This window comes from Manis javanica, chromosome 1 (assembly GCF_040802235.1).
Source record: "Manis javanica isolate MJ-LG chromosome 1, MJ_LKY, whole genome shotgun sequence".
In the NCBI taxonomy this organism is placed as follows: Eukaryota; Metazoa; Chordata; class Mammalia; order Pholidota; family Manidae; genus Manis; species Manis javanica.
Window position 1 is genome coordinate 138,059,352 of NC_133156.1, and position 288,358 is coordinate 138,347,709.

At 41.7% G+C, this 288,358-nt stretch overlaps 2 protein-coding genes and 1 long non-coding RNA gene across 7 annotated transcripts; 2 read left to right on the forward strand and 1 right to left on the reverse strand.

Annotated features, from left to right (window-relative positions):
* Positions 1-3,093: 3,093 nt before the first annotated feature.
* Positions 3,094-135,007, forward strand: RETREG1 (reticulophagy regulator 1). 3 transcript variants are annotated; one of them, XM_037025174.2, is made up of 9 exons: positions 3,094-3,511; positions 38,580-38,686; positions 44,277-44,307; positions 123,537-123,663; positions 125,823-125,907; positions 127,811-127,948; positions 128,760-128,824; positions 129,065-129,191; positions 131,171-135,007. In XM_037025174.2, the coding sequence occupies exons 1-9, from the start codon at positions 3,213-3,215 to the stop codon at positions 131,662-131,664; spliced, it is 1,473 nt and encodes a 490-aa protein (XP_036881069.2). In that variant the 5' UTR covers positions 3,094-3,212; the 3' UTR covers positions 131,665-135,007. The 3 variants fall into 3 exon arrangements, with proteins under 3 accessions (XP_036881069.2, XP_073093789.1, XP_017509078.3); XM_073237688.1 differs by lacking the exon at positions 3,094-3,511 and adding an exon at positions 15,826-15,857; XM_017653589.3 differs by lacking the exons at positions 3,094-3,511; positions 38,580-38,686; positions 44,277-44,307 and adding an exon at positions 98,791-99,225.
* LOC140849635 (uncharacterized) lies at positions 105,090-120,299 on the reverse strand. 2 transcript variants are annotated; one of them, XR_012131754.1, is made up of 2 exons: positions 117,309-120,299; positions 105,090-115,478 (listed from the first exon to the last, which is right to left on the reverse strand). It is a non-coding gene; the product is annotated as an uncharacterized lncRNA (long non-coding RNA). The 2 variants fall into 2 exon arrangements; XR_012131753.1 differs by having other exon boundaries at positions 105,090-116,442.
* A 3,550-nt stretch (positions 135,008-138,557) lies between the features above and the next one.
* Positions 138,558-151,194, forward strand: ZNF622 (zinc finger protein 622). 2 transcript variants are annotated; one of them, XM_017653576.3, is made up of 7 exons: positions 138,558-139,667; positions 140,219-140,317; positions 140,492-140,752; positions 140,961-141,123; positions 143,435-143,547; positions 149,505-149,648; positions 150,918-151,194. In XM_017653576.3, exons 1-7 carry the CDS (start codon positions 139,055-139,057, stop codon positions 151,043-151,045), a joined length of 1,521 nt encoding a protein of 506 aa, XP_017509065.2. In that variant the 5' UTR covers positions 138,558-139,054; the 3' UTR covers positions 151,046-151,194. The 2 variants fall into 2 exon arrangements, with proteins under 2 accessions (XP_017509065.2, XP_017509072.1); XM_017653583.3 differs by lacking the exon at positions 140,219-140,317 and having other exon boundaries at positions 138,845-139,667.
* The last annotated feature ends 137,164 nt before the right edge of the window (positions 151,195-288,358 follow it).

Below are 288,358 nucleotides of genomic sequence, written 5' to 3' on the forward strand. Positions count from 1 at the left end.
TTATTAGAGGTCAGAGGTGAAAGTGACAGATGAGAGCAACTAACTCAGCTTTTTATCCAGAACAGTTTCATGTAGCAATTTTTTCCCCCTGAGGAGAGAAAGAAAAGATTTCATATAGCTGTGGGTAGGGAGAGTTATTAAATAGAGATAATAAGTATTGCAAACAACTGGAAGTTAGCTTTTATGTGTCTCGGGTGTCAACAGCTTTTACTACTTCAACAGATCTTGACAACAATAATTAGAATTCATGGGGAGAAAACAGAACGTGAGGAATCTTGCAAACATGTTTTCTGGAAGCATATCCACACTGGTTTGGTTCTTCATGGCCTCTGCCCTGCATTCTCCCCTCCACCTGTGGAGTCTAGTGACCCAGTCTTTGAATATTGCACCCCCTGGGCTGTATCCAGTGCCAGACAAAGGACAGATGACACAATAGAGTATCATTTATCTTTCAAAATTTCCTGTCCTGGGGCAAAGAGGAAGGCGCGCACTGGGAGAGGATAACCTTTCTTTCATGGGAAAAATACCTGAGTTGTTTCCACATTGCTTTGTTATAGCTTCCGATTGGCAGACAGGTTCTCCTCAGAGGCAAGCAGAAAGGCCAGAAACCCTGCCCTGCCTTCAGGTTAAAAAACAAGTTTCCAACCACTGATGGATCACTCAAGGCCTTGGTGATCTGCTGCAAATGTACGTCAGGACCTGTGCGCCTCTGTCTGCAACTTTGCACCTTTTCTTACACTGATTTTCCAACAGACATTATTGCCTCTTCCCCAAGCCCCCACTTTCTTTCCCTCCTCCCTACAATTCAAAGCAGATGCCATCCATTGCAAAAAGCCTCCTGAAACCTGAGTTCTCCACTCCTTCCCTAAGTAAAAACTTGTTCTGCATTATTTATTTTTAAATTGAGGTACATACAATAAAATGCACACATCTTAGTGTACCGCTCAATGACTTCTGAAGCATATACACTCATGTAACCATCATCCAGATCCAGATATCAAACATACTCACTAATTTTTCCCCTTCATCTATTCACCCATCCCTCCTCCCACCTCCCCTATGATAAGCACCAGCCTGGTCTGTGTTTCCAGGCTGTTTCTGTTTTGTTTTTCAGATTCCATATACAAGTGGAATAATTTATACAGTATTTGTCTTTCTTTGACTTAATTCACTTAGCATAACACCCTGTAGGTCCATCCATGTTGCAGACAACAGGATCTCATTCCTATTTATGGCCTGGCAACATTCCACTGTGCATATGTACCACACCTTTTTTTTTACCTAATCATCTAATGATAGACAGTAGATTGTTTCCATAACTTGGCTATTGTAAATAATGCTGCAATAAATGTAGGAGTGCATGTATCTTTTTGAGTTAATGATTTTGTTTTCTTTAAGTGAATACCCAAAAGTGGAACTACTGGGTCAAAGGCATTTCTGTTTTTAGTTTTTGAGTAACCTCCATACTGCTTTCCACAGAGACTACACTGATTTACATTCCCCCGACAGTGTAGGAGGGCTCCCTTTTCTCCACATCCTTGCCAACACTTGGCTATTTCTTGTCTTGTTGATAGTAGCCAGTCTGACTGGAATGAGGTGACATCTCTTGGTGGTTTTGATTTACATTTCCCTGATGATTACTAATATTGAGCACCTTTTCAAATACCTGTTGGCCATCTTATGTCTTCTTTGGAAAATGTCTACTCAGATCGTCTATCATTTCTTAATTGGGTTATCTATTTTTTCAGTGTTGAGTCATGCAAGTTCTTTATATATTTCTCCTCTCTCATTCTGGATGCACAATTAAGTAAGTACTCTTAGCACTGAGTGATTATTTATATCACAGTAGCTCCCACAACTGTAATTGGCCCCTCCTTGGACTCTTGAATTTCCTGGGGGTGGAAATCACATCCACTGAACTTAGCAATGAGTTGGGCACATAGGTGCTTAATAAACCTTTGAGGGAACTCTAGAAATATAGCCTCTTGAGGTATAATGTACATATAGTGAAGTGCACATATTGGCAAGGTACACATCTATGAACTTTTACATATGTATATACAGAGGTATAAACATACAATGACCACCAGACAAGCATTACTGAACCCTCCCCAGTCTCCCTTGAAACAAGTCTTTAATTGCTCTGGGAATGAGCCCCATCCATCCTGTGAAAGTAGGCTGGTGGCCAGTAGTGAACTCCAAGGGGGTATAAGATACCCTGACTCACTGCAGGTACACCGCTCAGGATGGGGGAAGGGATATTTTATTCTAGAGAAAAGTAGAAACAGGGGGATTAAAGAATTGGACATTAAAAAAATGCAAATAGTGAGTGCAAACACCTTCCCTCCACCCACACTCACCCGGAAGCACGAGGGCTGGTGAAGCCCGGTATGGGAGGGCTCAGGGTTCCCTGACACCCCCTCACAGCCACCTTACCCCTGCCCTGTGTCACCCCTGTGACACGGGGACCAGAGTGACTCTGGAGTAACCGCATTCAGGCTTGCCAACTCATTTGACACATGCAAAGCGTCTAGTTTCCGCAGGGTTCTCGCTCCTCAGCACCCTGCCCACCTGTGCCTCCCACAGACCGCCGAGCATTTCTGAGTCGGGGAGGAAGCGCCTTCCCCCGTCGTTGCGGCCTGACGCTCCTTGAAAGACCCAAAATATTTACTTGTTCCTTTCTCCAACCTGCATTTACACCCTCACATTATTCGCAAAGTACTAGAGACCTCCGCTGTGTCCCTGCCAGCACTGGACAAGAGGGCGCTGGGGGCTCAAGTCCGCAGCCAGGGGAAGGGGCGTCCCCCAGCGCCCCCCGAGGCTGCAGGGTGGGCGAGGGTGGCCCTGGCTTGGCAAAGCTAAGGCGTCGAGCGGATCTGACCCGACGCCCCTACTCTCCTAGATGAGCAGCCGGGCGGCGGGCCTCCACTTCGCCCGGCCCTGCGGCTGGACAGGAAAAGGGGGTCACGCGCGCCCGGTCCCCGCGAGGCCACCCGGGGCCGCGCTCCCGGCCGCCGCCGCCGCGCCCGCCCCGCGCACTTGGCCGCACCCACTTCCCGCGGGAGGCGCCCGCCGCGGCTGGCGTGACGTCACAAGGCCCCCGGCCGCCGGCGCCCTGCGGTGCGCGCCCCGCTCGGGACCCGCCGCCCTCCCGGCGCCGCCACCCGGGCGCGCCCGCTCGCGTGCCCGGCCCTGCCTGGAAGCCGCGGAAGATGGCGAGCCCGGCGCCCCCGGAGCCCGCGGAGGAGGGATGCCCGGCTCCGGCGGCCGAGGAGCAGGCGCCGCCGCGGGCTCCCCGCGAAGGGCAGCAGGAGGAAGCGCAGGGCGGAGGGGCGGTGGCGGCCGGCGCGGGGCGTCAGGTGGCGGAGGCCGCGGGCGGGGTGGCCGCCCCCGGGACCTGGCTGCTGCGGGAGCCCGCGCTGTGGCTGGGCGGCCGCGCCGGCGAGCTCCTGAGCTGGAAGAGGCCGCTGCGCAGCCTGCTCGGCTTCGTCGGGGCCAACCTGCTGTTCTGGTAAGCGCGCGGCGTGGGTGGGGACGCCCAGGAGGGCAGGTGACCTTGGGGCGCCCGGGACCCGCGGAGGGCGAGCTCGGGGCCCGCTGTGGGGTGCACGCCGGGCACTGCGGAGGAAGAAGTGTCCCCCCTGGGCCACTTTGTCAGCCACCTTTCTCGAACAGGTAGATAGATACACACTCTTAACTTTCCTCCAGACGTACTTGCCTGGAAACAGTGGTCGGCCTGCGTGTGTGTATCTAGCCGTCCGGGTAAGGGGGTCGGTTGACTTACATGCACCTGGACCTACAGATGTGTCCATTGTGCTTGGAACCTTGGGCCTTTGCTTCTAAACTCGCAGGTCTTGACCTGCTCGCCCAAGCCATGCTGGAGCAAATGTGCTTGAACTTGGATTTGTTCTTGCACCCCCAGCGGGCATATCTGGACCAGCTTAGGTACACGCTCAAGACTGGGCCACCTTCATCAGCCGCCTAAAATGGGCACCGAGTGATTTGTTTTTCTGTCCCCTGGAGGGTTGGGTTTACTGTCTTTACTCCCTGATGAGAAAACAGGAGGCAAACAGGTGTATTATGTACATCACCCCGCCCCTCCCCGGGTGTGCACAACAAACATACTCTTAAGTGAAGTGCAGAAGGAATACACAGGAGTGTTCTCTGAAAAACAATGATCAACAGGTTTGTCTCTCCTTAAAGTGTCCTTCACCTGTAAGGACAGGGAAGTGTCTGGCTCCTTCACTGAAGGACGAGCCCTGTCATCTGTTACCAGTCTAATGGGGAGTGGAGAAAAGCCTTTTATGTTTGCAACTGTGTTCTCTTAACAAGCATAACCCGAACAGTGCAAAACAAGCCAGCTGCTAGACATACCTTGTTACAGAGAGATTTCTTAACCTGAAAGTTAGGAAAGAAAGAAAGGCACAGAACATGCACAGCTTGCCATTTTCTAGATTAACTCAAGTAACTTGAACATTTTTTGCAGATCTGTGGTAGTTCTGGTTTTCTCTTAAAACAAGCTGTATCTTATCAGGGCCCGTGAATGTGCATTAGCTTTACATCAGGTCTCTTAGCCATCTGCTTCTAGAATTTATTCCAAATTTCTCTTTCCTCTCATGAAGTTATGTGAGCACCAGAATAAGGAGAATATATTGTATTATGCTAGATTGGGTAACAGTCCAAGAGTTTTAGGGTCGTGTTTCATTCATTTTACCAATGAGGGACATGTTTTTTAAATTCTTAATTTAAAATTTTATTTCTTAAAAAAAATTGGTAATAGCCTCCCAGTTCAGAAGTTTAAAGGTACAAAAGGATAAACATTTTGAAAATCTCTTTCCCACGCCTAACTTTGGCTACCCAGTTTCCTCCCCTAAGCAACTAGTGTTACTAGTTTCCTGGGTACCTTTCCACATACTGTGTATCTCAGCAAAAACAGTATTCTACACAAATTGTGAAATACTATTTGAGCTATGCCTCTTCTTAGTGTAACTTGGCAATCACTTCCTTGTCTTTTTCAGCTGCATCGAATTCCATGGCAAGGATGTCACAAATTATTTAACCTGTCTCCCACTGATGGACTACAGTTGTTTCCAAACTCACTATTTCAGTGTTATAGCTAATGGCCCTGTACCATTATTTTGCATATATGAAAGTATTTTTGTGGATTAATTCCCATAAGTGGAAATGTTGGGTCAGAGGGGATGAGCACATATCATTTTGTATATCACTATATTATTGCACTTCCGGGGAGTTCTACCAGTTTATTCTGTAACTAGCAATGTGTGTGGCTGCCTGCTGCTCTGTACCCTATTCACAGTGTTTTATCAGACTTTGATCTTGCAAATCTGGGATTGAGCATTTTATGTTCAAGAACCATTGTGATTATCATTTATTTACATTATCTGTTTATAAATACTTTTGTCCATATTTTCAGTTGAACCATTGGGTTTTTTTTTCCTATTGGTTTGTAGGAGGTCCTTGTATATTAAGACCTTTAACTTAATTTCTGTAATATGAGTTACAAACATTTTTTCTATGATATGTTCTTAATATCTACTGAAAAGAATGATTTTTTTGCATAAGATATTTGAAAGGCATATTTGGTATTACTCAGGAGTGATATGTTCCATCCATTTTTTTTCTTCTATGAATTTGATAGAGAGGTAAACAATAGCCAGGTATTCAGTCCAGCTATAGCTTTCTGCTAATCTGTTTTATTTCTTCTCCAATTTGGAGTACCTATATTCCATGCATGTATTTTCTTTGGTAGAAAGATAATCCTGCTTTTTAAATTCTGAAATACTTGTTAATTAGAATTTATGACCCATGTATTAATTTTATTAAAATTTTTGGAGCTTTTTCCTCCCTTTGTTGCTACTGGGGTTAAAATGCTTTTCAAAGATATTTCCTTAAATAGTGTACTTCTTATCAAGTGATCTTAAATTATGTGACACCTTAACATCTATGTCCCGGGAACTCTAAAACTCTGTATTTTTTATGGGAAAGACAAAAAGATCAATTTTAGAAATATTGGAGAACAAAAATCTCCTAAGCCGTAGTGATGACATTTTCACTTTAATTGGTACAATTTAATTTCTGTGGAAATAAACTTTAAAATTTTTTTAATGATTTGGTACCTGGTACCAGCAATAGCTTTCAGAATTTTGAGTTGGAGTTCAAAACTCTAACATTTATTACCTTCCCATTATCTCCAAGATATTAGTGCTGTGCACTGAAAAGACAAAACTTGAGGATGGCCAAATGGATGCATATAACTCAAGGCTGCATGAAGCAACTGCGCAGAAGAGTCAAAAAAAGGATAATTCACGTGATGCCTTTTTTCGAAGCGGGGTGGTGGCGTTGTGGATGGAAGTGATTGTGGGGTCTTCTTGAGTGATCACACTTGTTTGAACCAGAACTTGATGGACAGGAATGATTTGGGTAGATCTGGTACCTGGTCAACAGCATCCTAGTGCTAAGGAATTATACTTTGTATTTCAACCAACAATGTACTAAATTGTTGCATGGCACTAGGTTGGTAGAGAAAAATAGGGGAGATGAGACTGACTAGGTGCTTTGGACACACATTTGGGGCCACTGGTTGCCTTGAATGTCATACTGTGTGTTTGGACTTGTTTTTTCCCCAGGCAATGAGAACAAAGGAATGCCTTGTAAAGGTGTCTTGAGTATTTAATGGATAAGTAAATTGTGGTACCATAAATTATTATATCACAATGAAAATAAACTACAGCTATAGGCAACAACATGGATGAATTTTGCAAATGTAACTTTGGACAAAAAAAGCACTATCAATATGTGCACAATGATGCAGTTTTTTAAAAAGTTGTAAAATGTGTAAAAGTAAACAGTATAGATTAGGGATGTACACATAGGAGATAAGAAAGACATTCTTATTCCTAAAATCAAGAGAATGGCTATCCTTGGGAGTCATGAGAAGGCATGACCACCATGGAAGGTTCTAGGGTACAGGCGATGTTCTAGTTTTCTACTTGGGTGGTGATTGCATGGGACTTAAGTTATAATTATTTTAAAATTGTGTATTCTTATCTATGACACATTTTATGAAAAATATTAAAATACTAAGTAAGGCTAAAAAAGCAATGGTATTCATTCAGAGCTCAGAGAAGTTTGAAAAAATACAGACCTCATAGAGTGCCTGTCTCAAGAATCAGGGTTTCCAAAACCTGAAATAGATTAGGCAACAGTCCAATAGTCTTAGGCTGTGTCTCCTTCATTTTACCAATGAGGGATGTGTTTTTAGAATTCTTTTTCTTAATTTTAAATTGTATTTATTAAAAAAAGTAGCTAATACCACCTCACAGTTCAAAAGTTTAAATGGATTAGGCAACAGTCCAATAGTCTTAGGCTGTGTCTCCTTCATTTTACCAATGAGGGATGTGTTTTTAGAATTCTTTTTCTTAATTTTAAATTGTATTTATTTAAAAAAGTAGCTAATACCGCCTCACAGTTCAAAAGTTTAAAAGGACAAAAGGGTAAACAGTTTGAAAATGTCTTTCCCACGCCTGTCTCTGGCTACCCAGTTTCCTCCCAGAGGCAATCAAAGACACTAGTTGTAAGTGCAACATGAAACAGACTGAGCCCAGTGAAACAGAAAATGACCATTTGCTTTGTTTTTAAAGAATTAACTTTTTTGCAGTATACTGTCAATAGAATGCAGGCACTCTAATTCAAATGTACATCCATGTAACCACAGCAACAGTGGAGATCTAGAACATTCCATTACTCCAAAAGGTATTTGTCCGCTTAGAAGTCAGTACCCACTCCCAAGGATTGATCTGCTTTCTATCACTGTAAATTTTTCTTCCCTAAAGTTTCATATAAGTGATATCACATAATATATCTGTGTGGCTTTGTTACCTCATCATGAAGTTCTGACATTCATCCTTGTTGTGTATATCAGTTATCCTTTTTATTGACTAGTATGCCACCTCAGGGATATACCATAATTTGTTATCCGTTTGCTAGTTGATGCTCATTTAGGTTATTTTCAGGGTTGGCTGTTATGAATAAAGCTATTGAAAAATTTGGCCACAAATCCTTATGTGAAATGTCTGTTTTTGGAGAGAGGAGTGGCAAGCTCTGACCTGTGCTTTATATGGCCATGTGGCAGTTGCCTTGAATCAGCAAGGGATGGAGCAAAATGCCCCTTTTCTTAGTCTCTTTGCTGGTCATAAAACTGAAACTGAATGCCTTAAGAAGATGCCACCCTCTTGGGACATACTGTCTTTGCAGCCTAGAAAGCCACTCTGATGTGATTTAGTTTTGAACTCACACTTGGAAATTATAACATATACAAAAGTCTACACATAGGGCTTATTCCTCAGAGCCTCTGGCATTGCATGATGTTACCCTCTGTATAAAAAAAACTGCAAGAAGGTGATTTGCCTGAGGTGACTGCACAAGGGTGTTCCTGTCAGGGGACCGTGGGTATTGTGACTTTTACAGTGTCTCAGGCTGGGCATCAAGCAGTCTGGAATGCCTACAACCCATGGGAATCCTTGAAGCACCATTCTCCAAAGTTGGTTTGGAAGATAACAGGGTCCAACCCCCACTTGGTGTCAAGAACCCCCTTTATACCATCACTGATGGTTTTCTTCAGCTTGCGTTAGCACAATGCCCCTTAACAAGTGGTTTGATAAAAGACAGGCATGATCACGGGCATCTTCTGGGCATGTATTAGAGATGCAGATTATGGGCTCCACCTCACACCTACTGAACTGGAATCCCTGCAGGGGGGACCAGAGCACCTGAATTTTCTCCAGCTCCCCAGGTTACTTGATACACACTCAAGTTTGAGAACCACTATGAGCACTTGCTGGCATCATGAGCTCTCTTCTCCATAGGGCAGCATTTCTATTGTTGGACAACTGTAACTATGAAATAGTTTCCTTATGCTCAGTTAAGTGCACCCCTTGGTTGTCTCTGCAGATGCCTAAGATCCGGGTCACCTCCCTGGGAATGTCCTTTGTCTGGTACAAGATTCATTCTGTTCTCTGTTCCTGCTGAATCTTCTTGTCCTGTAAGAAATGTGGTTAGTGTGACTCAGGAGCTGTATTTTTAATTGTACTTAATTTAAATTTAAATAGCCACATGTGGCCACTGTATTGGATAGCAGAGTCCCAGATGATAGCTGGGTCATGCCACGTCCTCTTAATGTAAATTCAGTATTTTTTTCCTCTCTCACTCCAGAGAATAATAGAAAACATTAGGGGAACCAGCAATAAGGGCTTACATTTTTTAATATTACAGAAGTACTCTTAATGATTTAAGCATGGGGTGAGCACAGTTAATGTTGAGAGAGGGTTATTTCTGCATTCAGGGGGATGTTGGGGTCTTTTTTAGCCTAGGAGCCAGTCCATGCTCTTGTTCCTACCTGCTCCTCCTGGGTAGTCAGCAGCCATGAATGGGTGTTTTCTTCCAGGCCCACATGGTGCTGGGTCTGGGGGCAGCAGAAGTCCAAGGTCTGAGCTGGTCTCTGAGAGCTTACTCTCTGAGTTAGGAGACACAGTTGGTTTAACTGATTAAAACAATATGCCACAGTTTAAATTGTAGGCCACAGTCTCTAGGGCTTTATAGTTTAGGAATAGTGGAGATCAGGAGGTTTGGAATAGTTGATGAAAGCTCCTTGTGATTTTGTATATCTATGGGCCTAAAGGACAAGGCATCATTGGAACAGCAAGGTTAACAGTGGGTTTTCCACATAGGACAACCCCAGGAATAAATGGGGGACGAGCACTGGATGTTGTCAGCTTGGGGAGACTCACCTGCCTTGCCCTGAGAGTACCTTCTAGGGAGCGGGGAATATAAATTATGATTCTTGGCTTCTTGGAGCCAGCATGGGGTCTGAACGTTGTGTATGTTCCCAGAGTGGTGAGCTGAGCTGGACTGGAGGATAGTCCCCTGGCCTAGATAGGGTGGGGCAAGTTTACGAAAGATCTTGTAAAACAGAAAAGCTTCAGCTCATTGAAAAGCATTAGGAACATTTGTTATATTCAGCAGTCAGCACATGTTTTTGGAGCAGTGGCCTCATGTGCTTATGCTTAGACACAGTGGCCCTTCCAGTAGTTCCCAGGTAAGGCCATTCTCTGACTTCGGCATCTCAGCACCAGGAATGGCTTGTCAGGGCCATAAGTAGTGGGACTGCTTTTACCAGGTTAATACTCATCCGAGAAATCCATCAGGTTTTCCTCTCATGTAATAACTACGAAGCTCATCTTCAGTAATTCTGCCCAATTTTATGGTTATGCTATTTGGATAATAACTTCAACTAACTTCTTTTCCTCCACTTTTTTCCTTCTTTATCCTGTTGTATGTGAATGTTTTTAAATTGCCTGATTGACCCAAATGAGTACAAATAAATGAAGTGTATCATTATTACTAGCTGCTGGGAATACAGTGATGACTAAGACACGTTCTGATCCCTGGAGAAAGAAACAGATTAGTAAGCAAGTAATTCTAACATGAGGTTCTGCTGTGAGCACTCAGTTAACATACATGGAACAGGAAAAACCAGTAAAATTTCCTTAGGCAGTGACTGAGGGGCCTGGGGCCTGGGGGTGGGCAGGATGATCATTATGCAGAAAAGTGGATAAGAATTAATGCGTATTGTGTAGCTGTTTTGTATTATGTGCTCAGTTAATTCATAGAGGCTTGAACAGGGTACATGGTATACTCACAAATATTCACTTAGGGACAGCAAGAGGGCAGGAGAGGGTGGTTTCATGCTAGGAGGACATCCAGAGGGGAGGCAGAAAGAGAAAGGGTAGAGCCAAATTTATGAAGAAGGATTGTGCCAGGGAATTTGGATTAAATCAAGTAAGGGGTCTATTACCCTAATAGAAAGACCATCATATTTCTCCCTTTCTTTCAAGATTTCCATTAAAAAATTCAACAAATATTTATTGAGTATCTGCTATATGCTGGCAGTGTTCTAGGGGCTAGACATATAACAGTGGATAAATGAAATCCCTTCTCCCATGGAGCTTATTTCCTAGTGGTGGAAAAGGTAGAAGAAAGCCAATAAACAAATATACAAAATGCTAGGGGAAGCTGGGTGCCTGGAGGACACCAAAGCAGGGACAAGGAGCAGGGAGTGCCAGGGAGCTGCTGCTTTGCTGGGAGGTCAGTGCTGGCCTCTAGGAGGAGTGCTCTTGAACAGACACCTGAAGAGCAAGCCAGGGAGTGATCCAGGCAGCTACCTCTGCAATGGAATGTTCTGGGCTGAGAAAACTGTACAGAGGCCTTGGAGTGAGAGTGGGCTTGGGGTGTTTGCAGAACAGCAAGAAGCCCAGTGTGGCTGGAGCTGGGCGAGCAAGGGGAAAACCCCATTAGTTTGACTTAGAACTTCACATGGCAACTGTACCAAATTCTGCTTGTGGGCTTTTCCTTGGCAAGTCTGGATTGAGGTTGAGAGCCTGGGGCCAGAGGCCAGTTAGGACATCTTTGCCGGAGCACATGCTGGTGGGGATGCGGAAGAGGAGATGGATTCAGGGGAGACTGGAGGTAAAATCAGAAGGACTGAGTGACTTCATGGGAGGGAGAAGAGAGGTGGGGGAGTGACTCGGCCTGCGAAGGTCTCTGAAGTTGCTGCAGGTTGACGTGGTAGGGAGGAGGGTGATATGCCCAGTTTCAGGGGCATTACATTTGATGTGCCTACAGGCCACCAAATGACATTATCCAAGTAAGTCCTTATAGGGTTGGGCAGATGGGCCGATGCTCAGGTTTGGGTGCGTTGGGGCTGTATTGGGTGTTGTGGGCGCAGAGCCAGGGAGAGAGTGTTGAGGAAGGTGACATCTCCAAGGTGGGTGACCAGCAGAGCACCTTTCCCGTGAGTTAGAGCAAGGAGCGTCCAATAGAGAGGTGCTCAGAGAAGCCAAGTGAGGTACGAGCTGAGGTCGCAGCTGGCACCGGCCTTCAGTGCTCCGTCCTGGTCTGGAGGAGAGCGGTGTCACAGGCACGGCCTCCCAGTCACTCCAGAATGGGAGGACCCCCCCCAGGCCCCCCCCGCGGGTCCATCAGACTCCCTGGCCCACCCTCTTGCACCCTCAGGCAGCTCCTGACTCAGCAAGCGGCCCTACGAGCGGCTTAGGAAGTCTGCTCTCTCTAACCCTGGGCTTCAAGCCTGACCAGATGCCCTGTTTGAGTGTCAGCGGCGGCCCTGTAGCTGTTAGCACTCCTCTGGGGGCCCTAACCACCCTGGGCCTTCTCCGTCCACTCTTGGGACACCTCGAGACACGGGGCGGGACATAGAAGGACCCTGGAATTGGAGGATGGAGCCGCAGAGAGGGAAGACGATGATGGGGATAGGCGAGAGGACCCCTCTTGCTCTGATACCTGAGCACCTGAGGAAGGGTGGGCATGCCTGGGGGAAGTGGCCCGGCCTGGGTGCCAGGGGTGGCTCACTTCTCTTTGAGGGAGAAGGATGGTCGGAGGAGATAGAGGCGTTTGAAGGGGGCCGTGGCTGTAAATCACAATGACCGAGGGGAAATGCTCCATGACGTTGTTTTTTGGCTTTATTTATGTTTGGCCGTTCTGTCAGTAGAACATTTTTATCAGGTTCCTATATTCCCAGCTTTGTCCTTATAGATCGATTTTTTTTCCAAGGTGCATTTTTTTATTTTGGAATAGTACTAAATTGAGTAATGTGGTCACCCTGCTACTGTTAGTTTAATGGTAAATACATTGGAGGAAATCTTCCATTTGCTGAAGAAGGGACACCACATGAATCCATGCTCTCCACCTCGCATTACAGAAACGCTCCTAGAAGCACAAAATGCTTAAGTATTTTCAAAGATGCTTCAGAAAGATTCTCTGTTGTGTCCTTTGTTCTCTTTGAACTTCAGTTTATTTGGGAAGGAAATATGTTTGTCTTGAAGATAAAGGTGGCAATAAAAAATAGTGAAAACCCCTGGGGCAAGGTGTGGCCGCTTGTGTGCTCCAGATGGAATCTCAGACCTGCAGAAAGGGCCGGAGCCCTCCACGGGGCAGTGGCCTCTGTCCCTGCCAGACACTGAGCGTGCCTTTCATTGGAAAGATAACCTCAGAGGACACAGAGCCACTCGGGTTGTGGCCATGCAGGCCTGCTGGGTTTCTAGATAACCTATTTGACTACCGTATAGCAAGTCAGGTTCCTTGTGACAAATCTTGGGGCGCACTTTCTGTGGCCTGGCATGACTTCACTTCCTGATGTCTGCGGATCACTGATTTTAATGACTGTTGAGCTCCCACTTTGCTGGCCACCTGACGTAGTATTATTGAATTATCACACCATCCAGCAAGCGGTCATTGCCCCATTTTGTAGAGGGGGATGTTGAGGCTCAGGACATTTAAGTCACTTGCCCCAAGGTGACAGAATGGGGCACAGATGGAATTCCCAGCAGTCTTCTGTATGTTCTTCCCCCAGTAGACTAGACTCTACTGCCAGGGGAGGACACCATGTACAATGAAAGCATGATTTTATGTGGCTTATCCACTCTGTCTTCTAGAGGACAAAGTTAATTTATTGCTCAAATTAAAGCATCACCGGCCTCCCACGTAGTTGGTTATATCTGCTCTAGGGAAAGAAATTAATTTATTTTTCCAAGCAAAAATTTCAGCACCAACTGCAGCCTCACCTACAGCTTTACCCCGCCTTCATTTTCCGCTTTGGGCATTTAATTACCAACCCCTGATGTGTGTGTCTCTGAGTCGTCAGGTGGCCCAGTTTCATCAGTTTCAGTTCCTGTTGGTGTTTTCCCTTCTGACCCTATAGGAAAATGTCAGGTGGACTTCTGCAAATTCTCAGATGGTTGCACCACTTGGGGCTGTGAGCCTGGGTGACTTTAGTATTTGGGGAAATGACATCTTGTCCCTAAGAAGCACCTTTACTGTGCCTGAGTGGGGTTGGGCTGCTGGGGACAATGGTGGTGTCTTTACCGAAGGATCACAAGGAGGTCAGGGGATCCCAGGTCATCCTGCTTCTCTTCTGGCCTTTCTGCAAAGCCACCGTGCTCTTGTGCGGCCCTCCTGAACCCTGGCCCGCACCTTCTGCCACCGAGGCTCTGCCTATTCTCTCTGTGGCCACCACAACCCCTGCCCTGTTGTCACTCTCGTGGTCACCTCAGTGGGTTAGCCTCGCCACCGTCTTTGGGTCTTGCCTGTTAATTTCCATATCCAGTCTGCTTATTTCTTTCAGACACCTGGTACAGTTTCAAAGTACTTTATTTTTCTGTGTGTTTGTTTTTCTAATTCTTGGAAATGTATTAAAACTGTTGATTACCCCTTGGGTCAACAACAAAAAGAAAAGGTACAATCAGAGAATATGTAGTAACTACAGCACACGGAAAGCAATCTACACACACACACACACACACACACACACACACACACACACACACCTCTTCTTTCTCTCTTAGATCAATTAATTCCACCAGACTTAATAAAAACACAGTAATCTCTCACTTCCCAGTCTTGTTCTCAGAGCAACTATTGTTAATTTTTTGCTTTTAGTTCTATTTAGGCTTTTGTAAATAATATCATTAAAATGCCATTTTTTTACACTTATCCATAATTTCTTAAAAATATTTTTTGAGGCATAACTGACATGTAGCATTAGTTTCAGGTGTACAGCATAATGACTTAGTATTTGTATATGCTGTGAAATGATCACAATCAGTCTAGACAATATCTGTCACCATACATAGTCACAAAATTTTTTCTTGATGCCATTTCTTGATTTAGCCATCAAAGTCGTTATTTACTTTTCCCTCCCACCCCAGTTCACATGCACACCTTTTCCATGCCCCATCCAGGATAATGCTGTCACCTTTGGGGTCAATCACTGGGACTATGTGAGCACTGTGTCTGTCTTAGCTGAGGAGAATGACATGTTTATAGTTCCTTTCTTGTACAACTTTATTTAGCTGTTACTCTTAGTATTTTTTTCTATTTGATCTTTTTAACTTTCTATCATTCTGGAAAACTTCTTCTGACAAAGGTCAAACATATCAGGCCAACCGCTCAGATCCATTCTCTCCTTTCCCTTGGAGCCATCCCTCCTGGCGTTCTCACCCTTCTGTTCTGGTCTCACCTGTCCCCTGGGCTTGTCCAGGACATGTGCTCTGCCAACCTGGACATTCACCCCTATTACTGGACCCATGCTGCAAACAGGGTCAGGAGAAAGTGGGCAGCCTGGGTGGGGAGGCCTCCGCTTCCCCCCTTGAGGCTCTTCATGACAGTTTAAGGTATTTTTATATTTGTTCTGAGCTATGCATTTGTTTTTTTCTCATTTACTAGACTTTCCTGGTGAACTCTTTTTTTTAAGAGAGCACATTCTCTGGCTTTAAGAGAATACAAAAGGAAACTTTTGAGAACTCATGTGCAGAAAACATTCTGCCCTTCCATTTGATTGCTACTTTGGCTTGGTTTAGAATACTGGTTTGGGAATAATTTTCCCTTAGAATTTTGAACCATTGCCCTCCTGTCTCCTTGCTTGCTTGCTTACACCATTGCTGTTGAGCAGATGAACACCTTCCTAGCCCATCGTCTCTGTGGATAAAATGAGAGTTCCTGTGGCCAGGATTCTCACCTGGCCCTGGTTGACTAGCTCACTGCACACCTGCGGGCAATACATGGCTGTTGACTCTATATGAAGAGCTCCGCCCAGTGCTCTTGGCGCATCACAGTGGCAGGGCTGCAAGGTTGCAGGAGAGCAGAGCAGAGGCTGGAGTGGTGACAGCACTGAGGACAGAGGCCCAGAGGACAGCTGTGTGGGACGGCTGTGCAGGCCGAGGGGCCCAGAGGCAGAGACCAGCTTGCTGCATGCAGACTTGCTCTGAGTGAGTGGGACTTTAGTGACTGACCTGCCACCTGGAAATAACTTTGGGTATAACCCTTCCACCCTAAGAATGTTTTGCTGTCAATTTCTTTCGTCACATTGAATCCATAGCAAACTTGCCTGGGGCTGAAACCCATTGGCAAGGCAGCCTCTCATAGACAATCTGTAGTTGGTCCAGCTATTGATTTATGATTTCTGGTATTCAGGTAAGCAGGGAATCACCCAGACTGCTATGTTACTATTGCTCCTGCTTCAGAGCTTTAGGTAAACTTAAAGCATTTCTTTTTGACTGTCATACTTCCAGGACCCAAGTTTGCTCACCATATAAAAGCTGAGTGTGACATTATGGTCCATTCTCTGGGTGGATAGAGTTGAGCATAGCGCTTCTGTGTGCCTCCAGTGGCATTCAGACAGAAAGCAGTACAGGTGGCACCCCCTGCAGTTGTGTGGGAAGGTAGCTCAGCCTGGATGCTGTGGGCTTTGCTGAATTGTGCCCTAGGGTATGCGTGTCCGACCTGGCATCTGGCCTGGCTTTGTGGGAACACAGGTGATCCTAGAGTAGGCTGCACCTAAATGAATCAAAAGATGGAGAGAATTAATGCCTTGTTAGTCCAGGGCTCAAAACAAATATCCTAGCCTGTCACAGACCAGATGCACTGAGTTGAGAGAAGGTGGAGCTATTTGCATTTTAGATTAGCTTTGGCGCCTCATGCCACAGAGGTGCCAGGCTCTGCTTGCCAGCTTCCAAAAGCCACCTTGGTAGCAAAGAAACATGCAGAGTATCAGATTTCAGCCAAAGAATGAATAGACTGAATCTATTAAAATTACGTAGGACCCCAAGCTCCCTAGTTCTTTGAAGGTACTAACCTGTTTTCAGTATTTCAGATACCTGATGTTAGAGACTTATTTCCGTGATCAAGCTGAACTAGCTGTGACCTAGTAAACCATGTTGTTATTTATTTTGTTAGCAGCTGAAACCTTTCAAAAGAAGACATATGTATGATGAAATAAAAGGATCTTATTTCCAGTTTAGCCACCTCATTTTATGATGAAGAAACTGAGCCCCAAGGCCTTACAGGTTGCTGGTGACAGCATGACCCATATCAGAGCCTCCTGACCTCTTTCTGTTTTTATTGAAGTATAGTTGATATATAATCTTATATTGGTTTCAAGTCTACAACCCAGTAGTTTAATAGTTACCCATATCCTCACCCCAACTAGTCCTTTCCTCTGTTTAAGGCTGCATGCCACTGAGTGCTGAAGCAGCGGATATGACGACACTTAGGAAGGCAGCCTGGCGATGCTCCCAGTGCCAGAAGCACCCGTTGCATTTCACGGGTCAGTGTGGAGACTTCACTGATCCAACCCCGTCTTGAGAGTCAAGTGGTGTGTTGACAGATCTGCCCCCAATCTGCCAGGATCCTCAAAAGCTCCCATCTGTGTGCTTCAGACTTTACCCTCCTTTCTCACCCCTTTGTCAAATGAGCCAGGGTTTGTTAAAAGTCACTTTTGGCAAAAGGAAACTTTCTCGCTCTTAATGACTTGTGTTTGCCATCTGCTTTAAACAAATGTTTAAACATTCAGCTAGTGGTAATACAGCCTTCTTTCAAAGGATGAGGGTAACTCCGTCCTGGCAAAATGCATTTACTATTCAAAGGAAATGTGTTTACATGTTCCTGAACAACAAATTACCTGTGCTTATTAAAACAACACCAAGACCTGTTAAAATGGACACAGTCGCGTTAGTAGTTGTATTAGTTGTCATACACAACTTAAGGGCTTTGTTAATAAAACTGCTTTTGAAGGGTTGCTGACTGCTGCCCCTCCAGGTCTCCTGTAGCTGGTACACATAGATCGAGGTGTTGACAAACAAAAAATGTGTGTGCACTCAATATTTAACAAAATTTAAGCTTTCATGGGAAGTAAAAGCAAAATATAAAAGTAAGGACCAAAGATGCCCTTTAGAAGAGCATGGTTTTGGGAGCGTGTGCACAGGACTGCCAGGGCTGTGGACTTGCACGAAGCCAGGACCCAGAGCAGGGAACTCACCATGAGTCACCAGACAGCCTCGTGGTCTCTGGTCTGGGGCTTAGTTGCTTGACTGCATAAAATCTAGATTCATCGTTGTATATGGAAGAAAAGGCTCACAAGCTGGAGGAAGGGACATTAGCATGAAGTCCCTCCTGCAGCTGAGTTCCTGTGCCCTGAATGGGTGTATTTGGGGTATTGACTGTAGTATGGAACCTTATTTTGTCTATAAATCCATCTTTTTAGGGATGAATATGTTTTCTTGGGCTACCTTTTGAATTTAGCTTCCCAATACCACCTTGTGTAAATTCAGAAACAACAGCTTGCATTGTTATGTTGTGTATAACATCAAAAAGTTGTAATGAGGGACCAGTTTATTGTAGCTTATGAAAAAATAGTATATTAAACTTTTAACTTCTTTCTTTAAAGTTATATCATTAAATTAAATTTATTAAATTCGAGTTAAATTATATTAAAGCACATCTAAAATATCTATTTCTAAATATTTAAAGATATTTAACAATAAGGTTTCCCTGTTGGCTCAAGGTCTAAGTTTGTTAGGATAGATTGTAAAATAACCAGTGGAAATGGGAAATATTTTAAAATTGTTTTCCTGTTTTTTAAGATTCACTAGTATTAGTGAATATTGGCTTTCATCTGTCAAAATGAATATTAATAACTTCCATTAAAAATTCTCACTCTTAGTAATATCACTAAATGGAGCTGAAAAGTTCAACATGTTTGTATATTAATGCCACTATGACTAAGACATTGGATTCTGTGTATGTGCCAGCTCCTGGCTCTGCTGTTGCCCATGGAGTGTCTACAGTGTGTGGGGTTTGCCTGGTGCAGCAGGTGGATGTCTTAAGGCTTAGGAGCCTATGACTCCTGCATGCCTGTGCCCCTCAAGACTGCTGTTAGCAAAAGAACCATTCTTGGGCTGCAGTCCCTAGAATGTCAGTGATGGTCTTTGGCTTCTGGTTAGAAAAAATCCAAGTGCCTAGAAAGAAGACCAGACATATATTGTGTATTGGTGTGACTTTCACTGTAAGCATGGCTGCTTAGACTTAAGGGAGGTGCATCTGCTACCAGTCCTGTGGTGAGGACGATGAGTGAGTTGGCCAGGGCACCACTTGCTTTGACCTGACCAACCACATCATTGCAGTAGGGCTGTAGCACGTTGACAAAATAGGAGTGTTAGACTGACTTCCAATAGCTTATAGGAAACCAAGTCTTCCCTTAAAGAGATAAAAATTAATCTGAGATCCAAGGGCCATCCATGTTGTCATTTGCTTCCCAAAAGGTCTTTAAAAATTATATAGAAATTGTGATGCTCCCCATACATTTTTTTCTCCCAGTTTTGGAAAGCTGTTACTGTTGCAATAATATGCTTTAGAGATTTCATTATTAATGATTACATTACATGACTGATGACTTGATCATGCTGATGACTTATTCATTAAACAAATACTGAATGAACAGCAATGCAACAAAAGGTTAATTGAGCACCTGCTATTGACCAGACAGTGACCTAGTTCTGGGGTGACATTGGTCACCTCATTGAAGAGCGTGGTCCCTTCCCTCATGGAGGATATGGTGTTGTGTTGGGAGGGCAGACGGTACATGAAACAAGCAAATAAATATATAAGTAGGAATCAAGAAGAGTGCTGTGAAAGGAAAAAGCTACTCTGGGAGCAGTGGGGTGACCTAATTTGAATGCAGGCTGCTAAGGAGACTGGTTTTCAGTGTGTTTTGCTACTGAGTATGACTATGACCACTGTCCATGGGGTGATGGTATCTTGACTCACTCCTATACCTTCACCAAGCTTTTGAAACAAATGCCTTTTTCCAAAGAGTCTACCTTCTCTTTGATCAGAACAGCCGGTTGCTTTTGGGGATAGCAGATTTGATGTTCAGACGGAGATGACTGCATGGTTGGGGTTATTTTTAAAAGATGAGTGACTGGCTAACCCGAGTATTTCTCTGTTGTTTGTAAGCACAGTTCGCCTGTCATTCACTCTATCTGATTGAAATGCAGGTCCTATTCTATTCCAGGCTCATGGTGCTAGCTGACACTGTGGTTGAACTGAGGTATTTTCTTTTATTCCTTGCGTTTAACATCAAATGTTACAAACACAGGAGCAGAGACGCTCATTTGGAGAGCTTATTAAGAAACTGTCATTATCCCTTATTCATGCTCCTTTATTCTCTGTTTCTGCATTGTTTTTCACAGCATTGTCTGTCTTGTTTGGAGAGGTGTTATGGCCTTGGGAATCTCAGGTGGAATTATCAGGAGGGACATATGTTTTCTGTTGGAGCTGGTTTAGGGCTGTGCTAAGGGACGGCTTGGCCTCCCTTGTTTAATTAGAGAAAGTTGTTAGGGTTGTTTCTACCACTGTGTAGTGCCCATGTGTCCACACAGAGGGGACAGAGGATGGAGCAGCCTGTTGAGCAGAAGTCGCCCCTTCTCGCGTGCCCACGTGAATTTTTAAACCATGTGTTGGAGGGAGTGACTTGTTCCCTCCTGTAACACTTCATCACCTTTCTCTTGTTCGTTCTATTTTATAGCTCCTTTTTAGCAAGCAGTGAGAAAACATTAAAAACAGACATCCCCAGAGATTCCTTTTCACAGGTCAGGGTTTAGCTTCTGTTCAGTTCATTATTGCGGCTCCTGGGCCCTCAGAGTGAGCTTGGGGCGGTCGCCTGTGACACTCACCTGTTTTACTTATTCTCTCACTGTGTTTTATTGATCAATTCTTGTCACATTAAGAAGATACGTGCAGGTTCCCTGTGTTCGTCTTCTTGTCTTATTGGGGCAAAAAGGATCTCCTAAGGGTGAAGCATCAAGTTCTTACCCTGAGCAGGTCGTCTCAGAACCAAATTTCTGCCTCTTTTCCTACATCTCAACTCATGGCTTGAATTGGTGTCACTGGGCTTACTTTAGTCATCTTGGCCTGAGTAATCTTTTTTTGAATTTATTTTCCCTTTGCCCAGTTCCCTTATCATCTTATATTTATTCTCTTATAGTAGGTATCTAAGTTCTCTCAGTTGCTTTTTCAACTGAGATATAGCAGGATTAACGCTCACAGAGGTAGGCAAGTATATGCATGTGTGTGTATGTGTGCCTATGTTCATGCTTGTGTTTAGGTGTACGTGAGGGCACCTGTGTGCATATGTGCCTCCGTATGTGTGTGTGGCCTCCTGTGTGCATGCATGCCTCTGTGTGTGTGTGTGGACACCTGTGTTTGTGTGGGCCTCTGTGTGTGTGTGGGGAAAAGGGGGACACGTGTGTGTGTGTATGTGTGGGACTCCTATGTTTGTGTGGGCCTCTGTGTGTGTGTGTGTGTGTGTGTCTGGACACCTGTGTTTGGGCCTCTGTGTGTGTGTGTCTGTGTGTGGGGGGGTGGACTCCTGTGTGTGTGTGTGTATGCCTCTGTTTGTATGTGGCCATGAGGAGGGTTTCCAGCTAGGTGAATCTAATCAACTGACTTAGTGTTTCTGAGCTTCAGTTTCCTCATTTGTAAGGAACAGCACGTCACAGAATGACAGCAAGTGTTATGGAGGCAGCACTCCTCAAGGCTGTGGCACCCGGGCTGCAAGTTTACTGAGGCCACTGCCCCTGGCCCTGTGGTTCTTTATCAGAATCACAGTTTCCCTCTTAAAAATGCTCCATTGCATTTAATGTTATTTGTTTGTGCTATATACTGAAGGTTGTTTAAAAAAATAACAAGATGTAAAAGAGGACATTAAAGTATTATTTCAAATAAATAACTGTATGACTGAAGGAAGCCTGATTTGTAAATTAACTTCAGGGTCCAGGTTCGGCTAATCTGTCCAAACAAGTTTGTCTCTCTTTCTCTGTGTTCTCCTTTAATTGGACTTGTAGGAAAGGACCAGAAAGGCCTTTCCCACTTGGGATGGCATAACTCAGTCTCCCTGCCAATCAGAGTCCAACTGGAAGTGGCCGTTGGCTTGTGGGTCTAGAGTGGGTGTTCCTGATGTATAGTATTGGTACCCACATACTTACTGCCACTTTCTCAGTTTGGCAGCGCAGGAGCAGGGCATTGTGGCCCCCTGTGTCCTGGGAATGGTGAGCTGTGGTTCTTCCTTTCCTTGCCAGCAACTGGGAGGACATCCATTGAACATACCACAAACTTTTTACTCAAGTTTTGAAAAAGTTTCCCGCCCTCTGTTGGTCATGGCAGCTGCACAGAGGGAGTGATAATCTCCAGCTATGAATTCCCTGCCCAGTGTTGCCTTTCATAGCGACAGATGCCCATGAGTGTCATCACTGTTCTGCCACCTGTGGAAACTGCAAGGACAAGAGCCCACATCCAGTTCTGGGTGTTGTGCATGATTCTGAACATTTTGGCATCGAATAAGAGATAGATGCGAGTGATGTTTTCCTGGGACAACTACTGTATATGGTGCTATTGATATTAAGGGAATGGTTGTGGGGAGGCTGCTCACTCACGATCTTAGAGGGTGTGTTCATAAATAGGTGACCCTGGGTCAGCTCTGCTGAACGCAGCCTCAGTTGGCTGAGATACCTAATCTTGGCCTTCAGGTAAATGGCCCTCCCAGGATGACAGAATTACTAAATTGGTTGCTCAGTCTACTTTATATTTTAGATGTTTGAAACAAATTAGACAGTTGTTCTCTGTGTCATGTGTTCATTTAGATCTTAGTTGGGTGACCATTAAATTTATTGTCTGAGCCCAAGTATACTGGGGCCAGGTATAAATCAGGATACTGCAGTCTCTCTGGTCTTAAGGAACCTGATTCTTTTAATCTAGTTTCTTGTGTTCAGCCTTGATCTCTTTTTGTTGACTTAGTGGAGCAACTTGAAAGAGTGTCTGCCTTTCTAGGAGGACGTTTAGGAGAAGAAGATGGGATGGGTCCTCAGCTTCACGGGGCTGACAGGGCCCACTGCAGGGCCTATTAACCTTGACACTGGTGTAGACCTTGGCGTAGGCAGTTCAGCCCAGATGCTTGAAGGGGCCTCAGTCCTAGTTCTGCAGCCTCCAGCTGGGAGATGGAGGGTGTGGGCTGTGTAAAGTCTTGTTGCTGAGCCTAGGATCTTGACAGAATGATCATTCCAGGATGCTCACCTGTATGTGGCTGTGATTCCAGATAGTTGGTTATTAGGGTGTGATCATGATTCATTTGCCTGGAAGGGGATTGACTGGAACTAGGAAGCCTGAGCCCTGATAAGGCTTCCTGTGAGGAGGGGAGAAAAGGGAGCAGGGAACAATGGGCTGGAGAATCAGGAGAGCCAACAGGACAGGGCCAAGGTGGGGTAAGTGCCACATGCAGGCGTGGAAGCTGAAGTCTGGTGATTTTCATCCTTGAGCTTTTGGAGTAAAAGAGATGGAGGAAGAGAGAATGGATGGAATAAGAGAGGCTCATCTACATCTGTGGCATTGCTGTTAGTCTCAGACACGCAGAGTGGCTAACTTCCTTTTAGGGACCCTGGACAGGTCAGGTCCATAGAATTGGGTCTTGAATGGAATGTGGACATGAGCTGATGAATGGCTACCACAACCGAATGGACATTTAAAAGGCAAGAGCTGACAGGACAGTTGTTTCCACTCTGTTCTCTAGAACATTCTGGTGCTTTAGATGGGTTGATTGAAGCAAGATGCCGAGGAATCCATAAATGACGGGTCAGTAGAGCAGTGGATCTGGAGTCAGAAGATCCAAGTCTTTCAGTTTTAGGCTACATGGTGTTAGACAAATTGCTCCAGCCTACTCTGTGAATCTATAATTGTCCTATCTCTCACTTCATTGGGTTCCTCAGGAGCATTAAATGAGATGAATAAGTGAAAATACCCAGCACGCAGTAGATTCTTGTTATGCATCAGTTTCTTTCTTTCTCAGGTGTGGCCATAAATGCTCACTGAGTTCATTAGCTGAATCAGAGTCCATGTGTCAGTCCCCCACTCAAGAGCTCTTCTTCTTGGAATCCTTTCAGCACCTGCCCCATGCCTTAACCCAGTATACACATTTATTTATTTATGCAGGAAGAGGCCCCAAAGTTCAGCTTGATATTTGGATGAGTTAACCTGGTGTGCCTGTAGGTGTAGCATTCATGGACTCAGAGAGTGTTTGAGTGGGAAATGCCCTGTGAGGTCATTACAGTTCGGTGACTATTAGCATATAGATTTCTGCATCTCACCCCTGAGGATTTTGATCACCCAGGTCCAGAGTGGGGTTCAGGAATCTGTGTTTTTAGAAAGTACTCCAAGTAGTCTGGTGACAGCCAGTTTGAAGAAGGGCTTATCCATCCAGTGCCTCCCTTTACAGATGAAAATATTGGGGCCCAGAGAGGAAGATGTGGAGGTTTCTCACCAGCTCTGCTGGTGATTCAGGCCTGAAATGGAAGCTATGCCAGGTGGGCCACCAGGCAGACATATATAGTTTCTCATTGTCATTTGCACAAAACCCCAAAGAAACCAACCAGGCTGCCCAGACCACAGTTTCCTGGCCTTCATGCATTTCTTTTTTTTTCCCCTCTGTGCTTCTGGGTTTCACTGTCCCTTTTGCTGTCCCCGTTCCTTCCCTTTGTCCCTCTTATCCTCTGGACTACATTGCAATGCATGACTTTGATCCGATCTCCTTTTTCTTCTTCTAGCTTTCTGTGACCGAATCTGGTAGTTTCTATTTACTTTGCTAGTAACTCAGCTGGCATGGGCTGCAGAGGTTGGCTCACGCACTTTGCTTGGAAGTCAGCTTCTCCTGAGCAGCAGGGACCACCTCCGGTACAAAGTGTAGGCAATGTGGATGGGCAGATACGAACACTAGGTGGAGCTGAAGAGCCCATTGCTGCCCGCAGTGCTCCTGACTTGATTTCCCTCTGACTTCTTCCCTAATTTCGAAGCAGGAGCAGAGCAGGCCTGACTTCACGTTGCCTTGACCTCAGATGGACTTGGTTCCATGCCAGTCATGCCACTGTCTGGGCTCTCCCACGCTCTGGGCTCAAGAGCACATACTCTCCGCTCCTCCCTGCCGCTGTCTTGTGGATTTCTGTGCCATGCCTTGCTGACCTGGGCACATTCCTTGAATTCCCTGGATTATCACCGCCCATTTTTGCTAGAGCCAGCCTGTTTTCCTGCTCCACTGAGGGACCCTTTCTGATTGCTACTACCCAGCGTATCCTTGACTATGCGTGTCTTCCAAAATTTCTCATCTCCCTGTAGAAAGAAGCTCACCCTTTATTTTGTCTTCATATTTCTCTCCTCTCTTGCATCCAGTCCACTTTTTTGATCATCAAAACTCAAGAAGTACATCTCCTGAAGAAAAGGCTTCTGAGTTTCATTTAAGTCTCCGATTCATAATTATTGAGTCATTATTACTTCATCTCACTCCACTTCATGATTACCCTCATATTTCCAGATTATTTAAAACCATATATTTTGTTAATTTTTAAAAAATATATCCTCCCCCTCTCCTCAAAACACATACATGTTTAAACAGGTCTGAAATTAGCATGCATTTTATAATTCAGAGGATTATAGTTTATTTGGCAGGTTTTTTTTCCCTTAACAGTGCATAATTTAATTTCACATAGCATCCTCAGACACTGTTTTTGCAGAAACTGTATAAAAGGCCAGGAAAAATTAAAGCCAACTTTAGTTGAGAGGCAGAATTTTGTGATATTTAGGAAGATAGCTGCCAGTATGCCTAATTCTTGTGAAGATGACAGAATTATTTTCCAGAAAAATAGGATCTGGACTTAAATAATGTTGGATAATGTTCAAACAGTATGCCTTATGAAACCCTTCTTTTATAGTTAGAGCCACCATATTATTAAATAAATCCACTGTACATAGAGGACTCTTGTCTAGATGGAGTCTGTGATTATATATGTTTCAGTAAAGGAAAACAAAACTCCCTTTTAGGATCTCTATTTTGAAAGAGTTACAAAGCAAACACTGTAGATCAATTCACACATCAGAGTTATGGAGGGCTCCAGTACTTTTTTTCATAGTTCCAGTACTTTCTTTATTTCTTTGAAGACCCAGTGTGTAAAAGCACACCCTGGAGATATTGCAGGCTCAGTCCCAAGCCACTGCAATAAAGCAAATATCACATTGAACCCAATCAAATGAATTTTTTGGTTTCCCAGTGCATATAAAAGCTATGTTTACACTATACTGTTCTGTTCAATGTGCAATAGCATTATGTCTAAAATATACCTTAATTAAAAAATACTTCTTGCTAAAAATGCTAGAAGTTCTTACCTCGATGTGTACGGCTGCTGACTGATCAGGGTGGTGGTTGCTGACGGTTGGTGTGTTGTGGCAATCTCTGAAAATAATATACCAGTGAAATTCCCTACACTGACAGACTATGATTTTGCTGCAGCATTCAGTGCTGTTTGATAGCATTTACCCATAGCAGGACTTCTTTCAAAATTAGAGTCAGTCCTCTTGAACCCTGACACTGCCTTATCAACTAAGTTAATGTAATATTTTAAGTCCTTTGTTGTCATTTCAACAATCTTCACAGCATCTCACTAGGAGTAGATTCTATCTCAAGAAACCATCTTTTTTGCTGATCACTAGAAACAACTCACCCATAAAGTTTTGCCCATGAGATTGTAGCAGTTCAGTCACATCTTTGGGCTCCATTTCTAATTCTAGTTGCCTTGCTATTTCCATCACATCTGTAGTTACTTCCTCCACTGATATCTTGAACCCCTCAAATCAGCCATGAGGGTTGAAGTCCACTTCTTCCAAACTCCTGTTCATGTAGATATTTTGACCTTTTCCCACGGATCAGAGATGTTCTTAGGCAGCTAGAATGGTGAATTCTTTCCAGAAGTTCTTCAGTTTACTTTGCCCAGATCGATCAGAGGAATCACTGTCTATGGCAGCTGTAGACTTAGGAAGTACATTTCTTAAATAGTTAAGACTTGAAAGTTGAAATTATTTATTTATCCATGGGTTTCAGATGGATGTTGTGTTAGCAGGGCTGAAAACAACATTAATCTCTTTGTACATCTCCATCAAAGCTCTTGAGTGACCAGGTACATTGTCAATATTAGTCGTTATTTTGAAAGGAATCTTTTTTCTTTCAACAGTGGTCTCAACAGTGGGCTTTAAATAGTCAGTAAACCCTATTGTAAACAGATGTGCTGTCATCCAGGTTTTGTTTTTCCATTTATAGAACAGGGACAGAGTAGATTTAGCATAATTCTCTAGGGCCCTAGGATTTCCCAAAGGGTAAGTGAGCACTGGCTTTAACTTAAAGTCACCAGCTGTGTTAATAAAAGAGTCAGCCTGTCCTTTGGATCTTTGAGGCCAGGAATTGACTTCTCCTCTCTAGCTATGAAAGTGTTAGTTGGCAACTCCTTCCAATAGAAGGCGATTTCATCTTCATTGAAAACCTGTTGTTTAGTACAGCCACCTTTTTTAATTATCTTAGATATTCTGGATTACTTGCTTCAGTTTCTACATCAGCACATGCTGCTTCACTTGCACACTTATGTTGTGGGGATGGTTTCTCTCCTTAAGCCTCGTGAACCACCCTCATTTAGCTTCAAACTTTTCCTCTGCAGCTTCCTCGCCTCTCTCAGCCTTCATAGAATTGAAGAGACTTAGACCTTGCTCTGTATTAGGTTTTGGCTTAAGGGAATGTCATGGCTGGCTTGATTTTCTATCTAGACTACTAAGACTTTCTCCAGCTCAGCAATGATGCTGTTTTCCTTTCTTATCATTCATGTGCTCACTGGAGTAGCAATTTTAATTTCCTTCAAGAACTTTTCCTTTGTATTCACTTGGCTAATTGGTACACAGGCTTAGCTTTCAGCCTGTCTCAGCTTCCAACCTGCCTTCTTCACTGAGCTTCATCTTTTCTGGCTTTTGATTTAAAGTGACACATGTCCAACTCTTCCTTTCCCTGGAACACTTGGAGACCATTGTAGGGTTATTAATTGGCCTGATTTCAATATTCTTGTGCTTTAGGGAGTAGGAAGGCCCAATAAGAGGGAGAAAGAGGAATGGCCAGTTGTTAGAGCAGTCAGAACACACACAGCGTTTATGGATTAAGTTTGTTGTCTTATATGGGCACCACCATGGTGCCCTGAAACAATCACAGCCATGACGCCAGAGATCTCTTACCACAGGTCACCATACTAAATATACCCAGGCCTTGCCCTGGATTGGCTTTGACTTAAGGGAATATCATGGCTGGTTTGATCTTCTATCCATACCACTAAAACTTTCTTCATTTCAGCAATAAGACTGTTTCACTTATCATTATGTATATCACTCACTGGATTTGTACTTTTAATTTACTTCAAGAACTTTTCTTGTGCACTCACAACTTGTCTAACTGGAGTGAGAGGGCTGGCTTTCAGCTGTCTCAGCTTTTGTCATGCTTTCCTTGCTGAGCTTAATAATTTCTAGCTTTTCATTTAAAATGAGAGAAGTGCGACTCTTCCTTTCCCTGGAACACTTAGAGGCCAGTGTAGGGTTATTAATTGGCCTAATTTCAACATTGTTGTGTGTCAAGAAGTAAAAAGGCTCAAGGAGAGGGAGAAAGACAGGGAACAGCTGCCAGAACACACACACACGTTTATCAGGTTCACTGTTTTATATGGGTGTGGTTTGTGGAGCCCCAAAACAATTATAACAGTAACATCAGAAAACACTGATCACAGATCACCATAACAACAATAATAAATATGAAAAAGTTTGAAATAGTGAAAATTACCAAAATGTTACAGAGACACTAAATGAGCAAATTTTGTTGGAAAAATGGCACCAGTAGACTTGCTGAATGAGTTTGCCACAAATCTTCAGTTTGTAAAAGTGTAGTACCTGCATAGCATGATAAAACAAGGTATGCATGTATCTATGCTGTTGGCACCATTCATTTCATAGCACAAAGTGGGCTGTACTTTACCCAGAAAGGAGGGTTAGGGTTTTACACATTTACATTCATTATTATCCTTTTCATCCATTACCAAAGAAGTGTTTTATTTATTTTTGTGGACTATCCTTTTCTTTGCTTTATAAGAAATCTATTCTATTGAACCATTTAATTGGCTTTGAAAAACTCATGAAACAAAGGAAAATTTATTCGGTTTTGCTTGTCAAATGGATGAATAACTAGTTGTAAACACTTGCTAGAGATTTGTAGTCAGCTGCTGCTTGTGGTTCCACCAATGATCACTCTTGCACCTTCACCCTCCTTTTCACGGTGACAGTTGTCCACAGAGCCTGGGGCCTGTCCTGGCGCTCCGGCCAGCCCCGGCCCTTTGCTGTGACTTCCTCCACTGCCGAGGCAAGCAGGCACCCCAAAGCGCCATGTGCATATGGAATGCTTGAAAATCAATAGAGGGTCAAGGGGAAGCTGTGACCCTGAATGATCTGAGCACAGAAAGTTAAGATGATGGGTTACTGAGAGTAATTTAGTTCCTAGCCTGACATTTTCCTTATTGAGCATCTTTGTGGAGTGAGTGTCCCACTCGCACGTGGCTATGAGCAGTGAGTGAGTATGGGCAGATTTGATAGGAAAATTTTCCACTCACAATCATGGACATAATTTGGGGATTCCCCATTTAGTCTCTCTCTCTCTCTCTCTCTCTCTTTCAGCCATTAATACAGGGTTGACCCTTGAAGTCTTTTAGATTTTCTCTACATCTCTACCTATTTTCTTTACACTCTCCTTTGTCTGAGCATATGGAATAAGTCTTATTTCTTAGCTGACCTGGATAACAGAGCAGAGACTAGTTCTATAAACCATTCCACCAGTACCAACTGCAGTTGGTTCCTTGAAAACCAGATTAGAATTTAAAATCATGTTACAGAATCAGAGGATGAAAGAGAAGTGTAAAAGAAATAAAAAGGCAGTCAGGACAAGGCAACTGGACAAACTTGTCCAATCCAAAAAATGAATCAGAAATGATGCTATACAAGCATGGCTAGAAATCATCGTGGGCTGTGATGATCACAAGCTAGCATGAGTCACCTGGGTAGTGGTGTTTTTTAAAGCAGTCACCACATTGAGATGTACAAAGTGGATACAGCTTGCTAAGGGACGTGCATGCAGTGATTTGCAGACCTTTGCCTTTCCCACAGCAGCTAAACCGTATAGTGTGTCTTCAGAAGACAAATGGGGTGTTATACATAACTTTAGGTATTTATAAGATTTATATTTATATATGTTATGTATTTACATAGAGCAGAGAACTGTATGTAATGTTTACCTTTCATGATATGTATATGTATATTATAGTTGTTACATATAACGTTTTCTTGCCTTAGTTTTCAACATCTCAAATATTCTTTGCCAGATAAAAATTATATCCCATGTCAGCTAAAAGAAGTACATGTACCAGAAATTCTCTGATTTTAAAAGACCTAGTATTTCTTTTTTCTTTAGTATTGTTATAAAAAGGCTATAGAAAGATGTTTCCAATAGCTGAAGACTTAGAGATTAATGGTGCTTCTGAATTTTCTACATTCTAGGATCTGTCAATGTGGTCACAGGTCCCAAAACTAACTTGGGTCAGTGGCCTTTTTTAAATGAATTAAAAAATACTTTAATGACAAAAAATGCCTCTATTAGTCACTGTGATGGGGACTTCTCCTCCAAGACACAGCGAGGGTAGGAATGGCCAAATGGGTCCATGACCATACAGTCCGTCATACAGAGCCCGGTGTTCAGAAGGCCCCAGGCTTGGGGATTAATGCTCTGACATAGCTGTCCTGTAGTTCTGACCACTTTCGAAGTCTTTGAGTTTGCGTTTTATGAGTGAGTCTGATGGGCAGTGGTGCCTGTGCTGGGGCTCCTGCCCCTTGTTCAGCCCTGCCCAGCCTCCCCTCCACACCCCACCATCTCGCATGACTACTACCCAGGGTCCTCTGCCCAGTGCGGGATCCAGGTTGCATCAATAGGAGTCGGCTTGTGTTCCACTGTGGCCGTCTGCCTCTTGATGGGAGGCCTGAGTACAAGTGAGGAGGGTCCTCGTCAGACTTGTGGCCCACAACCTCATGATAAGGTGGTGGCTGTCCTTGCCCCAGCTGGCAATGGGGCACTGCAGTGGCAGTGACTGGGCAGGGTTCCCACACTCACCCTGGATCCAGGCCCCAAGTGTGCCCTGGCATTGAGGTTGCAGGTTCTGGGGGACTCGTTTGTCTCAGGTTGGGGCTACAGACTGCTGAGAAGGGGATACCGACTTCTACACCTGTAGTAAGGTATTTGTATTTTTACCTTGCACTGGACCTGGAAAATGAAGCCACCTCTGGAGTGCGGTGATGTGTATCCACAGACCGCCCCCTCTTCAAAGTTTCTACTTTATCACTCTGCTTCTCATGATTCTTGGACATGTTGCATTTTGACAACAACCCATCTCAATAGTTGTTCTGCAGTATTCCAGGATCCTCTGGCCACTCGTGTGTGGCATCTTTGCCTCCATTCCTCCGTGGGTGAGGTGGTGACCACATGTCAGTTCTATGAGTGGACAGATCAGTAAGGTCGCCTCAGGGCTCCAGTCAGGCTGCGCCCCTGATGCTCTTTAATGGTGCTTGGCTCTACTGCTGCGGACTGTTCCATACCCCAAAGTACTCTTAGCATCAGCCAAGCAGATGAACACTTAGCAACATTTAGACCCTAGGAATGCGGTAGATTGTTGAAGCAAAGTGTTGAAGAAAATCTCTTATTACATCTTTGTGGATAAGGTGGAGTAATATGGACAAGAATATAGTGCCAAATTGGATGGTCTGTTATATTCATAAAGTGCTGATTAATAAATCGACGTCACTCTGGGAGCCATTGCTAATGGGGAGGGCCAGGATACCAGTACTGAATGATATCTTTGATCAAGAGTGTGGATGAAGACTGATGACATGCAGATACCAAATGTGTGGGTGTTACGAAGCTGGACAAGAGAACAAATGTGATTAACCCTACCATTAAGGTCTGTAGGCTTGAACGATGGGCTGTGTCAAACAAGAACAAATTTAATAGGACATGATTAGATTCAAAAGTTGCGTCTGAAAAATAGCATCCTTGGGAGTCTTAACTGCCTATAAATTAAAAATAAGCCAGAATGTTGATAGAGCTGTTAAAAAAAAGACTGTGCCCAAATGAGTTGAAAATGTGTGAGCGTACAAAGTCCTGCACACAAATATTTTTAGCAGTCTTCTCATAATCACTAGAAATCAGAAGTAACCAACTATCCTTCAGTAGGGGAATGGATAAACAGTGGCACATCATGCAATAGAATATTATACAGTAATAAAGAGAAATGAGCTATACACCATGAAAAGACACAGAGGCAACTTAAGTAAATACTTTTAAGTGAAGGATACCAGTCTGAAAATGCTAGATACTATATGATTCCAACTATATGACATTCTGGAAAAGGCAAAGCTATGGAGACAGTAAAAAGATCAGGGGTCACAGCGTTTGTGGAAAGAGAGGGAGGGATGAATATGGGGAGCACAGGGGATCCTTAGGACCGAGAAAACACTCTGCACAACACTGTAATGGTGGCTACGTGTGGTCATGCATTTGCTCAAGCCCATAGAATACACACCACCAAGAGGGAATCCTAATGTGAACTTGGACTTCAGTTAATAATCTATCAATATTGATCCCTCAGTTATAACAAATGTCTCACACGGAAGCAGGATGTTAATGCTAGGGAAAATTGTATGTAGGGGGTGGGGTGGATATATGGGCATTTTCTGTACTGTCTGCTCAATTTTTCTGTAAACCTGAAACTGCTCTAAAAAATAAAATCTGTTAATGTTTAAAAAAGGCTTTAAAAGTGAAACTATGGAGTCCAGAACCATGAGATTTAAGGCCCCTACTAGCTGCCTCAGGACTGGATGCCCAGGCGAGCATTTGGTATGAAGAGTCACCAGCGGGAGCCTGCCCAGAGGAGGGGTGGGGCGCCGGGGGAAGAGATGAAGGAATCAGGGCTGTGCATCCTTAAGAAGACAGCGCCTCCGGGTGGCACGCAGGGAATCCTGGTATCTGCCCCTCTGGTGGTGACCACCCGTGTCTTTGAGGAACGCTCCTGGAATCCCTTGTCATGTTAGCACTCCCAGAATAGACACACACTCGCAAATTGGTGACAGTCCTTCCAGGTATTTTTATGTGACAATAGGCAGATGGAGAGGCAGACATTTGGGTCTGAGAGCTGTTTAGCTGGCTCAAAGCCAAGCTGTCATCTGGATTCACATCCTGGTTCCACCTGTCCATGGTCTTGAAACCTTGGTCAAGGTTCTTAACCTTCCTTTGCTCTTCTGTAAAATGGGGATAATGGTAGTAGTACCTTCTTCATGGGACTGTTATAAGGCTTTAATGAGTGAATACAGATAAAGTTCTTAGAACAGTGCTTGCACTCACTAAGCGACAGCTATTTTTATCCACAGTTTGCTCTGACACAGAGCTAGCACCACTGGGCTGAGGGAGGCCAACATTAAGGGCATGCTCTTCTGTGACACCTCGTTGCACTGGTGCAGTTCTCCTTGCTTATGCTCTTCTCCAACCTGGAATGTGTGTGTGACTTTCAGGGCACATGCAAAATCCAACTTCTCTGAAAAGTCAAAGCTTAAACACCACCTTCTCTCGAGAGCCTTCTCTGACTTCTTCATGCAGTTGTTGGCTCTCCTGCTCCCCCAACACCTTGAATAGTACTTAGGTTAAACATAGCTGTTGACTTGTCTGCTTCCTGGCTTTCCCGGGGCAGGAGGGATTTAACCATCCGGGTATTCCCTGCAGCTAGCCCCGAATCTGCCAGATGCTTCTTATGGAATGAAAACAGAACAATAACAGGGGACTGCAGGAAGTTGGATGCCATGTGAAATGTTGAGCTTCCTGATATGAGATGTATTGCAGGAGAAGTGGTAGATTCCAATAAGGGAATTCACAGATCAGATGAAAGTGTAGCATTTCTCTGAGTGGTGCTACATAGTGCCCACATCAGAATCACCCAGGGTATGCAGACAGGGATTTTTTTCATGTCCTATAAGATAGTTTTTAATATAAAGAAAAGACGGGTTGGAAACGACTTTGTTCAACTACTTTTTAAAAAATAAGCTTTGATTTAGTAAGGTCATAAATTCAAATGCTTATTTTTTTTTGAGCTTTCACTTTTAGCTAACATAACTTATAACTTTGTTTATACAGCTAGCAGATTTTAACAACCATTTCCAAGAAAGTGCTTGGTGAATGATTTGTTTCATTGAAAAGTTTAGTTATACTCCTTTAAACATTTAAAACTGCATTTGTAAATTTTATATTTTATCTGCCCCATGAAAATTCTTAAGTTTCAAAGATTACTAAGGTTGTTCCAGAGGGACTCAAGAACCAATCTGAATGAGCCAAGATGGGAGATTGGAGAATCAGTAGAGGTAACACTGAAAAGTTATGCAAAGTGACAAGTGATGACTGAAGCCCCTCAACTATGCCCATTATGGCACTGAACAAAAAAAGGGAAACACGAACACTAGCTTAGTTACCCCTAGAGGATTCTAAGGAATTGCCTCATTATTTGCAAGATGGTAAATACAGAGAAAGAATCAAGTAGGATCCTGCCTGCCCTGTGAGAGCCATCTCTCAGGGTAACCAAACACCGATGAGGGGAAGTTCCTCTTTATAGCTGTGGTTCAGCTAATACCTGAAGGAGTGAAAGCCTCTTACCCTGTGTATCTCCTGAGGAATTAGTAGCCGGGTAGTCATCATTAGTGGCTGCTGATACCATGGAAATATGGACACCAGACACCCAGACTGTCTGTATGTGCTCCTCATGGAAACTCACCACCACTTCTCATGTAGTTTCATAGAAAAAAACAATTTTGAAACTAAATCTGGTCAAAGATCTAACTACCAGTTTTTAGAGTTTGCACAGGGATAGAGGAAGGTGTTAAACTAACCCCCAAGGATATGATTCTCAGACTCTGGAAAATGTTACTTGACAAATGAGTCTGTTTCTTCCATTAAAAAAATTTAAGCAAAAAAAAGACAAAGATGACAGGAGACTTATAGGTTATAGGAAGCTTAAAACTCACACCAATTTCAGTGTATATTCAGATCCCATTTCAGTCTGTGTGTGTGTGTATGTGTGTGCATGTGTAAAGGGTGATTGTGGCAGTGTGATGTTGATAGGACATCTGATGACATTAAGGAATTAAAAAATTTTTTTACGTGTAATAGTAGTATTATGGTTAAGTTAAAAGTTCTTTTTATGAAGATAACTGGCAGTAGTTGTAAATTATATGATATTTGGGGTTTGCTTCAGATAATCTTGGGGGCGGGGAGCTTAGTGAATGGGATTCTAGAAGAAATGAGATTAGCCATGAATGGAAAAGTTTTGAATGCTTTATTACAATTTGGTCTCTTTTTTTGTGTATGTTTGAGGTTTACCAAAGTAGAAGTTTTTAAAAAATGCTTTTGTCTAATAATGCAAAAATAATTCCTGCAAAAATTAATTTAGGCAATTCCTGCAAAATGAAGAAATTAAACTCATAAGTATCCCTAAGGTTTTAATTTCAAATCACAAATCTAAATCATACAATCACATATTTTAAATTGGAACCATGAGATGAATCATCAAACAGTATAAGTCAGTAAAACACCAAATATGCACAGGTTTTTTTAAATACAAATTGTTGATATTAGGGATTCATTTCTCCAACATTTCTGTACCTAATTCTTGGTGTTCAAAGATGCTAACATACCAAGGAAACAATTTGGTAGTCCCCTGCAAATTTGGCATTACCTTCCCAAGTATTTGGTATTGCCTTCTCATCTGACTGAGGATTCTTGTGTGTGTGTGTAAATGAAGGGTACTTATTGCAATGTGTGTAAGTGAAGCCACACCCATTCTTTTATATGATATATGTGTTGCTTTTGCATTACAGTGACAGATGGTTGTAACCATAAGACTCACAAGGCCAAAAATATTTGCTATCTGGGCCTTTAGGGAAAAACAAAATATTATTCCTTTCTCATTCACTTCAGTTTGGTTGAAGATAGGGATACCATTTTTCTTTCTTTCAAATGGATTACAAATGATTACAGCACCATTTATTAAATAGTCCATCTTTTATGACTGAGGACTCTTACTGACCTAGAAGACCCTTGGCCAAAAGGCAAATTGGGCCCTTGTCTGCTACATAGAGGGGGGCATCCCCAGGGCTTGGTGGAGTTGCTCTGGTAATGCCCTCCAATGAAATCTTCCGGCTGTGGGTTGACGTCCTGTCAATTACCTAATTTTTCTATTCCTGGAAGATTGTAATTTATACCAAGAGAATAACTAATGACCTTCACTGTTTCAGTTGGTTTTACACTTCTTTTATTTTTGAAAGTCACTTAAATGGCTTCCTGGATAACTCTAAAGACCTGTGAACTTGAGGGAACTTTCTCTTCTAGGGCTTTGTCTGGCTTGGCAAAGAAGGTGCTTCTAGTGAAATGTACTGATCCAACATTGGCAGACGTCTGGTGCAGCTGACCTATGAGTCCTTCATGGGCCCTCAGGCACTTGAGGGAGTCACAGTCAGCATTTAAAAATATAGTAGAATTGGATGGTGTGTATCAGAAAGCATTTCAAATTGCAAGGATAAATATTATTTTTTGAAACATTGGTTTCATTTGTATATATTTAGTTGCAAATGAATTTCTTACTGTGGGTTACCATCAACATTTTTGAAAACCGCCCTTCCATGTGAGGTGGGAAAACAGAGAGGCAGACACAGACGTGTAGCTGTCATCATAAACTGATGGCGAGGAGATCAAGCCAAAAGAAAACACACACACAAAAAACCAGCCTTGGTTAATACAAACATGAGAGCTCAAAACAGAGCCAGCAGTGGTCCCAGAGTGGAAGAACAAACTGTTGTTACTAAAACATGGATGTTCACATTATGGGTTAGCTTTTATGTCTGCTAGTTCCCTCTGTGATTGTTGTTTACCTTTTATTCTCTTTTGGTAGCACAGTGGCTGGCCCAATGTGGGCACTCCATAAATAAATATTTATTGATGTATGTACTAGTGATGAAGCTACCTGTTTCAGAGAACCTGGGGAAGTAGCTTGGGGTCTGGGGATCTGGATTTTAACAAGCTTTCTAGGCAGACAATCTGGTGGCAGTTATAGACCAGTATTTAAGAGGCACTGACCTATTCTGCCCACTTAATAATTGGCCCAGGTCACACACACAGTTAGCATGAGAACCAGAGCTGGAATTTGGGTTGTCCACCTTCTAGTAGCAGGCTTTACCGACAACTTCACCAGCATCTCACATTGACCACTTTTCACTAAGCACGTTGCATGACCTTCTGATAGATGTCCTGGACTCTTTGCTTTCCCCATCCCATTTCATCCCCTCTGCTGCCTTCAGGCATTTTCCTAAATTACCCAAAGTTATTTTCCTACCCTGTTATCTTTGGCATGCCCTGCATTGATGGCATCATTGAGACCAAACGCTCTTGGCTGTCATTGAGGGCTGGACACAGTCTGTCCCAGCCTGTCTCCTCAATGTCTTCTCTCTTTGCCACTCTCCCAAATCTCTCTTTACCCATCTCCTTCAGCCAGGGCCCCCCAGACCACTTGGCCTGCCCCAGGAGCACCCTTCCCAGACTCTGATCTTCTGTTCATGTTGCACCCTCCAATCAGAACAGGCTCTTTTTACCTCTGAATTGCATCCATCCTGTCAGACCAAGTTCAAGTGTCATTTCTCTAAAATCTTCCTGTTTATTGAATTACACCTTCCTTTTCCTTTGCTTCTCTTTGCTCTTTGCTCATATTCTGTTATAGCTTCTGAGACACACTGCCTTAGATTTTGTTAGATTGGCCTGATTCATCTCTCTGACGGGGAAGTAAGTTCCTAGGAGACAGAATTCTTTCTTTACAGTATGTGTTCTTTTCTTCCCTATATTCCTTACTCTCTGCAGTCTCTTGCAACTAGTATTAAATGTCATATCTGTTTAATTTTTCTGAGTTATGATTACATCAGACTTAATATTAATTGGTAACTTGGCTGGTTCACTTGTGTAAACAGGCTTCATCCTCTAGATGAAGCTGCAGAGCTCCTGTGACTTCTTTGCCATTTTATTCCTTTATAAGTACAATTAAGGTATTGCAGGATTTATGTGCTATTCATGATAAAGAATTCTTTGTTTTTCCTCCAGAGAGGAGGTGGGCAGATAAACAATAGGGTAGTGATCTTGAAAGAAAGTGCTAGAAAATTAGATCCTTAATAGCTGCTATTTTCAAGAGATTGGTGGGAAGGGAGTAGCAGTTAAAGAAATGAATATGGCATGAAAGAAAAATATAAGACAGAGGATGGCAAGTGAAGGGCATCTACAGAGCTACCCCGTGGGTGTAAGAGAACCCTGCAGCTCAGCCTTCCTCGCCCACCAGGATTCTGTTTGAGGTCGGTCCTCTTCTCCTAGCAGAGCAATGTTTGGGCTGTACCCAAGATAACAAGTCCTCAGCCCAAATTAGACATTAAAGTACAAAGCCTAGCACAGAAGTAGACATGGCTCAAGTGCTTGTATTTTGCTGACTCTGATGCCTATTAAATAACTTCTGGGTGGTCACCTTGGGGTGATTGTGAAAAGTGAAATTATTATTAAATGTCTTTTTGTTTCTGTCATGTAAACTAAACCTAACATAAAAAACAAGATGAAAATCCTCAAATTGACAGTGGTCTGTCTGTTTTTGCTGTTGTAGGTTCCTTGCGTTGACGCCATGGAGAGTGTATCACCTGATTTCCGTCATGATACTGGGCCGTGTTATTATGCAAATAATAAAGGATATGGTTTTGTCTAGAACGAGAGGTAAGAAAACTCAGAATTCATTTTTGGCATATTTAATTTTGTTGACCCTCAATGTCTGATCTCTGTGTAGACATATTAACCAAGTAGTCCTTTAAAGAGGAACAAAATAATATTATATAGATATTGACCTTGCTATTTTTAATGTTTGTTTAAATGTATTTTGATTTTGTATTTATTATTTATTTAACTGATGTCCCTAGTCATAGCTACTGCTCCTGGGAAAAAGTTTCATGCATACCGGTTTCGCTTTTAGGTCAAAGCCTAGTTATTTTAAATACCATTTTGATATGTAAGTAGGCTGCAGGGAGGATAGCAGTTAAGTATTTATTACATTCCACATGATGAAATTGGGCCATTGGTAACTGGAGTAGTTGGTATAAAATTTTTCTCTTTCTTAATGACAGAAAAAAATTAATTTAGGGCTTAAAAACAATTAAGTACTGGCTAAATAAATTATAGAAAATGAGTTGATGAAAAATGAATTTTAAGCATTGTTTAAAAGTAGAAATTTGAATTATTAAAAAAATTTGCTTAAGGTGTTTTCTGAGTTATATCTATGTTATAAATCAGAGTCAAGCTTTTCCACACTTGAAGGGACTCTTTTACCAGGGTTTGAGCTGATTTTTGTGAAGGGGCAAAAATCCCTTAGAATATTTGCACCCAGTGGACCTAAGTGTGATAAAATTGATTTGACCCAAAATAGCTAAGAGGAGGTTATGTTGAGTCTTTGGATTTCACTAAATATACCCCAAATGGAGGGATAATCTTGGTTGGGTCCATATACACTGACATATGCACTGCCCCGAGTTCTAACCCAAGCTGGGGTACAGAGGCCTGCCTTACAGGAGGCAGCCTTCTCTCCCCTGATGCTAGCTCTGAGATTGAATATAAGCTCTTACCCATTTACCATCACGATGTTCTGTGGTGCGCTTTAAATCCAGCTTATATTCTAAGTCTATGGTTCTTAAACTGAATCATGTATAAACCATTTTAGAAGGATTATTTTACATTGATGTGTTTCAAAGTTTGATAATTCCTTCATTCTTGTGTTCTGAAAGGTGAACAAATTCATGTGTGTGTGTGTGTGTGTGTTTTATCTTTTATCTTTTAAATTTCATTTGAGGAAAAATCAATTGGGATTGAGCAGTACCAAACTGGAAGGGGTTAAGAGTGCTCCCACAAACTCATTTTTGTCCAGTTACTGCTTTTTGTGAATCGTAGATTTAGTTTATGTTCTTCCATCTCTGCCCCTCTCCTCTCTGTCCCTTCCCACCTCTCCCACCTTTTATGTTTCAGAGAACAGACACCTAACTCCCTAACTTTTAACTCAAACAGGCCCCTGCCTTGATACTTTCTTCCTCACAGATGTGCTGAAGGCCCTGCAGAGGTGGGGCATCTCAGTGTTTTGTACAGGGGTTGCTCAAATCAGCCCATGGGGATACCCATGCTTGAGCCTGGATTCAGAACTGATAGAAGAGAAGCCATTTTCCTTCAAATACATTTTGTAACATTTTCCCCTCTGAGGACCACTCTCAGGGGGATCTTAGAAGAAATAGCCACTTACAAATTTTATCTCAGTAACCATTTTAGCTCAGAGCAAGTTGACTCAATGCTAGCTGAGCATCTTGATTTTTTTCAGTTTTGTATTAAATTTGGTCCCAGCCTTGGCACAAGTTATAGGGAACAGACAAATGGGGAAGGCCAAGGGTGAAGATGGAAGACTTTGCAATTGTCTTTTCTCACTCTTGGCCCCTCACCCAGAGATCATTCTTAGCATTGACTCATTGGCTTGATTCTAGCCCATATGGAACTTGCATATTCGCAGATTGCAGGAAACCTCTACATGGCAAAGATCCAGTTCTTTAAGAAATTAACGTAGCTGGTGGGAGAACACTAGCCTGCAGGGCCTGTCTCCTGAGGTCACCCCCTCGCTGCCAGCTGCGGGAGAACCCCATCACAGACCCCGTCCGTTTCTGAGGCTGCTCTAGGAGGCTCTAGGGAAGGATTCCTTCCTGTTTCCAGCTTCTGGCGGCTGCTGGTGGTCTTGGCCTGTGGCGCCTCTCCTGTCTCCGCCTCCTACTGTCACTTTCTGCTCTTCTGCCTGTGTCACATTTCCCTTTGCCTTCCTGTTACAGGATGTTGTGATTGCACTGGGGCCCACCTGGATAATCCAGGCTATCTCCCCATCTCTGGGTCCTTAACTTAATCATAGCTGGTAAATCCTTTTTCCATAAGAAGTAACATTTTGTGGGTTTCAAGGGTTCAGACCTGATGTTTTCAGGGCTGTAATTCCACCGGTTACACAGTTGGAATTTCTTTATCTTGTGAAATGGCAGAACCCAACCCATTCGACCCAAACCACAAGGTAGTGTGTGGGTGGAATAAGAGTGTAGAATAGAAGTGCCTTGGGCACAGCAGCAGTTGACTGTGTCCAGCTCTGACAGAGTCAGAACAGCATGGGGTGCGTTCACACCTCAGTCTCAGCGCCTTTCTGCGCCAGGACCTCTTGCAGGCCCTGGGCCTCCAGTGGGATCCAGACACACCACAGCCTCTTTGCCCAACTGGAGTTCTCATGCTCCATCCTGCCGGGCAGGCATTTGTCACGGCCTGTCCTTCTGTCAGGGTTTTCATCAGGTGACTGTTGCTCTGAACAACAGCATTTCTATGGCATGAAAATAAAGGAGAGTAGGATTAATTCCTGTGCTTTCCCAGGACACCTCAGTCTATGACTGAAGAAACACTGGTTCTTGCCTCGCCCTCCACTAGTAGTGTCTTTTAAAACAAAGACCCATTTGAGCCCTGTAAATAGCTGGCAGGCGTGGCGTCTGGCGGTGCAGGCCATTCAGGCCAGGACCTTGCTGTGATGAATTGGTCTCTGGGAAGCACACAATCAGCTTCAAGCTAGATCCAGATGCAGTTATGGTAACTCCATGGCTTCAACCAGAAGCGCCAGCTGCTCTCACCAGATACCTTGGCTTATAGCAACAGCAAGGAGACGATGAGCAAGCCATCAGGGCTCACAGAGCAGTTCTGTCTTCTTCCATCTCTCAACTTCCCTGCTTCCCACAATATTTATGGCTAGATATTAAACTTCTGTCATTGAGAATTTTTGTTTGTTTGTTTGTTTGTTTTGAGAAGGCATCTCTCATATTTATTGATCAAATGGTTGTTAACAGCAATAAAATTCTGTATAGGGGACTCAATGCTCAATGCACAATCATTAATCCACCCTAAGCCTAATTCTCGTCAGTCTCCAATCTTCTGAAGCATAACGAACAAGTTCTTACATGGTGAACAAATTCTTACATAGTGAATAAGTTCTTACATGGTGAACAGTACAAGGGCAGTCATCACAGAAACTTTCGGTTTTGATCATGCATTATGAACTTGTCATTGAGAATTTAATTGTATCCTTCCTTTCCCTCCATTATTATCTTTAATACCATCTTAGATGCTTAATATGAAATAGGTGAGCAACAGTATGTAGACAGCTTCTTGTGAATTAATCTTTGTAAAACATATGGGAGCCCATGCCTCTGAGTTATGAGCCACAAGCCTGAGCATGATGGATTGCTCCCTCACTTACAGTTGTGTGCTCACTTACACTCGAGTGTGTGCTTCCCTGCATTAACCTCTTTGGGCCCTGGGGAGCACGTCTGCAGTGTAGAAAATTCTGCAGCCTTAGACTTTTCCATGACCACCTCTCTGCTTCTCTCTCATTGCAAAAGAAACTGTAATTTCTGCCTCCAGCTCTATTTAAGATCCTCTTCAAATGCTGCCCTGTGCAGTGGGAGGAGGGCCCAGCTGGTCTCAGCATGGCCAACCTCTGGAGCATTTTCAACAACTGTGTCTTTATACTTTCCCTCCTACAAAATCCACGCTATCCATTTATGTTCTGTCTGGTCAAACTTGAACATGGACCACCAAAAATTATGGCTTATGAGCCATAGGCCTTTGCATACCCTCCATTCTCTGTCATTCTCTGTCATTCCCACTTGCACCCTGATGGCTTTTAAGACATCCTGGATTTGGTCACCTACTGGTGTGGCCTCATCTTTGACCTTAGCCTTGGGAAGCATTGTGTCTCTAGGCCCTGCAAAGCTGAAGGCTAATCCTCAGTGCACCCTCTAGCCAGCCCTCCCTGGCCTCTTGCTCCTGCTGAACTAGCTCCTTGCCCTCAGCTTAAGCGTTTTCCTGCTCTGCCTCTTACCATGGTGCTGCCTCTCGCCCCTGTGCAGCCCCAGCTGGGTCTCTGCTCAGTGCTTCAGTGCTGCAGTCCTTACCACTCTCTATGTCCTCCCTCCCTTACCCAGTATCCAGACCCATTTTTCCCATTTTTGATATCAAAACAAGTGAACACTGCACACCGTTATCTACTCTCTCCACTCTTGGCTCCAGTATGATCAGAGAAATGTCATAAGGCAGGGTGAATTGCTGCTGCTAGAATTTAGCTTGTCCAACTTTTCAACTTGAGTTGAGACAGCACTAGTTTTCATGATTCTTTAGATTCTTTAGAGTTGTTTATTTGCTTTGTTTTGATATTCCATCCAATCCCAAAATATTTGAGGCAGGTTATAAGGGAACGTAAAAAGTAAAACTATTTAAAAGAGGTCTATAGGAGTGCTAATCCTCATCTCTCATAACAGAAAATAAATGGTCTAACAACAACAACAAGAAGTCTAGTATAAGAATAAGAATCTAACATAGTGACCATAATTGAGCAACATCCCTGTGCTTACTAGCAGCCGAGGCAAAAAGGGAAACCAGATCAATTGAACAATTTTTACAATCTGATGAAAGGATGCAAGCAATTTTGAGAAACTTTTCCCTAAGGCTAAGTTCAAGAAGAACGCATCACATAGACCTTTGATAGGGGATACTGAAGGACAAAAGAGACAACATCTTTGGCATTTGTTTGATGGAAAATGAAGAAACCACCTCATGGCCATTTCTTTATTGGATTTCATTAAAGCTGGTAGCTGGGAGTATAGTATCAAGATATAGTCCAATCAAGAAAGTGACTGGAGAATCGAGAAAGCAAATGACATCAAGGTACTCCTTTTTTTTTTCTGTTGATTTCATTTGAGTTTAGATACAAGCTCAAAACACCTAAATAATGAATAGGTAAGAATCTTCTATCTTAAATAACAGTATTTGTCTCTGTTCCCCTTTTGGCAGTGCCATTTCACAGCTCACCTTACAGGCCACCTCTATTATTGGTACTTTCTTGAGCAGCTGTATTTTCTCTCTTGCCTGAGCTCTCTTGGTATGTACTTCTTGACTAGTTCCTACACCACCTACCTTGGTACACGTTTACTTGAGTGTATGTTTTGCCTGCCACATTGGGCAGTAAAGTCCCTGAGGCAGGACCAAGGGTTTTACATATAGTAGGATCTCAATAAATACTTGTGGACTAATTGCCTAAACTAGTTATGGTACCAGAGGTATACACTCTGTGATTTGGTAGTTTCTAGAGTTTTTAAAGATCTAAGCATTTCATTTTAAATAGCTCCAAATATTTCTCAGTTGAGAAATGCCTCAAGAGAAAAATAGCTCCATTAATGTTTCACATTTCTTCTCTTTCTTGCAGGTGCACAGTTGTGGAGAAGCCTCAGTGAAAGGTAGGTGACTTTCTTTCAATATTATGGCTAATGAAGGGTAGGTGACTGAACCACCAAGGTGTATCTCTGAAATAGTATTTTAATGATAGGGTGTTACAATAGTAATTTACAGAAGTGGGGAAATAAGACAAATTGACTTGGGGACAGGGCTAAAATTGGGACTCATTCTAAGAAATGGTTCATATGTTGCTGTAATATTGGGCAACATGCATGTGTGGGAGTCCTAATGTGTGAGGAGTGGAAGTGACAAGCAGGAGGCGTTTTCACTGGGGATTTCTTCTCAGACATCCTTCTGAGGTATGACTGACTCTGCTGCAGTGGAAGAAGAGCAGCACCGAGTCATGGAACCCTGTGCAGCATTCCCTAGGTGCCGGCCATGCGGCCAGTTCAGGGAACTTCGGGTGGGTGAGACAAAGAGGAGGGGCTGAGAGGTGCTCAGGCGTGAGGCGCAGCCGGTGTTGACTCCTTGCCATCACCGATCCTGATGTCAACATGCTGTTTCCAAATAGAAAAGAAACGAGGTGGGGCAGCTGATGAGGGGAACATAATTCGCGTCACCAACTGTGCATGTGAGATATGGAAAAAGGGAGAAAATACAAGGATCATGTTTCAGTAAAATGAGTTTTTGAAGTTACTGATTTTTAAAAATTCTGCCTTAAAAATGTACTTGTGTTACCTCAAGAGGGTTGGTTGGGTACTGAACTTATATCCAAGGGGACAGGGTAACACGAGTGCTCAAAAAGGAGGACAAGTAATGCCATGAAAAATCCTATGAAGAGGCGTAACCTGGTATTTTGTTCTCATGGAAATCATGCTTATTTCAAGTATAAAGACTAATTTTATGACCAGTTATCTTCTGCTTGTTCCTTCATTTTGGGTTCCACATTTTTATGGGCAGAACATAATTTTGCCAAGAGACTCCACAGAGGGAGATGTTGGATATAGAAGAAAAATCCAATCCCAGTGGTTCTTAGGGAGGTGGAAGGAGGTGTGGGAGGGATGATACAGCCCAGGGAGGGATGGTTCTGGATCAGACATTTGTTTTGAAATGTTTTCTGGGGCCCGTATTTTGATTTGTGTGCCATGTGCAGGTACTTTAAGATTTTCTCTATATTTGATATAAATTTCCTTATGGAATATAAAGATGAAGAAAACTACATTACTCTTTTGAGATGATTTGGGAAATAGCCATGCATCTCACAATTTGTTAAAATGTATTAGCTGTTGGTCTTGTTTTCATGTCCCCATGTGCTTTTCTACCTTGTTATCTTTTAGGAAGGACATTTAAATTGAGAACTGTAAGAGAATGTAATAGCTGGAAATAGCATCTGGGTTAAGCAGTATAATTTTGGAAATCAATAAGATAGCTATGAAAAAAGAGATCCAATATGAATTTCTAGAATTATTTTAAATTACAGTTATACCCAGGCTATAATTTACTTTACTGCCAAAGTAAAAGGCAGTAGTGAAAGGAAGATGAAGAAAAGAAAGAAGCAAACTGAGGGTTTAAACTGTGATTCTTAAGCAGAAAACACATTTCTGACTCAGTAGTTGTAGAAAAACAGCAGATGAGAAATGTTGCTTACATTTTAGGGCTTTTTTTTTTGATGAATAACATAAGTGTGTATTCTTGTAAGTCAAGTAATTTGTGTACTGGAAATAGAAATTTAAGGCATATTGTCAATGGAAATGATAGTTTCTACAATTGTAATAAAATATGTATCGTGATTCGTTGATGAAAGTTTCCTATTTTCTTTTCCACTATTTTCATCTACCCAACCACTAAAGTTTAAAATACATTTCGTATTCGGTTCAGGGCTCTTTAGGACTAAAAGAATTCTATTTTTCCAGGCCTTATGGATAGAAACAAGGACTAATAATGTTTTAAAGCCTTTTCCATAGTTCAGCATTTCCATCTAGCAGTACAAATAAGTTTTATCCACACAGGCAACTTTTAAGATAAAATCTCCATAAATTAATTGACTTAGTAATTGATAATTTAATAGGCAAATAATTTGATGGGGGTAAGGCTTGGAATAGGATTACTATGGGCCCTTGTTTTGTTTGCCAGTCCCTAGTATATAAAGGAAATGTATCCAGTTCCAAAAATATGTCTAGGCTCAGAGGAGTGATACTTGCTAACCAAAGTCCCAAGACAATGATTTTTTTATTTTTTTATTTTGGTATCATTAATCTACAGTTACATGAGGGACATTATGTTTACTAGACTCCTTCCATCACCAAGTCCCCTCCACAAACCCCATTACAGTCACTGTCTATCAACGTAGTAAGATGCTATAGAATCACTACTTGCCAAGACAAAGATTTATAAAAGTGAATGAAATGATCTGTTTCTGCTGAGGATTTAAAATGTCCAGTGACTTCAAAATGGTTCTCTCTCTTTTTCTTTAAAATAGATTTTATTTTTTAGAACAGTTGAGATTTACAGAAAAACAGAGAAAATAATACAGAGTTCCCATATGCAGACAGTACGGTTCCCCCACCTCCACTCACTGTTTCCCTATTATTAACATGGTAGTATTACATTATAATTGACCCTTGAACGATATGGGTTTGACCATGCAGGTTCACTTACACAGGGCTTTTTTTCAATAAAGATAATGGAAAATTTTTTTGAGTTTTGAGACAATTTCAAAAAACATTTTCTTTTCTCTAGCTCACTTTATGGTAAGAATACAGTATATAACACATATAACATATGAAATATGTGTTAATTAACTGTTGTCCATAAGGCTTCCTGTCAACAGATGGCCATCAGTAGTTAAGTTTTGGGGGAGTGAAAAGTTATACACAGATTACCGACTGTGGTGCGTTACCATCTGTGGGGAAGTACCTCTGGCCAGGATCCTCACCTGGCCTACACTACTTGATGATGTAATTGGCCTACTGCTGGGCTAATGCTTCAATACCCATAGACAATAAGCTGTTATTAACTGAGTCACTGTGTAAAGAGCTCTTCTCAGTGCTCTGGGCAGGCAGAGACAGCAATGGAAGTGGATCATGGACCTGCAGACTGCTGGATGCAGACATGATTCTAGTGCTCAACCTACTGCTATGAGAATAAAGCTGGACATAAACCCTTTTACCCCAAAAATGTTCCATTGTCATTTCTTGGTTTCACTGAATCCACAGTGAACTTGCCCAGGTGCTGAAACCCTTGGGTAAGACAGTACCCCTAGCCCCCGCATTGCTCAAGGGTTAGCTATACTATGATATATTTGAAACAGTTAATGAGCCAGTAATTGATATGTTCTTATTAACTAGAAGGCCAAACTTTATTCACATTTCCCTAGTCTTTGCCTAATGTCCTTTTTCTGTCCCAGGATCCCATCGAAGACACCACATGGCATTTAGTTGTCATATCACCTTAGTATCCTCTTGACTGTGACCAGCTTTCCTTACTTTGGCTCACCTTGACCATTCTGAGGAGGAGTTGGGTGTATTGTAGGATGTCCCTCTGTGAGAATTTGCTGATATTTTTCTCATGGTTAAACTGGGCTTATGTGGCTTGGGGAGAAAGACCACAGAAGTCAAGTGCCGTTTTCATCACATCGCACATCGCATATCAAGGGTACTTCCCATCAGCATGATTCATCACTGGTGCTGTTACTCTTGATCTCCTGGCTAAAGTAGTGTTTTTCAGTGTCTTGCCTGAGGTTTTCAGTCCCGGGCAAGTTCACTATGGGTTCAGTGAGACTGAGAAATGACAAGGGAACGTTCTTGGGGTAAAAGAGTTTATGCCCAGCTTTATTCTCATGGCAGTATGTTGAGCACTAGAATCATGTCTGCATCCAGCAGTCTGCATATCTGTAATCCTTCTTCATCTCTGTCTCTGGCCAGAGCACTGGGCAGAGTTCTTTGTATAGTGACTCAGTCAATAATAGCTTATTGCGTATGGGTGTGGAAGCATTAGCCTAGCAGCAGGCCAGTTACATCATCAAGTAGTGTAGGGTCAGGTGAGGATCCTGGCCATAGGAACTTCCACTTTTCCAACAGTCAGTTTCCTCCAAGTTGGTTATTACAGCAGTAGAATCTAGTTGGGAAACCAAATTAGGGTCAGAGGCTGTTTTTTGAGAACAGAACCATGAGAGGCATACGAATGCCTGCGAATGGTGATGCCTGCAGATGCAGGCTCCAGGCACCCACCCACCCCTGGCCTGGAAGTAAGGGTTTGGGTTCCAGTTCCCTGCTGCCAATGCACTGGGCCTCCATGGGTGTCTTCAGCTTTCTGTGCAGGCACTTTCGCATTTGTCAGGTGAAGAAACTAAGCTTGCTTCCTAATTTTGGTTCAGGGAAAATTCAACCTAATGAGCTTGAGTTATTCAGAAGAATTTTAAAAAGGGCTATGTGCTCTTTGATGCAGTATTCTTTCAGGCATCCTCACACTTGTTTTGACCAGTCAAGGTTTCAATGCCCTTACATTTCTGGAGCCCTTGCCGTCCACTACCCTTCCAATGCATCTACCTACACATTGCCTGTGAGAACTCCCTGTGTTCTTTCTCTTATATTGAGCATTTGGCAATGATTTGCAAAAATTGTCATTTACTTTGCCAACTTTGGGTTTGGTCAGGGAGTGAGTAGCCCATATAATATGCCTTCTTTTTTTTTTTTTTTTTTTTTTTTTTTTTGAGAGGGCATCTCTCATATTTATTGATCAAATGGTTGTTAACAACAATAAAATTCAGTATAGGGGGGTCAACGCTCAATGTACAATCATTAATCCATCTCAAGCCTAATTCTCGTCAGTCTCCAATCTTCTGAAGCATAACGAACAAGTTCTTACATGGTGAACGAATTCTTACATAGTGAATAAATTCTTACATGGTGAACAGTACAAGGGCATTCATCACAGAAACTTTCGGTTTTGATCATGCAATATGACCTATAAACAATCAGGTCAAATATGAATATTCGTTTGATTTTTGTACTTGATTTATATGTTGATCCCACATTTCTCCTATTATTATTATTATTTTTATTTTTAATAAAATGCTGAAGTGGTAGGTAGATGCAAGATAAAGGTAGAAAACATAGTTTAGTGCTGTAAGAGGGCAAATGTAGATGATCAGATGATCAGGTGTGTGCCTATGGACTAAGTATTAATCCAGGCTAGACAAGGGCAGCAAGACATCCACGGATGCAGAAGATTTCTCTCAAAGCAGGGGGGGTGAGGTTCTGAGCCTCACCTCTGTTGATCCCCAAATTCTCACCTGATGGCCCCCCTGCGACTGTGCCTGTCTTAGGTTGTTCCTCCCTTGAGGAATCTTACCCGTCTCTGGCTAACCAGTCATCTTCCAGGGCCATACAGGGAAATGTAAAGTTGGTAAGTGAGAGAGAAGCCATATTTTTTGCAAAGGTTAGCTTTTTACTTCTTTGCAGATTTATGCCCTGTGGCTTCTATGCCCAGCACTTGTCTCGAGGTATCTTTACCACCTGGAGGAATTATGACACTCGGTAAATTCGATATGAGGCACGAATTCTATTTAAGGGTTGTAATTAGGAAGGAAGAAGAAAAGCTATAGATGTAGCATATGAAGGAAACATGGGAGGATTGATTATTTCTTTGACATATCTTCTTGTATAGTACCTTAAGTATGTATGGGTTTTAAACTACTAACTAATTTGCACACACATATTAACATAATAGGAATACGGTGACATAAACAAAGCAAATCTATAATTACCATCCATCTCCAGTGAAGCCAAGAAAACCATTTAGGCACCCTAGGTATTTGTGAAAATTTATCTATGATATGATGGATATTGTCCAACTGTACTTGAACCATCAGACAAATTAAAGCAGCCCATTTCTGGGATCTGTTCACATCCCATATGTTCTTTTTTTTTTTTTTTTTTTTTTTTTTTTTTTTTTTGAGAGGGCATCTCTCATATTTATTGATCAAATGGTTGTTAACAACAATAAAATTCAGTATAGGGGGGTCAATGCTCAATGTACAATCATTAATCCATCTCAAGCCTAATTCTCGTCAGTCTCCAATCTTCTGAAGCATAACGAACAAGTTCTTACATGGTGAACGAATTCTTACAGAGTGAATAAATTCTTACATGGTGAACAGTACAAGGGCAGTCATCACAGAAACTTTCGGTTTTGATCATGCAATATGACCTATAAACCATCAGGTCAAATATGAATATTCATTTGATTTTTGTACTTGATTTATATGTTGATCCCACATTTCTCCTATTATTATTATTATTTTTATTTTTAATAAAATGCTGAAGTGGTAGGTAGATGCAAGATAAAGGTAGAAAACATAGTTTAGTGCTGTAAGAGGGCAAATGTAGATGATCAGATGATCAGGTGTGTGCCTATGGACTAAGTATTAATCCAGGCTAGACAAGGGCAGCAAGACATCCACGGATGCAGAAGATTTCTCTCAAAGCAGGGGGGGTGAGGTTCTGAGCCTCACCTCTGTTGATCCCCAAATTCTCACCTGATGGCCCCCCTGCGACTGTGCCTGTCTTAGGTTGTTCCTCCCTTGAGGAATCTTACCCGTCTCTGGCTAACCAGTCATCTTCCAGGGCCATACAGGGAAATGTAAAGTTGGTAAGTGAGAGAGAAGCCATATTTTTTGCAAAGGTTAGCTTTTTACTTCTTTGCAGATTTATGCCCTGTGGCTTCTATGCCCAGCACTTGTCTCGAGGTATCTTTACCACCTGGAGGAATTATGACACTCGGTAAATTCGATATGAGGCACGAATTCTATTTAAGGGTTGTAATTAGGAAGGAAGAAGAAAAGCTATAGATGTAGCATATGAAGGAAACATGGGAGGATTGATTATTTCTTTGACATATCTTCTTGTATAGTACCTTAAGTATGTATGGGTTTTAAACTACTAACTAATTTGCACACACATATTAACATAATAGGAATACGGTGACATAAACAAAGCAAATCTATAATTACCATCCATCTCCAGTGAAGCCAAGAAAACCATTTAGGCACCCTAGGTATTTGTGAAAATTTATCTATGATATGATGGATATTGTCCAACTGTACTTGAACCATCAGACAAATTAAAGCAGCCCATTTCTGGGATCTGTTCACATCCCATATGTTCTTTTAACCATAGATAGTCTATAGTCATGAGATTTTGGAGTGCTACAACTTGCACCCCTCCCAACTCCTGGTTGAGTTCCAACAGTACAGATCCGGTCAAATTCGTTGTCTCACTGTATGCACATGCCAGCCTAGACATCTCCCTCCTCATTCCTATGGCAAGTCCAGGAGACGGTGGGCTGGATGCAGCCACAACCGCAGCATCGTCTGGATCCCTGTGGAGGCTTTTTGATGATCATCCCCCGGCACAAGTCCTCCAGAGAGTGCTGATGCCGGAAGCTCCTCCTCATATCGTATCTTAGTTCATTTTCTGGGTATCCAAGCTAGGCCTTGATCTTCTAATATGCCTTCTTTTTTTAGATTTATAACATTTCACTACTTCAAGAACGTGCTCATGTGCCCCAAGAGAAGGCATGATAATGGAAATAACCTTTTATAGGAAGGGTCCCATTCACTCCAGAACTGCCCAGCTATGTATTTGGGAGCAACTAGCCTTCCCTCCTGGTCCCATCCTGCCCTGGTGATCGTGCCAAGTTCACTGCTTTCTTGGCCTCAGTTGTCTCATCTCCTGAGTGAGGAGAGGAGGAAAGAGAGAATCATCTCAAATACCGCTTCTAGCCCTAAAAAGTTTGAGGAGCAGAAATACATACTTGGTTGTCGTCTTATTCCTGGCATGGAGCTCCTAGAACCCTTGGAATTTCCTAAGTGCTGCGAGCTGTAAAAGTGTCTTTTGTTAGGCTAAAGAGGTGACTTTTGGCCTGCCTCTAAGGTCAGGGACTGGTTGCTAGGGAAAGCAAGCAACTAGAGGCTTGGAACTTTCAGTTCCTCCAGGGAAGGGAGAGGGGCTAGAGGTCAAATCAGTCACCCAATGGCCTGTGTCATCAGTCATGTCTATGTAATGAAGCCTTCATAAAACCCCCAAAGAATAGGACTTGGAGAGCTGGGTTGGCAAACGTGAACATTTGGGGGAAGCAGTGCACTCAGAGGTGCATGGAAGCTCCGGGCCCTGCTCCATACATCTCTCCCATCTGACTGTTCCTGGGTTACATCCTTTTATATTAAGCCGTTTAATCCAGTAAGTAAAATGCTCTTCTGAGTTCTGTGAGCTGCTGTAGCAAATTAATGGACCCCAAGGAGGGGGTTGTTGCTACCTCCAATCTCTAGCCCTTAGGCAAGAACACCAGTGACAACAACCTGGACTTTCCATTGGCATCTGAAGGGTGGGCAGGCATTCTTGTAGGAGGAGCCCTTAACCTGGTGGGGGTGGGAGTGTTGGGCGGGGGAGGGAGCGGGTCTAGAATCGGTGTTAGAATTGGATTGAACTGTAGGACACTCAGCTGTTGTCTGAGTCGTGCTTGGTGGTGAGGGAGCCCTCCCCGCCACCCCCCCACATCAGAATTGGTACACGAGTTGTACTTTGGATCAGAGTCATCATCGTTAGTGTACTGTTCCTTTCATGCTGTTATCTTTTTATGTTTGTTTGTTTGGGTTTTTCTGGCTTGTAACTCTTTCAAAGTGATTTAATTTACACCAGGAGGGATGCTTTCTGATGTTTTTCACTGCAGTTTCCATTGTGTACTTGAATTCTGTTTTCTTTTCATCCTACTGGGAATGTGAAATTATTTATTCCTCCAGTTTCTTTGATGATTTGGTATGTTGTGTTTAGAGTGATTCCTGGCTCCTGGTACTGGGTAGTGCTTGTGGGGTTTTTTTATTTTTATTTTTTCATTTTTCTCAGGTTTATTTTTTTAATTTTAATTTTGGTATCATTAATATTCAATCACATGAGCAACATTGTGGTTACTAGATTCCCCCCATTTTCAAGTCCCCACCACATACCCCATTACAGTCACTGTCCATCAGTGTAGTGAGATGCTATAGAGTCACTACTTGTCTTCTCTGTGCTATACTGCCTTCCTCATGCCCCTCCCTATGTTATGTGTGCTAATTTTAATGCCTCTTATTCCCCTTCTCCCTTCCCTCCACCCACCCTCCCCAGTCCCTTTCCCTTTGGCAACTGTTAGTCCATTCTTGGGTTCTGTGAGTCTGCTGCTATTTTGTGCCTTCAGTTTTTGCTTTGCTCTTATGCTACTCAGATGAGTGAAATCATTTGGTACTTGTCTTTCTCTGCCTGGCTTATTTCATTGAGCATAATACCCTCTAGCTCCATCCATGTTGTTGCAAATGGTAGGATTTGTTTTCTTCTTATGGCTGAATAATATTCCATTGTGTATATGTACCACATCTTCTTTATCCATTCATCTACTGATGGGCACTTAGGTTGCTTCTATATCTTGGCTTTTGTAAGTAGTGCTGAAATAAATATAGGGGTGCATATTTCTTTTTCAAACTGGGCTGCTGCATTCTTAGGGTAAATTCCTAGGAGTGGAATTCCTGGGTCAAATGGTATTTCTATTTTTAGTATTTTGAGGAACCTCCATACTGCTTTCCACAATGGTTGAACTAATTTACATTCCTACCGCAGTATAGGAAGGTTCCCCTTTCTCCACATCTTCGCCAGCATTTGTTATTCCTAGTCTTTTCTATGTTGACCATCTTAATTAACTATGTGAGCTGGTATCTCATTGTGGTTTTAATTTGCATTTCTCTAATGATTAGTGATGTGGAGCATCTTTTCATGTGCCTGTTGGCCATCTGAATTTCTTCGTTGGAGAAGTGTCTGTTCATATCCTCCGCCCTTTTTTTAATAGAGTTATTTGATTTTTGGATTTTTTTAATAGAGTTATTTGATTGAGGTGTGTGAGTTCTTTATAAATTTTGGATGTTAACTCCTTGTTGGATATGTCATTTACAAATATATTCTCCCATACTGTAGGATGCCTTTTTGTTCTGCTGATGGTGTCCATTGCTGTACAGAAGCTTTTTAGCATGATGTGGTCCCATTTGTTCATTTTTTATTTTGTTTCCCTTACCCGAGGAGATGCATTCAGGAAAAAGTTGCTCATGTATTATATTTAAGAGATTTTTGCCTATGTTTTCTCCTAAGAATTTTATGGTTTCATGACTTTCATTCAGGTATTTGATCCATTCTGAGTTTACTTTTGTGTATAGGGTTAGACAATAATCCAGTTTCATTCTCTTGCATGTAGCTGTCCAGTTTTGCCAACACCAACTGTTGAAGAGACTGTCATTTCCCCATTGTATATCCATGGCTCCTTTATCGTATATTAATTGACCATATATGCTTGGGTTTATATGTGGGCTCTCTAGTCTGTTCCATTGGTCTTGTGCCAGTACCAAATTGTCTTGATTACTGTGACTTTGTAGTAGAGCTTGAAGTCAGGGAACATAATTCCCCCTGCTTTATTTTTCCTTCTCAGGATTGCTTTGGCTATTCAGGATCTTTTGTGGTTCCATATTAATTTTAGAACTATTTTCTCTAGTTTGTTGAAGATTGCTGTTGGTATTTTGATAGGGATTGCATTGAATCTGTAGATTGCTTTAGGCAGGATGGCCATTTTGACAATATTAATTCTTCCTGTCCATGAGCATGGGATGTGTTACCACGGGTATCTTCTTCAATTTCTCTCATAAGTGTCTTCTAGTTTTCAGAGTATAGGTCTTTCACTTCCTTGGTTAGGTTTATTCCTAGGTATTTTATTCTTTTTGATGCAGTTGTGAATGTAATTGTTTTCCTGATTTTTCTTTCTGCTAGTTCATCGTGTGTATGGGAATGCAACAGATTTCTGTGTGTTAACTTTGTATCCCACAACTTTGCAGAATTCAGATACTAGATCTAGTAGTTTTGGGGTGAATTCTTTAGGGTTTTTATGTATAATATCATGACATCTGCAAACAGGACAGTTTTACTTCTTCTTTACCAGTCTGGATGCCTTTTATTTCTTTGTGTTGTCTGATTGCCATGTCTAGGACCTCCAGTACTATGTTGATTAAAAGTGGGGAGAGTGGACATCCTGGTCTTGTTCCCGATCTTAGAGGAAAAGCTTTCAGCTTCTCACTGTTAAGTATGATGTTGGCTGTAAGTTTGTCATATATGGCCTTTATTATATTGAGGTACATGCCCTCTCTACCCATTTTGTTGAGAGCTTTTATTACGAATGGATTTTAAATTTTGCCGAATGCTGTTTCAGCATCTATGGAAATGATCATGTGGTTTTTGTCCTTCTTTTTGTTGATGTGGTGGATGATGTTGATGGATTTTCGAATGTTGTACCATCCTTGCATCCCTGGGATGAATCTCACTTGATCATGATGGATAATCTTTTTGATGTATTTTTGAATTTGGTTTGCTAATATTTTGTTGAGTATTTTTGCATCTATGTTCATCAGGGATATTGGTGTGTAATTTTCTTTTTTTGTGGTGTCTTTGCCTGGTTTTGGTATTAGAGTGATGCTGGCCTCGTAGAATGAGTTTGGGAGTATTCCCTCCTCTTCTACTTTTTGGAAAACTTTGAGGATGATTGGTATTAGGTCTTCACAAAATGTTTGATAAAATTCAGCATTGAAACCATCTGGTCCTGGGATTTTGTTCTTAGGTAGTTTTTTTGATTACCACTTCAATTTCATTGCTGATAATTGGTCTATTCGTATTTTCTGTTTCTTTCTGGGTCAGCCTTGGAAGGTTGTATTTTTCTAGAAATTTGTCAGTTTCTTCTAGGTTATCCAGTTTGTTAGCATGTAATTTTTCACAGAATTCTCTCATAATTTTTTGTATTTCTGTGGTGTCCATAGTGATTTTTCCTTTCTCATTTCTGATTTTGTTTATGTGTATAGACTCTCTTTTTTTCTTGATAAGTCTGGCTAGGGGTTTATCTATTTTGTTTATTTTCTCGAGGAAACAGCTCCTGCTTTCATTGATTCTTTGTGCTTGTGTTTTTGACACTGAAAAATTCAAAACTACTTTACAGTGTTGGGTAAGAGGATCTCTGGAGACACAGAGAGGTACCTTTTGCTCATGTGAACCAGGTGGAATTAGGGTCTTTCCACTTTGAGGTCTCAGGTGCCGTGCTCAGGACCCCCAACCCGTGCTGGCAGTAGTTAGAAGACCTGTCCCTGCCCTTCCGCAGTGCTTGGTCAGCCCAGTCGGGACTCCCAGTCAGCCAGGGTTTGTTTTTTCCTCTTTGTAGCATCACACTAGTAGTTTGTGCTTCTTCTCAGAATGAGACCGTCTTCTCTCTGTGGGGCTTTAATTGGTTCATTTAGGGACTATTAAGTTCACTGTAAAAAGTAGGTCAAATAATGGACCATTCTCCCTTCATAATGCCACTGTAAAGCTTTTAAATTAAAGAGGAGCTCCTCAGCGGGAGCTCTGGTGCACTGTTGGTGGTAATGCAGTTTGGTACAAGCACTATGGAAAACAACATGGAGGTTCCTCCAAAAACCTAAAAATAGAACTACCATACCATCCACTTTTCTGGGCATATACCTGAAGGGAAATCACTGCCCTGAAGAGGCGCCTGCACCCTGATGTTCAGCGTGGTGTTATTCATAAGGCCAAGACCAGGAAACAACCTAAGTGTGGGTTGGTGGATGAGTGGATAAAGTCAATTGGTACATACATACGATGGAATGCTATTCAGCCACGAAAAGGAAAGAAATGCCTTTGTGATAACATGCATGACCCTTGAGCACATTATGCTAAGTGAAGTAAGTCATAAAGACAAATACTGTGTGATCTCACTTATAAGTGAAATCTGAAAACGCTGCTCATAAAAACAGAGGAGATTGGTAGTTGCCAGGGCCTGGGAGTTGAGGGAAATGAGGTATTGGTCAAAGGGCACACTCTTCCAGTTATAAGGGGAATGAGTTCTTAAGGGTCTAATGTATACTTATCAATATTGTACACTTGAAAGTTGCTAAGAGTTGATCTTAAATGTGCTCACCACCACCCTGTCAAAATTGTAATCTGAGGTGAAGAAGGTGTTAATTTCCTATTGAGGTGATTACTTTGCAATATTTACATTATCAAGTCATAGCATGAGACACCTTAAACTTACACAATGGTATAAGTCAAGTTTATCTTAATAAAGCTGGAAAAAGAGGAACTCCTTCCTTCCTTCTCTATAATCCAAATCAATGGCTTATTTCACAGACTTATTTACTCTGGGACAATTTGCTTTTGTCCCCTAAGCTTAAAATACTTCCTTCAAAATGTAGCACTAAGGTTGTGACGTATATATAATGTACGCTTATGTGTGTGTGCGATTTCTCTGGATGTTTTAAAGGGTATTCATAAAACTCACCTGTGTTATACTTATAAATGACAGTAAAGCCAGCGTCTGATTTTTTATGTTGTCATCAGCAAGGAAAATTGGACAATTTTAATCAGATGCCACTAACATATAGAATTTTATACATGAAAAGTTCACTTTGTGAAAATGAGATTCTCTGTGTTAAGTTCTGGGAAGGACTCCTGCTTGACCTGTTTATTCAGTAAACAATAAGCACTCGTTCTACAATCTGAACAGGATTTATATGGAGAACTCTGCCAACCGAACCAAATTCCCATCTTTTATGACTCATTCCTGGTATTGAAATGAAACCGGATCCATAGTATCACAATAGCTTTTTATTTCTGCATGTGACTGTGGCACCTGGCTGAATAAAATCCTCGGTCAACAAAGGGGAAATTGTGCATGTTACCTTTTAAAAATATAAAATTGTTTTCAGTGTGATCAGGTTTTTCTAAGTATAAATTAGAAAGAAGTAACATATAAACCTGTCATTCAAAATCCCTTTACATACTTTTTTATATCATAAGCTGGATTAAGGAGCTATTCACATGATAAATCGTGTTTTATTGTTCCATGTCAATTTACAGAAGATTTTTTTTTCATGGCCGCTAAAGATTTTGAAAATTATGACCGAGGCCTATGGGGTTTTCTAATAGCCATCCCCAGAATCCTGAGGCCTCTAAAAGTGTCCTTCATAGAAAGTGGGGAGTGGCTTTCCAGTGATGGAACAAGAGCATCCGATCTGTTTTGCCTTATCTGGAGCTGATTCTTCAGGGGCATAGCAGAGAATTCAGTCAGTCCTTCTAGAGCCAGCAGGGATTAGCAAGAGCTGTGAGCTTTTTGCCTCTAGCTTTTGGTCAAATGGCAGGCCAACTCCTCTCAGCTTGCATCCCACCTGTCTCAGTAGAAGTAGTTGCATGGCTCCACTTCACTGGATGAGCTGCCCGTTTGCCTTGTCAGTCCAGAAAACTGCCAGTCAAAGTGTTCTAGCTGGTTCTGTTTTGTTTCCTGAGAAGAGGAGCCAAGATTCGTTGGTGGTAAAACCCAGGTCTTGAGCTTGCGCCATCTCATATGCCCAGAACAAATTGGATCTTTAAGTAAGAGCTGTCTAATTAATTAAATCCTCAACATATTGCCTCTGCTTAAAGTGAAAAGTCATCTAGGTTTGCTAAATTGTCTCCTTGGAGGAGTAGAATTTAGTGTGAAAACTGCATTTTCTGTATTTATGAATCACTGCTACTCATCAAACTTGTACAGACAGGGTGAATCACCAAGTAAAAAGCATTAAATCGTCATGTGGTATCTTAAAAAGTTTACTGTCTTTGCTATTTAGGTTCAGTGATCCTGACTCATGCATTGCAACTTCTAGATTTTATAGTTAGTATTTTCGAATGTGCCTAAAAGTCACCTTATGACTTGTATTTTGTAAGCTTGTTCTTGTACCTTTTTAATAAGGCATAATCTTGAGAAGCTGTGTTTTTTTGTTTAACTTCAGCCAGAACTTTACACAGGGAGCCACATCTCAATGAGTTTTAAAAGGAAATCTTGTTATGAAGGATACATTTGATTGGATTGAATGAAAAAAAATTTTCTTTAGAAAAAATATTCACTTAAATTCAGAATATGCTAGATATTAGCATAACCGTATCTGAGCTTGTATAAATTTTTGGCTGAAGACATCCGGATTACCCTGGGAGCAAAGGCCACTTTTAAAATCTACCCTGACGAAATAAAAATTCAAATAGGCCTTTTATTCCTTTTTTTACCGAATATAATAATTGAGCACAATTCTGTAGTCATCTGTTGCACAATGGGGAGTCAAAGCCCTTTTCTTCCCCTCTCTCAGGAAAGAACAGACCCACTCATTGACTAACAGATAGTGAGTTCAGCCAGAGCAGCCGAGATCTGGTCTGGAAGTTTCTCAAAGTTCTTTGTCTGGATTCCAGTGTGTTGTGTTCATTTTTTAAAGTTGTACTTTGAAAATCGGGCCAATTGAAGACACACATGGAACAAAGGACTATAAGCCGTTTTTAAAGCTGCACTGGGCAACAGCAGTGTGGGGAATCGTGCTTCTTGCTGCTTCACCTACGTACACAATCATTTACGAGTTTCCAAATGCCTCAAGCTAGACATTTAAGGGCTGTTCTTTGCTCTCAGGAGTCTGTCGAACTAAAGGACCTGGCTAGAATGTGAGCGCAGAGGACAAGTCCCCCCTGAAACTGACGTGGCTCTTCACAACAGCAGCTAATACATTTCTTGAGGCATTAAAAAAATCAAAGGCAACAGGAAGTGCATTTCATAGCCCTCTGGCTTCACTGGCAAGGGCAGTAAATTGCTAGACCTGTTCCCGGCTACATAGCCCTTACGGGAGTAACATTCTCACATTCACAGTTTTATCAAGTCAGAACATGGGCAGCAAACCAGGGGTCAGGCTCTCTGTGGGTCTGGAAGCAGCAGTCCTTAAGTGAAGCCTAAGGTGATTCAATACTGGGGTTCTCTGTGTGGAAAGCTCTCAGGATTATACTTTCATTATACTTTATATGCTTTGTAATTTTTGTTTTTGATAGTTTTTGACATTCCCTTAAGTTAATGAATTACATAATAATCTGATTTAACATGAATTCAGTTACCCGGGACCACCCCGTTTTTTTTCTCATTATTTTAGAGCTACTTCATGTTTGCATAATTAGAAGTCTGTATACTCGACCATTTCCAGTGGCAGTGCCTTGGGTCTCTACAGCTACTTGGTAACAAACAAAATTCCCAACTTTGATCATTTTTTCCATGTGTTCAGATTCTCTTAACCCCATGCTTATTTGGTTTGACTAGAGGGTAAATCCAGAGTTATTAAAGATTAGAAAAGATAGTTCATTTATAAATATATAAAACAATTAAGCTAGACTAATTAAATGTTGCTGAATAGCATTCTTGCTTCAGTTAAAATTTCTAGAGAAGATTAGTAGTTAATATTTCTCTTAACTTGACGGGGCATATGTTGCCATTATTTGAATATAAAATTTCACAGTTATTAGAAGTTTCAGTCTCTTCTCTCTTTCCCTCTCTCTCCCTGTTTATTGTTCCCAAACATTGTTGTTTATAGTCCTATTTGCCTAGTAGCATTTCAGATATACTTTTCCATGATTTTAAAGGCAATACATGTTAATTTAGAAAACTGAAAATATAGGAAGCTCACTATAAAGAAGAAAACCCAAATCCCTTATAAGCTCATCACCCAGAAATTAAAAACTCACATAGTTTGGTTTATTTTTTTAGTCTTTTCACAAAATTATATATGTGTGTTTGTTCATCATTTTAGCAAATATTTATTGAGCGCTTCTATTGCCAGTAACTCTAGGCATTTGTGGAAGAAAAAAAAATGCCACAACAGACAGACAGACAGCTCTGTCCTTGTGGAATTCTCCTTATAGTGAGTGAACCAGAAATTACTACAGTACATAGTGTTATAATGTGAACTGTGTTTAAAGGAAACTAAAGCAGACGAAGGGATTATGGGGTGTAAGGGTGGGTAGGGAGGGTCAAGTTGTAATAAAGTGCTTAGGAGAGATTTGCTGAAGATTTTTGAGCAAGGATGAGGAGGAGGTGAGGTTGTGAATCATGTCTGAATGATGAGCTCCTAAGTGGAGCGGAACCAAGTGAAGGCCCTGAGGCAGGAATTGTATATAAGAATGATTGTTTTAGATCAGTAAGTTTTTTTTTTTAATGTAGCCATTTTAACCGGAGTAAGTGGAATATTTTGTGAGTAATTAAGATCATGTTCTAAATAATTAGGGATTTGAAAATTTATCTTTTATTGCTAGTTATAAAAAACGTGTAGCTTTAAAGTGCAAGGAGGTATAATTCCCAGTATATTATAAATCTATATTGGCGCATATATGCTCTCTCTGTGCGAAGGGAATACAGGTGGTTTTATTTTCTTGATTCTGTTACTCTTACTCCATTTTTTTCTGTAATGAACATGCAGAGCCTTTATCATGAAAGACATGAAAGATATGCCATGAAAGTGGGAGTGTCCCACCGCACAGGAAGTGACCCATGCCTCCTCAGGCCCGCACCGGGGTCCACTTCACCCAGGAGCGTATGGTGGCTGGGTCCCCACGCAGCCGTCCAGAGATGGGGCTCTGATCATGAGGAGAGAGACGGGCATAGCCCAGTCACTGGAAACAAAGGTCAGGGCCCAAGTTCAGAGGAGCAGCTGGGTTCAAGGAGGGGATGGAGCCTGAGAAATAAGTTAGTGGCTTTACAGGGGGCGCTGACCAGCCCAAGTGTCACTTCACACCAAATCTCAAAGGATGGGGGTAAAGAAAAAGTATTAATGTATTATTAGGTAATAAAATAAAGGTATTAATCTCTAAGGACAGGTGGGTGGGATAAAAGTTTGCTTTCTGTGGCTCAGTGACATGCACAAAGCTGAGCCTCCAGGTACAGGTGAAAGGCCTGAGAGCATATTCTCATGATTGAGGTGTGCTGCAGGAAAGTTTTATTTAAGTAAAACCTGGAAACTCTATATAATCCAGAGGAAGATTTATATCCCCATTCTATGCTCCTAACTATAGTCTTTGGGCAGTTCAAACAAGAATGAATCTGAGAAGACATCATCTTGTGTTCCAAACAACCTACCCCTGGGGTCTGGCGACTGGTTGGTCTGCCTGTCTGTCCATCTATCAGCTATCAAGTTATCAATCTCCTTGCCTATACATATTCCTTATATTTTAATGATCATATTTGATACACTGAAGAATATATATAATGTGCATATAAATTATAGACATTTTAATAAAACAAATTTACATGAACCTTTCCCCAACCAGGACAGTCTCTATCGTGTCTCCCTTGCCCTCTTCTGCTGCCTTCCCATGTCAAAGGCAAGCATAGTTCTGAATTTTTGTGCTTTTTGTTTTTTGACTAAAAAAAAGTGTGTGTGTATGTGTGTGTACAAATATAAATGTACATATATATGTATAAATATACATGTATTCCTAAATAAAATTTTTGAGGTTTATAAAAATAGTTTGTTTATGTAATCTTCTAGAACTAATGTCTTAACATTAAACATTTTTCAAAATGATTTTTCCATGGGGCTTATAGCTATGGTTCATTCATTTTTTTGTTGCTGTATAATATTCCATCATGTGAATATGCCATAATTTAGTTATATGCTCCATTTCTATTGGACTTTGGGGAATTTTTTACCGGGCTGTCCATTGCTTCTGTGCATTTCTGAGTTTACCATATGGCAGTATCAAGGATCACAAAAAGAAAAAAGGTAAATGCCTAATACATAAAGTGAAGAGCTCCTAAGCCAGGATAGTACATATTTGAAAGCTATTTAAAATCTGTACAATACTTGGGCTCTGAGACCTCTTTTAGAAGTATTTATTTCCTTGCCAAACTTAGCACTGTTCTAGCACTGGCCGCCACTAGAGGACGCGTGAGAGCTGGACTGTCAGCACCTCCCAGAAACTAAGAATAAACAGGACTACTGTTGAAACCTAGCCTCGTAGTTCCAAAGTGTTTCCAGTTCCTGCACATTTCAGGGAAAAAACATTAATACGGCTCCAGTTACAAGAAGGAAATCCAGTTAAAGATTACATTGTTATGTGTACACATCCATGTGTGGGTAGGATACACACATACTTTAATGTAGTAGGAAGAATGAAAAATATGAGCAAGGATAGAGTAGCAATAGGAGGAGGCATCAGTGGAGAGTAAGACACTGTGGGTGGGGAAGAAATTCACATATAAATGGCACAAAACAATGACAAATTACTGTGCTAGTTGAGAAACAGGCTGATGGTTTGCAAGGCCTCTGGGAACTCACTGGGACTTGGTGTTCATCACCCTTTTGCTTATTTCTGTCCAGTGTATCATGAAACCTTCTGAATGTTCTTGATTATGGGCTCTCCAAAGTCTCTCTTTCCCAAAAGTGTCCCTGCCTTAGAACTTTCTTCCCTCTTGGAAATGAAAGGAAATGCGTGGATTCCCCACCCAGCCCCTCACCACAGCTCTAAGTAGCCTCGAATTATGAATCTCAGAAAGTTGCTTAATTGCAGTTGAGTGGGGAGAGGACTTCTTGGTGGGTTGTGGACCCCCAGTCATGAATTGACCTGTGATTATTGAGGGCACAGGTCCCTGCTTGTTAGAAAAATGTACAAAGGAAATGGCTGCTAAAGTCTGTCCTCAGGACCTTGGAGTATTTGTGGTAGACTTAATAATCCCCTCTCCACCACCAAAGACATCCACCTCCTCATGCCCAGAATGTGTGACTATGTTCCTGACATGGCAAAAGGGAGTTTGCAGATGTGATTAAGTTTTGGATTTTTAAGATGTGGAGATGGGCCCAAATTATCCAGGTGGGCCAATGTAATCACAAGGGTCTTTATAAGAGGGAGGCACTCAGAGGGGCTGTGAGTCAAGGAACGCAGGTAGCCTCCAGAAGGTGGAGGAGGCATGGAGACAGATTCTCCCTGACAGCCGCAGAAGGAATGCAGACCCATTTTAGATTCTGATCACCAGAACTGTAAGGTGACACGTCTGTGTGGTTTTAAGCCACTAAATTGGGTAAGTTGTTATAGCAGCAACAGGAAACTAATACAGTGCTCATTACAAAGTGAAAAAAGCAGAGTCATTAGGAAACTATGTCAAGGGTAGGTTTGCCAACTCACATTTCCATCTGCTGAAGAAAGGCAGTTTGACCCTGATTTGTGGTATGCTGCAACCTGAAACAAGGAGGTTCACCATATGCCGGCGAGAGCTGTCCAGGTGGCAGAGCACTGGGGAGGACAGGGAGCCCAGAATGGGCCTGGGAGAATTTTCCCACTGGGCAGGTAGGAGTAAGAGAGCTTGCAAAGGGAAGCACGTGGTCAGGATGGTCAAGAAGGGTCTTGAAGAGGACATGCCTGGAAGCCAGGGGCACAGACGGTTCCAAGGAGGAGGCTGTCAGTCATGTTCTGAGAGGACTGAGGAAAGACACTGGATTGTATGAAGTGTTTGTGGAGGACTTTATGAATAATTCTCTGCATGTTTTGTTTATGTGTGTGGTGGAGGAGGAGCCTTTGCAGAGTGAAAAACCATAAATTAAGGAAGTTTCGGGATGAGGGCTGAAAAAATGTAGGTAGGTAGTGTCAACCACAGTTTAGAAAATACTGGTGGTGAGTGAATGGAGAAATTATGGAGTGACCAGGAAAAGTAGCTTCTTTTTTGTTGTTAATTTTTTTTATTGTGGTAATATACACATAACATAAACTTTACCATGAGTGACATATAATACATTCACATTGTTGTGCAACCATCACCACTGTCTGTTCTAGAACATTTCCATCACCCCAAAAGGAAACCCGATAACCATTAAGCAGTCATCATCGACATTAACCCTTCACATTTTCCCTTCCTCCTAGATCCTGGCAACCAGCAATAGGGTTTCTGTCTCTACGGATTTGCCATTTTGGATATTTCATATAAATGCAACCTAGTATGTGGCCTCATTTTATCTGGCTTTTTATATTTAACGTAATGTTTTTAAGGTTCATCCATGTTGTAGGATGTACTTCATTCCTTTTCCTGGTTGAATAATATTCCATTATTGGGATACGCCACATTTTGCTTACCTAGTCATCAGTTGGTAGACATTTAGGTTGTTTCTGCCTTTTTTGCTATTGTGAAGAACATGTAGCTTGGATTTACTTCATTTGGTTTTGTTCTCAGAGCAGAGAACTTTGTATAGATAAAGGAGAAAATGTAAGTGGCTGGGCGGGACATCTACTATTATTAGACAGTGCCTTGTACATGTTGCCTGACTGCTGGACAGAATGTGCCAGAAATGTCTGGACTGTCAGCAGGGGGCAGGAGTATGTCCGGGAGAGGTGGACCTGGGCAGGTGATAGGACTTGCTCATCATCTGAGAATCTCTGCTAGAAAATCAGTGTTAGTGTTAGGTAGCTGGGCAAATGCCAGAGTGCCAGCTGTGTGTGGGGGGGTAGGGGTGGGGTTGAATGCTAGGCAGGTAGTCTCAGTGTCTCCAGAATTGAAAGGGTTGCTTCTAAAGGAAGAACTTGAGAATGTGCCCTTCACTTGTCACTTTAACCATGCTTTCTTTCTTAATTTTTTTTAAAGAGGAGGGAATATTCAGGAAGGAGGGAAATGGGGAGGACATTATTATTTAGAGATATTTGGTAAAAGGAGGAGAAGTGCATGATTTGGTAGCCTTACTGGGTAAATTGCATTACCCATGTGCTATTTTTTAATTTTTTTGAAGGCTATTCTTACTTGTGTCTGTTTTTAACACCTGAACAACTGGGAGAGATGATTTATAATCCTGCAGTCATTTGGCTTGTGTTCTTAGAGAGTATTTTTAAACAGTAACTTTCAAGAGCCGTCTAATGTCATTCAAAGCCCAAGACGAGTTTTCAGTATTCATTTCTCCTCAACTGCAAGGTTTAGATTTTGAAGACTATTTTTTATTTCCACTGAAAACACATTTCTCTTCCCTGATGTTTGCCTTATTGTTTTGGGGGTGGGGGGTCATTTTTATCTTTATTAAAATGAATAATGATGTTTTCAGTCATGACTCAGGAGTCCTCTGCTGTGGAAAGAAAACTGTTTGAATTCCAAAGCTTATCAAGCTAAACATCCTCAAATCAGAAATGGATGTTTATTTTTAATAAATTGTATATTTAAATACCTTTTTTTTTTAACCCCCTCAGGTCTATGTTAGAATGAAAGTATCTCGCTTTAAAGGGCTTTTTAGTGGGTGCTCCAGGTCTGGAATATATAATGAATGTTCTGTAATCGAGAGCCTTTTTAAATAGTAAAGAAACTTGTATTTTTAAATTGAGAAATGGATCTGAAAATAATTTGAGGTCAAAACAGAACTGTCCCAATCTAAGTCCTCATTAAACTGGAATAAAAAGATGGCCCTTCTCCACAGTCTTGCTTATGTATGAGTTGTTCAATAAATACCTAGGTGACTGAGTCAGTCCTAAATACCTAGGGCCATTTCTGTTTGCCTCATGAAAGGGGAAAAGTGAGCCTAGCTTGAGGAATTTGTGCTTTTTGTGTAGGACACATGGAAAGTTAAGAGATGGATTGATACATTTGTTTTGGTCCCTGTTCAAGGCGTGACAGTCCTCCAATAGGGGAAAAATATATGTCTTGTAATAAATGAATTTTCTTATGCTGGTTAGAATATGGGATTGGTAATCTAATCAACAGCAGGAGATCATTAGCTAAAATCCTAGAGAAAGCTTTTCCTCTTCATACTGCCAGCTGATTTCTGGAATAGAAAGCAAGCTATTCTCTGCCTAGCAGTGCTTTTGAGAAGTAGAGGGAAGCCAGCGAGAAGTTGATGAGGCTGCTATGAGATTTGAGACTGATATTGCATCGGTAATGTTGCCCGAGCTCTCCACCTAGACTTTGCATGATGTCTTGGCCCGAGATTCTCTTCCTGCCCATCTCCCTCATTTCGTCCTTTTGGGTATATCGATGAGGGAAAGTAGAGGGAATTAACTGGTTGATACAATTCATAGAGATGCAGAATTAGAGAGTAGGGTGAAGCTACAGGTAACCCAAGCTTCTGAAAAATATCTTAATGAAACAAAATCATTAAGTTAATCTGTCCAGCACTCAGAGTCTTGGAGAAGGATTATTTGCTAGTCCCTTTTGGTTAAATAGTTGTAGCATCTCAGGACCTCCTTAGATACCAAGAAGGAAAGCTCCCTCTCATATTCTTTTTGGACACTTTCTTGCCTATTACTGTTGAGCTCTAGGACTCCTGAATTACAGGAGTTTTTTCAAGGGACTTAGTATAGTGTGTATAATAGGGGACTAAGCCATTTTTAGTAACATACTACCTTTGCTCATTTATATTTTGACACCTTTTGAAGGTAACTTTATAGCCACTAACAGGTCTAACTTTTTGGTGCAGGCTGAGGGGCAGTGTGAGTCATATGACAAGGTCACCTCACATCAAGACAGTATCAAGGGCAGAACCTTTAAGCAATCCTGGTCACTCTCTCCTCCTCAAGCCCCAGAGTCTGATAGATTCTGGCTCCCCATTCATGTTACAAGAGGTGAGAACCCAGACCGAATATAAAAGTGAATCTATCTAAAATAGTTTGGGTCAAATAGGCTATAATACAAGTGTTCTCAAGATCTTTTAAAGTTTTTTTTAGTCAGCAGTTCATGTGAAATCAAACAGAAACAGGATTGGTAATGAATGCATTATGATTCCCTGATTTGCCATACTTTTCTCTTTAGTGCATAAGAAATGATCAGGGTCAGGTATTGCCTCATAATAAACAGTCATAAAAGAATCTTAGCGGCATATCATCAGCATTTGTTTCTCACTCAGGCATCTGTAGGTCAGCTGGGGTTCATCTGGATTGGGCTGGAAATGGCTCTGAGTGTTGGGTACCTCCTGCCTCAGTGACTGTCCAGACGCTGTCCAAGGTGCATTGTTCTTAAGGACAAAGACTGGAGGAATGCAAAAGCACAAACCCAATTATTCAGGCCCATTTCAAGCTCGCTTGTTAACATGCACTAGACCAAAGCCAAGAAAGAGAAAAATACATCTGATCACTATGGGACATGGCAAGAATGTGGACATATAGCCCATTCCAAATTCTTCATTTGGGAATGAAGAATTGGGATTCATAACTTAATCAGGTATTAATTTTCTTTATTACTAGGTTAGAATACTTTTCATATAGTTACAGTAGTTTATATTATATCTTCAGAATGTTTTTTGATGTGTGTATATATATTTTTTCACTTATGGGATAGAAACTTCTAAGTCCAGACTCCTTATTTATTTTTGAATATTTTATTTTTATTTATAAAATGTTTTTATATTTATTAATATTAAAATTTATTATAAAGATTTTATTTTAATTACCTTTTCCTAACCTTTAGTATTCTATAAGTGCTTTTTCAATTTTAGGCCATAATCATTAGTTTTTCCCAGCATTAACTTTAAGGAATTTACTCAATTTTATCCAGTAATAATTTCAGGATATGAAATTATTGGCAAGTTTCATATTATGAAGGCATATTTATATGACTCTGAATTCATATACTAGAGGTAAAGGGCTTTGTAAAATCTGGTGTTATAGGACTGAACATATACCATGCAACTTTGTATTTATGGAAGGTCTCATTGTACACATTGAAAGGGGAACTTGAAAGAACCAGATATATTCCTTGACAAAGTGATCCACCTACTTCTGTAGCTTAAATTAATTGTTTTGGTGGGGGGGGGGTGTCATAGATTAAATTCCCATTATAGGTAACACGCCATTATTCAACAAAAGTTAACAAGAGTGCCAGCTCTATGCTACATTCTGTGAATGGATGGTCAGAAATGAAAGCAGAATGTATTAAAAATGTTACTTCTTTTATGGAGAAACCAATTTGTTATCTGTTCAGGAGTGCATTAACCATCTATGCTTTCCCTAGAAAAAAATATCTACCTATATTTTTTATAAAAATATTTTTTTTTATTTAAAATTTTTTTTTAATTTAAAAATATTTTTATAAAGAAATATAATTCTGAAATTCTTCACTTAAACTTCTTGCAATATGTGTAACGGATGGAACACTTTACAAATATCAGTGTTTTGGTTGTGGGCAGAGAAAGGGAGGTGACAGTTGCCATGGTCACCCTATAGATCTCTAATAGAGGTAATTTGGATTCCTGCTTTAGTTGGGGCCACTTTGCCCGTCAGTGTCTTGAGCTTCAATAAGTGGTTCCATGCTGTCAAGGTCTAGTAGACTCCTGTTGTGTATGTCTAAGGCAGTCTGCTGGACATCTGGCCTAGAGCCTCACATAACCTCAAGATTTTATTGTATTTCCCTTGATGTTGGAATAAGAGGAAAAGGTCTCAAATGTCAGTGAGGTGGTAGAAATAACAAGAGAGTTGTATGTTGTCAGGAAAAGGCTTCTGTGGTGACAACATACAGAACCCTTCAATCTAGCATTAATAAAGGAGGGATCATTATTTGGACCCAAGAGTATCACATGGAAGCTGAGATTAAGAAATGCAAAGAACTGGGTGCTGAAAAGTCAGTGGAACAGAAGCAGCTGGAAGGCGCCCTAGGAATCCGAGGGAGCTGACCAGGAGCTTTGAGTACAGTGGAAGGCAGTTGAGGAAGGGAGAGGATCCTGGATGATGATGATAGTAAACTGTTAATAACTACCATTATTAGTGCTTAACATTTGCCAGAGACTGTGCTAAATGCTCTCAGCATTACCTACTTGACCTTCATGACAATTCAGGAGGCAGGAGGATTAGCCCCATTTAAAAGACAAGGACACCAAGATGCTTTGTCAAGTGACTTGGCCAGAGTGATGGGGGGAAGATCTCTGCTCAGGTCCCTCTCCGCCTCCAAAGCCGACATGCTTATCTTGACATTCTACTTCACCCTATATCAGACAGTTGTGTTTCCTTTTCCAGAACATAGAGTATGCGTAAACATAGCATATACATTTGTATATAGGCAAATGAAGGTAGGAATTTAGCATGTTTCCATCACACCCCAGTCATGAGGAAGCAAGCAGGATGCTGGTGTGGTCGGTGTGTAAGGACTGGAGCTGGTCAGAGCTTACGGGGTGACCTCATCTGGGTGGAATGAGCCTGACCCCGGCAGGGGGGAGAGGGACTCTCTAAATGTTGGAGAGACAGGTTTTGCTTTTTGTGACTGAAATGTGTTCCTTTACTCTTGCAAAAGCTTATTTTTAATAGGTCTGTTTGTTTTCATCACATAAATGAGGCTATATGATAGGTAAAAATATGTTGATCTCTGTCACATCAACTAATCTTTTCTTAGCATTGAGTTTCTCCTTACATGTGAAAGAAATAAATCTTAGGAGATAATGTGGCAGCAGTGAAAAAAACTGAACTCTGAGCAAATCACTTTAATGCTTAGCCTTCAGTTTCCTTACTGGGTAAAACAAAGTGAGTAGAGGTATTTTAAAGTATGATAATTAAGACAGTTAAGGTAAGTAAATTAGTGGAATAGTAGAGAGTCAACAAATTTCAACAAAGGTTCACAGACAATTCAGTGGAGTAAGGATGGCTTTTTAACAGTCCTGGAAAAGTTGAATATTCATGTGCAAAAATATAAACTTTGATCCAGATCTTGCACTATATACAAAAATTAACTCAAAGACCATTAAGACACAGGCCTAAATGTAAGCCTGAATCTGTAAAACTTTTAGAAGAAAACATAAGAGAAACTCTTTGTTATCCTGGGTTAAGAAAAGATTTATTGGATACAATTCTATAGGCATGATCCATAAAAGAAAAATTTGACAAATTGGACTTCATCAAGGTTAAAAAAAACTTTGCTCTTTAACAGACACTATTGAGGGAATGAAAAGTCAAGGCACATATTGGGTGAAAATGTTTATAGTTATATATCTGATAAAAGATTTGTATCCAGAGTATATAATAAAACTGCTAAAACTTTATAAGAAAACAAACAACCCAGTAAAATGTCCAAATGATTTGAACCAATACTTCAAGAAAGATAAACACATGAAAGATGCTCACTATCATTAGTCATTAAACTGCAAATTAAGGTCACACTGAGATAGCACTGCACCTACTAGGGCCAAAATTTAAAGAGTGACCATACCTAGTGTTGTGAGGATATGGAGCAGTGCGGTCTGTTGGTGGGAATCAATGTCAGATGGGACTACCATCTGCTAGAACAGTTGGGCAGGTTCTTCAAAAGATCACCTTACACCTTGCATGTGACTCAGCCATCCTACTGCTAGGTATTTAAGCAAGAGAAATGAAAGCATATGCCTTGTACATAAATGTTTGTAGCAGCATCATTTGTAATAGGCAAAAACTGTCCATCAGCAGGTGAACAGATAAGTGGTGGTATGTCCATACAGTGGCATACCGCTCTGCAATAAAAAGGAATGAATTATTGATACACTGATAAGTGAAACAATGTGGATGCATCTCAAAATAAGTTTGCTGAATTAAAGGAGCCAGGCAAAAAAGAGTACATTCTGTATGATTCCATTTGAATAAATTTTTAAAATGAAAACTAATCTATAGTTACGGAAAACAGAGCAGTCCTTGCCTGGAAAGGGAGGTGTGGTACAGGGAAGGACAGGAGGGAGAGATTAAAAAGGGCAGCAGGAAACTTTGGAAGAGTGATGAAATTTTTTATTATGTTGATTTTGGTTTTGGTATTACGGGTGAGTACATATGTTAAAAGTCATCAAATCATGCGCTTCCTGCACAGTTTATTGTATGTCAATTACACATCAATAAAGCCGGTACAAAATAAAACATTAGTGGGTACAGCAAACAGCACTAATACCCAAATGAGAACACAAATAGAAGTAGGAGCTGTTCTGTTCAGAAACCAGCAGGAAATTTGTTTAACTTCCAATGGTTAATTCCAGACTAGATCTGATTTCCATCCATATTGCTGAGATATCCCTTTCACGTGTATTGTATGGCATGCATTTATTCTAGTTGAAATGATTAAAATTTCTGAGAATAACATGTTACCCACATAAAAAAAAAAGATGACTTATGGAGGCATAATACGAAGAGGGACAAGTATAAACCTGACTTAGGAGCTGAGTTATGGCTTTTGGCCTTCTTGCCTGCATGTCCTAAAAGTAGAAACCGAAGAGGGCCTGGGAGGTTGGAGGAAAACAGGTTCCACTGACTCTAAGACTAATGTTCTCCCGCCCGCAGGCCTATCTTCTGCCTTTCAAAAGCCCTGTCACCCTTTACTGTTGTATATAAATGAGTAAAATGGAATAAACGTATGCTTTAACACCACCCACAACTGAGAAGCCTTTATTTAAGTCAGATGAGGTGTTTTTTTTCTCCTTGTTCCATTGGAGCCCCCACATTCACTAATCTGTAGTGACAGAAAGCAAAGCAGCCGTTGGCCAGGTCGGGTTGGATTTCAAAAGAGCATGACCAGGGTGGAGAGATGTGTTTCAGATGGGCGTTGGAAATGTTCTGTATCTTGCCTCTGGTGGTGGTTTCAAGGTGTAAACATATCAAAACTCACCAGATTTTATGCTCTATGCACATATAGTTTATCCTCTGTAAATTACACAGAGGAATTATATAATAAAGTTGTTATTTTTAGAAACTCCATACCTTTCTACCCTTTGCCTTAGGACATAGTGGTGCCTGCACACACACTCTGAAGGTGTTTTAATAAAATAATCATATCGTTGCCTCCTAGAGTAGTTTTTCTTAGAAAAGAAGAATAAACCCTCTCAGTTGTTGTTTCAACCATAGGCATATAGATTGGCTTTTGTTGCTAACCTGGACGCTCTTTCTTTACATCCGTGTTTCTAAGGGCAAAGTCCAAGTGTGAAATTGAGTTTGTTCTAGCTAATGAAATATGGAAGAAAAGTGTGGTTATTAGCCGTGTCTCTTCAAACAAACATGTAAACTCTGGGACAGGGAAGCGACCAAAGTGGGGGTTTATCTGTCCTGGAATCTGTCACTTACAGTGATGGCACATAATAAATACTTGTTTACTTGTCAACTGATTGAATTGATGCTTTTTTCATCTTGAGCCATTCCAGATCATACCTGTTGGACATCTGCCCTACTCTCTAATCTCCCAAGAAGGCACACACAATATAGCCAACCATGAAAAGTGTCTTCATAATTACTTTGCATCCCCTCTTTCTGTGGCCAGAAAGGTTGTTTATATTTGGTTCCTGGGAGCACAGGTGAGCTGATGGGTATGGAGGGCTCAGCCCCTGTGCTTGCCTGGAACTGGCACAATGCTCTCCTCTCCTCTCTTTCTCTTGGATAACATCATCAATTACACTTATTAGGCCTCATTAACAAGCCTAAATCTTTCCCAGATCTGATTTTACTACAGTGACAAAGTGAACCATTCTCTGGTATGTGTGTGAATTTCCTGAAGAATTTGAATCAAAGGGTTTCTGATTCTCAATTTTTAAGATCCTTTCTGTAATAAATAAATTCATGGTAGAGGTGAATCCATTATTTAGATCTAACCTGTATCTGCAGAAGATGGGCCCGTGTCTTTGACAGAAACATTACTCCTGAGCCGGGAGTCAAGACTCATTAATTCTCCCATTAGGTATACTTTGTCTCTTAAGTTTGATCAATTATTGACTTCATTAATGACACTGCTCAATAAACAAGCATAATGAGGTAATTGACTTGAGCTTAAGAAATGTACATGTACTTAAAATGCTTCAATAAGACAGAGATCACTGCTGTAGGAAATAAGACTTATTGTGTTGGTAATTTTTAGTTGGGGAATCCAGGTGGTATTGAGAAAGTGTCCATTTTGGATCCTTAAAATCCCCATCAAAAAGGGTTCCCAAAGAACCGATTTTCATAAATCTACTCATTCTTAGCAGCTGCCAAATACTATGTCTTAACCAAAAAGCCGTCAAGAACATAGGATAACCATAAGTTTTACATTAAAAAATGTTACTTCCATGGGCAGAATTATTATCTGTTCATTTAAAAGTGTCATTCATGTTTCCAACTCTGAGCAAATGTTACTTTAAAAAGAAAAGTTATTTTAAAACATGTCATTCAATTCCGACATATTTGATAAGTTAGAGAATCTGGTACCAGTGATTGCTTGACATCTAAATGTCTGGTGAATAAAATACTCATTAAATTTTGACAGTTACTCAAAACATATACAAGGCAAGCCAAGGAAGTGATGAGATCTGCCTTCAGCAATAGCGAAGTGACACGGGTACCAGGACAGTTGACTGTCCCAGTGGTGGTTGGGAAGGAACTTGGGGACTCAGGGAGGGGGCAGCAAGCACGGGCAGTTTGTGTGGGGACCTGGTGGACAGGAGGAGAGGAGGCTGGACACTGCAGGCCAGGGATTGCCTTGACCTTTCCTGTCTGGTTCACTGAGTCCCAGCCATAGATTACAAAACATGTTCTGGAAATTATTTCCAGAAGGCACACGTTCCTCTGGTGACAGCTTATTTCTGGATTCCCGGTGCAAGTGCCCGCACTCTGATGGCATTCAGGGGTGTGTGTCACGGCCTACCCTCTGATTAGTCGCTGAATTCTAAGGACTGTCTCTGCTGGCTGCGGGTCCGAGAACGTGAGTTCAGGAGCAAAATAGCTTGTTTATTTCCTCCAGGCTCATTCTAACAGACCAAGAACAGGCAGACCCTGCTTCTCCAACGCCCTTCCCAGGAAAATGGTCTCTAAAGCAGAGCTCTTTGAGGTTCTTTATAGTGCTATTTTGAGCTTTATGTCTGAAGGGATCATTTCAATCACCCCTGAAAAATCTTGGACTATAAAATAAAAATAAGTCTGTCACAGATTCCTACAAACAATCCTGCTTTGAGAAAGTGCAGTTTATTTCTTTTCAATTCTAAGGTGAGGTCCATGACCTTGCAGCCCTTTACACGGTGTCTCTGGAGGTGTAGGTCACACTGGGAGATAGGACAGCTGGTTAAGAGAGACTTGAGTTGAGACCTCTCTGCCTTCCTGTGCTCATCTTTAAAATGGGTGAAATAATAGAAACCCACTCCCAGATATTCAAGAACCTGTATGCACAGCACTGAACACACAAGGGCACACGTTCAGCTCATCTGACTGGTGGTGGTGTTATTTTCATCTTATGTCAGAAGTAGAAGGGTCTCTGATTTGCAGCCGCAGATGAGAACAAGACTCCCAAGGGGAGCCAGGAGACGCACTAATCCTCCAGCTGCCCCAAGCAGTCCCCTCCCAGGCTCCTTTTGTCCGAAGCAGTCTCTTCACTTTCCCCTGCGGTTGGTGGCTTGGTCTGGGGAGTCGGAGCCAGACACCTTCTGCTCCCTGTTTCAGTTCAGGCGGGCGGAGTGGGAGTTAAGTTTCCGAATCCTCTCCAAGGCCAGAGCTGCACTGAGGCTCCAGAAATCTTGTTCTTGGGGCCCTGCTAGAACTTAGTGTTTGACCTCGCAGACTTCAGTAGAATGAAGGGGCTGAGCAGGTCCTATGTTCCCTCCCCTGAATATCCTGCATATATATGACAGCTGAATTTCTCTGTAGTCTGTGAATATATTTGAGGGCTGAGAATTCCTGTGCTTTATCTGCCTGACATTTGCTCCAAAAGCAACAGCCCCTTCTGCAGGCTAAGAGAGCAGAGCCAGGCAGGGACCCATCACTCTTATGGAATCAAGGGCTCTGGGCTGTGGACACATCATTCTGCAGGGCGCAGTGCCTTCTCCTGCCAAGCCCTGGCCACAGTCCACATGGCCCTTTTCCCTTTAAAGAACTATCACCTTGTTTGATTCATGGTCCTGGCCACATGCTGTGTACCACCCGCTCCCAGGCCCCACGTTTTAGCTACTGCAGATGTTGGCAGCTGGCCGCCTTGCTGAGGCCTGGACACCCTTGCTCAGCAGCTTCAGGCAGAGTAACAGGGGCCCTTAAAGATTGGGCTCTGAGACTCACCACCTGGAGTTTCAAACCAGCATGCCCTCTCTCTTTTTTTAACTGAAGTATCATTGATATGTAATATGTTGGTTTCAACTATACAACACAGTGGTTCCACAGTTACCCACATTATCAAAAAACCCTCACCCCCACCAGTGCAGTTGCTATCTGTCAGCATAGGATGATATTACAGAATCATTGACTATATTCTCCATGCTAAATACTACTATCCCCTGTGACCAACTTGTATTATGATTGAGTATATTTGTGCCCCTTTATCTCACTCACCCTCCTCATCTATCCACCCCAATCCCTTCCCCATGGTAACCACCAGTCACTTCTCAGTGTCATGAGTCTATTGCTATTTTGTTCATTTTATTTTGTTTTTATATTCTACAAATAAGTGAAATCATATGGTATTTGTCTTTCTCCACCTGTCTTATTTCACTTAGCATAATACCTTCTAGGTCTATCTGTGTTGTTGCAAATGGCAGGATTTCCTTTTTTATGACTGAATAATATTCCACTGTGCCTGTGTACCACATCTTTATTAGTTCATCTACTAATGGACATTTAGGTTGCTTCCATTTACTTGGCTATTGTAAATAATGCAGTGATAAACATAAGTGCACATATATCTTTTAAAATCAGGGATTTTGTTTTCTTCAGCTAAATTCCTAGAAGTAGAATTACTAGGCCACATGGTATTTCTATTTTTAGTTTTTTGAGGATCCTCCATACTGCTTTCCACAGTGGCTGCACCAATTTACATTTCCACCAACAGTGTAGGAGTCAACCCAGCTTTCTTAACAGGCACCTGGCCCTGGGCAAGTTACAAAACCTCAAAGCCGCATTTCTTTGCTTTGATTATGTGGAAAATGCTGTTTAATTTGGGGGGCCATGGTGATGATTAAAGCCCATGGCAGCCTGCACAGTGCCTGGCTCCTTGGTAAAGGCTCTGAGACCAAGAGCATTTTTGGTTTGTACAGCTGTTTGGGGCCAGGCAGGGCAGTCCTGCTCAGGATTGTACCTTCCTGTCTTATGGGCCATCACGGGCAGAGTGGGATTGGCATGGCACCAGTAAGAAGAGGATGGGAGAGTCCTGACCACCAGTCAATTCAGATGGGACCTTTTGCCATCTTGGGACGATTATGGCTTGAGGCCAAGGTAGATAGAGCCTTTCCTCTGACTTGAATATGCTCTCCCGACCCTGAGGGCTCATCCCAGGGGCGCTCAAGCAAATCCATAGCTTAAAAACTTTCTTTTAGTCTGCTAAAATGCTCCTCCAAAGCAAGAGCCTGAGAGATCTTGGAAGCCCATCAGGTATAAAACCTTCGAGCTTTCACTTGTGAAAAGCACCATCTCAGGCATCTTTTTGCTTTGGTGCCACCAGCACTGTGCCCTGACCTCCAGGCTTGGGCACACAGCTGTGCCACCCCACAATGGTTTGCACGTTCTCCGTCCAGTGTGCTCTGACACATCTGTGGAGGTGGTATTTCCTCATGGGTGAGATGAGGGAAGAAATGCCAGAGTGCTGAGAAAATGAAGTGGGAAACATGTTTGTCCTGAGACCATGTAGGTCTTGGTGGCACCTTGGGAGAGAAGCTAAAACGTGTCGAAATGTCGGCATGTCTGGGTTCTGGGGACGAACTGGGTGGGTGATTTCATGTGTTACGAGGCGATCCTCTTATGTTGACTCATAGTCCTTGACTCTCTTGTTGTCACTGTAAGTAACCAGATTCTTCATATTTGAAGACATAAGGAGTGAGTTTGGGTTTTATCAAGACTGTCCAGCTTCGGGGCATTTTGTGAGTCTGCTCTCCTGGAGGGGCACGTGGGCTTGCTGGTTTCCAGGCTGCCTCCTGGGAGAGGAAGGCTCTTCTCTTGGTAAAGCCAGCTGGGAAGTGCTGACCCAGGCCAGCTCCTGAGCGTCCCACTTCAAGCCAGAGAACTGAAATGGATGGGAGGGGAAGGGGGCTCCAGAGGAGGTAACAGGACTCAGTAAACTCTGTATGCACCTATGCGTCAGGCAGTTAACCATGGCAGGTGGGTCTTCTGTCAACCCCAATGTGGCGTGCATCCCCAAACTACCACACCTGTTTTGTGGGGTGGGGGGTTCTCTTTGCTCTCAGCATCACTGAGATCAAGTAGAGCACTTGAATCTTGTGAGCACTGACACAGGACACACACTGAAAATACATTTGTGCATATTTGAGAGAGAGGAGGGAAAAAGCAAAGCAAAGCAATGTAAGCGTTCTGGTTTATATTCCTCCCTCATTAGGACCCAGCTTCTCATAGTTCCTAACAAAATGGGTCTTTATATGTTTATTCATGTCTTCACTTGTTTAATATCCAGCTTCTCTACCCACTGGGAGCTCCGTGAAGCAGAGATCATGTCTCCCTTGTCCACCCATGTACCCCTAGGGCCTAGCACAGTACGTGGCGCTTAATAAGTGCTCACCAAAAATGCTTGATGAATGAAAGATTGATGTGGCTCCTGCAAAGAGACCATCATTTCCAGAAAATGAAAAAAAGCAGAAGACATTGCCTTTCAAAAGTTTGATCCCTGGCACAGAGTATAATTCTGAGGGGGCTTCTACGCTTAGCAAATTACTAGCAGGGAGGTTCTGAGTCTCGTGCAACAAGTGGCAGGTAAAAACTCAGGATAATGGGAACTGGCTGGGATGGAAGTGTGAATGTTGCTATGAGTACAGAAATACCCGGGCTACCCCTTCTGATTCATTCACACATTATCACATGATTACCTTGGCCTTGATAAGGCTGGCTGAAGTAAACAGGGTAATCTCCTCTCCCCTGCTCCACCTGCTCTATACATCCTCGCTCTCCAGCGGTGCTGGGCAAGTGTGGAGCACTGTGCACTTCAGCTGATAACCTCGGGGAGAATCCCTTCACACCACTCAGATCTCGGTTCTGAGAGCATGTGCATGCATAGCCAAAGTCTCAGCTACTCGGCACATACCCTGATGCTCGTTTCTTCGTTGCTGTTGATAATAATGTGCACTATTGTGAATCAGTGGGTATAGTAAAAATGTGTCTGTCTTTATGGCTGCCCAGACCCTCTGAAGAACTTACCCAAGAAGGGGAATTTTCCACCTTACGAGTCCATGCCTTTCCGTGGTCGAAGCCAGCAGGCTCTTTCTGTGGCTCCTTTAAAGCTAGGATGTAGGCATGTAACCCAGGCTCCACCAGCCAGATGCATGATCCTAGACTTTGAATTAGAAGCTGGCTTAAAGGTATCCTTCTGGCAAGGGCGATGGTTGATATATCCACTTTCTAAGACAGCAGTGGTGAAGGTTCCAGGGTGCCCAGCATTTTGTGAGCTTCTGCTGGGTTTTACGGTGGAGCCTTTCTGTGGTGAGATCTGGGCAGCTCCGGGACCTGGTTCTCTGGCCCTTCAAGAGACTCCCTGGGCTGCCCTTTAGTGAATTCCCTTTCTGTTCAAACCAGCCCAAGTGTCAGTCTTATTTGCCACTAGGAGCTCTGGCTGATACTCCGGGTCATTCCAGTTCTAGAGCTCATGAAGGTGTGAAACGTCACCACGACTGCCTCAGGGGCCCCCCTGCTGCCACCAGGTGGAAAGTCCTCCTGCATCCCTGAGCATCAGTCAGGAACGGCTTAGACCCGGAGACCTCTAGGTTGGTCTGCCTTTGACACAGTTCCTCCCCACTGGAAATTCCACTGGGAGGTGGGGTTGGGACGAGGAATGGGGTAGTGGGCAGACTCCTGGGGTAAGCAGGTAAGAGAATCTTAGTTTACGAAAGACCTTTTTTAATTGTTCAGCTGCTGAAGTGTGCATTTCAATCCTCTTCAAGTTCCCTTCAGCTCTAAAAGTCCAGAATCCAGAAGGAGCATCTTTCTAAAAGGGCTGTTTGTCACCTCTTTTCAGATCTTTCCAAAGTGCCACGGTCAGTAAATCTCAGGTACCATATTGTATAAATTCAGTTTCTGTCTCTGTTGGGATTTGCTATTGATTTTGTCAGATGAAAGAATTCTAAGATATTTGTCTTCAAAGTTGTCATTATTTTATTATTATTTTTTTGTTTATAAACATTTTACAAAATTTATAACACACTTTTAATGTTCTTTAACATGGAACAGTTCCACAGCCTTTGTCTTTTTTTATTATTTTTTAAATTTTTTATTAAGGTATCATTGATATACAATCTTATGCTCAGCTTTCACATGAGGAACATTGTGGTTACTACATTTCCCCCTATTATCAAGTCCTCACCACATACCCCATTACAGTCACTGTCCATCAGCATAGTAAGATGCTATAGAGTCACTACTTGTCTTCTCTGTGCTATATTGCCTTCCCCGTGCCCCCCCATATTATGTTTGCTAATCATAATACTCCTTAATCCCCTTATCCCTCCCTTCCCACCCATCTTCCTCAGTCCCTTTCCTTTTAGCAACTGCTCGTCCATTCTTGGGTTCTGTGAGTCTGCTGCTGTTTTGTTCCTTCAGTTTTTGCTTTGTTGTTATACTCCACAGAGTTATCATTATTTTAAATTTCACCATAGTCTTGTACTTGAGCTATATTACATGAGCTCTACCAGTTTGCAAAATAAAGATATTAATAAACAATGAAGGAACCCAACTTGCTTTCCCAAGGCTGACTTACACTGTAGTCATTCTAACCTAACTTCATGCACTGATTTCCTGCAATTATGTTTGTGTTCAGGTAATTTCCGGGAGTTTCTTCAGAAATATGCAAATAATAGTACACATTAATAACATTTAAAAAAATCACATGTAGGTCATTTCTTCAGTCTTTCCCTCTATTGTTCCCATGGAGACCCAGCATAAAGAAACAAAAAGAAAAAAACCAAAAAAGGAAAAACCTTTTGAACATTAATGAGTAAATGGAGATAACCTCTGATGTTCTAGAAAACCACATCACTGCCCAGACACCCAAACACTCAAGTGACAAATAAGTTACTAACACTCAGTGTCATTAGGTCTCCATCAGATACCGGGACACCTCGTGTGGTCTCAGGGTCTGTTTTCTGATGGAGATTCCCAAGGCCAAGGAGGACAGGGGTCATCCCCTCCATCCTGGCAGCCCCAGGGCCTCAAGCAGCGTGGCAGGACCCTGGAAGGTCTGGCAACGGTCCCTGGCACTCTCCTAGTGATTGCCATGGCCTGGGGAATTGAGGAGCTTGCCGGAGGAGGAGGGGCACATGGAAGCCTTCCTAGCCCACTTGTTGGCTGCATGTGCTGGGAGAGAGAAGCCCAGCTCAGAGCTGTCCACCGCCTAATGTGTTAGAAGAAATGCCATTTGATGCTTGGTGAGTGGACCTCCACATGCAGACCTCCTTCAGTTCTGTCAACTCTGGCATGCCATGAGTTGTTTTGCTTCCACCTGAAGGCTCTCCTTCCTAACCCTGGTCCAGACACATCCTTTACCATCACCAGTACATCACTTCCTGTGGAAGCCTCCTCTGCTCGCTGCAGACCCCACACTGTCTCCTGTACTCTCCGCGTCCCTCTTACTCCCCCTGTTACAAGAGCGCCCATCACAGCATTGTAATTGCTTGCTGGCTTGTCTGTGTACCCGCCACACTTAAACTTGGTGACAACAGGGACCATTTGAACTTTTCCTGCCTAGAGCCTGTCCTGTGAGTAGTATCAATAAGCAGTTATTAAATGAGTCCATCAATTAGCCAGGCTGTGTAATTAATAAGCATCTCTGATGAGTCCAGAATTGTGCTATGAGCAATGGGTGATTCAAGAGAAGAAAAATGTAGCCCAGGCTCAGCCATCTGCAAGCTCTGAGGCCTTGGGCAATATACTTCGTCTCTCAACATCAGTTTTCTTATCTATGAAATGGGATAAGAAAAACACCTTCCTCAAGACATGTTAAGGATTTTAGGAAACAATTAACACAAAGCACTTTGGTACATGGTAAACATTCCTGAGCTGCAGTTGTCATTATCTTATCAGGGGGTGAACTGGCCCCAGTGAGGAGGGGCCAAAAATGAAAAAACAGGAAATCTTAAAAATAGTTTCATTCATTCAGTCCTTAGGTTGATATTCCTTTGAAAGTCAGAGAAAGGAAAGATCATGGTGATTGGAGAGAGTGACATGGTGTGGGTGAAGTTGCAGTAGTTCCAGAGTCTCTCACCTGGCCTTCGTTCATCTCCATATCAATAGGTGATTACATGGGGGAGCTAGGGTGTATCTGGACCTGAGAGGTTGGGTGGGGTCCTTTTTTGCAGCCGGGTAGTGAAAGACCCAGGCGAGCAGAAGTGGATGACTGCTTGTAAGCCATACATGGGTTTCTCCCACTTTATTTCTCCCTTTGACTGATTTTGGTTTCAAAGGTAATTTTCCCTGGACTAGGAAAATAACCCACCACCACTCCCTGCCCCACCCAGAGTTACACATGGAAAATGTGAGATTGACTCTCTAAAGCCAGTATTATTATTTTTAAAGCAAACACTTAAGTAGGACAGTCAAAATGCTTATGCTGTTCTCAGTAGTACAAGATCACTATTACATTCTTGTTTTAATATACTTAATCCAATCCAATCCAATTTGCAAAATTTACATATGCATTAAGTCTTCACAAGGATTGTGTTAAATACTATTATTATCTGCATTTTACAGATGAGGGAACAAACAGAGAGATTAAGTAACTTGCCTGAGGTCACACAGCTGGTATGTAGTCCAGCCAGCCAGCATTAGAACCCAGGCAGGCTGGTCCAGGAGTCACTTGGCAGAACTGCCCCTTGGAGCACAGACACTGTGCACAGCACACTTGAGAGTCCAGACACCAGACTCTGCACTTTCGTGGTTTATTGCTCAGGCAAGGAACTACAATTCCATTGTAAAGGAAAAACAGTTTGGCAACAGAGGAGAGGATGAAAGTCAGGGTGGGTGTAACTCTGGGCGAAAATATGTTCCCAGCCCAGGGCAAATAAATCTTTGAAGCTGAAATCAGTCAAAGGGAGAAATAAAGTGGGAGAAACCTGTTTGTTGCTTACAAGCAGTCATCTACTCCTGCTTGCCTGTGTCTCTCCGGCTGTGTAGCAAAACCCCAAATACCTCTCTGGTTCAGCTGCCCACTTGTTCTTCCCCCTGCCCCTTGTAAGCACCTATAGATGTGAAGATGGACTACTTCTCTCCACCCCTTGAAACACCTATTAATATGGAGATGCAGTAAGGCCAGGCCAGAGATTTTGGAAATATTGCAATTTTACCCACAGTGGGTTTCCTGGAGGTTGCCTGTGAGATGGAAATGAGCATGCAGCACCTTTATTAGGATCAACTCTTGCGAAGGGAGGACAAGGGGCAGTGGGCAGAAGGAAATCGGAGCTGCCACACAGTGTGGTCTTCTGGGGCCAGAAAGACTGGATCATACAATGGGAGAGCACAGGGTACAGCATTCTGGACACAGGTCAGGCTCCATTAGGCTTTGCTTAGACTTGATGCTGACAGAAATAGAGAGGTTGAAAATGAACCTGACCACCAGGCAGGGTAAATGCAAATGATAGAGCGTGAGATGCTATCTCTGCACCTGAAGGACACTTAAGGTTAAGTTCACTCTCTACCCTGTTCCACCTCCCTACAGACTGACAACATGCACAGTGATGCAATTAAGGACATGAACAAAATGAGCTCAAGTAGCTGAGACATCAAAATGTTTGATGTGCTCTAAGTCCGCTGCTGACCAGTGTTTGGGGGATGGTGTTACTGATATGTGAAAAGAGTGTTTCTGGTCTGTTAAATTACCACGTTTACAGCGAGTGCTGCTCGTTTGATTTGCACCTGATATGATGAGCTAATTATATGGCAGAGTGACCCACGTGGCAGGATGATTTCAGTCATAGCAACACAATATTTATCTGGACAGCAAACAATCAGGCTGCTAATTTGAGATGCAATCTTTTCCAGAGACTTGGCCAATGCAATAAAAAACAACTTTTTTTTTTTTTTTTTTTTTTTTTTTTGCTCATCCAGACACCCTCCATGCCAGGAAACACAACTATAGGTTATTTCTTTGCAACTACCATTTTAGAACTTGTTTACTAATGACTTTTTTTGTGTATTTGTTTCAGTTTTATTGCAGTATAACTAACTGATATCATATGTAAGTTTCAGGAGTACAAGTGATGATTTGATACACATATATATTGCAAAATGATTACTGCAAGAAGGTTGGTTAAGAACCCCATCGCCTCATGTAATTACCATTTTTTGGTGCATGTGGCAATAACATATAAAGTCTACCCTCTTAGCAACTTCCAAATATATATAATACAGTAGAGTTAAGTATAGCCAGGCAATGGTTTCTTAGATACAACATCAAAAACAGAAGCAAAAAAGGTCCTTGTATCACCACTTCATTTCCTTCTTTTTGGCATAATAATATTCCATTTTATGAATATGACACATGTTTAAAATCCATTCACACTGATGACTTTTTTAATAAGTATTTTTATGTTAAATAGTCCCTGTTAAAAAGTATAATCAATGACAGGACACCAAAACAGACAATCTTAGACTTTGTTTCCATTTGTAGATATCTGATTACAAAAGGTATATATACATGGGGAAATTTCCAAAAATACTTAAAGCCCACAAAAGAAAATAGTCACAGAGATAATCACTAATAATAATAGTTCTTTGCAGACGGTTTTCTTTAATCAATTACAAATAGATACATGTTCTTTTATAATTTGTCAGGTTGTGTGTATAAAATACAGGGTTGGCAAGCTGTGGCCCACACTCACCCGTTTACGTATCATCTCTGTTACCACAGTGGGGCTGAGTGGTTCTGACGGAGATCATATGGCCCTCAAAGCTGAAAATACTATCTGGCATTCACAGAAAATTTGTCCAACCCCTGTTTTAATATGCCAGTCATCTCATGCCATTAGATGTTCTTCAAAGTTATATTGTTAAGGATTGTGAGGTGTACAGGTGAGTAGTTGAAGTCACAGTTGATTTCACCACATCCCTCATTCCACACAGCCTGTTGGTAAACCTACTTGGCCCCATCTCCAGAATGTGTCCTAGATCCCCTACTCTTCCCTGGATCCCCTTGAGCCTGTGCTGCAGCTCACCCCCCACTGGACTCCCACCTTCTCTTGATCCCAAAGAGCTGGTTTCCGTACAGCAGCCAGAGATAATTCCCATTCCACTCGCAATGCAACCTGTGCCCATGTAGGGGGACCTCAGATGTATGGTGATGGCCCTCCTTTCCGTCACCAAGATCCAGAAAAATCTTTTGACCACCTTGAATTTCTAGGCTTCCAGTCATGTAAATGTAAAGGGGCTCATTTTCTGTTCATACAAATTGTAACCACCGTAAAAATCTCTACAAATTTAGTTAGGTTGATACATATAAAAATCACATCTATTCACATAAAGCGTTAGTTTCAAAATGGCGCTTTTTCTTTTCTCTTCATGTCAGTTTCATTGCAACTAGGGCCACTTTTTGAGACTAACACATTTCCCAGAACAAGTTATCTTCACTTTAAGTTGTGATAGAGCATTTTTAAAACTAGAGACACTGAAAGTTGTACCATGCTATAAACGACTTTCAATCTTGTTTTCCAGTCTATCTTTTTTCCACAATCTTATTTTCCAGTTTATCTTTTTTCTGATATAACTGACCTATAACATTGTGTAAGTTTAAGAAGTACAATATAATGATTCAAGATAAGTATTTTTGTGAAATGTAAGTTTAGTGAATGTCCATCGTCTCACATACACTTTTTCCTTTGGGATGAGAATTTTTAAAATCTACTCTCTCAGTGACTTTCCAATATCAATGCAGTATTATTACCTTCTGTCACCATATTGTTCTGTACATCCCAGAACTTACCTTGACGCCAGAAGCTGGTATCCTTTCCCCGGCCCTGACCCCTGCCTCTGGCAACCACCAGTCTGTGTATCAGCCTTTATGATGTGACCACTCACTATATTACTTTTTGAAGAAGATTGAGGGGCTTATTTACAGTAACACTTGGCCCCTTTGGTTGTGAGGTTGTACCCCCACACACAGGTATGAAATCTATGATGAATGTTTTTTTCTTTCTTTTTAATTGTTATTGTTGCTGTCACTTTTTTTTTTTTTTACTAATTCTGTCAGGGTTACCTGTAACATCTCAAGGCTTCTCAAACAAGCATTGATTGGTGTCATTTCAGCCATTCCTTGTCCCCCAGTACTTTTCTAATCAAAACAAAGAAATGGAATGTACAGTCTTGGAATATGAGATTTGGTAAGATCACAAACATGTGGCCACATCCTTGTTTGGAGGCATAATCTCACTAAAGCAGAGCATGTTTTAAAGGGACTGTCGTCACCCCCTTGGTGGACTCTGAGGGGCACCACCAGGGCCCTCTTTGGGAATGAACCCTGACTAACACCGGGGAACCCAGTGTTGCCCAGTCTCTGTCACCCAGCTTTGCCCAAACTGCTGCCAGGCCCACGAGGGGACCTTGCTTCCGTGCAGGCAGAGGAAGGCACCATCTCGTCCCTAAGAGGAGCTTTGCTCTCGCCTTTAGCATCTGTAATTCTCTGTTATCGTAAAGCCACTGGGAACAGCTGTTTCACACTGTTGGTGAGACTCCCTGTTTATCTCATGACTTGAAGGCAGTTGCACCTCCGTGAGGGAGAAGGCAACCCATCACACTGGAGGGTGTGTGTAAACACCTATCCCTTCTTGCACATCCATCTGCACGTGGTGTCTGCTAGCCTCTGCAACAACTCCTAACATGGCATGTCCCTCACTCTTCACTTATAGTTTGGACTGAAGTGACGTTTAAATTTTAACTGCTCATGATAGACACAGAAGCTGGACCAGGAGAAGTCTTAAACAGGTCACTGCCCTCTAAAGTTGTCAATATGACTTGCAGTTTCATTGTCTTACTAAGTCAAGTTTGATATAAACAATCCATGTTGGTTATAAATAAGCAGGCTGAAAGCAGTGTCTGGTAGCCTGAGTGCACTGTGGATATTCATGATGAGCTGTGTGTATGGCGTTGCCATGCTTTGATCCTAAAAGTAGGTGCAGGTAAAGAAGCCAAGTCTCGTTTCCATTTTTAAACCATGGACTTCCTCTACTGCTCAAAATAGGAAAGAGACATGAACGGTAAGGACGAATGGCACACATGGAAAGGAAGTCTGAGTTGGTTTCAATCCTGGAAATTTGACCAGAGCGAGGAAAAAATGGCAGGATGTCATGACTTTCCTACCACATTGGAAGTAGCTCTCGTGTGCACACAGCTCCCCTCCATGGACACTACTTACAGCACCTGGCACCCCAAAAGGGAGCACCCCCAGCACCCTGTCTCACCTGTGTCAGAGTTGGATGCACATGTGTGACACGCAGGCTTTTATTCCCGTGTTGGCCCACCCTGTCTTCTGGGTTCAGTCCAGTGCCACCTCTTGGGTGGTGCCGACACTGGGTGTAATGGAAGCGAGATAATCCTGGCTGAGCCTGGGTGTGTGGTGATTAGCACCCGCCCAGCTGGAGAGAGGGGAGCAGGGTGGGGCACGTTGAGTGGAGCAATTCCAAGAGGGCAGAGAGGTGGCCTCCCCGAGTGTCTGCAGGGGTTGGAGGCACCATCTGAAGGAGAGGGTGGGCAGAAACGAGTGTGTGGCTGCAAAAATCAATATCATAGCCCTGGATTATAACCCAAACTGTAAGCCCAATGGATCCCTGTGAGTCTTTACTGATACAAGAGATGGAGTAAATAAGTGAAAGGAGGAGAGACGAAGCCACCTGCAGAAGAACTCTGAATAATACATGTCTCTGCTCCCCTGTTCTGGAGGTGGGGCAGTGTCCCAGTGGGCACTTCCTCCTCCCTTGAAAGTGTGTAGGACTTAGGCTTGCTTTCAAAGACTGGAGTATGGAAAAGGAAGAAAAAAAATCTTACAGTAGAGAAACCCAGAAACACTACTTAAACCAAGTGATCAAGTTAACATCACCAGTGAAAAACATCACCAGTCACATGGGCATTGTGAGCCCCCAACGTGATGTGACAAGAAGGGCGTCCCCCTCTGTGGTCTTATTCCCCCAAACCCACAACCTCATTCTAATCCTGAGAAAAATGTCGGACAGATCCACATGGAGGGACATTGTGCAGCATATCTGATGTCCACAAAAGAGTCCTCAGAACCTTCAAGGTCATGGAACTGAGGAACCACTGAGCAGTTCTCAGAACCCTGGAGACAGAGGAGATGTGACCAGTGGATGCTGGGTGGTGCTGAGGGTGGGAGCCTGGAAGGCAGTTGGAGGTTACCGAAAAAGCCTAGGGAACTGCAGACGCTGAGATCAATTCACAGTGATGTGCCCGGGCTGGGTGTTAGTTGTGACAGGTGTGTTGTGGTAACCCAGGGAAACTAGGCAGAGGGTATGTGGGAGCTCTTGGAACTCCCTTTATAACTCCCCTGCAAATCTGTAGTTGTTCAAAAATAAAAAGTTTATTAAAACAAGTTTGTGTGAGGGAATCCAGCTTATGCTAGAGCTACACTGGATGCTAGAGGAAACTCCTGTGGGTAAGCTGGGGTTCCTACGGCCAGGATCCTCACTGAACCTAAATCACTTGATGTAACTGGCCTGTTGCTAGGCTACTGCTTCCACACCCTTAGGCAATAAGCTATTACCATGTCACCACAAAAAGAGCTCGGCCCAGTGCTCTGGGCATAGGCCAAGACGCTAGTGCTGGACCCACTGCCAGGAGAACAAGCTGGGTAATAAACCCTTTTGCCCCAAGAAAGTTCTGTCATTTCTTTGGTCACACTTAATCTACAGCGAACTTGCCCGGGGCTGAAACCCATTGGCAAGACATCCCCATTTGGAATTGTGATGGTGTCAGGGAATCGGGTTAACATCATCAAGTCCAACTGGACCCTGTTTCTCTTCTAAGGCTCTACAAAGTTCACATTTTGGATTTGTTTCCCTGTATGTTAAAGCTCGTTGCCTTCGCTAGTCACCAAAGGGGTTTTACTCATACCCTGGTGGAAGTGCAGGCACAGGACACCCTCAGGTCACCTCTGTTAGTGTATCCCTTAGTACCCTGTGGTGGCCCAGAGGAGGTAAACCCTTATAAAAGGGTTTATAATCAGACAGGCAGTGGTTGAGGCAGTAAGGAGTTGCTGTCCCAGTAGGATATTGGCGGCATCTGCCTTTCTGCAAGCAGCAGCTGTGAGCTCTCTTGTCAAGGCGTTCTTCTGTCTCACTTAGGAAGATCAACAGAGCCCAGCTTTGTTTGTAGCAAATGCTTCTGGAGGGGCTGGTCCCCCTTCAAAAATGCCTGGAGGCTGTAGGATACTGGCCCCAAGCACATTTCCCCAACCCGCATTGTCTGGAGGACAGGTTCTTGCAGTGTCTGAGATCTCCCCCAGCCCCACCCCGGTCAGCACGTGGAGCTCAGCAGGGAGCCGAGGCCACAGGTGCCAGATGGCCTGTGTAAAAAAGGGACGAGAAACAGGTTTTCTGGACACCCAACCCATAACTTCAAAGCAAATGTGGAAATAATAATTAACTATTGTAGGAATGTGGAGCTTAAAAGACTCCATTTCAGTTTGGCTTCTCTACAGACTGCTGGGTAAATGTGTAGCCAAGAAGCTCTTATCAGGTACTATGTAAGTCATGAAAAATAATTTAACACTGACATAAGCAAAATGTGACAAGGAAGATCAACATATAACAAAAGTATTACATAATCCATAGTTAAACAGGTTATAATTGCCCCTTGTCTTGCATTGTATGTTTAAGCTCAAGAGATGAGGTTTGTTTTAAGCTGTGTGCCATTCTTGAGTTACTCCAGTCTTTACCGTCCACAAAGACCTCTGTCTCTTACAATTTGTGGCCTTAGAAGTTTTCCATTTCCTTATGTTTGCTAAGAGCAGTGAGACCTGCCAGAGTTCTTTCTCTCCCATGGCTATTTGTTCTCAATTTCTTGGAACCAGAGATTCTCTGTCAACAGCCTTCACCCCTGAAGTGCACATAGGGCCTTAGAGTTTTTAATAAGAAGGCAGGTGATATTATTCAGGAACATGTGTGCTCTGTGGAGGGAAGCTGGAGCACTGATAACCTAGCCCCCCCCCCGTAAGAATTTTATTTCTACCATAAATTTATGTCTGTGTTCCTCCTGGTGGTGTTTATAAAAGCTTTTCCGGGACAGCAGGAGAAGGGCTCTGGGGAAGGATGGGAAGGAGAGGAGATAAGAGAGGAAGAAATTGGCTTGACACAGAGCCACACTGTGTTTTAAGGAGAGAAGGGATGAAGAAATAAGTAGGAAGGAAGCCAGGCAAGGTGACCAACTGGGAAGGGCCCAAACAAGAGTTTGTAGGGACTGAGTTTAGTGCAATGAGGTGGGTGCACGGAGGACACAACAAAAACCGCGACAGTGACATAGGGCAATGGGACACGTGAGGCCCGCACTGCGGTTTCAGGAAGCCCTGGCCTCCTCTCCTCCTTCAGCGGCGGCCAAGCTGCCGCCTCTTCCTCTCCATGTCCCCTGAGGCCACTCCTGTACTCTGTGAGCTCCCTGTAGCTTCCTGCTCTTCCCCTCCACCTGCCATCACCCCACCCTTCCTGCTGAGAACCTGCTGAATGAGTGGGCATATGGGTTTGTTCAGGGTGTTTATACTTTGCTTCATGAATTCAAATGGTCATTAACTCCTAAATCTAAATATCACAATATAAAAATTAGCAACATGTAATGAACTTTTATTAAGAAATATATTAGATCAGAAAGTTTAGGGCACACCAAATATGCCCCCATTAGAGATCAGCGTCACAAATGGACAGCTGGCACAGGACGCGACTCTGGGAGGCTGCTAGGTTGTTTACGGTGCTTTCTGCTGCCTTTCCACCACCCGGCTTCTCTCTACTTCTTGACTGCCTTTCCCCTGCTGCCCATGTCCGACTCTTTTCCCATGTTTCTTTCCATCCACTCCTGGCCATTCTCCTCCACCAGGCTGCTGGCTTTTCTAGCATCCCTTGGGCGGCTGCACTGTGTTCTGTAACTTTTTCTGACAGCTTTGTTTCCACCTCTCTCTTAGTGGCGGATACAGTCAGCCCATGACAGGGTCAGACAGCAGGTGTGACATGGAGTGCACTGGAGGGCAGGGGGGCCACTCACTGAGTGGTCTGTAGCAAAGATTTCAGTCCAGTTGGGGTCCCTGCTGAGGTCATCACAAATTATATGACGGTTAAGATATGAGACAGTCCAGCACAAATTGGCAAAATGGAAATTCTGACAAGTAGGGGTAAGAAAATAGTGATGTATTATTGATGGCCTACACTGGTACTCTGAGGAGCGCTAATTGCACCAGGACAACAGGCGCATCTGGGGACTATCCCAGGTTGGGAAGTAGAGTGACTACAGTGGGGTGTCCAGAGAGAGGAAGAAGGTCTCCCAGAAAGCTGTTGACCAGAAGCTCCATGTATTGGTTTTAGTTTGCCTACTATTTTTGGATGAAAATAAATCTGAGGAAAACACTCCATACGCTAAGCTTAAAAAAGATAAAATGGGTAACTGGGTTGATTCTGTTCTAATTATTATTAGAACAGACTGAGAAAAAAGATCCCCACTTTCTCTACCTGACTGTCCACATGATCCGGGTCACAGTTTCCCAACTGTATTTTGAGCAACTGGGCTTCCAAGGACCTGATTCAGGGGCTGCCTTTGTGGAAGACTTTTCAGTGCCCTGCCCCCATTTAAGCCTGAGTAACACACACTTTGGCTAAAGGTTGGTATAGCATAGCATTTGGGGAAAAAGAGTTTTTATTGCTTTGAAAGCCACTGATCTGGGACAAGTCTCAGTGTGATTCCACCAACAAGAGAACAAGAGAGAGGCTTCCATCTCTCTCAGTGGGGCAGCATGTTGTGATCATTTACCAGAGCTTCATTCCTGACTGGTGTCATTTATACCATGTATATAAACAGTCATTTGATTTTTTTTTTCAATCTAGGAAAAGTCCTTTCCAATTTTGTTCTGGATATACTGGCTTTGATACGAGTTCCATACATATGCTTATTCTATTTTTGCAAAGTGCATAATATCTATTCTGAATTTCATGGGAAACGCATGCTGTATTGACAACACTGTGAGTCTGGCGGGACATGAAAGAGATGGAGACGGGGAATCCTTATGCTCTTGAGTCAGCAGGTGGAAGGCTTGCTTTGGTTTTCTCTCATTCTTCCACCCAGCACATGTATAAGGGATTAATTATATCCCTTATACCCAGCACATGTCTTCTATGAGCCAACTCCTCCGAGACGGGGATTCTTACTGATTTGGCTTGAGTGAAAATCTCAAAGAAGCTCGAGTGGTCAGTGGGAGTGTGCTTCTGAAGGCCTTCTTTCCCAAGTGATATTTTTTCCCTTTAGTGATAGGAAACCACAGAAAAAATTTCCTTTCCCATTTATAAGCAACCTTTTTACTTTTTTGTATTTTAAAAACAATTTTTTTCCTCTTATCGTAAGAGCAGTTTGTTGCTGAAAAAATAGCAAATAGAGACAGGCAAAAAGAATAGCATGGAAAATACTCAGTATTTTGTGGATAAAGTGAAGTTTCCTGTGGCCAGGATTCTCCCCTGGCCCTGGTTGGCTGGCTCACTACACATGTGTGGGCAATGCGTTGTTATTGACTCTAAATAAAGAGCTCCGCCCAGCCCTCTAAGTGACATGGTGGCACAGCTGCAAAGCTGCAGGAGAGCAGACATAAGGCTGGATTGGTGGCAGCTCTGAGGACAGAGACTGAGATGGCTGCGGGGGCAGAGAGGCCCAGAGGCAGAGACCAGCTTGCTGCCTGCAGACTCACTCTGAGTGGGCAGGATTCAAGTGATTGACGTACCATCATGGGAATAAAGTTGGGTATAACCCTTTCATCCCAGAAACATTCTACTGTCATTTCTTTGGTCACATTGAGTCCATGGTGAACTTGTCCAGGGCTGAAACCCATTGGCAAGGCAGTATTTCCTTAAGCCAGAGAAGAAAACCATGATTAACACCTCAGTGTAGATCCTTTGGAAAACTTTTCCTTTCTCTTCCCTCCTCTCCCCTCCCCTCCCCTTTTTATCCCCTCACCCCTCATCCTCCTAGTTTCCCTTTCTTCGTACATATTTTTTCTGGGTATTTTCATCAATATATAAATGTATATTTTTACATAAGTGGGACTATACACCTTTTCTAGTCCCTTTTTCAACTAGCTATATTATGTGAAGATTTTCATAATAATCTTACTCTCTTTAGCAGCAAGATAGGATTTCGTGGCACCATAATTTAATTAATCCCTTATTGATAGGCCTCTAGGTCATTTTACATCTTTTGCAGTTATAAAGAATGTTTATTTTATCCACATTTAAAATTGTATGATTTATGAAGTACATAAAATATTTATGAATAATGTATGTATACTGAAAAGGTAATATGCGTATACCTTAGCATTGTGCAATGTATTGGAAGTGCATGTACTGCAAAGAGTGTTTCATCAAAAACTTTTGGCTGCCCCTAGCCTAGGAAACAGGTGACGCCGATCTGAACTAAGGCAGTCACTGCGGCAAGTATGGACACTCAGGGTGGGTTACAAATACAGCTTAGTGCCTCCGAGCTGATGGCCCTGGGTGAGTCTTCTCTGTCTGGTGAGGGAGAGGGAAGTGTGCATAGAGCTCCCACCTTTCTGCCTCAGTTGACCATTGGGAACATTTCTTCACTTAATCACTTAACTAATGATATCACTTAAATTGCAGGTTCTGCGCTCAAGCTAGCTCTCCTATGCTTTGTATTACTACTGAGGTATTGTGATGAACTAGAAGATAAAGTCCCTGCTTACCTGCCACATTGGGAAGCAAATATTCAGATAGCTGGCATGTAAGCAGATAGTGAAGATAAAATGAGATATTGCTAAATTTTGTGAAGGAAATACATCAGAATATTGGGATTGAGAATGATATGAGGGAATACTCTTTTAAGAGGTCAGAGAAGAAAAGAAACAGAAAGGGTCAGGGGAGGAGCAGGTTGCCAGGAGGTGGTGGGTCCTCTTTGGACTTGTTTTTTGGAGATATTTGTGGGACATACAGGTGTTAAAAGGTAAACTGAAGTTCAATTAAAAATGTTTAAGAGTCAGGTGGCACCAAACTGGAAGCGGTTAGGAGCTCATAGGAGGGAGGGGCAAGACTGTCAAAGAGAAGACTGAAGCCAAGCAAAGCAATTAATTTGATGGGCTAAAACTTCGGTGCCTACCTTATTTGGGAAGGCCTGTTGGATGCTTATGGTTGGTCAGCCTTAGGTCTCAATTTCTTAACTTCGAGGCATCTATAGGCTTACATTGTGCTTTTCTTAAGTAGGCTTCTAAAACATTTAGACCCCCTTAATCCAAAATAAAGCCTCTCTGTTAAGTTGATTTAACACAGGTTAAGATGTCTAGTAATCAGCAGTGTGTGGTTAATTTTTTAACAGCTGGCGCAGAATGGGTAGAGGATAGGCAGCTTGATTTATCGCATTTGCCATTTTCCGTGGTGTCAATACTCCCACCATGGCTGATTTCAAACTATTTATTTGCACATGGAGTGGGAGGAGATGCTAACAGTTTTCACGAGCTAGAGGCAGTCCAGGGTACCACCACTAGTGGGTAATAGGCTATATGGGCTTGGCAGTCTGGACTGTTTCTGGTGAGGATATAGATTTGGTCATAGAGGTGAGAGTGAAAATCTGGGATTAGATTTCCTAGGGAGATGGTATAGCATGAAAAGGAAGGTGGCCAATGTTAGAATGCCAGGACTGCCTTCTCAAAGTTGGGGGTCCCTCACCAGGAGCATCTGGGAGCAAATTCACAGCCCATCCCAGTCCTATGGAATTAGTGTGTGTAAGGGCATGGAAGTCCTGCCCTAGAGATCACCAACATTTAAGAGCCTGTTAGATGAGGGGCACCTAAAGAGACCAGGAAGGAATGCTGAGAGAAGTTGGCGCTGAGCCCAGAGAATGGAGTTTGTACGCCAGAGGTGGGGGCACCACCAAGACAATGGGAGGGGGCAGCAGTGAAATGACACCAGGAGGTCAGGTCAGGTTACATGAATAGTAGGTATTAGCTGTGTTTAGAGAGCAGTGTCAGGGTCACAGTGGGACAGAAGGTTGTGTTGGTGAGGAGTGACTCCACCACAGACCACTGGTTAGGGCCTTTGGCTGTAGGGGACAGAAACAGAGGTCAGTAACCAGAAGGAGATGTGTGGTCAGTGCTGGGACTTCCGGAAGGGGCCTGGATGTGTTTGCGGGTGAGCGGAAGGAGCCAGTAGAATTTGGGAGGGTCACAAACCAGTAAGAAGAGGGTGCGATAATTGGTGATACAAACTGGAGGAAAGAGGAGAAGAGGGAATCCAGAGCTCAGGACACAAGCTGGCCTGGAAGGAGTTACTTGTGGGATCTCATCTTTGGAGGCTGGAGGGAAGGAAGGGTGGGAGAGGATATTAAGTGGAGGAAAGCTGAGGCCAGGATATTGAAGTAAATGTTCAGTAGACTCTTCTCAGCACTGTCCTGTTAGTTGCCTTTTGTAATCTCTACCTTTTTTCCTTCTTCTTAAAAGTAATTCTGGAAATAATTTTGAAACAATTGGTAATGCTATGTTAGCCATTCAGCCCTGACTGTAGCTGTTGTTTTATGTCTAACATAGACCAATTTTGGCAGAGAAGTAGAGAATTAAAATTCTAGAGCTGTGCAGGTCAATGGAAATATAATGCAAGCTACATATATAACTTAAAATTTCTAGTAGCCATGTTAAAAAAAAGAAACAAATGAAATTAATATATTCTGTCTAACCAGTACACCCAAAATATTATCATTTCAAGAAATAATCAATATAAAAATTAGTAGTGAGATATTTTACATTCTTTTTTTTAGCCACTCCATCTTAAAAATCTAGAATAGACGCATTTCGTGTGCTTAGTAGCTGGACGTGGCTAGCGGCTGCCATACTGGACAGGGCAACTCTAGAAGGTCTATAGCTTGTAGCCTGAATGCTAATATAACACATAAAAATGTGCCTGTTCTTAGCAAATAACAAAGACTCTCTTCTGGCCAAACTCTAGTCAGGCTCCTCTGAGCCCTTTTTCTACTATGCCCTGTCCTTGGGCACATCCTCAGAAACCTGGCTGTTGCAAGAATCCTGTCAAGTCAGTTGGACAAGAATCCCCATCCTTGACATCTGCTCACTTGGTATCTAACCAAATTCTTCATCTCCCAGCACCCCCCAGGTAATAGGTGGTCACCCTGGCCTGCCTTCAGCAAGAATTCTGTTAGGTTTGTTTATTTAGTGAAGTATTACCCTACCCATCTTCATAGTCTATCCACCAATGACCACGTGTTCCCCTCACTGCACACCTGCAGCCTTGACCATTCGTGCTAATACTGCCCTGTAACCTCCAAGAGCGGGAGGGTGCCCTTATTGTCTGTGATAGGAAGTCCCAGAGCTTCAGTCAAGGCTGCTATAGAAGAGAGGAAAAGAAACAAAACTGTTGGCTCAGTGCAGTGACTGTGTGAAGAGAAAAGATGTCATTGAGAAAAGTGGACATTTAGCTTTGATGTTGCAATGATTTTCTCAGGTCATACTTTAGGACTGAACTGCAAAGGAAGAGAAAAATATCCATTTGAAGTATATTCCTAAGATTACATGCATACAAGTTTTGAAAGAGCATGTGTATATGAAAACTTAAACTATGGACATATTTATCCGTGTGAGCCTTTGCCAGAATGTGTGGGCTCTGCTGTCCCTGTGGCTGTAGGACTGAAGAGAGCGCTCAGCCCTGGAGCCTGACCCACAGTGGGTCATTGAGCTGTGCTCACCCCAGTTTCAGCATCTTAAATCTTGGATAGCTTCCGAGGCCCTCAGGGTCTCTGTTCTGTGAGTCCTTCGACTTGGGGATGCCCGGTAGACTTAGGTCAGCAATGATGAGGGAATGCGCCCCTTCCCCCCAGGACTGACAGTGTCATCAATGCCAGGAAGTCATCCACGGTGCCACTCATGTCACTACATTCTGTTTTTTCTTCCTGTGTCATCCTGTTCCCTCCTTGTTCTTATGGATGTCAGAAATTAACACAAATATAGTGAAAGGGGAATCCGTGGTTGAAGCAAGTAATTTAAAAATGCTTAAAGGAGTGCTTATAGGAAATAGTTCAGTAAATATTTCATGGCAGTGATGGGTAATTCCTTTGTTACTGCACCAGTGGGTTCACTGTCCTTCAAAATTGAGAGGCAGGTTTCAGGGATATATGCAATTCTGCAGTAACCAGCAGAAAGCCCAATAGCAGCCACATTCAGATATCCAAGAAACAGTTAATTAGGAGGTTAGGAGAACAAAGGGAAAAATTAATGAGAAAGGATTGTCAGAACTGAGAGATTGTAGAATCAGCATTTTTGCATTGTTAAGGTTAAATAAGAGTGCTGAAATATTCTCACTGATAATATTTTCAGTGCTTCAACTTCTCAGTTCTTTAAACCTGGAATTTCTAACAACACAGCACATTGCCATTCTGAGAGGCTCCTGTAGAACCCGATGTTCGGAATTCTGCTTATGACTGTTTTTTTTCCAAGGTTGACAGTATTTGAGTTACATGTTTGAGTATCCGCAAGAACTTAACCTTACACTTTGAAGCCTTAAACTTCAGATCTTGTGTGAAATATTAAAGCATTGTCTTGAATTTAGCTATCTTATGGCAATGGAATACATATATTTTAAGAAGTATATTGTTTCTTAATAATTAAATCTTGCCTACTGCTTTACTTAACGTTCCCAATCAGAAAAAAAATATGGTTTCAAGTTTTATGCAAAGCTTTTTAAGATATATTCCTAAGGGAATCTCAATAATAGTTCTAATCTTTTTTATTTTTTAATGAGGAGGGAGCTGTCTTTTTTCTTTGAGATTATAACATTCTATTAGTTTCAGATGTGCAACATAATGATTTGCTATGTGTACGTATTGTGAAATGATCACTGCAATTAGCCTAGTTATCATCTGTCACCACACAGTTACAACTGTTTTTTTCCTTGTGATGAGAACTTCTAAGATTACTCTCTTAGAAACTTCCAAATACACAATGCAATATTATTAACTATAGTCACCATACTGTACATTATACCCCCATGACTTATTTATCTTGCAACTGGAAGTTTGTACCTTCTGATCACCCAGGTACAAACTTTTCTTCTAGCCTCCTTGGAGACAAGAAGAATCGAAGTAGTTTTTGTCCTGCTCTTGGAAGTTGAACAAATTAGGTTACTTGGTGACTGAGGTCTCCTGCACCTTAATGAGCCCAGCTATCAAAATATCTCAGACTCACAAGCCTGGCCATGTGCCAGTGTCAAGCTGCTTCCTGATGACAGGGAAGCCCGCAGAAGAAACCATATTGTGCATGGACTTATATGCGTATGCATAGTTATCCTGAGCTGAGAAATCTAGATGACCCAAAGAAAGATTTTCTTGCAAAACAATATCCCTCAAAACAATTGTTTCTTGGCATTCCCCCTCTCCCCCACCTTTTTTTTTATTCACGCAAAGAGATCTTTGGCTGAGTGGCTAAGCATTCTCAGAACAAACAAGCCTCTCTACTCTGGCACGTAGAGCTCATTTGCTTTCTGCCCTCCAGCTCCCTCCTGTGAGATCTGATAGCCAGGCTGAAGTTTCAAGCTCCCTGCGGCCACACACACACCGCCCTGTGGTGGGGTACCTTGTCATGCCAGGAAAAAAAGGAAAGAGAAAGGGTAGGCAGGCCCAGGTGAAGTCATCCCAATAAAGGTTAATAGCTGGGTGGTGACACCTTCTCACACGACCAGAGAGAAAATGCTGGGCAGCTGGGCAGCGCTTGCTCCCAGCTGCCTGTCACGGTACTGGGAGTAAGAGGTGACCTATTTATTTTTAGAAGAGGGCAGTCATAATACCCCAGCTCATTCAACAGGCAGGTGCTTTGGGAGTTTGTAAACACCTACTTTCTGAGGAAAGGAGGAGTACTTTTCTTCCAAAAAGTAAAGAACTTGAGCACAGGGGTTTTCCCCTGCTGATACTCATCCTTAGAGTGGAGAAGAAACCATCGTGGGGCTAAGGGCTGTGTTTTCCACGATAGTATTGTTTTTAAAGGGCAGAAATGCCTGAAGGTGAGGACTTTGGACCAGGCAAAAGGTAATTATACTATATATTTGCTTTCCTTGAGTCTATTTTATCTGCTAGTTGTCTTTTCAAAAATATTATGACTGATTTAAGAAGTAGTTTAAATTAACATTTTAAAAGTTAGGAATGAGATCCCTCAGTCCCAGTAAACTGTATTCTCTTTACCATGAAGTGAGAGACATAAAATTACCTACACCCTTAGAAACAGACACAAGTAAGTGCTTTTTCTTGAAGGAGGACGTGGTGGCCTGATATTTTTAAAAAGTGTCTCCTCCTATACCACGTAAAGTCTACTTGAATTTTGTGATTTTTTTTAAACTTTAGATGATAGTTGTTGGAAATCTAAGCTGAGCGGAATTGTAAAATGTTTTCATTTTAAAGACTTGGTTAACATTTTTAAAGGTTAAATAGTAGACCAATATACTTGTTTTGATATTATAATACTTTCTTTTAACCACAGTTCTTATTTTTGAAAATGTGACTAATTGTGCCCCAGTATGCAGTACCTTAATTGTATCAGTGTTTTGATATCTAGCTCTAAGAAGGGGACATAGAGACAGGAAAGGAAGCAGCCTCTAATTCTTGCTAATATGAGCTTAATTTGTGCCCATGAGGAAAGCCTCCACTTCTAGCTCCGTTGCTGCATTAATTCCTGCAAATCAGTTTCACTGGAATTCTGAAAGGGTCATTGACATTCAGATATGAAGAAGTAGAAAACTATTAAAAAAAGGAAAAAGGATTATTGCCATTTTTTCTAAGTAGAAACTGGCAATTCTCTAGGAATAGGAGGGCCCAAGTATATTTTTGACCTTGTGTTAATGTGTATGTGTGTGTGTGTGTTGATTATAATCAGTTGTAATCATGTCCTTAAGAGCTACTTTTCTGTTTAGTTTTCTAGTTTTCATTTTCTTCCAAATTCCTTCTTAGTACATCAAAGAGGACATAAAGTTTATGTTTCATTGAATAATGAGACAACTTTCTATATAAAATGAGACATTAAATCATTTACTTGAAGACATTTATAAAAATGCCTAGATTTAGGAAATGGACTAACTAGTTAAGAAAATATTTTCAGAGACATTAAAATGTCGGTTTTGATCTGAGATGATGGGTTGATCTACTGGCACTGTATGTGACCTCCTATTGCATTTTAACATTTTGAAAGAAGCACTTTCTCTTTTTCTGTTTGCATTACAGCATTCTCACCAACTCTGCATAGAATTTTGCACAGAATAGGCATTTTTAATAAATACTAGTTGATGGAATGTATTTATAAACCATTTTAACATCACTAAATATCTAAGGGCCCCAATCATGTGAGAGGCTGAAGGGAAAGATTTGGCAGAAAAATAAGAGTTACCTAATGAAATGTAACATTGAACAATTAAATAATTACTGATCAATATTTTGAGCTCTAAGTTTATGATCTAAACTAAGCAAACAAGATTTTTTTCTCAGAAGATAGTTTACTAGTTACAAAGGATAAACAGACAAAAAGGAGAGTATATGTATATATAATAAACACATATCTAACAATAATTAGTATTACCAAGGATATATTTGCTGAAAATGGGAAACTTCCTCTCCTTTGAAGTTGTAACTTTTTTATCTTGATAATTCCCAGCTCTTAACAGTTGGTGGTTTTCTATGCAGTATACTTTGCTTTGCTTCACACATTTGTTTTTTATCCTGTCTGTAAAGAAAGTGAGAAAGGGCACCCCAGATGGGGAGGAAGTTTAGAGCTAGGCTAGAAAGAAAAGATTATATTCAAGAGGGAATTCTGCTCTTGCTAAATGTGAGATTGTGTGCCTTTGGACAACTCCTTTGGTACCATGTCTAAAAAGAAAGAACTATTCTAAGTCTTGTGTCTGCTGATAAACTTGTTTCTAGGGCTCCAGTGTAGCAGGTTCTGGTTGAACCTCACATTTGAACTTCTTTATGTTACTTTAGTCTCATTTTGGAATTTGGTGACTCAAACTGCTCTGTAACTGGCAGTGAGCTAAATCTGACTTGGGTCTCTTAAATCAGGGTAGACCAAATGACATGAAGCTTCATTAGCAGGTCTGGATGCCTGACTGGCTGCATGATCTTCATGCCTGACTGCTTTATGTGCTAATGGTCCAAAGGCTGAAACACCATTTTATATTCACCAGATAGATGAACATGAACACAGCTGGAAGGGAGGGAGGCAGAGGACAGACCCTCCTCCTCTATCTTGTTGCCAGTAGTAAACACTCTTGGTAATGACCTCCGAAGACTCCATGCCAGTTTCAAGGTCAGGAGGTGAGGGGAGAGGGTGTGAGAGAATGCTGCAGAAGCGGCATAGGGAAGGCAGAAATCCAAGCAGGAAGCTCTGGGTGCCAGAGAAGAAGAAAGCAAGTGGGGCAGCAACTGGGGAAGTAGACAGGATCAAGAAATATGAGCAAAGGCATACCCTGGCCAGAGGCCCGGCTCTGCATGGTTCTTTCTCCTGCCTCGTTCCAGGCCCCACCTTGAGGCAGCACCCTCAGATGTGTGCAGTAGCCTGAGGGGCCCAAAGGGTGTGGATAGGTGACACATTCCTTATCCAGCTGCCAGGAAGGGGGATGCACATGAGGCTCCCAAGACTGAGCTCTGAATGTGTCTTATCACAGAAGCACCTCCACACACAGTAACTATGTGCACAGATTCATTGGTTCCCTTCACAGGTGTTTATAAGATGCTGCGTCTGAGCCAGGGTGTTGGGTTGGGTTAGGCCCCTGCTTTCATGTGGCAGAGTCTGAATGAGGCAGACACTTAAGTCAAAAAAAATTAGTAAAAAATATTCATTTTTTTTAAATGGTCATGTGGGAGGATGCCTGGTATGTGTGGGGTCTGGAAGAAGAGTTAAGAAGGCCTCTCTGAGGAAGTGCCTTGTTGCTGAGATGTGGAGGATGGGCCACGTGAGGGTGTTAGGAGAGCACACCTCGGGAAGGAGGCCCGGCGTCCGTACACATCCCTAGAGGGCAGACACTGATGGCTGTTAAGAACAGAAAGGCAGGAACAGAGAGCAATGTGTAGGAGAGAGGATTAGGTCAGGCCAGGCTCATAGTGCCTCAGAGGCCACGGTAAAAGGTTGGATGCTATTCAAAAAGGTGAAGTCCCTAGAGGGTTTCAAGCAAGGGGTTGGGTGTGTGGGGACACCTGAATTCTTCAGAGACACTGTGGAGTCATATGCTTTTGTAAACTGGTCTGAAAACCTCTGCGCCATATGTAACTTCTCATGGAAACGTGGATTCTGAAGTGCACAAATGTTCTTTTGAAACATAACTAAGTTCATAAGTTGGGAATTAACTGGATACGTATTTCAGAAATCAGTACAAGTTACATACCAGGAAACCCCAAGCACAGAGGCTGATACATATTCAAGACAGCACTGTTTATTAGGGAGTAGTTTGTGATCAGCCATCAGGAGGCAAATAACTGAGTGCCCTGCACAGTGATGCCAACCTGCACTCTAGGGGCTTGGACTCATGTTATACAGGCTTTAGCTCCTACAGAAGGAGAAAACAAGTGTGGGTAGAGGGTCTGACCTGGTGCGATAGGCTCTGAGTGTGTGACAGGCTCCGGTATCATTTTTTTTTTGGACGTATCTCATAAATCCATAGTAAGGACGGATGACTTGGTGACTTGCAACCATGGGACAAGGGAAAGAACACTGAAGGGCTGCCCCTTTGAAAATCACAGGTGGCAGTTAATTTATAGATTGTGCAGAAGCATCTACTTATGTTTTACCCAAATCTAATATTTAACCAGTAAGTAGGGGGTATCACCAAGAGGACAGTGTGCAGTTTTACTGATTAAGAAGCAAAATGTTGGCTGCTAATCCAGAACTCTCTGAAGCGTTTTTATTGGACTTTTTATATAACATAGTAGAGACTTAAAAGTCTGATTGAAAAAGGCCACTGAGCCTCTAAAACTAATTCTGTAATAGCAATTTTGGTTGCTCACAGGTGATAGTGCTCTGCTTTGGAGTGGTAAAGATTTTTGTTTGGGTAAAGATTTTTATTTGGGTTCTGGACATACTGAAGGATGAGAAAACCAAAGCTTTTTAAGCTTTTGAAATGGCATTAGCAATTGCATTGAATTTTGTTCTTGGAGAATTTAAAATAAATTGATTTAAATATATTTTTTAATCCCGATGTTTTAATAATTCATGTTAGCTTGACTATAGGCTTAATTTTACATTGTTGATGAGGCCTATCATTTGATAATACTCTTTTTTAAAATATGAGATGAGACTGGGAAAAGCCTCACAAAGAAATCTGACCAGCGTGCCCCTTCTCCAGCTTTCTATGACACAGGTCCCCATGAGCAAGCTTATTTCAGCCTTTATATGTCTGAAAAAGTCCTTATGCTGCTATTAGTTTTGACACAGTCACAGAGAGGTGAAATAAACAAAAAACGTTTACACAGCCATTAAGTAAAGGAGTTGCTGGTTGAAGGCAGGCAGCTGACTCCACATGTACAGTTACATGGTGGGTGTCACCCTAGGTGGACTTGATGCTCAGAGAGTCAGTATGGTTGGCACACAAAGATAAAGGAGAGAGAAGCTGGAGAAGAGGGGACAAGTATATAGGGGCCCTCTGTGGGGCTTGTAGGTAATGGTGTGCTGGTAAGTGTTTAACAATAGGCTCTCTAGGGGGGGACCCCTGATCTTTAGCATTTGTTACTTCTTTTCTAAGCCACCCACATAAGATGGGGTTGGAAAAGAGATGCCCAAATTGGTTCTGGTAAGCCTCTTGGGGTCAGCTCCAGCATTCATAGTGATGGTGGCCCCATGTAAGAGTTAGCATTTAATACTATGCTGCATCTTCTTCATTTATATATCCCCCAGGCATACTAGACATTCAGTAAAGGTTCGTTGAATAAATTAATGATTTATTTTTCTTCCACCCTCTGACAGAGTCATGGAAAATGTCTCTCAGTCATAGAAAATGTTTACCACTTTTGAAATCCAGCTTTGACCCAGCTGGGCTAATATTTGAAATTGATTAAGAACATGGGGAACAATGTAATCTGTCCTTATTGCAAGAGAGTTTGTTTTGTGTGAAATATCTTCATTTCCAGTTAACAAGCAGCTTGCTTCCCAGATCCTTGGAGCTCTGCAAGAAGCCCCAGTAATCGAGGCCTTGTTGAAACTGAGTTCTGTTTTCTAAACATACTGGGTGACTAATTCTTTGCTATTCGTAAAATGTGATGAAAGGCCTTTTTGGTTTCCAGTGCCAAAAGAGGGCTGCAGCTGCTGTATGGTGGACATCCCAGGGCTGTCCCAGGGCTGCAAACAGAAGCTGTCCTTGACAGAGGAAAAGCCCACTTGTGCGGGCTTTCCTTACTCCCAGTCTTTGGTTCCCTCACCGGGGAATCTGTGTCTAGATCCATTTGGTTGTCTTCTCAGTGCTAAATCTAAGTCCCACAGAAGATAGGTGACTATAGGGGCTTGCCTAAGGGACAAGGCTCATATGCAATACTGTTTTACCACTCAAAGATGTTACAACTGTTCATTGATGGAAGTAAAAATAATATAGGGAAAATGAATATGAAGAAGAAAGGATCAACTGTGACCTTACTACCCTAAAAAATACTGTTACATTTTGTCTTCTAGTATGTCTTTGGACAGATTTTCTTTGCAAAATTATAATTGTATATGATAGACACAATTTTGTATGCTGCTTTTTTTTTCTCATGAGCATTTCCTAATGCACTTAGCATTTTGGAAGCATTTTTTTAATACCTGTAAAATATTCCTTTTGGATATTTCCACATATATTATTACTATACTGCTGAAAATTGGCCTGCTATATATATGAGTGAGGTATTCAACTTTAGTCTTCTTAATTAGGGGGATGCGTGGATGAGCTGCCAGTCTCCTAATGCCTGGGCCCAGAATCCTTTCTACTATGTCCTGTTTGTCAAGAAACCAGAGTCAAGATTTTTTTTTTTCCTATTCTTTTTTTTTTTTTTTTTGAGAGGGTATCTCTCATATTTATTGATCAAATGGTTGTTAACAACAATAAAATTCAGTATAGGGGGGTCAGTGCTCAATGTACAATCATTAATCCATCTCAAGCCTAATTCTCGTCAGTCTCCAATCTTCTGAAGCATAACGAACAAGTTCGTACATGGTGAACGAATTCTTACATAGTGAATAAATTCTTACATGGTGAACAGTACAAGGGCATTCATCACAGAAACTTTCGGTTTTGATCACACATTATGACCTATAAACAATCAGGTCAAATATGAATATTCGTTTGATTTTTGTACTTGATTTATACGTTGATCCCACATTTCTCCCTCTATTATTATTATTATTTTTATTTTTAATAAAATGCTGAAGTGGTAGGTAGATGCAAGATAAAGGTAGAAAACATAGTTTAGTGCTGTAAGAGGGCAAATGTAGATGATCAGATGATCAGGTGTGTGCCTATGGACTAAGTATTAATCCAGGCTAGACAAGGGCAGCAAGACATCCACGGATGCAGAAGATTTCAGAGTCAAGATTTGAGGGGAGAGGACATGGAACCCACTTTTTCTTGGGAAGAATGCCAGCTAATTTGGAGACTTTATTTTAAAACTTCTAGAGGCTTAATTTTACATTGTTGATGATACTCTTTTTTAAAATATGAGATGAGACTGGGAAAATAATGCTAACTTAATATTTTTAATAAGTTTTTATCAGCATTTGGAAAGATAACTGGGTGAACCTTTCAATCTGGTTCCCTCTTCTGCTCTTTTAAAAAATTGCACACCAGTGACATCTCTTAACAGAGGAATGTTCCATCGGTCTAGTGCCTTGATGAATGTATTTATATAGAATGACTTTAGTTAATTGAAGCTCATATCTTCAGACACACACACTATTTTAAACATTCTGCGGAGTGAGCTCAGGCATGGTCCTTGGAATTATGCAAAGCTGTTTTCACTTGTGGCTGTAAATCCCAGTCTCACTGTTTACTAGCTGGGTGACCCTGGGCAAGTTTCTTAACCTCTGAATTTCATTGTGTTTGTTAGTATATTGGGCATAATAATACTTTATAGTTGTGTCTTATAGATTAAATATGGTATTAATCCACATTAAATATTTAGTGGCTTGTACTTATTAATAATAACACTTACCTGACTTACACACTGCCTTAGGTCACTTTTCAGTAAAAATACCCCAACCTTCTGTGGTCTAATCCTTGTAACTACCCCAGTTGCCCATCATGACATATATGGGAGATACTCACTGTGTGTGACCCACTCACTCTCTCTAGATGGCGGCCTTGACCAGGGGTGTGTGCAGAAGCACCCAGTGCATTCCGGGTTGGTCAGGCCTAGATGGTGTGTGTGTGCTTCATGTCTGGAACAGGGCCATGAGGGGGGCATGCTTGGTTCACGTTGTTTTGATTCTTCCTAGGATTGCTTTAACCCAAGTGAGCATGGGTGTTCTGCTGCAGACTATGTTTAGTGAAGGTATTTACCTCTTGTAGGGAGAAGGCAAGATGTCTGCCCAATGCATCTTACAGTGAGCTGAGTATCCACAGGAGGAAGTTCAGGTTCAGGACATGCATGTCTCCTGTCCAATGGGTTTGTTTTAATCTTATGAGCACTGTGAAACTAATAAACAATCATATTTCCATGTCTGATTTAGCCATTTGGAGGTAAAATTACAGCTCACTTCTGGCAAGTATGTGGGAACCTCTGGAATGCACTCCCATTGCTTTTCTGCCCTGGGCTTTCTTATTTTCTTTCCTGCCAGGCCTTTAGCCCCATTTTCTTGTACTGTACCCCTCACCCTCCACAAACCCCCGACCTCAACCAACCCCACCCCCACCCCCTGCCCCATCCATGGCTACACAAGCTGTGTGCCAGTGCATCCAGATGAGAGAGCCAACAGGGGGCAGAAATGCGTCCTGGGCTTTGACGCCGAGCTGTGCGCCCTGGTGTGGGGCTGCATCTCCTGCATGAAGGTGTGTGCCATTTTGTACAAATGCATTCTGTGAACTAATAGGCTGTGATCCCTTAGGTGTTTATTTTATCCCTTCTTTTCTATGTACTTTTATAAATGACCTTGAATACCTTGTGGACTGCAGTGAGATACAGTAATTACCAAGAGAAGAGCCTGTGCCACACCCAAGTTAAATATCCACATATATATGAAGGAACAGAAAATTATGTTCCGTTCATCTAGTTTTTAACGTAAGACCAGTGGACAAAACGAGATTCAGTTCAGAGAAGGTTAGTTAAAGGTTGGAGACACAGTGAGAGAAACAGAATGTCTCAATTCCGTGTTTGAGAAAATAGAGCATCAGCCTGCAATGCCTACAGAAAGGTTGCTTTGAAAATCAGTAATTTTCTGCAGCTAATTTCTCCAAGGATTTCGGTTTGTTTCTGGGGCTAGTTAGCCAAATTTGCAGCCTGGTAAGAATGTACAATAAAAACCAGTCTGAACTCAGTGGAAAGACTTCAGGCAGGAGTGAGTTAAAACTCTGTTTATATTTTTCAACTGCTCTTGTGAAACGACCTGTAAACTCTGAAAGGGAAATACAGATGACCTCCTGAGGGCATACTGGCTTCTAGCTCTTTGGCTAGAGTGATATGACTTCATCAGTGCTTTCTGTGAGATGAAATCAGGCAAGACAGTTTTACCCCCATCTTGCTTACCTGTGTTTTTCTAATTTTCTCTCACTGCCATTCATTCATCTGCCATTCTCTTAGCTCCCCTTGTACCTTCACACCATTAACTGCCTTCTCTCGCACTTGGTACCTGCCACCGCTGAATCCAAAATTGGCAAAGGTGAGGGTCAAAACCTGGATGTAGCAATGCATGGCAATACATCTAGGTCACAAAGTGTCCTGATGCAGAAGTTGGGAAACAGTGTAGGGAGTGTCCCGGAAGTCCCTGGGAGAAACACACAAGTTAGGTGGTGGTCAAGAGGACAGTGTGTCACCCTGCTTCACGTGGATGACCTAATCCCCTCTTTAGGGGGACGAAATGACAGTCTTGAAGTGAGGCTTCCAAGCCAGGCCATAGTCTCATCCCCACTTCAGCCTCATATTTGCAGGCCTTCCCTGGGCGTGATTGTCACCCACTGGATAAATGTCACTGAGGACTATTAGAGACATTGCTCTGTGGCTTTAGCAGTTTCTGGGGAGGAATCTCCCAACTGCAGATTCTTTGCTTCAGAAGTGGGGACTGCAGTTGTACATACCTGACATGGGAAGAGGTGCAGAAAAGACTTGAACCACCAAACGACCCTTCTCCCTGGTAACTAATTTATGAGGTGCTGCTGTGTTTCGGGAGTGGAGACAAGTGCTCCGGATCTGAGTACCCACCCACCGGTGGTGGTGCCTAGGGAGTGTCACGTAGTAATTACCAGTGTGATGTGGCCTAGCTGTAAACAGAGCAAGTAGATGTGCACAAATATTATTCTGTGACTCAGGAAGTGACATCTCATGGTGGTGTTTTAGTTGAACTACAGAAAGTTCTTGTTTTGAAACCAAACCAAACCCATCTGTAAGGGAGCAGCTTCAAATTATGCCTGTAGAAAGTATACCTATAAACCTCCCTTTTAGATAGGGTGACGGGATTACAGATGTGCTTGTTTTTTTTGGAAATTACTAGTGTCCACTTCTTAGAGCTCTTTCTGTGCAGGAATTACAAATAATGTGGCATATGTATGTTTACAAATGCCCGGGTCTCTTTTCTAACATGTTAACAAATTGTTTCTGGAGAAGCTTGTTAACATAAGTGGCAGATAAGTTGCCTTCCAAAGTAACTAAACTGAACATGAATTCTAAATAGTCATAGATTCTCCATTCTGAAATATTTTGAAAACTTCCTTTTAGAAGCATATTTGTTTGTGCTAAGACTTAGAGATGTAGATTCCATTTTAAAAGGAATGCACACATAGATAAATTATAAGTCTAGACTTCATCCACTCACTTGCTGACACAAGAAGAGATTTGCAGTAAACTAAGACACAACAGACACTGGCATTGACAATAAATGAAGTTAACTGATAATCCCTTTTTTGGGCACAGCAGAGGGGAAAAATGGGAAGCTGTTGGGCTCCATAGGGCGAGTGTTGAGGAGTTGTTGGCAAATGGCTTCATTCTCTCATGCCAACTCCTCTAAACTGGTGCCTGGAACTCTGATAAGGATTGTGAGTCCTTGTCAGGAAGGTTCTGGAAAGAGTGTTATGACAAATTATAGTGGGAGGGAAGAGCAATGTTTGGGAAGGCAAAGCAGTTATGTGGGTGAAGTGTGCTGTGCCAGGGCAAGACTTGGGGTGGGGATTGCACAGAGGTGGGGGGAATAATCTTTGTTTAGATAAACCTTAAAAGACCCTCAAAGTTCTTAGTGATATTGATGACGCCTTGACTTTTTCCCCTCCATTAGTTACTAATATTCTAAGGCTTGAGACCTTAGCAACTTTACCCAGGAAAAATCTGAAGGTTAGATGTCTCTTTGCTAAAACCTGGGTAAACTTCTAGGTCAAGGCCTATTTATTTATTTATTTATTTTTTATTTTGGTATCATTAATATACACTTACATGAGCAACACTGTGGTTACTAGGTTCCCCCATTATCAAGTCCCCACCACATACCCCATTACAGGGCAAGGCCTATTTTAAAATCAGAAGGAACCCTTTCTCCTTGCAACACTTTACAAGTCAAATCTGGCATATGACAGCCCCACCAGCACTATGACAAGAAATTGTGTGCTTATACTTCATTTATTGTTTGTGGTAGGACTATTCTTTCATCCCACCACTAGATCAAGCCTGGGAGGCTGGTGGATTGGAGCTGGAAAGACCTGGGTTCTGATCCTGGTGGTGCTACTTTCTGGCTGTGTCTGCTTTCTCATCTGGCAAATGGGGGCACTTACCCACCTAGGCATATCATTGTGAGGATTAGAAATAATATATAACAAAGCTCCCAGTGTAGTTCTTGGCACTCGGTATGTGCCTAATACATGGGAGGTGTTCTTACAGCAGAAGCTCTTTGAGTGGTCCCTAGTCAGCTGCTGGGTTAATCAGTGCCCTTCCTCATTGCTGTGTGACCGCCTGGCTGTAGCCCATGACACCCTGAACCTAGCAGACTAGTATAGCCCAGAAGCCAAATACACTCTGCTGCCTTTTATTGTAAATCAAATTGTATTGGAACACATCCATTTGCATATTATCTGTGGCTGCCCTCATGCTATAGTGACAGTTGAGTACAGAGGTCATATGGCCAACAAAGCCAAAAGTATTTGCTATCCAGCCCTTTACAGAAAATGTTTGTCCACCCCTTCTCTAGTATATAACTGCTACCATTTGAGTTGTGTTCCTACCAAGTCAGTGTGTTTCTCAAACCTCTCAATGCCCATTGTTGTTGGTATTGTAATTGTATAATTTTAATTAAATTTTGTGAGTTGATGAAATAAGAAATCAAAAGGATTGTGGGGGATTCTGCTGATTGTTCCCAAATACCTAGTTTCCTTTCCTCTGTAATAGAATCCCAAGTTTCAGTGGGATGATGACAACCAGTAATTGAATTACATATCCTAGGGTCTGCCACATCCAGGCATAGCCATGTACCTACATTCCAGCCACTGGCCATGCAGCTTGCAGGCCATGACTTTAAAGGGAAAGGAAGTGCCCTCTGCTTCCTCTTTCTTCTTCGTGCTGGCTGTAATGTGGATGGGGTGGCAGGAGCTGCAGTAACTATCTTGGATCATGGAGTTGAAGTGTGATGGTCAGAGTACCTGAGCATCAAGACAGAAAGAGCCTGGGTCCTCAGAAGTATGAAGATCCCATCTCAGCCCTGAACCACTGTGCTCTCTTGTTCAGACCACTGTCACTTTGATATTTGGTACAATAGGTGAACTTATATCTGAATGCATACAGCTGTTTGCCTCTGTGAAAACCCAGTTGAGCATTGGAGTCAGTGAGGGAAAGTTGCTAATAAATACTACTTTTTAAAAAAGGTGACAACTAACTAAAAAGATTGGTGGCGGATGGTTATAAAATGTAGAATGGGATCCTCTAAGTGAGTCGTTTGACTTGTCTTTAAATTCCTCCTCTTTAAATAAATGAAACTAGAAAATCATGGAGCATCATGGGGGTGTGTTTTGTGTAAGAAGACCAGTCTTTGTTCCTAACTCTTTTGGCAGCTTTAGAACGCCTCAGCACATATGAGTTGATGTTTGTTGGATCGAGTTTGATCGCCCTGCAGGTGTACGGCTTGGTTTGTGGGTCCCATCAGCATTCAGGTTATTTCCTCAAAGAATATTCATCTTCATTTCTTGTTAATATGATTTGGAATTAATAGATAATCTGTGCCATCCTAGATAAGGGACAGGAGAAGTTACCTCATACTGAAAAGCATCTTAGAAGTGAACACTGTTTGCAATACATAAGGAGTAAGATATGATAAGCCCTTTCAAACCTCATGTGAAAACCTGAGAAAGAAGATTTCAGTACTCCCAGGTAATTAGGCCGTGACATTTAGCAGAGCCAACTGATTTTGGTAAATTTACCTTTGCATTCTAACCCCTATTGCTGAAACCTCCAGCTCCATGTTTCCAATAAAGTTATAGGTCTCTGCTTGGACTAAACACAGAATTCTAGTTGTATGTTTTACTGACTTGGCAAAATAAAGATAAGAAACTAGCGAAGGCTGCAGCACATAGGCCACGGTCCTGGATCAGGCTGGCTAAGCCTGCAGAAGGCAGGCCTGCAGAGCACCCCCTGTGGCCTCGGAGTCACCAGGGGCCTAGAAATCTATACTCCATTGTAAAAGAATGACACAACTCCTGATAGAGCTTTAAGTTTCACTATTACAGGACCACAAACATTGGCATAACCTGGGTTTGACATTTTACATTTTAATATCTTCACAGCCTCAGAAAATGGGAGTAGACTGGGCCTTTCTCAGGTCATTAGGTCTGTTTGCTGGGAACCCCTCTTAACCTGAGATCTGACACTATGACATTAGTTCTTGATGTGTCACTGACAGCTACTGTCTAAGATTCTCTTTTCCGTGAACATCAACAGGGATGCTTAAGGGATATTGCCAGCTTTAAATATTCCTCTCAAGTTAATGTGAATTTCTAAATCTACTCTTTATATGACAAAGTAAGTTTATTTCATAGAAGTAGCGGTCCTATTCAGAGTTTTCCTGAATTCAGCTTTTCAAGGAAATATGTGAATGGGTAGATACTTTCTGGATTTTAAAATCCTTGAGCAGAAGGTGGTGTTGATCATCCAATCCACCAAGTACTCAGCCCAGAATCCATGGACTCTCTGATTTCCTGACATATTTCAAAGTGGGCCATGCTCCAAAAAGCACTAATATCCAGTCTGGCCCAGCTCATTATTTCATAGACTCAAGAGACCGGAGTTCCTCCTGTGGTTTAGTTAGACCTCCAGATGGCCTTCCATGGATCTCTGTGGTTGCTGTGTCACTGATCTTTGTATTATTGTATTCCCATGTTCTTTAGCATAATTTGTTAAAAGAACATTAATTTCATTTGCTCTTACGATTCCAAAGAGTTGATTCACAACATATTTCACAGAGTTGATTCATTCCTGGTCTCTCTGGCTGTATATTCAAAATAAAGTTAATTTTTAAGTGACCTTAATCATATACCAAGGTCTCTATTGGCTGTGATGTGTAGAGGGATCACCCAAGCCATGTGGGATCTAGATAGTTTTGTTACAGATGACACAGATTAGAAGGCACAAGGCTTTTGTTTATGACAAGAGAAGCAATGGCATACCTCTGTCTTTAAAAACAATCAGCTTTTCTAGAACCCAGCATTTGGATGAGCCATTTTTTCCATTTCTTAAAAATGTATTATAACAACATGAGCTAGAGGGAAAAAACAGAGAGGGAGAAGAATGCGCATGATAGATTCAGTTCTGATCAAAATATTACTCTAAGGCATAAAAGAGCTTCCAAGACAATGATGAAAGGAGATACGTATCTCTCTGTGTTTCTTTGCATGTTTGTTTAAAATAGTCATTGTGCTGTTCATTAATAACAGATGATTTTCTTTGGCTGTCTGGCTTCATTGGTTCCATTTGGGCTGTGGTCAATTTCCTGAGCGCTCATTACCTTTGTGGCTCTCACCTAGGGTTATGAGCACCCAACCAGGTCAGGACAGAATGTTTCACACACTCAATCAATCTGCTTAGCAGTGTGAGACAATCCTTGCAATGTCTAGGCCCAGTTACGTGCTATTTCATGGTAGTTCTATCCTTTGGTTCTGGGTGATTCTCACGCAGGAAAAGTAGTGACTAAGATGGACCACAGAGCTATTTCACCTTACTAGAGGATCTTATCGAATCCATTTCATATAACTGAATTATAGAGTACAAGCAGAAGATGGGATAATAATAAACTCTGTGTGTAACAAACAGGAAAGCATTTAAGATTTTACTGACTGGAAAATGCAGCGAACAGCGAGCTGGAGTGAGTGAGAGGAGTAAGGGGTATAGGTATTACACTTGTGCCAAAGGATCTGTGGTAGGTGTGAACTGATGCATCAGTTTCCTGTGATACCTGATGTAGTGAAGATGGCTTTCCAGAAATGGCTAGACTATCGGGCAAGCACGTGATCTCCAATACTCTGGCTGGGCGGTTTACCTGCACATAAAGCACTTGTGGCAGCCATTAGATTCTCCTGAACACCATGGACAGAACCTTGAACTCTGTGCACAGAGATCTCTACAGTAGGTAAAAATGCAGGAGGATGGACTAGATGGGCAGGCATCTCACTGACATAATAAAGTTCAGCCTAGATCATTCAAACCCCACTTATTTGGACTGAACTACATTTCACAAGGGAATATTAGTTTTTAAAAACAAGGTTTCCTGAGTAAATTAATAATGTGAATAGAATTAAGTGTAGGAGGAACTCTTTAAATAACTTCTTGGGACTTCTTTAAATCTTTATATGTAAAATATACAATGACTATTAGCATGGTAACTAGAAATACACTAAAGGGTTATTTCGGTTCATGATTTGCCAAATTCCTATTGCTATTCCATGTGTATGAGAGAGGGTGAGAAACATTACATGGACAGGATGTATGAATTAATTTTTACAATTTTATTTCCCTAAAGAAACTATGAGTAGGAAATCGAACTTCTCTTGGAATCTGTCCTCACCCCAGGGCATTACCCGCTGCACACTCTTGCTAGGCAAAAGGTTCCCCGCCAGTCACCATTTCTAGCTTTTCTCTCACACATCCCTTTGCCTTTTAAAAGATCTTTCCAGATTTCTGACATTACTTTGGGAAGGTAACCTCCACCAGGTGCCCTCCACACTCCCACTATCCCCACCTTCCTTACATGCTTCTGTTGAGTTTTGCATTGTACCCATGTACCACTAATACGTGTAGTATTCACACAGTGGCTTATTCTTAAAATCTGCTTTTGAGGGAGGCCAGTGACAAGTTTAGCAGGCATTAAGACATTTTAATGAGGTTCTCGTATTTTCCATGACTGATAAGATTGATCCTCCTGGGTGTGTTCCTTTAAAAGGCACTGATGTCATTCAGTGGCTGGCTTGTATATAAAGATAAATGTGAGGTGTACTTTTCAAAGGACGGGGATGGTAAAGTGGCCTATAACTTAACAGTCCAGCATCTTGAATAAATATCTCAATGAGTGGTAGTCACTCCAAGTTTACCATACTCCTCGGCAACCCCTTTATCACAAAGACTGACACATTTCCAAAAAAATTAATCTTAATTGATCTTTATAATAAAAGATCTTGGGAGGAACTCCATCATTCAGTCTGTTTGGGTTGTATATACCTATTCAGACTCAGTGCGATGGCTCAAACAAAATCAGTAATTAAATATACTGTTAATGAAACTATTTGCACTTTCATTAATGTTTGCACAAATTCTTGAGTGTTGTTGCAGAAGTTTAGGTTTCGTATAACTAGACAAGGGTGAAAAAATCAGGGAGAAGACATCTCCTTTTGACGCCAACTTCAGTAAATCCTGTATTTGCACTTCATTGGAAATTGTGGATCCCAGTAGAAGACAAAGAAAGGCGTATATCAAAATCAGCAGACTTGCTTCCTGATGACAATTTCTGTGTTTCTTCAAGAACATTTCTTGCTCAGATATTATCTGTCCCTCAGGGATAAAGTAGAAGCCTTTTCTTCCCTCAGAGACAGCGACTGAAGCAACTCTTGGCATTCACAGATGAAAGGGTGTTTATCTCCTGCGTGTCTCAAGTAGTTGCTTGTTCTGAGCTAGTAATGGAATTTAAATTGTTCATGCTCTGGGCTTATGGAAATCTGGTTGTTGAGAAGTTAACAAAATTGAAAACGCTGAAAAATGACTTCTAACTGGCATCTGTAGAAACTAGAATTACATGAGAAGTTCCTGATGGCGGCTGAGTGCCAGCCTTCCAAATCATCTCAGTGGATTGGATAATTGATCTCTGCACTCAGGGAACAGACAGTGCACAGAGAGGGAGGGGGAAAGGACAATTTCACAAAGTAACTGATAGCTGATTTGTTTTGAAGCTAGATATAAAAAGAGAGAGAGGCACAAATATAACATCAAGTTGCCCTGAGGAGGGGGAGGCTCAGCGTCTCAGGGCAGAAAAAGCTGGCCCACAGGGGGCACCTCCTGGTCCCTGGCTGTGGGAGAAGGAGTTGCTCAGGTGGCTAATGGGCCTAAGAAGCGAGCAGTGCTCTGTAATTTTTTAATCTTGTGTTTGCTTATTTAATCCTCCCGTTGACACATCTTATTTGCTTTGTCATGGTTCTAATTCTGTGGGTGTTTGTGCAGAGAAACATGTCCCTGTTTTTATGTTGCCTACACACACTCACACATAAACACACATACATGTGGAGGAACATATGTATCCCCAGGATTAAAAAAAAATTCTAACACATTGCACTAAGAAATGTTAAAATCTGTAATGGAATACTGACTGACCTTTCTAAGAAAAATTCGACAGGAATTAACATCAACAGATGTTCACCACCAACAGAGAGCATGAGACCATTAGTCACTAGCCGGAATGAGAGGCTGCGAGGACTCCAGGCCAAGGCGTATTTATAGGTGGGATGGTTGGATCAGCTGCTTGTCACAGTTGCTAGGTGACAACTTAGGTTATTACAGATACCTTTTTAAAGAGTTTGTCAATATGGGATGTTGACATTGTTAACTTGCTGAAAAATACTCTTTGGCTTCAATTTCCAGTTTCTATAAAATTAAGTGTGAAGTAATGTTTATTCTTTGGAGGTAGTATGACAGAATCCTAACCATCTTTGGAAATGATCATTGCAATATGAGTTCTTAGGGATATAGAAAACCTAAAAAATGACTGCAAAGGTGGTGGGGGGGGGTGGTCTGTGTGTGGGAAGCTGTAGGGGTGGCGCGGGTGTGTGTGTGTGAGCATGGGTGTTTGAGAGGAAACAAGAATACCTGAACATACTCTACAGTGGACTGAAGTTAACCAACAAAAACAAAAAAGGGACTCATTTTTCTCTATGTGAAAGTTGGATATTCGCCAGTGTTCACATTTGGGCCCACTCAGCTTTAGAGTCCCAGCTCTGTTCTCCGTAGGTATCACATATGCTCCTGTGGGTCATGTGAGAGTGGCATCTGCAGAGAGTGCCTGTGGACTCAGGCATCCCCACGGAGAAGTCAAGCATTTTGACCCAAGTTTTGCCAGAAGGAATTCCACACAAAGTACTTCCCAGTTCAGGAAATTTTTGAAGGAAATAAAGCATATTTCCTAATTACCTAATTTTGAAGGCAGTGTAAGTCACCATTTGCAAGAAAAAAGAAAGTATTCCATACAAATGAAAGTTGGCTTCCAAATTCTGGGGACTTTTTGTCTATTATTTTGCATAATTATATATATACATATATATATATGTGTGTGTGTGTGTGTGTGTGTGTGAATCCATGATTGTTAATGCTGATAGGTGATGTATAGAAACATTCAGATAAATGAGTAAAAATCACACATGGTGTTGCTAAATAACCATTTTTGGTATTTTTTTCTATGTTTGATAGCCATACATTCATTAATTCATTCGATATTTGATGTGTCTCATACATACCAAGCTCTGTTAGCTGTTGAAGACAGAGCCATGTCCTCAAATTCCTTCATGGAACTTTGCAGTCTCTTGGAGAGTCAACATTACAAACATAAATGAACTACAATTGATCGTTGCTACAAAAGAAAATGACAAGATGTCAGCGGCAAGCCTGGCCAGGTTCACTCCCTTCTCAGCCTGTTTTCTCATAGGTTAAACTGGAGATAAGTCCAGTCCCTACCTTGCAGGGTGTTGTACTGAAGGAGATGGGATGAGGGCTCAGGCAGAGAGGATCTGGTGAGGAAACGGATACGGCACTCAGCACAGCGTCTGGCGCAGGAGCTCTCAGCAGTGCCACTGTGCTCAGTGTCACTGGCTCGTGGTATGGAATCCTGGCTTAGCAACAGCTGAAGGGGTGGAGGGAGAAAATAGGAACCGAAATGCCTTGGTCCTTAGTTGCTTTCACCTGGGAGCCAAAGTGGCTTTTTAGATATTTCTCTTCCTGTAGCTTGGCATGTAGGGATCCTCTCATGCTGCCCGGGTTATGCTGCGCTGCCCTCTCCAACTCGTGTCCAACGTGATCCCAGTGTTCCAGACCGGGCAGGGTTCTCCCCATGTCTCAGCGCTCTTTGTGAACGTTCTCAGTTCCATTTATTACAGCTGTATTCCATTGGGTATTAGTTCTGCGACCTTGAGCAAGATTGTTCATGTATATGGACTTCAGTTCCCTCATCTGTAAGACAGGCGTAAGAAGTAGTGCCTCACGCAGAAGTTGTCTCTAGGGACTGACTGTGAGAGTAAGTTTACAGCATATAAAACAGTGCCTGGCCCTTGGTAAGTGTCAGCTTTCCTTCTTATTTCACGCTGCCTATGACCCCCTTTACTTGAATTGTTGACCAACTGCCTTGACTTGAATTCTTCACCCTATTTGTGTCATTCCATTTCAAAAAAAAAAATTGTTGCCTAAATAAAACTGTCATACTTAACTCTGTGTAATCTTATTCCATAACTCTTTTTAAGTAGTTGTTTCTACCTTATAATTTAAAATATACAGCTCTCCATTGCTCCCACTGAAAGCAGTAGTATTTTATTTAGTGTTGTAAATACCAGAAACCAAACTGAAGCCAGCTTCAGGCCAAAAGGGAACTGACTGCCACAAAGGGGGTGTCCATGGGTAGCTTTGCCTGGGCCTTACCTCGTGGGCCTGGCAGAGCCCGGAGCCCACAGCAGACGTTTCTGTGCTCCCTCCCCACCCTAGACACCCCTGTGTACAGCCTCCCCACCCCCATCCTCTCTGCCCCCTCCAGGTTGCTGTTTCTTGTTGGTAATGATCTCTTCAAATCTAAAGCTCAAGAAATATGTAAAAGATTTGAGTTTTGATGTTTTAAAAAATCTAATTTTTTACTTTTAAATGTAACAGCTATAAAATAACTTTTTGACTTATGTTCCCTAGCGTATACCAAAAAGATTTATTAGCCTATAAAATGCACAATAATGAAAAGATGGTATTGTATCTTTACAGATTATCCTCGCAGATCCAGTCCCCAACTTTGTTTTAAAATTCTTTTTTTCCCCCAATAGCCCTAGGTTCAGTTAAGTGTCATTTTATACAGGTGAGTTTCATGAGTCACGAGTGAGCATGTGTGAGATCATTTTGGGGTCACATGTTAGCTTTCACCTACTGGTGGGGGCTTAGTCACCTCCAAATCCCTGGAGCCAAGAATGGTGACCGACCGTCAGCTGTGCTCAGTGCATATTTGTTGAAATGAACGGAAGGGAAGTGATACTGGGAGAGGTTTATTCTCTGTCAAGATTCATTGGTTTCAGCATTATTTTTTCTAGTGCTCAAAGACACTGGGCGAGATAGATGAACCAGGCTGCTCGCACGTGGTGTGTCTTACAGAATTACAATCTATTTTTAAAAACAGCACAAACATATACACTTCTTAGTCTTACAGAGCCCCCTAATGGACAGGACTGCGTGCTGCATTCTGAAACCAAGCGCATTTGGCTCACTAACGTGGCCACAAAACTGTGCAAGACACAGATTTGACTTCTAATGTAAACTTCCAACATTGCTTTTGATAAATGTATTTTTTAAAGAAAACAGGTTCACAGTAATTTGAAAGCTAGGTATGAAAGGAAAAAAAATCATTCAGATCCCAGTTTGACCGTGTAAGTTATTTGGTGCGTAACAAAACTCACCAGTCGGTATTTGTACAAATGACACAGTTCAGGTACTTAGAATCATTTGGTCTTTGTAAGCCTTGCTTTTAAGACTTATTAAGACGAGAACAGCATTTAGTTGAGGACTAACTACTCTCCGCTGCTGAGACAAGCCCCTTGTGAGAACTACACCAAGGTGAATTTTGAGGTTTTGCAGTCTGGCTGGTGGCACCAGGCTTCCTTCGGGTCTGTGCGAGCCTCAGGCTGATGGCTCGTTTCTGCCTCTGGGTTCCTCAGACACATGCCATCAGCAGAAGCCCCAGAGACCCCTGCAGACAGTCAGCATTCCCTCTGCAGGCTCCACTCTCTCCCCTCTGTTCTGCCCACTGCAGCTCCTTTGCTCTTCAGTCTGGACTCAGGCCATTGCCAGGATGTACCCGGTTGACCCCCATGCCTGCTGTGCTGGCCAATCACAGGACTGACTTAACCAGATTAGCATTTTTCTTTGCATGCTGTCCAGGGTCGTAAAAAATATTGTTTCATACATTTTGCCTATTTTTTCTGTTTTCAGTTGCTTTGGGTAGGCAAACTGGGTCCCTAATATATCATCTTGCCTGAAGTAAATTCCACTTCTGTCTTTAATTACTTTTATTGAAGTGTAGTTGACATACAGTAATGTATTGGTTTCAAGTATACAGGACATAGTGATTCCACAGTTACCTACATTATTAAATGCTCACTCCAACTAGTATAGTTACAATATAATTTCACTTGTATATAGAATCTAAAAACAAAACAAAATGAACAAAATAATAGACTCATCAATACTGAGAAGTGTGGGTGGTTACCATAGGGGAGGGTTAGGGTGGGTGGGTGATATAGGTGAAAGGGATAAAGAGGCACAAAATTTCTGTCTTTACTTTTCAAATGAGAATTCTATGTAGTGAATTCTTATGGGGTGTTTCTCATAGGGTAAGAAACACCTGCCTCTGTATAGCACAGAGAAGACAAGGAGTGACTCTATAGCATCTTAAAGCTGCGCTGAGCACTGCTGAGAGACAGTGACTGCAGTGGGGTGTGGGGGTACTTGGTAATATGGGTAAAAGTTATAACCACAATGTTGCTCATGTGAAACCATCATAAGATTGTATATCAATGATACCTTAAAAAAAAAAACCTACCTCAGAATCACCTGGGAAGTTCTTCAAAATGCAGATTTCTGTCCCCCACCCCAAGTCTGCTCCATCTGGGGATGGAATCTCTGGAGTCAGGCCTGATGGCTGCTGTTACACAGTGCCCCGGGGGTCCCCACACATTCAGTCTGGGAGGACCTAAAGGGGTTACTTTGGCCCGAACACCAAATGTATGTACTTAGTTGTATTCTAATAGGGATGTGGAGGCAGAAAGAAGAGATGGCTTCAAATGCCACCAGGAAGCCAGAGCTCCCTTCTGTGGTAAGGTGAGCTGCTCGTAAGAGGAGCCATCTTTCTGATTTTTATTCCCTTAGAGTTTCACAGGCAGATGAAACCATAAATTCTTCAGCAGCCGAGAAAGCACTTTGCTCTGACTTTGGGTTCTTGGATAAGTCATTGCTCGCCTTGACCATGCAGGAAGTCCTTTGTCAAGAATCTGTCCATTATTATTTGTTAAGAAGGAGAGAGTAACTAAATGCAATCAGCCAGCAAGTTAGTCTTGTACCTTTTTTCAGAAGGCAAAGCTGCAGGTCCTTGGGCAAAGCCCATTTGAAAGACAGCAGGGCCACAAGGTCCTGGGAGTTGTGCCTTCCCGCTTGGAACCACCGGAACTGGATTCACTGGGAATGCAGGAAGTTGGGGATAGTGGTCCTCATCTCGTGGCTGGAGTATGCAGCAGATTCACTCCTTGGTGGAGGCATGAGTGAAAGAAAGAGGTGCAAGGAGGAAAGAAAGGGGGCAAGACAGAGGAAGGGAGGGAGGGAGGGAGGCAGAAAGGAAGGACCAAGAACTTCACTGGAAAAGCCATATTCTCTGCCCTGGAATATTACGCTGAAGCAACTGGTAAATAACTTTCTCCCTTGGATGGGCTTCATTTATAGATGTATATTCTTTGGTTAAGAACTTGGTAAAGCAGCAAACTGTTTTTGAGCCTCCTTTTATGTTACTTGGGCCTTAACACTGCCCGTTGATCAGTACCCAAGATGGCGGGAAGACAGCCACACACTGTGTAAAAGAACTGTTTCCCAAGCATCATCCTGTACTCACAGGATACTTTCTCCTGTGACATGCCAGGTTGTAGCAAGTCTGTGTTGTTCTGAGAAAGGAGGCCACAATTTAATAACCTGATTATTTCCTTTGCCATTGAAGTTTTTTGCTTTACTGTACAAAATCTTTTCCCACTAAGGAGACATATTGGCAAGATTTTGTTAGAGATAGTGGCTTCCTAGTCATGCACTTAGTGTTTCTTTTAATAGATCTGGAATCATTCATAAAGTATGCAAACCTAGCACTAATTTGGTCTCCAGTGAAAAGAGGCTTGCTCAGTAATTCAAGAGTGGGTAGGGTTAGTGGATACATACATGACCACTCCCTGACAGCTAACTATCCCTACAAGTCCATTTCTTATGACAGGCAGGAACTCAAATGGCAAGTATCTGCCTAGTGGAGTAGCATCAGCTTGAACAGCTGGTAGCTCATTGACTCTCTGGCAGAGCATTAGTTGAGGCCAATAGAACAAAGAGGAAGGAAAATAAGATACTTTTTGGTTGTTTTTTTTTTTTGCTTTTTTAAAATACTATTGCCTCATTTAAATATAATTTAAAAAGTATATTTAAAAGGGAATTCTAATGATTTAATTTGCAAATTGCCTTACTGTTCAAAGTATATTTAAAAAACCAGAATCTATATGTACACAATTTCTGTACAGTTGAGCATCTAAGGGCTAAAGTAGCTTTGATTTGTCTCATGGCTACTGGGGTTGAATCCAGAGGTCAGTCTCACCCTGAGACCCATGCAGCCATAGCTCAGATGATAGTTCACTAAGTGTCTTTGTCTCTACTAGAAACTCTTATTTAGTTTATTGCCATATCCTTAGCTCTGTGGTAATGTCTTCAACATGATGGGACTGATAATTCTACTAAATGAATAAAGGTGGAGGCCCTGAATAGAGCTTGTTTGACCTGATATGTTTTCATGATGAGTTAGGATTGAAAGAGCAGGATTTGAACCTGCGATGTCATTGTAATTTTAGGCAATGTCTTGTGTTTGCATATCTTAGGCAATGCCTTGTGTCTTCTTTCTAGAGTGATTATGACTAGTTTTTAGCTCGGGATACTGTGGAAAAATAAGGAGAGGGACACATAGCACATGCCTAGCCCCTGCATCACATTCAGCACATTCTATGATGATGTTCAGGAAAAGATACTCTAGAAAAATGTGGGATATTGTGAGATCCTGTTGAATTTAACAATCTTTCATTGAGTTGATAAGTTGAAAATGGATTGTTGGTGTTGATGGCGATGATGACAATTACAGGATTAAGGCCAAAGTTTCTCTAAAAGTACTGTGGCTTCCCTACCTTTAAAGGTTTAAAACTTTTCTAACATGTCCTACAAAGCCCTGTATAGATTAGGTTCCTTCCTCCCTTCTCAGCTTCATGCAGTGTTGTTCTTCTGGTTCACTCTGCCAGGACCACACCTGGGGTACGATAGAATAGTGCTTTTAGGTCCTTTTTGCTCCAGGGCCTCTGCATATGCTGTATATTCTGTTTGGAGCTCTTCCAAGTCCTAATGGGAAACTACTGCTGATTCAGATTTTAGTATAAAGGTGACTTCTTCAGAGAAGATGTCCCAACGCTGCCACCCTACGCTTGCCCTTCAGCTTACTCTTTGTTGTGATTGGAAGACTGTGCAGCTAGTTGTCTGGCTTGGATCTCTTCTCTTGGCATGTGAGCTTTGGAAGACAGTTATTTGGCTTTTCCCCCTCTGAATTCACAGGGCTTTTCCAGAAAGTGTTTCCAGTGGTAGGTGCTCAATAAACATTTGCTGAGGCAATGAACATTGAAAGAATCATCCAAAGTTCAGTTAAAATTTTTTTCTTTTTCTCTTTTTAGCTGGGAAGTCATCAATTCCAAACCAGATGAAAGACCCAGGCTCAGCCACTGTATTACAGAATCATGGATGAATTTCAGCATATTTCTCCAGGAAATGTCTCTTTTTAAACAGCAGAGCCCTGGCAAGGCAAGTTTTCCACTACAGGAGAATTACTGTGTGTGCTTGAAAATGTGCAGTTAACTTGGAAACAAATGAATTAACCTATTCCATCAGCTTATAATTCTCTAATTCTGCATATAATATACTAGGAACACATACCATAAAAGCCGATGTTAGCAAGGTTCAGAAATGTTAATGTGTTGGCACTAGAAAATTCTCAACTTTGTGTTTTGAAACTGGGTTGCTTTCCTATTTTGTATGTATTTATCTAGTTTATTAACTAAAATGAGTAGTGATAGTCTTGTAAGCCAGATCAAGGAGGAAAAAAAGTCTTACTAAGAATTTCAGTTTATATTATTTAGGCTGGTTCTGAAGTCAGAGGAGGATGAGATGGGTCCCCCTTTCAGTCTAAAATATGGAGATTCTTGTATGATTTATTTAAGAAAAGAAACCTTTGGCAAAAAATATTCCTACTGATTATATAAATGGAATGAGTAGTTTTCCAATTAGAATGAAAACCCATGAGGAGAAGAGTCCAAAGTAATTTGAAAAGGATTGCGTGAAGGGCACACACATTTGTAGTGTTTTTACATGTATAGGCAGCTTCCACTGTGATCTTTAGCATGGGCAAAGTATAGAACCATAGCCAGACTCTCTCCCTTCCAGTGTTCCAGTCATGTTTCTTGAATGTCCATCTGTAGTTGGAAGAAATGAGCCCAGGAATGTTGGCATTTAAAGTCCCTCTCATTGTGCCATGCACAGACAAGCTCTTCAATAGTATTGAATATAGAACTGTGCTTGGACACGTTTTGAGCATATTGAAGTGGCAACACTGTATGTAGATGGATTTTTAAAAAATCACTGAAGGCGATTTTTCTAATAGATATCCACATGGGGGGGGGGAGGAGGAGTTGCATTTTTTATGCCTACTTTACTGGAATGATGAAACACATTTTTGGAAGATTCTGAACCTGAAACTTCTGCACTGGATTACAGTGACATACCCATCAGTCAAGCTTAAGATGATGCTACAAATTTAGTGGACAGTATGAAATCCCTTTGCAAAACTGAATTCTGGATGTATAGTACTGCTTTTGTAGACCTATTTGTTCTTTCAACTTTTATGGTCTTTCCTCTTCCATTTAATTCTAAGTAGACTTACATATTCTTAAAGGACTCCTGCTGTTTCAGAAACAGCTCTTAATTTTGTTCCACAAGTTCATCTATTCTCCATTTGACTGGTTAATTAGCCTTGTGCCAAAGAATAAGAAATCAAAGTTAATCTGAATTGTAGTCACCCCCCTAGCTGTTTCTCTTAATCAGTTATTGACCAGAGTTATGTATCCTTTCCTTAGGTGTGTCCTTTTAAATCCCTTAGTGAATTTTCTTTGCCTATCTGTATTATGTAAAAACATAATTTAAAGATAAGGTAAAAGAAAATAGTTTATTTTTAAGACTAGACTGTGAAAAACAAGGGAGAATTTATGGGAGAATTTTTCTGTCTTGATGCTTAAAATTTCTTTAAACAGCCAAGACTATTTTGGCCACAGCTGACAGAGAGAGGGATAATAATCACAGTTCATTAGGAACTTCATTTTATTCACAGTTGGTTTCTAGGTGACTTAGGAGTGGGATCAATTTGAGGGATGGATATGATAAGGAAGAGGATAGTAATGGCCAGCAGATCTATCCCAGCAGTTTATCACTGTGTGAATTACCATTACATTCCTGTAAATGCCTCTAATTTCTGTAAATGTTTTACTTTGTTTCTGAATTTCAATGGGTCTTATAGAAGTGGTTTCAACTTGCAGCTTTGATTACCAGGCTGCATTATTTTCTGTAAGTGATCCTGAGTAAAACAAATTTCTAGGGACACATTATCCTTCAGTTTTTTCAATCTAGCAGTAATGTCACGACAGGCATGATTAATATGAGACATTTTGTGTGCCGAAAATTAGCTTCTGGATCCTCAGAATGATTATTACTAAGTGTTAAATAGTTACTTAAAGCTGGTTGAACACAGCAGTCATTATTAGTCAGATCTAAATGCAAAAGAACACTGTTTGAAAGACATTTGCTGTAACAGGATAGATTGCATATAGATAAATAATTTGTGTGTGCATCCTGTGCTCTAAAATGTCTTAGTGTTATGCATAACTGTCACACGTTATTTCTGTTATTTCTAGTTTTGTCTCCTGGTCTGCAGTGTGTGCACATTTTTTACAATCCTGGGAAGTTACATTCCCGGGGTTATACTCAGCTATCTACTGTGTAAGTATTATAGAGCATTTGGCTAATTTATGTGATGCATAAGGAATCATTTAATGGTCAAGAAGATCTACGATTGTTTGGAAAAGGAGGAATGAGTTCTAAACTATAAAGCAAGTTGATTATACTTTAATTTCCCGATGTACAAAGTTTATCCTTTTCCTAGAGACTTGTTTGTATTTAAAAATTGGAAAGCTAGTTATAAGGCACAGTTACAAGTAATTAATTTTATTTTAAATCATGTCAGTAAAACTATAAATGAGCTATACTCCCCACCCCCACTGATAATCTTTTCTCATATACATGTTCTGAGGCTCAAAAACATAGTTAAAAATATAATGAGATACCATTACCAGAATGACTAAAATTAAAAATACTGACCCTATCAAGTATTAGCAAGGATATGAAGCAACTGGTGTACTCACAATCTGTTGGTGGGTAAGTAGAATGGTACAACCTCTTTGCATAATAATTTGGCAGTTTCTTAAAAACTACTATATGACCCAGCCATTCCACATCTAGGTATTTTACCCAAGAGAAAATGTCTACACAAAGACTTGTACATGAATGTTCATAGTAAATTTATTTATAGTAGCCAAAATTGGTACACAATCCATGTGTCCATCAACAGATGTATGGGTAAACAAATGGTGGTATATCCACACAATGGATTACTATGGAGCACTAAAAATTTGATATATGCAACAATCTGGCTAAATCTCAAAATAATTAGGTTGAGTGGGAGAAGCCAGGTAGAAAAGAATATATATTGTATGATTCCATTTATATATATTCAAACTAATCTTTTGTGATAAAGCACATTAAGTGTTTGCCTGGGGATAAGGTGGGTGGGATTAGGGAAAAGCAGGAGAAAAGGATTAATAGAAACATGAGGAAAGTTTTGGGGGTGATACACTGACTATCTTGTTTGTGGTGATTGGTTTCTTGTATGCATATGTCAAAATTTATTAAATTGTACAATTTAAATATGTACAATTTATTGCATATCAACTATAACTTAAAAAATGCTGTAAAAAAGAAAAAAATGAAGATCTGGGACTGCCACCTTTACATGGGTCAGGCACCCTCCACTTAAATGACCCTCATATTTCCCTATATTTCTTACCCCAACTTTTAAAATGTATGTACACCTCCTTGGCTTCTAGAGATATTTGAGTTTGCAACTCCTGTATAAAAGGTAAATGGGTACATTTCCTAACAACCACAAAGACATAAACATTAAGGAACATAATATATTCACTGTGTCAATCTTTATTTCTTTTTGAATACGTAATGCATAACGCAAATGACAGAAGGTTGGAGCTCAAATCCGTTCTCCCAACCAGAACTCATACAGAATATCAGCCCTTGATCTGCCTTGTTTAGGAGGTAAAGGGGAAGAGAAATGGGGAAGGAGACTTTAGTATGGGCAAGGCATTATTCAGATGGTTTGTGCTTATCTCATTTTTTCTTCACAAAACTCCAAGAGGTAATGGTATTATCCCGATATTACTGATAAGGGGCTAATAGATAATAATAAGTTTTCTATGGTGAAATGGCTATTTAACAATAAGCAGAGTTGAGATTTTAATACAGGACTGTTGTCTGGAAAGTATGTAATCTCTGTAACTTTTGAGGCTGGAAGAATTGAAGGAATGGAGTTGATTTAATTGCAAGTCTTTGAAAACAATGACTGTAAGCATGGTGTGTGTGTGTGTGTGTGCAAGAGAAAATGTTTTCATTTTCATTCACAGGGAAAATAGAAATTATAAACTTATTTCACAGAGGCATTTCCCCAAGAGAAAACTACTTGTCAGTAAAGTAACTGAAATATTTTTGTGAAGTACCAAGATGTAACCTTTAGAAAGTTCATGTTACCTACACCCTCTTCCTTCTTGTATTTCAGTGCTGTGTGCATTTTTGTGTCCACTGTTTAAGTGTAATGATATAGGACAAAAAATATACAGCAAAATCAAGTCAGTTCTGCTGAAACTAGATTTTGGAATTGGAGAATATATTAATCAGAAGAAACGTGAAAGATCTGGTAGGTAAAGTTTGAATCTTAGATTCCACACATGAAATGAGACATCAGCTGGCTATTTATTATGAAATCACTTTGAACACATTCCAGGTGCTTTTTAGCCTTTTTACTACATATTGTTTAATAACAGAAGCTAATCCCCCCAAAGTAACATAGCCATTTACTATTTAGGCTTTTATTCCTTTTTCAACCATTTCAACCAACATGAAATCGACTTTTTAATCCAAATTGTCAAGGGATGGAAAAAAGGATTCCACAATTCTGTATTTGCTATTTATGATTTACTTTGTTAAAATTGTTTTATTTTGGGGGTGGACTATTGCAAATAAAAAATGACACAGGTAGGGCTAAAAGTGTGGGAGTCATATAAGAGGGGATTGAACAAAACGGGAAAGAGAAGAAAATAGAGGAAAAACAAATGTAATCATTTTTCACTTTTTTACTTGGCCTATCACTTTATAGATTCTCAAGCAAGTTCAGAATCACCTGGAGAGATTTTTAAAGCATACACTGCTGGGCATTACTCCAGATTTTCTGATCCCGTTCATCTAGGGTAGGGCTTGAGAATTTACTGCTCTAAAAAGTTCCTGTCAGCCATGTTGATGCTACTCGTTCAGGGACTGATATAGACCATTTCTCTTAGAAGTCAAACTTTTGCAAATATGTGGAGCTTGTTATGTGCAAAAGTTTAATCATATGGAAGCATTGGAGAATATAAGGACTGTGGGGTAAGGGCAGAACTGAATAATGAATAAAATATACTATGCTTAAGCCATCCAAGAAACTGAAAGCTTCTAAATTTTTTTCTCAACAGACGCAGATAAAGACAAAAGTCACAAAGATGACAGTGAATTAGACTTTTCAGCTCTTTGTCCTAAGGTATTTTTTTTGTTTACTTTTCAATGTGTTCTTGTGTGGTCTGACTGTAAATTTATTTACGTGCACTAAAGCTGAATGAGTTTCCTAATAGACTCCTATTTCTGTAAGATGACTGAACAATTTTGAAAGTAAAAAAACTCGTGGTTTTAACTGTTTGGACATTTTTGGTGTTAGTATGAAGTTTTCAAAATATTGCCCTCAGACATTTAAAATGTGCCCATGGTATTTATATTAACACAGATTAGCCTCACGGTTGCTGCCAAAGAGTTGTCTGTGTCTGACACAGACGTATCTGAGGTCTCCTGGACTGACAACGGGACCTTCAACCTTTCGGAAGGATACACTCCACAGACAGACACTTCTGATGGTATGATCACATTTCCAGATACTCTCGTTTCTTTTATTATGAGTGCATGCAAATCTATTTTACTCTGTCAACTCCTGAATGAATAAACAAAACATGGTGTATTTACACAATGAGTATCACGTGGCTGTAATAATAAATTACCGACTTGCTACAACAACGATGACCTTGAAAATGTTAAGCTAAGTGAAAGAAACCAGACACACAAGCCTGTATATGGTGGATCTCCCTTTATATGAAATGTCAGGAATAGGCAAATCCATGTAACTGAAAAGTAGAGATAGGTGTCTTCAAAGGGCTGGGGCAAGAGGGAATGGGGAGTGACTATCAATTAGTATGAGTTTCTTTTAGTAGTGATGGAAAGGTTCTAGAATTAGACAGTGGTGATGCTTGTACAGCTTTGTGGATATATTAAAAATCACTGAATTGTATACTTTAAGAGAGTAAATTTTATGGTAATGAATTATATCTCAAAAGCTATAATCTTTTAAAGAGTATGAGAAAAAAAAATCTAAACCAGTCAATGTCCAAATCTGTCTTTATTTTGAAAACGAGTAAATAATTGATAGTGAAAAAAATTAACTTCTGAAATGTTTGGTGGCATTGTTTATAGCAATAATGGGAGGAGGGGAAGAGAGAAGCTAATCCCATATAACCAGGGTGAGTCCTCATTAAAAAGGACTAATGCATGGAAAGCAGGCTCCCTTGAATCCAAAGCTAACTCCAAGGTTTCTCATGTTTTTCTTCAAATTTAGTTTAAAAAAAAAGAAAAAGAAAAGCTTTCTTGTTATTTATAATCAGGTTAAATATAATTTAACAAATTGAGAGACAACTCTTGGCCAGTAAATTAACTTTTACTAATATCATTAGATTATTTTAAGTCATTTTAGCCATGTACTGAAAATATAAGATTATAAAGGAGGATTAAGAATTATTTAATTTTACAAGCAAGAACCCACTTTCTTTTTAAAGTGGAAGGAAGGTGGCCATGCAGTGTTTGGAAGAAGACAGGTTAGAGATTGGGAGACCCAAGTGTAGTTGTGCCTTTGTCATTATCTAACTCTATGACCTTGAACAGGTGACATAATTTCTGTGGACCTCAATTTCCTCACCCCTAAAGTGTATTACAACAAGAGGATCACTGAAGTCCACTCAAGCTCAACAAGCTCTAAGTATCTACAAAACCTGGATAGCAAACACTTTGTTCTTGAGCATCCTATCTCGATTTACGCAACAAAAGGGGCATAAGAATCCAACCACATTAAAGCCTTTCATTAAATTCACTGCCTGACTACTAAGCTGACGTTGCTCTCAAATGTCCCAAATCTAAAGTGTTCCTATATATTCAAGGCACAAGTCTGGTTAAAATGGTATGGTTGATTTCAGCTGTATTTATGGAAAGCCAAATGTCTCCATAAGCCCCTAGGTTGAATATGGAATCAAAGGAGCAATCGCTTCTTTGAATACGTTGCTTTACACGAACACAGGTTACAGATACTCAAATAGGTCTCCACGAATAGAAATGCGAAGTCTGGATAATAGTTACTATTGCTGTACCAGGGTTAATGAAAACCTGCATGGAAAACAGTTTAGTTTGTGATCATAGGTATCCACACTGGCTAAAGCTAATTCCCTCCCCAGGAGCAGGGTGAAATTTTTGTAATTGTGAACATTTAAGCTCACTCAAAGCCTCTAGTTAACATTAGATAAGTTGAATATTGTCATTTCATATGCTGCTTCGTGCTTATGAGGAGAACTGAGGACCATGTAGAGGGTACCTGTAGCATTTGTACACACTTGTGTCCTGGTTTTGGGAGGGGTCTGCTATGTGATTAAGTTGATTTAAGTTGAACCAGGAGCCAGGTGAATGTTAAGTTTGCCCAGCAGGTTTGTATTAAAATCTGGTATCTTTTAGCAACTCTTTTATTTCAAATTCATTATGGTGCTTTTAAGCATGAACTTCTCTGTTGTACATCTCACAGATCTTGACCGACCTAGTGAGGAAGTTTTCTCTCGAGACCTTTCAGATTTTCCATCTCTAGAAAATGGCATGGGAACAAATGATGAAGATGAATTAAGCCTTGGCTTGCCCCCTGAGCTCAAGAGAAAAAAGGATCAGCTGGATGGTGCTCTCAGACCAGGCAGAGAGAGGCAGTCAGCAGCTGGTCTCACTCTTCCTCTGAGCAGTGACCAAACCTTTCACTTGATGAGCAACCTGGCTGGGAACGTCATCACAGCCGCAGTGACCGCTGCCATCAAAGACCAGTTAGAGAGTGTCCAGCCGGCTCTTTCCCAGGCCACGCCCAGCCCAGGAGAGGACACAGACACCGAAGAAGGTGATGACTTTGAACTACTTGACCAGTCAGAGCTCGATCAAATTGAGAGTGAATTGGGACTTTCACAAGACCAGGAATCAGAAGCCCAGCCAATTAAGAAGTCTTCAGGCTTCCTTTCAAATCTGCTCGGAAGCCATTAGTTTGAGAATCAACTTGCACAACAGAGCAGAGATAAAAACTACCAAAAAATTTCAAACTAGCAAAAAAAAAAAAAAAAAAAGGAAAAAGAAAAAAAATTTTTGAACTGTGAGCTTTACTGATTAGTTTTTTGTCTTACTTTTCCCTTCTGCAGTGAATTAATTGGATATATACCAGCTCATACTGATAGACTGACATTTCTGATAGTTATTTTTATGTAATAAGCATGGACATGAACTTTATATATATATATGCACATACTTTATATATATATATAAATACACATATACATACTGTATTGTCAGAGGTGAATATTAGAAGTTTTTAAAGCAAAAAGAAAACACCAAATTATTGAGATCCTCCTAAAATATTTATTTTTTCTTGACAATTTCTCAAGCATGCAAAAGTTTATTGTAACTCACTGAAATATTAACAATTTATTGTGAACACATGCTGTATCAGCCCATTTGTTCCTAATACTTGGAAATAATGAAAAATTTTGGTAGATTTGATGTAACAAGAATAATTATCAAGGTATTTTTATTTGGAGGACTTGAGAAATGCTATCAAAATTAATTTCCTGGAAAAAATATTTAAATATATGTAACGACTTCGGATAGGCTGATACATTTCCATGTTGTTTCTGCAGTTACAGACTTAGGCTTACTTGTAAATGGCATGCTCCATTGACTGCCAGCTCTAGTCTTGCAGTGGGTGGTATTAGCCCATAGAAAGCAAGTAATTATATATCACACAGACAGTGGTTTTGATGTAAACAGGGTTTGGACTGTGTTTTGTTGTTCAATGGTCATATATTTATAATAGGCATGTTTTGAGTGCAGACCTATTCTGCCTGCTCAGAGCCAGGTTAAATCTTTCTTTATCTTTCATATTATGTCATGGAAAAGTCTCTTAAAATTGTGAAACTAGATCCTGGTATGTTCTATGAGTGACATTGTCATCAGCAGTAGAGAAACAGTTAAGTGTTTTCGTAGTCTGTACAGACTCTGCTAAAGAGAAACTTGCTTAGCTTTAAAGTGTATTTATTTGCAATGAATCTAAATATGTAATCTGTTTCTTGTTGGGAAGGTAGAATATATTTTTCCTTTTAACTTTTTAGATCACCTTTAAATAACCAAATTTGACTTACATTTTTAACAAAGGACTAAAGAGCAGAAATCAAGCTAACTTGTTTTTGTGATACAAACTTTTAGTGTTGAGGGACCATGTCAGCAACTACCAACAATCTCTTCAATCATTAGGTACAGCTGGCATTTCTGCAGATGCACAGAGACATCTGAGACCCTCAGAAAGGAAGGATGATCCAGGAATATAGGAAATCTGTGGTCCCCTCCCTTCATTTTATCCCATTCCTTCTATTTCTAAAGACTAATTATAGGTAATCTGACATTTTAATGTAGCATCTATTATTTATTTTTTCTTTCTGAGGTATTAAAATATCTAGACTGAATTTTGCCAAATGTTAAAGGGAGAGGAGTTCCTGAGGACTTTATGTGACTGACTGGGCTTATATGTCATTAGTGTCTCATGACTGTGTTTTATATCCTTTATTGATACAAAGTGAGGCTGTGCCTTCATTATCTTGCCCATTTTGGTACAAATGGAAACCTGGTATTAGATCTATGAACTGTGTGGGTTTCAGAGGAATATACCTGAATTCTATTCAATGCGAGTTTCTGGACAGGAAGAAAAATACAGTCACATATTTATAAACTTGTTACCAGGATTCTTTTTTTTTTTCACGTGTATGTTTCTTCACTTAAAAAATATTCCTACCATGATGTAAAAAAGTTTAAAGGTCATTTCAACTTTTTCACTGAGGGGAAAACAAGAAGTTAAAGAATCCAAGTAATTAAAGAATGTGTTACAAGTCACTGGACAAGCTTATAAGAAGATAAAGAGTTGATGGTATGAACAATAAAGCTGGAATGAAATATGAACTATAAATAGCAGCTTGGGAGGGGAAGGTTGATAGGGTAAAAAAATGTGTTACCAACACTATGGAGGAGACATACCAGCTCTCTATGGGCAGTAACAACCACCATATATGTACTTCAGTAGTGTTTGTTCAAAAATATATATGATCACAAATTTGCACAATGCAAAAATGATATTCATAATTCAAACAAACAGGGAAGTTAAGGGTTTTTATTTTTGGGGGGAGGTGCATTATATAATCCTGTTGCTGGTTTTAAAATATAGTAACAATAAACTGTGAGATTGATCAGGTGTGGTGGCAGACTATATATACCTTACTGAGTATGAGAATGAGAGGCATTTCAAAGGTGAAGCATAGACTTTTTTAAATTATAGAGGAGCTGAAGAAAAATGTTTTGCTTTCTTCCTATAGAAAATGGTGAGAGCCATACAATGGAAATATCATATACTGGTCATGCATTTTGATCTGCTACCATAAAGCAGGGCTGCAGAAGTTCAGGGTTGCTTTTGGAAGGTTAATCCAGGTTTAAAGCAGTGCTTATATATTTTTATTCTAAAACATCTTTGCTTTTTTCTTACCTAAGAATCTTCAGAAGTGATTTTTTAAAAAAATGCCTCTCCCTACTTCAGCGACTATTAGGATAGGAAAAGAAACTTTGGTAATGTTTTGCAATTGGCAAACACTCTCAACATCTGTGAGGCTCTCATTCTTAGATTTGAAGCAAGTGTGACTTTCTTTTTAAAAAGTGGCAAAGGCCAGCATGCTACTGACTTGAGGCAAGGAGCAAATCTACATTTAAGAAAATAGATTTAAATGTGTTCCTTTTCTGTTTATCATTTAAGTTGATGTAGTTCTCTTCACTCTTCCAGCTATGTCAGTTATAACATAGGAAATTATTTTGAAAACCCTTACTGTGCTGCTGATGTCATAGGTCTTTTGAATCACGATGAAGTTGGAAAAGTCTCAGGCTATATTTTTGTGCTTTACTTCTCCATTTCCACTGCAGCATTTAAATTAGGATTAAATGTCAGAAATATATATGAGTTCTGGTTCTGATGTAATACCATGGCCCTAGGACACAATGTCAAAGTCACATAACATCCCCAAACGACCACCTCAGTTTCTCTAAACATAAAATTAGGAAGCTAATTTTTACTCTTCTTACTGTTCCACAAAGCATTTTCAGGGGGAAAAAGGCTATGTAAAACCAAGAGAGTGATTTTTTTTCCTGCCTATATTTCAAGTAAGCCATCTTTTTAAGCATTTAAAAAAAGTCAAGTACGTGCTTACAAGAAAACTGATTTTGTAAGTGGCCTCATAATCCAAGAAATGTTGTGGAATAAAAGGATGGAAAATGTTTTTAAAATGTCTGTTATTTCAGCTGATTCTGGACCATGTGTGAGGTTTTTTTGAGTGAGTCTCTTTTTTTTTTTACTTTGGTATCATTAATATACAATTACATGAGCAACATTGTAGTTATTAGATTCCCACCATTATTAAGTCCCCACCACATACCCCATTACAGTCACTGTCCATCAGCCTAGTTAGATGCTATAGAATCATTACTTGTCTTCTCTGTATCCTTCCCCATGTCGCCCTCCCCTGCATTATGTGTGCTAATACTAATGCTCCTTATTCCCCTTCTCCCTCCCTTCCCACCCTCTCCACCCTGTCCCTTTCCCTTTGGCAACTGTTAGTTCATTCTTGGGTTCTGTGAGTCTGCTGCTGTTTTGTTCCTTTAGTTTTTGCTTTGTTCTTGCTACACAGATGAGTGAAATCATTTGGCACTTGTCTTTCTCCACCTGGCTTATTTCACTGAGCATAATACCCTCTAACTCCATCCATGTTGTTGCAAATGGTAGGATTTGTTTTCTTCTTATGGCTGAATAATACTCTGTTGTGTATATGTATCACATCTTCTTTATGCATTCATCTACTGATGGACACTTAGGTTGCTTCCATTTCTTGGCTATTGTAAATAGTACTGCGATAAACATAGGGGTGCATAAGTCTTTTTGAGACTAGGAAACTGCATTCTTAGGGTAAAGGGAGTGGAATTCTTGGGTCAAATGGTATTTCTATTTTTAGTTTTTTGAGGAACCTCCATACTACTTCCCACAAAGGTTGAACCAGCAGTGTAGCAGGGCTCCCCCTTTCTCCGCATCCTCACCAGCATTTGTTGTTCCATGTGTGAGGTTTTTCACTAGTCCTTTTTAATGGTTCTAACCCTTGCTGGCTGTGGTACTCTGAGTAAGTCGTCTAACATCTCTGTACCTGTTTTCTTCATCTATAAAATTCAGATATAACACTTGCCTCACTGTATGTTGTGAGGATTAAATGTCTTCAAGCTGGTAAGAAGTTGATAAACTATGGCCTGTGGGCCAAGCCTGGCTTGCCACCTGTTTTTGTATTGAATACTAGCTAAGAATGATTTTTTTTTGCATTTTTAATTAGTTGAAAAAAAACAGAATATTTCATGACATGAAAAATGCATGAAATTCAAAAGTCAGCATCCATATATAAAGCTTTATTAGAACACAGTCACACTCACTGAAGTTATGGCAGAGACTTTAGATCTACAAAGCCTAGAAATTTACTCCCTGACTCTTTATAGGAGTTTGCCAACTCTTGGTCTAATACAGAGAAAAATAGTCAAACATAGTTAGGATCACACATACTCCTCATGATTCTAATACAGAGAAAATAGTCAATACAGAGAAAAATAGTCAAACATAGTTAGGATCACACATACTCCTCATGATTCTACAATGAAGTGGTATTAAGACCATTTTTTTAGAAGAATAGGGTAAAATAAATAATCCAAAATCATATAGCTAGTAAGGGGAAAAGCCAGTTAGACCCAAAACCTATTCTCTCCAATATGTCACACTAATGTTTTTTTAATACATTAAGAATGATCATAATTTTAAAGTTTCACAGAATTTCACTAAATACTAAAGACTGATTTTTGACTTAATTTTTTCAAAGAACCTATAAACCAGGAGAGCTACACTGTTTTAAATGCTATGACAACCGGTTTGCTGTAAATTCCAATTCCTTGTTAAGAAAACTGCATATCTAGATGTCCAAAAACCAAGAGGGAGTTTGGGCATGATTTTAAAAAGGGCATGATCTTAAAACTAATGTTTTAAAATCATAATGCTTTACTTAGCATTTTTTAATGAACACAGAATTCACAGACATTGTAAGTCATTTAAGAAATGTATTTTATATTGTTATTCCCCAAGTTAACCTCAACCAACCCAATGTCCTTTATAGTTTTCCTTTTAAATCCCAAGTTCCACTGTAATATAAACATGTGAGAAGTAGTAAGCCTGTCATAAGAGAATATTGTGATCAGTATACCAACTGAATTGAAGATGACCTTATTAGCTTTTATTTTAAATTTTGTAATTATCAAAGATCAACATCCCAATATCTTCCAAGATTGTAAGGGAACCAAGGTGGGTACTGTCACTTTTGCTGTGTGCACCGTAACTTCAATAGTTTGGCATGTATGTGAACTATCTTAAGGGCCATGTCACAGTATCCAGAAGGAATTCTGATTTCCAGTATTTTCAAATCTAAATTTGTTGTGACAGGTGGCTTCAGTTTAAATTTCTCAGAACGGTTACTTTTAAGAAACTGTATTGCATTGTGAGCAGACATTAGATCCATTGACATAATACTCTGGATATGCTGCAGAGAAATTTAATGCAAGAACCCTTGGTGGGTCAGCTTGCATTTGGCCATAGATCTAGACCTGTGCCTTTCTGGTATTTTTCCAGTCAATTCCAGATACTGCTGCCAGATCTACTTAAGGCGCAGTTCTATTCCTGATGTCCATGTAAGTGAAACACTCTTTGTACTGTTTACCAAATGAAGAATGAACAGCAAACTCTAGAATTGAATGTGCAATGATCCCTTAAAACTTTGTCTTCCCTTGCTTACCTGTGCCCTATGCTTCACCCAAACTAGACTCACATTTTTCCTAAATATGTCCCTTATTTCCTCCCCCCATGGTATTTCTTCTAGGGAGTCCACCTCCCTTTTTCCACTTGCAGACGAACTCCTCAGTCTTCCCCCTCCTTCAGGACCCATCTCAAATGTCAGCTCCCCTTCTTGGGACCGAGGGGACCGGGACAGGGAACGATGACAAAATCGGACAGAAGGTGTCAGAATTTTATGGAGTCAAGCAAAGCCACTGTTGGGTTTTGAGCAAGAGCAACGCGACTTGATTTACATTTTTAAACATGTTTCTTCTTTGGTGCTAGGGATGCTTGAATTCTGAATGTGCAAACTTCAATTATGTAACAGGGCTGGCTGGTTCAGCTCGGCTGTTTAGGTGAGTCCCTAAGCCCTTAACATTCACGTTTTCTATAAAAAACTACATATGAGGGGACAGTTTAACTGAGCACATCAAAGTCCTGTTAACTGTAAAATACACACTGCAGTTTCAAGATTCAGTACCAACAAACGAATGCAAACATTCTCCTTAAATCTTTTTATTTTATGTTGAAATGATAATGTTTTGGATATAATGGGTTAAATAAAACTCGCCAATCTTACTTCTTTCTTTTTGCTTTTTAAAAAACGTGGTTACTAATCAAGATTACGCAGGCAGCTTGGATTGTACTTCCAAAGGGCAGCGGCTGCGCCCCCTGCTCCTGGGTGGCAAACGTTTCATTCAAGTTCAGTGTAAGCCCCTCGCTGGAAGGGCCGCCTCACAGGGGCCCGGCTCCGGCCAGGACGTTCCGTTTTCTTGAGGCTGGGTGTCTCCGTTTCCGGGGTATCAGCAGCCCGGCGACGGCTCGGCGGGAGTGGGGGGCAGACCGCGCGCTAACCAGCAACCTTCGCTTCCGCGTTCCCCCATTCACCAGGCTGCAGGGGCGCGGCGCGCGGTCCTCGGGCCACTAAGGGCCGTCGTGTGCCCACCCGCACCACTCCTCGGGGCCTCCCAGGCCCGGGAGCCGCCGGCGACCTCACTCACCCCGCTCAGGTCCCAGACGTCCGAACTGCAGCGTCACAGAACAGAGCAGCCAAGGGAAGTAACCAGGCTGGTCGGGCGCCCTTCGAGCAACACCCACCTCAGCGCAGCCAATCAGCACCTTAGGCTCACCAGCGCACCCAATCAACACCCACCTCAGGCTGGCCCAATCAGCACCGACCTCGAGCCGACCGCGCCCGGCTTGGCTGGGTTTTGCTGGATCCCTCCTTGGCGGGGGCGTGGCTAAAATAGAAAGGCGGGACTTCCTGTCTAGTTGGCACTAACTTCCCGACTGTGTGCGAGCACCTCGTAGATCGAGTTGGGAGGTCGGCGTGTGACGTGGCGCTCGCTTAGAGCCGAGGAGAGGTAAGGCTGAGGTCACGTTGGGGTTAAGGCCCTGGTCGCTCTATTTCTGCTTTGCTCTACTCTTATTTTCCGCCTGGCAATGGCGACCTACACCTGCATCACCTGCCGGGTGGCGTTCCGTGACGCAGAGATGCAGCGGGCCCACTACAAGACGGATTGGCACCGCTACAACCTGAAGCGGAAAGTAGCCGACATGGCCCCGGTCAGCGCCGAGGGCTTCCAGGAGCGGGTGCGGGCGCAGCGGGCCGTGGCGGAGCAGGAGAGCAAGGGTACGGCCACCTACTGCACCGTCTGCGGTAAGAAGTTTGCCTCTTTCAACGCCTACGAAAACCACCTCAAGTCCCGGCGGCACTTGGAGCTGGAGAAGAAGGCCGTGCAGGCCGTGAATCGGAAAGTGGAGATAATGAATGAGAAGAACTTGGAGAAAGGGCTGGGCGTGGACAGCGTGAACAAGGATGCCATGAACGCGGCCATCCAGCAGGCCATCAGGGCTCAGCCGTCTCCCAAGAAGGCCCCCCCGGCACCCGAGGAGGAGCCCAGGGGACCCGTGGCCCTGGCTGATGGAGGACGTGCCACCCAGGACCGAGACCCGGCCGAGAAACCTCCCCGCCTCCAGTGGTTCGAGCAGCAGACAAAGAAGTTGGCAAAGCTGCAGGCGGAGGAGAGTGAAGAGGACGACCTGGATGGAGACGGTAACAGCCCTGTCCCGGGGCGGGGTTCGGGCGGGGGGTGGCCCCCCTTTGGTTCCCAGGTTGATACTCGAGGTTAGAGAAAGGGGGGTGTCGGGTTTTAAGTGAAAATGGCGAGTGAAGCTGGTTTAGATGTTTTCCAAAGTGTCTTGTCTGGCCAGATGCCTAGGGAATTTTGGGCTGCCTAGTTAGCTGTTGTAGTTTCAGAGCCTGAAGCCTTACCTGGCGTTGGGGGCGGGGTGCAAACAGGTACTTAATGATATTTGTAGAATGAATTGATGCCTTCTCCGTTTCCAGTGAGGAGGCTTTCAACATGCCTGGGAGGACATGCTAGGTCCACATCATCTGCTGTGGAATTTGTAACTCTGCTGGTTTTCTAATTATGATGCTTTGCACTTAGTTTGATTGGTTGAAACAGCGAAATAAGAGGAATTATTTTCAAAATCAGCTATCTAACCCGAAGTGTGGAGCTGGAGTTCGTAGCCAAGCCTTGACTTAGGGCTGTTCATTCCCTCCTTTTTTCATCCTGCATCATGTTATCACTTCCATATGAGCTCAAAGAGGCCTGGGAAAGAAGCAAGACACCTTCCAGGAGTGTACTGTGTGCTGGAAAAGGAAGATGGACTTTCTTAGCTATACAAGATTGGTCTATGGTAAATGAATAGTTAAAACTGAGACTTTGAAAGAGGGTGTGACCTGGGATATAATCCGCCCTGTCTCCCCAAATACAGTACTGTACCATCTCATGTTTGGGAATCTTTGTGATTCCTTTGATGTGGCTACCACTTTGTTAAACTGACTTTGTTTTTCAAATCTCTGGCTTGAAGATTGGGAAGATATTGATTCTGATGATGAGCTGGAATGTGAGGATGCTGAAGTGATGGATGAAGTGGATGAGCAGAATGCAGAGGAGAGAGAGGCTGGAGGAAGCCCTCGCCTTGGTGCCATCCCTGTAATGGACTGCTTATTTTGTCCCCACCATTCAAGCTCCCTTATGAAGAATGTGGCTCATATGACTAAAGTCCACAGCTTCTTTATTCCTGATATAGAATATCTTTCAGATCTTAAGGGACTGATTAAATATTTGGGTAAGTATAATAGTTTTCCTTTCAATGAAGAAATGCCTTATTATTGGGGGGCAGGACATTAGTTTTGTGTTTCTCATCAGTCTTTGATTTCGGTTTGTGAAGATCAAGAACCTGATGCCTGTTTTTTGAATTGTAAAGATAAATGGTGAGATTTAATCTGGCTGCCAAAAAGCTTAAATTTTTTTTCCCCTCAAAATTATTTTTCTAGGAGAGAAAGTTGGTGTTGGGAAGATTTGCCTGTGGTGCAATGAGAAAGGGAAGTCCTTCTACTCCACAGAAGCTGTGCAGGCACACATGAATGACAAAAGCCACTGTAAGCTCTTCACAGATGGTGATGCCGCCTTGGAATTTGCAGACTTCTATGACTTTAGGTAAAGTCTGTGTTTTGAGTTGTGAAGATGAGTGAGGTCAGATCTGCACTGAACTGGCATTAGATGTTTAAGTGCCTGGTAGGTGTCTGGCACTGTAAAACATATTCTTTATAACTCTTATACACCTATATGTGGGTTGTCATTCCCTCTCATTTTGTAGGTAAGAAACAAAGTGTAACAGTTAAACACACAAATCTGATAAAAGAGATCTCAGACCCAAACTAAAGTTTGTCTGAGTTGAAAACTTGTTTTTCTTTTTTTTGTAGTTTACATGGTCAGGAGTTCAGTTTTGCCAGTCACCTTGTGAACAGGGGCACTGATACTAAGTTTCACGCTTTGGTTTCCCTGTGACTTCTTGAATCCCAAAGCTATCTTCTGAGGGAGTTGAGGTGGTTGCTGAACTAGGCTAGTCCCGGGCATTTGATGAGATTATCCCATAGGTGGTTCTTCCTTAACTAGAAACTTGGATAACTCATACAACTTGCATACAACTTGCTGGGCACTCATGAATAGCTAATTCCTAGTGTCAAGATGCCTATGAGCTAGCACAGGTGTGCTACACAAGCAGGTGTGTATAGTTACCATACCTGGTATGTATAGTCCACATGATACAGGTGTTTAGAAAAGTTCTAGTCTTTTAAATCATTCCTTTGTGTTTTACTCCTAATTTCTAATTTTTCTCTTGTAGTGCAGGAGAGTTTTTCGTTTTAGCCATTTTGGTGGCTGTGTGGCAGGTATCCCACTGGTTTTAATTTGCATTTCCCTGATGACATTCATGTAATTGAGAACCTTTTTATGTTAATTGGCCATTTGGGTAACTCTTGTGAAGTGTCTTATTTAAGACACTGTTTTTCTTTTAAGTTATCTATCTTACTGTTAACCTTTTAATGTGCATTTCTCAAATTATTTTCTATGTGTATTTTGTGAACATTTCTTGGGACATATTTTTCTAGAACTGCACTGTCAAATATGGTAATTACTAGGTCTAGTCATGTGACTAATTAAAAATTTAAAAATTCAGTCCTTCATTTTCACTACTTACATTTTAACACTCAGTGCTTAAAAGCACATGTGACCGGTAGCTACCATATTGGACAAAAGACAGAAAATTTCTCTCATTACAGAATTCTGTGGACAACAGTGTTCTAGAACTTGTTTTTTATACTGGTCAGATTGATGTGAGCTGCATCTCTAGCTCTACATTCTCCTCTTTCTGTCTGGCAAGCTTCCTAGAGAAAAACAAATAGGTGAAAGAATTCAGTTAAAGGTTATTTGCTCACTTTTTTTAGGAACAATTTTAGGTTCACAGCCAAATTGAGCAGAAGCTACATGTACCTCCTGCCCCACACATGCACAGTCTCTGTCATTATCCACATTTTCCACCGGTTGTACATTTGTTAAAATTGGTGAGCCTACATTGACACATCATAATCACCCAGAGTCCATAGTACCCATTAGTGTTCACTCTTGGGGTTGTGCATTCTGTGGTTTTGGACAAATATATAATGACCTATACCTACCATTATAGTGTCATAGAGTATATTATATATATTATGGTAGTTCACTGCCCTCAAAATCCTCTGGGATCTGCTGAGTCATTGCTCCCCTCCACCCCAACCCCTGGCAACCACTGATCTTAATGTCTCCATATTTTTGCCTTTTCCAAAATGTTACATAGTTAGAATCACTCAGTAGGTAGCCTCATCAGACTAGATTTTCTCATTTAATAATATGAACTTGAGGTTCTTCCATGTCTCTTAATGGCTTGATAGTACATTTCTTTTTGGCCTGAATAATATCCCATTGTCTGGATGGTACCACAGTTGATGTATCCAGTCACTTCCTGAAGGATATTTTGGTTGCTTCCAAGTGTTAGTAATTACGAATAAAGCTGCTGCACACGTGTGTAAGTTTTTGTGTGCATGTAAGTTTTCAGCTCCTCTGGGTGAATACCAAGCAGCACAATTGAATTTCTTTCCTGGATTGTGCCTTTGGTGTCGTCCCTAAAAAGCCATCGCCTAGCCTCAAGTCATCTAGATTTTCTCCTATGTTATTTTCCAGGAGTTTTTATAGTGTTGGATTTTATATTCAGTCTTGTCCATTTTGAGTTCATAGGTAATTTGCTTACTTTTAGTACAGAGAAAATGCTAGTAAGTTGTTTTCTCTCTAGAACATTTCAGTTTGCAGTTCCTAAAACTTGTCTACCCCCTGCTTCTGCCTTTAGGAAGCCAGTGGGTTTGCCGCTTTTGCACACACAATTTTTTAGTTAAAATTGAAGTATTCGTCTATTAATACCATTTCACTGTTACAGGAGTAGCTACCCAGATCACAAGAAAGGGGAGGAGCCTGAGGCAACTGAGGATCTGCTCTCAGAAAAGACCTTGGAATATGATGATGAAACCATGGAGCTGATCCTACCTTCCGGTAAGTGTATTTCTCACAAATAAATAGCTTAATTCCAGTGAGATTACTGAAGAGGCATGTGCCGTCAATTCTCTCCTATACTGAGAGAAATAGAGCATAAAACGTAAGTGTATTTTTATGTTCTTGGGTTAATGGTAAGCTCTGAAGGTGGCCACTTAGCTCTGTGTTGGCCATTTTGTTTATATTGTATCAGTGTTCGATTTAAACAAAACAATTTCTGTTATGTCTCAGAATGCTTTGGTCAGTCATTTCTCTTCAAATATGCAGATCTTTTCTGTTCTGTTCTTAATTTTTCTTAGTCTTATCTAGGTTTTTCTTGTTTATCTTGACCTTACTCATATTCTTAAAGTGATTCCTGTTTCCTGTGTTGCTCAGACTTGCACATGTCGTGTGCACGGGTGTATCTGATTGATAGCACCTGGGTTGCCTGTGTCTGGTTGTAGTGTGGGGCTATGGGGTGGGGTGGGGTTTGGAAGTTGAATTCTGCCTTCTACTTTGGGAAACAAGATTCATAATGGTGGGGATTTATTCTAATATGAAAAGACAAAGAAAAACCATAAATGAGAAACATCCACTATTGTTCACAAAGTTAGGATTAGCTGGTAAGAATGGGAGAAGCTATAGAAGACACTGAGAGGGAAAGAGAATAGAATAGCAAAGATCCTCATAATGCGTGGTATTTTACTGAGCAGTTAGTGTATTTAGGTGAATCTGTTATTTTATCTTTACTAGCCTGTGAGTTAGATTCTCTTGTCCTTATGTGGCCTGTGAACCATCTGAAGCTTAGACAGGTTGAATAATTTACCCAAGATCATAGACCTCGACAGTGAAGCCTTTTTCCCACTTCCTCCCTGCCTCGGGAGATGTGCAGTTTGTGGGGAGCAGGAGCAGTCATCCTGCCAGTGGAGATAGCAGTGATGCAGAAGCCAGCCTGTAGTACTGCTTTCCACACTGCTTAGGTACAGACAACCCCCTTTAACTCAGAACAGTAACTTTGAAGGGCTAAGGGCAGCCTTAGAGTATGACAGTAGAAGCAAGGGACATACAGAACCTGTTCTGAAGATAGAATTCTCCTTATCATGATAAGAAAGTTATAATGCAGTAGAAATACACTATGATACAGTGGCCTTTACAGTACACAGTAGCAAAACAATCCTAAATATATCACAGAGAACAATACAGAACATCAGAAAAAAAGTTTAATAACTTGTTTTCTTAAGACTATTTAGCCCCTTGTCTTGTTAGTTCCCACTTCGCTAACTACAGAATAAGATGACACATCTTGAATGAGATGATACCTGTGTATGGCATGTGGTAGGATCACTATGAACATTGGCTTCATTTTGCATCAACTTTAGCATATTACAAAATATCCACAACAATGAGCATATCCAATTTAAGAACAGTCCATTTAAGAGAGCTTTTCATCTGGAGTTAAAAAGACTCCTTGGTTATCTAGCAAACCCATTTTCCTAGGTGAATGAGGTTTCTAAGTTTAGCCAAAGCCAGAAAAGGATGTCTTCTTAGGATGCTCTCTTCTCTCCTGGATCTGGATGATCACTAAGCGCAACTCCTAAATGGCCTTTGAATATTTTTTCTTTGTTTTTTCTTTATCCGTTTGTCTGTGCCGCCATTACAGCTTCCTGCCTGGCCATCTCCAAGATGGTTTCCACTTGACCACCCTGGACATTCTTTCTAAAACAAACACCAGTCTGTTTTTCCCCTCTGGAGTTGCTACAAGGGGGCTATTGCCTTCAGGTCACTTACTTTGGCCAGCTGCTAGTCCCCAGACACCTTGGGCTTTTGCTTTGCCAGCCCACTTGTAATTTCCCTCCTCTGGGACTTGGCATGTGTGCTCCCTCTGTCTTACCCATATTCCTCCTGCAAGAGGGTTCTCCCCCAAGAAGCTTTTCTGAACTTAGCTCCTCCTGGGGTAAGGAGGGTCTCCTCAGCTCCATGACACTTGCTTCTCTATTGACATAACATCCCTCTCCCTCATGATTGTTGGCCTGCTTGTCTGTCTGCTTTTGTCTCAGCACAGAGTCTCCGACAAGAGCCAGATAAATGTTTGTTGTCTCAGTGGCTGAGAGGTTGGAGGAGACTTTTTAAAGAAAAACAAAGTTGATTGCCTTGGGCCTGTCATTGTACAGGAGAAGGAGAGCACAAGGAACCATTCTGGGCTAAGAAGAGGTCTGGGACTTGGAGTCCTATTTGCCACCAGCACCATGTAGCACATTGCTTTACCTCTCCATCATAATATAGTCAAAGAAGAAAATGGCATGAGATTAACTTGAAGGTCCAGTTTCCCTGGGGTTTCCTTGCTTACAGCCGCTGGTCACTTTCAGGACAGCTCTTTAAGGTGAACTTGGAAGTAGTGAGTTAACTGATTTGATGTTAGAATACTTAAAAATACTGTACTTTTAGAAAGATAGACTCAAGAAAGACCTAACTACTAGAGACGGGTAAGATTCCTCAAGGGAGGAACAACCTAAGACAGGCACAGTTGCAGGGGGGCCATCAGGTGAGAAATTGGGGATCAACAGTGGTGAAACTTAGAACCTCACCACCCCCTGTTTTGAGAGAGAGCTTCTGCATCCGTGGATGTTTTATTGTCCTTGTCTAGCTCGGATTAGCACATAGTCTACAGGCACACACATGATCATCTACAATTGCTCTCTTACAACACTAAACTATGTTTTCTACCTTTATCTTGCATCTACCTACCACTTCAGCAGTTTATTAAAAATAAAAATAATAATAATAATAAAGGGAGAAATGTGGGATCCACATATAAATCAAGTATAAAAATCAAACGAATATTCATATTTGACCTGATTGTTTATAGTTCATAATGCGTGATCAAAACCGAAAGTTTCTGTGATGAATGCCCTTGTACTGTTCACCATGTAAGAACTTATTCACTATGTAAGAATTCGTTCACCATGTAAGAACTTGTTCGTTATGCTTCAGAAGATTGGAGACTGACGAGAATTAGGCTTGAGATGGATTAATGATTGTGCATTGAGCATTGACCCCCCTATACAGAATTTTATTGTTGTTAACAACCATTTGATCAATAAATATGAGAGATGCCCTCTCAAAAAAAAAAAAAAAGACCTAACCAACAGCCCAGATACTAGAACTAAGAACCCAAAGGGTATTAATTAGGCCATGCATATTTTTTTCTGTGTAAGTATATGCCTTTTCCTGGGGAAAGGCAATAGCATCTTAAAGCCACGTGTGTAGCCATGCACGCTTTTTCAACTGGACTGGCATTTTAAAAAGCAGTCATCCTTTTAGTCAGTCCTGATTACAGTGAGAAATGACAGTTCATAATCCTCTTGTTTGCTCCAACATCTTAGTAGTATGGGAGATTTTGCAGTGAATGAAGAAAACAGAAAATACCTGTATAAACACTAAACTTGTGATACTACAGCAGTATATTCAATCATAGCAGTATATTCAATTGTTTGACTTTGAACAAATTTACTACTCAGAAACATCTTCAGTTATGCTCAATTATGTGACTGTGTTAGCATGAAGCTAATTTGAGAAGGATTCTAATCTGGGGATCTTAGTGATATTTAATCAATCATAGTAGAGTCTGCTTTAAACTGGTTTCAAAAGCAGTAGTTGTGATCCGGTCAATCTAGTTACTTTCAGAGCAAGATGATCCCAGAGCCAGTGACAAAGAGCATCCAATAGAGGGCACTGTGGGCATGTGTTTGGAAGACTGATCTGGCTCGGTTCCTTGAACTTCATTGCTGTTCTGGTATCGTGAAGTGAGTTGGTGTGAAAGAAACATCCAGTTAGCTGCTGACTGGCCGGATGAAACTGTTGGTCCATCTGTGAAAGATACATAATTAATAACAGGAAAATTATAGTTGGAGATACTTCCACTATCTAATGTCATCGATCGTAAGGTTGTTTGTTAAGTAGGACAGCTCTGTAAGCAGTTAGGGAGTGGTGAAAGGCAGGTGAACAGTTTCGACTCCACCATAGCTCAGACATAACTCATCTGTATTTACTGAGCACTCACACCCTGTTCGACAGATCGTTTTCCTGGATGAGGGCCATTTACTTGGTTCTTAGTATCAGGTGCTCACAGGGCACTCAGTGTCTTCAGTCCTGCTAACTCTTGAGATGCTGGCATTGAATAATGAAACCTCTTCAAGGATGTTTTAAAAAGCCAATCTTCAAAATAATATGTCTTTCCAGGTGTTGCTTAAGAATATAAGGATATGGATTTATGATGTACTAATGACCAGCATTATCATTTAATGATTTTGAGGTAAACATTATTGCAAACCTGGAGCATCTTGACCTAAAGCTATAAACAGAAAATCACAATAAGCAATGCTGGCTTCCTGCTAGAGCCTCCATTTAAACTTGAGTCTTTATTCATCAGCTGTGCCTCATCGTTTCTTGTAGTCTAGGAGTGTTGATAATTCTTAGGCTGCCAGAACAATTAAGTCCAGGTGAACAAGTTATCTTCCATATTGGTACACAGATCATTCATACCATCTTTGAATCAAAAGTTTCTTTTTGTAATCCCTTTTGAATCTGATCATAAAACAATTAGCTGAAAATAACTACTTTTCCATGTCTATAGCAAGCAGACTCTTTTTCCAGGTAGTTTGCCAGGTAGAGGGACCTAAAAAAAGATAACCTGACAGAATTAATTTCATGTCAATTAAAGGTCTAGATCCTAAAAACAAATATGGACATCTATAATATTTAGAGTATCCTGTTTATGGACTTTTTACACAAAGATTCTGAAAGGAATGGTTTTATATATGTAAATGTAAACTTTCCTAGAGGCTGTATGTATGGTTCTACCTAGACATATTTCCTTTATTCATTTTCAGTGGAAATAACTGTTTTATACTTGTGTATATGCTGTTAAATTTCTAGGTGTGTGTGTCTGTCTGGGAACATGCTTGGTTGCTTATTTCCTATTTAATACTCTAATGAAGCATAGCTTGTGTTTCTTAAGTGCTCAGATGAACCTCAGAGCCCTGTTCCAGGATCATCTTTAGAGAGCTGCTGCTGATGCTAGACATCACCAAAGCCTGCTGCCTTCTGTTTCACCTGCTTTGAAGCTAATTATAGGCGTCAGCACATCTTTCCTGTAAAGGTCCAGAAAGTCGATTGAAATTGATTTCAGAAAGCATGCATGATTGACCTGCATAGTTTTACTAGATCTTTCTAAGTACACAAAAGCTGTAGAGAGAATTCAGCTGAGTCATCTTTTAAGATTTTAGTTTACTAGATGATTTCCATCATTTAGAGAGCTGGGTTTCTCAGCTGAGGCACTGCTGACATTTAGGGCTATATATTTGTCATGGAGGCTGCGCATCATAGGATGTTCGGCAATATCCCTGACCCCTACTCCTTTGGTGCCAGTAGCCCCTCTCTACCCATAACAACCCGAATGCCTCCAGTCATTGCCAGATGTTCTCTGGGGGTAAAATAGCCCCTGTTTGAGAACCATACTGTAGAGAATTTAAGCAAAGGGGATTGATTTCTGTTCTAGACTTAGACTGTAGCTTATAGACCTAAACATCAGGACCATTTTTTGTGCTTAATCTTCTTTCCATTAAAAAGAAAAAAATTAATAGGACCCTAAGAGGTAAGGGATTTTATCTGTATTAGTAGGTGTGGCTATATGAATTTCTAGGGAGGCATATTGTATATAAGTAAGTACAAGAAGCTGAGTTGTTCACTTATTAGTGATTTGCCTTTGTCCTTTTTAGAAGTCTCTCTATGGTTTTCCTTCTTTCATTTTTTAATATGCTGCTTCATCTTTCTTCAGTAGATAGAGCACTGTGTCTTCCAGCATATCCATTTTCCAGATAGATACCCTTTAAAGTATGATTTGGAAAGCCCTTATTTTCTAGTTCTGCCTTGGAAAACTGTCCAACTCAGTGTTTAAATATTGCTCTTTTGAAAAACAGGTGCCAGAGTGGGTCATCGCTCCTTGATGAGATACTACAAACAGCGATTTGGCTTGTCCAGAGCTGTGACAGTTGCTAAGAATCAGAAGGCCGTGGGTCGGATACTGCAGCAGTACCGAGCCCTGGGATGGACTGGCAGCACAGGTATGCCGTTTCCAAACCCAGGCAGCCATCCGGCACTAGTATTCTAAGGAGGGGTTTAGGTGATGTCATTTCTGCTCATGTTGTTCTTGTGGGTTCTCTCTCAGGGAGACTTAACTTCCTGGCTCCGGGGGCTTCCAGTACCATGTGATGTGTTTATGGCAATAAACCCAAAGCTCCATGACTTAAAAAGTTTATATTTGTAATAACTTTCTAGAACTACATAATGTATTGTTAACTTTTTCAGAAGGTGATAGTTAAAAAATATATATTTAGTGGTCATCTAAGGTTAAAATTACTGAGGAGGTTACACAAAGGAGTTAACAGTATTAATTTCTTAATTAACAATTAATATTTCATCACTGCTTAATAAAAATAATAAATATTTGCCTTGTGGCAAATAGCTTGCACCATGGAGTCAAACATGACTTATCTGATGGACTTAGAGGTTGTTAAATGTTGAGCATGATTAATTTAACCTAAACCTGTGTCCTCATTTATGAGATGGAGGTGACAGTAACAGGCCGTACTTCCTAGAGTTGTGCAGATTGAATGTAATAATGCATGTGTGATACAGTACATGCCTACAGTAAAGGCTGGCTGTCATTCCTTTTTGTAATTTTCCCATAGAAAACTTGCAAGTCAGAAAAATAAATCACACCACTGAAATTTTTAAGTTTTGAAACCTCATCAGTATGAAATTATTTAAATCTATTTTGATGTGTCTATTCTTTGAAGTTCTATCCTTAGATATTCAGGGAAAACATCAATCCACAATCAGGCTATGGAGAGGAGAAAGGAGAATTCCTTTCCAGTGGCCTGGAAAGCTCTGGACACCTCAAGTACATTCTAAATCCAATTGTGTTTATATATACATGGTTTCCTTCACTTCACTACCTGTGAACTATGGGGCCATTTAAATCTACCAGACACTGACTTCATCTTCATCTCGTCAAGAATTGTAGTCTGACTCCATTTATAGTTTCTGCTTTGCTGTCTCCTTTGATCAACAGGGCTTTACCTTTTGTGCTTAAGGACCCTTCCCAGATGGTGAAAACTGAAGAGGCTCATCCCAGAGAGATGTGTATATGTAGAATTCCAGGGTGTACATAATCCCCCAGTTTGGTGCATGAGGACCCAAGTTGGCAACTCTTCAAGTATAAGAGCCTAGTTACCCCCAAACTAGCTTTGAGGTTTTCTGCAAAGATTCAGGTTTCTCTGATCACAAATCCCAGACCTTTGCTTCATTTCTTACGTTCTTTGCAACCACAGGAGCAGCTCTTCTGCGTGAGCGGGACATGCAGTATGTCCAAAGGATGAAATCAAAGTGGATGCTGAAGACAGGAATGAAGAACAATGCCACCAGGCAGATGCACTTCAGGGTCCAGGTGAGATTCTGAGGAACTCTGAGACCGAGTACCCCGCCTCCTGCACAAGTGACCCTTGCTGAGGACCCGTGGGGGCCGCCGGTTTGCATGGCAGACCCTTGCTGCTGCTCGCTGTGTTTCATCTGTTCTGAGCTGCGAATAAAAGTCAGAGGTGTACTTGTTTTCAAGTGTCATTTTTCACTAGGATTAAAGTGGTGAAAGTGGTGTGTGTACAGGGCTTCTGGGATCCATGCTACTGCCTGGCAGTTTATTTCCTCAGCTTTTAACTGATTTATGGCTGTCAGAATAAAATGGGACCCATGGCACTGGGTCCTACGGAAGAGAGCTTTGTCTGGGAGCAGAGCTGGAGGTCATTTATTTGAATGTGTTGTGGGCCGTGAGGGGAGTGAGAGTGACTTTGCCTGGATTTAGTGAAGGGAAGAGCATGTCAGCTGTTTGCTGTACAGGCTCTTTAGTTCTGAGTGTGAACACACAGAGAATGGCAGTGCTGTGCGTTCTGTTTCCAGTGCTGCCTTTACTTGAGCAATTAGCTTAGGAAGAAAATAAACATCAAATGTTTAGATCCCACTTTGGAAACAGAGCCTCACGGTTCAATCTCTGAAGACATTCTCAGCTTCTGAGTGGTTCAGAGGAGACTGTGATATATTTATTGGAAGGGCAGTTCAGCATGAAGCTCGAATCCAGTGAGTTCCCTGACTTTGGAAAAGTGACTTGGATTTTAAATCCTAAAATGAGGTATTTATAACTGCACAGGTTGTTGTGGGTGTTAGATGAATATGTTAAAGGAAGTGTTGCAGTTCTTCCTTACGGAGCAAACCTGCCGCCGAGGATCGCTGATGCTCTGGCGGGAGCAGTTGTCCATCTGCAGTAGGTTCAAGGGTGCCAGGAGGACACGCTGGCCCTCACCACACACTCACTGGCCCTCATTTGCTAGATGTGTGTCTTTTTCTTTAAGCTTTGAATACAAAGTTGAATTAATAATACTCCTCAGTACACAGGTTTGTAACATCCAGCAGCAAGGTCTCCCTGGCTTAAATGTTGCCCCTTCGTTCTGTTTTTTCCCTATACAAGTACCCAACCTGTTAGGTTTGACATATCTTTATATCCTGGAGAAATGATGTGTTTCATGTGTGTGGTATGCTTTTAATTTATACTAAGCAGAATGCACATGATACTGTGCTGTAGAACATTTTTTCAATCAACATGATACGCCTCGTTCATTGTTGCTGACTGCTGCCGGGTGGGTATCCACAGTGCGTGTCCCTCTTCCTTCTCCTTTCATGTATGGTGCTTCCCTCTCCCTGGAGTTGATACCTGCTTGTCTCTAACACCCACCACTTCCACACCAGCCCAGTACTGTTTATATACTTCATTTGTAAACATACCCTTTTAATTTTGAGGAGTTTTTATCTGTGGAGCCATTAGTACAATATGCTGATTTACAAAGTACTCCCTCCATTTAATTACCTACTTCCAGGCTTCAAGAGGTACCTTCATAGTTCTGTTTTTGGCTTTGTGGAACAATCCACTATCTCACCTCTATCCATGTCATAATTTTATAAAATTCAGTTTATTTGCCTTTAGGAGGGAGGGCAAAGAATAGAGATGTAAACATCACCCCACACATAACAAAATTTTTTTCTTGCACTGCGAATTTCTAACATCTACTCTCAGCAACTCAAAATATGCACTACAGTGTGAGCTATAATCCCCACATTGTCCATGACAAGCCCATGACATACAACAAAATTTGAACCTTTTGACCCCCTTCACTCATTTCTTTTTGAGAAAATCCAAAATTAAGCCCCAAATTAAATCTTTTTATTAAATCCACATTTTTAATCCAATCCCTATCAATATTTTCCCTCAGTGCCCATTATCTTTAAGTTAGTTGTTTCAATTTAACAGAGGATACCAGAATAATCATACTGAAGTTCGTCATTACCAAATTAGCACTGGCTGCTGCAACTGGCTGATCTTAACTTGCGTGGAATCTTTCCTCCTGGGACCAATCCCACATGCAGATGGCCCTGGCAAGTTGATTGTCTTTAGCTTGAGACATCAAGACTGGGATCAAGAGTGAGAGAACAGCCTTATTTCGTCCCTGGGCATGTTACCCAAGCCTCCAGGTGTTTTGCCTGTATGGCCTGCCTGCAGACTAAACTCTCAGGCTTGATGGATTCTTCCTGCCTTGTGGAGTGTGAATTTGTGTAACTGGGTATAAAGTGTGTTCATGTGTCATTTTTTGTTTCTCCACTGTGAGGTGTAGGTAGCATCCCTATTTTACAGATGAGAAAATAGACCCAGAGAAATTCAGTGACGTTTTTAAGGAGACAGAAGGAAGCCAGAGGTGATTTCTGGCATAGCCTCTTAATCTGATAGTGCTCCCCTACAGAATCCTGAGCAGCATCCCGTCCTAAGGAGCACCCTCAAGTGGGGCTGTAAACATTTATTGAAGTCCATAAAATATGCAGCAAGCTGTGAAGGAATCTTGTTCTACATCTAGAAATATATGGAATTTAATATTACATACACGATAGATAGCAAGTTATTTGTGATGTTGAAAGAAGCATGAAAGAAAATAACCAACTTTTCTTATCTAGAATGTTAATGAATTTTGCCTCCAACCAATTTAGGTTATTTTTGGATTTTTAATCGTTAAGCTGCTTTTCTCCATCTTAGTTATTTCTAAACTCTGTTAAGATCCCATTGGACAGTCTTACTATTTTTTTATTAAAGTGTCATTGATATACAATCTTATGAAGATTTCACATGAGCAACATGTGGTTACTACATTCACCCATATTATCAAGTCACCCCACACCCCATTGCAGTCACTGTCCATCAGCGTAGTAAGATGCCAGAGAGTTATTACTTGTCTTCTCTGTGCTACACTGTCTTCCCCGTGATGCCCCCCAACACACACCATGTGTGCCAGTCATAATGCCCTTCAATCCCCTCCTCCCTCCTCCCCACCTACCCTTCCCCACCCCTTCCCTTTGGTAACCGCTAGTCCCTTCTTGAGTCTGCTGCTGTTTTGTTCTTTCAGTTTTGCTTTGTTACACTCCACAAATAAGTACTTGTCTTTCTCTGCTTGGCTCATTTCCCTGAGCATAATACCCTCTAGCTCCATCTATGTTGTTGCAAATGGTAGGATGTGTTTTCTTATGGCTGAATAATATTCCATTGTGTATATGTACCACATCTTCTTTATCCATTCATCTACAGATGGACACCTAGGTTGCTTCTGTATCTTGGCTATTATAAATAGTGCTGTGATAAAGATAGGGGTGCATGTCTTTTTTTTTTAATTTTTTAAGGTACGATTGATATATACTCTTATGAAGGCTTCACATGAAAAAACAATGTGGTTACTACATTTACCCATATTATCGAGTCCCCACCCACACCCCAATGCAGTCACTGTCCATCAGTGCAGCAAGTTGCCAGAGATCCACTATGTCCCTTCTCTGTGATACACTGTTCTCCCCGTGATCCCCCACACCATGTGTACTAAACATAATACCCCTCAGTCCCCTTCTGCCTTCCTCCCCACCCACCCTCCCACACCCCTCCCCTTTGGTAACCACTAGTTTCTTCTTGGAGTCTCTGAGTCTGCTGCCATTTTGTTCCTTTAGTTTTGCTTCATTGTTATACTCCACAAATGAGGGAAATCATTTGGCATTTGTCTTTCTCTGCCTGGCTTATTTCCCTGAGCATGGACCTCCAGCTCCATGCATGTTGTTGTAAATGGTAGGATTTGTTTCTTTCTTATGGCTGAATAGTATTCCATTGTGTATATGTACCACCTCTTCTTTATCCATTCATCTACTGATGGACACTTAGGTTGCTTCCATATCTTGGCTATTATAAATAGTGTTGTGATACACATAAGGGTGCATATGTCTTTTTGAATCTGGGATCTTGTTTTCTTTGGGTAAATTCCTAGGAGCAGAACTCCTAGGTCAAATGTCATTTCTATTTTTGGTTTTTTGAAGAACCTCCATATTGCTTTCCACAATGGTTGAACTAATTTACATTTCCACTAGCAGTGTAGGAGGGTTTCCCTTTCTCCACATCCTCGCCAGCATTTGTTATTTCTTGTCTTTTCGATGTTGGCCATCCTAACGGGTGTGAGGTGTTATCTCATTGTTGGTTTAATTTGCATTTCCCTGGTGATTAGCAATGTGAAGCATCTTTTCTTGTGATGGCCAACAGCATCTTCTTTGTAGAAGTGTCTGTTCAGATCCTCTGCCCATTTTTTAATTGGGTTATTTGCTTTTTGGATGTTGAGGCATGTGAGTTTTTTACACATTTTGGATGTTAACCCCTTGTCAGATATGTTGTTTACAAATATATTCTCCCATACTATAGAATGCCTTTTTGTTCTGCTTATGGTGTCCTTTGCTGTACAGAAGCTTTTTAGTTTGATGTAGTCCCATTCGTTAATTTTTGTTTTTGTTTCCCTTGTCTGAGGAGATATGTTCAGGAAAAAGTTGCTCCTGTTTATATTCAAGAGACTTTTGCCTATGTTTTCTTCTATAAGTTTTATGGTTTCATGTCTTACATTCAGGACTTTGATCCATTTCAAGTTTACTTTTGTGTATGGAGTTTGGCAGTAATCCAGTTTCATTCTCTTTACATGCAGCTCTCCAGTTTTGCTAACACCAGTTGTTAAAGAGGCTGTTGTTTCCCCATTATATATCGATGGCTCATTAATTGTATATTAATTGACCATATATACTTGGGTTTATATCTGGACTCTCTGTTCTGTTCCATTGATCTATGGGTCTTTTCTTGTGCCAGTACCAAATTGTCTTGATTACTGTGGCTTTGTAGTAGAGCATGAAGTTGGGGAGCTTTGTTCTTCCTTCTCAGGATTGCTTTGCTTATTGGGTCTCTTGTGGTGCCATGTAAATTTTAGAACTGTTTGTTCTAGTTCATTGAAGAATGCTGTTGGTATTTTGATAGGGATTGCACTGAATCTGTAGATTGCTTTAGGCAGGATGGCCATTTTGACAATATTAATTCTTCCTATCCATGAGCACAGGATGTATTTCCATTTATTGGTATCTTCTCTAATTTCTCTCATGAATGTCTTGTAGTTTTCAGGGTATAGGTCTTTCACCTCCTTGGTTAGGTTTATTTCTAGATATTTTATTCTTTTTGATGTAGTTGTAAATGTAGTTTTCCTGATTTCTCTTTCTGCTAGTTCATTGTTAGAATATCGGAATGCAACAGATTTCTGTGTATTAATTTTGTATCCTGCAACTTTGCTGAATTCAGTTATTAGTTTTAGTAGTTTTGGGGGGGATTCTTTAGGGTTTTTTATGTACAATATCATGTTATCTGCAAACAGTGACCATTTAACTTCTTCCTTACCAATCTGGATGCCTTTTATTTCTTTGTGCTTCTGATTGCCATGGCTAGGACCTCCAGTACTATGATGAATATAAGCGGGGAGAGAGGGCATCCTTGTCTTGTTCCTGATCTTAAAGGAAAAAGCTTTTAGCTTTTTGCTGTGTACATTAATTTGAAATTCACAAACTTCATCTGCAGGAGACCAGATAAAACTTGTCGCCAACTCTCAATTGCCGACATTTTTGCAAGAGAATTGCTGGTAGTCCTAGGGAAATTTAAAAGTGCTTTAAAGAATGCATGTCATTTTCATTTACTCATTTGCATTTGGTACATTATTTATGATACTGAAATTGATGGAAATAAGGAAGATTTGATTAGCTTGTTAATGTTAGAATATTATTTGAAGTTTAGAATAATTTATCAATCACTTGTGGGCAAACTTGTTCCCTAGATCTGTTCTTTCCTTCTTCCTGTGCATGTGGCTTCCCAGCAGGAGATCTATCCCAGACTCCCATGCAGCAAGGCATGGTCATGTGATTGAATTTGGGTTAATGAATGTGAGCAGAGGCAATGGATACAACTGCAGTACAGATCATTTCCAACTGTGAAGATTTGCTTTTTTAGAGTCTGCCTCTTTCCTCACACCAGCAGGAAGTGAGGTGTTGCCACCCTCACCCATGCAGATAAGGATAACCTCTTAGGGAATGGCAGAGAGCCATAGTGTGAGAGGAGCCTGGGTGGCTAAATGGCATCGTGGAGTAGAGCTGCCGTGCCAACCCAAGCTGGCTGGACTGTTAATGTGAAATAAATTGAAGCCACTGTGTTGTGTTTCTGTGACAGCAGCCTAGTTTATAATCTAATAGGGTAAAACTCAGCAATAATGCTACTGCAACCTGGAATAATGCAAATTCATTTAAGATGCAATTGGCAGTTGCTGTTTCTTATCACCCTTATCCCTCTTCTCAAACTGAGGTGGACTAATTTGTTCTCTTCCACAGAGTTGGGTTGGGAGACAGGGAAAACAAGCCCCCTGATCATTTGGGACTTTCTCAGGTTCATATCTTCAGTGTTGTCTCTTTTCCTTCTTTTGGAGACAATACAGACTGAAAACTAATGTTTTAGTTGGCAACTAGCTTTACTACATGCCTGCTAACTCTCTGACACTCCTCGCATAGAGAGGAAAGATTTGTCTTCCTTCCTTTTGAAGCCGGGCTGCCTTAGCGACCTGCTCATAACCAATGACCTGCAGCAGAAGTGATGCTGTTAACTCCCGAGGATACTCATAAGTTCATTTCAGCTCCTGCCTTGCTTCCTTGGAGCATCTAAGAATTCTGAGTCCCCTGAGGAGGTCATGCTGTACCAAAGCCTAGGCCTCATGGAGATGTCACTGAAGGTGCTCCGGCTGACAGTCCCAGCTGAGGTCGCATCAGCAGCCGGGAACTGCCATCACCTAAGGACGCTGTCTCACACGTCCAGATCAGCTGAGTCTTCAGATGACTGCAGCATCCACTGACATCTAAGTGCAACCATGACAGATCCCAAACAAAACTGCCCAGCTGAGACCTTCCAAAATTCCTGACCCACAGAACCGCAAGCATTATAAAATAGCTGTTTTACCCCACTAAGTTCACACAGCAATAGTAATAAGAGCGCTTCACCATTATAACACCATGTGCTTTGCATAGTTGACTTTGATTTCCACTTCCCATCTGATGGTGGAGTTTTCCTGTCCATGTGATTTTAAGGATAAGGACTTTACATACATTATATCACCTTTTTTAATCTTTATCTGCAAGGTCAAACTTTTTGCGGCTCCTTCAACAATTCTTAAAAGAATTGCATTCTTTTGCATTCTTTTGCATTACTCTGCATTCTTTGCAGAGTAAACACCATGCATTTCTTTAAAAGAAAAAATGCATCTGTATTTAGCATATGCCTAAGACTATATTAAAAGTATTACAACTGCCCTGAAAATATCACATCTGTGTTTCTTAAAGAAAGCTGCGATTTTTACTACATTGAATAAGATCTCTGAATCCTGAATTTAAAGCACTTATATCCTTCGTGTTTTATTAATTACCTCATTTGGTATTCCATCCTTAAGTGGTAATGTGTGGTAATGTGTGGTAATGTGTCTTAGGCACGTTGCCCTGCACAAGATTACACATTTTCTAAACAGAGCAACTGCAAATATGGAAAGTAGGACTCTATTTATCAATGTGAGTGATTTTAGTTTTTCTTAAGAGTTGTAATGCTTAGTGCCAGAGGATGAGAATATTTAATTGACAGCAAATGGAAACTATTACAACATTTACTCTTGAGACATGACTCTCTTTCCAAAATGTCTTTTCTGTTTCTAATGCAAGTGAAATTTGGATATTTTGGTAGTACATCTGACCCTGGGACAACACAGATTTGAACCATGCAGGCCCACTTATACATGGATTTTTTTCAATAAATATATTGAAAAATTATTTGGAGATTTGTGGCAACTTGAAACACATTTTCTTTTTTGTTGCTATATTTATTGTAAGAATATATAAGACATGAAATATGTTTTAATTGACTTTATGTTATCAGTAAGTTCTGGTCAATATTGGCTATTAGGAATTTAGTTTTGAAGGAGGTGAAAGTTATATGTGTATTTTCAGCTGCACAGAGATTGGTGTCCCTGACCCCCACTCTGTTCTGTGGTCAGCTGTATATTATTTTTATTTGTCTTAAAACTTGGGGAAATTTTTCCTGGAAATAAACACAAAAATACACAATCTGTATAAATTCAGTAGCAATAAAAGCTAAAACAAAGAGATTACTAATGGCCAGATATTGTTGTATGCACTCTCCATGTATTAATTTATTGAGTCCTCGCAACAGTTTAGTCTGTGAGGTAGGCAATACCCACATTTTTCAGGTAGGAAAACTGAGGCACAGGAAGGCTCTATAGCGAATCAAGGTAGTCAGGCTCCAGAATCAGCACTGTAACCACTACACTAGCAATTCTTAAGTCTTTTGGTCCCAGAACCCCCTTTACACTCTTTCCCAAGTATTAAGGACTTTGAAGAGCTTTTGTTTTTTTTGGTTGCATCTATAGATATGCACTGTATTAGGAATTAAGATTAAGAGATTTTTAAATGTTTACTAACTCATTTAATTTAAAAAATTATTAGCGCTAATATATTTTCATGAAAAATATATTTACTTTGAAGAACCATGGTGAGAAGAGTGGATTCATTTTACGTTTTTGCAAATATCTTTCATATCCCGTTTAAAAGAAGACAACTGGATTGTCATATCTGCTTCTGTATTCAATCTACTGTATAACATGTTATGTAGATACAGGAAACTCCACTGTACCTTAATGGGAGAACAAGGGAGAAAACAGCAAATAATATCTTAATATTATTATAAAAATAATTTTGACCACAAACACCCTGAAAAGGTCTCACAGACACTCTGGGGTCCCTGGATCACACTTCGAGAAGCAGGGCACTTCACTTTACTGCCTGTCAGTGCACAGATGAAATAGGTTGGCTGGATGCTAAGTGCTCCTTAGGAAATCGTGTTTCCTTAAGTAAACCCTGGCCTGGTGCAGTCCGAGCCAGCTGCAGGCCTGGTTCTGCCTTGGTAGCCCTTGACCCTCACAAAACCACTGCTTTCTCTGTGTCTCAGATTCATCATCTGAAGTAGGGCACTTAAAAATCCCTTGCCAGAGGCATTGTAGGCATTCCAAAAAAAAATATGTGACAAGGTGCCTCCCAGGTACTGACACACAAAGGATGCCTGATCAAGCACAGCTTTTTTCCAGACTGGCCCATGATGGCCAGGGAAGAAAGGAGAAGGTCACAGCCAGCAAAAAGGGGAGGAAAAGCAAGTCAAGAAGGGCAGATCCACAAAGCCTTATCTGAGAACAAGAGATGTACTGAATGCCAGGTGGGTTCAGCAATTCATAAATTTGTGGTTTTAGACAGTTGATACAGTGCAGCATGAACTGTATAAAACGTTAGACCTCCCTGGGGAGAGGACCACCTGACAATGGAAAGCATCACTATTTTAAGAGAGGAGCATACTCCACTCAGCACCAATGCCTAGAGATAGCTTCATGTCTGTAGAGAAAATGAAAGTGCCTGTGGACAGGATTCTCACCTGACCCTGGTCGGCTTGCTCATTACTCATGTGTGGGCAATATGTTATTACTGACTCTATAAAAAGAGCTCCGCTCAGTACTTTGGGCTGTAAGGGTGCAGGAGAGCAAAGCCTGGAGGGGTGGCGGCGCCCAGGACAAAGGCTGAGATGGCTGCAGGGACGGAGAGGACCAGAGACAGAGACTGGCTTCCTGCATGCAGACTTGCTCTGAGTAAATGGGACTCTAGTGCTTCACCTGCCACCGGGAGAATAAAGACAGGTAAAAACCCTTTCACCTCAAGAACATTCCTTTGTCATTTGTTGGTCTCACTGAATCCACAGTGAACTTGCTCAGGGCTGAAAACCACTGGCAAGACAACGTCTGTTCAAGCAAAGTTTTGATGCCTAATGATTTATAAAAAATCTTTCAGTGTTCATAGCTCTGGAGAGTTTGGATTGCAGGTCAGGGACTGTGGGCCTTACCAAACACGACTGCGCTGGCATCAAGCTGCGGACTGTGCCAGTGCAAACTTACTTCATTTTCTCAACTACATGAGCAAGAAACACACATCTCAGGATTTAGCAACATATTTGCTAGTTTTTGTCTTTCAACAAGCATTACAGGATCCTAGGGTTGGAGCAGTGGTTCTGACTTTCTGTGACTGTTGTCTGCAATTTAAAGTCTAAATGTTCATTATGTTTGGGTGGAGAGGGAGTTAGGTGGATTATGTATGTGTGAGTGTGTGTGTTTCAAAATGAACCCAACAGCATCAGTAAATATCTTTTTTTCCCTTCCTTCTTTTAAACAAATGTCTTAATGAATTACATAGAAAGTTTCTATTTAGAAAATTCACCTAGCCAGGAGTCTAATTTCCTGAAGAAAAACAGTAAAGTGAGATGATGTTATTTTGGATACCAATAAAATCCATTACCCACTTGAGATGATGTCTTTTTCTCCTACATATGTTTATAATAACAATATTATACTCAGCAGTAATAGTAGTATAACTCCATTTGGGTTCCCGGACCCAACTGCAATGTGGTGTGTGTAAGTAGGTGGGAGGGGGTCTTCCCACGCAGAACACCAAGCAATTCTCCAACACCAGAGGGGTGTCCGAGAACTCAATTCTGATGCTCTCTGCTCAGAAACAGCACCAGATTCCCCAAGGTAAGGGGCGCGGTCCTACAAAACTGCCCTCCACTACCAACTCCAGACACCTGTTGCAAGCCCAGGCTATTACCTGTGCTGCTGACCTACCGGCTACAGGTGGGAGGTTTCCATGACCTCCCCATTGGGTTCAATTAATTTGCTAGAGCGGCTACAGAACTCAGAAAAACACTTATGTTTCCCAGCTTAATAAAGGATACAAGTTAACAGCTGGATGAAGAGAGACACAGGGCAAAGTCCCAAATGAAGGAGCTTCTATCCTGGTGGAGATGGAGCTTGGGGCCTGGCTCAGTGGCACATGGAAGCATTCTGGCTCCCCAAGCATAGAAACTCTCTCCAACAAAGTAGCAGGATCGAACAGTGCAAAGAGCAGTAAACTCTTCTCTGGGTGTTTTATGAGGGCTTCATTGCATAGTCATGATTGATTAAATTATTGGCCATTGGTGGATTCAGCCTCCAGCCCCTGCCCCATGTGACGGTCCAAAAGTCTCTCTGAATTAATATGACAAAACACCCACTTCACGTTTAAGACTCTGGAGTGTTTTCAGGAACTGTGGATGAACACTATCCCTGGGAAATATATATTTCTTATGACTCATTAAATCACACCACTACATTCATTAGGTTAGAAATTGAACACATGGCCACATTTAAAAATCTGCAAGCAAGAGCTCAAACAGAATGTTTCATGTTCATAATCTCCAATTTACAGAATTTCACAGAGAAATAAACCCCCAAGTTGTGTGAAGATAATAGTCTTGGTTATGAATTAATGAGGAACAATATGAAAGTACTACAGGTACCTGGAAGGAGACTCCAAAGAATTTTTTGGAATTTGAAATTGCACATGTTTATAACAAGCCTAGAGGATCTTGAGAAACCACTTCCACTGGTAGTTTTTCTGGATTTACAGTAATTTGCAGCTTCAAAGATAAAACAATTTAAAATGATTTTTTATGCCATTGCCTGTACCACTGTTTTTGGTTTAGGGGGAAATAAGTTATACTTCTTTGGACATCTATACATGCCACACACATTAGTAGGTGCTTTATTTTTTTGATTCCAACTTAAATACATGTTTTTTAATTGTACTAGACCTCTTTAAGTTTGCTGTCATGAATTCAGGATCATGGTATTAAAATGTCCCCTCTCCAGCTGTGCCAAAAAGTAGCAAATCTTAAAACGCAGGGAAGTAGGAAGACTGAATTTTTATAATACAGATCAGTAGACATGGCTGCTGCTTGGATGGAGAGGACTTGATTCTTCTCCTTTTATTTCCCTCCCTCCCTTCATTTCTTCTTATTTTTTGTTATTTTACCATCAAAGGTGGATTTTAATGTTTCCATATGTGGTAAACCACTGCTACTTTTTGCCATCTCGAATCCTTTTAGGAAAAACAAACACAACAATTAATTGAACTCAGGACTTCTCCCAATATCTCTAGTAATGTGTGTGACAGTATAAGCTGGGCTGACGGCTGCCTGTCTGATCGCCTACATGCTCATGGGAACTTGGCAAATCAATACGCACTTGTAGCAGATGCCGGGGTGCACAGCCTATATCTCCCGTCCAGGACTGAGGCACTCATTCCCCAGGGTGCACAAAGTGCTGGCCTTTGATGTCTCACAGGTGAGTCCCTCTCTGGAAGGGACCTCAGCAGAAGGAAGCTGTCCTGCTCCAGGCCACCCTGCCTGCAGGGACAGCCCTCATCCAGTGGCCAGCCCCTTGGCTTGATTAGGACAACACTGAAGGCTTTCCTAGCTCCTGAGCTCCATGGGATTGCCCAAGGCCTTTATTGCAGCTGCATCCTGGTTGAATTTCCCCCTCTGTGGAATCCTTTTTCTCTTAATTCCTTATAGGTATAGATCCTGAAAGCAATCCCCTATAAAAGTCTGCATGTAAATCTCTGTCTTAGAGTTTGTTTCTCAGGGAAGCATAACCCAAACCTTTGGTGCCAGAAATGGTCTAAGGAAGGAGACTCTTCAGTATAATCTGGAGCTGGACACCATCTCTGGGGGTGGCTGAGTACTGATAGTCCCCAGCATGCTGTAGCCCTGCAATTAAGACTTGCATTGGTGGCAACTGAAACTTTCCCCAGATTACTGGGAACATGTGCATCGGTGAGCACAGCCTCTGGGGATTTGAGAGATTCAAGGGAAGTGGCAATTGTACATACAGTGGAATTGGATGCTTGTTGCTGAGTGCTATAAAAAATGAATTAGAGAAAGGCAAAGAGAGGGTTGAGTGATTAATCACCAACTTAAGGCTTTAAGTGTGAAGCCAAAGGGCCTAGGATAGTTTATAAAGAGAGTCTCATCTCCTGCAGCCAGAGGCAGAAGAAAAGCCAGAATCAAGCCTAGAACTTAATTACAAGGCCAGCAGAACTCTGGAGTGGGTGGAATTCTCAAACCCAGCATGTCTTCTATGTTAAGGTCAGGGGCCTGATTGGGAAGGAGTAAGATGCCGACACAGACTCTGTGCTCATGTGCTAAAAAGCTCAAGTCACCCTACGCCCCTGAACCCTCTGAGCCTACTGCTCTTGTTGGAAAGCCTCTGCCTCGCAAGACAGCATGCTCCCAACTCAGGATCTCCCACCCCTAGACACTAGGTTGACCAGTATCAGCCCCCTGGACAAACCTCCCTTGCAGTCCGCTTTTTGTAAATAAACTTATTGAAACAAAATGATGCCTTTCAATTACATATTGTCTGTAGCTGCTTTCATGCTGCAATGGGAGAGTCACCTAATTACATCACAGTCTTTATGGCCCACATAAACCTTAAATATTTAGTACTGGCTCTTACAGTGAAAGGTTGCTGACCTCTGAACTAGAGTCAAATCACAATAAAATCTACAGAACAAGTGCTGGCTCAGATAAGGGAAGAAAGGGATTATCCACCAAAGGTGTGGGACCTAAGCAAGGAGTCGCAGCAGGAGCAGAAGAGTGTTTATGGGACTGAATTCTCAAGTTCTGGATTAAGGAGGATGGAACCTATAGTTAGATTTGGAGAGTTTATCCACATGACAGCACTCTCCTGAGATACAGGATTTAACACTCCTTTGGTTGTGTCTTAGAGGCTGAGAAAGCCATGAACACACTAAGCAGAGGAGATACATGAACAGTGCCTCGGCAGACAGTGGAGAAAGAGATCAAAGGCTCAAAGAAGCAGGCGTGCTTGAGGATGTATGCTCTGAGACCAGAAAATCCACTAGTTCATAGGGGCACTCACAGACACAGCATTTACCAAAGCTGTGAGGAATGAGCTGATGACAGGGGCATTAGCATCACCGAGAAACTCAACTGGGGCTGCCCCCTGTAGTGCAGGGTGATACTATAGAAGATGCTGTGATAGAACTGGGATGCCTGAAAGCATGGGGATGATAAGATTCCAGATTGCTGGACGCCAGGTAGCAGAACTTAACATCAGAAGCAGAGTATGCCATTATAACACATGGCAAGAGGCTCTCACCCTTAGAGAGCTATGGAGATGATTAACAGGACATGGTGTTCTTAGGGCAAGAGAGAAGTGTAGCTAGCAAACAGCCCACTGAAAAGTAAAGGCAGATTTCCAAACCTGAGTCAGTCCCTCGACCCAGAACCTGTTGCCTGAAGGAGAGGCTGGTTTGGGGAAGGCTTCTGCAAGTGCATCAGTTATAGTTTCCCGAGCCCTTGCCCAAAGGGTCCGTGGCTGTTTTCTTGGGTAACTAAAGGGAAAAAGGCAGTCCTAGATATTTCGAGGACTCACGGGTATGGCAATCTCCCTGGATATCCAAGGAGGCTCCTAGGGGGAAGGTAATAAGAAGTCCGGGCCCAGTCTAGCTCACAATGGTTTCTTTGGCTCCATGGGTCCACTGGGTGATAATTTGTTCAGACTCTGAATGTATAAGTGAAATGTATATCCTCAGCAATTGGTAGAATCCCCTCATCAGCTTCTTGGTTTGTAGAAATGGTACCGTAGCAAGGAAGGCCACATGGAAGCCTCTGAAACCTTCCCACTCTGGTCAGGAGAGTAGATACAAAACAGTGTCATAGCCAGGAGGAATGGCAGAGAGATCTGCCATCCTTAATGCAGGTAACACTGCGAGGGGCATGTCCCCATCAGACTCCCTTTAACTCACCTTTCCACCCTGTTCAAAACCAGGGATCCTGTGGGGTATGGGGGAAACTCAATAATAAGGGTGAATGTAATAACCACGTTGCTTTTCTTGTGAAACCTTCATAAGAGTGTATACCAATGATACCTTAATATAAATAAATAAATAGATAGATAGATAGATAAATAAATAAGACAAAAAAACCCCAGGGATCCTGAAAATCAAGAGTAGACCACCATAAAGTCGACTAATGACCTAAAATATCTATTGCCAGTACTGAATATCCAATGTGCCAGCAACAGAAACCAACATGGAGGCCCCCAGTACAATACCCTCTAAGGAGATGAACCAGTTACTTGTTAGCAACTTGATTACATGGGATCCCTTTTGATCTAGAAGTGCAATGATAATATGTTGACCAGAATTGGCACATATTCAAGAAATGACTTTGCCTTCCCTGCCCACAGGAACTTAGCCAGCACCGCCATCCCTGACTTTGAGATTATTCGATAAACTGACATAGGATCCTACATAATGGGACCCTGGACAAAGGATCCCATTTTATAGCAAAGTAAGTCCAATGGGGTGCCCAGGACCACAGTATCCATTGGTCTCACACATAACATACCACCCAAAATCCGCCTGCTATTTATAGAGCCTTTTGAAAACACAGCTAAGGTACCAGCCTGGAGATAATACACTGTGAGGATGGGGTGACATTGAATCAATGCCGATTACATAGTGCTGTGTTAACAGTGGGTGAATTGATGGGTCCATGAACCAAGGATTGGAAGTAGGCCTGGCCCCACTTACCACTACTCACAATGCTTAGGGAATCTGTGCTTCTTTGTCACTGTACATCTAGTCTCCTGGATCCCAGTCCCCTGAAGAGAGAGAATGCTTCTACCAGGGTAAGAAGTCCATTAAACTTAAAGCAGCAGCTGCCTCGTCACAGCCCCATCTACCCAGGTGATTCACTGGGCGATTCCTTAGTTGCGCCCCTGACAAATTTTGAAGGGATATGGGGGAGCGCAGTAGCCAAGGCTTGAACTTGGTCATTTACCGTCACAGCCATGACCTCATGGTGACCTAGGGCACAGAGCCCTTAGGGAAGAGAGAGTAAATCCAGGTCACCCCAGCAGATAAGCCACCCAGAGTAGCAGTAGTGGTATCTGAAGGTGTCGGGAATCCAGAGAGGAGAGTAGAAGAGGGAGATAATGATTGCAGCTGCAGTGGAAGGGGTGTAGTTTATCCCCAGAAAAAGAGATCATCCAGAATCTTACGGGCTATTCTCAGATGGGATGAAATTACTATGTGAAGGAACTGAATCTGGGAGCTCAAGGGGTGCGCTGCAATGGAGAGGGAGGTATACTGTTCGAACGCCCCCTCAAGACCAAAGAGCTCACTATCCAAGCGATCAGAGGAGTCGGCTCCTGCAAAGAGACCCATCAGTGAGTGCCACTAAGGAAGACCCCTGGCCAAAGGCAGCCGCATCGTCCAAGGTGACAGCCCTTTTGAACAGCAGCCAGAGATGGGCTTACGTGAAGGACACTGAGGCTGGGCACCCTTGCCTCCATTAGGAAAACTCTGAAGGCTTTTCCACTTCCGGTCTTCCTGTGGTATTTGCTGAGGCTTCTTTTGCCACATCGCAGCTCAGCTTCCCCCTGTGCCCAGTCCTGCCCACTCACCCCTCACGGTGTTTTCTAAGAGCACCCACTCCCCAGGGAAGCCTGTGTGTGACCTGCCATGTCAGAATCTGACCTAAGAGGGTGCTCTGCTTCAAGCATCTTATAAATGCCTCTATCTTCCCAGTGGTTGTGAATCTGGGTTAAAAACAAACCAATGATTAAGAGCAAATAAATTTTCTCTCACAAATAGAAAATTAAAATATTTAGTATTTTCATCCTGTGGAAAAGACATTTTGCTGAATACAAAGGGCTTTGTTTCTCTGGGGAAGCATCTTCCTTTCAAGGAGCTTTTGGTGTTTCAATTATTTATTTTTTAATCAAGTTCTAATCCATTGTTTGGATAGATGTTTCTGAAGTATTTTAAAAATGTAGTATGTTTTTAAAATTAGATCTCCATCTGTCATTATGTGTGTGGAATGTGTGTGGGCAGATGGTGAATGGACTTATTTTTAACCCCTGAGTGCTATTAGCTTGGTTAACATATCCCTAGGAAAGGGGACATTATGAGCAGTTCTTTTCCTTCCTCTAACTCACAATTAATTTTGCTGCTCTTTGTGATCCAAAACATCAGACTTTTGAAAAAAACCAAACATATAAACATATCATCACCTTAACCTCTTTAAAGAGGATCATAGACAATCGATCTGCAGAATTTATTTTCTCTTTCCATCTCCAAATTATTTATTTGTGACAGGAAAGACATGTTCACTGAGCATATTGTAGATCTTTTAACTCACTGCATTTTTTATAGATAAGTATTCTAGTCTATATAGTCTGTCCTCCCCTCTCATGGCATTGAATTTCTTGGAGAAATCAGATTATTTATCCTTTATGTTCCATTCTAGAACTGCATAATTGTTCCTCTGTGATGTTTTTAACTTAATCCTCTGTTCACTGTATTTCCTGTAAATCTGAGACTTGATTTGATTAACATTCTTTTTTTTTAAAGGCCATTATGTCTCTTAAGCTGTGAACTTCTTATGTAGTCACATTATGAACTCATGGTCTGGTTGTCTCATGTTCAGAATGCCAATAATCAGTCCCAGTGATGTCAGGATGCTCTGTCTCTAGAAGGTTCCTATGACCATTTCACCCCTGGTTTTGGCATTCTCTGACAACCATTTTCTAGATCTAGGGTATCATGGACAGAAATGGCAATTTTCTTATTGTCATTCCTTCTGCATAAGTTAGCCATACTTCTTCTATAAAGAAGAATTTATCCTTATCAATTTGCTGCCCTGAAATAATGTTTATATAGGAAAGACAGGACAAATTCTTGATTCTTTCCATATATTTGTCAATTTTCAGAGTAATGAGTTGGTGCCCTTAAAACTTCCAATGTCAACTCATAAGTTTTAAAAAAATATCATTATGAACTCCTGGATTCAAAAATATTTAATATTTTAACTGAGTATGATTATTATTCTTTTTAATAGTCATATTGTACCGTTTTTGTACCGTTTTGGCTAATGGGATCTTCTTCAAGTTGGTTTCCTTTTTTTTAGTATCTTTTAAAAATGGTTATATTTTTTCCCCCAAGTAGGAGCAGAGGTAGTCCAAGCTTATGTGGGTTAGCAGGTGAGCAGTAGCTGCTTGCCCTGGTGTGACCCCTAGCCCTTCCCTACTCCATAAGGGGCACAGATTATCAAGTATGCCGGTAATAAGAAGGTGATTAATGGCTGGGTGGTGAAAGCAGGGGTGGGGTGGGCCGTGGGGGGCACAGGTGCTGGACCCTGACCCACCTCACTGGGCAGTTGTCTCCCTCCAAGTTGATTTCCTTCTGACATGACCTGTTTGGTCTTTGATAGCTTCTTGCTTTTCTGTGTTTCAAGATGTCAGGCTTATCTTGTATGTTTCAGATTCCATACAGATCTCAAAAGGTGACTTATTGAGCCAAAAGGAGTAACTATTTTTAAGGTGACTTGACATGGACTTTGGAGGCAGGTACATCAGGGTTGGAATCCTAGCTCCATTGCCTACAAAATCTAGGGCCTTCCAGAAGGCTTCATGTCACAAAATGAAGAGAGTAAAAGCCTCTATAAGTAAGAAGAAGTTACAATAACATAGAAAATTATTTTTCTCATAGCATTAAGTGGAAAAAGCAGGATGCATGATTTTATAAAAAATGCATAGAGAAACTATTGTGATCAGATATGCTAACATGTTTAACAGGGGTATCTTTTGATGGTGGAACTACAGGGTATGGTTCTCTTCTTTATGCCTCATACTGTACTTTTCCACATGACCTAGAATGGAAGAAACAAGAAAACTTCGTTAAAAGACAAATAAGCCTCTACCACAAATCCTATAGTGTCGATTAAAATTCATTTGGGATATGATTCATTGCATACTCCTTTTGTATCTCTTATGGTCAATTTAATCCACTTGTCCTTTAACAGAATTTAATGCAGAGTATATGATAAAGAAAAATATTGATGTAACAATCCTCTACCATATGCGTCCTTTCTCTACACCGCGTCATATCGATTTCAATAGGCCAGGTCAAAGCTGAGTGTTTCCTGCTTTCAAGGATGACCCCTGAAGGGCTCACACTATTTTGCCTCCTTGTTCCCAAGGGAGACCCTCTGAGTTCTAGGTTGAGAGCTGAAGGCAGAGCAGCAAAAAACAGGAAGCAAAATAAAACCTCCATTTGACATGCTTATAAATCAATTTTCCTGCGGGATGGAATTGTTGGTGTTGGCACTCATTGAAAAGCATCTTAATCATCAGAAAACTAAACCTATTGGATTTTTATTCACCTAAGGATTCAGATTGACTCAGACTGACTTGTCAAACACACATTCATCTATACTCCTTCAAAACTATGGCAAATAATTAAAAATAAAAAACTTTCAGGGAAGATATTTGCAGAGGTTTCCAATCTAGGATTCAATCTGATTTTCAGGAATTATATTTTGATCTTGGAGTCACAGGTCGTAATTTCTTCTTTTAAAGTGTGCAGTGAAATTCTACAGATATTTGGGCTCTAAGAGAGGGTAATAATCACAGATAACGTTTTTCTTTATACATTTTTTTCTATTTATATCTTATTTCAAAAGAGAATTCTTGATTTTACTTTTGGAACAGGGTAGGCTAAGTCTCTTGCAGAAGCTTGATGCCCCTGGCCCGCTCGATGAATTCTGAAAGGCAGTCACCTCTGACAGGTCTTCTGAGGACTGTGTAAGCAAACACAGGTGAAATACAGCAGCCTGGAAGCAAACAAATGGTAAGCATAGTTTTTTCTCTTTTCTTTTCCCTCACTGATGAGCTGGTTTGGATGTGGATCTGCAGATGAGCTGAACCCAAGCATTTGGCATGGGGATCGTCATTGCCACAGAAAGTGCTGCCTCAGCCGACAGCACACCTTCAGTGAGCAGGTGCTCCTCCTGCAGGGTCTCTGTTGGATGTTAGGAGTATGTCAGCGATGAAGACACAGTGCCTGCTCATGAAGACCTGATGGTCTCAAAAGCTGGACTGTACACGTACTGGGAAATAAGAGATTAGCAGGCGATACACCAGTTGTGATATGTGATGACAGGTAGCCATCCCAGTGGAGTATGCATTAGTCAGGGCTCTCCAGAGAAGCAGAACCAAGAGCATCTCTATTTCTCTCATTATTTTAAGGAATTGTGGGAGGCTGGCAAGGCTGAAATCTGCAGGGCAGGACGAGAGGCTGAAACTCCACAGGAGAGCTGATGTTGCAGTCTTGAGTCTAAAGCCAGTCCTGAGGCAAAATTCCCTCTTCCTCGGGGGCATCTCAATCATTTTCTCTTCAGGCCTCCAACTGATCGAATGAGGCCCACCTAATTCCTTCCTATGGCATAAATTCAAGATGTGAAAGGGTATATAGTGAATTAAATATCCCTCTCATTCTGAACATCAAGTCACCTTAAGTCTTTTCCCAGAGGCAGTAATTATTATCAGATTGTTGATTTCCTTGTAGAGATAGTCTATAGTCTATGAATGATTGAGCAAATGAGTGTAGATACTTTAAAAAAAAATATACCAATGATAACGCCTGCTTTTTTTCAGTTAAAATATCTTGGAGATTGCTCTTGGTATTAAATTCTTGAATTAGGTTAACACTACCTTATTTTTATGGCTACATAGTATTCCATTGTACAAATATACCATAATTTATTTAGTCTCTTATCTAGATTGTTTCCAGTGTTATGCTAGTAAAGACAATCTGGTCATAAATATCCTTGTACATATATAGTCCCCTCACCCCATTCTTTGGGATAAACTATGACTGCTAGGATTGTAGAGCTGTGACCATTTCTACATGAGTTAATTGGTCTGCATCATTTATGAGCTAGTTCACGTGTATGGTTTATGAGCTACTTCATGTGTGTTTTTAGGACAGCACCTAGAAGTAGAATTGCTAGGTCACAGGGTATGTGCATTTGAAATTTTGACATATTAGCAAACTTTTCCCTATAGAGGACAGTTGACACACTCACAATTGTTTATTGTAAGCTCTAATTTATAGATGCATATGTAAGACACAAAGGCATAATTTTCAAGAGTGGTAATGGATTTTGGCCAATACAGTCTCTCCTTTTCCCTCCTGCCTCTAGTGGCCAATCACGAGCATTTGGAAGTGGGCTGTCCTTTTCCAGGTGTAGCCTGAAGAAAAGGGTCAGAGTGAAGGGAATATGCACATGGAGATATCTATTTGCCTCTTATCAAGTAAAAAAAAAAATGTTGGTCTCCTCTTGGTGACTTGCCCAAGGTCACACAGCCCATAGGTGTCGAGAGTAAAATGTGAACTCTTATTGAAGTTCTCATTCAGCTCTTGGAGTTCTTGTGACCCTTAGGGTCATAGAGTTGTGACCATGTCTGAATGAGCTAACTGATCTTCATTAGTTCCGACCTAGGTCATCTGTATCATTTATAAGCTGCTTCATGTGCATCGTTAAGGATAATGTCTGGTACATAATAAGCACTCAACAAACAGTAGTTATTGTTGTCCTTATTCCTTTGGAAGTGAGCATGGGATGGGTGGAGTAAGGGGGCTGGAGGGGACTAGGACAAATCTGGGGCTTGGATGACCCTCCCAGTCCTTCCAATTGTGTAATTCAAGCTGCTCCAGCTTGGTAGCAGCATTTGAGTCATGGGGGCGGATGAGTATTTTTCTTAATTGAGTAAGAGCTAATGAGAACTATATTTCTTTGAATCTGCCCATTGGATGGGAACAAATATTAATTACTGCTGGGCTGGAAAGGCCAGATACAATTTACCAAACGAGAGGGCCTCTTCCCCCATCAGTTATAAAACAGTGTGCGGAGGACCGGCACGTGCTTACCAGCAGCAAAAGTCCATCATTGTTGGGGTGGTAAATACAGAGTGAAGGCCCCATAAACCAGCACCCACGTGTGAAGCAATTGAACATGGTCCTGCTCCCACAGCGATGCTCCAGCTGCTGCCTCTGTCCGAGCTCTCAAGGCTCAGCGACTTGTAGGATGGCCCGGGAATAATAATGCACTGGTTTTCTTGTGGACCCGAGGAAGGAGGCGTAGGAGAGCGGATCTCTCTTAACTGAAGCAAGATTCAGAAGACGTTGTCCCGTGGGTCCCCAGGGGGCTTTGGCACTGGCTGTCCCCTGCCAGATGGCCTCTGTAGTCTGGCGGGAAATGCAGAGTCCAGGGGAAGCAAGAGGGGTCTGGCTTCTCCTTTTTAATAGTAAATGCAACCCACCATTTCACATGTTACATGTCCCATTCCGACAAATGCTCTGTTTTCCTGGGAGCCCAGAGGGTATTTCTAAGTGTCTGGGACTCAGTAAGGTTGGTGGTTATTCTGAAAATGTCTATGAGATGGTGCAGTTAGCTTGGTTTATAACAACACCTTAGGCCCTTGCATTTTCTGTTGGTAATTTGAGGCATTGAGGACACTGGCATTCAAGCTGAAGGACAAGGCTGGATGAGGCTTAGGCATTGACAAAGTATTCATATACTGGGACCCGCAAAACAGAGGTTGCCCCAGTGACCCAGCCCACACCACCCACCTAAACCTGTCAGTGGCCACTCACCTGTCAAGGAAGCCTGACGCACACCAATTGTACTCCTCCAACTCAGCCTTAGCGAACTTGCCTTAGCTCAGAAAATTAGACCTGCTGGCCTTATAAGGAACCCGGACCTCCTGGCTAATCATTTCCTGTTTCTGGGCCTCCTCTTCTAACACAGTCTAGAACTCTCTCTGCTCTGATCCCCTCGGAAGAGTGCTCTACTGCCTGTGAGGCCCCCAGGGAGTGATTCCCTTGAATAAAGGACATCAATCTCGTTACTACATTGCTTCTGTTTGTCTTTGGCCCTATGGAGAAGGAGGAAAGGAGCACAGGATAGGTTTTCCTTTCTCTTCTTTTTGATTCTTTCCTGCAAGAGCTGGGAGCGTGTGTGAGTCCCACTGACACCAACACCCTGTCTGCAGAGCACAGGCAGGCCCCTGCTTGGCTCTGGGTGTGTGGCACGGACTGTCTGTGCATGCAGCCCCCTTGTGGCTCATCCCGTCTGCTCCGCCCTCCAGGTCAAGGGGCCACATACCCTGCTCCACAGCTTCTGCCAGCTCCTGCTCTGCTTCACTTCCCTGGGTTTCTGGGAAGACTCGAGTAAGTTGTCTGATGCCACCCAGGCCTCAAGAGCATCATTGCCTGTGTAGCTAAGACAGTGTTGCTCAGTGGTTGAAAGTTTGACCACCTCGGTTAGACTATTAGCTCCACCTCTTACTGTGTGTCTTTGGGGAAACTGCTTAACCTCTCTGTGACTCAGTTTCCATAGGTGTAAACTATGAATAATAATAGTGCCTACCTCACAGCATTGTTGAGAAAGTTAAATGAGATCATGAGTTTCAAGTAATTAGAACAGTACCCTTTGTGTAAGGAGACCCCCCAGTCCCTGGACAGAGCTACCTCATGTTTAGACCTAAGACCTCTTCCTTGGGTCTCAAATCTAGTCTGGCTGGGGGTGGGGGTGGGCAGGATGTGGGAGGCCATGCTGTCCCAAGCTTGCCCTCATCTCTTGCCTTTGCGTGAGCAACTTTCTCCTTCTAATCCTGGTACAAAATTATTTAGAAACTCCAAGCATGTCAATTTAGAGACCTGGATGCCCACCGGGGTCACAGTTCTGCAAAGTGCATGTGTGAAGGCAGCCTGGCCTTTGCTGTGAACAGCCCCTGGATTATGTGGGGCTTCCTCAAGCCTCCTGATGGCCTCAGGGGCTTTCTGGCCCACCTTGCCACCTAATGCTCAGTGCCTCATATTGGAATTTCTCTCCTGAGCATGCTGTCATGACCACCAAAGTGACCCCTGAGCTTTGGGCAAAGGCAGGCATTTACAGGTATTCTAACTCCAAAACTAGTTTTATGCCACACACTGTCAGGCTGAGCCCAGCACTTATCAGTCATGCCTCTGATAGGCTGTTCCCTTCCAGAAGGACTGCCCACCGGCAGTGCCTGGTTCTCCTTAGGGCTGGGCGGAGCAACCAGCCTTTCTGTGGCAGGAGCTCCATCTGACTCTTCCTCTGTTTGGAAACTTTTGCTCTGTCTCCTGGCTGGGCCTGGGCCCTTTCCTGACTTTGCCCCCAGACATTTCCTAGTCCTGCTGGGGCATGTGGCGATGAGGAACATGACTTATTTGCCACTGTTATATTTTTTCTTTTTGTGTAGATATCAGTTCGAACAATTTACTCTTTTATGATTTCCCCTTTCTTTGCATCTTCAAGTCACTATTGAGCCCCTCTTTCACCTCTCCTTTTGACTTATGATAGCTTTCTCTCCACCCTTTAAAAAAATACCTCTGTTGAGGCACAACTGATAAAGAATTGCTGATATTTATATGGATACGTTGGTCAGTTTGGACATAAGCAGTCACCGCTGATACCATCACCATGATCAAGAGAATAGAATAGCCCACACTTCCTGGAGTTTCCTTTTGCCACCTTCTACCTCTTTTATGTGGCAGGAGAATCTAACAATCTTTTTTATTATGAGGTTCCTTCTCCTTTTACATTAAAATATGTATCAGGCATTCACTTACGTAGTACTTATGCTATATAAATACCATGTAGTATTTATACTATGCATTTATAGTATTTATACTTTTAGTACTGTTAAAAAAAATGAACTGAAGCATATTAAAATTTTTTAGATTTTATTTGAGCAAAAATCTGTTTGGATCAGGCAGCACCAACCCAGAAGTAGTTAGGAGCACTTTGCTGACAGGAGCTCAAAAGAGACTTTTATAGAGAAAGAGTAGAAGTAAAGAAATGATGGATTGGCTGTAGGTTAGAGCCTAGGTGGCTGTTTGTGATTGGTTATCCTGAGGTTTGATTTCATTACCGTAGACATTTATAGGCTTAGATTTTGGTTTGCTAATGTGGCGTTAGAGCTACCTCAGTCTAATGGCTTCCATGTTTAATTAATTTAACAGTATAAATTGAGATTGTTCATCAAATAATAGTGGCCGATAATTGAGCCATCTACATTTCTTAAAAAATAAAAATGCCTTTCTAAAAAAAAATTGGTTTTAAGTGAGCATAACCTGTTTTAAGCATAACCTGTTTTAAGGGGTCTTAGGGTAGGCATAAAATGTGGGATCTGGGGACCCCAATATTAGGACTAACCGCACTCACTAGCAATATGCCCTTCGGGAGTTCATGGGTCACTCTGAACTCCAGTTTCCTCATGTTTAAAATGAGGAAATTTGACTTTTTTCTTCTAGAAGGTCACTTCCAGTCACATATCCCACAGCTCTCTGGATTCAGAAGAGCTCCGGTTCACAGTGGGGATCAATCCACACACAACAAAGGCAAGTGCTTATTTGCATTCAAATAGAATGCTAATCATGAGCTACAGATAAGGCTCATCAGAATCAAGATGGGCTGTCAGGGCACCATCCTTCTGGAGGTGCCCAGACAGGCAAGCTCAGGCAGGAGAAATTAAATTTAGCAGGAGCAGTGAGTGCTATCAGTTATCGGCTGTCCCAGGCACACTAAATGCGTCTGGCTCCCAAATGCTTAGTTGAGGGATGCCTTATCACTCCAGTCCTGGAACTTGGTATCATTATCCACCAGAGCAGAGGGATTAAAAATAATATTTGGGCCTGATGGACAGTGGCTAGCAGTCAGCCCCATGGTGACATCAGTTGTTCACAGAAAGAGGTCTTGGCAGAGACGAAGTCGGGAGGCCAAAGCAGATGATCCAAGACCATTAGCAGATTACCAGGGTCACCTTGGGGAAGTTCACTCAACATCTCTGCAACTGAGTTTTAGCTTTCATTTCATAAACAGTTATCATTTGATTCCTTCTTATCTCACTGTGTTGTTCCAAGAATAAAATAGAGTAATGCGGGAACAGTCTCTTGGAACATTCTAAGTACAACCCATATAAAGGGTCAGTTTTCAGGCAGCCAATATTCAGCATTTATTATATGCTCAATAGTGTGAATGGTCTATAGCCAACATTTATTAAGTGCTTAAAATGTGGCAACATCGTTGCAGTGTTTTAAATAAATAAATTTAGTGTAGGGGCTTTAAATAAATCCATTTAGTTAATTCTTAACAACCTGTGAGATAGGTACCATCATTATCCCCCCACTGAAGAGAATAGAAAATGCTGGTAATTTGCCCAAGGTCACAGCTAGTATGTGGCTGAGCTGAGGCTCCAATTTACTCTAGAACCTGCCTTCCTAACTACAATGATATATGTCTTTCAATAACAATCATGATAATGAGCCTTATTTAGAAATAAACCCAATTTTTTATGTGATACATGTTTCACTTATCTGTGATCATCATCTTGGTATATATTTTACTCAATATTATATAAGCATATTCCCATATCTGTAAAAACTATACGTAGACATCATTGAAGGGTTTGTACCATTATACTGAAAGAATTACTATGATCTACTTAATCTATGGTTTGGCATTTCATTTCCTTCCATTATAAATAGTCTTAAAATAAACATCATGTTAGGCCTGTGTGTTTCTTTCTGACAATATATGGAATCAGTAGTCAAGGAAGTTCTGTGCACTGTAATTGGCTAATAGGCTTTTAGATCTCGTTTATCGATGGGCCCTCTCTGCTTCCCTTGCCCCCTCAACCACCGTTGTGTTCTTCTACAGGAGAGACTAGGTCATTTTGCCTGCAGAGTCCCACAGTTGCTAACTGCATGCCCAGAGTACTTATGTTATCTTCTCCTTCATATTTCTTATCGACTGGTAATTAGCTCTAGAAACTTGATCATGCTCCTGTCCTCCCAGTTCCCCTCTCAAGTTGTAAGATTCATTTGGATGGAACAGAACCAAGTTAGACGCTCATACTGACAATCAAACACGGTGGCCAGATCAAGGAAATGGTTCTGAACAGTGTGATGGGGGAAGAGGTCCTTATCTAACCACCTGGACTGTGCATGATGTGGGGAGGAAGCAGCCTCAAACAAAAATTGAGATTTTTAAATAGAGATTATTGAGTGTGGTGTGAATGGGTGCTGTGATGGCTAATTTTATGTGTCAGTCTGAGCTAAGGGATGCCCAGAGAGCTGGTGAAACATTATTTCTAGCTGTTTCTGTGAGGTGTTTCCAGAAAAGTAGACTGAATAAAGAAGGTCCCCCTCACTGTGTGAGGTTGGGTAGGCATCATCCAATCCACTAAGGGCCAGAATAGAACAAAGAGGAGAAGTTCAGGCCAATTTCCTCATTCTTCTCGAAGGGGGACATCCATCCGCCTGCTGTCAGACGTCAGCTCGCGGTTGTCAGGGCTCCAGGCTCAGACTGCGAGTAGCCCCATGATGGGCTCCTCTGGTTCAGAGGCCTTCAGAATCATACCACCAGCTCCCTTGGTTCTTCATGTGCAGACAGCACATTGTGAGACTTCTCAGCCTCCATAACCCTGTGAGCCAATTCCTGTAATAAATCTCCTCCTTATGCATATCTCTATGTATCCTATTGGCTCTGATTCTCAGGAGAACCCTGACTGATACAGATGCTAAATGGCTCAAATCCACAAATGCTCACTATACTTCCCTTGGAGCCCATGATATCTCACGTCTAAAGGCCCAGTGGCCACAGAGGAAGGTACCTATTTCTGATGCAAAGAGATGTGGGTCACAAGATGCGATATAATGAATTCCAAACAATGCATATTTGGTCATTCATATGAACCAATCATATATTTCTCAGGAGTATTTAGTCTTCATCCACAGTTCCTAAAAACACTGCAGAGTTTTAAAAGGTGAAATGGGCATCTTGTCATGTTACTGAGAGACTTTTGGACTCACCCCACCCAAGGTCAGGGACTGGAGGCTGAATCAGCCAACAGCCATGATTTGGTCAGTCATGACTGGGCAATGAAGCCCTCACAAAAACTGCCAAGAAGAGCATCTCTTTCTCCTGGATTTTGCTTCTCTGTGGAGAGAACTTCTGCACTTGGGGAGGCAGAATGATTACATGTGCCACCAAGCCAGGCCCCAAACTCCACAAGGATAGAAGCTCCTTTATTTGTGACCTTGCCCTGTGTCTCTCTTCATCTGACTGTTAACTTGCATCCATTACAGTATCCTTTATTAAACTGCAAAACGTGTTTTCCTGAGTTCTGTGAGCCGCTCTAACAAATTAATCAAACCTAAGGGGGAGGTCGTGGGAACCTCCAATCTGTAGCCAGGAGGTCAGAAGCACAGTAACACCTGGTGCTTGTGACTGGCGTCTGGAGTCAGGGGTGGAGGGCAGTCTTGTAGTATGGAGCCCTTAACCTGGGGAATTTGGTGCTGTCTCTGGGCAGATAGTGTCATAATTTAGTTGAGTTCTTGGATACCCTGCTGTTGTTCATGAATTGCTTGATGTTATGTGTGTGGGGAGACCCCTTCTCCTATCCCCTGTCTCCCATCCCAAAACACACACATTGGAATCAGGTGCAGAAACCCAAAAGGAGTTATGACACTGTTACACTGCTGTATGCTATTATTGCTGTAGTATACTGTTGTATATATAGGAAGAAAAACACCGCACATCATCATCACACATTTGAGTTATAAGGGACTTAAAGAGTCTTTTGTCCAACTCTTCCATCAGAGAGCCAAGGAAACTAGAATCCCAAAAAGGCTCAGTGACCTGCCCAAGGTCATACTCCCAGTCAGATGTGGGACTGGAATGTGGATGTTCTGATCTTCAGCCAAGGTTTCATCCTCTGAGGCATTGCCATTTGTATCTTAAGATAAATAACATAGTCCTGCCAGAAGTAACCAGGAATGTGGAAGGTCTAGACTGGGAAGTGGAAATGTTTCCAGTGCCAGCCATATTTCCCACTAATAATTTAATCTACTAAGTAATCCTACCCCTGCAAGGAAATCACAGGTAATTAAAAAAAAAAAGGCAAACAAAGCATGCATGTCTATATATATGTGAGAATAGTTTTTCAGTTGATTTATTCAATAATTTTCTACATATATATACTAATAGCTCAAATATAATTTACCTGATATCATCCCCAGAAGAATGAAGTGTCCATTGAACATATTCATATCAGTTCCATTTTCCTTCAAGGGGACACACATGTCTTCCAAATGATTTCTTTACAAAGACATTCACCATGATCTTAAATGTAGCCACTGGCCGGTCATCAAGTGATGGGCAAGCAGGCAGTATTCATTCTGTCTGACTCATCAACACAGTGAGCCAGCATTACTGAAGAATTCCATGTGTGTCTTCATCTCATGTCCATCCCTCTCCCCTTTCATTTGCTGTTTATTCTTCTTTGTTGTCCCCCGGATTTTCTCAAGGATGTGAACACAGGGTGGACAAATGTCAGCATTGTTCAGGCATCTCTGGGTGGGGAGGGCTGTGGTGGGGAAGGAGAGGGAGGGAGACCCTGTGAGGAAGATTTGGTCATGTGAGGTTGTTTCAGCTTATTCACAGAAGCATCTAATTGTACTGAGGATCTCTAAGGGGGAGGTGCTGATTGAAGGATTTTGTCTCAAAGTTATATTGCATCTTTTCAAGGGAGGTAAGAAAATAAAAACCAGCTTCTGACATGTGGGAGCTGGCTTGATGCTCACAGCTGGGCTCTGTTTTCCTGGTCACAAAAACAATCTTGCAGAACATACTGACATTAGACAAGGTCACTCTGAGACTGTGGTGAACTGACACCAAGCAAGGCCACTGTGCAACCCCTGAAATACCAAAAATCCCCTTCTCTCGGCTAGAATGAGTTGCGGCTGCTTCTTTACCAGCTATCGTTTTATCCTTGCTCTAGTCTGCCCTCCCTGTACATAAGCTTTATTAATACATGCAAGCATAGAAACCCCCCCCTTTCTGACAGCAGCCAATCTAGACCAGGTTCCTGCTGCTTAGGACCCTCTCTCTCCCTTTGCCCATCCCCCCCTTCTGCCAATTACTCGACCAAAGCCCAAATCCTGTAATAGGTCCCTTTTAACCCTCTTACCAAGGGGCTCCTAAGTTCCTCCTGCTGGGTGTTCTCTCTCCCTGCTATGAAAAATAAACCCAACTTGTTCAGTGACGGTGTGTTTCTGAGGTCTTTGGCTGGAGGGCAATTTATCAAACATATCACTTACTTTTCATTGACCAGTGACATTGAAAGAAAGATTTGAGACCATCCATTCCATTATTTTTTGTTTCGTTTTGCTTTATTATCAACCACAGAGACTGTAGACAAAATCTTAAGTAGTGTCCTAATGTGTAAAAAACATCAAAGTGTGTGAGGGCCTACACCGCCCACTTATAACCTTTTGTCCTAGAGTAACCACGTGTCCACACAGGCCCCTCTTTCAGGCAGTATGCTAGGTATATGGTATGTTGATGGCCCAGGGCTGACCAAATCCAGACTGCCTTGTCAATGGTCACATCTTATGGAATGCAGACCCCTCTGTCAAAGGTTTTGCTACTTGGGGTGCTAGTTGCACAAAATGATTCCTTCTAGCAGGTCGTAGTATAGTCATAAATCGACCCTCTTTGGCACATGCGTAGTGTCTCTCCTCTCACCCCATATAAACAGTTCCCTCCCTGTCCACCACAGTGGTATGCTACCTCATCCAGCCAGTGCTCCTGGACCCCTGTGCCTTAGTCCCCCCAAAACCCTTATGTCTCATGTGGTGTCTTCAGGCTTTTCTTTGGTCTTTTGAGCAATTTCCCACTGCAGCCTGCCCAGTTGGGTGTGTGATCCGACTTGTGATCTAGTCTCCATCCTCATACTGTGATTTAGGCATCCAAGACCCAGAGATTGTGAGTTCAAGTCACACTCCTTGTTAGGGACACATCTTGGACCACGATTCTGGTTTCCTAACTCCTAGGCCAGAGCCAGAAGTCCACGGTGGTTCTTCTTTGCTCACGGGGGCTCAGGGCTGGCTTCCCCGCACTAATGACAGGTTCCGGATTGTTCCTGTGGACAACATGGTCTGACTCTCTCCCCATAGACACCATGCATCAGGGCTCAGGTCCCCAGCAGATGCCTGATACCTCTGCTCCTTCCTTTTTCTACTGACCAACAGCCACAGTGACTGTCCTGGTGGTTCCCTGATTGTAACATAGAGATGCATGCACACTTATTGGGAGGAACTCTACCCACAGGGAATGGAATCCCAAGTAAAGTTGTCTGGTCCTTTTTGCTAAAGATCCAGCTGACCTCTAAATACTCGAATCCTTGAGGGGAGAGCACCAGTGAGAAGAGGAAGAGGGGCCTGGGGGTTAGTGAACAGAAGACCAAGAATCTCGGCCTCTATGAACAGCCTGGGCTACCTCATTACACATCAATCAGAGGTTTCTGCAGTGTCCTCACTTATAAAGTAGAAGAAACAATGCTCTTCTTGGCTGATACACAGTGATGTGGTGAAGACAGGCGGGTATTGGAATGTGACTTAGATTCACTGAAAGAAAAGGGCCGCAGAAACCCAGGGGGATTGTATGGAGAAATATTTTTGGTGGTATTTGTTGTGGTGCCTGTCATATTTGGAAGTAATGTCTGTTGTGGGTGACTGGGATGGAGCATGAAATGAGACTCCTTTCTGTTGTTCCCAGTGCAGGCAGGGCAGAGAGTCAGAGGAAAGGGCCCCTAATGAGCTTGTACCATATTTACCATAAGAATGTGGATGGTTGAAGATCTGGCCAAACTTTTTACTTGAATTTAAGCTGGTTTCATTACAACAAGTTATACATCTTTTTGGGTCAGAGTTTGATAAAACTGAATGGTATTTTCATCACATTCTGACCTGTTTGTTGTTTGCAATGTGATGTGAATGACCCGGAAACATCAGGAAAGGGATCTGTCAATGGTTTTCCTCACCAGACCAATTAGGAAATAAACCCCAGCAAAAAAATTCCTGGTGAAAATATCATCACTGAATACATTGCTGTCTCTAAGATCCATAAATAACAACTAACTGGCTCTGGGTGCTGACCAAGCCTCAGGGACTAGTATCCAGAGCTGGGACTAGGCGAGATGACCAGGACACTCACCTTGGGCACAAAACGTAAGAGGGTATCAATAAATTCAGTAATCAAGATAAACAATATTTAGATGCCATATTAAAAAAATATCAAATCGTCAGACTCCATCCCTCCTGTTATTGCCAATAAACTTTAGCATCTGACTGATACCTAGAAGTGCTTTCCATAATTGACGCCTTTCATTCCATTCTGTTTCCACGCACCACCTCCTTACTGCGGTCAGCTAAGACTGCTGTAACAGAGCCCCGTTCACTAGGCACCTTAGCAGCAGACATTTCCTTCTCATGGTTCTGGAAGCTACAAGTTCAATACCAAGGCCAAGGCCCTTGCGGTTGGGTTCTGGCGAGGATCTCTGCCTGGCTTTCAGATCTTTCCTGCTGTGTCTTCACATGCAGAGGGAGGGAGGGAGGGAGAGAGAGATGAACTCTGGTCTATCTTCCTCTTCCTGTAAGAATAATAATCCCATCATGGGGGTCTCACCCTTATGACCCCATCTAAACCTGATCACCACCCAAAGACCCCCACCTCCAAATACCATCACACTGGGGGTTAAGGCTTCAACATATGAACAGGGGTAGGCAGAGACATAAACAGTCATTCATTAAATTTTCACATTCATCCAGTGAGGTATTTACTGTCATCCTTTTTCCCTTTGTCTGTCTCTTTCCCCATTTCTTGTTCGAAAATTTGAAAATGTTAAATGACTTGCCCAGGTTCACATAGTTAACAAGGGGTAGAACCTAGATTTGAACCAGATGCCATGATCCTGGAGCCTGCATTTTTTATCTACTCTTGCTGTCCTGCCTCTAAAGCAAGACTGGTATTTTCTGAAGAGAAGTCTTGCCTGAGTTATGCAAAGAACAGAGTAATGATTCCAGGGACAGCAGAAATCTTCCCGTGTTTTTCTTTCCTGCATGTAGACATAAAAGACCCTGTAACATGGAAGGGCCAGCTGGGAGACGGGAGTAAGAAGGGGGCTTCATTTGAGTCAGTTGACCATTTTCAGAGGAACCGTCAGGCAGGAATAACAGTTTGCAGGAAGGCCCATTTTGATGAAGCACAAAGAATAGAGAATGATCAGGGCATAGAACACAGCCCCAGGAAAGTGAGGCACTTTATGCGTGGAGGGAGCAAGTTCGGGCTGCCCCTGACCCCATGAGAGCACCAGCTATGCGAGAGCTGAGGGGAAGAGGAAGAAGGACTGAGCAGATAAGTATGTGAGCTACCTGCTCCCAGGAGATCCCCTTCTCCTCTCCACAGAAGCAGCTCCGCCATGGAAGGTTGCAGAATTGCCAAACATCATAGTGTCTTGTCTACTATCTATAGGTGTCGATGTGTGTTACAGTTCTAGCTTTTGTACTGCCTGAATTTGCTAGTGCCCTGTTTGTGAATAATCCCCATTTCCTCCCACTGCTGACTCAGAATGTGCCACATTGTTTAAACAATGTTCTGGCAGCCCTACACTGTCCAGAGTGGATTGTCCAAGGTTGTCCCCCATGATCCACAACCAGGATTTGGATTCGAGCCCAGATTCTGACTTCCAAGCCCCTGTTTCAGCCATTACTTGCTGACATTCCTTGTTAATTCTCCTTTTCCATAAATTTGCAGGCTTTGCAAGTTCCAGAGTGAAATTAACTTTGTAGTAGTTGGTGCCTTAATTCACTTTCTTTCGGTTTAACTACTTTAGGTGACCCTCCCAGTCTACTCCGTGTCCTTAGTGGACTCTGCCCACCATGAGCCAGAGGTTGAACTGTGAGTCTAGGCACTGGCACCCACCCATTTCTCCTCTTTTCATTTTGGCCTTGCTACAGTGTCCCCCCAAATATATTGCAGTCCTAACCCTCAGTGTGATGGTGTTAGGAGGCGGGCCTTTAAGAGGTGACTTGATCATGACAGTGGAGCCCTTATGAATGGGGTTAATGCTCGTGTAAGAGGAGACATCAGGGAGCTTCCGTCCTCTTTCTCTCTGCTCTCCACCATGTGAAGGCATAGCAGGAAGACGTCTGTCTGCAAAGCTGGGGAAGGCCTCTCACCAGATCCTGACCATACTGGTACACTGATCTGGGACTTCCTAGTTTCCAGAACTGTGAGAAATACATTTCTGTTGCTTAAGCCACTCAGTCTATGGTATTTTTGTTATAGCATCTAAGATAGGCCTTTAGAATTTCTGGCTCTATGTGGTATATGCATTTAAGAATAGAATGCCTTCCTAGGTGTCTCCTGGTGCCAGAAAGATGAAGGCCTCTAATGTCCTTAAGCAGTGACCAAGAATGATGACGCCTGAGTATGTGGACATTTGCCTTTGAAGTGTATCTAGATATATGGAGATACTAATTTCCAAAGTGGTACCAAGAGGGGCCCTTCAAGGCTCAGGTGGGAAAAATGCTTCCATCCCTCTCCTCTTCTTGTCCTGAGCCTTTGGGACAGCCGGTATTGGTTGTTTATGCAGAAGGCTTTCTACCCCTGTCTCTGCTCCTGAGTTGCTTATTTCCTGGCAGATCCAGCTTCTCACCATGGTGTGCACACTTAGGGCTCTAACAGAGTGTAATTCAACGTTCTGATACATACTTACAAGAGCTAATGCAACTTCTGAAGCATCTTCTGCCTGTCTAACCATGAATAATGAGGACACCAGGCCCCTGGGCCCCTGAGCTTTCAAAGGAAGGAGGAAAATGTCATTTGCTGAGGATAGTTGACAACATTTTTGCAGCTGCCATTCTGTTAGAAGAGCAGGAAAAATAAACCCTGCATCTAGTGTTCATTCTAGGGCTGACCAGTCAACAGCAATAACTATTTCCCTCAGTTTTCTGCAATAGACATTTTGGGCAGCAATGCATTAGGCCTTAAATTAAAGTAGCAATTAAAATATTATGCAAAGCATTCCCTTATTTATAACATATTTATTGTAAAGCAGTTTACTTTCTTCTACAGTTGGGTTTAATGAGTTTCTTTCAGAAGCACCATAAAAACCATGGTTGAAGAAAGGAGATTGTGTTGCTTTTTAATAAGCAATGTAGCTGTCACCAGATGTTATAAAGATTGATTACTAATGCATTTTTAATGCAGATCATTTATTAGGTAATAGGGTTTTTTCCCTTCTACATTTCCAGTAGGAGGAAATTACTGAGGTTTTTCCATTTTAAATTAAAGGCTTTCTACAATTGGTTTTTTACTAAGCCTTAAAATGGATGATAAAATTCAATTATGTAACAAACACACTTAGGAGGAAGCCCACTGCTGATGCTTCTTCCTTATAATTTTATGTCTGTTCGAATCCCAGCAAACCCTCTTGAGAACAAGAACCAAATGTGACTCAGATCAGACCTTAATCAATGTGCCTAGTAGAGTGCTACGAGTATATGGGAAGTGCTCCGTAAATGTTTGTTGGGTGAATGAATGTCATATGCTGTCATTTTTATTGGAAACACTCATTCAAAGATTCCTCCTGCTGAGTATACTTGTCCTAAGCTTATTTATAGTGATGGATTTTTATACAGGATTCATATTTCATGTCCTTCTCTCTCTCTGTTGTCTTCTAACAGCCAAGAAGGGGCCAGAAGGGAACAGAACCAATCTGGTACTCAGGTCTATTTGCTCAGAAGACATGGCTAACTCTTGCCTACTTGGGTTAAGAATGAATAAACCCACTGTGTCCCTGTTTTCTTTGCTGAAGGGAGTTTGACAGTATTCCATCCTACCAACATCCAGTGGTCAGCTTATGGTTTGGTTCAGCTTCATTGAAACAGCTAAAGGAAAATTCCCTACTCAAGGTGGCCAGGTGTTCTAAGATAACCAAGGCAAAGTTCCCACAGCAATTCTTCTTGAACCTTTGTATCTCATGACAAGGCATTATAAGCTTAAGAATTGCCTATGGGACAGACTGGGGCACATAGTCCAGTGTGGCTTATGGAGAGAAAACTTTTCCCTGAAGCCTCTTATTTTATCTTAAAAATGCATGCAAGTTTAAACTTGCCTATAAACCACAGTGGGAGTGTTTGTTATAATATAATAAATGAACCATAGTAAACAAAGCAGAAGTTTCCTACCCATATTTAATTTTGATTTGATTAATATTGAATCGAGTATAATTCAAGGATAACTTCTGGAAAAGTAGCCTGACATTGAATATTAGATTCAGAACCCACTTAAAATCTGACTGAGGTTCTGATTAGAACTTGACTAGGATTCGTAGTATTTGAAAACATAGACTCACATAAAAATACTGGTGGTGTCTTCTACTTGCCATGCAGTTAGGATAATCACAGAAGACAGATGCCTATAATGCAGCCATAGTGCTGGCATGATGTCACATTTTCAGCCATATTTGTGAAGCCTTGGGTAACATTATGGAGAGTTAAGCCACTTGGGTCATGTGATGGTTAATTTTCTATATTAACTTGCTTCACCATGGTAACCAGATATTTCTTCAAACATTATTCTGGATGTTCCTGTGAAGTTATTTCTTAGAAGAAACTAACAGTTAAATCAATAGGCTTTAAGCAAAGCTGGTTACCCTCTTTAATGTAGATGGTAGGCCTCATCCAATTAGTTGAAGGTCTTCTCCCTGGGGGAAGAGGGAACCTCCCAGCCGACTGCCTTCAGATGCAAACTGCAGTTCTCCCTTGGTTCTCTGGCCTGCCAGCCTCCCCTGTGGGTTCTGGACCTGCCAGCCTCCATCATCAAATGGGCCAATTCCTTACTCCTTCTGCCTTTCTACCCCAACTCCCTGCCCACATATCCTATGGCTCTGTTTCTCTGGGGAACCCCAACTCATACAGGTAATGTAGTAGAAGGCAAGAGTGCCTGAGTCATGGCTTATCAGTCAAGGAAATAGTCACCAAGGAATTTTTTTCAGAGATGAAAATTGACTGACAATGCTATTCTCTGCTGATGCTGGAACGTTCCACACATGTATGGAAACTAAGCCACAACAGCCTCATCAGCCTCCACTGTGATGAACTCCTTGTCAAATCTTCAAACCACATTTTCATGGTAGGAGTTTCATCATAGGTGGTACAACACAGCTTTGCCTTGGATTAGATGTTTGAGAGGTCATTCTATATCCTCTATTAAGAAAGATGATAAATGAACACTGAATTAATTTGAACCAGGTTTTTCACCTTTTGTAAAGGTGCCCCTTGTTTTCTCTTGAAGAGGAAAAAACTATCAATTCAACACTGAGTTTCTACATTCTGATCTCTATCTCCTAGTGTGACAACAACCATCTGGGTTTGCCTGGGCCTGGGATTTCCTGGGACACAGGGCTTCTAGTGCTGAAACCAGGACCTGGAAAGTCCCCTGCAAACTGGGACTATGATCAGTTTACACGTCTGTGTAGTAGACCATGCTCTCAAAATTTCTTCCCTTTCCATTACAAATTAGTTTGAAATAATGAGTCTCCAAGTCAACAATATTTACCCTTTTTTTTTTTAATTAACCAGTTAACCATGGCAAGAAACTGACAAGGCAGGCAGTCCGTTAAGGTGATCTCAGAAAAATGCAGGAGCTGCTGGCCTTCACGATGCATGATGGTAAGTCAACATTTTTACTGCTTTAATGAGTTTCCATCTCTCAGACCCTCTTACTTTTTTTTTTCTAGTTGACCTACCATTAATGATGACCCATTTTTTTTTGCTATAAATAAGAAATAAAAAGGATTAGCTTTTTAACAAGTGACATAACTGTGAGCCCCTGGCACACTCTGAGAAGTGAGGTTGCCACATCCTGCTTCTGAATGGGCCACACCAGCCCTGGGTTCCAAGCGCATTTGCATAATTCCTCCCCTCTCCCAAATGGCTCCCCAAACAGTAATAATCTCACTCTGTTCCCTGTTAATGCAAAGGACCCAAATTACACAATCACTAACAGCACATAAAATTTTTTTATTCCAGCTTCACAAAAGACAAAGTGTATTTGACGATATGGAAAAGTGGGTTTCTTCCATTTTGTTTGCATATCTTATGATAACACCTTCTGAGGGGAAAATTTCAAAGCTTTCCCTTAAATAGTTGGTAAAGTGAGTGTCCCTGGAAATGTGTGGTAGGCTAAAGGAGGTCAGAGGATGGGTCCTTCTCAAGGACAATAGCATTTCAAGTTTAGGGATGGGATGAAACAAAATATCTTTTGAACTGGGATTCAAAAATGACTGTACTTGTGGCTAAGATTTATGAAGTGGGTGTGTGTCATACGTTAGTGCATCCAGTTAATTAAAGGGCTAAGGGCTCAAGAGACAACAGAGAGTTAACAATTCTGGCTGTTTAGTCTCCAGAAACCTAACAAAGATTTCAACTAGTCACAGTTGCAACCAACAGAGTTAATTGATTGTGTGTACTCTAGACTGCAGGGTTCTTGTTTACACATTTTTATATCCCCCTCAGCTCCTCACCCAGGGTCCTGAACAAGGAGATGATCAATAATAATGGTTGATGTACTGCCAGCAGTTTTAATTTGTCCAAATTAATGATAAGAAATGTGAGGCCTATTGTCCCGGGTCCTCTGTATGTGCTGCATGTACCCAAGAGAATGGGGCTAGCGTGGTACCGACATCCTGGAAATCCATTTAAATAAGCACAAAAGTTGTCTCGCTGCTCAGCTGATCTTTTGCAAAAGTAAAACCATAGTGAGGATTCATTTAATAAGCAAATGCATAGAAGAAAAACTTGGTAAAAAGGGTGAATATAATAATCTAGAAGAAATCATAGGAGATGGAAATAGAGCCATGGAATATCTGTGGTAGGGAGGGAATACATTTCCACCATCAAGACAAGATTGCATAGCCAAAGGGAAGTAGTAATCTAATCTGACACCAAGGTTTTAACGAATGCTGTTAGTTGTGAGAGTGTGGGAGTGAGGGGTTGGGGGGGCAATTTGGGAAGTGCATATGGAGGCCTTCAAAGACTTGGAGATATTCTATCTGTTGGGCTGAATCGTTATTTATCATAGTACTATTCTTTAAGTAAAAATATAATATATAAATATAAATAACAGTATTTATTATACATACCCTCTTGTTGTGATATACTTTATAAGATATTTTAAGATTCCACTTTGAAATATCCAATCCAAGATTAAATCATTAATTCATTCACAATATATTGTGAGCACATGTTATGCAACAGCCACTGGGCTTAGTGTATGGAAAATAGTCATTGCCTTCAAGGAGCTCAAAACCTTCAAATTCTGAGAATTCTTGCCATTATGATTCTGAACTCTGCTTGGTAAATGGGATTTTCTTAAGATGTAATTAATAGTGGCCAATGTATGAGAACTTTGGCATGGAGCAGAGCTTACTTTCATACACTGTGATCACCCACAGTGCCTTGCAATGCCTGGCATTTCCTTTTGAAGTGAAATCAAGTAGGTGCTTAATGATGTATGTTAAAGGGAGGGAGGTGAGAGGGAGGATATAGGGCGGTTGGAGGATGACCAGCACACCTGCGGAAATCACAGAGGTGCTTGGGCACCAGCGAGATGCCTCTGTAGGCCTCTGTCCCTTGCAGCAACCGGGTTTCCTCTGTCCCAGTGAGCTTTCTCCTTGCCCTTCTTATTTATCCACCACTGACATCAACAAGATGCTCTTTCCTTTCTTCCCTCACAGCTCTCAGAGCTAAACACACCTGCGGAAATGACAGAGGCCTGAGACCAAGAAGTAGTGAGCCTTTTTCTCCTAGTCTCTCCCCTCTGTCTTCAGGCAATACTCTCTTTTCAAAAGCCTCTGCTGTCCTCCATTTCGGGCACACTTTTATTTGCTTGGTGGACGCAGAACCCAATTTTCCTTCTCACAGTGTTGTAGCTAAGAAATCGAAATCAGCCAGAGAGCGCAAATGGTTGACAAATAACAGATATGGGCTTCATTTTGACAGTTTTCTGAGCCCAAATATGAACTGGAACTTCTAGATTCATATTTGAATTCATTTATTTGATTTTCAAAATGTTTTTGAGGTTACATTGCTGAATTTAGCAAGGGATGTCTGCTCCTTATGTAAAGGTGACTGAGTGACCAAAGTGGCATTAGATTACAGATGAGGTCACATGTCCTTGAATCATCAGTCTGGTGGTGATGTAATTCTGGTGTGAAAAAAAGAGTTGGAAATATTGAAGCTTGTCCAGCCGTTTGGAAAACATGCTTATGATCCAGCAGGCTTTTGGACTTCAGGTTCTCATTAGCTTGTTTTCACTTGTATCTGTAGCCAAGTAAGGAGTGACTTAAGCAAGAAATTTAGAGGCCATGATTTTCTCTCTAAAGAGCTGCACCTTGTCTCAGAAAGGGGCAATTGTGAATTCAACTGAACGCATTTGACCTGCTCTAAGCACTTAGTCTGTTTGAGAGCACATTTCAACACTTAAAAATTCTTTCCCTTCCCCCTCTCTTGAATGGATGGCATCTTCCTCCTTTCTACATAATAGTGAACTTGGCAGAACACATTTATCTGTATGAAATCCAGTTGCTGTACCAGTAGGGGTATGCCACCAGCTGCCTTTAAGAAAAGAACTTTCTATGGCATGTGCACTGAAACTCTCACTGTCATTCTTTCTTTTTAATAATTTTATTACCAAAGCATGTGTTTTCTTATATTTACAATAGAAATGTTAAGTACTTTCTATGTGTCCGATATTGTCCTAGGGGTTTTATATATTTTAATTCCAGTACTTGATTTGGGTATTTTTATTTACTTCTCAAGAATATCCTTGCTTTACAGAGGATGAAACAGAAACTCAGGGAGCTGGAGTGATTTGCCCAAAGTCACTTTACTCTTAAGCACCCGGACTGGCATTCAAGTTTAGCCTCTGAGTCCACAGACTGTCCATTCTTCTCATACTGCTGCATGATCAACTGCTTCCTCAGTCATTTGGCCTGGTTCCTGGTCTAATCTCAAAAGAAATCAATCTTCAATCACACGGTTTAGTCAAGTTGGGTAAACATAGGCAATGCCCTTTTAAAGAAAACACTTAGCAGTATTTGAGCATCTATACATACTTGGCACTGTGCTGGGCATTAACTTTTATCTTTAAAACTGAATGGCACACATGAGGAGTGCTGGGAAAAAAAGAAAAAATAATAATAAAAGAAGTTTCCAAAAATATTAAAACAAACATTTGATGGTTGGTAGATTGGCAACCAGGCCTTTTAACATTGTCAAACCATTTCCTCTATTTCCGAGCAGTAGGGCATCTCAGGACCATCATTCTAAGAGAAAACACTGAGGCCTGTTTGGCTGGTGCCACAGCATTGCCCTGAAGAACAGTGTGGCTCTGGGGGTGCACGTCAGAGAGCTGGTGAAGATCTTTAAACAAGAACCCGCTGTTGCTCTGGAATATTCATTTTCCTCCTGACCGCTTTCGGTTAATAGAGTGAAAGTTAAAGCATCCTGCTCATCATGCAAAAGCTTTTAGGAAAATGAATGTAACAAATGGATCTCTAAAAAAACCCGAGAGTCGAGGCACACAAATAATATTAGCCTCAATTATATTTAGCCTTTTTCAAATACAGTCCTTGCAAATCGATGAGAGGGCTGCTTCCATTTCCGTTTCTCTGCCCCAGCCCCGCGCAGCGTGACTCACGGCTCGGTCTGCAGTACAGATGCATGGAAGGACGGAAGGACGGAAGGACAGAAGGAAGACGGCCCTCTCCCTTTTCCTCCTGAAGCGCTGACATGCACATCCCCCAGGAGAGGCTCTAATTGGTCAGGATGTTGATTATCTGGCGAATTTCATTCTTTTATACTTACTGTCTTCCTTTCTCAGTCATTCTCTGCGAGTTAAGTACAAATAAATGTTAGTACCGTTAGGAGCCTGGGATAATTCCACGGTGCATACTAATTCACCCTGGTCTGTCTGCAATGTGTTTTCAAATGCCGAGCCCAGCTCATCGCGTTTCTGGATCTTTAGAAAATACTATTTATAACACGAGTTTGTCACCCTGTTGGAGACACTTTTTATAAGTGATAATGAACCTTGCCGTGTTTATACTAGAAGCTATGAATCGTAAATCACAGCCTCCCTTTGCATACCATCAGTGTTATCAAGCCAGCCTGGAATATCTGTGAATTGGATGGAAGAAGGGAAAAACAGATGTCTGATAACTAGCCACGGAGGTTTCAGAGTGGGTTTTTTTTTCCCCCTAGAAGGAATCACTTTTCAGAGGAAATTATATTGATAACTTTCATGCAGTTATGCTGATAACAGATTAACACTCCCAGCCCCTGTAGGCATTAATTTGTAGTGATGCAAGTCTGCATCCATACTGTTCCTCAATATCCATCCGAATAAAAACAATTTCTATCATGGAGCAGAAACAACAGGGAGGCCTGTCTCACCCGTCTGGAAGCTGACACTTTTATTTTCCTCTTTTCCATTTCTATTCCCATCCTGAGATTGCTGGTTGCAGTGTCTCATAGCAGTTTATGACATTACTACTGATTACAGCATAATGATGCTTCATTGATTAAATGTGCTTTACCTGGAGTTGTCAGAAGCAGATGAGGAGGCATGCAAATAGAATTTGGAGCCACCAATGAATGGTAGGCCTTCCAAGAGCTGCCATTCTTGGAAGGCAAAGGCAGCACAGAGTAGCAGTTTAAGTTCTGCATACAGGACTTACGCATGCAGGCTGTACATTTTCTAAAATGGCAGTCAATTCAGTAAAACAACTGGTTCAATGAATTTTAAAGTTCACATTGGCTAATCTCATCAACTGAGCCTGCAAATCATCAAGCTTATTCTCTAGGTACACGTAATTTAATTTTTTGGGTGAAGTCTTCATCATGTAGGTCGAATATACAAATCAAAATGACAGTTTCTTTGACAATTGTAAACTCAATTAACAGCTTGGCAGCGAAATCCTGTCTTTTCTATCATTTTATCCATGAATCTGCATTCAGCACTCGGCTAATGGCTGTATGTAAACGAAACCAAACTGTACTGGCCAGAGTATTCCTAGTTAACTGTTAAATTCCAGCCTACCACCCTACCTGCCTCCTGCCATGACTGGGGATATGCAGGACAAAGGCAAGGCTATTTAAAAAAATTTTTTTAGACTCTCAAGCAATACCTCATTGCAGGAAATACTCTTTGGGGACATTTCATATCACATTAACTATCTTGGAGGGGAAAAATGTCTTTGTTTTTATTTTTGTCTTTTAATTTCATGGAGCATGGACTTTTGTGGGAAAAAGTCAGCAAAGTTTGGCACAAACTTAATGAATTAACATGTTTCACTAAACTGAATTATGCATTCAGAATACAGAAAATAACTCACATGCTAAGTAAGGAGCTGCTTCAATTCCTGGGAGATAATTTGCTGTAAATTCATGGGGCACCCCTCTTGGGAGTTTGGGAGGAGGGCTACACAATGAAGCAAAGAATGCATGATTTATTGTACTTGATACAATAGATATGGTATTTATGATCATTTGGTCTAGGGGCCCAGTTGAAGTTTCTCTTCATATATTAATCAGAAAATATTTGACTAAGATCAGGAACAACATGACACAGTTTAAGTTGTTAAAAATTTAAAAAGAAATTTAAATCACTCATTAAACATAAATGTTTCAGATGTCCTAATTACATGTGATTCTTAAATAGTCATTAAAGCAAGTCACCTCGACTTCCACCAGCCTGTACTTTGCTGGTCTTTTTCAAGTTACCATGTGTCCCTGAAACACAGAATCTGGGGTTCTGAGTTCTGAGATCCAAAGTTGCCTCGTTCCCCATCGATATGTATTGTTAAATTTTGCCTTAATAATTCTCCTCTGGTCCACTATTGGAATGGAGCGCAGGTCACCACATCTGTTTTAGGTCAACTTCCATGGAGTTCTAGGATCCATTGCATACAGTCTTCCCACAGGACCAGAGGAAGGGTTACAAGGAAATCTCCTTCCGAGGTCACTTCGTCAAGTGACCGCTTCACCATCATTGTAGGAAGTTTCCAGATTTTCTAGGATCACTTAGACTCACTGCTTCTCAGTTATTCCCACATGTTGATGCTGAAATAATTCCACCAAAAGTGCTCATTTGTGATAGTATCATAACCTGCATTAAATTTCCTGAGTCATTGCCAGGCACTCAATGCGTCCATCTGGCCCCATCCAGGCAAACGTACTAGCTACTCTACTTGCTTTTTTTTTCTGCTTCTTCCTAAACCATGCTTTTGTTCTAGCTGTCTCTACCTCCCACTGAAATAATAAGTCTCTCCGGGCAATGCATAAATATTTATATTCAACTCCCTACCCCTCCAAGTAAAGGGGGTCGGCCAGCTAATGAGGGGAAGTGTGGGTCAAAACTGATAATCTCGTTGAACTCTGTGAATTATTCCCTGACACGTAAATAGCATAAATTCTGCTTACTTGAATTAAGAGACTAGATGCAGCTAATTGGATTATTTTTATTCCTCAAACTACAGTTTATCCATGTGTGGGTCAAAAACTGTATATCACTGTCACTCATGAAAGGGGTGACACTATTTTCCAAGTTTGGAAGCAAAGTGAGTGGCCCATAGTTAATGTTGAATATCAAATCCAAATTTATGATCAGAATAACATTCTGTTCTCATGGAGAAAAACCTTGATTTTTTTTAAATAGGAGAAATACACAGTAAGTACATTGACAGGCAGCGACCAGGCTTTGATTAGGGCATAAAGTAAGTGGCCAGAAAATGTTAGTCGCTCTTACATGTATTAATTAATTTTATCCTCACATCTACTTTATGATGTGGACTTGATATTATCCATTTAGCAGATACATTTTATTTCCTAGGGCTACTGTAACAAAAAAGCACACACTGGGGAAGCTAAAACAACAGACAGTTATTTTCTGATAGTTCTGGAGGCGGTAAGTCCAAGATGAGAGAGTTGGCTGCATTCCTTTATTCTAAGGCCTCTCTCCTTGGCTTGCTGATACCCCCCTCTCCCAGTGTCCCCAAGTGCTGGTCCCTGTTTGTGTCTGTGTTCTAACCTCCTCTTTAAGGACCCAAACAAGCAGTATTGGATAGGGCCCCCTTAGTGACCTCATTTGACCTTAATTACCTTTGTACTGACCCTATCTCCAAATACAGTCCCATTTTAAGGTAATGAGGTTTAGAACATCAACATATGAATCTGGAGGTAGGGGGACACAATTCAGCCCATAACAGCTGAGGAAACTAAGGCACTGATGGACCCAACCTGTGGTTCCAGGCAGTCGGGCTCCAGGGCTGTGCCCTTGGACACTGCACAGTCACATCCTAGATGAACGGCAAGGCCAGGATGACTGCTTTCAGATCCCACATTGGAGATCTCTCAACATATTTTACTTTCTCTGTAACTAGTATCAACTAGAATCAGGAAAGTGCATGTAGGACTTCATTTTTTTCTAGCTTGTTAAGTATCAAGTATACCATTTTTTTCCTCATGCTTCATTAAAAATCTTCTGGGCTGTACGTCTCCTTCCTTCTGTTACTACACGGATTTTGCGATGATGACTGAAATCTTATTTTGTGATGGAGGACTTTGTTTGATGATTTGTGAACAAGGTGAGGCTTCTGAGCACTACTTTGAATCCTACAGTGATGTTACAGGAGTGTGGTAGGAAGCCAAGGAGACCAAGTTCCTGTCGAGGCTTCAGGAATGTAGCAGAACCACAAGTTGCTCCGGTGCTGGAGATTGAAACAATGTAACCAAGTATTCCCCGCCCCCTCCCCCCGGGACGCAGTGGGATGGAACAGCTTGTTGATCACTGTCATGGAAGCCCATTAATTTATAAAAAGGTATCCAGGTAACCTTTACAGAGATTGGTTAACATATAACTAGCATCCTGACTACACCTATAGTGACCTAACAGCTCCCACTGCAACCGTTCCTGGGTGCTGACTCCCCCACAACCTTGTAGTGAATGTATAACAGGCGTGGCCCTGCTGTACTCGGGCTCAGCCTTTGGATAGGAATCCGCTGAGGCAGTTCTGACACTAATAAACGCTGCTTCTCCCCAAACGTCTCAGTGTCCCGACTCTTTCTTTGTTCCTGCAGTTCCTGCAACAGAAGATGTGAGAGACTGAATCAACTCAAGAACGTAACATTATCTTTCTCATGACAGAAATGTGTGTATATGTACACGTATGTGGTTGATTGAGGCTGTTGGTAGATTAACCCTAATTTGGGGATATTAGTCCTATCTAAAAACACCGAGATGTTGTTGATGTAAGATAAATTTTAGCCGAAATTAGCAGGCAAAGAGAGGCAACAAAGGGCCAGGTAATTTATATAAGTACCCCTGGGTGAGGTTCTGTGGCCTTCTTGTCACAGGCCAGAGAAGTCACACCCGGTCAGGGAGGTGGGGGGCTTATAAGGGATTAGGAGGGGGAGGAGTGGGCAAGCTTTCCTAGGGGGTATGGAGAGGTATGATTGGCTAAAGGTGACATAATAGACAACTAGAAACTTTTTTCCTTCCAAGAGGGAGGAGGCTGACATCCGGGTCTTAGTTGGCACATCAGGATGGAATTCAGGGAGAGCTGTTCCCTTTCCATATACGGCACAGACTTTGGGGTCTGGTCTGTTCTCCCCCTGTGGCATCTCTCTGTTCTTTTTGCATGTCCTTGTTTTTCCTTTCTCCAGCCTAACATTTGATACTTAGTTCTACAAGTTGTTGCGTATTTTTCTTGATGACATTTTCTTTTGCCAACAACAACAAAAAATCCCCATATTCTTAGGAAGTGACTTCTGTAGCAATGGTAACAGATAGCCATGAAAATGTGTTTTTAAACTGCCTATTAAAAGTGAAAGAGAGACAATGCTATAGCCATGAAGCTATCATAATTGGTTTTAAACCTATTTAATCAACCAGGACCTCATCCCAACGACAGCGCTTCTGAAATCCAACTAAGCAGGACCAGCGTTTTCCTTTGAAAGTCAGCAGTCGGGGTGAGTGGATTCCTGCTAGTAAACTGGCTTCCAGCCGTGAGCCAGTCAACAAGCCTCACCTGGGTCATTGAGCTTTTCCAGCCAGTGTCACCCAGCTCCGTCCCCTGAGGGCCCACCAGTCCCTAAATCCGCACTCCCCCAACACCCTGTATGATCAGGTACCTACCTTCTCAGAGAGACCGTGGCCATGCAGCCTAACTCTCCTTTACTTAAGGAAGTAATAAATTCAGCTTTGCGGTTTCTTGTTTGTTTGTTTAAGACATTGAGCAATGGTCTCATCTTTGATGCTTTATTGCTTCCTAACAACACTAAATTATTGACTTGTCTCATGCCATCTGGCTCTCCTTTACGTCCCTCGTGGCAGGCCATATGGAATGAACGCCAGCGTGGTCTTCTTACCTCCTTTATTCCAGCTGTCTTTTTTCCTGATGGATAACCGCAAGCATAAGGCATAAGTAAATGACTTACTGCCCTGTGGCATTATACAGGACTGTGGCTCTGACTTCCAGGTTCCACAGGGTGGCAGTTGAGATGTTTAGAGAGATCTCTCCTGGGACAGCACACCTAAAAACACCACGTCCAAACTTGACCTCTTACATTTTTTTGTCATGTGTAGTTGAGCTAGGAGGAAGTAAAAAATTTCTCAAGGTCATTCTAGAAACTTGACAAAAGTACAAATCCAAAAGCACAAGTTAATGCTGAAGACAGTGTTTGCCCTGGGGATATCTAGTAAAACTTGGTGCCTATTTCCTGGGTTTTAATGGGGCAAAGCCACAGGGATAGGAGACAAAGCCTGGGCCCCAAACAGGGAAGGTGGGTCAAGTCAGAAGCCTTGCATAAATCTAGCACCTCTAAGTGGACAAGCAGAAAAAACTTACCCAGCTGTGGAAGATGTTGGAGACACATACTAGAGACAACATCCTGTCTCAAGCTCGGCTCTCAGTGAATTTGAGGACATACACACTTGTAATTTCGAACCACAAGCCTACAGTCACAAGGGTTTGGGACAGAATTCCTTCTGCCTGTTTGGTTGTAGAAAATTTAGAGTAGGCTTGAGCTGGTAGTTGTCTCCAGGAGACAGGCGGATGCAAATGCAAATACTCTGTAAAGAAACACAATTTAAACTAAGGCCTCAAAGAATTCCCACAGACACACTTTCAAGAACATGGGTTCATAAATTTTTTAAAAATTAAGCAAAAAGAATGCATCATAAACAAAAGTCAGCAGTAAATACAAAGTACAGAATCAGCCTTGCAAAGCCAGTAGATTTGAAAATGATCAGAAACAGAATGTGGATTGGGTCTATTCGGTATGTTAATAGAAGAAAGTATTGAAGGTATAATGGAGAAACGAGAAATCACATTTTACTAGGTGGATTTGAAAATAATCAAATAGTACTTCTTGATGTGAAAAATACAACAATTGGGAGGCTCAGAGGAGGTATTGAGGGCACTTTTTTACATGGACGAATGCCAGGTCTCCCAATGTTGATGCTTTTCTCAGGTGAAGGAGGGAAATCGAGGAAACTGCTATAAGAGGAAAGGTCCTGAAGCTTCATTTACACTGAAAGTCAGAAGTGAATGGTGGCCCATAGATGTTCTGTGGTTCGTTTGTTTGTTTTGTAGGAAGCCACTCTTTCCTCTTACTGAGTGACCCCTCAGGAGTCCAGGTGGTCACAGATGGACTCTTTCCTTCAAGATACATAACTTAGCAAACTGGGCATGCTATAGTGGAAGTGATCAATTACTGAAAGGTCCTATGTCTTGCTCTTGGAATACAGGCCACTAGAATAATAAGAAGCCATTTCCACTGTAGCATTATATACAATAGCCAAGATACGGAAAGAACCTACATGTCCACTGATGGTTGAGTGGATAAAGAAGACGTAGTATGGAATATTATGCAGCCATAAAAAGAAGGCAAATGCTATTTGTGAGAACATGGATGTACCTATGCTAAGTAAAATAAGTCAGAGAGAGAAAGACAAATACTGTATGATTTCATTTATATGTGAAATCTAGAAGACAAAACAAAACTCATGGATACAGAGAATAGATTCATAGTTTTCAGAGGCAAAGGGGTTTGGGGCATGGGCAAAATGGATGAATGGAGTCAATTGTATGGTGATAGATGGTAACTAGACTTACTGTGGTGATCACTTCATAGTGTATAAATATCAAATTATTATGTTGTACACCTGAAACTGAAACAATGTTATATACCAATTATACCTCAATAAAAAAGAAAAGAAAGATTTCCCATTATCCACTATCTAAGGGACTCAGCTCCTTACTGTGGCCATTCATGGTCTGGTCCTCCACAAGTGGCCCTGCCTGCTTCTCCAAGTCCATGTTCCATAAATCCCCACCTTATTTGTTGATGCTCCAAATTCATTCTCTTATACATCCCATGCCATTTCTCACCTTCATACCTTTTCTCAAGTGTCTCTGGCCTGAATGCCTGGCTAATTCTGAGTAGTCATTTAGGACTGAGATTAGTCTACTTCCTTCAGAAAGCTACTCTTGACACTGCCCCCCCCCCTTTATGGGGTTAGCAGCACTCTTCAGTCCTTCTGTGTGTGAGTACATACTACCATCAGGATACTCACTGTATTATACTGTAGCAATGTGTTCACATATTTGATTTACTCATTGTAGTGTGAGCTCCACATTTACCTCAGAGTGCAGTACTAGCTTGGTACCTAGCATTTAGTAGTATCTCAATGAACTTTGTTGAATGAATGAATTATCACCTTTCCTTGAAGACTCTATTACTTGGGAATGGGACCTTCCTCAATCAATATTTCCTGAGATCTATTTGATCTCAAAACCCTGGACATTCCCAGTTTGGCCTGGAATGCATCAGCCAACTTCAGCAAAGAAAGACACTGTCATCTGATACTTCATGTATTGCTGCCACATATATTTATTCACTTTTTATCTATCTTTGTTTTTCTTCATGATGGGATGAAAGAAAGTGATAGGAGCTGGTTGCCAGTATCCAGATGGCTTCCAATGACCCTTTCCAAATGTTATCCTTTCCTCATGTAGTCCCCTTCTATATTAAATAGGATGATCTGTGTAACCAATAGGATACTGTGAAAATGAAAGTGTGTGATTTCCGAGGCTCTGTCCTAAAAGACACTGTGGCTGCAGTGCTTGCTCTTGGATCTCTTGCTCTGGAGGAAGCCCACTGGCGTGTCATGAGGATACTTACACAGCCTCTTGAAAGGCCCATGTGATGAGGAATTGAGGCTTGCTGTTAACAGTTACGTGAGTGTGCCGATTTGGGAGTAGATTCTCCAGCCCCAGTCAAGCCTTCAGATGACTATAGCCCCAGCTGCCATCTAGACTGTCACCTCATGAGACATTCTGAACCAGGACCTCCTTACCCCCTACCCTGGTTAAGCTGAAAATTTCTTACCTACAGTAACTGTGTGAGGTAATGTCTATGGTGGTTTTATGTTTTGGGGAAATTTGTTATGCAACAATAGATAATACAGGAACCATGCATTATGCTTTTTGAATTATCTTCCCCATATATCTTTATGCATAGAAAGTGATTATTAAATATGGTTTTAAGTATATAAACATGCATACAAAGAGCCAATTACCTGTCAGGTAGCTGGGGTAAAATTTTATTTTCCTTGAATTGTGGCCAAAGGAAAAAAATACAGTGCTCATTGCCAGCAACAGATTAGGGCTTGGGTAGTTTGTGGACACAAAAGAGATTTCCATTAGTGAAGTTTATTTCTTATTTCCCATTTAAATGAAGTTAATCAATTTGTGATGAGTTGCTATAGGTCTGATGGCTACTCTCATCCTGTCTCAGCATATTAATAAATTCTGTATTAATTCTGAATGCAGAGAAAGCTACTATGTGTGAATAAATTCTAGCATTTACTTTGTAAGCTAGTCAGATCAGAAAGAAATATTCTGCTTGATTTTGAAGAACAATTCACACAGTAGGAAACAGTGTGGTGCTGGGGTAGCATTCCATTCATGAGTTTAATCATTCATTCATTCATCTTTCATTCCCCAAATATTTACTGCTGAAGGTATAGTCTTAGTTTCATGGGTAAACACAAAGCAGAAGTAGAGTAGTGAAATGGAAAGGATATGGCCTCTAAAATCAAATGGACCTGAGTTCAGGCTCTTGTAGTAGTGGAGGTGACCCAATAAATAACTTCTGCTTTTGAATGACCTGAGAGATAAGACAAGTGAGTTGATGTGTGGGAGCCCATGTATCACCACTTTAACAGGTGAGATGATTTTGGAGAATATGGCTTATACTGTGCAATCTGTGCACAAATTGACTTCCCAATTTAGATTTAAGAATTAGGTGGACTCTTACACCAGCCATTCATGGGGACAGAACAGAATTCATGCTCTGAGGGCATCCCAGAAGAGAAAGGAAGCAGCAGAAAAGCTCCTTATTCAAGAATCACCAACAGGTGCGTCATGCCACGTGCCCCAAGGACAGTGAATAGCAGGGAATATGCGAAGGGCCCTCCACCTGTGCGGAAGGAGCATCTGGGCCTGCCCTGGGCTGTGGTCATTCCCCATCCGGGAGGAGATCAGCAGGCTCTCAGGAGAGACCTGCTCCCACTCTCCTGATGTTGCTCCCAATACCAAACACCATCTTTTGGGTACCCCCTGGGATTTCCCAGGAAGCGCAGACGGCTCCCAGAACCCTTGGGAATGAATTAGAAATGTGCATTAATGAAACCAATGCCAAAGCCAGAAAATGCCATCCTTCCATTTCCGCTGCAGATTATCATCAGCTCTCTTGTCCCATTCAGCTCACTCTGGTGTCTCTGATCTGGAGATTCTGAAATGAAATGAAGGACAACATTAATAACAGAATACAATAATATAATACAACAGCATAGATACCCCAAATTTGCCATCAAGCGTTCTCCTATTATAAATTTCCTAGCCGGAAATCAGTCTAAAGATTAAATCCCCCATAGGTTCAGTATCCAATACACAGAGGAATGAATATCTGAAAGTAAGGTCTGTTCTCTGTGTGAGTTAACGATTGGAGGATATTACAGTCCCCTCATCCTCCTTATTCGGGCTGTTTTAGCCAGAGGATTCTTATTATTTAGGTCAGTAGTTAAACTTTGCATCTCAGTATCCCTTTAAATTCTAAACAATTGATGAGAATACGAAAATACTTATCAATGATATATTAGATAGTAAAACCAAGGCATTAAAAAACACCTATCAATTCATTTAAACATAACAAAAGTAACCCATTACAATATAACATAGATAATATATTTTTATTAAAAATAACTGTATTTTCAAAAACAAAAAATATAGTGAAAAAGAGTGGCCTTTTTTTATTGCAGTATCCTTGATATACAATAGAGTGGCCTCTTTTTTACATTTGCAAATCTTTTTCACGTTTGCTTTAATAGAGTTTGGCTTCTCATATCCACTTCCACATTCAACCTGTTGCAAAATGTTCTTTTACTTAAAGAATCTGAAGAAACTCCAGCAGTTGGAAAAGAAGGTATGTTTTTCATACCTGTTTCAAATACATATGGATTTTCTTCTTCGATATTACACTAATACTTTTCAAGGACTAATTTCTTAAAGGTTAGTGTCAATATAAACCTGAAACCATATCCGTGTACCTTTCATATGCTCTTACATTAAAATCCATTGGACTATCATGCATTTTGAAAGGATCTTTAACCCAGTGTTATTTTGTTAAAAACACATTTTCATCATTTGGAAAACATTGGTTCATTGACTTACATAGATGTTCTGGATGTTGACATATTTTTGTGCACAATATCAAAAACTCACATTTGTTTGTATCACTATACATTGTGTCGGAGGTCTTTAAGTATAAGGAAGCTGTCAACCTCATAGCAGTGGACACACAATTTTTTCTTATTCTAATTTTCATATGGAAGCTTGAATTTTATCATTGGTGACAATTATTGTCAGCCCTTTTCCTTAGGCTGACAGGTACTTTGTTTCTTTTTGAGCAAATAGTTACCAAGTATCCAAGTTTGAATAACCATAGTAGTTCCATTCAATAAAAAAGATGTTCATTTGAAAAAAGAGGCTCAGTCAGCTCTGAACCCAAACAATTGCACAAGTGCTTTTCTTGAGACAACATTTGTTCTTTGGTACATAGTTACCATGTTCTATGTGGCCTTCACATTCTATCACATAAAATATTAAAACAAATGATGTCTACTCAAGGCATGAGGTTTAACAAAATTATTATATTTTTAAAGTTTTGTTGCGGACATTCTTAAGGGAAAGACAATTTAAAATTTTTTGTGTGGGGGGAGTGGGTGGTGATGAAGAATTCAGTGACTACTAGTCCACTTGAACACCATACCCGTTAAGGTGCCAGCAGTTCGCACACCCTTGCTTTTGCATCATCAGTATACATGTTAACAAATGGAAAAAGCAAATACCATCTTACTCTTAAGAAAAGAGTTTTTACCTGGCAGCCCCCTGAAAGGGCTATGGGCCATCCTTCAAAGTCTGTGGTTTTGGGAGATGTCTGGGCCCTGCTACCTGGAATGGGCGTTGTTCCTTTTAGCCTTCAGAAGTGATATTAGTTCAGAAAAGTCCCTGAGTGCCTTTTCCTTTAAGGAGTTTAAAGGATTCATTGGACACACAAGTTTCACAGCTCTGACCCAAATGCTACCAGATTGAGAACACAGCCAATCCATGACTCTGAGGGCAGCTCTTCATGGCAAAACCAGGTTTCTAAGACCCAGACAAGTAGTTTGCCACAGGAAATAGCAGATACCCAAATTGGGGAGAAGGTAGCTGGAGAAAATTGTCCATATTCTGTCTTCCCCAGACTGTGCTAGTTGTCTGGAATCCATGGGTTTTTAACTTAAACTTGATTGGGAAAAATTCTCCTAGCAAGGGCATTTCCCATGTCTAAGAAGAAAATCTGTCTATGCATATTGGCACCCCCATAGAGTGGCATTTGAGGCATTGCTGCCTTCTTGCAAAGTTTAGAAATAGGTAGTTGTTGGAAACCCCCAGCACCAGTAGCTGATGTTTCTGGGTTTGCCATCCAGCATGTCTGTCACCCACCAATCTGCATTTTCCATTTGCTCTGCCTGCTGGGTGCCTGGCACTAGTGATTTAAATCTAGAACCTTACTCAGTCTTTGGCCACACAAATGGAATACTCTAGCACTGTAATTTAAAAACAGCAAATACGTTCTGCACTCTGAGATGAAAGAGGCTCTTTTCTGTATGGTTGAATCATTGCTTTGGCCACACTTGCTTAGAAAATCTGCACCTGTCTAGTTCAAAAGCAGGCTGTGGCACCTGAACTTGGAGGCAGCCCTCACCTGCTAATGGCCCACACCTTTGCTGAGGCCTGCAGAGCCAGTACACTGCCTTGCAAAGTTCCCAAAATGCACCTATGGAGGGCACCTGCATGCACCATGTGTGGCTAAGGTGTCTTCGCCATGATCATCAGAGGCCTTGTGCTTTTGGTGGCTATGGGCACCTTTGTTAACCCCTGCACTGCACTGTTTTTCTGCTGAGACCAATGGACTTTATAAGCTTCCAGTCCTGTACAAGCAACTCTCCCTGCCAATTTAATAGCCTGTGGATGAAGCTGGCATCAGCTACAGTCACTTACCAAGCTCAAAATCCTATGTGCCTTAAGGCCTAAGTTTTCACCCAGCGTGCAGTCCTTCAACTCCCATACTTCTGAGGTCAAGACACCTGCTCATGCCCTGAAATCTGAGGTTCAAAGGCACTTCTTGGGCTTAATCATTTTACATATATTTCAGTCCCTCAAAATTCTACTCCTTGTCTTTTCCTTAAGATTACTGACTTATTGTGCCAGAAATTGGTACATTTGAGGTTATATCCCCAACTACAGCTCCTTGCACCTTTGGTGGTAGGAGCTGGGGTTGTTTCCAAAAGACTTACAGTGTGTAGGAGCAGAGAGCAATGTTCTCTGCACAGGAGGGATGGGAGGGGAAGGAAGGGGAGAGAAGAGGAAAGCATGTCCAGTTACTCCTTTGAAATGAAACCATGACATTGAGATGCTCTGTCTTCTCTAGGGAGGAAGAAGCAAGGGGACAGAGAGAGGCCTGAAGAGCTTCATGGATGGGGTTCCCTTCTCTGGAAAGAAAATCCAGGAGACCAGCAGGAGTATTACCTTCCAAACAATATCTTAGCTCAGGTCCTTATTCACGAGTTTTTACTTTAATCTCTACAAGCCACAGTTTCCTGGTCTTTAAAATGGAGATAATAATACCTACATGGGATGATCATTATATGAAATATAGATAATATAGGTAAAGGTGTACACAGTTGGCCCAGAGGGGAGAGAAACATGTACAACTAGATATATTACAAGACAGTATGTGCTAAGAACCACAATAAAGGAAAAAGTTAAGTCTCTAAAAGTCAAATGAAGAAACATTAAATTCTTTCATGGGCCTGGGTGTGGATGATTTCATGAGAAAGGTGGCTCTGGAGCTGAGTTTAAAGATTTCATGAGAGACTCTCCATCATTCAGTTCATTTGATGAGCACATTGCATTGATCATTTACTGTCTTAGAGGCCCTAGGTGAGCATAGATGCAAATATAAATAACAGAATTCCTGAAGCTGTAAGCCCAGTTGGAGAAACATCACACGCACATGCCTGTACACACATAGTACAGACACAAGAGAAATCCAGAGTATGTGTCTGCAAGCAAAGTAGAGCAAAGCATGCATGCTGGTTCTGGCAGAAGATGCAGGAGGAGCAAGTCTAGAAGCACTCAACCAAGATGCTCTCCTAGAAGCTGGAGCCTTTAATTATAAAAATAAATAAGAAAGGGATGAAAGAGTGGAAATGTCTGGAAGCAAGGTTAGTTAAGACCTGTGGGCAAGAAAGTAAAGCAATGACTATGATCAGAATAAAGAAGGCTTATTGTGGGAGGTTCCTTGGGAGAAATTGGTTCTCTCTCCAAAGGAACCAACCCACTGGGAGGGAGATACCCACGTTAGGTTAAAGAATTCACCTGGGAATCAGGTGAGAGCATATGGTTCAGGAACAGGCCATTTTCTAGATATGGGTAGCTATGTTCTTTCCAGAAGAATATTCCTTTTTATATTCACGATCGTTAAGATCATAGTTGTATCGAAAATGTTAAGTCCATTTAGAAAGGCTGCTGATGATACAGTACCCATTTCACTTAAGGATAGAAAGAGACTATGACATGCTGTTCCAATATTACCTCATTTATGTTTGCATATGAGCATGTCTTAAAGTAGGTAAACTAAAGTTGGAAAATCAATGTTATTTCATAATCTACGCTTATGCCTACTTTGTAAGTATTTCAATTTATTTAGAGAAGTTCAGTGAAAGGAATAAGCAATTTCCTGGTCTACTTAATGGATGGAAGTACATTTAATGGTCTCTAACATCTTGGCTTTCTTGTCTGAAGGAAAGTTAATTGCATGGTCACAACTCAGCAAAGCATGGACCATAGTCTGTGCCTTACACAATTAATCTGGTGACCAGAGACTCATCCATGGAACGGGGAAAAGGATGCTAACACAGTGAAAGGAGGCTCTCTCCCCAGCTTGGCAAAGCTCCCCAGCAGACAGCTTGCATTCATTTAATGGCAATGTCGGTTTATTGACCATCATAAACTTAAGTCTCACTGAAGCACAAATAAATAAGTTAGTATCATGAATGTATAACAGGAAAAGGAAGCAGAGAATAGCTCTGGGGTCAAAAGAGTGCTCTAAAGTGCAGTGGTTTAGATAATGCAAATGTTGAATCAGATCTTCCCCTTCCCAGCTGTGCCCCTAAAAATAATATGCACCCTGCATACACTGATTCCACTGGTCCTCTGGCATCTGGGAAGTAGACAATTGGGAGTGATTTCTGCCACTCTTTTGTATAATTTCTTTTTGTGATGAATTTGGAAATTTACAGAGATTTGCCTGGCTTGTGGGCTACTTCCTCTGGCCTCAGAATAGCGCAAGGTCGAGGACCCACCCGGGACCTGGTCTTTGCTTATTGGCCTTTCATGCCTCTGGAAAGGCTACTCCCATCGGTTCCTGAGTGAGATTGAAAAGCAGCTAATCTAGATTCACTGCAGTTTGTCCCTCAAAGGTAGTATATGCCCGGGAGTGGTGATCCCATTGCTCAGCTCCAATCCCCGCACCTCCAAATTGGCACTGAGTGCTTTGGTAACAACCACACTGAAGCCACTAGGCTCTTTCCTCTCATGCTGTGGGAGACAGTGTCTATGCACTGTTCTAAATGCTACCTGCTTAGTCTGACAGGTTTGTCGCAATTTCCATGTGTGTTCTGTTCAAGTCCAAAGTATCCTAGAAAATGCATATTTCTCTCTTTTTTATTAATGGTGCATAGAGACAAGTTTCTCATAATTCTGATTTGATTGTAAACTGCTTTGTGAAATTAATTGTCCTTTCTTTATCCCCGTTTCCTCATCCTACCACCTTGCCCCCACCCCCCACACAACAAATGGCAAACATTCTTCCCTAAGATAGAAACAAGTGGACAGAAGTGTCACTAATTGGGTGTCTGGGGTGGTATCATTTCTGTACCCCAGTTTCCTTCACTTGAGAAGTTATACCATGAAGCAAATTGGCAATTAAAGTAACGTCACAGTCCTGTAGGTGACACGGTGTTCTAATTGTTTCTTTTATGCTGAAGTGCAAACAGAGCTCACTAGAATGCGACCAAGTCAGCCTGGTCCAAGTGTTTCCCTGCTGGTGAACTCCCCCGGGGGCAGGGGTTGGATCATGTCCTCACAGGGACAGACTTCCCAAGTGGAGCTGAGCTTCCAGGGCTCTTCCTCTGCCAGACGCCTGGGAGATGCTGCTGTCCGGAGTAATTCTGTACCAGCCCTGCCGGGTGGCCGGATCCCCTGCATGCTGTAGGAAGTACAGATAGTCCACTAGGACAGTTGTCAACAGGTGCCATCAGGAAGGGTTTCCAGTACGAGGGGCGGAGTGTGAAAAGGCATTGCCGCTGGTCCCAAACCCCGTCTTCCTGGGCGCCGTGCTGGACGCAGTGAACCAGCGGCTCATTTGCCCCTGAGGGCAGAGGGCCAGCCTGACAGATGGTGAGGCCGGCCGCCACCTGCCCCGGGGTGGAGACTGTATCTGGAGAGCTGTACTGGGGAAGGGCAGGCTGCCCAGCTTCCATGGACTAAACCTGTTCAATCTGAGCTCTTCCACAGAGGTTGAAGGAGGCACAGCTCAAGTAGCTCATTACTAACCCGACATGTTACTGAAGAGGCAGGAGACAGTCTGGCTACGTGTCAACCTTACTGAATTCCAAGAGGCGGCAGGCATTCCAGTAGAATGCTTCTAATCTGCATCACGATTCTCACCGTCACTAAGGTGGAGAGCCTAGCCTCGGGGGCTGGCACGAATGACCAGGATGAATGTGGGCTGAAGCAGGTTTCACAGCAGGTTGCATGTCCCGGGGGATTAACGAAGGCAGCCCATCAGCATCGCTTTACGTCAGGTGTCCTCAGGGGTCGCCCTGGGGCAGAGGACCACGGAGCTCAGGCTGGGGTGGGTGCACAGCTTGAGGCTAAGGGCTGCGGAGTGGCTCTTGTCTGCATTTTACGCCAGACGCAGGGGAAGCGATGGAAGCTGACGCGCACCTCTCAGAAGCAGCCGTCGCTGCCAGGATCGGTCGCTGGAACTGGGAAGGGCTGCGTTGTCCCGGACTGCACAGCAGAGCCAGGCCTCTCTCCGAGGCTTCCGCTTGCTCGCCTGGCTTTGGAAACGATCTCCATCTGGGGGCCCTTGGCACTTGCTGCGGTGTTCTCGGCCTTTGGACCCTTGGCCCAAAAGTCAGCGAGAAGGAGTTTTATTCTAACGCTCACTATGTTTCCTCTCGCGTCAGGGCAACGGGTAGATATGGTCCAGAACTGTGGCTTAGGGATTCCCTTCATGTTAAAAAAAATTTACTAGGCACTTAACACATATGCAGGAATATACCAGTGGCTGAAATAGGTATTAGAGATGCATATTGATTAACTAACTGATTAATCCATTAGAAAAATATCTTTTAGACATCTACTTCAGGCCAGGCACTGTGCTGAGAATTGGGGATACAGCAATTTTAAAAAAGTCATAATTCTTGCTTTCATGGAGCTTATAATATAGTAGGAAGAGAGTCAAAATGAACAAAATCCATAGGTTAAGAAGTGAAAGCACGGTGGGTGAACTATGGACACTCCGGCCAGCCTGCACAGAGCTCGGATCCCGGCTCCACCCTTTAGGCACTGTGCGATGTAGGGCAAGCGACTTAATTTCTCTGCACCTCAGTTTTCTCATCTGTAAGATGGATCAACAGGGCTCTGCCTTGCCTTGTTGCCATTAGCGTGAAATGAGGTACGTATATAGAGCTTCTCGAACAAGCCCAGAATATAAAAATATAAAACAGGTCCCCTTGAAGGGTTTGCTACTATGGCATCAGTGTTAGATGGTGGGAAGTATTCAAGAGAAAAATGAAACGGAAAAGGATGGAGGAGGTACAGAGAGGGGTTTGAGCTATAGGAGGGCCTTTATGGAAGGCCTCACTGAGAAAGAGCCCTAAGAGCAAAGACTTGAGGAGGTGAGGGAGGGAAGCGAGAGGCCAGCAGGGAGTCTGCCAGAGAGGGGTCGCTGCAAGGCCGAGTCCTTGCTCAGAGGGAGTCGGGGGTGTCGGAACCCCAGCAAGGGGCCAACATGGCTGGAGTGAGCAAGCCGAAGAGCGTGGCCATGAAAGGGGCAGTGGAGATGGTCAGGGAGGGCCTGTAGGTCACAGGAAAGGGGAATGTACCTGAAGGATCTCCTGACCTCAGTATGTTGACTGCTTTCTTGGCAAAGGTGACTGACTGCCTGGAGGTGATCATTAACAATAATCAGGGCTTTTGTATTCAGACCCTGGGGATATAATTATGATTTTTCTCTGGTATACATTTAATATTTGGCCTATTATTCTGTGATAAATGGGATAAGTCCTTTAATTTCTTATCTGGCTTGTTCTTTTTTTTAATGAGCAAGCAATAATTTAATGTTGATAATGCAAATGAAAGAAAAAAATAACCTATGATTCTGTCACCTTGGCAAAATAGTAACTGTTCTGATTTTACTGCATTTCATACTGGAAATTTTTAAATAAAATGAGGGTAATGGTATCTACTTGCAGGGCTGCTGCTAATGGGACAAGTATCATTTGACTATGAGTGAAGGTGGGTCCTGGCAATGACTCACTTTCTCAGAACCTGCATCTGCAGAGGCTGGAGCCCTCATGTGGAAAGACGAGCATAAATCAGGTCCATGGTTGGGATACAGGAGTTAACAGATGTGTAGGAAGGACAAGGAAGGTCCAGCTGCAGTCAAGCTGCTAGGAGAAAGGACAACACACAATAAGATAAAAGGAAACTGGAAAACTCCATTTTATGGAGGAGCAAACTGAGTTGTGAGTGTGAGCCCAACTGTCTTCTTACACCCTTGTTTGTGGTCCCCTCTGCCAGGGTGACAGGAGCGATGGCTGGGTGCAGGGGGAGCTAATCAGACAGAATGAGGGCTGAGCTCCAGAGTCAGCCTCCATGGTGTGGTGTCGATGCGGCTTTGAGCCCCACAGGCCACCAGAGGCCACCTGGACAAGCCTGAGAGAGGCCTGGCTTAAACTGATCCACCCCCACTGGTGACCCCGTGAAATCCTTGGGTGCAAGGAGGTGATATTGCAAGGCACTGGAAGACCTGTGTAAGCTGTGAGGGTGATTTTGCTCCTGGCTTATTTGGTTGAGACCTGGGGAGTCAGATTAAATAATGATTAGAAATAATCTGCACAATATGTGCCTGGCACACAAAAGATGCTCAAGAAAATGGAAGCTGTTATTTCCATGTTCTGGCCCTTATACTTTAAATGAAACAGAAGTCAATACAGTTGCCAAGGGACTCACTGAATATGAGAGACAAGTCACAGTCATGAGTATTTATCGAGCATGAGCTGAGCTCCCCTACAGGGCAGGGACTGACAGTTAATTAGATGGACACCTAATTTGTGGGTATGATTAAACATGTTCCCTCACGAGTATAATTGGAGGCTAGGTTAGTGACAGAAGGGAAGTACAGACAGAGAGCTAGATGAGGACCTAAGAGGAAGGGATTGCATGATGATTTGGTCACACGATCAGGACAGGCTTCTGGCAGAGGTGCTGTTTCCATCGGGACTCTAATGATGGGAATAGGATTTAAACAGATGGGAGGAGAGGGCGGTGCGTTCCCTGTGCAGGGATTAACAGACCCAAAGAGAAGGTGTAGGCTGGAGGGTGGTGAGCTGAAGGGGAGGAAATCCCAGGGGGGAATCCCCATTGGAGAGAAGAGAGGGGTTTGAACTTACTCTACTGGACACTGGGAAGTCATGTGCAATTTTGTGAAGAGGATGTTAGATAAATGCAGATGACTCCACAAAAAAAAACCACACACGAGAATGAATGTCTGACATAGACATTCATGGGAGGGACAAAAGGAAGGAAAAGCTGTTTAGAGACTGCTCGTGAGTATGGATACTGAATAACACTTGTGGGCACCTACTCTGTGCCAGGGGCCTTTACCTGGGGCATGTGCCTTGTACCTACCGATAGGGTGAGTAATTTCCTTCAGCTTCCGCAGCTGACAGGGCATTGCTGGCATTACGGGTGGCAGCAGCCTCACTTCTGGAGCCTGTGAGAACATCTACTGGTGCTGCTGCTGGTAGAAGAAATGATGGTCCCAAATCAGGGGTAATAGTACAGGTGGCGGGCAGGTGAAGGACTGGAGAAACCATGGGAGTTAAGTTTCATGCCTTGGCACACAACTACTTAAAGAAGGCTGGCAGAATTCCAAGGCAATTTCAAGGTTTGGGTTATGGGCAGAAATAGTGGATCTATAACAGAAACAGGGAAATTATGGAAAAAACTGATTCTGGGGGAAAGATATTGGACATAGAGAGTTTAAAGGACTAGAGTAGTGTTTCTTAATTCTGAAAGCACGTTGGAATCCACTGAATTGTTAAAAAAGATGAGATGCTTGGGCTTCACCCAGACCTACTGAATCAGAATTTCTGGGATAGAGCTAGGCTGCTGGTATTTTATAAGAGCTGCAGGGGATTCCAGTGTGTAGCCCAGGTTGAGAACCTCTGCCCTAGAAAAAATCCCAGTCCCTAATGCTCCCAAGATATTTAAGAGCTAAAGAGAGACATCTGAGAGTCGGTTACACAGAGGTGTGAGTTAAGTCATGAGATTGGACAAGAACATTTAGGGAGAGTAAGTAGGAAATAAAGGGGCTTGTCACGTCTCAAAGGAAATTAAGGCAAATGGTCTGAATAGACCTGTACAAAGGTGGGGAAATGGCTCAAAACCTATGCTATGTTCATGAACGTCTGAAGGAGGAAGTGCAGGACTGAGATCTGGGAAATCTGGATGTTATTCACACATAATACCAAGTAGCAGTGTGATCTTAAATTTTCATTCATTCAGTAATTCCTGAGCACCTATGATGTGGTTATCCAGGCGTTATCCTAGGGAATGGGGACATTGCAGTGAACAAAACTAGCCAAAACTCCTTGCCCTCCTTGAGCTTACATTTTAGTTAAAGAGACTGGACTAGATTAACTCAGATTCCTTCTCACATGTCAAGAATAGGGAAATGCTAATTCCAGCATGCCCAGAAAGAGTGATAACAGAGAAAATGGGGATGAAAGTAACTACATAATATCTTCTCTTTGCTTTTCCAGGTCTGCTCCTCCCTTCTCCACCTTTCTCTGGGCCCTGGAAGGTGATCTGAATGGCTGCATCAGTGGGTCTTTTGTCCTCCGCCCTCTGGGTGACTTGGACACTAGGAATGGGGGCACTGCTAGGAGACCATAGAGTGAGAAGAGAGGGAGGTCCAGGTATTTATTCTTTCATCTCTCTTCCTTCCAAGTCACTATGGGTTTGTTGTGTCCCTCTAATGAAGGCCACCAAACCTAACAAGTGGCTCTTGTCACTTCCTTTTAGGGATCTCATACCTGCTTCTATCCCTTGTCCAATTAGAATGATACTATGGTGTCCCTTGTTAGTACCCATAAACCTGCCCACATCTTTGCAAACAGACCCTTTGCTAACCTCTTCTGTTGCACCAGTTGGAGTAGCCTATGTGTTTCCTATGGGGTCCTTGAAAGATGTTTTCCTAACTCCCCCAAACCATAGCCTAATTAGAAGCATTTTTGAGTATGGATCACATCATTGGAATAAGTAAAAACTCACTGAAATGCTCCAATGTCGGCAGACAAATCAGCCTCTTTCCTCTGTGGTCCTTTGCCCAGGATGGCAGGGACATCTTACAGACCTCCAGCCCATAATTCTTGGGGATTTTGGCTACAAAAGCAATGCTCTTGGTTCTTGGGATCCTTTGAGAAGGGCTCAGGTGTTACCATACTTCCAGGCAGAGATGGCCATTCATGCTTGTGGAGAATATTTGTTTGCCCTCTTCAGTTCCTGGCAACACAGACAGGGAAAGATCGAGAGAGAGAGAGCGTGGAAGGAGTACAACCACTGAGGGGTTGTACATTTCTAAAAGCCTGAGAAATACATACCAATCATGTTGAAAGTAGGAGAGAGAGACTGCTTGCTGAGAGTAAGCATGTGGCCCCGGTGCCAGACAGATGATCAAAGCCATGCACTCTCCAGGTTCCTTGTCTTCAGAGATTGGAGAGGGTGAAACCCAAGCATCAGTCTATAGAGTCCGTCTGAAACAATGTCTTGGAAACTTGCTATTGAAATCTTCAAGTTATTGTTGAAGAACTGCCAACATCAACATATGGATCTTGTTGCCATGACACCAGCAACACCTCACAAATGCAGTGGGGAGCACCATGTGCCAGGACTTCATCACTCACCAGCAATTGTGGAAGCCAGCTGCTTCTGACATCGGCCAGGGATAAAGCCAGTGAACACATGGTGGCTGACATTCTAATTTTCCTGTTCTCCTTTTCCAAGGGCAGAGCAGAAGAAGCAAATGAAACAGGTGATCAACCCATCCCAGTTTGCCCAGGACTTCCTGGTGTTAGCAGTGAAATTGCTGTCCCTCGGAACCCCCTCAGTCCCAGGGAAGCTGGAATGGTTAGCCATCTGGAAGTTGTGATGTCAGCTGGAAAACCGGGTATTGATTGCTCTTAAATATGCAAGGATATGAATATTGATTTGTTTCTTAGGGATATGTGACTAGATGATTCACACTCTTTCTTAGTGCATTTCCACAATGTAGTGTGTGTAGACATCCATATTTTGTAGTGGCGAATTTGAAATTAGACATTTTAAACATGGATTTGGAGAGCTCCATGATAAGAAAGCCATTTATCTTCCTATGTAAGATTCAATAAAACACTGTTAATCCTTAAAACTCATGGATAAAAGGCACGGAGAGCCAATCTAACTTTTAGACTATTATTATGTAGAATTATTTTCACAGGTTGTTATTGCCTTTGGTTTATTTACTGGGTGTTCATGTATATCAGTTAAAAAGTCCTCCTAATATTTTCTCTTTGCTCCTAGGAATCCTTTTCAAGTCCAAACCAGAAAGTATTTAAAAGCAATTAATATTTGTTTCCTTTTACTCACTTGTAGAGTTAGACTTTTTGCAGATTCTGGCTTGACTTTCCCTGTAAAAAAAACCCAAGTCAAAAAACATTGCGGAACATGATGGTGATGGTGGTGAGAAGCAAGAACTCTTAAGTGAGAAGTGAGGGGAATCCCTCCTCAGTTCTGCAGAGGAGAAACACTTCCGGTCCCACCTCTGTGCATCTCACCCATGGCTGCACGTCTGATGCACTGGGTGCCTGAGCCCCACCACTGGGGATTTTGGTGGAATTGATCTGGGGATATGCAGAACAACTCTCCAGCAACATTCCCTGAGCAACATCAACTAAGAACATTGAAAATCTCTACTCTAGCAGCATTAAACCCTGTACATTCCGAAATACACCCCATATTTGTGTCTTTGCTTGTATTCCTTTCACCTAGTCATTTTCCTTTCAGCTTATCTTTCCCTTGGAAGCCTTCCCTGACTCCCTTGGCCAGAGCTTCTCCTTTGTTATTAAAATATTGTTCACTTTGTTGTGAATGGGTCTATATATGTGTCTATATCCAAACAGTGCATATTTACCCCTGAAGTTTCTTTTTCTTTTTGCCCAGCAACATTCATTTCCCTTCTCTCTTTAGGGAGAATCCCCCACTGTGTATGTTTAATGAAGCTCCAGGGACAGATACTCATTGGGCTGGACTTGGGACTTTTATTTATTTACTAAAATTTTTTTTATTGAAGTATAGTTGATAAACAGTATTATATTGGTTTCAAATATACAACATAGTGATTTGACAGTTATCTACATTATTAAATGCTCATCCCAACTAGTGTAGTTGCTCTCTGTCAACACAGAAAGATGCTACAGAATTATTGACTCTATTCTCTATGCTGTACTTTCATTACTGTGACTAATTTGTATTATGATTGAGATATTGAGACTATTAACATAATTCTTATGGATGTAGCTCTTTTTCAAGGTAAGAAGAAAAAAATGTTTTGAAAGCTGATGTCATCCACACCCAGACCAAGCCAACTTTTCCCGGGGGGAGATGTACTGAGATAGATGTAAATACTATCAAAGCCAGATGCACACCCTCTCTCTCTTCCTCTCTGCTTCCCTCTCTTGTTCTCTCTATCTCCCCTCTCCTTTCCCTGCTCCTCCTCCTTTGGCTTGGACAGATTGCTGACTCCCTAGCTGCCACCGTGGAATCCCAGACTCCTGGCTCTCCGAGGCACAGCATCCTGCTAGACTGCACACTCATTGTGGAATGTGCTGAGGCTAGACATCACCATCAATATCAAATTTTATCTGCCCATGAGACTCATCCTGCACATCATCTCAATGAAAATTCCTGGAGCTGGGACGATGGGAAGCAGAAAAGGTAAATGCACAGCAATCACTCCCAGTCTTAATCATATTTCTCTGCTTCCACTTGACAACGCCCACCTCTGTTTTCCTCTTTTTCTTTTTCTCTCTCTTCCCTGTCTTTCAGCTCCATTTCAGATGGTGAAAAGTAGCAGTTGGTTGGTAGCACAAAAGGAAAAGGTGAGGGGTGTGCGGTGGGGTGAAGAGACGAGGGATGAAGATGGAAAGTGGTGAGAAGGAAATGAAAGCAAAGCATATCCACCAGGTTAGAACCTTCTGGCATTAAGGGAAAGACCTGAAGTCTGCCAGAAGATGCAGTAAGAGAACAAGGGAGCAAGTGGAAGGAACTCCTTCCAGGGAATTCCCTGAGGACCATCAAACTGTAATTCCCACGTTCCACTTGATATTCTCCTCATCTTCTTCCAGTTTGGAACAAGTGCCACCAAAGACTTGGATACGCTATTACGCTAGTAACCAGTGGAAGCTCATCCTTGTATTCCAAGCACTGACCCTCATCTGATGCTGGGTGAAGATTCCTCACACCACTGTGCAGAGAAGAAGCTGGGTCACTTTTGAGGGAAAAGGCCCACTCCTACTCCTAAATCTTGATATAAAAATGACAACCTATCAGAGATGACAGGACATAAAATCATTTAATTCAACCCTCCCCATTACAGATAAAGAAATTGAGATGGAAGCATTTTGAGCACTCAGCTATTTGACAGAAGAGCCCAGAATAGAGACTTTTCTCCTGAGTCATGAGAAGAGCGGTGGGGAGGAGAAAGTCAAAGAGGAAGAGAGGATGATTAGGTTGGGGAAGCACAAGTTAATAATTAATTCTGTATTTGTGTTGTTCAGAATTTGAGAATGCTTTTTGATAAATTATTCATGGCAGAAGGTAAAGAAAGCATCAGATGTCATGGTGTGTCTGATCTGAGTCTTTTGAGCAGAACCATTTCCTGAGTCCGGCAGAGTACAATGACATTAGTCCATGTAGGGTCTTCAAATATATTCAGTGAGCATCTTCCATAGACACCCTGAAATACCCTAGAAGGTGAAGACAACATCTGCCTCAAGGGACTATTATGTATCCTACTTGCATAATAAGCCTGGAGACATGTCTGCTTCTTGAAGTTAGGTGATGACTCCTCTTTGAGAGGGCCACTGGGTGAATGTGAAACACAGGGTTTCTGCAAATCACCAAAGACATACTGTCCCCAGGGTGACAGGGACAGTAATGAAAACAAGATAGGAAATCATTACTGATGCTTGGTCCTGTTTCAGTACTTAGGACACTTCCAGCTCATTAGCAGGTGCTCACACAAAGTCTTGATGAATGAAAGGTGAATGAATGAATGAATGAATGAATGAAAGCTGGTGACCCACTCTCAGGAAACAGAAGGTACATCTTCCAGTATATAAAGTAAGATTGTCTGGAAGGCTAGATACATGTTCCATTTTCTTTTTGTTCTTAGGCCCTTGGAAGATTGTGCGCTATCTTGAACAACACAAGGTTTAAATTATATGTGTCCACTTATATACATATTTTTTTCAGTAAATATATTGGAAAACTTTTTGGAGATTTGCTACAACTTGAAAAAGCATTTCTTTTCTCTAGCTTACTTTACTGTAAGAAAACAATATATAATAGATATAACAACAAAATGTATCCATCAACTGTTTATGTTATCAGTAAGGCTTCTTGTCAACAGCAGGCTATTAGTAGCTAAGTTTGGAGGAATCAAGGTTATTCATGGATTTTCAACTATGTGGGGGGGGGGTCAGTGTCCCTAACTCCTGCGTTGTTCAAGGGCCAACTGTATTCAAGACAAAAAAGTCAGCCTCAAGTTCTGTTAGATTAAAATTATGTATGTAGCCCCTCTAACTACTTGCGTAAGGTTAGGCATTTGCCACAAGGCTGTGTGTTAGGAATGTGGATTAAAATCTTGAAAGCAAGTTTTAATCTTTTAAGAAATAGAAAGTTTTGTGAAAGAGTAACAATGATTTAACTTGGGTTACTGGTTGGGCATAGATATGAATATTTTTTCTTTCTTACTTTTATGAAATTTACCCTTTCTACCCAAAGTAAAGGAAAGAGTCCCAGAAGACCATTTATAGATTTCTGCTTACATAGATCCCCAAGGTTCTGGAATAAAAGAATCGAACAAAATCTTGGAGTTGACTGAACTATATATATGTAATATATACTTAGAAATGAGGAGATAGACAGATGTCTACATATAATAATACTACTCAGCTAGTAGAATTTCTTTCTTTAAAATGGAACATAAGCAGCAGGATGGTAGTGCGATTTCTGAACCTGAGCTGTAATCATATTTTGTTTGTAGGTCTGCACAACAAATGGGGGCAGTAATTCAGCCAGTTTGCATTGGCCTCTGTGTCCACCCTGCCCCCCACTCCACTCCATCCTCCTCCCCCTTCACCCCTCAACCAAATCAATGAATTTGTGAATACTGAGTTGGAATTCAGCCAGGAATATCTGAAAATGTAGGCTTACATTGCCTAAATCTATAAGGAGGAAATTATTCAGACAACTGATGCCCCTTAGGGCAGACCATTAAATTGATTCTTTGGCAAGGAATACCTCATGTAACTTAACACAGCAATTCCCATAAATACCAGTGTGATTATCAACCAGCAGTAAGACAAACCTATCACTCAAAACTAGACAAAAAGCAGTTCTGTGTATATTTTTGTGTAGTTATGTTTAATATTTGTGTATCTTGACTTGCTCAAACTATGACATAAATTTTCACCAACAAAACTGCTTTGTTAAACATGCAATGGGCTTAATGAAACATGTCCATTATAAGACTTTGTTTTTGAGAACTTATCTTTCAAGTTACATTATCCTCTAGATGGACGTTTCTTTTATGTTTTTATTGGTTAAGTGGAATCATCTTTTCAACAGGAAGTTTTATTATATTCCCTTCTGTGTGACATGACTATATTTTAATGCTTAAACTCACAGAAAGTGTATTTTCAACTATTGTTTTCTTATTCTGAACCTAAAACATTTGTGTAAGTTCTCTCTCCCCAGGATGGCATTTCTTGCATTCATTCATTCATTCATTTATCTGTTCATTCATTCAATAAATAGTTATTGAGTATGTGCTTTGTGCCATATCCAGTGTTCTAGGCTATGGGTGTTCACTAATAACCAAAATGGACACAGTCCAAGGTAATGATAAAGAAAAAGAAAAGAGAGGAGTTCAGCAGGTGAGAGAGGCTTTGCATTAGCGTGCCATGTTAGGGTGGCATGGGCAGGTTTCTCTGGGAGCATAGCATCTGAACAGAGACCAGAATGAAGAAAGAAATGAGCCAAGCAGATCCCCAAAGGGCAGGGGCTCAAGGCAGACAGAACAACCTGTGCAGAGACCTTGAAGAGAGCGACACGGGCATTCTTTACCAAATGTGCCTGGTCTCCCTGACGTCTGGGGAATAACATCTTTTAAGAATAACTATCTGTCTTACTGGCCATGTGGAATTCAGTTGCTTCCTGGTTTTGGATAAAATGCCTGCTCCATTGACCATTACTTTTGGAAAACACGGCTGTTTTCAGATGTGAGAAACAGATATTCCAGATTCGGAGAGAGAAGCAGTAGATAAGAATGTTGGCATGGATCTGCCCTGGTAGAGTTGGTAACCAAAACAAAGAGATGAGTAATTAGGGGCTCTGTGACAGTGATCTGTATGAGCAGTTTTTTGAAAATGTTTCATATGAATATCACTAAAATAACCTTTTCCTCCAATCATTGTCAGGTTTTTAAAGATCCAGCTGTGAAATGCTTCACTAGGATTTGGGAAAGACAGACGTCTCCCGCCCCATTACCCCCGAGCCCTATATAATAAGTGATCTAGTTGTTCATTTTACTCCATGGATTTGTATGTGTATTTGTGATTCGAATAGGAGGCAACCTCATAACATGCTTTTAGGAGCCAGAATTATAAAGGCTTTTGGTAGCTTTTATGCAGAAATGCCACAGGGAAGAATGCTTGATGGGTTCAAATTGCTATCCATGAGACCAAGTTCAAGCTGATGGTTTTGTGGCAATATCGGGCGACTGGCATTGTCAGAGCCCATCCACTCTGACTGTGGTCACACATGCCGATCCAAGCAGTCCTCGGGTGGCGGTTACTTACATGTCCCCTCACTCATCCCAACCCTAAAGATCTTAGCCCCTAACTCCCTTTCTCCCATACTCCTCAGTCTTAGTTCTTGAGGACTTCAGTGCGGCTCGCAATCCAGTAGAGGAAAGGGGAGCAAGCATGTAAATTTAAAAAGTAAACAAATGTAGAAGTGAATTAATTGCAGACTGTGGTAAGTACTGCTGAGGCAATAAACAACACAGAAAGGTAGGGGACCATCCTAGCACCAGAGAACAGGCAGGGACAGGGACAGAGCACAGGCACGGCATGCAGGAGCAATGGAGCACACGTCCGAGGCTCATAGCCCCAGCCTGGCCACCCGTGGAAAGCCAAAGGTGATGACTGGCAGGGGGCAGGTGGTGGCTGGCAGTGCTGCATGAAGGTGCCTGGAATGTGGGAGCCAGTTGAGATGAGGGGGCACCGAACAGAACCAGCAGCTCTAGGCAGCCACAGATGATGTGCAAGCAAGAGGTGGTGTCAGCCCAGTGAGCCAGAGATGTCCTCCGATTTCTGACTTCTTCACAGCAGGCTGAGACCTGTTATCTCCAAAGCCTGTGAGCACCAAGCTTTTACATACCCAATTGTTTTAACCACAGCCCAAATAAGCTGTTTTGTTTTTGTTTTTGTTTTTGGCTTTTAGCCATTGAGAGCTCGGCTTGTTTACCTACCCTGTGAAATTGCCAACATCGCCTACCACACATAAGATGAACCCTGGGGCCATAAAGACCTCAGGCTGCTGGCTGCCCTTTGGGAGCTCCCAGACCCAGACTCCCTACTGGTCTGCTGGGTGATGTCACTTAGACAAATGAGGCCCCTGTCCCCTGGGAGTTCCCTTGCCCTCCTCCTCTTCTGATAGTGGCCCCTGTGTTACAGCCTCTGGACAATCTCGTGCTGTGAGGGACCCTATGCCCCCACAATAAAGCTGGTGTGTGCTACTGCCACCTGGTGGTTGTATCTTTTTCCTTGGTCAGCCCTGAAATCCCTTCCATGCTCTGTGGCAGGGGCCCCAGTCATGCAGGGCTGGTCCAAGTGTGGGAGGAGGCATCTCCCTCTTCAGGGCCACGAAATCAAGGCAGACAGAGGCACCTTGAACCAGAAAAACAGAGGCACTTGTTCACAGTGACACACTGTATTTGTGGAAGAGCTGGAGAATATTTCTGATAATCATTGTCCACTTCTGATATTTTAGACAAACTCAGTAGTTAAATAAAGATCTACAACCCTGGTATATTTCAGATGTGGGTCTTAAGCTTTAATATCTTGTGTAATAAACCTCTCCCATATCATTGAGTGCTTTAATTTCTGCCATAATCGGAAAAGATAGTCACTCTCCCTAATGTCAGTGTCAAACAAGCAAATGTGAAATGTGTGAACACAGCCGCATCACACTGTTTATTGTAAACTTTGGGCCATTGTTCTATTGTCTTAGGTATAAGTGTATGTATGTAGCTATAAATGCAGGGTGTTTCTTGTCACATTTATGACTGGGACTTTTTAAATATATTTCAGCCATTTTGAGAGTTTCATTTGTGTGGAATTGGACAAAGCCTGGCATTTTGTTTTAACAGCCCTAGAAGACTAATACACTTCCAAACCTGGGATATCTTTGTACCTTAGCTTTATCTGCAATATCTTTCCTTCACTCCCCATACGAGACATTTCTATTTGCTTTCCAAACCCATTTCAAATGGCACCCCGGTGATTATGATTATTTTCCTGATTCCCTCAGGTATACACACACACACACACACACACACACACACACACACACACACACACACACAGTAGAGTGCTTTTATATGTATATGTTCTATGTATATATCATATGTGTATATATTATTTCTAATATATTGATTATAATTATATAGAACATATTAGAACATATAAAATATAGTATATTTATGAGTTATAATATTTTACACACATAGCTTATTTTTCTTTGTTTATGTATGCATGTATGTGTATATGTACATATATATACACAAACACATAAGACAGACATACTAGATATTGTTATGTCTATAATCCAGCTTTATTAGTTGGATGTTTCAAGAATTACAACATACTGGCTGATTCCATTTTTTAATATTACTTCTTAAAAAAACAGATTCATGCTTTTAACAGAGCACTACAGAAACAAAATAAATGAAGAGAATGAAACTACTCATAATAGATAATCACTGTTGACATCTTGATGTAAGCACCATATTTTATATAATCTTAAAAAGTCATTGTTTATGAGATACATCTTATGGAAGATTTTTAAAAGGCCAGACTGGAGACTTTAATAAGACAATAGGAACCCAGCAACCTCCCCCCAGTCCACAAATTAATCTGTGACACAGAAAGTACACTCACATAACACTGAAAGGAACAGAAAGAAACTCCAGTTCTTAACTTAGTGCTGGATGAAGGAAGGAAAAAAATTCTTCCTTGAGAACTGGAATCACAAATTGCTACCTACATGCAGGTTTGTGTTCTGAAGTCATAGCTCCCAAGCGATCCAAAACTCCTAAAGAAGAGAATTTAATTTAATTAAAAAACCAGCAGAAGCAATTCTAAATCCTCTCTGGAAGAATTCGATCTCTTTACTCCAAACTGTCAGCAATTCTAAAACATAATCGATTTTAAGATGCAACCAGGTTGTAAAAAGAGAGTGCATCACAGGACAGATGAAATAGTTTACTTCGACTATATGTTTATGAATATTTTTTCTTAATATTCTCTATGCTTTTCAGCATAGTAGTTTAGAGTCTGAGTTCAGAGTGAGACAAACCTGTGTTCAAACCACAGCTGTTCTACTTACTGGATCTATAGGTATATAAACTAAGTAATTTACTTAAGCAAGCAGCTCTACTGAAATAAGAAAGACTTACATAAAGGACTTAACCACTTTTAGGCTTGTTTCCTCATGTGAAAGTAGGTAGCAACAACATGTACACCCCAGAGGCCAAGGTTAATAGAGTATGAGATAAGCATAGCATACTAGGCACTCATGACATTTTAAAAACTGTCATCATTACTCTGATTTCTCACTGGGTGACGGGTCACAACATCTTTCCATTACAATAAATGCAAATTCACACTTTGGTACTTGAGAGCTGTCTAATAAGAAGACAGGCACAATCTTGTTCAACATTTAGGTTGTTTCTATTGTTTCTATGTATAATCAAAGCTGAAACAGAAATCCTTATACACATATTTTGATATATTGTTCCTTTTTAAGAGAAGGTTCTAGAAAAATGCAGCTCATTAAAAAAAAAACTATTTCTTAGAGTAGTTTAAGGTTCACAGCTAAAGTGAGAGGGAGGTACAGAGATTTCCCATATACCCCGTATCCCCATACATCAATACATAACCTGCCCCATTATCAATATCCCTCTACCAGACAGGGATGCTTGATACAAGTGATAAGCCTACATTAACACATCATAATCATCTACAGTCCACAGTTTACATTAAGGTTCACTCTTGGTGTTATTCCATGGGTTTGGACAAATGTATAATGATGTACATCTACCATTGCAGTATCATACAGAATAATTTCACTGCCCTAAAAATCCTGTGTTCCTCCTATTCTTCTTGCCCTCCATTTCAGACTGGCTTCTTTCACTTAGCAATACGCATTCAAGTTTCCTCCACGTCTTTTCATGGTTTGATTGTTCATTTATTTTAAGCATTGAAGAGTATACTATTGTCTGGACGTACCATGGTTTATTTATCCACTCACCTCCTGAAGGACATTTTGGTTGCTTCTATATATGAATAAAGGCAATTATGAATAAAGTTTCTATAAATATCTATGTGTAGGTTTTTGTGTAGACATGTTTTCAACTTCTTTGGGTAAATATCAAGGAGCATGATTGCTAGATTGAATGGGAAGAATATGTTTAGTTTTGCAAGAAAATGACAAATCATCCTCTAAAGTGGCTGTACCATTTTGCACTCCCACTAGCAGTGAATGACAGTTCCTGCTGCTTCACATCCCCATCGACATTTGGTATTGTTACGTTCTGAATTTTGGCTACTGTCATAGGTGGGTAGTGATATCTCATTGTTGTTTTAACTGCTCACTTTAAATATTCTGTTTTAAATTATCTTTATGGTCAGATAATTTGCCTGCTCTGCTTTTAAAATTGCTTCTTATTTTCTTCTAATATGACCATAGACTCCTTAATTCATTCTTCTATTTGACTTTTTAAAGACTTTCTTTCCAGCATCCTCTGGCCCCAGAGGCTACATTTCACTATCTTCAGACTCGAACGTTTTGGTGTGACTCTGTGTTCAGTGATTTCTTCCATTTGAAAATCTTTGTTTTTATCCCTCCAGGTTTTAATTTTCTAGTTCTACTTTCCTGACACTCTTCTCTACCAGATAAGAGTCTGATTCTGGTCCCACCCAGTGACATTCCTCTTTGCAGTTGGAGATCCTTTAACAACAAAATCTTCAATAGGGCTTTGTAGCTTCCCAAGACTCAGTTTGAAATGAAAAGTTGACGTTCCCTGAGTCCAGATCATGGATCACAAGTCAAGCTTTGGAAGGGGTGCTGATGTCCATATTTTACCATGACTGAGACACAAGCTCTGTGATGTAGCAACAATCACCACCAGAATCCAATAAAGATTTATGAGGTCACCATTCTCCTTCAGCTTGCTGATGGTGCAGGCTACCAAACACCAAAGCAAAAACTAATTTTACGATTAAAACAATAAATTATATGGGAAATAAAACTAAATTCCACTGGCAGTTCAATTGATTTGACCTATCACATTTTGGTTACAATGGTAGAACTAGAGCTATAGGCAACGATTGCTGAAAGAATAGTGGAACCAAGCAAACAAAATTCCAAGCATCGTGAGATAACACAACTAACAATGCACATGATAGTATAGAGTATAAAGTGACCCTGAGTAACTGTCTGTTGCTAATGAATGGATGCAGTACCAGCACAAGGAAAGCAACATTGCTGCAGGAAAGACAAACAAGGTCACTGTAATGAGAAGAGACAACACTGTTTTAAATACTGTGACAAGCAGTTCAGTTAAGTGAACCCAACTGAAACAGTTCTAACAAAGGAACTGAAAACATTGTTTAGAGTCATTTGCCATGATCTAGGATAAGTGGGTGTATTCATTTTTTTTTATGCTGGCGTAACAAATTACTGCAAACTTAGTGGCTTAAAACAACCATGCATTTATTAATTCACAGTCTATTAATTCACAGAAGTCTGAGCAGGCTTGGCTGAATTCTCTGCTCCAGGATTTCACAAGGCTAAAAGCAAGGTTAATAGTATAGAAGGGCTATATTTTTTCCTGGAGGCTCTGGGGAAGAATCTACTTTCAAGCTCATTCAGCTTGTTGGCAGAATCAAGATCCTTACCTTAGTCAGCTCAGGCTTCTCAGCAAAATACCATGGCTTAAACAATAGACATCTATTTCTCACAGTTTTGGAGGCTAGGAAGTCCAAGATCCAAGTGCCAGGTGATTTGGCTCCTGGTGAGGACCCTTTCCCTGGCTTGCAATTTGCTTCTCACTGTGTCCTCACGTGGCAGAGAGAGAGTGTGATCAGTCTCTCTTCCTCTTCTTACAAAGCCGCAAATCCCATCATGAAGGCCCCACCCTCGACCTCCTCTGACCCCACTTTACTTTGAAAGGCCCTATTTCCCAATACATTCACGTGGTGGGTTAGGGCTTCAACATAAGCATTTGGGGAGGAGCACAATTCAGTCCACAGCATATTCCAGTGGGATGTGCTGTTTCTGCTGGTTTGGACTCCGACTGGGTACTGCAGTCATTTGTGCTGGGAGTGGCCACATCTGCCTGTCTCTGTTGTCCATCTAAGAACCACAATATAAAGCTTGTGTCTAGATGTAAAGGAATGCAGGGAACATCAAATATCAGAATAAAGTTTAACTGCACCCTAGAGCAAAACCACCCAGTTTATGTAGAAACTGCCTGAGGCTAACATTCCTGGACCCTACCCTAAGTTAGATAACTAGAAGTAAACGATCCCCCTGGGGTCGAAACTCGTGATAAGTCACATAAGAATGCTTGTGTAAAGGTCAGGCATCTGGTGTGTCCCTGTTCCAATTTTATTGGCCAAAGTATAGAATGTGTTTCAAATTCATTGGTTGGGGTAATGTGCAGGCTCCAGTGCAATGACTGTAGAAATCCCATATAAACCATACCTAAAGTTGCTTGGGGGTCAGCAGCTCGGACTTGGCCTGCGTGTCAGGGGAGAGGTGCTGTTGACCCCAGCTAGCTGGCTGAATAAAGACTTTGCTTGGATTTACATCTCTGTGCCCGTGTGGTTTGTTCTCTGGAGAGGCCTCGGAGTCCAGGACCCTAACATTTTGGGGGCTCTTCCAGGATCTGAGCGACTTCCCTGAGAACAAGGGATGGCTGGAGGCAAGGTCTAATTGTCCGGACGGGGCAGTGTAATTCGAGGGTCACCCCCTCATGTCTGCATAAATCCAGTATAAAGCGGGAGTCGCCATCCCTTGTCTGGTCTCCGGTTAGTGATCCCGAGTAAGGAAGTCCGGGTTGGTAATCCCGGCCCCCAGGTTAGTGACCCTGGGTGAAGCCCAGGTAACCAATCCTGGCCCTAAGGTTCGAGTGACTTGGCCTTAGGAAGGCAAGTCCGATCGGCAGGAATCTGGCGCCTGAGGAGGAAAAGGTAGAGCTCGTCACCCTGCAGCAGTCCGAGTGGACGCCTTTCGGGAGAGTCATGAGAGTCTTTGAGGATCCTGAAAGTGGTGAGTGTGGTGTGCACCAGAGTGAGAGAAGGACCAGTGCGAGCAAGTGCGATCAAATGTGTGTGTGTGTTTGGTGATATTGTTGATTGTTTTATTGTGTTTTGGTTTATATTTCTTTTTGTGCTTTTCCCTTTAAGTTTCTCTTACTCTGAGGCTCTCCTGTTCTTTCCATCCCTCCTTTCTGCCACTAAATCATTCCCCTGCGGGCACGGGTCGGGCAATTAAGAGCCATTAGGGCGCCCACTGCTAGAAGACTCCCATGACAGGATAAGGGGGTCACAGCCGCGAATCCCAGATAAATTCGCGTCCCCCGCAGAAGAAAAACTGCAACGACAGGCACCTGTTCACAAGCACATACACCAGTCATCTTGTTTAAAGTGGCACTTCTACCTTTCGCCTTTGTCTTGTATTATTCACCATGGGCCAGACTCAGGCTGCTCCTAAAAGTCTGATCCTTTCCCACTATCCGAAGGTCAAGGAACAGGCCCTAAACACGAGTCTTAGTATCAAGAAAAGTAAGCTTGATACCTTTTGCTCAGTCAAGTGGCCGTCCTTTGGAGTAGGCTGGCCGACCCAGGGGTCTCTTTCCCTGGAACTTATTGACAAGGTCAAAGCTATCATTTCTTGGCCAGACCCTGAGGGCCACCCTGACCAACTTCCCTATATTCTTGTCTGAGAGAATTTGGCCAAGAGTCCCCCCTCCTGGCTGAGGCCCTTTTTGATGGGGAAATCTCACGTAGAACCACTTAAAACCTCCGTCTTAGTTGCCCAGGAAGAGTTAAAACCCTCTGATCACAGGGCCAAGAACCCTGTGCGCCCAAGTGCGCCACCTGTTCTCCCTGACAGTTCCCTCTACCCCCCTCTGCCGATTGAGCAGCCACCCCCATATGCAGGAGAAGGGGGTGAAGCTGCCGGAGGGGTAGAAAACAAGGTTGGGAAGCCCAGCAGGAACCAGGTGGCCACAGCTTCCCCAGACTCTTCAGCAGGAGAAGGCAGGAGGTCGGAAAAAGCTTCCTCACACTCCCCCACCCTGGCCCCACACTGGGCACCAGATAGAGTGGGAAGAATGCAGTTGAGGCCTCGAGGGGCAAGGGAGCAAGAAAGGGAGGCTCCCTTCTCCACCTCAGAGGAAGCAGTGCCGGTTCTGCCCGTACGTGCCATCTGTGCAGGCGGTCCGGGCGGAGCCCAGCAGTATCAGTATTGGCCCTTTTCATCTAGTGACCTTTATAATTGGAGGACTCAGAATCCTCCCTTCTCGGAGGACCCCAAGTGCCTTATAGGTTTGGTAGAGTCCATTATGTTCACCCATTGTCCCACTTGGGACGACTGCCAGCAGTTACTCCGCACCCTCTTCACAATGGAAGAGCGAGAACGCATCCTCACTGAAGCCAGAAAAAATGTCCTCGGAGAAAATGGAAGACCTACTACCCTCCAGCCCATCATCGACGAGGCTTTTCCACTTACACGCCCAAACTGGGACTTCGGGACAGCAGAAGGTAGGGAGCGTCTCCGGGTCTACCGCCAGACTGTAATGACTGGTCTCCAGGCGGCCGCCAGACGGCCCACTAACCAAGCTAAGGTAAAAACTATTGTTCAGGGAGAGAAGGAAAGCTCAGCCACATATCTGGAGAGGCTTTTTGATGCTTACAGGCAATATACCCCCATAAACCCAGAGGCAGAGGAACATAGATCAGTGCACCCTGTGTAAGGGATATGGGCACTGGAAGAGAGAGTGCCCCAAAAGGAAGGAACAAGGGGGAGGGAACCCCGTTGAGACCCTCCACTTAGGAGAGGAAAATTGACGGGGATGGGGCTCGGCACCCCTCCCCGAGTCCTGGGTAATCCTGTGCGTGGAGGGGACTCCCATTGGGTTCATGGTAGATACTGGGGCACAGTATTCAGTTCTCAACCAAGCCCACGGCCCCCTAAACCCAGGATGCACAAGTATAGTCCAGGGAGCAACAGGGTCCAAGAAATGTGCCTGGACTACTAACAGAAGAGTGGACCTAGGAAGGCATCAGGTCTCCCACTCATTCCTGGTCGTACCTGAGAGCCCCACACCATTGCTGGGCAGAGACTTATTAACCAAACTCGGGACACGCATCCATTTTGAACCCGAAGGGATAAAGATCATGGACAAAGAAGGGCAGTTTCTACAACTGGTGCATATGCTAACCCTATCCCTAGCCGATGAATATCGCCTGTTTCAGGCAGATCAAGAAAAGGGGGGCCAGGGAGAAATGGACTCTTGGTTGCAGAAGTTCCCTTCTGCATGGGCTGAAACCGGAGGAATTGGTCTCACCAAACATCTGCCCCCAGTTGTTGTTCAGCTCAAAGCCGCAGCCCTGCCCATCCGAGTCCGGCAGTATCCAATACCAGAAGAGGCTAGGAAAGGGATAGCACCCCATATCCACCGACTGTTAGAAGCAGGAGTCCTTAAATCCTGCCAATCTGCATGGAATACGCCCCTGCTTCCAGTAAGGAAGCCTGGTGGCAGAGAATACCGACCGGTGCAAGACTTGCGAAAGGTTAATGAAGATATCCACTCCACAGTGCCCAACCCTTACACCCTGCTCAGCCACCTGCCACCCTCACATGTGTGGTATACCACTCTGGACCTGAAAGATGCCTTCTTCAGCATCCCCCTTTCTGAAGTTAGTCAGCCTTTGTTTGCCTTTGAGTGGTAAGAACCAGGGGGAGGAAGAAAAGGACAGCTTACCTGGACTAGGCTACCACAGGGTTTCAAGAATTCTCCCACCTTATTCAATGAAGCCCTAAGCCAGGACCTGGAGCCCTTTCGCAGGAGCCATCCCCGTGTGACACTGCTGCAGTATGTGGATGACTTGTTGCTGGCCACCGAGACCCGTGAGGAGTGCGAAGAAGCCACAGGGAACTTGCTGGCTGAACTAGGCAAACTGGTATATCGAGCCAGTGCCAAGAAAGCCCACGTCTGTCAAAGGTCAGTGATCTACCTGGGGTACAAAATATCTAACGGAGCCAGGTGGCTAACGCAGGCCATGAAATGAACTATTCTGACTATCCCCATCCCTTCCTCACCCCAGGGAGTGAGGGAATTTCTTGGCTCAGCCGGGTTCTGCAGGCTCTGGATTCTAGGGTACGCAGAAATAGCCCGACCGCTATACAAGGCGACCAAAGAAGGGCTGGGCTGGCAATGGACTCAGAAATAACAAGAGGCTTTTGACAGACTAAAAGAAGCTCTCCTCCGGGCCCCCGCCCTATCTTTACCAGACCCAGAAAAACCCTTCATCCTGTTTGTAGATGAAAAGAAAGGAGTGGCTAAAGGAGTCTTGGCTCAGCAGCTAGGCCCATGGAAAAGACCTGTGGCCTATTTGTCCAAGCGACTAGACCCAGTGGCCTCCGGATGGCCACCTTGTCTGTGTATCCTAGCAGCTATTGCTCTGCTGGTAAAAGAGGCAGACAAGCTCACCTTTGGCCAGAACCTGAGGGTAACAGCCCCACATACTGTAGAGGGGATCCTCAGGCACCCTCCAGGAAAATGGATGATGAATGCAAGACTCACCCATTACCAAGGGCTCTTACTAGATTCTCCACGAATTGCCTTCTCTGACCCGGTGACCCTAAATCCTGCCACCCTTCTGCCGGACCCAGATCTGTTGACACCCATCCATGACTGTAGAGATAGTCTTTCCAGAATTGTCCAGGTGCGAGGAGACTTAAAAGACGTGCCGTTACGAACTGTGAACTAAATTGGTACACAGATGGGAGCAGCTTTGTGAAGGAGGGAGTCAGGAGAGCAGGGGCAGCAGTGGTGACCCACGAGGGAGAAGTAGTCTGGAGCACAGCCCTGCCCCCTGGCACCTCAGCACAGAAGGCGGAACTTATTGCTCTTGCTGAGGCCCTGGAAAGAGCAGAAGGCAAGCGGGCCAACATCTACACAGATAGCAGGTATGCCTTTGGCACGGTCTATGTCCACGGTGCCATCTACCGGGAAAGAGGATTCCGCTCCGTGGAAGGAAAGGAACTGAGGAATTTACAAGAAGTCCAAAGGTTACTAGCTGCCATCGAAAAACCGAAGGCGGTAGCAGTTATACATGTACCAGGCCACCAATCAAAGAAGACGCCTGAGGGCACCGGCAACAAACATGCTGATGTGGAAGCTAGGAAGGCGGCCCTCTTGGACTCACTTGTGCTTGTGGCCCTCGAAATACCTATACCTGAACTGCCCGCCCTGCCACCCAAACCTGAGTATTCCCCTCAGGATCTTGAGTGGGTTAGGAAACAAGTCTCGGGGAAAGTAGTTGGGGAGGGAAATTGGAGTAGGGACAGAGAAGGAAGATTGGTCCTGCCAGAAGCATTGGGACAGTACATGCTTGCTAATCTGCATAAGTCCACCCATCTAGGCTGGAAAAAGCTGCTCAGCCTTTTCCAGTCCGCGCAGTTGGTGTTTCCTCACCAGAATGAGGCAGCTCGTCAGATCACGAGAGAATGCAGCAGCTGTACAATGCTAAAACCAGCCCCAAGGGGGCCACACCCAGCAGGTACTTGGGAAAGGGGGAGGGGCCCAGGGAGGAGCTGGGAAATAGACTTCACTGAAGTAAAACCAGGGAAGTATGGATACAAGTATTTGCTAGTTATGGTGGATACCTTCTCAGGGTTGGTGGAGGCTTTTCCAACCAAACGTGAGACCAGCCAGGTAGTAGCAAAGAAAGTAATTGAAGAGATCATCCCCAGATATGGGGTCCCTGAAACCATAGGTTCCGATAACAGCCCGGCTTTCGTTAGCAAAATCCTGCAGGGATTAGCCCTGGCTTTAGGGGTAGATTGGAAGTTACATTGTGCTTATAACCTGCAAAGCTCTGGGCAGGTAGAGAGAATGAATCGGACCTTGAAGGAGACCCTTTCTAAATTGGTATTGGAGACTGGCAGAGACTGGGTGACCCTCCTTCCCTTAGCCATCTTCCATGCTCGGAACTCCCCCTATGTACATGGTTTAACTCCATTTGAGATAATGTATGGGGCTCCTCCACCCATAATTCGGCGAGTGCAGCTCCCCGGGACAGGGGACCCAGCCCCTGACTATCTGAATGTGTTGCAAGCTCTCGCTAAAGTGCAACAGGAAATCTGGCCCCTGATTAGAGAATATTATGAGAGCGGGAAGATTCTGAGCCCGGAACATGGCATAGTCCCAGGAGATATGGTATGGGTCAAGAGACACCAAGTAAAGACTCTCCAACCCAGGTGGAAGGGACCTTATGTCATGTTGTCTACCACGCCCACTGCTCTCAAGGTTGATGGTATCGCTCCCTGGGTGCATCACACCCACGTTCGGAAGGTCCTGCCTCATAAAGATCCAGAAGGCTGGGGAGAAGAGTGGAAGGTGCGGCGGCATCCTGTGAACCCCCTAAAACTACACTTAAGCCGAAGATGAAGAGGATTCTGCTGTTAAGTGCCTTAGTCACCATCTCCCAGCTCGAAAGCACCAACCCCCCTCAACCATGGGACCTGACCTGGATGTTGGTAAACGGCGCAACTGGGGAGGTCATCGGTACCATGGAACACAGGGCGCCACTCGGAACCTGGTGGCCTGACCTGTTTTTCTGCCTTCGACGAATCAACCAAGGTTACCGGACCCTTTGGGGGCTGGGGCCCTACATTCCTCCAGATAGCGCCCAGGGATTTTATGCTTGCCCGAAAACAGGCGAAAGCAATGCATGTGGGTGGGGGCCCTTCTGGTGTGCTATCTTGGACTGTGTAACCTCAAACGATGGGGGTCAGAAATGGCCAGTTACAAAAGGAGATGTGGTCAAATTTTCTTATGTCAACCAGAACGTCCCACAGCACGTGCCCAGGGACAAGGCTTATGACCGAGATCAGGATTGGGTACAAATTCAGTTCACCGAGATGGGCAAAAAGACTGAGGTATCGTGCTGGATAAACGGGCTAACATGGGGGATAAAGTACTATAAATCCTGGGGACATGGGGAAGAAGGCTTGACCCTCACTATTAAATTAACCGTGTCAGCTCCCACGCCAGTTCCCAATGCCGCCGTAGGTCCCGACCAGGTTATAACTCCCCTGAACCCTTCAAATCAGAACAAGGGCCTGGGCCAAAAGGATAAGAAAATGTTGACCGGAACACTGGCTCCAGAACCCATAAAAAAACCGGGCCCAGCATGCTCCCTCTGGATTGGATAACCCCTTGTGGGAAATGGTGTGGGCAACAGCAGAGACTTTGAACCACACCACTCCTTCCCTCGACGATCCCTGTTGGTTATGCTACCCGGGTTCACCCCCTTTCTATGAGGTGATCGGGATAAATGGTTCCTACACTATCAATGACTCCTATTCCACTCACTGGGACAATGGACCGAGGGGACTCACGATTGCTCAGGTCTCAGTCACTGGTACATGTGTGGGCACAGTCCCAATAATCCAGAACCAGTTATGCTCTTCCTACACCTACACCACGTGGGAACAGCATAAGTGGATTATCCCCTCCTCGGGTTGGTGGCTCTGTTCAGAATCAGGCCTCAGCCCAGCCTTACACACCTCTGTGCTTAACGCTAACAGTGAGTTTTGTGTACTTGTGGCCGTTTTACCTTGCCTAATGTATCACTCTCATGAGTCCTTCCTTTCTAATTGGGAAGAATGGCCGAGTTCCCACCGGGAAAAGAGAGAGGTCTTTACTGCCCTGACCATTGGGACCCTCTTCTCCCTAGGGATGGCAGGGGCAGGCACGGGGGTAGCAGCCCTTGTAACTCGAGAAAAGGGGCTCACAGCCCTGAGGCTGGCTGTCGACAGGGACCTAGAACAACTTCGACAGACAATATCAGACCTGGAACAATCCCTTACCCCCTTGTCAGAGGTGGTTCTACAGAACCGAAGGGGCCTGGACCTCTTGTTTTTAAGAGAAGGTGGACTGTGCGCAGCCTTAAAGGAAGAATGCTGTTTCTATGTAGACAAAACAGGTGCAGTAAGAGACTCCCTGGCCAAACTGAAGAAAGATCTAGAGAAGAGGCGTAAAGAATATGAAAGTAGCGAAGGATGGTTTGAGTCTTGGTTCAAATACAAACCTTGGTTTGCTACCGTCCTCTCGGCCGTTGCAGGGCCACTGGTCATCCTGCTGTTATTGCTTACGATTGGCCTGTGCATAATTAACAGGCTTGTTAGGTTTGTGCGGGAAAGGATTGACACTGTTCAACTTTTAGTCCTACGTCAAAGGTATCAGGCCCTAGATGCCGCTGTGAAGGATTCCTCAGTTTGATCAAGAAAAGGGGGGAATGTAAAGGAATGCAGGGAACATCAAATATCAGAATAAAGTTTAACTGCACCCTAGAGCAAAACCACCCAGTTTATGTAGAAACTGCCTGAGGCTAACATTCCTGGACCCTACCCTAAGTTAGATAACTAGAAGTACACGATCCCCCTGGGGTCGAAACTCGTGATAAGTCACATAAGAATGCTTGTGTAAAGGTCAGGCATCTGTTGTGCCCCTGTTCCAATTTTATTGGCCAAAGTATAGAATGTGTTTCAAATTCATTGGTTGGGGTAATGTGCAGGCTCCAGTGCAATGACTGTAGAAATCCCATATAAACCATACCTAAAGTTGCTTGGGGGTCAGCAGCTCGGACTCGGCCTGCGTGTCAGGGGAGGTGCTGTTGACCCCAACTAGCTAGCTGAATAAAGACTTTGCTTGGATTTACATCTCCGTGCCAGTGTGGTTTGTTCTCTGGAGAGGCCTCGGAGTCCAAGACCCTAACATAGATTCATACTTTGCATGTAGGTGTTGAGTTGTTGCAACACCACTTGTTGAAAATGTTTTCTTTACTCCATTGTATTGCCTTTGCTCTTTTGTCAAAGATTAGTTGGGTATATTTGTGTGAATATATTTGTATGGGTCCTTTTCTGTGTTCTCTAGTCTGTTTCATTGCTCTATTTGTCTATGCTTTCATCAATATCACATTTTCTTGATTATTGTAGCTTTATAGTCTTAAAGTCATGCAGTGTCAGTTCTCCAATTTATTCTTTTTCAATATGGACTTAGCTCTTCTGGGTCTTTTACCTCTCTGTATAAATTTTAGAATCAATTGGTCAATATCCATATACTAACTTGCTAGGATTTTGACTGTGATTACAATACATCTATAGGTTATTGGAACTGATATCTTCACAACTTTTAATCTTTCTGTTCAATAGCATCTATTTTAGTTCTTCTTTGGTACCTTTCATCAGTTTTGTATTTTTCATCATAAGGATATTATACATATTTTGTTAGATTTATGCCTGATTGTATCTCTGGGGGGAAAATCCCAGGGCAAAATACCCTTAAAACCAAAATCAAAGAGAGAAATAAAGTTTAAGAAACCCATTTATTTCTTACAAGCAGTTGTTAGGTCTCTCTCCTGACCTGGCTGCAGCAGAAGAGAGCTCCACCCTACCTCTCCAGTCCAAATAAGCCCTTGCACACCCATGTAATTACCTATTGATATGGAGATGGACTAATTCTCTCCACCCCTTGGAAACACCTATTGATGTGCAGATGCACTAAAGCCAGGTGAGAGATTCTGGAAATATTGCAATTTTACCCACACTAATTATTTCATTTCTTGGTGTGCTAATGTAAATGGTAATATTAAATTTCAAATTCTACTGGTTCATTGCTGGTGGATAGGAAAATGACTGAATTTTGTGTATTAACCCTGTGTCTTTCAACCTTGCTATCATTGTGTATTAGTTACACTTGTTGGTGTTGCTAATTTTGTCAGTTCTTTCAGATTTTCTACATAGATGATTATGTCACTTGCAAGTAAGGACAGTTTTCTTTCTTCCTCCCCAACCTGTATGCCTTTTAGTTCCTTTTGTTGTCTGATTGTCTTAGCTGAAACTTCCACTACAATGCTGAAAAGCAGTGGAGTGGATGACTGCTTGTAAGTAATAAATGGGTTTCTCCCACTTTATTTCTGCTTTTGACTGATTTTGACTTCAGAGGTTAAGATGGGCTTTGAACATATTTCTCCAGGAAATATACGTGGCAGTAGTCAGCAAGACCTCTGAACCCGAAATCTGTCTACATGGGTGCATTGCTTGGGTGGGCTTCCCCTGTGGATGGTGGGGAGGCCCCAGTGGCTGCTGTGGTGGGGGATGACAGCTCACCCTTACCTCTGACAAAGGTGGAAGGTGCAGCTTCACCCAGGAACCCCCCATCCATGGGGTTTCCTCTTGGGGAGCCCCTCGTGGGGAATTGGTTTAGGGTAAAGCACCTCCTACACAGGTGGGCACTTCCCCAGAACTGGGAAAGTGTGGAGACACCGGAAGCTGTGGAATTAGTTTTTTGTGAGATAGAAGACTGTGTAGAGGCCCTGAGTGGCCATGTGGCAAACTAGGATGTTTGTTTCTCAAAATAGTGGAAAGGGTTACTGAGAAGAGAGAAAAACTTAGGCAGGAGAGAGACACACTTCAGCATCACTTGGAGGAGCTGGGCAATGGCCTATGGGATGCCCTTAAGAAAGAGTGACAGTTATTGAGAAGATGGGTTGTGCTGCTGGAAGATAGGTTAGCAGCAAAAGAGGAAGCAGCAGAAGACCTTGGGGGAGGGGGAGAAAGGAGGGGCGCCTTCAGCTCTGAAGGTGGTAGAGGAGATATCAGGGGAGGATAAGGAGGTGGTGCCAAGGACGGAACTGTTGCTGAGGCCACTGCCTGAGGCACCAGCCCCTCCCATATTGAAGGCCCACCTGGTTGTAATTAAGAAAATAAAAACGCAACAACTGTGGGCTTCTCAGGGAGAGGAACAGCCCCCTCCCCAGGTTGTAGAGTGCTCCATGCTCCGCCCCTATACCCAGGACAAGCTGGTGGACATGAGCTTCTGGTTTTGAGAGAAGCCATCAGAACCTCTGCCTACATGGCTTTTGCATCTTTAGGATATAAGAAAACATTGTCATGTCGGTTCTGAAATGCGTAGACTGGCTTCCCTGATGACGCATCCTTCCCTCTAGCAGTGGTTGCAAAGTGCCCATCACACCTCAGGGAATCAGGTGCTTCTGGATTGGCTGATAGCAGCCATCAGGGCAGTTTGGCCTAAGCAGGGTGATTTACCATACTTACCCACTAGCTGGAAAACATATGCAGAGCTCCAGCAGGTATTGTGGGAATTTGGTATGAAAAAGATCATCTATAATATGGACCCCTAGGGCCCCAATGATGAGTTGTTCACCATAAGAATGAGAAATCTGGTGCTCCATACAGCTCCCCCATCTCTCTTTGGGTCCCTAGTGACTATTCTTGCCCCCCAAACAGAGCAACCCATAAGTGAGGCTACTCATACTTTAGCAGATCTGGGGGAGGTTGCAACAATAAGAGCCCAGAAGGAAGTATGGGTTATGACTGACAGGAGAGGTGCAAAGGGCCCCATGAAGGTCTCGAAGACCCAGATGTGGGTTGATTTGATAAAGGCCAGGGTAGTGAAAAAAAAAACTTGATGGACAGTCTAATAGGATCTTGTTAGAACTGTGGTAAAACTAAAATTATTCCTGAAGCAGTCATAGACAAGGTCCAGGCTTTCCCTACCCCTGCTACTGTGGCAGTCTTACAAGAGTTTTTGGGTCTTTGAGACTACTGGAGAGTGTTTATCCCACACTTGGCATAAATTCTGAAGCTCTTATACCAGTTGGTATGAAAGGGTCTCAGGTGGGATGGGGATGAAACTTGTGCAGCTGCTTTTACTGCTGCTAAGCAAGCACTCAAGGCTTTACAGGCCTTGAGTGTAATGGACTCATCAAGGCCCTGTGAGCTAGATGTTCATGTAATTGAAGATGGTTATGGATGGAGCCTTAGGCAGTAGCTTGAATGGACACGCCAACCTATTGGATTCAGCTATTGATAGAGAAGCAACTGGCTGCTGTGCACCATGTCTTGCTAGCTATGGAGCCCATCACCAGAACAGCTCCTACCACAGTAATAAATAACTATCCCATTGTGTGGTGGGTGTGAGATTGGACCCAAAGGCCATGGAGTGGCATGACCCAGGATGCCTACACTGGCCAAATTGGGTGCATACTTAAAACTGTAGCACCTTGTCTACTAGCTTCTTAAGTGGAGAACTCCAATGCTTATTGAGGCCAGCGATGTATACCAGTGGAAAGCAGGAAGAACTTGCTTTTGAGCCATTGGTAGCTGAGAGTCCTTATCAGGAGGGGAAAGCTCCTATACCTGAAGATGCTTGGTATACAGATGGGCAGCCCCCAAAGTGGAGGGCTGTGGCTTTTCATCCTAAGACTGAGACAATATAGGTGGAGGATAGAGAGGGGAAGAGCAGCCAGTGGGCTGAGTTGTGGGCAGTATAGCTCGTGATCACCCAGGAGCTCTCCCCACTATTTGTCTGCACTGACAGCTGGACGTCTACTGGGGCTTGACCCTGTGGCTACTGACATGGTACCAAGCCCACTGGATGGTTTGTCACCGGCCCCTTTGGGGGCAAGAGTTGTGGCAAGACCTATGGGCCTCTGGTGAGACTAAAGGCAGTTACCATGTATCATGTGACTGGCCATTTGCCTTTGTCATCCCCAGGGAATGATGAAGCAGACACATTGGTTCAGGTGTGCTGGCTAGAAGGAAAGCCTGCCTCTGATGTAGCCCAATGGTTACCTCAGTTGCCTGCAGAGCAAAAGACAATGTGGGCTGTAGCCTGTTGGTGGGGCTTGTCATCGATCTTTGAAGAATTCAGCAGAGCCCAGAAGGAGTGCCTTGTGTGCTCTAAGAGGGTCTTACACTGAGTCCTGCAGCAACATGGGACAATAGCAAAGGGGCTGTTACCCCTTGTCACATGGCAAATAGATTATATTGCACCTCTGCCCATATCGGTACGCCATGACTGGTATGGACACAGCTACTGGACTATTGGTTGCTTTTCCTGCATGTTGTGCACATCAGCAAACCTCCAAACAGGGCCTAAAGCATCTCTTTGTAGCCTGTGGCTGGCCGTAGATGATTGAAAGCAATCACGGCACCCACTTTAATGGACATGCATTACAAAAATGGGTGCAGCAATTAGGAATAAAGTAGAAATTTTATGTACCATATACCCTGCTGGGGCAGGCATGGTAGAGAAGTACAATGGTTTGTTGAAATCTGGTCTGAAGTCAGACACCAATAATCTACAGGGCTGGTCATTTCTCTTATGGACAGTGCTGCAGCGTTTGAATGAGAAGCCCTGAAAAGGAGCCTTGAGACCTGTGGACATGCTAACACACATTGCTGACTCTCCTATACAACTGTGTGTGCAAACCACAGAGGAGTTATTGAAGCCAGGATATGGCCATAAGAGCAACATCCTACTGTCAACCCCAACTACATTAAACCTTGTTTTAATGGATGACACTGTTGAATGGATGTGGCCTGGACATTTCAACATATGGGCCAGCAATGACTGGCCCTTCTGGCAACTTGGGGAAAAGGCCGGGAAGCTGGCCTCCTGTGTGTTCCTGGAGTAACAGCAGAGTAGCCCTCAAACATCATGGTAGTACACCCAAAATATCTGGGAAGTAAGAGTATCTTATGGGGAACTTTTGTTGTATCTTTATGGCCAGTGCATATACCTCCCATAGCCCTATATATTGACCCATCTGTAACTCCCACAGGGAGAAGGGTGAAGTTCTGGTATACTAGACCAGGATGAGATCCCATTCCTGCCACTGTCCTATCACAGGACCGCTCTCTTGCATGCATCCTACCTGATGGACAAGATTTGCCAATGCTGGTGTCATTAAAACATGTACCTTATTGCCCTTAAGTTTATTTTCCTCTGCAGTCCCTGTGGCCTGGACCCACCCCCTGGCTGCAGCTGCTTTGTGATGATTGCTCTGAACTTCTACCTGTTCAGCTATTGACCACCTGTGGAATAGGTGAGCTATGGACTTAATCTGCATGTGACTTTGAACATAGCTGAATCCTTCAGCTTGAGTATTCTTGGGATTTTATTGCTTTTGTTATGTATGTTATTAGTCTGGTTACAGTGCTCCAATTTTCTCACACATGGGCCATTGTGGAAGATGGGGAGCAAGTAGATTGTGAGTTAAGATTTCTGGTGGGGTGGGCTGTGGGTAAAATTGTAATATTTCCAGAATCTCTCACCTGGCCTTAGTGCATCTCCATATCAGTAGGTGATAATACGGGTTGGGGGAAGCAAGGGCGTATCTGGACCAGAGAGGTTTGGTGGGGTCCCTTTTGCAGCAGGGTTGTGAGTGACATGGGTGAGCAGAAGTGGATGACTACTTGTAAGCAACCAACGAGTTTCTCCCACTTTATTTCTCCCTTTGACTGATTTCAGTTTCAAAGGTTATTTGCCACAGGCTGGGAACATATTTTCTCCCCAGAGTTGCAAGTGGTAAGAGAAGACATCCTTGTCTTGTTCCTAATCTTAGTCGGAAAGTTTGGACTTTCTCACCATTAAGAATGATGATAGCTGTAGGTTTTTGTAGATGTTCTTTATCAAGTTGAGAAAGTTCCCTTCTATTCCTAGTATGCTGAGAGTTGTTAACATGAATGAGATTTTGTCAACTGTGTTACTTGTATGGTGTAAGGTGGTTCTATAGGCCTAGGATTAGGTCTCTGTCTTTCAGTGAGCCTGTGTCCCAGGACTCTGAACTTCACCAATTCCTCTGTTTCCCCCACTTAGGTGGGACAGGATAGCTGGAGGAGGCTGGAATTGGGTATTTCCCTTCTTCTATGTAGAAGGCTAGAGCTAGCTTTTGGGTATTTACCATCCCTCAGGTAGTTAATGTTCTGGTTAACTAGATTCCCCTGAGGGAAGGCCTTGTAAAGGAGAATGCAACGCTCTGGAGTATTTCAAACTGGTTACTTTCCCCTGCTCCTGCCAGAGCACAAGTATTGACTGTGAGAACATGGTAAGACTCCTGGAGCTAAAACTCATAAAAAAATGTGGCCCCTACAGCTGTGCCCACAGGGAATTTTTAACTCTTAGTCTTGTCTGCACTGAGCCTCTAGCAATTCATCAATTACAGTTCAGGTTTTCCTACTCCAAGACTGGTTCTCGAAGGGGTTCTTGTTCATGGATTTTTGTTCTGTAAATAGTGATTCTCTGTGTTTGCCTGCCTCTCCAGTTTTGGGGTCAGTAGTTAGCCCTCTGACCTCACTTCTCTGATGCATCTAAGAAGAGTTTTTGATTTTTCAGTTTGTTCAACTTTTTTCTTGTTGTTAGGGGAGTGTGGTGACTTTGAAGCTCCTTATATGCTCAAACAGAAATCCAACATTCTTCAGTTTTATTTTTAGATATTTTGATGATATTTCAGTATTACTGATTTTCTCTATAATACACTACTTTGCTTTATGATTAAAAAAACTATTATTCTGAGTCTAGAGACTTATGAAATTACCAAAGGGATCCATGGCATACAAGAAGTTTTTGAACACCTGACCTAAAGAAACAGGGAATGAAAAAAATGTATGTTTGATTCCATTTTGCTGTACAGTCAGGTCTTTCCCATTTAGTGGATATTTCATGGAGTTTTAAGGCAATGAGTGATAATCGTATAAAGCAGTTTCTCAAAATAAATTAATTGCTTGTTAAGTAAGGCATTTTGTGCACAGAACTCTTCCGCCTCTGGTGCTGAGGTCCAGCTTAGAGCTGCTACAGCTTGGCCAGGGCCCTTCTCAGGTCATAATTGGAACAAAAGTGAGAAGGGAAGGAAAATTAGTAGAGGAATCAAAATATGAGAAAATCTGTTAAAAAACATAATCTGCTCTAGAGCCCTTGTTGGCAAGCCCTTCAACAACAGTCTCTGTGTGAAGAACAGAACAGAGCCCTGGGTTTTCCTGTGCAAGCCACTGTGATTGTAACGGAGTCTCCCTTGAATCTCAGATCCAGTGTGTTGTTTAAGGCAGTTTAAAAAAAACTCATTGCCATGTAGGGTTTCAGTTATGCTTCTGGCCAGTCTCTCTTTCCCAACAGCTGCTCCCAGCTAATGAAGAAATGGTGTCTCAGTGCTGACTAGGATCTGGAGAGAGACACAGGGTGGAGAACTGCAGACGGGTGTTCTCATCATCTGAACACCAGGTATTCTATTCCGACACCACCTGCTGCTCCCATTGGCGAGCCCCCGTTGGATGGAGGGCTATGGGGGCATCACTTCACTCGGATGGCTGGCAGAATGCAGAATGATGATGCTTTCCAGAAAGGCCAGAACAAAGTAAATGTCCAGCAGAGAAGAATGTGTGTTGACAAAATGGTCTGAACCCCATTTTTCAAAGTGAAAATTGAAGCTACTCTTTTGGAGGAGAATGACATGGATCACTGAAAGAAAGTTTAGTTTGAATGGAAAAAGAGTACTAGAGGGCTCTCTCCATTACTCACTTCAGCTCCTCTTTCTAAAAAGGCTAATACAAGAACACCACTAAAGAAATGGCTTAGTTCCCCCGCCCCAGCTACATAACAGTGAGGCTTGTATCTTTTGTCAGAAAGAAGCCACCAAAAAATTCCATTTCCTTATTCACATTATCTTCTAATGAAAATAGTTTGGTAGAAGAACTTCCGAGTTTTTTTTTTTTTGATAGACAGCAAATAATCTTCAATGGTCTTTCAGCACTTCTTTGTCATTTATAAGAGTGATTATTCATCTAGGATTTTGTGGCAAACACAGCCAAACATTTCCAAATGGTTCTCAGATCTTCTAGCAAATTCTCACCCTATGATAAAAAGAGTATTTCATAAATGAACCTGTGTATGCTAAAGAGAAGAGAAAAACTGGAGGGTTGATACCTGCATGGCTAAAGAATTGTACTTAGGATTTAATTTCCAGTTTCGGGCATGTGGTTTAAGCACCTTTGTCCCAGAATTACAGACCAAGCAGCTGGCTCTCGACATAACGCAACCTCAGCTCACTAAGTGACTTCAGAGCCTTTTATTTAGAGTGACTTTAGCGACTTCGGCTCATCACTCTTCTCCCCAGACTTTATAAATTTGGGTAAAATTGACTTATTTGATTTGTGCTCCTTATTCAACAAGATATAATTAATGGGAAGATATTGGACATTTCAGTTGAAATGCTGAGTGTCCTGATTTTTTGCTGAGACAGCTACTTTAATTTAATTTTGATAAGAAATTGGAAAAGTCGACTCTTTTAAGTGCCAGTTCAACTGAAACAATATTTTAAGAATCATTATATGAGACCATAGAAAACTGGGATCAAATATCACTTAAGCCTTATGTATATTAAGTGAATTTCCTGTTATGCTTGTTAGCAAATGGAATATATATATTAAAAATCCTTAAGGTTTTTGTCACTTAGCAATCCTTGCCCAGGTAAGGATGGTTACCTCAGGCTGAGAGATGGAACCAGTGGAAGGAGGGCTGTCACTGCTGTGGGGCTTCAGTGCTGTGCCAGTTATTCAGCCAGTACCTCTGTACTACCTTGGGGAAGCTAATCTACTCAAAGCCCAGTTTCCTCACCTGTGAAACGGGCATAGTAATAATAGTATCTACTTCTCGGGGTTGTTAAGAGGACCAAATAGTTAATTCAGGCAAAACGTTTAGCAGAATGTCTTGCATATAATGACACTGAGCACATGTTTATCACTTTTATGATTGTTATATTATTATTATGCATTCCAACAATAAAGCCACAAGCATTTACTTCACTGACTTGCTAGTCTCTTCCCCATCTATGAATTAATTTTATCAATCCCAACTTCACAGTTAGTTCAGTTACAGAATGAGTTGTACTTCTTCTTGATAAGGTTCCATTTCCCATCTATATACTTAACCTTATGTCCTCAGATCTTTTTCTTTCTAGATCTTCAATCTCTTCTCTCCTTTGGCTTATTTCTTCAGCTGCTAAAAAGTCCATTTTAATCTGAACAAAACAAAACAATAACACCTCCTCTGATTCTGTAGCCTGAACCTGCGTTTCCAACTGCCCTCTCTCCTCTTCTCATGCAAACTTCTTAATCTTTAAGACACACAGTTACCATGTCTTAACCATTTCCAGTCTCCTATTTTCCATGCTGAGTACAGTAACTACTTCTCAGCCTTGAGTCTTTGCTTAAGTTCTCTTGATTGGGAAAGTCCAGACCTCATTTCTTCATCTGGATATCTTCTCACCATAAAAGATTCATCTCAAGACAAGTAGTGATTCTACAGCATCTTACTATGTTGAAGGACAGTGACTGTGAACTTGGTGACAAGTAGTGATTTTATAGCATCTTACGATGTTGATGGACAGTGACTGTGAACGGGGATGTGGGGGGACTTGGTGAAGGGGGGAGCCTAGTAAACATAATGTCCTTCATGTAATTGTAGATTAATGATATCAAAATAAATTTTAAAAAAAAGACTCATCTCAGTGGTTTTTTTTCATAGAGAAGTAGTCTCCGACTCTCCCAGGCCATCAGATCCTTTTCTGTGAACCCTGTATGATTCCAGCTCTCTGCTACAGCATTTAAACAATGTATCATAACCACTTCTGCCCCTCAGGAAAGATCTGCTATACTGACCTGACCTAAACTACAATGTTGGAGGGCTAACCTTCATAATATCTTTACTAGAATGTTGGATCAAGTAAACAATAAAGCAAATTAGTAAGTAAAACTTCTCTCTCTTTCCTCCTTCAGAGACAGTAGCCATCAGTTAAATATGAAAATCTTTACCTGAGAAATATTAACATAAGTACATTTCACTAATTTGTTTCTTATTAATGAACTTTGATTATTACATGTCAATAGATAAATTGATAAATGGATGGAGGTAGTAGATACATGGTTTAGGCAGCAAGAAAAAATGATTTAAGAAGTTCTAGTCAGCTGTGTGAATCAACTCAGTGATCTTAGAGAATACATTCTTTTAATTTGTTAATTAATTTTAAATTAATCTGTTAATTTTTCCTTACTAATCTGCTTTCTTAATTTCACCATATATAAACATGGAGATAATAATATTTGCCCTGTGTACATGATAGAATTGTTAAAAGGTTCAAATGAGACAGTATATGTTAGACCTTTGCATAAATGGCCAAATTGTGCTCACTCACAGAGTGTTATTAATACAGACACAACTGTTGTTCCCAAATAATTTATAATCTAATAACTTAGAATTAATCAGATAGTTCTTTCTATTACTACAATGAATCATACCAAGACCTGCCACTCTCTATAGTTATATTAATATTAGTTATAATTAATTAATAATGGCATTGTTAATTAATTGTATTACTAAAAGTAATAATGGTGATTTTATGAGTGTTACTAATATTAATTAATAAATAATCATAGTATTAATATCTGTTCATATGATTATTTCCAAGGTCATTTAAGTCTACAGTCTTGCATGTCAGAGGTATCTTGGGCTATTGACTTGTTTTAAGGCCCAAATCCTAGTTATTCTTATTTAATTATAAATAAATACCTTGAAAATACCTATGTTTTTGACATTAAGTTAAAATTAAAGACTCAATTTATAGTTTAAATGAGTATTTCTATCTCATTTCACTCTCAGATTCCAGATGTGACTGGCTGCCTAGCCACCAGTGAGTTTCCCTTCTTTCTTCTTCCTTGCTAAGAAAATGCCAGTTTTATTCAGGAAACTGACAGCCATGCTTTACTAGCCCCTTCCCCAGGAGATGAATCATGATTATTCTAAGCCAATCATAGCAACTCCATTCTTCTTTGGTGTAGTGATTGGTTTAGGCATTGACATGTGACCCAAATCTGGCTCATGAAACCTGAGAAGTCTGTTGCGGAAGAATGAAGCCTGTTCTGAAAAAGATTTCCTTCCCAGATAAAAAGAAATAGACCTGCAAGAAGAAGGCTGCTTCTTCCTTCTTTCCTTCCTGCTTTTAGATATTAGTTATCAGAGGATGTGTTGGTTGGCACTGGGGCAGCCATCCTGATACCATGGGGGAAATGTCAGGAGATCCACAGAAAAGTCCACAGTGGTAAGCTGCTGAATTAACCAACCCTGGAACTGCTTACCATTAAGAGAATAAAAAGGCAGGCCAAAGTATGGGAGAAGATATTTCCAAAAATGAATACAGAGAACTCTTAAAAATCAGTAGGATAGAGTTGAAAAACAGGTAAGAGACTTGAAAAGGCATTTTGCACAATGACATGTAAATCACCTATAAATATATGTAATAGTGCTCAGTATCATTGGTCTACAGAAAATGCAAATTGAAACCACAAGATCCCACTGTATACCCACCAGTATGGGTACAATGAAAAGTGACAACCCAGGTGGTGGTGAAGACACGGAGAACTGGGTTTCTCATGGACAGCTCCTGGAAGGTGAAATTGGCACAGCTACTCTGCGAACCCCTTTGACAATACCTCCTCAAGCTGGACTTACTGCATCCCTGTTGAACCAGCAGTTCCTCTCCTGGGTATCACCCAACAGAAATGTGGACATGTGTTTACTAAAACTATTTCTAGCGGTACTCTTCATAATAAATCCAAATTGGCAACAGCTCAAATATTCATCAGCAGAATGGCTACATACCTTGTGGTATATTAATATAATAGGTTGTTAAAGAGCAATATGATTTCAGTAAAGGGAACTACTGCCACCCACAGCAACGTGGATAAATTTCAAAACCATAATTTTGAGCAAAGGAAGCCAGGCCTACTGTATGATTCCATTTTTATGGAGTGCAAAAACAAGCAAAAGTAATTGTTCTTAGAAGTCCTGAGAAGCGACTGGGAGGAAATACAGAAAGGTTTTTCTGCCACTGGCAATGCTCTGTTTCTTGATATGGGGTTTGATTATATATTGTGTTAACTTTATGTTTGAAAATTAATTGAGTTATGTTAATATCTGTATACTTTTTCTGAATGTATGTTTGCTTTGATAAAAAGACTATTTAAAAAATAATTGAAAAAGAAGGAGAATAAAGACAAGAAAAATATTAGCATTGAAAAAGGAACAGAAAATAGAGGGGAAAGTAAAGGGAAAACAGTGTTAACCAAGGGGAACTGCAACCCAAGTAAAGCTGTGGGAGGACTCTGTGCTGTCTCCTGGCACTTGAAAAGCATTTTGTAGATTAGATGCTTCAAATCTTCCATCTAGACTTGGGCTATCTCTATTGAAGGCAAAAAGTAACTTTATTTACTGTAAAAAACTTTGAATTCACCATTTGGAGATATTCATCAGCCAGATGTAGCCAGATCCTTGCTATTCTGGTTCTTGGATGATTTCATTTTTATAAGCCCATTTCTACCTCTAGATAACACATACTTTTATATGCATACCTTTAATTTGTAATGCTAAACTAATTTGCTAACAAAGTGCATGCTTTTTCCTGTTATATAAGAATGCTGCCTTAGATACAGCATACATAAACAATGTAAAATTTAGGTAAAGATTTTATGAACTGACAAGTTTTAAAAAAAAGTCAGATCCTGATCATTTGCTTCTATTTGGAACTTCTCCAAATTAGCCCCTGATCCGCATTGCTGACCAATGAATTATATTCTGCGTAGGGCTATTGGCAGATTTTTATTTTTGTTTTCATTGTGTGCTAGTTTTGGCTCCCTGGCTCGTTTCCTAGACCATAAGCCATTTGAAGGTAGGATTCATGTTTTAGAATTTCTCTAACCTTGGGCTTTATTTATAGTAAGTGCTCAGTTTTTACTGAATAATTGCTGGTCATTCTCATGCTTACATTGGATAAGGAAAAAGCACGCTTGTGGGCCACTGGTAGGGAATTTTTCTTGGCAGTCTTCAAGGAGAGATTAGGCAGAGTGTACAGAATTATAGGAACTCAAAGAAACGGACTAGGAACATCATAATGGTCTCTGTCAGTTCTGTAGATTGTGTATCTGGCAAAAATAACAGGCAAATTACTGTTTGGCCTACCTGATAACAAGCAACCCACTTGGCCTTTTCTTTTAAAACAGAATTGACTAAATTACCCAAATGTTTTGTCTTTGTGTAGACAAAGCTAGGATTCTATTGATGAAACCATATCTCATGCTCATGCTCTGAAACAGCTGCAGTTCACTGATTTGAAATAACTTAATGAGGTATTGATTTTGCTGCTCAGCATGCTCTGAAACAACTACTGAACTTGTGGAAGGCAACATCATTATGGGGGGAGAAAGAAAGGTGAGATTCCAATGAATACACTGGATGAGTTCCTGTCAACTTGATTATTTGAACTGGATGCTTTAGAATTAGAGAAATAAATTATTTAGTGGGAGATGAAAAACACGAGTTCATTTTTGCTCATTTGGAATTTGGAATTGGAACTGAACTGCATCCACTTCAGGAACCATAAAAATTTTAAAAAAGAACCTCAGAGATGAATTACAGTGGCAAGTTATTTTCCAAGCCAGTTTTCAGTTGTTCAAGCTAGAAGAAAGGGAGAAAACCTTAGAGTGGAAATATATCTCTAGGGAAAGGAAGTAAAGGAACTGTTTCTTTTGCATGTTTCCTGAATATTCCCTGATGACTTTTAATGAGCTGCATTATTGCATTTTGGCCCTGGAGTTGGATGGAGCTCTGCCATAAATTAGCAAGATGGAGGGAATTTGAATGAGGGCTCCGCACAGACAGGCATGCTGGAAACCTCTTCCCCATATTCCACTTGGCTAGATACTGATTCCATGGATGAACTGTTGGAATCCTGAGGGCTACCTCAAAGTTACCCAGCTTTGCAAAGAACTTTCTAGAATCAGTGGCTCAACAACTAAGGCAATCAGGTAAACTTACATTGAGTAGGCACATTTCCTTAAGTTATTCCCTGCTCTCTTTCACCCCATCTCTTTTCCTCAAGAAAAACCAGCCACTGATTATTTGTCTGGATGAAATAAATTTGGTGTTCCCCAAGAACACAGGAGTGCTTCTATCACAGAACAGATTAGAACCAGAGAGCAAGGCCCAGTAAACTGCAAGAGGAAATGTTCCTAAAGCACAGTAGCTGAGGTTAGAGGGGTCACACGGAAGAATTCCCAGAGAACTGCACCTGGAGAGACCTTCCTGGGTCAAGGAAATCACTGGAAAGAAAATATCAGCCTCCTCCCATGAGGGAGAAGCCCTCCCAGGACCCTTCATGCTTTTTCAAATTTAAATTTGATCTGGCTTCTTGATTTCAAGCAGATTCATTTAAAGTAGTGGTTCTCAACTTGGGGCAAGGGTGATTCTACTTTCTAGGGGACATTTGGTGATGTCTGGAGACATGTAGGTTATCACAACAGGGGAGGGGAGAGGTGATACTGGCATCTAGTAAGTGGAGATATATCCCACTAAATATGCTAAAATCCTCTGGACAGCCTTGTCCCTTTACGATGAAGACTAATCTGGTCCCCAATGTCAAGAGTAAGAAGGTTGAGAAACTCTGGAAGGAAGGACCAATTTTTATGGTCATGGAAGAAGAAACAACTAATAAAAAATTAGGAAGGACTTCAGTTCTGTTGACTAAAGAAGAGAAATACATACCAGACAGGAGAGGCAAAGACATGGCAAGATGATTTAATGCTTTTGTCAGATATATGGAAAGACATGATGGTGAGGTCTGGACTGAGGTCTGGACTGTGTGGTTTAGAATCATTTTGGCTATTTGCCCACAGCCTCAGGGTTGTAACTGATTTGCATAATGATGTTTACATAAAATATGTATTACAATAAATACAAATAACGATGGGTGGGCTTTTTAAAAAAATTACATCTCTTCCATTGCCAGGTAATGACCTTTCACTGGCATCTTCTTGGCCCTGGAACTATGTTCAATGTATTTTTTTAAAGCTGTTCACATTTGGTTTCTTTTTGTTTTAAAACAGCAACCTACATCAGCTATCCTCATGAGGATAGTTTAATTGTTCCAGAAACAGAAGGAACTTCTTTTGGGTTCTTTGCTTTTCCACATATAGAGTAAGTTAGTGTAGAAGAAATACTGCTTTGGGATGGAAAGACTTTCAGGGTTTCTGCACAGGAAAAAAACAGTCCCCATGCACTTGAAATATTAACAAACCTAAGGAGCTGAAAGAGATTTGCATGTTACAACCTTAAACAATATTACACTAGGTCTGTTTCCTGGAGTCTCAAATGAGAAGTTGGCTCTGATGAGCTCTAAAGTCCCTTCCTACCTAAGAGTCCAAAATTCTGTCCTTCCTGCCAGCCAGTGGGTCATGTGCTTATCTGAGAAGTCTGCAGCATTTGTAACCATTTATTTCAGGGGCTTCTGAAAACTGGTAAAATTGGATGCCAAACTCTTTGAATATGTGCATTTTCCTGGGGTGAGTTTACATACCTACATGGTAGTCTAGTCTGTGACTGTAAAAAATTAAGATCTACTGCAGTGAAGTGTGATACTAATAAAGTCAGGATTACAAACTTCCACTCTCATGGCTATTAATAGAGGAAACTCCATCCTGTAACCCTACACCTCCTGACTGACTACGTGCCTGGGTGTGCTGTTAGTCACAGAGATTCAAAGGGAGGGACCCCCATCGCTTCTAATCAATGTGGTGGTCCCTGTTAAAGAAGAGTTTAATGGCACCTCATCAATCAGAGCTACATGTGGGATTCTAGAGGACCAATAAATGACACTGATCTTTCTCTTAGATTTTGGAGCCAGGGGAGAGACAGGGCAGAGCAGATAGACAGATTGGGGGGGAAAAGAAAGTCGGCTTTATTATTGATTAAACTGATGGGAAAACATGGCTTTAAAAGAGGGCCAAATTAGTAATATTCCCCCTGAATTTAAAAGGTGAGCTCTTTTGCTTCTGATGAACAGAATGTCTTATCTGCAGAAGGCCATCATCTCTCTGAAGGGACAGAATCTGCTCAACTCTGTCTCCCAACCTCACCAGTCCCGTATGTTTCTCCTCCCTCTGGGAGTAATGAGCGAAGGGCAGAGAGCAGCTTTCCCCAGTGATTTCCCTTCTGGGATGTTGGATGCATATTATCTGCTGTTTTTAGAATATCAGAAGTTAGGAATACATTTTTTTTCCTCCAAATTTAAGTGCATCTTCTAATCAACTGCAGATTAAAATATAATATTGCTGGGAGATGTCTTGAGTGACTTAGTTTTTAAAATGGACGTAAGAGTCCTTCAAGGACAAATAAACCAGGAAAAAAATTCATCAGGGAGTTTTCTGAGAAACTACTCATGGTAAGGTTCTATAAATATGTTTTAAGGCCAACTAAGGAGAGTTTCACATTGTTTCCATGGACCTAAAATGTACTGGGAGGAAGTGCTTCAAAGTGAAATGTATGGGAATGGGCATGAGAGGAGAGATCCTCCAGGCTTTCTGTGAACTGAAGATGTGTCACTGTCTAGGGGAGACCCCTACTCCTGATTGCCTTATCTAACGTACCTTCCTTGGCTCTGCAAAAAGTTCTCTCTCTTTCTCTCCAGCATTCTGCAAACTTTAAATGCTTTCAAGTTGTCACTCCTCTCAAATAATAACAGAAGTTATGTTTGGGAAAGATCCAAGACCCATGTCTGTGTATAGGAAGTGTGTACCCAAGGAGCCTTGGGGTTCTTATCTGAATGGTGACCTGATGTCCCCAGGTTTGTCTCTTGAGAGTTTCAGTTTATACCTGATGTCCCAGTTTAACTATTAAATTGTACTTCCATTCACCCTCAAGATTGTCCTAGTTTGGATAATACATTATATGGTCACTCTACTTTTGTGTCTAGTTTTTCCTTTTTTGAGAGCAGAGTGGATTTATTGCTACTTGTATAAATAAAATTGGTTTTATAAAAGGTTATGACATTATTTCTATCGTCAAGGAGAATTGACTGATTATAATAATCAAGCAGGCATTAATACAGTTGTTTTTCACCTTAGGGAACACTTTAACAAGTTTACTTAAAAGGTTGAATGTCAAGGGTTTGATGTATTTTGTTTAGATGAATGAAATGTTGATACTGGACTGATGGGTATAGCGGGCATTAATATATTGTTCACACATAAATTGTCAACATCATCTGATACTCCTGTAGTTTTGTTCTGACCTAACCTCATGACTCTATTATGGGGAACTTCTTTCTTTCTTTCCTTTTTCTAGGTGTCCAATGGTACTTGAAATTGTGCTGGTCTTTCAAAAAGTTAGCATTTCTTCCCTATTCTTAATTCACACTTTCTTTAACCTATAATTAGAACTCTTCATATCCAGCCTCCAATTATTGGAGGCATTATTATATAAAGTGAGATAAAGCCAGTAGATGAGTGAACATCGCTGGTCTCAGAACAAAACCCTGTGGGACACTGTTGCCTAATTGCTTCTGTCCAACATGGGGTCATTGAAACCCTCTTTGTATGTGACCCTCCAGCCAGATCTTCCCTACTACATTGTCAAACTCAGACTATTATATCTCCATTTATAAAGGCTGTGTCTCACAGAAGAAAATGGAGAGCCTAGATAAATCAAAAGGAATTGCCTCTGTCTTTTCCTTCCCTTCAGATTTACTGTCAAGGAGGAGTTTGTGTGGTGGGATTGGGAGTATCCGGCTTCACAGTAGTAGTTGTTCCTGGAACTGGTAGCCAACCTGTAGGCATCTGGTATGGTAATACTGCTGGTTAAAATAGGAAAATATTTCTGAACCAGTTGACAAATAGCCACTGTTCCAAAGGTTCCCTTTAAGTCATCCTGCCCCCAGTTTCCATGACTCTCCCCTGAGACACTCCTGGATGTTCCCCAGATCCAGCAAAATAAGAGTCAACATTTGGCATAACAAGGGGCTACTGTGGTCCTGCTTCAATCCATTCTGATTTGGTGCCTGTGGCCTATAGATGGTCGAATACCACCCCTGGTTGTTCTCTGGTGTTTCTTCTTTAAGGTGCTTAAACAGGAGTTTAGCATGACTTTCCACAACTTAAAGAATAGAAATCAAACTTGTACTTTGAAATTGAGCTTAATTTTTTTTCTGAATGTGTGTGCGCACATGTGTGTGTGCATGGTTATGGCCCTGATTCATTTTCTATCTTGTAGGGTGTCTCCAATTAACAATGCTGCCCAACTATTTGGCCAACTGATTTGTTTTCACAGAAGACACCTTTCTTCTAGTACCTGTCTGACAGATGGTCATTCGATTTTTAGATAACTTTGGTAATGGAGATTTCACTACCCCTAGAGGTCATTTCCACCTCTGTAGTAAATTATATAGGATGACCTACACTCATTTTTCAGAAATATTTCCCATCACGAAAGCCATATCTTACAGTCAGCATCAGGATTAATCTCTTTGTGTAAAATTGTTTCTCGCAATGATCTTTTAGCCATCCTCTCTATATGAATATTTATGAAAACTTCATAACATTTGAGAAATGTCACAAACCTAAAGAAACCCATGGTCCTGATCCCTGTCTTTTGGCCCAGAAATATGCTCTGTATGTATTTAGGTAATCAATCATTCAGGTAATCAATCATTTCTATCAAAGGAATGAATAAACAAACTAATGAAGGACGCCAGGCAGAAATTTCTTTTAGCCTTTATAGAAAATTTTCCAAGAATGGAAACTTCATAACTTCTGATTGACCTATTTCAATGTTTTATCTTAGCTAAGATCACGAGTTTTCCCTTACGCCCAACTGAAATCTTTCTACCTTTAATTTAAGCTAATTTTTTCTTCTTTAGTGCTCTGGGTGAGGTTCCCTTGTCTGGCTCCATCCCCAGATAACCATTCATGTTGACAGGGTGAAGGCAAAGGAAGAAAGACTGAACATGTATTACAGGAGTCTGGTATTCCAGAGAACCCTACTTATCTCCCCAGGTAGTAATTCCAAGCATTTTCTTTATCCTTCTAGATACCTGTTTATGTTGGAAAAAAAAAAAAGATCTGTTCACTTTGCTATAGTAAGTGAGGCCAACATGTTTTGTACGCTAGGTCATATTTCAGCTTCGGAAATTCAGAGACAGGAAAAGGCTATCATTGTAAATATGTAGGGGAAAGTGCTTTTTAAAAATTTTCTAGAATAACTATGTGTTACAAAATCTCTGCTCAAATCCAAAAGTAAGAATTATTTATTTTGCCTCTTGAGATTGACCTTCTAACTTCTAATTAGGCCAATTAAGAAAGCAATTGAGAAAGCACAGAAGTTTCACTCCAAGTGAAAGTCAAGGACTTTAGTTCTGCTTACGTACAGAGATGTATCAATGGATTCTTTAATGGCAAAACTCATGATTTAATTTGACTTTTAGTTTCTATGAATTTAAAGTCTCTAAAAGAGACTTTAGAGAGCCTATAGCTTGACTCTCTTGCTTAGCAGAAGAGGACACCGCCACTCATGCATTCACCATAAACAAATCTCTCCTGAAAGGACTGAGTACTGAGGAGCAGTACTGAGCAATATAATGACAATAGTTACCTCTTTGCATTAATCTGGATCAGATTGGCCTTCTGCCATTCCACCACCCTGGCCTCCATCAGTTAGAAGTAGGTGGAAAAAGGAGGAATACAATTTAACCTGTGTCCGTGGTTTGGTGGAGGTGTCCCTTACAACCTCTAACCTTTTTAAGATTAATTCTATGGTAAGGGAATAACCTTTTGATATCTGAGCAATCTTGCCTACTAGGAAGGAGTGCCCTGGGCAAATAACAGGTGTAGATCATTCTCTGATTTGAAATAATAAATCATTACCATTTTGATTTTTAAATGTTTCCTATAAATTTGATAGTTTTGAGGTCCTTTTTTAAAAGCTCTGTGTGGACTTGAGCTTCTTTCCTAGATGTTTTTGAACAAATTTTTGTTGAGTGCCTGCTATTCATTTTACTTATTCAACAAGAATGTATTTAGGGTCTGTTTTTATCAGTACTGGTCTAAGTGCTGGGGATATAGTAGAAAAAAAAGAAATTCCTACACTCATGGTGATTTTGGTCTCATTATGAACACAAATGGACAAAACAGACCCTGTCCTTGCCTCCCTGAGCTTGGAGCTTAGCAGAAAAGACAAAATTTAAATTGATTGCCAAAATTAGTATGATGACTATTCATTACAGAGGTAACAGGAAGCACAGAGTATTAAGGACGCAAAAAAGGGGGTTGAAACCAAGTTCTAGGGTCAAGCTTCTTGAGAAGGGTGGAGAGTCATTTATGTTGATATCTAAAGAGTGAGTAAGAGGTCAATGAACTAGGGGGCTGGCAGGAACAATGATTCATCAGAGGGAATGACATGCATGAGATTTGGAATTCAGGAAAGAACAGCACATTTGAACACTGAAATAAGCTTGGTATGGCTGGAGCAGAAAAAGTGTGATGGGGAGAAGGTTTGGGAATGAGGTTCCATTGTTGAGGGCTCTGCAAACCATTTTAAGGAGACTATATTGTATTTGAAGGGTAATGTGGAGCTATTGAGGGCTTTAAGGCATATTGCATTCAACCCAAGGATAATTTTCAAGCAATATGGGTAATAGGATGATAGGAACAAAACTAGATGAGCAAACTTGCTTGCCTGTTGACATAATACACGCAGAGGGTGGTAGTGATCAGAACCAGAGTGGTGGCAAAGGGGGTGAGTGAAATGCACAATTTGAGTAACATTTAAGAAGTAGAATAATTACACATGAATGAGAGAAATAATTTAAATGAATGGTCATGTATGCATGAGAGGGACAATTCAAGAGTGACTTCTAGAATTTTGGTCTGTAGATTCAGTCAACTACAATTCTGATGGCCAGACTCTGGACCTGTTTACTTTTCCATCCTCTTTTTCCCTTCCTTCATTTAAGGGTCTACCTGTGTATCCAATTAGCCAACTAGCCAGGCATCTCTTGCATGCCTTCATGCCAAGGAGACCCCCCATATTACAGATGGGACTATGTTCCAGTAAGAATTTTTGTTCATAAAGCCACTGAACCTCTTAGATAGCTTTTAACATGGGCTGGTCATCTTCTGAATTCTGTTCAACAGTCAGTATTGCTAAACTGAACATCTAACATGGTTGGTTATCAGAACTTCATGCTACCAATTGATCATTAACTCACTCAACTGTTCCACTCAACTAGCAGGCTTGAAATTCTGTTTTCCTTTTCTGAATTGACTGTTTGAGAATAAATTGCACATCACCGTTGCTTTTGTATTATGAGAACTCAATATTTCTACTCCCCCTCTGAGTCAGAAGGGGACAATTTGGATTAATATTTTATTATTTTAAAATGCCTTCAAGATACTGTATGATTCATTCTCATAACAATTTTGGGAGACAGGAAGGAAGTAGGTAAATGTGTACGTCACTTTTTTTTACTTAATGGCAAATTTAGTGCTGTTTGGTGAAAGATGAAAAATGAGAAAATTATTCACATGGAATCTAATTTCAGATCATCATTCTTGGTGACATTTATGACTTGCTTCTGGCAGGAATTTTGTTTGTTGTAGTAATATGAGGAACGCTCTGCTCTTTGTCTTGGAAGGTGACACTGCTATCCCTCCATTATTTGCACATGCACTTTGAGATGTTTTGTTAATGGGAAGGACAGATTTCTGTTGAGCCATTTGCACTTTCTCTTGAGATTGTGACGATTGACACACATTTCTGAAATCTGACTTGAGACAAGTATTACAGCCATCACAAGCAGAGAAAAACAAATGCCTGCCTGGGGATCTGAACTTTTGCCACTGGCCTCATTAGCACGGTGTGCTAACCAAGTAGGGTAGCCACGGGCATGCAATTATAAAACAGCAAGAATCAAACCTGGGCTAGAGCCCTGAAATTTAACCTTTGAATATATCCATCAGCCTTGACGTATCTCCATGGAAGAATGTGGCCTTTGCGTAGAGGCATATACTACAAAGCGGTTTGCAGCTATCTTTCACTGAAATTTATTTTCCAAATCTAATAAAGAGAGGTACATTAGTGAATCTTGAAGCAAAATCTAGTGTTTCTGTAATATTGGTATTTGTTTTTGAATGGTACTTATAAATATGTCATTCATCTGCTTTCAATAACTTCTTTTTAATAATAAGGGCATGCTTGAACCACATCTGAATTTATGTTTATTCACACATGGGAGTGAATATTTATATTCACATCTAAATAAAATGTTTATTCACATTTTGGAATTACATCACAAATGTCAGAACACTACTCAAAGTGAGAGCTTCATATAAATGCTAGAGTGGAAGGCGGTCCAGGAAGGCATTGTTGTTTTGTTTTTTTAAAACAAATACCTTGCAGGCAACATATTCTTACAAACAATTTTGAAAATGGAGCACTTAATTACATTTGCATTATGATTTAAAATCAGTGGAGGTTATGTGGATATAAACCATTCAAGATGCTATGAAAATGGATGTTATATTCATAAACTTCTTAATTTGGGGGGACTGATGTAACAAAATACCATAGAATGGGTAGCTTAAAGAGCAGAACAATTTCTCACATTTTTGGAGGCTGCAGAGTCCAAGATCAAATAAAATACCTAATTTTTACCACCAACTTCTCGCATTTTTTACTTTCTTAATATACTGGGAGCTTAAGGAAAGACAAAGCGAATTGGCCTTGACTTACCCCAGTTCAGAGGCACTGCCCGCAGGCGCTGCCCCTCCGCGGCCCTCCAGGCTTGCCTCGCCCCGCCCTCCCCGCCGGGGTGCACACTCCAAGCTCTGCCTTCACCAAGGTTCTGCCCTTTCTTAACTGTTTGATTCTCTCCTGTCTGCGCAACTTCCCACCTAGTGTTCTCACTCCTGTTTTTTTTTCCTTGGCTGAATTCTACTCATATTTTTATTTTTTAGGTCTTAGTTCAAATACCACTTCCTGTTTCTGGGATTTTCCTTGGTAAGGCCGGGTGGTCTCATCACATGCCTCTCATTTAAGCTTTAGAATCTGCGTCCCCGCCTCCCAGTGGCAGCAGATCGTTATTGCTGGTTCATTGGTTTCCCAGCTGGATGCAAGTTCCCTGAGGTTAGGGACTAGACAGGTTTGCTCCTTACGGGGTCCTTGGAGTGCAGCGGAGAATGAAGCTTCCGGCGGGCTCAGAATACACGGCTGCTCCATAGCGGTCCCAGGGGAGCAGGGACTTTTGTTCAGTCCCTTTGTTCATTGCTGTATTCCCCAACACCAGTCGCATTGCCTTAACACAGTTTAAGTGCTAAATAAATAAATAAATAGAATAGTAATATATGCGTAGTGTATTGTGATCTATACATAGTAAGTGCTCTTTCTCCTTATATGTGTTTAGCAAATACTCTTTTAAAAAGAGTACTTATTTAAACAATAATTTTAGTTACATAGAAACATCAAGAGGAATTATATTCCGTCATATCCTTTAGATCCTTATATTCTTTGCCCCCACACGTGCATAGCCTGACCCATTATCAACATCTTCCACCAGAGGGGTATAGTCTTTAAAACTGATGAATGTACATTGACACATGATAATAACCCAAAGTCCATAGTTCACATTAGGGCTTATTCTTGGTGTTACACATTCTGTGGACTTGGACTAGAGTATAATGCAACGTCCATCATCAGAGTATCACATGGAGGATTTTCACTACCCTAAGAATCTTCAGTATTCTGCCTATTCATCCTCCCCACAACCCCCCACTGCCACCCCCAAACCCTTTGCAACAACTGATGTTTTTATGGTCTCCAGTTCTGCCTTTTCCAAAATGTCATATGGTTGAAACCAGACAGAATGTAGCTGTTTCAGACAGTCTTCTTTTACTTAGTAATATGCATTTAAGTTTTCTCTATGTCTTTTGATGGTTTGGTAGCTCATTTCCTTTTAGGCTTGAATAATATTCTATCACCTGAGTGTACCGGTTTATTTATCCATTCATCTCCTGAAGGACATCTTGGATGCTTCCAAGTTTTGGCAATTATGATATAGCTGCTATAAACTTCAATGTGCCGGTTTTCGTGTGGACACAAGTTTTCAGCTCCTTTGGGTAAAAACCAAAAAGTGCAATTGCTGGATATTATAATAAGAATATGTTTACTTTTGCAAGAAACCAACAAACTGTCTCCCAAAGTACCTGTACCACTTTGCATTCCCCCCAGCAAAGAATGAGAATTCCTGGTGCTCTGCATCCTCACCAGCATTTGGTGTTGTCCGTGTTCCAGATTTTGGGCATTCTAACAGGTGTGTAGTGGTCAATAAACATTTTATGAATGAACCTCACTCATAATGGGACTGGCATGACGTCACTGAAGAAGCTGAGATCTTTCTTAAGTGCTTTGTTAATTCTTGTCAGGAACTAGAGTACAGATGTCATCATGCTGTAAACATGGACCCATTAAAGGACTAACCTGCCATTTTTCTCATCTACCCCTATGGCTCATAAGCAGTTTGTCTTCAGAGAGCAGGAAGACATGCTTCTCAGCCACCAACTTTTTTTTTTACAATCTTTTTCCTTTTTAACCATTCGTAGTACTTGCTTCAATGAGAACTGACAATTACTTAAAAAATGGATTGAAGATTAGTCTACACTCAGCTATTTCTACCTTCTCCTATTTCCACTATTCAGCTTCCACTTTAATATTCCCACTAGTCTTATGATTGACCTCCAGATCAAAAAATATGATGGGCTTTTTGTCTTTCTCTCTGGTATTTGAATTGCCAACTCATCTTCATTTGCAGAACTTTCCTTTTTTGTTGGCACATCTAAACACACCTCTGTTCCAGATCCACAGATCAAACTGCTACCTCAATAGCTTGTTTGGTGGTTCCACAGGCCTTCCCTCCTCAATATGTCTGAAACAGGATTCATTTCCCTGCTCAAATGTTTTCCTTCCTGTGTTCTTGAACTTAATGATTAGCTTCACCATCACCATCATTGCCTGTGAGGGTTAATTTTATGTGTTAAGTTGTCTAAGCTATGGTGCCCAGTTGTTTGATCAAACACTAGTCAAGATGTTGCTATGAAGGTATTTTGTAGATGTCATTAGCACTCACAATCTTTTGACAATAAGGAAAATAGGTTATCCTCCATAATGTGAGTGGGCCTCAATCAGTTGAAGGACTTAAGAGTTAAAAACTTAGGTTTCCTGGAGAAGAAGGAATTTTGCCTCAAGGCGATAATGTAGAAATCCTGTGTGAGTTTCCAGCCTGCTGGCGTACCCAATGGACTTAAAATTAAAGACTGTAACATCAGTTCTTACATGAGTTTCTAAACTGCCCTAATAGGAATTTCAGACTTGTCAGAACGCACAATCATGTAAGCCAATTTCTTAAAATCAATCAATCTCTCTTTCTTTCTCTGCTCTTGGTTCTATATCTCTGGAGAACCCTGACTGATACATTGCCTAAGTCAGAAATCAAACACTTTTCCTAGTCTTCTGTCTCATTGACCCCTTCTCCCTGCTATCCAGTCAGGTGCCAAGTCCTGTAGGTTCCCTGTCTTAGTGTCTCCCAAGTCTGCTTACACTATCCAAGCCCTCCTCCGTTCTTGCTTGGAGTTCTGTCATTTTAAAATCCTTTAGTAGTCAATTCCTTTCATCTTTAGGAACACCTGAACTCAAGCATGTGCGTGAGGCTTTCCTTGATTCAGTTCTTCTTTATTTCTAGACCCTCATTTCCTCCACATTTACTTTATGATCCATACAGAAGACTTGCTATTTCATACCTCTAGATTTTTCCACATGTCATCATCACTTCTGAATGTCCTCCCTCTCCTCGTTGGCTAGACAACACCTGCTTGGCTAGACAACACCTGCTTACCTTTCAACTCTCAGCTCAGAGGCATCATTTCTAGGATTCTAACCTCTTTCGTCATAGACCCTGCTCACAGTACAATCAAGCACTAATCCCTCTGACCTGTATTAGTTGGTTTATTTGCTGTCTCCTATACCAAACAGCAAAATGTTTTTATTGCTATGCATCAAAAAACTGGTATTTTGTAGGTGCCTAATAAAGGCTTGCAGGAAGAATGAATCAATCAATAGATGAATGTGGCTTGGCCTTTGCTGTATGAAGATCACTCCAAATGGTAAGTGTAATCGTGTAAGCTCATCTGTGAGGACGATAAGGACTGGAAACTCTTGTTTTCCACACCTGGACATCTGTGGGTAAATTGTAATATTTCCAGAATCTCTCACCTGGCTTTTGTGCATCTCCATACAGTAGATGTTTCCAAGGGGTGGAGAGAAGTAGTCCATCTCCATATCAATAGGCAATTACAAGGGCGAGTGAGGGCTTGTCTGGACTGGAGAGGTTAGGAGGGGGTCTCTTCTTCTGCAGTCGGGTTGTGAGAGACACAGGAGAGCAGATGTGGACTGCTTCTAAGAAATAAATGGGTTTTTCCCACTTTATTTCTCCTTTTGATTGATTTCGGTTTCAAAGGTATTTTGCCCCGGGATTTTCCCCCCGGATTTACAACATCTAAGCAGAGGTGAGACTAAAGGAGAAAGGTGAAGAAGAAAGGGGACCAAATGTTAAAATAAAAGCAGTTGGTAAATGGGAAAGACAAATGGAAGAGAAAGCTTGGGCGGAAGCAAGGAAGAATCTCACGGACTTGGTGGCGGCCCAGGGAGCTGTGATTAGACTTTTGGGTGTCCTCGCATCAGAGGAGCAGGATTGCCATTATCTGCCCCAGTCGGACCCTGTGTCACTATGGCGCTTGGACCCTGGTCCCTGCACAAGGCTTCCTCTGCCTGGGATACCCTTCCCCTGGGGCGAGGAGTCTGCAGCACCAAAGGGACATTGGAATCCCCACTAGGCCCTGGGATCTTGAAATGCCCTGCACAGATGGCCCTCAGCCTGCCTCCAGGGCCTGCCCAGGCCTGCCCCTCCATCTTCTAAGGATGGCAGCAGGGCATGGATGTTGGCCCTTACGCACAAGAGACAATCTGAGTGGGGTCACAGCCAGTGCTCTAACCTGGGTCTTACAGACCACTTTCCAGGTCCCGGATGGGTAGGGTGAGGCCAGAGCCCCGCTGAGGTATCCATATACTGAACAAACAGATGAGTTGTAGGATGTCCCAACTTCATCCGGACTCTCCCAAAATTCCCACTGAAACTTGCCTAGGCCTAGACCTAAAAGGCTCTCCGGTAAAACCTCTAGAATTTTCATTTTCTTCTTAGAAATTCAAATAACAAAACATTACAAATAAAATATTTAAAAGCCTAATCACCTATATTGCCACCACCTAGAATTAACCTTGGCAACATTTTGGCATATTTGTTTCTTGTCTTTTTTCCTATGTAGATACTAAATACAATATAAATATATTACCATTTCTTGGTAAACTTTTCTGATATAATTTCAAACTTAAAGGAAAGTTGGAAGAATAATACAAAGAAGTCCTCTATATCCTATACCCAAATAAATTAACTGCTAACATTTTGTCCCATTTGCTTTATTATTCTTTTTCTCCTTTCTTTCTTGTTCTCTCTGCAGTTATTTTTTGACCATTGGAGGATAAGTTCTGTATTTAGTTTACTCCAAAATACTTCGTGCATGTGCTTATTACAAACAAGGATATTCCAGTTATCAAAATCAGGAACTTTAACACTGATACAATACTATTATTAAGCCACAGCCCATTCAAAGTTTCCCGATTGTCCCACTAACGTCATTTATGGCTATTTTTGTTTCTAGCTCAGAATCTAACCCAGCTTCATTCATTGCATCCAACTGTCAGGCCCACTAGCCAGTTCCTCAGCACCCATTTGTCTTTCATGACCTTGACATTTTTGAAGACTATACAGGCCAGTTATTTTGTAGAATGTCCCTTATTTTGGGTTTTTCTGATGTTTTCTTGTGATTAGGTCCAATTTATTTCTTTTTGGCAGGAACACAACAGATGTGGTGTTGGTGATTTCCCAGAATGTTGTTATACATAGCTTGAAACCTTATAAATAAGGCTCCTTTTACCATTCTGATTCCTATTCTTGACTCCTACATTTCCCCAACTTCCAACCCAACTTGGAGATATCCACTATTAAGCTTGCATCCTCCAGTTCTTTAAAAATACGTTTGCAAATCTCTGCATGAAGAGACAGTCTATAATACTGCTGTATCCTTTTAAAGTTATGTGAATAGCTATGCATACAAAGTATCTGTAACATGATTGAAACCCACCCTTGATGACGCATATAGACTTACCTGATTCCACTCAACAGGGAATTTTTTCAGGTGTCTGGAATATAGGTTTCACTAGATCAGATATGTCTTGTTCACTACTGTGTCCCCAGGCCAGGGGCTTTCCATCATAGATGCTCAGTTATGGTCTGCTGGATGGAGTGCAAGAAATCACCAGGATTAGCTCCAGTTCCAGGAATTTCCCATACCTGGCTCTGCCAGCTCCAAGAGAACTTAACTGATCTGCAAACTGGGACACTAGCTCCTGGGTCAGAAAGTTCTGATGTATGAAATCTCATCTTTCTGGAAGTTTTCTTAAAAATTGTGATTGAATTCATGTTAAGAGAGTGGAACTGGTAATCAAAATTGATGTTAGCCATTGGTTGCACACACTTCCTTACTGCCATAAAAGAACATTATTAGTATTTGAGAACAGCAAGTCTCCATATATCCTGGCTATTAAAACTTCAACACAAAGCTCTTTCAGGATGTTTTAATGATCAGTGAATGACTTAATGAATGTTGAGCTGCAGGCTATTAACCCTGACTATGACCTCTATTAGCTGAGAATTAAGGCAGAAATGTAGGCTACTAAGAAAGGATCAGAGTAAAAGTGGAGAGTAATTAAGCTTCAGTGGATCCCTAGATTTTTGCATTTTCCCATTTGTAGTAACTTGTGTAATTGTCAAAGACAGTTGATCACTCTGAACTTTAAAAATGAAAAGATTTCTATTCTTTGATTCTGAATTTGTATGCAGACCAAATGATGTTCATTCTTCTTTCTGACATTGAAAAGAGTAGTGGGAAAAGAAAGAAACTTCAGTAGAAGTAAAATTAAAGGTAGAGGAAATGGACTGCCAAGCTTTTGATCATATCTGAGGGAAATGGCTTAGTATTCATGTTTTCATGCAAGTAGATTTATAATTGGCCAAGTGAAAACATAAAGGCTTTCCCCTCTTCATGAGAATCAAGCAAAGCACATTTCTTCTAAACAACAGGATATCGATTAGGTAGTGTATTGCTCTACTCTAATTAGCAAATACAATGTTCTTTGAATATCTATGAATCATAAGGCATTCAGTCAGTCAACATATTTACCCTGTAAGATTTTACATTTGTCTTTAATGTCTAGTTTTTGAACAAAACAAAAATAATTCCAAAAAAAAGGTGATAATTTGAATACAAGTTTCCTTGTTTTGTGAACCAAATTGGTTTGAAATATATTTCCTTATTTTTAATCAGGTTTTGCAGTATAGGCTTTAAAATTCTGAAGACTTTTAATACTGTTTTTCATTAGAAAGTAAGTGTAGCTCTTGGGGGAAGGGTGTTCCTGGGCTTTGGCAAGTTCCTCATGAATTGGCTAAAACCGAAGGAGGACAAGGGGAAGGACAGGTTGGGTCAAGGAGTTTTATTTCTCACAGCTTGCTCCCAACTGTCTCCTTTGGTCACAGCACACGCTTTCTTACCCCTGCCCATTCCTTCCCACAGATACTCCAAGGGCCGGTCCTTGGTGACTGCCAAGTGCCAGGCCAGTTTGGTACCAGGAGCGGAAGGGAGGAGAGAATAGCTGCTTTCTCTCCACCCCTTGCACCAGATTGACTGGAGGCTCTGCTGTGTTAAACATCCATTGGTATGTAAATGGACTAAGGCTGGGTGGGAGATTGTGGAAATTCTGGGTGAAAATTTCCATTTACCCCACAGGAAGGAAGGAAGATAAAAAGGAGAGGAGAGAGAAAGAAAAAAGAACTTTTGATAAAATTCAATCAAAATTAAAGGACAATGTGGAAGCATAGAGGGAACCCAAGTTTCCCCTGAACTACAAATGGGAAAACTTATGTGAGAGACTCATTGTTAGTGATCAGGGGAGTCCCTAGCCAGGAAAAGGGAGCCCCAAGCCTGCTGACAATACCTAACTTTGACTTAAATTCCAATGTGCATCCCTTATAAAAATAAATGATAAGGGATTATAAGGGAGGCACAATTCTTTGATAGAAATGTTCAGAGACCCATAATCTCTCTACTGCTATCAAGAAATAGGATGTTCTCCAAAACATGTGTCATATTAAAATCATCCTTAAGGAAGCAAATGAGAAGATAGAAAGAATAATACATAGGTATTTATATATTCCTGTTGCATGGATTTGCGTACACACACACACACATTTTAAAGCCTGGGATGGAGGATAAATGGATAATGATGATACCAACCTTTTCAAAGACTGTAAATTTCCATCTTTCTTGAGGAAACAGAACCACTCTATGATGTTCATACCCACTAAGTCAGGCAAATAATGGTTCCCTGAAGATATCCACATTTTAATCTCTGGAACCTGTGAATATATTACCTTATATGGAAAAAGGGATTTTGCTGATGTGATTAAGACAAGGATCAAGTTATTCTTGATTATCCAGATGGGCTGAGCAGTCATAGGTTTTTAAAAGAAGGACGCAGAAGAGAAAGAGGAGATGTGACAGCAGGTGCTTGGACCAGAGTCAGGAGAACGATGTGAAGAGTCTACACTGCTGGCGTTGAAGATGGAGGAAAGCGCCACAGCCAAGGGATGTAAGCAGCCTCTCCAAGTTAGGAAGGGCTTATGGATTCTTCCCTAGAGGATCCAAAGGGAATGTAGCCCTGTGGACACCTTGGTGTTAGCCCAGTGACACCCATTTGGATTTCTGGCCTCCAGACTGTAAGACAATCAATTTGTGTTTTAAGCTGGAGAGCTGTGGTAATTTGTTACAGCAGCAACAGGAGAGTAACACAGTGGAACATTTTACTTTTAGATGAGAGTCTCTAATGTCCTATTTCTTTGCTGCCTTAACCATGGAGGTCGTGTTTCAGATGGTGGAACTACAGGATGGGGGAGCCTTTGGAGGCCTGGGTCTCTGGGTCTCTCCAGGAAGCAGTTGTTGCATAGGCTGGCAGCAGATTCTGCTCCAGTGAGAAATACCCCTCTATCCTGATAAGACCTTGAGATTTTAGGATTGTCTAGTTCTACCAGCTAACCTAAGCCTCTCCCCCATTAGTACCCAAGCTCTGCCTGGTTAACATAGGTCTTCACCAATGAGGTTATGTCAGTGGTGTGCTGATTAATGGTTAACAATCAACTTGTGGAAAAAACAAAACAAAACAGAAACAACCCAGGTTGCCTTGTTGCTGATTTCTATGGTGTAAATATTCTCATCGTGGCAGCTTTCTAGCTATGAGTATGATCTCACTGAATGGGAGCTGCAAAGCATTGTCCACCCTCAGGTCTGTGTAACTTGCCTCCTGTGTGACCTGGCTCTGGCACATCTCTGGTGACATCTTGATTGGATCTGAAAGATGGGGCAGTCTGCCAACTTTATAAAGTAACAAAGGCATCTCTGTAGAGGGCGCATGAAAGTGGGAGAGGACACAGCCTTTTTGAGGCAACAATAAATTGGAAAGGTTGTATTTAGTAGCATTTGGCATTAAGAATTTCAAACCAAGAATTAGGAGGTTGTAATTTTACAAGGTAAAATAAATTTTGTACTTAAATTTTAATGTAAGATTCACTTAATATACCCACTCAAGGCAAATCATTTGGCAAATTATTTTTTGAGTTTTGGTTTTAAATAATGGCAGTATGTCTTATTTTTATGATAAAGAGTAAGTTATTGCTATGTTAAAATAAAGGAAAATAACTTTTTGTATTTTTTTGTACAAAGACTAAATTAAATTAGCTTTCTTACATTTGTTTTATAAGTCAAATATATTATTATTACCTACATAAACATTTGAGTTTATAAATGTCAATAGCTAAGTTAAATTATAATTTAAATAACTATCATTTTTTGCAAAATATTTCTTGTGAGAGTCAAAAAATATCACAAATTATGTGCTCTCATAAAATTAGTCCACTTAAATTATCTGAGGAAATACTTCAAGTGTCATTTCTTAAAAAATTCTTAATACTGAATTACAGTATTATTCTTTAGCGTTAATTTAAAGATATTTTTCTAAAGTCCTTAATGAAATTTTGGGACTTTAAACCAATTCACTACTGAAGAAGTGAGCAGTCTATTTTTATCTAAAGTTTTCTTAGGAATTAAAAGACACCATACAATTGCCAGTGGTAAGATATCACCAAGTAGCATAACGCAATTAATACTATGTATTATCAAGTATATTTGTTTTAAAAACAAAAACCTGTGTTCAACAGAGGAGGGAGAAAAAACCCAAAAGCTTAGAAAAAGGGAGGAAAAAAAGAATAAAGTTGCATTGACACAAAGCACAGAAAAGGTCACACTTGCTCCTTTGCCTGGAATGAGGGGCCCACGAGGCATGCCTCCCTGTCCCAATCATTACAGAGCTGCTCCATTACCCTGACCCCAAGCCCTGACCTCATATCCTCAGTAAATGCGTCCTGTCAACAGGACTCATAAGAAGAGCTGATCTCTGTCTCTGCTGCCTGTTGTCAACAGGGGGAAAGGAAAAGGTCTGTGCTTTCTGTGGGTTCCACCTAGACAGCCGAGCTTGATACCCTCTCTGCAGTGGACAGTCCACCTCTCTGTCAGCTGTTAACATTTCGATCCATGGTAGACAACTGTCAAACATTACTTAATATCACTACATAAAACATTATTTGGCTAAAAGCTCAACCAAGAGCTGGACCAGTCCTCATTCTTAAGCTCCATGGTTGCTCTTGTCTCATCAGTTGGTCAGTCTCCCCTGAAGATCTTTCAGATGCTGCTCTTCTTCTAATCAGTCCTTAATGCTGCATACATGAGTGTGTACTTACACACATTCATAGGCACACTCACACACACACAAACATATACGCATATATAGTCCAGTGCACATGGGCACATGCATACACACACATATCTTGGAGACTTGCAGGAATCATTGCATTTGAAGTCTTGCATTGAGTTATTGAATTTTTTGGGGGGGCTTTCCATCCACTTGGCAGTACTCTCTCTTTGCTCTTGTACCTCATGACCTCACACACAAATAAAGAAGGGAGTGATGAAAATAACGTCAGGATTTGTATGCTCTTTCTTTCAGTGTGACAACACTATTAAGAGATCTGTCTTTTAAGCAAAGTAGTGATGACAATGAGAGAAGCTTATCCTTCCCATCGGGAGCCATTTGTGAATGTTCAGGTTGATTTTATTTAAATGGAGGAAATGCATCGATAGGGATATATTCTAGTGATTGTATATGTATTCTTAGGATGGCAGAAGTGAATACATGTGCAAAAGTGTCAGGACTCAATACTTCAAAGATAAGATCAGGTTTTTGGAAGACAGTGACCCAGCAGCTGCATAATGATTCAGACATGGAGGAAAACCCAGTGGGTCCTTCACTCAAACATAAACTTAAGGACTTCTAAATTACTTTATTTCCACTTTTGGATTACTCTGTTAGGGCAATAAGGATGCTTATTCTATAGGTCAGATTGCAAAAGAAATGGTGAAGCCCCTATATACTAAAAAATGCTTTGAATGTTCACATCATTTAGAATCAACACAGGCAATTAAACACTGAGAAGAAATTTTGAAAATAAGCAGCCAAGGTTTGGGCAGAAAGTGGACCAAAGTGTCCAGGTGCCACTCACCATGAAATTTACAGCAAATGGAAAAGTAGGACTGTAAGAGCCCTGGGTTAAAAGCAGAGCCTGAGACAAAGGCTCATAGTGTCCATTTAGTTTATTTGGGACTGTGATTCGAGGGAGCAGGAATACAGGATGAAGGGAATGAAACAGAGAAAAATGGCATCCAGTACAGAGATGCATTATTAAGTTGGCTAATCCTCCAGGTAGTCAGTACTCTATTCTGCTGGAAATTCTTATGAAATGTGCTTCAGAACTAATGACATGAGGGCAAAGAAAAGAAGAATTTTCCCACCGATTCCAGCTTATTTATTACTTAGCATTTATTAAGGGTAGCGTCATGGGTAGTAACACACCTTGCATATTTAGTTTACATGCCAGAATGTCAGGCATGTTCCCATGGACATCTCATGCTGCAGAGACACAGAAGCCCCGAGGCAGAAATAAGACATGTGTCCCCAGATCCAAGCAAGGCACTCTCAGATGGAACTTGCAGGAAGCAAACAGAAGCATGTACCGAACTGGTAGCCAGAGCAGAGGCTAGAAGGAGACAGTGCCAAGTGTTTGAAAGTAAAGTACAAATACCTGATACAGACTAATTACATCAGCCACTTTCCACTAGGTGTGCTGCAGTAACACACAGTCCCCAAATCTCTTAAAATAACAATAAAACAACAGCAACACAGCCACTGTTTATTTCTTGGGCTTTTAGACTGAAGGAGAAGTTTTTATTTAGAACTTTCCATTTTCATGGCAGGGAGAAGAGAGCATGTGATGACTTTTACAGCATTTACTCTGACAGGATGAATATCATTTCTGTTCATGTTCGATTGGCCAGAGCCAGCCGTTTGGCCACGCAGCACAGGACAGAGAACCAAACTCCACAGGGAAGCATTGCAAGTCTCAGGGCCACGGGCAGGGTTGTATCATCCTCTAGGGCACAGAATGATCAGGAATAATACTATAATCTTACACAGGGGATCTCCCTGTAAGTAATGTTTTCAGAAAGACCTAAGAGACTTATTACTCCACCAGTGGTCAGCTAGTTAATTAATGTAACTACTGTAATTACTGCAAAGCACTGATAATATGGGATAAAGTATTCCATTCACAGACACAAGACACCCTACTCATTAAGCTTGACACATTTATGATATGATCGAAAGCACAGGGACAGAGTTCATATCCAGATTCATCAATTACATCATTTATCAAGGACACCAATGCTGATGTCAAGAGCAAGTTCTCCTAATTCTCATCCATGCCTTTCACTATAAGATGACAGTAGTTACAATTTTAAAAATTATTATTAGTTTTTCTTTTTCTATTGACATGAGGACTGAAAATAGACTCATCTGACTTGAGCTTCAGGAAGGTGAGGAATATCCAGTGACTTTGAAGGGATTTGCTTCCCATGGTTCGGCCTTCTGTTTTAACCATGGATGATACCTAAGTAAATTCAGAATTACCCAGCTACCATCCAGATCTTCTCCAGGTAGGTCTGTCCTATCTATGTACAGGCATCCCTCACTTGATTGTGCTTCACTTTGTTGTGCTCTTTAGATACTGCCTTTTTTACATATTTAAGGTTCGTTGCAACCCTGTATTGAGCAAGTCCATTGGTGCCATTTTTTCCAGCAGCATTTGCTCACTTCATGTCTCTGTCACACTTTGGTAATTGCCACAATATTTCAAACTTTTCATTATTTTTCTATTTTTTATGGTGATGTGTGATCAAAGATCTCTGACATCATTGCTGTAATTGTTTTGGGGGCACCATGGTGGTGCCCATATAAGACAACAAACTTAATCCACAAATGTTGTGTGTGTTCTGACTGCTCTAACAACTGGCCATTCCTCTTTCTCCCTCTTATTGGGCCTCCCTACTCCCTGAAACACAACAATATTGAAATTAGGCCAATTAATAACCTGACAGTGGTCTCTAAGTGTTACAGGGAAAGGAAGAGTTGGACATCTCTCACTTTAAATCAAAAGCCAGAAAAGATGAAGCTCAGTGAAGAAGGCAGATTGGAAGCTGAGACAGGCTGAAAGTTAAGCCTGTGTACCAATTAGCCAAGTTGTGAATACAAATGAAAAGTTCTTGAAGGAAATTAAAATTAAAATTAAAATGAGCACACAAATGATAAGAAAGGAAAACAGCATCGTTGCTGAGCTGGAGAAAGTCTTAGTAGTCTAGATAGAAAATCAAGCCAGCCATGACATTCCCTTAAGCCAAAACCTAATACAGAGCAAGGTCTAACTCTCTTCAATTCTATGAAGGCTAAGAGAGGTGAGGAAGCTGCAGAGGAAAAGTCTGAAGCTAGCAGAGGTTGATTCATGAGGTTTAAGGAGAGAAACCCTCTCCATGACATGCAAGTGCAAGTTGAAGCAGCAGGTGCTGACGTAGAAGCTGCAAGTTATCCGGAAGCTCTAGCTAAGGTAATTAACAAAAGTGGCTACACTATACAACATATTTTCAATGTAGATGAAAGAGCCTTCTATTGGAATGAGATGCCATCTAGAATAGTCATAGCTAGAGAGGAGAAGTCAATGCCGAGCCTCTAAGCTCCAAATGGCAGACTGACTCCCTTGTTTGGGTCTAATGCTGCTGGTGACTGTAAGTTAAAGCCAATGCTCATCCATCATTCTGAAAATTCTGGGACCCTTAAAAATCATGCTGAATCTACTCTAAGACTCTATAAATGGAACAAAGCCTGGATGATAGCACATCTGCTTATAATATGGTTTATTGAATATTTTAAGCCCATTGTTGAGAATTATTGCTCAGAAAGGATTCCTTTGAAAATATTACTGCTCACTGGCAGTGCGCTGGTCCCCAAGAGCTCTGATGGAGATGTGCAATGAGATTAATGTTTTCATGCCTACTAACACAACATCCATTCTGCAGCCATGGTTCAAGGAGTAATCATCAAGTCTTATTATTTAAGAAATGCATTTCCTAAGGCTATAGCTGCCATAGATATATTCCTCTGTTGGATCTGAGCAAAGTAAACTGAAAAGCTTCTGAAAAGGATTTGCCATTCTGGATGCCATTAGGAACATCTGTGATTCATGGGGAAAGGTCACTGTATCAACAGGATATTTTGAACAGGGGTTTGAAAGAAGTTGATTCCAAATCTCAATGGAAACTTTGAGGCATTCAAGACTTCACTGAAGGAAGTAACTGCTAATCGCAGATGTGTTGGAAATAGCAAGAGAACTAGAATTAGACATGGGGCCTGAAAACGTGACTGATGCCTGCAGTTTCATGATGAAACTTGATGAAGTTGTTGCTCCTTATGGATGAGCCTTGAAAGTGGTTTCTTGAGATGTAATCTACTCCTGGTGAAGATACTGTGAAGATTATTGAAATGACAACAAAGGATTTAGAATATTTAGAATATTACATAAACTAAGTTGATAGAGCACCAGCAGGTTTTGAGAAGGTTGACTCCAATTTTGAAAGAAGTTCTACTGTGGATAACATGCTATCCAATGCACTGCATACTATAGATTGTGAAAAGAAGAGTCAATGGAGGAGGCACACTTCATTGTGGTGTTGTTTTAAGATATTGTCACAGCTACCCCACCTACAGCAACCACCACCCTGTTCAATCAGCAGCCATCAGCCTCGAGCCGAGAGCCACCACCAGCAAAAAGATAATAACTTGCTGAGAGCTCAGAGGATGGTTAGCATTTTGTAGTTGTAAAGATTTTTTTAAAATTATGGTATACATATTATTTTGTAGACATAATGTTTTGCACATGTAATAGATGATAATATAATGTAAACCCTTTATATGCACTGGAAAACCAAAACACTATTTTGACTTGCTTTATTTTGATGCTAGCGGTATTGTGGTGGTCTGGAACAGAGCCTTCATTATCTCTGAGGTATGCCTGTACTTAGGATGTTCAAGGAAATCTCAAAGAGATTTCCCTTCTATGTAGGGAATAGGTTTTAGTCTTTAATTTGCTTGCTCTTTTAGTCCATTTGGATTGCTATGAGAAAATACCATAGATTAGTGGCTTTTAGACAACAAAAATTTATTTCTCACAGTTCTGGAGGCTGAAAGTCCAAGATGAGGTCACCAATGTAGTCATATTCTGGTGAGTGCCCCCTTCCTAGATCATAGCTGGCACCTTTTCCCTGTGACCTCCCCTGGTGGAAGGGGCATGGGAGCTCTGTAGAGCCTCTATTATAAGAGGATTATTCCCATTCATGAGGGCTCTGCCCTCCTGACCTTACCTCCTTCTATACCCCCCATCTCCTAATAACACTAAGGGATAGGATTTCAACATATGAATTCAGGGGAGACAGCTTTCCAAGTCACAGCACATGCTTATTTCACACCAAGTTGAAATTGTCCAATCAATTTATGGTTTTGGCTGCCTCTCAATTGGATTAAGAGGCTATATACTTTTAAGCAGATACAGTATTGTTTTTCCAGGTCTGTTGAGGTGTAATTAGTATACAAAAGCTGTACGTAATTCACATATACAATTTAGGGAGTTTGGGCGTATGTATACGCTTGTGCTGCCATCCCCATAATCTAGGTAATAAACACACTCATCACCTCCAAAGGGCAGATTCAGTGTCACTCATATTTTTCTTCCCAAAGCTTTTATAATCATTTTCTCATTAAAAAGCGAGGGCTTGGAACTGCAGGTCTTCCTGACTAGGTATTCTACTATCAAAAATATATCTGGACAGCTGAGGTGCAGATACAGAAATTCTAAATGGCGTAGTTACTTAAAAGAAACTTTTTAAATAAAATAGAAGGCTAAGAACTGCTTAGGAGAATAAAATTCTGTTCCATATGTAAAAGCTGTGATAAATTTTCCTTTCAGTGTATCTGTAACAGTGGAAAGTATCACCAAAACTGAACTTCAGGGATTATCCTTCCCTATAGAAGGTAGCCTTTAATTTCTAAAAACCATTTTTGATGATAATTCATCGTAAGTAATAATATTTGAATTAAGGTCTTGAATTTTAGAAGACATAAAAACAAGTTTGTCTCTGTTTTCCAGAAGAACTTTGGAATTTATTGCCTCTTCCCCTGTGGATAAAGTATAAAAATGCTAGTGACTCCATTATCTTCAAACAATTCAAATAAATGGCTGAGATTATCACATGACTGGGAAGGACTGTTAATGTTGTGCTAATGAGGTGATGAAATAAATAATGTAAGATCCATAATTCAGTGCCAAAATGATTTTAGAGGTAACACAGTGATGTAATAAGGGATTGATACTAGGAAGGACTCAGAGGGAACTGGGGGAAACTGGTTGCGATTGGATTTGTTCCCATCAGACGCTTTTCCCTTTATATGATCAGTGGGATTAGAAAAGAACCCAACATCCCATGACAAGTCTTAGTTTCAGTTGAATGTGACATGTCTAAAGAAGAAAGAAGCTGAATTTTCCTTGCATCTGACAGGGCGTCACGTGACCCTGCGGCTGGTCAGTCTGCTGAATTTAGTGGAATGGTTTTCTTTGTCCATATAAAGATAATTGTTCAAAGAGAAAAGACTGAATACCAAAAATTACATGAATTTCGATAGACTAAAGATAAATTATTGAACATAACAAAGTCTGTAGAGAAAAAGAAATGCTATTATTTTTATTTTTCTCAACTCCCATGAAAACAAACCCAATCACAACCAGTTTCCCCCAGTTCCCTGTGAGTCCTTACTAATAGGGATTTTTTTTTTCCTGTCAGGAGAGCATCCCAGTAGCAATGGCACAGAAAGAATCCAGGTCTTGGTTTTTAATAATAGTTCCAAATATAAGGAACCAGTACTTTGTAGAAATGACTTCTGGCACTGAGGCAGGAAATATACAGGATCAACTGAGAGCATCTGGTAACATCAGAAAGTAAGGACGTGTCCCTTCCCCACCAAAAAAATCCCATAATGATAGGGCAGTTCAAAGAAGCAACCAGGGCCAACCGAAAGAGCCCCCAATGGCCAAAACTGGGACAAATTGAGCACAGAATAAATAAAGAAGCATTGGATTGTAATGCAACATATAAAATAAGTATCCACTAGCCCAAACTGATAGAAATAAATGACTAAGTTAACAAATGCATGAGAATTTATGTGCAGGAGAATTTATTTCCTCCCTCTCGAGGGGGGAGAGCAAAGCTCCCGTTTTGCAAGTAAGGGCAGCGAATAGTGACAGCATTCCAGGATGGAAAGGAAGAGGAAACAAAGACTCATTCCAGTACTGGGCATTGTACCAAATACCTGACTAGTTACTCCTCTAAACCGTCAAAGGTCAACAAGGAAAATCTGAGACATGGCCACAGCCAAGCCTAAGGGAACATGAGTATCAAATGTAATGTGGTGCCCTGGATGGGGTCATGGGACAGAAAAAGACTTAGTTAAAACTAAGGAAAGCTGAATAAACAACGGACTTTAGTTCATAAGAATGTACAGTAGTGCTCCCTTATCCACGGTTTCACTTTCCACTGTTTCACTTTTCTGCGGTTGCCTTCAGCCTAGAAGCAGATGCTCTGCCTTCTGATGGATCATCAGAAGGTCAGGAGTACCTGACGCTATGTCACAACGCCTACATTCACTTCACTCATCTCACTACATAGGCATTTGTCACCTCACATCACGGCAAGAAGTGCAATAAGGTATTTTGAGAGACCACATTCACATAACTTTTATAGCAGTATATTGTTATGACTGTTCTGTTATTAATTATTATGAATCTATTACTATACTTTATTTAAAAGTTAAGTTGTATCATAGGTATGTATGTATAGGAAAAAAGATAGTACATATACATTTGGTGCTATCAAAGTTTCAGGCATCTACTGGGGGTCTTGCGATATACCTCCCATGGATAAGGGGGCATTGCTGTATCGCTATTGGTTCATTAATTGTAACACTTGTACCATACTAAAGTGAGACGTTAATAATAGGGGAAACTGGATATGGTTTGCACGAGAATGATTTGTGCTTGCTGTCTTTCATTTTTTCTATAAATCTAAACCTGTTCTAAAAAATAAAGTCCACTTTTTATTAAAAAGGCAGGGGATGTGTTTGTTAAATTGCAGAATGATTACAAGGCTGAGACTAGAGGCTCGTGAAGTAAAAGACTCGAGGACAAAACTTCAGGGGGAGCCAATATAAATAATATTTCACTGAAATGTTTTTAGAAAGAACAAATGCAAAAAAATCCATGATGAAGCACATATCAAAATTTTGAATAAAGACAGGGTTAGTATCAGTGCCAGGTTGACCCACTGTGGATCCACAGAGGCAAATGGAAAAATCAGTAAACTGAATCAGATGTTGATCCTGTCTTCAATAAAATGTTGGTATTTTTGCTCATCATGGACTTTTTGTATTCATTTGATTTTTAAAGGATATTGCTGTAAAGTATGATCTTCTTGAGGACTGAGTTTTGGGCAGCCCTCAACTTTGTGCTTAAGACGACTGCCTCACCCTAGCCTAAGCTGAGTGTCTGTCACCTCTCAGATCTCATCTTCCTCTTTCCCTTTGTTCCTCTGTTCCAGTCACGGTGGTTGCCTTGGACTCCCTGGGACATTTCAGACGTGCTCCTACATTAGGGCTTTTGCATTGGAACTCCCTCTGCCTGAAAGGCTTTTATCCCAGAAAAATATGTAGTTTGGTTTCTTAGCCCTTCCCAGTTCTGTGTACAAACAGCACTTTCTCTGAAAGGTCTACGCTGCCCACTCACTGTACCTCAGTATAGAATTTGTACTCCCGCAGCTCCAGTTTCCCTTTCAGCTCGCTCTTAAAAATCTTCATGGCACTGTGACTGCCTTCACTAGATAGTTTCAGGAAGGCAGAGGTTTTTGTGTCTGTTGTTAGACACTGTCTGGTACATAGTAGTTGCTCAGCAGATGTTTGTTGAATGAGTGAATGAATGGCTTAACCACTCAAAGATCCACTAAAAGCCTTGAAAAAATCACAGATTCATTTGATTCAGGCAGATGGGAACTGTAAATGTTTATAAAGTAGATTAGACTCAGACTGAGAGGCTAGGTGAAGGTAAAGGAAAGTTTTTGCAATCTGGTGAAGGGTACTGTCATTGACTTTTTCTAATAAAAAAATCTGCATTTGTCCTGATCTTTTACTAGAAAGCAGTATCTGGACAAGATGCTCCCCAAATGACTTGGAAAATATGCCAAGGTGTTTGAAGCCTGAAAGAGGATAATTAACTGATAATAAATGAAGAATATCTTGGCTTATTTTATTGCTATTTGTTGTCCTTGATTTTGCGGAATTATCCAGCAAGGGTGTATGTCCCATATTTTAGTCTATAATTTGAAAGTCTCTGATTCTGTTGACTCAGAACAACTGAAATATTCCTCCGATTGTCTTTGTTCCCCCAACCCCCACCCAAATGAAATGTTTCAAACAATTAGAAAAGTTTAGGTTATAATAAAATGAACACTCAGATTTTCACTCAACTGTCAAATTGTGTTATTTTTCCACATTTTCTCTGATTTTTCTTTCCTTTTTTCTCCCTAAGAAATAAAACCTGATGGATATCATATATAAACGATGCCTCCTTATTCCTTGACTTTTCACCAGTTAAATTCTATCCATTTAAGCACTCTCCTAAATTTCTTGTTCATCATTCCCAAGCATGTTTTCATACTTCCATTAATATGTGTCTATATATAAATGCTTTGCAGATTTTTAAAACTTTATATAAATTGCATACCACTATATATTGCCACCTGAAGCATTTTTTTCTGTTGTTAAAAATTATGCTTTCAAGATTCATCCATGTTGATACATGTAGCTTTGATTGCTGTGGTATTTATTGCATGATATAAATATTCCTTTTCACCATTATAAACAATGTTGCACACATCATTGTGTATATCTCTGTGTGTATACAATGGACAGATCTCTAGGAGAGCCACCCAGGAGTAGTCTCTGTATCTTCAAGTTTACCAGAAGTTGATGGATTGTCCTCCAAAGTAGTTGTGCCAATCCTGGGCATTCCCCATAAGGTCATTTCATATTTTCTGTGAGCTTGCATTTTGTACAAAAATGGTTATCACATAATCTAATCATGCAAGCTCCATTATTCTTTCTGATTGACTTCTGAATTTACCCCAGAAGCTCATTCATACTCAAAGGTTAAAGTTCCTAAAGAATTTGGTATAGGCTCTGAAAGGAGTCCCCCAAATATTTTAAGTAATAATAGCATTGCTGGACTAAGTATATCCCACAGCTCACAACTCCACAGGGCTCTCTCTTGTGCAAATTTGCAAATCTTTAAAAAATATGAATAGACGTATTAGTAGAGAAAAGTGCAAAAAAACCTTGCAACAGAGGTAAGAGAGGTGACTCTACTGCAAACCCATTCAGTCAGCATCCCCTATGGATTCTCCTTTGCACCCTGATGATCATAAACCTGAGAAGGGGAGGGAGAGGGTTCCTTCTGCTCCCATCCAGCCAGGTCTGTTGGGAACATTTGGGGGAAAGTTGTCAAAGCAGGGCCTTCATCACTTGGGCCGGTCTGCATGGCCTCCACCAGCTCTTCCCCCAGCCCTCTCTGGTTGTCCATCCACTAATATTTGAGGAGATGATGGGGAGGGGATATGAAGAAAACCCTGTGTTACTTTCTTTCCACAACTTTTATTAGACTGCTTTACTTCAAGCAAAAGTAAATCTTACCCCCTCGTCTTTCTAGCCCCACATTTTCTGCTCCCATTGTTCTCCAATTATAGCATCTTTCTCTTCTTTCATTTTCCCCTATCCTCAAAGTCAAAGATGCCAGACATACCACATGGCAAGTGGGGAGAGAGAGATGGAGAGAGGATAGCCATGTTCATGCTTGGAGGAAACTGGGGGAAGGATAAAGTAGGCGTCTTTCCTGCACCCCAGTTTCTGCCCACCCTGCCTCCACAAGGCTGAACAGTCTTTGTCTCACTCCTTTTAAATCATTCAGTCTTATTTTCCCCAAAGCCTTTTAGGCCTAGGCAATGGCTGACTCTTCCCAGGTCTCCCTTCCCCACCTACAAGAGCACATTATATTTCTTTTTGTGTCTTTCTGCGGTGGGGAGATTACCTAGTTAGACAGCTGGTAAAAAACAAACAAACAAAATAACTCTCTAAACAATTTTCCCAAAACATTAAAGTCCTAAAGTGAAGAACGTTTTGGTAAAAAGCGTCACTTCAATTCAAGGCAACATAGTCCAGCTGTCAACCTGCAACTACTGCCATTTTCCAATCCAGAAAGTGAGATTCAGATCTTTGGGTAGAAAATGGCTTTGTCAATAACAAGCTTAGTACCACTCATATGGCTGTGTTCCACTCTCCCAAAGGACGAATAGACTTCATAAAAATGCTTGGCTGAATGGAGGCTAAGATTTTTCAGAACTTTAATAGAATTCCTGAACTTGCTTTTCTCAGGGTAATAAGGGACTTGACCTCAGTGGAACAGCCATTTAGAAAAATATATGCAGTCTTCCTGGCTCTACAAACATTTGAGGGGGGGAGTGTGGTAAATAAAAGGATGTATCTTCCTGTGTTCAGGTGTTTGAAACAGTGTTGCTCAACTTTTGTGTCCCTCTCATAATGTGTATTAGAGCAGGGAAATGGATTTAAGTGGCTCCTTGCATTTTTCTTTATATGGGCAGTTTAAGCGTCTGAGAAATTTTGCACCTGTAGACTTGAGAAGTGGTTGGGTTAATTCAAAATACATTTATTAGCAGCTGATGACATACCTCAGCATCAGGGCTGACTCTCAGAATATAACTCTGAAACCCTAGACTTTTTCCCCAGTAAGCTAATTACCGTGTATTATTTTCTTAGGGCTGCAGTAACAAATCAGCACAAACTAAGCAGTTTAGGACAACAGAGGTTTATTCTTTCATAGCTCAGGCAGCCAGAAATCCCAAATCAAGATGTCAGCAGGGCTGGTTCCTTCTGGAAGATCTGAGGAGGAACCCATCTCATGCCTGTCTGCTAGCTTCTGGTGGCTGCTAGTGATCCCCAGCTTTCTTTAGGGTGTAGATGCATCATTCTAATCTCTGCCTCCATCTTCACATCACCTTCTCTTTGTGTCTCTCAGTCTTCTCTTCTTCATTTAAGATTACCAATCTTCAGATTTAGTGCCCACCCTAATTCTAGGATGATTCTGTCTCACCCTTAACTAATTACATATGCAAATACTGTTCTTCCAAATAAAGTTATATTCTGAAGTTCCAGATGAGCATGAATTTTGTGAAGAGAAGAGGACACTCTTCAACTCACTACACAAAGCAAATACGTAAGCTACAGCCTGAACAGCATTGCTCGAAATACGACCTGGGGGCCAGCTATTGTTCACAAAAATCCTCTGTGCATTTGGCCTCCACCACTACTGTGTTCATGGTGTGCACACACAATAATGTCATCCACACAATGATACCGCCTCTGTCACCCCGTAAGGGCCAAGAGACTGAATCCAAGAGAGAGTTGAAAGTAAGCCAGGTCATCCACATGTTTATGGGAGCATCAGGTCTAATTATGATGCTTTCCAAGTCACTAGAGATCCAAGTTTCCCAGGTTACCCATCCTTACCAGCTTCTGCTTCCCATACCTCCGGGAATTCAGCCAGTCACACAGTTCTTGGAATCACCCACCCACTGTCATTAATGGATGGTCTGTTGTCAGCAATTCATTCACTTGCTACTTTTCCTGGTTGCAGTTACTGACCAATATCCTCATCCATTGGAGGTTTCATTCATTCCCTGGTCCATGGCCTTTTTCTCCAACACTATTCCTGGTGATCTTGACATTCATTGACACAGTCCACCTAACACTTGGCATCTCACTACGTTCACCTTACTTCCAGAGACCTTCTGCCCCACCCAACACAACCATTCCAGAACAGTGTAGTCCAAAGGAAATAAAATGTGGGCCACAAAGGCGAGCCAAATTTAAGTGTTACAAGTAACCACATTTAAAAAGTAGAATCAGGTGCAATTAATTTTAATGACACATTTTATTTGATCCAATTTACCCAAAATATTATCACTTCAACATATGATAAATACAAAAATACTGATGGTATGTTTTACTTCTTTTTATAAAAAGGCTTTGAAACTTAATATGTATTTTACATCTGTAGCATTGAGCTAGCCATCAAATTTCAGTTCTCAGCGGTCACATGTGGCTGCTGGCTAACATATCAAATAGCTCAGCTCTAGAGAATGGTTATATAGGTTTTGTCATAATTAGTAACTGAATAGCTGAACCACCACCATAATCCTGACTTTGAGAGTCTCATGCCCTGACACTACCTCCTTACTTCCTAGCTCATTGACCCTGAAAGTTCCCATTCAAGAGCTCTTCCTCTCTAGGAAGACTTCTAATGAACTGACCTCTTTTACTGTCCTAGTACATCTCTCTACTGACTATGTGCAGCTTAGATTCTATATTCTACCCACTATAATGACTCCCTTACAATAACCCTCACTCCCTTGCTCCCTCTTTCGTAATTGCCTAGTGAAACACCAACTCTGCTTAAGCTCAACTCTTGAAACCAATTCCCCTTGGCACCAGAACAGCTGACTGTTGCTGGAGAAAACACATGGCCACAAGAATCTCACTTGGGACCTCAGAAATATGCTACAATTCCTTAATCAATCAATTCTCTGTGACTGTTTGACATTTTCTCTTCTCCTCCCAAACAGATTGTCTCACTCTTCATTTCATTTAGGAAATAAAAGCAATCAGAAAACAATCTCATTTTATTCCAGCAAATCAATCAACCTCATGGCATCTAATCCTTCTATTCTGCCTGTGGTCTTGTGGACAGATGGAGGGTGCCTGCTCCCATCTCAGGCCTTTCTTCCTGTGCTTGGATCCTATCCTGTCTCCATGACTCAAGGACTTTGCTCCTGCCTCTCTCTCTCTCTCTCTCTCTCTCTCTCTCTCTCTCTCTCTCTCTCTCTCTCTCTCTCTCTCTCTCTCTCTCCTACATCATTAATTGCTATCTCTCCACTGGATCTATCTTATCAGTGTAACAGAAAGGTTACAATGTATCACAAGCTTAAAAAATCCTCCCTTGATCTTAGATGCTCCTCCAACTGCCGCACTTCTCTGCTTACCTTTTACACAAAATTCCCTTAAGGGGAATTGTCTATGTTTCCCATCTTTAATTCCTCACCTCTGATTTTTTTTCCTCCCCTTTATTTAGCCTTTTGTTCCTATTTACTCACCCCACCTGCTGAAATTTCTCTTCTCAAAGTTGCTCAAGACTTCCATCTTGCCACGCCGATGTAAAATCCTTGATACCCATTTTATTTGAATTCTCAGCACATTTGACACAGCCACTCCTTCCTTCTTGAAACACTGTTTGTCTCCTATGATTTAACTTTTTGTTTTTCATTTACCTTATTGGCTTCCTCCCTTTCACCGTCTTGATGAATCTATTATCTCTACCCCTCTCTTAATGCTGGAATGTTCTTCAGCTCACTTCTCAAAATTCTTCTACCTGATCTCATCAAATCTCATAACTTTAAATATACCTACACGGTGATCTCCCCAACATTTATACCTCTCTCTCTAAGCTCTTTCTTGAGCTCCAGACTCTTATAACCACTCCCTTGTCAACATCCTCTCCTTGAGGTCTGAAAGGTGTCTCAAACTTAACATTTCTAACTCAGAATTGATTACCTTTCCCAAACCACTCTTCCTCTAGTTATTCATGTCAGTAATCCAGAATTTGACTCCTGATTCCTGATTTTCCTTCATATGCCATTTCTAATCCATCAACAAAGTCTATTGGGCCTACTTTGAATATTTATGAATCCAAATTAATTCTTATCACTTCCCCTCTATCACCCTAGCCCAAGTCACCATGTCTCCCTGCTCGAACATCATACTGTCCACAGGGTAAACCTTTAAAATGTAAGTCAGTATGCATCCAACCTAATGCATGGCTTTCTATCATACATGAAACAAAATCCAAACACCTTAATATGACCCATACATCCCTACACGATTTGTCCCCTGCCCACCTCAGTGATCTCATCACCTATCAATTATCCCCGTCGCTTACTCTAGTCTGTCTACACTGGCTTTCTTGCAGATCTCTGCATACACCAAGATCATTTCTAGCCCAGGGATTTGTACCTTTTAGTCCCTCCCATGGAACAATCATCTGAAAGGGCTTTAAAGAGCTTGTTCTTATAGGTTTTTTCAGGTCTCTTCTCCAGGGTCACTTAACTACCTTAGCTAAAATGGCCACCCCACACACTGATCTGAGGTTATTTTGATTTGTAGCACTTATTGGCACCTGAGATTACATGATATATTTGTTTGCTTCCTTGTTTGCGTTCAATATTCTCCTCTAGAATTTTAGTTACATGAATATATGGACATAGTCTACCTTGTTCACTGACATATTCTTAGGACCTAGAATGAGGCCTCAATGCTTAAAACATAATAGGTGCTCAGAAAGAAATGACTGAGTAAATAAATGAGTCTAAGACCTATATTCACTTAACACTCCATTATACCATGAATTATTACACAGTTTCACATAATTTATGTGTCAAATCATATTTCACGAAACTACAATTCTATAAGGCAAAAGCTAAGAAGGTTAGTGAGTAGGATAGGCATTACTCTTTGCTTCAACCCAATCTAAAGAGCTGAATCCATCTCAGATTAATGCTATTAATGGGACTGTACCCTTGCTTTGGTTTCTGCCCCCAAAGAACATTTGAACTGTGATATTCCTTATTTAAGAAATGACGTAATTTTTTTGTCTTGCTCTTTAACCTCATTCAAAAGTGAAAAATCGCACCTAAATGGGAACAATGGCATCCAAACAGGAAAAATTACACCCAAAGAGGAAAACTGCATCACAGGGGGAAAAAGTGCTTAAAGGCAAAGGAAGGGGAAACTGTGTGACTATTGCATTTAAGAGCTTGATCTGGTTGGAGAGCAGAGGTGGAGACATGAGATAAGGGCAGAAGTCACAACTAAGTGGAGATTCTTTCATAAAAGCAGTAGTCAGGTAGAAGACTGCTAGGCACTAGGGAGCCATATGGGTTCCTGAGAGGGAGCAGTAAGCATGGCATCTGAGACCCACAACCTGGAGGCTAAGTGCAGGAAGGACTAACTGGCAATGAATGAAAGTGGAGCTTCACGTTGGGACCTACGCATCATGGGAAGGGGTCTGGGTACTGGTAGTGGACCAGCCAGCTTGGCTGAAGGGACATTTTGGACTTCTGATTTATACAGTGTAAGAATTTACCTTTTCTTGCTTAATGTGAAAAGAAGTCCATATGCTGTATAACACTATTACTTCCTGACTTCATTTGAACAACCAGTAGAATTTCCACTGTCACCAGGAGGAAAGTTTAAGTAATTTATCATGATTGAATTTATTCTGGAGGCAGAAAAAAAGTGAGCAAGGGAGAGAAGTGCACTCACACTTTGTTTTTTTGATGAGTAGGATCTGAATTGTACTTTTCTTGCAAAGAAAGGGAGAAATATTCTCAATGTAAGCTAAAATTCACTTTCTGGCTTTTATATTAGACTGATACACTGAAATATTTCTTGTATAAAGTGATATGATTGTCTAAGGTTTTTCTTGAAAATAATCCATGTGGTTACTGGTGGTGGCTATGGATGAAACAAAATTGCTGAAATTGGAAATTTATCGTGCTATTTTCTCTATTTCTGTTTGTGTTTGAAAGTTTCCACATTACACCAACAGAGATCAGCTAAAAATCACCAATAAAAAAAATCAAAAATTTAAACCCAGTTTTCATGATGCCCTCAAATAAAGAGACATAAATAAAATCTCAAAATTAAAATTAAAAACCCCACCAAACTCCTCTTACCATCTGTGATATTGTTCTCCTTGGCCCACTCTTCCAGATAATGACAATCAATATTTGAGCAGCCCAGGAGAAAGGAAGGACCTTCAAAATTAATTGAGGAGAAAAAGAAGGAGGAGAGGGCCTTAAACCCTGTTCACCGTCTGAACATCCCCCCTGCCCAGACGTCTTAGTGCTGTCACTGTGTGGCCTCTGAACGGGCTCCACTGGATCCTGAAAGTCTGTCCTGGAGGTGTCTGCAGCCAACTTCTCATTCCATTTCTACGTTCTCGCTTCAGATTTGCTCCCTCTTCCTTATTGAGTCTGAGAAGAGACCAGAAACAATGCTTAAAGCCTTTGAGATGAGTGTTCCAGTGGGAGACACCAAAAAGTACAAATCCTTGAGCCAGAAATGATGTTGCTATCTGCAGAGAAGAACCTCTACCTTTTTTCCCCTGAGGTTATTTTTTACCTTAGAAAGTGACTTCTTTTCAGTCATGCTCCTGATCTACTCCTGGTTTCAGACATTCCTCCAGAGCTTTGTCTGATATCAATTCACAAAGCTGGTTTCTTTCCCACATTTGTTGCCTGGAGAAGGAGGGGATTCATCCAAGGGCTCAGTCTCATTCACTCCATATTTCCAGCAGCTGGGACAAGAGTAAAGCCCTACGGACAATGGTAGATATGGGAGGTACGCAAAATACCTAACAACCGGGGTGGCAAGGACACCAATCAATACCTAATACAGGAACAGATGATGACTGTCAACACCCAGCCAGGTCTTACCACCCCACAAGCCCTTAATGTCAGCCCTACCTCTGGGGCCTCCTAGATTTTCCAATAGTAAATCCCTACTAGAAATTGGAATTCAACGTTCAGTTGATTAAACAGAGGATCAGAAGATATAATCATAATCATGTTTAGGAAGATAGGGATTGCTTACCTTTTAGTAGGTCCAGTAAGTTTAGTACATTTAGTAAAAGGTATAATGGTGTATGGAGGCTGACAGACTTTAATGGGACTGTTAAGAGAGTTCATGTGATTATGAAGGAAGTTCTGAAATTCCTGGGCCTCCTTACCAATGCAGTGGAGGTGACAAGAATGCCTACCTGTGTCACCTGGTGATGACAGAGATTCTAAAGCACATGTGATTGGTATGCATCCTACTGTTGATCTGCATTGGCTCAGAGGTGTGTTTGTACAACTACATCATAATACCTACATAACTGAAAAGTAATGCCACTGATTCATGTAATCTTCCACATGATTACTGTCCTTTTCACATGGACGCCAGACAACACAGTTCGTGCCAGAGCCATTTTCTGCAGCCCCTCTTCAAGAACTGCCTCACATTGACTTTTGGAACATTGAGTCACATGACAGGTTATTTTACTGCGAGGATAGATTAATTTAAAAAACCTCTATTAGTTAGGATTTCTGTGTCTTTAAATGACTCAAGATCCAAAACAGTAACATCTTGGGTGAGACAGTTTATTTTTCCCTCATGTAGGAGTCTGGGCTGGTCTCCTGACTGCTCTGCTAGGTCTCCAGGCGAGCAGCCTCCCTCTATCTGGTTGATCTACCATTCGTGTAATACCCATGATCTGTCTCCTGATGGCTCCCCACCCAACTCTGAGGGAGGATGGAGGAGGTGAGCACAGCCCTTGTCTTCAAGGCACTAGCATTATGTCTACTAATACACCCTTGGCCAGAATCTGGGTATGTGCCTATGCCCATCTGCATGGGAAGCAGAGAAATTTGTCCTTCTCTGTGGCCATGTACTTTATACTGGCTACATATCAGGGTGTCTATTATTACAGAAAAAGGGGTAAACTACTATTGGGTGATGACACACAAACTTAGATAATATACATTTGGCAAAAAATAATCACAAAAGAAGTTAAAGAATGACCATATTGTAACCAGCTAGCTCTCACGTGCACATGTATGTGTGTATATTTGTGTGCACACACATATTTATGTGTGTAAGACAGAGATAGAAACTCTCAAACAGGAATTGAAAAAGCTTTGGAAGGCATCATGGAAGAAGTTTATAACCTCCCAGGGCAATGACTTCAGAGAGGACATTAATAATTTGAGTTCTTAACCCCTGCTGTGCTTGAACTTTATGCAAATGTCTAAGGAGGAACCTCAGACTCTGTATTAGGAACATGACATGATTTATACCTGCATAACCAGATACGTGGTATAACAAAGTACTTTCTAATTTCCTCATTAGAATAAGTAATCATGACTGTAAACAGCTATCAGTATGATGACAGGGTGTAGTAATACCTATGGGCGATGCAACTCTGATTTTAGGGGTAATGATCTCTCCCTCCCTCTCCCCTTTTGCGTTGCCTTGACTGCGGTTAAACGCTACCCTTTTAATCAGTCCTGATTGCTTTGCCTTGCTCTGAGACTTGCTTAGAGACTCCTCAGAGGCACATTGTTTTGTGGGAGACAGCTGCTCTTTCCTAGCTCAGACTGACTGGAGTTATATATAGTGATGGTAATAATTGTCTGCACGTACGCACACAGCACATGGAGACCCACTGATGAGAATCAGTGTTTTATACGCTAGTAGTGCTTTCCTCTGATTGCATTTACAAACATGCCGCTTAACTCTCCCCCTCCAGCTGCTGCAGTGAACCTCCTTAGCTCACAGAGGGGTCAGAAGTTGCCCCCTCAGCCTCTAAGACTCCCTTGCAATTTCCCAATTAACACACTTACTGTTTAAGTTCCCCCTTCCAGTTTTCACGTGATAGACAGTCATTCAGATCTCCAGGCTTTGTACTCTACTTTTATTCTGTGAATATAAGCAATTGCTAGATAAATTCCATGTACAAAGATGACTGTGTGTGAAATCGATACATTTGTAAAATTCAGCTATATTTCCTCTTCTTATGAGGCACCAGTGACTGTAAAAAAAGTGAAGAAGCCCTTGGCTTAAAAATACTGATTACCATAGGGAAGAAAAGTGGAACTGGATCCTTATTAATATGTTCGACAATGGTCTTTCTTTGTTTAACAGACCAATCCGAGTTTCTTAACGGATAATATTGAAATAATTATATACGAAAAAGTGGGATGGCCTATGTGAAATAACATATAACGTAGTCTCACTCTGCAGCACCCCCCCACATTTGCTGGTGGTGTCAGCCTCATCAGGTCTCACGTACACAGTGACAGATGTCCTTTCTCACTGCCAGATGGAACATCTGTAAAGCAGAAAATACCACTGTTCACCACACTGGCCTTTCAATAACAATCTATTTTGAAGTTGGCAGTTGCGTTAAAGGGCATGATATTTACACCATGGC

Excerpts from the sequence above, each read along its gene's own strand:
- RETREG1 (XM_037025174.2), top strand. The coding sequence starts at position 3,213 with ATGGCGAGCCCGGCGCCCCCGGAGCCCGCGGAGGAGGGATGCCCGGCT. Across the intron at positions 3,512-38,579 it reads GGGGCCAACCTGCTGTTCTG|GTTCCTTGCGTTGACGCCAT; the intron begins GTAAGCGCGCGG and ends TTGCTGTTGTAG. Across the intron at positions 129,192-131,170 it reads ACAGACAGACACTTCTGATG|ATCTTGACCGACCTAGTGAG; the intron begins GTATGATCACAT and ends TACATCTCACAG.
- ZNF622 (XM_017653576.3), top strand. The coding sequence starts at position 139,055 with ATGGCGACCTACACCTGCATCACCTGCCGGGTGGCGTTCCGTGACGCA. Across the intron at positions 140,318-140,491 it reads CTATACAAGATTGGTCTATG|ATTGGGAAGATATTGATTCT; the intron begins GTAAATGAATAG and ends TCTGGCTTGAAG. Across the intron at positions 143,548-149,504 it reads GGAGCTGATCCTACCTTCCG|GTGCCAGAGTGGGTCATCGC; the intron begins GTAAGTGTATTT and ends TTTGAAAAACAG.